This window comes from Marmota flaviventris, chromosome 11, assembly GCF_047511675.1.
Source record: "Marmota flaviventris isolate mMarFla1 chromosome 11, mMarFla1.hap1, whole genome shotgun sequence".
NCBI lineage: Eukaryota > Metazoa > Chordata > Mammalia > Rodentia > Sciuridae > Marmota > Marmota flaviventris.
The window spans coordinates 103855291-104117067 of record NC_092508.1 but is presented as its reverse complement, the minus strand read 5'-3'; the positions used below and the strand labels follow the sequence as shown (position 1 = coordinate 104117067).

Here is a 261777-nt window from a genome sequence, read left to right as displayed (position 1 = left end):
GTCCTACAGTCAGCTTTTTTTTTCCTAGGTGGACATAATATCTTTATTTTATTTTTATGTAGTGCTAAGAATCGAACCCAGTGCCTCACGCATGCTAGGTGAGTGCGCTACCACTTGAGCCACATCCCCAGCCCATACAGTTAGCTTTTTATCAGAGGGTTCACCTCTAGGGATTCAACCAATCACAGATTTAAATATTTAGGAACAAATTTTTTCATCTGTATTGAACATGTATAGACTTACATAATTATTCCCTAAACAATACAGTATAACAACTATATACATGGTATTTGCATTACATTCGGTGTTAAAGTAATTAGAGATTATTAAAATATGTAAGAGGATGTGCATAGGCTATATGCAAATACTAAGCCATTTTATACAGAGAAGAACATTCAGAAATTTTGGTATCTGGGGGGCTACTGGAACCAGTCCCCTGTGGTTACAAAGGAATAATTCTCTGTGTATATATGTTTAAATATCTCTCAAGTTATTAGTAGTACAAGTATATTTTCCTAATATAGCCAGCCCTCCATATCTGTGGGTTCTGCATCCAACTAACAATCAAAAATATATTTTAACTGTATCTGTACTGACCATGCAAACTTTTTTCTTACCATTGTTCTCTAAACAATATAACAGCTATATACATGGCAATTACATTGTGTTAGTTATAAGTAATCTAGAGATGATTTAAAATATTCAGAAGGATGTGCATATGTTATATATAAATATTATATCAACTTATATAAAGAACTTGAGCATCCTTGGATTTTTATATCTGCAGGGTGGGTCAGAGGTCCTAGAATCAAACCTTTATAGATACTGAGGGTCAGCTATATATGTAAAGCTCTTACAGCTGTGCCTAGCATAAAGTACCCAATAAATTGAACATATGATTCATTTACAAATTAATGATAATAAGGCTTCACAATGAAATGAATGGTGGGTGGAATGAGGTAGTTGGGTACTTAGTACTGTATATGGCCATAAGAATAAAAATAAGAATTATAGCTGTTTTCACAAGGGATGTCTGCTACTAAGCCAAACACGATTGTTTTATGTATGTTCATTTATTTACTCATTGCAACTACCTTTGAGGTGGGCCACTGTCACACGCCTATTTGGCAAGTGGAGAAATGATTCTTTGAACCCATTTGGTCTGCCTGTAGAGCCAGCCCATGCTTTAAACCTCAATGCAGAATTGCCTCAGTAAAGAAGGATTTTGCTCATGTTCTCTTTTTCTTAGCCAGGTTGTCAGCAGTGGCAGCACTCATGGCTGGTCCCCTGTGGCGGGTCTCAGCCTTCATACAGAGACACAGGACAGCCCTTTTGGTGGGTTCCTGCACAGGCCTGTTTGGAGCTCAAATCTCGTACCACCTCTTCCCGGATCCCGTGGTCCAGTGGCTTTACCAGTACTGGCCCCAGGGCCAACCGGCCCCACTCTCCTCAGAACTACAAAGCCTCTTCCAAGAGGTCCTGCAGGATATGGGCGTCCCTTCTGGCCACTACTACAAGCCCTTCACCACCTTTACCTTCCAGCCTGTGAGTGCCGGCTTCCCAAGACTCCCTGCCGGGGCTGTCATAGGCATCCCTGCCAGCTTCCTTGGTGGCCCAGTAACCAACAGTGATCATCCTGTGGTCATACATGGGCAAAGAGTAGACTGGCAGACCCCAGCAGGCACCCGTCTAAGAGATGCCCTGACCCTCTCCCGTGACGCCCAGAAATTTGCCTTGGCCAAAGAGGTGGTATACCTGGAGACTAGTGCAGCTGCCCTGCAGGCCCTGCCAGCCCCAGCTTGCCTGGCAGGAACCTGGGCACTGAGTGTGGGTGCCAAGCATGCACTAGGGCTGTATGGAGGCCCCATGAACATACGAGCTGCCTTCAACTTGGTGGCAGCAGTGGCAGGCTTCGTGGCCTATGCCTTCTCCGCAGACTCTCTTACTCATGCCCTGGAAGGTTGGCTGGACCGCCGCACTGCCTCCCTGTCTACAGCCTACGCCCGAGGTGGAGTGGAATTCTATGAGAAGGTTCTGTCAGGCAACCTGGCCCTGCGCAGTCTCTTGGGCAGACGCGGGGAGAAGCTGTATACACCCAGTGGGAACATTGTCCCCAGACACTGGTTCCGCATCAAGCATTTACCCTACACAACCCGCCGGGACTCTGTACTGCAGATATGGAGGGTAGCACCCAACCCAGGCCGCTCCTGAGGTGCTCATGACCAGGACAGTTCCAGTTCATGCAAATACCACTCTGGCATTGTCTGGGAGAATCCCTTGGGACCTCTGGACCCACAGACCACAGTCAGAAAAATTATAGGCTTTGGAGTTAAATATCCTAGATTCTATCTTCTCCTACCACTTATGAACTCAGGGACCTTGGGCAAGTCCCCTTTATGAATCTGAGCCTTGGTTTTCTCAACTATAATGTGGAGAGGATATAAACTACCTCACAGGATTATAGGGATATATGAAGTCATGAATAAGAGGACCTGGCAGAAAGAGTACCATGAATAAACAGGATATCACTCCTCCTTTATCTTTGAATTCCGTTGGTTGTAGGAGTCAGGCCACATCTTCCCAACTAGGTGCTGGTAATAGTCAACCCTTTCCTACAGTGAAGAACCCTCCTCTGTCTGCCCAGTGGTCAAATTCCAGTCTTTCTCCATTGAGGTAGAGGTTAAAAGATTTAAAAGGCTAGGGGCTGAAGTTGTGGCTCAGTGGCAGAATGCTTGCCTCACATGTCTGAGGCACTGGGTTCTCAACACCACATATAAATAAATAAATAAAGGTCCATCAAGAACTAAAAAAATATATTTTTTTAAAAGAAGATTTAAGAGGTTAAAATGTGAATTTGGTGGGGCTTTTAGAGTGGTGTGCCAATAAAGTCCTATGGATGCAAATGGTACACCCAGAGAAGGGAAACCAGGGAAGAGATGGGGCACCAGGAAAGGCACCTGACCAGAAGAGGAAGGGAGGTGTTCCTGGAACACAGCAGAAGCTCTGCCTAAAGATGGAGGAAAGAACAATCCATTGCAAGTCTGAGGCTCTGCTGGGGAGTCCAAAGCAGTCAGCCTCCTGGGGTACAGAGCAGGATCAGGGCTTGGAGAGCAGAGGGGGTTAAGTGGCGCAGCTTTGCTTGGTGAGGACACTGGGGACAACAGAGGGTGGAGGTAGGCAGTGAACCAGGCATGTGTCACAGGATCCATGGGGACTGTATCCTTGTTCCCCATGAACCCTCTGGTGGTACAGAAAGCAGCCCCTCAGCTTTGATCTTTGGACAGGAGACCCCCAACAGGGCAAAGTGAGGAGAGCTGTAACCAAGACTAATTTGGCCATTCATGTCATTTTTACATTGGAAATTATGTTTTTTCTGGAAGAGTTTTGAAGAATTCAGGCATGGTGCCAGTAAAATTCAGGACAAAGGGATTAGGTCACACCCAGGGAAGGCACTTGGTGGTGGTACACAGTTCCTGGCAGGAGACCTTGTGAAAAGAGTAAGCCAGGGTGGTCATGGTACACCTTCCTGCTAGGATTTCAGTGTGGTCTAGAGCTCAGTGTGTTGTGCCAACCTGCAAGTCCCTCCACCAGACCTGGGCTGGCTGAGAACAGGGGACCCCTGCTCATCTCACAGATCCCTAGCACCTAGGACAACATAAGGCATAGGCTTGATAAGTACAGAGACAGATAGATGAGGTAGAACTAGGTGAATAAGAGTCCACTCTGGCAGATAGCACTTTACAGGGCTCCTTGGGATGTCACCTCGCCATAGCTGCTACTGTACATCAAGGACCATCATGCCAAGGGGGTCAGATATGGAGTCTGAATTTGATGGACTCCACCTTCTCGCCACTCCCTGCCCCCACCCATCTACTTTTAATGTTGGCATGAGCCCAGATGGCAGCATCAGGCCTTCATGCTGATCTGCCCAAGTGCTATGATTTGTCCCCCAATGGTTGATACGGTAGAAGTTTCCCTGTGCAGCAGTGTTAAGAAGTAGAACCTTTAATAGGTGGGACCTAGTAAGGGATAATTAGGTCACTGTCCTCAGTAACGATGAATACTGATCTCTGGAAGTGAACTCTGGTGAGAGCAAGCTGTAGTTTAAAAATAATAATAAAACTGGCCACTCCACCCACACTTCCTGACTGGTTATGGGATCTTTCCTTCTTGAGTGCACTCCCACCATTGTGATGCCATCTGCCATGAGCTCCTCACCAGAGATGAAGAGAAGTTGGTCCCATGTTCTTGGACTTCCACGATATGAGCCAAATAAACCTGTTTTCTTTATAAATTACCGAGTTTCAAGTATTTTGTTACAACAACAGAAGATAAACTAATATAAGAAGGTAGCCCCAGTATGGGGGAGAGTAAACCCCAGAACTGTTCCTTACTCTCTCCTTCCATTCCCAAGTCACAGTCTTTGTCCCCACTCATTGTTCTTCCTAGTCCCCACACATGCTTAATGTGCCACTTACTTCCAAAACCTAGGCTCCCAGAGGCTTCACCGTGTGTGGGTATGTTGTCCTTTCACCCCACAGCCACACACACATACTTCTCCAGCCACAGCCAGAATACAAAAAACAGAGTTCCAGAGTCATCCTGATCCTGGCTGGTCCCACTATCTCTGTCCCTTCTGGTGTCCACAGTGCAGGGCCCAACTTGAAGCTGAGCACACATGGAAGCCATTGCAGCACATGAAGCCTAGAAGGGTATATAGTAGAAAACTGGTTCCCAAGCTGGAAATGTAGCTCAGTGGTAGGGAAACTGCCTAGCTGCCTAACATGCAAGAGCCCTGACTTCAGTTCCCAGAATGGCAAAAAAACAGTAAGATTGTAGCCGGAGGGGCTGGGGCTGGGGCTGGGGCTATAGCTCAATGGCAGAGTGCTTGCCTAGCATGCATTAGGCACAGGGTTTGATCCTCAGCACTACATAAAAATAAACAAATAAAATAAAGGCATCCTGGCCATCTACAACTACCAACAAAAGGAAAAGAAAAGATTGGAGCTGGACTTGGTAGCACACCCCTGTAATCCCAGCAGCTCAGTAGGCTGGGGCAGGAGGATCACAAGTTCAAAGTCAACCTCAGCAAAAGCGGGGCACTAAGCAACTTATTGAGACCCTGTCTCTAAATAAAATAAAAAAAGGGCTAGGGATGTGGGTCAGTGGTTAAGTGACCCTGGATCCCATTACCAAAAACTAAAAAATAAAATAAGATTGGTTCCCTTTATTTTAGTGCTTTTAAGTGGTACAAATACTAGGGTGTTCAGGTCTTAAAATTACTTCCCAAAGGCTCGTAATTCCTTGAAACCAGAATCCCTCCCCACCCCTCATCCCACTTCAGGAAACTTTGCTGCCTAATACAGCTCTACTTCATAGCTTTTCAAAGACCCAGTCAGGGCACTTCTTAGGTTGCTATGAATTGGCTCCTTTGGGAAATTACAAAGTTGCTGCCCATGTAATTTCTGAAAGATGGTTGCTTAGAGCAAAGGATCCAGGTGGTCCTATGGGAAGATTCCAGGCTAGGAGAGAGGGCATTTAAGTGGGAGGTGGTCTTTTACACATACTATACTAGTCATATTTTAACTCTAGAATGTCCATTGTTAGGTTGTGGTAAGAATGACATGAGCAGACATTCTTGGTGACATTCATAGTACGCAGCCCCTAGCCATAGAGATCCCTGGTCCTGCTGTTCTTGGCTACGGGCAATCTTGCTGCCTTTGGTTCTAAACAATGCAATGCAGCAACACTGAAGATCCTGTAGTTTGGGTCTGGAATGTTCCCCATAGACCCAAGTATTAAAGACTTTGTCCCCACTTTGATGCTACTTGATCCCCACCATGGTGGGAGGTAGGGCCTAGAGGATGTGCCCCCAAAGGGATAGTGGGACCCTGCCTCTTTCCACTTTATCTTTTGTCCCCAGCTACTGAAGTGAGTGGTTTTATTCTACCATACACTTAGGCCCTGATGTGCTGCCTTACCACAGGCCTAAATGCAGCTCAGTAGGCTGGGGCAGGAGGATCACGAGTTCAAAGCTCACCTCAGCAAAAGGCAACCAACTGTGGACTGAAACCTCCCAAACTGAGCCCTGTGAGAACTTTTATCTTTATAAGTTTATAATCTTGGGTAGCAGACTAACAGGAAGGATATATCATTGCTATGATTAAGTTCACAAAAGTTTGTAACTTCCATCTTGCAAGCTGATTACTGTCTTGGTTTTCATGTCTTAATGAAACAAGCAGCCATGTTGGAGAGACCCAAATGCCAAGAAACAATTGTAGGGTGGCCTTTGACCAATACCCAGCTAAGAATTATGGATCTCATTCCAACAGTCCACAAGGAACTGAGACCTGGCAGCAACCATATGAGCTTGAAAGAGAATCCTGCAGTCCAGCTTTTAGAAGAGACCCTAGCCCTAGTCAACATTGCAGCCTGTAAGAGCCCCTGAGGCAGAGAACACAGCTAAGTTGTGCCTGGACCCTGACCCACAAGTACAGCGAGGCAGCAATTGCATGTTGTGGTAAATCATCTTGTTTTTGGCAACTTGTTATACAGCAATAGATAATTATGTTATTAGCAGATAAAATATTTTTAGAAAGCAGTGTGGCAAAACTTGATAAAATCACAAGACTATATCTTTTAGCCCTGTAATGTCAAACCTAGAAATTTATCCTAGGGCAAAAACCCAACAGACATTAAATAGTATATGCCCAAAGATGTACATAAGAGCTTAGCCATAAATATCTTTTTAAATACATATAATGGAAATGTTGAACAGCAGTGACTTAGAAAATGGTGAATATTGTTCAGACACTGAAAAGGATAATTATAAAACCTATGGTAAGAACATGGGGGAAATGTTAATTATAAATAGCAAATCATTTTTTAAAATGAAATGTTACCTGCATGAAGATTATAATAATGTAAACATTGTAACCTGGGAGGAAATTCACAAAATTAAAAGTGCTCCTATTATGGTGGATTTTTTTCCATGCTGGAGATCAAACCCAGGGCCTCATGCATGCTAGGCAAGTGCTTTATCCCTGAGCTACATCCCTCTCTAGCCCTGTTAAGGTGGAATTTTGAATGATTTTATTCACCAAAGTAGGAGGCAGATAAATGTGTATTTATGTGTATATATTTTATATATAACATATATAATGTATAAATATACGTGTGTGTATTTACATTGTGTGTGTATGTGTGTGTGTATGTGTGTGTGTGTGTTAAGTGAAGTCCTACTCAGAGGAGCCTGGACCTATGCCCTATTTCTTCATCAAGGTGACAGATTCTGGCATCCCTGCCTTGGCCTGTGTTCTTGGGGTGTGGCCAATTTTCTGTCATTAACTATGGCAGCCATGAAAATGTGCTGCTCAGACCTGCTGCAGGAGGAGATTTGACCGACAGCCCCAGTTGTTGTTTCTCTAGATCTGCCACCATGTTAGCACAGAGACCAGGCCTCCATGGGCTATTTTCAGCCATTTTCAGCCAGTGACTGAGCATGGTGGCAGTACCACTGCAGGTAATCTGTCAGTCTCCTACAGGTAGCTGCCACTCAAGGATTCCTTATTGGCCTGGACAAAACCTTTCTTAGAACTCTCTAAAGTCTGAGGCACTTCCTCCCCACTTGTAGTCTGAAAGATCTCCCTACTTTCCTCTGTGTTTTTGGTGTTAATGGGTTCAAACAGGAGACTGAAACCACATGCTGAAAAGGAAAACCAATCTGAACAGGAAAAGTTCTCTAGAAATAATTATTGTTGCTAGGTGCAGTGGCACAGGCCTGTAATACTCAGTGGCTCAGGAGGCTGAAGCAGAAGGTTTGCAAGTTCAAAACCAGCCTCAGCAACTTAGCAAGGCCCTAAGCAACTTAGTGAGACCCTGTCTCAAAATAAAAAACAAAAAGGGCTGGGGATGTGACTTAGTGGTTCAGCTTCTGTGGGTTCAATCCCTGGTACCAGAAAAAAGAAAGAATTGTTCAATAAGGCATGATGAGGGACTAACTAAGAAGTGTTCTCTTGAGAACTCTAAAGAGTTTATGAACAGTAGCTATAAGGAGCAGCTCCTTCTGCCCTGCCAGGGATGAGATCCAGATCTCACTGTGACCACACTCACTGGTGCAAACAAGTTGCCAAGGTATGGCCCCAGCACAACTTGCTAGAAATTTACCTTCTGAGATAACAGAGAAACCATCCACAGGAGGTGAAGCAGTGTGTTGGAACTTGACATAAAGCCACAGAAAAGATGCTGGGGAGCTGTCTTTAGGGAAGGGGCCTCACCAGAGCTCACTGCTGCAAAGCCCCAGATGGATGCCAGGGCAGGACCCTGACTGGCCAATTAAGCACTAACCGTTCACAGCATGGCTGTAATTATGCTCACTCTTACCTGGAACAGCCAGGAGCATACTCTTTCTGCTCACTGGCTCAGTTTTCCAAGACTTCAAGTCACTATGAGTGTTGAATTTTCCTAAATTCATCTGCATGTGAAAAGACCACAGCCCTTGCCCTATTTCCCAGCAGCATGGACTCCTCACTTTCCAGACCCCTGAGCTGACGCTCCCTGATCTGGTCCAAATCAGGTCAGAGCTACACTCAGCCGACTGGGAGGCCCCTTCACAGCTTGTGAGCAGCCCTGTGGGCCTGAAATGTGCCTGTCTTTGTCAAATTGCCAAGGCAGGAAAAAACTGGAATCAGGGTCCTAAGAGAATGGGGACCCCAGGGTGCCCTTGGTCAGGATGTGAAGGCCACCTTTAGCCTCAGAGTCAGACCATGTGGATTAAGATCCTGACTCTGCAACTTTATACTCTGAGCTTGTTACTTTCCCTCTCTATGCTTTAGTTTTCCCCATTTGCAAGTTGGAATAGTAACAGTGCCCACCTACTTGCTCCAATGAATTGTTTGCAAAGCACCTGGAACAGTTCCTGGCCCAGAATTAAAGCTTGAGGAAGTTGAGCAAAATTTTTATCTACTAGTCATTCATTGCCCAAGGCACAGTGGTCAGGAAGGGACTGAATCAGAGCCCAGCATGGCACTTTTGGAAGCGTCTCAGGTGACTGTGGTATGAGTCAGAGTTGGCAGCAGGCCCTGCACAGCCTTCTCAAACCGCAACAGAGTTTTGTTTATGTCTGACTCCACCCCAGCCTGGGACCCCCAAAAGGGCAACAGGCAACACCACCTCCTATTCCTGGAAGCTGACGGGAGTTGGTGTTCGGGAAGTGTTTGCTGAAGACAAGACTGTATTTGCTGTAAGGTCAGCTCAGTGTCCCTTTCTCAGAGAACCTCCCATCAGAGAGGCTGCTGTGGCCAAGCCTCTCAACCTGACTCGTTCCTTCTGGATAAGGCACCGCTAGGGCCCCAGCACCTTTCAACTTTGCTCCTAGCCACTGCTAGAGGCCACCCTGTCATTGCTCCTCAGTGCCTGGCACACTGATTACCCGGCACTGACTCCTGGGAAGCAAAGTCTGCCCAGCATTGAGGTCCACAATCGGGCCCTGCAGAGGAAGCATGTGCAGGCGTCCTGGGTAGCAGAGAGCTCAAGGGCGCAGAGCTCACCAGAGCTCACCAGGAATTTGGGCCCCAGCTGCCTGACCCCAGCCTGTGGGGCCTCCTCTCCTAACGCAGGAGAAGCGCAGCTCCCCCCACCTCCAACTTCTACTCCAGGCATCTTGAATCTGGCCCTCAGAGCTCTCCCTGCCAGCCAAAAGCATGTCAGGAGCCATCTGCTGCCTGAGCTGGTGGCAGCTGCTGGGGACATGCTTGCATACATATGAATTGATGTTGTTTTGCCTCGTGATAATATCTTCAGTTGAGCAAGGGGAGATATGCTAAATTATTCAGAGGTTACCTTGACCTGAGGAAGGCAGACCTGACAGCCCAGGGGAAGCAACAGGGAAAGGCTTAGAGACAAGCAGGCCTGGGCCTGAGGAGGAGGAGTTGTATTGTGGCCCCAGGATGCAGTGCCTGTGAGAGCACCAGGCCCACGTCCCTGATGACACCAAAGCTGGGGTGGCCCTCACCAGAGGTGGCAGAGGTGGTCCATTGAGGTGACTCTTCTCCTCAGCCCCACACTGGAACTTTTTCCTTGAGACAATACTACAGCTCCCGTGTAAGGGTGGGGACAAGTGCATCGTGTGCTGTCTTCTCCATCAAGGCTGTGGCCTCAGTGGGATGGAGGGATCACAGCAGCACCCTTTTTTGGAGTGGCAGAGCCTCCTGGAGACTGTGGCAAACCCCGAGTGTCCTGGAATGCTCTTGGGAAGTGCATATGGAACATGTGAGCCACGCAGGAACCTCAAATGGGCATTTCAGTCATAGCTTTGTCCCCATATGATACTGGTCCAACATCTCACTTCTAAACCTTCCGGCAAGAGAGGAAGATGGAGAGTACAATGAGATCTCTTTGGGAAAGGAAACTATGAACCACCTGGGGCACTTGTGGGATGCCAATCCCCAGGCTCTGCTGAGACCCAAGAAACTGCTGTTGTCACCAGTTTCTCCCTGAGGTGATTCATGTGAACCCCAAAGTTGAGGTCACTGCTTTTAGATGAGCTGACCCTAAGGTAATGTTCTTTAACTGATCGAGGAGTCAATCCATCAGCTCCTTCCAAGAGAAGAGCCTCACCACACCAGAGGCAGAGTCTCCTGCAGGCACCAGGAGGCCTGCTCACAAGGCCCCTGCCCACAAGCTGGAGCCACAGAAGACACTCGCACCACATCTACAACCACACACACACACACCCCATACACACACCCCATGCACACACCAACAACACAACTCATACAAATACCACACACACACTACCATGTTTACACACTACATGCAAACCACACAATCCACACACACCCCACTCACACAACACACACACCACACACACATCATACATACACCCACAAACACATTCACGTCATACTACACACATCCCACCACCCGTCCACACATATCCTACACACACACCTCAGATTACATTAGTAAGTCCAGCCCAAATAGGGGTGCTCTTAATTCACTGGCCCCATCACATTCTGAGGTGCTAAAGCAGAGCAGCAGGGAGAGCTGGTCAGGTCTCAGCAGGGTCTGAAAAAGGTGAGGGGCCTTCAGAGCCTGCTCCTCTGCCCTTGTAAATATCCTGTCTGGCCACTGATGGTGCCACCCACTTCCCTTGGAAGGTAGGCAGCGAAAGTGACTCCACCCCTGAATTTAGTAAGTGAAGGGCCACGTCTATGCGAAGCATCATTCGCCACCTCGCAACCCCTAACAGGAATCCAGAAATCAGATCCCTGAATGAGGAAGGCATGAGCAAAGCCCACACCCGGTGAACCCCTGGGGGAGCCAAAAATAAACCTTGGCGGTTTCCAGGCACAGATTTGGGGGTCATTTGTCACCACAGCATTATCTACCCTATCCCGCTGCTATACTACACCTAAAAGCCAAACCACCGCAAAGGTTAAATTCGCTGTGCCTTGACAAGTAGTGTAATTTGGACGCTGAACTAGAGGTGAGTGTGTGTGGAGAGGCTCCTTAGTAGGAGGTGAGGATTCTGCTACTTCTGAGAATCCTTTCAGCCCAGTGCCCACGGATGCTGCAAAGCCTTGCTGAAAAACAAACATCAAAAAAACGATCACGCAACATCGAGCTGTAAAAATGCTTCGCTTGTGAGTGACAAGAGTGCCTTTGTGTCTTTCTCCCTGCTCCCTACTCCCCACCCCCTTGGAAGGAACACAGGCTCAGTGAAGGTGATCGCTCCCAAACGTGAACAAATGGGACTGGGACTGGGAACACTCCATTTCTTGATTTTTAGCCCTCCCTCCACTTTTCACACCCATCTCTTTGAAAAGCTGAAAGCAACGCACAGATGTAAGGAGCTGTTTTCCTCCGCGTGGTTACAGCCCCGCCCCTCTGTTCCCATGGCAGCCGGCGCACTCGCACTCGGCGCGCACTCTTCGCGCTGCGCTCTGTCTGGCTCCTTGTCTGGCTCTCCCAACTGGGCCGTGAATGGCTCACGGGCAGGCCCCCGCCCTTCCTTCTTGCATCTTGGGCACCTGGCTCAGCACCTGGTCCGCCGTAGGTGCTCAGTGGCTGGTGGGTGGGCAGGTGCGTGTGTGGAAAGACAGAGCCAGAGCAGAGAGGTGGGGAGGGCGCGGGGGAGGAGAAACCTGGGGGCCTGAGAGTGACACCATAGGAAAGCATTTCCTCAACACCCACTATATACAAGTCACAATCGAAGCTCTGGGGGAAAGTCTAGACTCACAAAAATGCACTTACCAGTTTACAAACACCTTGACATACGTTGTTTTGGAAACTTCTCAGTACCCGGGTGTAAGTCAACTGTACGGAAATTATCCTGTTTTGAGAGTGGATGTACAAAGTTTATGTGAAGTGGCAAAAAGGGCAGCGGCCTTGAACTGCTTGGAGTCCTGGCTCTTCCCTCAGCCAGCTGTGTAGGCTTTGGAAGCCTCAGCATCCTGCTTTATAAAAGGTGGGGGCGGCTCTGTAACTGCACAATTATGGCAGTGTCCTCTCTTGGGCTGCTTCATTCACTCAATAAGAGGTGAGCAGCTGCCCCAGGTCTGAGGGCAGTCTCAGGCCTGGGGGATAAGCTGGACCAGGGAATGGTGCAGAGACCAGGACTGCCTCATCTGTGTCCACAGAGCATCCTCCAGGCCCACCTCAAAGACATGCAGTAGGTACATTCAGGAGCAAAGGATGGGCAGCCTGCATGAGCCCAGTGTCCAGAAATCCCAAGTGCTCAAGAGCCTGTGGGCTAGGTCAGTACTTAAGGATTAAATCTGAGCCACGGAAAGGGGATAGCTGTGTGGACAGCAGCTAAGATGGTTACTGAGAGCACTGTAGGACTTGGCCTGAGAAGAATATCTATCGCTGGTGTTTTCACTTTGTCCCTGACCTCACAGTAACCACAGGACAAGAGGGCACTTGACACAAACCTGCCCTGTCTTCAGTCAACAGCACACATTCATTGAATACCTACTATGCACCAGGCTCCATTCTAAGCTCTGGAGAAACAGCATTGGATAGAAATCCCTGCCTTTATATTTGTGTTCTAGTGAAGGACACAGACAATTAACAAGGAATAAATTATTAAAGAGCACATAGGATGAAAAGCAGGCCTGCTTTGGGACAAGGGATAGGAAGTACTGGGTGGGGGGAGCAGGTACTTCCCTAAATAGGGTGATGAAAGATGGCTGATATCGAGGAGATGACATTGGAGCAAAGATGGAGTGGGCCAGGTGGAAATTCAGGGAAAGAGCACTTAAGGGCAAAAGGCCCTGGTGAAAGGAAAAGGGGGGAGGGAAGGGAATGGAGAAGTGGAGGAGTCACATCACTCTGTTTTGGAAATTCTGTTTGGAAATTCTCCTGTTTCCAGGAGAAGCCACCTTGGAGAAGACAGCTCATGGTTGCCTTTGGCCAAACCCAGACCTCACTAACCACCTTCTTGTCAGCGCCATCACTAGGCTGGTGCTGACAGTTCATGCATTGGTTTCTCTGGAAAAACCCAAAGACACAGCTCCCAGAGGTGAGGTCACACCCAGCTTGTCTTTGAATGACTCTACAACAGAATATAGAACCAAACTTCTTAATGGGATTGAGGGGTCCAAGATGGCCTCTGTCTCTGCCTGTCTCTTCCCACATGCCTCACTTTAGGAATCCAGCTCTATCCATCTACAGGCTACTCTTTGTCACCTCCATATTTTTGCACAGGCTGTTCCCTCTGCCAGAAGCACTGTCTGCTTCCCTTCCCTGGGAGACAAGGCAAGAGGGACCCATTCTTCATCTGTCCCTCCTGCCCTGTCTGTGCCCTGTGGCTCCCTCTGCTTCCTTATCAGCGATTCCCTCTATCGTTCTGCTCAGCGATTCCCTGTCTCTGGCTCCCTCCTCTCAAGGATAGCAACCTCCCAAGAGCAGGGGTCTATTTCCTTCCCTTGCACACAGCATCTGGCATCATTGAACATATGGTTGAACATCTGGAGGAAAGGAGGCAGGTTGCTGGTTCACTGATTCTAGTGATCAAATTTAAGGGCAGAGAGGAACCGCGGAGGGAAGTGGAATAGGAGATGAGGGCAGGAGGTGGGCACTCAGAGGGATCAAGCTGGAAGCTGGGCACTGCCGGAGTCCGCAGGCCAGTGACTTGCAAGGTGAAGCCAACCTCACTGTCTTGCTGTTTCCTTTAATTGGGAGCCTGAGAACTCCCACTGCTCTGTCCTTGGCATTCCTGATAGTTAAGTGTGGTTCCTCCCCATAGGGAGAATGACACATCTCACGTCCTCAGTTGGGTCTTTTTACACCTATGGTCATTCAGTTCTCATAACAATACTATCATGGGAAGATTCTATTTTGGTTTTTCTTGGGTTTTGGTGCTGGGAATCAAATGCAGGGCCTGAAGTATGCGAAGCGCTCTGCCACCGAACTACACCCGCAGCCCAACAATAGGGAGGTTCTTATTCTCACTTTACAGATGAGAGAAATGAAAAATGAAGGTCAAGACCTTGCCCACAGTCACACCCACTGCTGGACAGAGCAGCATCAACTACAAAGACCATCTCTTCTACTTCTGCCTTCCACACTCGATAAGACCTGGCCCACTTTAAAAAAAAAAAAAAAAGTTTACTTTTGGCCTCTAGTTTACTTTTGAGTTCTTGGCTCCTGGTCGGATGCTCATTTCACTACAGGCTGTTCCTCCTAGCAGATTTCTCTCCCAGGAGCCTGTGTGCCTTTGCTTGTGGGTTCTTCTACTGGTCCTTGCAGCTCCCTTTCTTGAGCTTTTGCCCTTCCTGGTTGTTTCAAGATCTTTACTAAAGTCCACACCTTTATAGTTCTCCAGGCCAGGCCTGTGCTAGAGGCCGGGGTTACAGGGAGGACCCTGCCCCTGAGGGGCTCAAGGCCTCTTTGTGGTCTCTAACAGCAACCATATACCTGACTGGCTCCCAGGGACAGGAGGGGCCAGGACAGAGATGCAGGCAGGAACGTGTGGCGGCTTATTCAGAAAATGAGGTGATTCCTCCCCACACACATACACACTCCCCCCATTTTTCTTTCCCTTTCTTCCTCTTTTCTTCTCCCCTCTCACCTAAATGTGGTAGACTGGTCTCCTTACCAGAGGCCTAGAAGGGTGGGGGCCGAGGAGGATGAGCGGTTAACAGGTGCAGGGGTACAAATGGAGAGGAGGACTCTAGCACAGCAGGTAACTATGGATGACAATTAGTTACATATTTCAAAATTGCAAGTTGAGAGGATTTTGAATGTTCCCAACACAAAGAAATGACAACTGTTTGAGGTGATGGATATGCTAATTACCCCGATCTGATCATTACACTTTGTATACATGTATTAAAATGTCACACTGTACCTCACAAATATGTACAATTATTATGGGGCAATTAAAATAAACATATATGTTTTAAAATAATTTTCTTCCATGTTTTTATTCTCCAAGGCCCTCTTAGACCTTCAGGGGAATAGACATTCTCTTGGGCTTGGATGAGAAATCTGGAGGAAACGGCAGAAAAGTTGCAGCGAGGTTTCTCACCCAGGCTAAGGTCCTTTGGGCTGATGGAAGGAAGAGGTGAAAGGTCAGCTCAGGACCCTGCTTCCAAACTGAGCCCCTGGGATGTGGCAAGATCCCAGTGGGCTGATGGGATGTGAGAAGAGGGAGCCTGGTCATGTTTCCCTGGGAGGCACCAAGTTGAGGGGCAGACGTAGGCCAAGGTGACTAGAGCTCTCCTTCACTCCAAAATCATCCAGAGTAAAGTAAGTCCACAGAGAGTCCCATGAATCCAAATCTAATAAGCGCTAGGGTTCCACCATTGGGAACATGGGGCCTCTCCTGGGGACTCCCTGGCTGCTGCCCAGGAACCGCTCCACAGACAGTTGCAAAAACAGACAAGGAGGACTGGTAGCTGTACATGCCTAGGTCTGGGCACTGGGTAGAAGTTCCTTTCCCCTCTATCTCCCTCTCAGACACAATTGAATGTTCCCAACACAAAGAAATGACAACTGTTTGAAGTGATGGATACGCCAATTACCTGATCTGATCATTACACTTCGAATACATGTATTAAAATGTCACAGTGTACCTCACAAATATGTACAATTACTATGGGGCAATTGAAATAAACATATATATTTTAAAATAATTAAAGAAAGACAGGGGAAGACCCTGAAATGATTAAAATCAAGTTGCTTTCAATTTCTTGGTGGAATTGGAGTTCCAGATAAAAATGTAAAAATTAGAGCAAATAAAGTTATTTTGCTTGTTCACCTGAGTCAGAGACAGGCAAAAATGGTATGGAAGCAGGGAAAAGGGTCACAGAGATTGCACTGGGTGTTTGGGGGATATGATTAACAAAGGCTTCCTGGAGGAGGTGACCGCGGTTCTTGGCATGTATGCCAATTAAAATTTCCACTAGTGTCAGATCTTGTTGTTCTAAGACACATCTCTGTGCCAGAGAGGTGAAGCCAAACATGTCTTGGATGCTCAAAGTCCTGTGCAAACTTCTCAGAGGGTTTCTCAGAGCCTAGATGCTTAGGATTAACTGTGTCCAGGTAGCAAATCCCTTGCAACCTGCAGGAACTGGCTGGATGTTGTTTTCTGCAGATGCCCTGTCTGGCCAGCAGGGGGAGGAAGCTCACCATGGCCCAATGTAAAGTGGGCTTTGCTGGAGCCCCAGGATGAAGGGCAGAAGGAAGCCCAGAGGGCGGAGAGACTGCTCGAATTCATTAGCCATCTAGGGAGTGGGCACCTTTGTGATCACTAGACCAACTCCCAGATGTTTGCCCTCCATCCCTCAGCCCTGGGTCCAGCCTCAGTTCTTCCAGGTACTATCCAAGCCTTCTGCCGATGTAACTGGGCAGACAGGTAGGGGCTGATGGCCCACCACAGTTTCCAGGGCACCTTGGGATGACTGGGTAGTGGGACTGGCCTCTGAGCCTGTGGGACTTTCCAGGCCTGTGAGCTAAGGGAAGATCTCCAATATGAGTCACATAAAATGGCAGATGTCAACAAATAATTAAAGGCAAAGATGACTATTGTATTAATTGATCAGAGATCAATCCAAATGTCTTCTAATATTACTACTAATAATAATAAATTGTAGACCCACCATATACTGAAATGTTATTTAGCCATGAAGAACCCCGTCTTCAAGGAATAGTTAATGACATGGGACAGGACTCACTTGTGCTAGTTCTCCATTTGGCCTTCCAGAATAATGCTCTGCCCTGCCCTGGAGGTTGACCCCAGTAGTCTACATCACCCTAACTTGGCCCTGTGGTTGCAAACTGGTCTCAGCCAATGGGAGACACTGGTGGGAACTGGAAGGGTGGGAGGAGAGCTGGGCTGGGGTATGTCTGCTCCTGTCTCTGCCTGTCTCAGAGCCTCCAGCTCTGAGCTCCCACTAGGCAGCCCCATCTGGATTCTGGTGCCACTTTTTTGCCCTTACTCCTTGGGTCCTATGGCTGATAACAGCTTCCTGCTCTTGCTAGCTCCTGGATGCCTCAGCATCCTTTGTTACTCTTCTGAAACTTGCCCACGTATCTGAAAACCATGCTTCACTAAATGGCTCTTCATTTGGACATCAGTATGAATCTTGTCTCCTGCCAGGACTCGGACCAGCTCACATGTTAAACAAAAAGAAAAGAATACAGAAGCTTTTTTTTTTTTTTTTTTTTCAGAAAAAAAGGCCTGATGCTTTATCTGTATTATTCCACTGAACCCTCACAGCAATGCAGAGAAATGCAGCCAAAAGGAACGTTGATACCAGATTCAGATTTAGAAAGCGTTTGAAGAACAGTCTAATAATGTCTCTGTAGAAGGCAAAGAATATACTGGCAAAGGACAAGGGAGAAGGCACCCTAGACATTTATTCAATTTAAAAATTACCATAAGTTACTACAGCGTTGTACTTTTTAAAATTCATAATACCTTAACCTTTTATAAATGTGCTTCTGATTAAACGAGGTCGAGGAGGTGGTGGTGGAGGGACAGGTGGGGGAGGCAGGCAGCTTGGTAAAGTAGGCCACATGAGCTCAGATGACCTGGTTTTCCCCTAAGCCAAATTCCTACCCAACTCAGAGTGGGAGGAGCTGACTTCTCAGAATCCCTGCTCTCCCGCTGAATGGCCTCAGTTTTCTAATCTGTAAAATGGTTATACGGATGCATGCCTTGTGGGTCACTGTGAAGCCTGATGGAATCAGTGGGTACGTGAAGCATCCAGCCCTACAGAGAGGTCACCTTGGGGACTCAGGAAATGTGAATCTCCCTTCCTGCCCCTTCCACCACATCCAGGTGTATAAACACCACTGCTCTGGCTGCATGGCAAAGGAGAAAGGAGGGGGTGAGACAGAAGCTTCATCTGGTGACCCAGGGCTGGCTTACCTGTGGCCTTTCACAAGCAGCGGACAAATCCATGAATGAACAAATGACTCTTCTGCCCAGAGTTACTTCCCAGGCCAGGTCCTAGCTGACTCTTCTTAGCCTCTTCCCTTTCTCCAAAGTATCTTTATTCTCTATCTCCTCTGATTCGTTTTTTTACTACCATGTATGAAATTTCTGTGGATTTGACAGCTTACAATAGCACACATTAATTACCTCCCAGCTCCTGGGTCCTTTCTGGTTGGGGACCCACCAGGCTGCAGTCTCAGCAGAGGCTGGACCAGGTGTCTCAGTGCCTCAGTGCATACCTGCGTTTGGCCCCAGATTCAAGTTGTTGGAAGAATGTATGGCCTTGCACGTGTAGGACCGAGGGCCATGCTTTCTTGCTGGCTGTCAGCTGGTGCTCCTCTCTGGTTTCCTGCCACAAAGTCCTCTCTCAACATAGCCGCTTCTTCAAAGTCAGCACAAAAGAGTCTCTTGCTCACTCGAGTTGGCTTAGAGCCGTGTGTGTGTGTGTGTGTGTGTGTGTGTAAAAACACCTTTGCCATACGACACAGTCTAACCCAGGGTTGGCAGTCAATCGCCTTTGCCATATCCTGTTGGTTAGAAGCAAGCCCCAATTTCCTCCCCAATCCAAGCACAGAGGGTGGGAGCTCCACAGGGCATGACACAGTGGGGGTCTCATTAGGGTGTGCCCTCCACACCTGTCCCCTTGGAGTCCTGCCATCTGCTGGATTAAGAACAAACAGATATTTTCCTCCAAAGGGAGCTATTTGCGTTTTTACCATTCCATTCAGGAAATCATTTCTTAACCCCAGATATTTGTGATGACATCAGGTATCTTCACAGTGTTTGTTGCTGGTCTCCTTTGGAGGCATGGAAGGTGGTGTCACTACTAGAAGCCTTCACACCCTTCAGATGCACTACTCAACCGGCCACTTGCTGGGCGTGTCCATTCATTCATTCATTGTTATGTCTTTCCTCTGCTGGGCGCTTAGCACTGTGCCATACAGATAATGCTATGGATCTTTTCCTTGGTTACCCACTGATTTACTTCTTCTTCCCCCCCCCCCCTTTTGTTGAGTAAAAAAGAAAAATGTTGTTTTTGAGTCAGGGTATGTACTCAACAGCAAACAACATAGAACCCAACAGTGGATTAAGTGTATAAATGATTTATTTTAGTCACCTAACAAGAAATTTCTGAGTAGGCAGCCATGGGCAGGGGAGCTGCCATTGTTCCAAGCTCCTCCTTGTTCCAGCACCTAACTTTAGTCCTCATGATCACAAGACTGCTGCTGCCTCACCAGGCATTACATCCACATTTCACACAGGAAGAATAGGGAAAGCAAAGAGACTTGCCTTTGCCCTCCCCATGGACTTTCATCTACATCAGATTTAGCCAAGAACTTGATCACAAGGTCACCAGTAACTCCAAGAACACTGGGGAAAGCAATTTTTTTTTTTAAAGTTGGGCACATCGTCAGCCTGAACAAAGTCAAGTTTCTATTAGTAGGAAGACGGGGGAGTAGATTTGGGGTAGGTCACCAGCAGGACCACTGTGAAAAATCAGGCCAAATCTCCATGGTCTCTGAAGGCTGACGGCTCTGCGGTGATGGCATTTGATGCTTTCTGGGTCCTCAGTGACAGGCTATGCCGATGGGCGAGTGCTCTTGGTCTATTTTTCCAGAAAGATGTTATCTAAAAAAGTTAGCTGCTCTAAAATGGAACTGACGGCAGCTCTGCCCATCGGCCTTTCCTTCCGGAGCTCTCTGGTAGGTGGCAAGGGATCTCCAAGCCACGCCAGATGCAATGAGATGTTAACTGCAAACTATGCTGCAGGGTAGAGAGCTTTTATAAAAAGTGTGTGCAAACAGAGAGAGGATGGTGTGCAGGGGCAGGACCTGTCCACCTTCCCTCCACGCCTCTCTCCCACTTGGCCCAGGGGCAGCACTGGCAGGAGACTGGGAATGAGAGGAAGGGAGAATCCAGGGTTTCTCTCTCCCTTTCCCTGTTTGGTCATGTCCCCACCACAGCCCCATTGTGACTCCAGCTCCTGTCCAAAGATCTGCTGTGGTTTTAACTTAGCGAGGCGACCCTGGGCCCCAGGGACAGCACCTTCCCCCTGGCCCTCCAGCCCAGGGCTGGTGGTGACTGACATGAATCTCTGGGTTCTTTGTTGGACTCCTCAGTCTCCATCTACTGGGTAACCAAGTTCCGCCTCAGCGCCCTTCTGCTTTAAATACACTCCAGCGGTTTTGGAGTCCTGGTTAGATCCTGACTCATACAGACAGCACCATAAACACTCAAACACCCATCACTTAGCTTTAACAATGATTACATTCTGCCACACTTGCTTCATCTATTTTTACATTTGTGGGGGAAAAAAAAAGTCCCAGGCATCACAATGTTGCTGAATGATTTCATCCTGGGTCTCTAAAAAATAGGGACAGTTTCTTACATAACAAGCACATTAAATCGTTCACACACCTGTGTTTACATATTAACATCCCCAACAAAATTATCTAAAGTTCTGCATAGCTATCTAATTCCCAATCCATATTCCAGTGCTCCCAAATGTCTCAGAGATGTCTATTTTACAGTTGGATGATTTAAGTGGGGATTTAAGCAAGGTCCACACATTGCATCTGGTAGATACATATCTTGAGCATCTTTTAATTTCCAACAGTCCTCCCATCAGAAGGTGTGTGTGTGTGTGTGTGTGTGTGTGCCTCACACACACACACACATACACACAGACACACACACAAAGCATGGCTTTGCTGGCACACTAAGATCTGAGTCCTAGACTTGGGCTGCTCCTGTTCCTACTATTTCTCACAGAGTCCCTTAAACAAATGTTTCCACAGCATCCCTCTCACAGGGGACAGACCCAGCCCTCCCTTTTCCAGATCCCTAGAAACTTGAAGTTCATGGTACTGCACACCTGAAATCCCAGTGGCTCCGAAGGCTGAGGCAAGAGGACAGCGAGGTCAAAGCCAGTCTCAGCAACTTAGCGAGGTCCAAGCCAGCAAGACCCTTTCCCTAAATAAAATATTAAAAAGGGCTGAGACTGGGCTGGGGCTATAGCGCAGTGGTGAAGCACTTGCCTTGCAAGTGTGAGGCACTGGGTTCCATCCTCAGCACCACATAAAAATAATTAAAGATGTTGTTTAAAAAAAGGTGGGGGGGCCTGGGATGTGATTCAGTGGTTAAGCGCCCCTAGGTTCGATTCCTAGTACCAAAAAAATTAAAAATAAAAAACAAAAAACCTCCAAGCCATTGCACCACAGCTTGGTGCCAACTTTTATTTTGTCAACCTTTGTTTGGATTTTCCCTAATATTTTATGGAGCCACATGGAGATAAGAATAAAGCCTTTGGGGCTGGGCTGTAGCTCAGTGGTAGAGCACTTGCTTTGCACGGGGGAGTCAGTGGGTTTGATCCCCAGCACCATATAAAAAATAAATAAATAAAATAAAGTTATTTAAAAAATGTTTAAAAAAGGGGCTGGGGTGTGGCTCAGCAGTAGAGTGCTCACTTAGCACATTCAAGGCGCTGGGCTTGATCCTCAGCACCACATAAAAATAAATAAATAAAATAAAGGTATTGGGTCCAACTACAACTAAACAAATATTCTTTAAAAAAGTTTAAAAAAAAGAATGAAGCTTTTTAACAAGTCTCAATCTCAAAGGACCTTAAAGATTGTCTACTCTAAACTTTGCTTTTTCTTTTTTATGGTTTTACAACTTGCATAAGTGGTATATCACTACCCATAGTACAGATAAGAAGAGAGGCCCAGAGAAGCTAAACAATTTGATCAAGGGTGCACAGCAGGCACCATGGCAGGTGGGCTTCCCCTTGGACTATGCCCCTCTCTCTTCCCATCTTCCCATGGCATCTGGTCCTGTGTTATCAGATGTAAAAACTGCCCGTAAGTGCCTGTCCCTAACAGTTATATACAGCCCTGGGCAACTGTGGCTGTGCAGAGGTAGTTATTGAAAGCTGACAATTGGTGGTTCCTGGCTAAAAATCCTACTCTATACTCCAATCCCTTTGAATTTGGGGGGAAATAAGCCTTTGATGATGACTAATAGAGTCACCCAGATATTCTTAGGAAAAACAAGAAAATGTAACAATGCACTACACTTTTAAAACCATCCTGACAGAAAGCAGATTGGTGGTGGCCATGCCTGGGGGCCAGAGTAACGAGGAGTCACTGGTGAATGGGTACCGTGATGAAATGGGGGTGATGCAGATGTGTGGGGACCAGACAGAGATGGTGGTTGCACAACACTGGGAACCTCCTAAATGACACTGGATTGCTCACTTTCAAATGGTTAATTTTATGATATGTGGATTTCACCCCAATAAAAATAGATATGCTGTGCTTAACCAGTTTCAGTGTCCCAACTTGGCTCTGCTAAACCCAGCACACCCCAGCCTTGCCACCATCTCAGACCACATAAGTTCAACAGAGTTGGGGGAGCACTATGTAGGGGAGTATTAGGGATTCCTCGCTTAGTCAAGGACAGCCCTGCGAGAGAATCGCCCTTCCAGATGATGGGCACCTGTTGGAGGCGTGCTGCTGAGCTGGGGAGAGGCTGTGGGCGGGATGAAGATCACAAGCAAGCAGCCCACATGCCTAAGAGGTATCCCCAAGTTTGGGGGGATAGTATGTGTCCTGAGCTGTTCTCCCAGCACTTCCCCACAGGAGAGCCCACCCTAGGCACAGGGACTCCAGCTGTCAGTGGGAACTGAGAGGAGGCAAAGGGTGGGGCCCGGATGCCCCCTGGGGAGATGGCATTGGACACCTGCCATCCCGAGAACAGCCATCAAGAACCCACAAAACCCACAGAAGAGGTTGCAATCAAATAACCCAGTGAAGCACAAAGATTCTCATCCCTCCCCCATCCTTCTCCAAATCCTCCAGTAGAAAGGGGCCAAAAGGTGAGAGAAGCTGGGTACCGTGGTGTGTGCCTATGATCCCAGATACCAGGGAGACCAAGGCAGGAGCAGGGGAGGATCTCCTTTGGAGCCCAGCCTGGGCAACACAGGAGGACCCCATCTAAAAATATGCATAGGGGGCTGGGGATGTGGCTCAAGCGGTAGCGCGCTCACCTGGCATGCGTGCGGCCCAGGTTCGATCCTCAGCACCACATACAAACAAAGATGTTGTATCCGCCAAAAACTAAAAAATAAATATTAAAAAATAAATCAATAAAAATATGCATAGCTCAGAGGTATCAGGGCTGGGGATGTAGATCAGAGGCAGGGTATTTGCCTAGCGTTCACACGATGAAGAACAGCCACACTCCGCCTCATCCCAGGCCCCTTTAGAGGCAGACTAGTGCACAGGAAGTGGACATTACATCTGGTTCAAAGCATGAAGCTTAGACTGCACTGGAGGGCTTGGGTTTTTGTTGCTGTTGTTTGTTTTGTTTTTTAATACCTAGAAACAACCAAAGAGCTTGGGATCAGCCACGGTTTTGCTACAGATTATGAAAACGAGATTTGGTATCTATCTACAAAATATGTATAGACTAAACAGAATAATTTCACATTTGTGCCCCATGGAGTTCAAACTATTAAGTAAATTGTTTCATATGAGTCTCTGTAAACATATATAAAATATTGGCTAACAGCCATCAAAGTTGAGTGTTATCAAAATGTCATCTATGCCATGGGTGTGACCTAAATCCTGGAAGGAGTCTGTTCCCTCACTGGTCTCTTGTAAATTTACTCTTGTAAATTTTACTTTCTATCTACCAGCCAATTCATAGCCTAGTTTTATCAAACTTGACATTCTTAGGACCTACAATGATTACAAGTAGGGCTTTGATGTTTTCATTCTCTTTTCCCTTTTTCTTTCCCTGCTTCTCCATTTTGGTACTGAAGAACATTGCCTCTTATTTCACTGAACTCCCACCGCTACACTATGAGATGGGTATTATTCTTCCATTTTACAGATGAGGAATCTGAGGATCAGAGAAATGATTTGCTAAGAAGCAGCAGAGCTGGGTTTGGCAACCAAGCCAGCCAACTCTGGGAATGAGGCTGCTGTACTCCTTCCAAAGCTGCCTCCTGAAAATGGGATCCAGGTCACGCTGCTGGGAGACGATAAAACGAGAGCGTGATGAGACAGAGATCCGTTCCGTTGGAGACACCCTGAAAGGTGTTGCACAGAACGGGGAGCTGGAGCCAGGCCTTGAAAGACAAATGGGTACTCATTAGGTCCCGAGGAGGAAGGGGGAAAACAGAAGGGCATTCAAAGAGGAGGGAACTGGAAGGAATCCCAAGGGGCGGGTAGGGAGGGCAGAGCTAGGGGTGGGGCAGGTTCTCTGAGCATTTTCTCTGCAAGTGTCTTCTTTTCTTCTCTTTTTTTTGGGGGTTGGGGTGGGGTGTGTACCAGGGATTGAACCCAGGGGCACTCAACCACTGAGCCACATCCCCAGCCCTATTTTGAATTTTATTTAGAGACAAGGTCTCACTGAGTTGCTTAGTGCCTCACCATTGCTGAGGCTGGCTTTGAATTTGCGATCCTCCTGCCTCAGCCTCCCAAGCCCCTGGGATTACAGGCATGTGCCCATCTTTTTCTTCTCTTTTCTTTTCTTTCTTTCTCTCTCTCTCTTTTTTTTTTTTTTGAGTGCTCGGGATGAGACCCAACGCCTTGCACATGTTAGGCCCATGCTCTGCTGCTGAGCGACACCTCCAGCCATGTAAGTGAATCTTGTCTACACTTCTTTAAAAAGAGTGTGTTTGCATCAGTGGTAGGCCAAGGGGTCTTTGCCTCTCTGCAGGCCATAAGAGGTGCATTGTCTGTAGATTTTAAAAATGATAATAATAAAATTACTTGGCACGGATTGAATTGTGTTCCTCCAAAATTCATAGGTTGAGCCACCCAACCTCCAAAAGGACTGTATTTGGAGATAGGAGCTTTATGGAGGTAGATGGGGTTAGAAGAGCAAGAGCCTGACCTGAGAGGATTAGAGTCCTTACACAGAGACAGAAGTGAGATGATCTCTGCCATGTGAGGACACAGCAAGAAGGCAGCCACCTGCAAGCCAGGAAGATTGCCCTTACCAGAAACCGAATTTGCCAATACCTTGATCTTGGACCACCCAGCCTCCAGAACTAAATAAGTAAGAAATAAATATATGTTGCCTAAGTCATCCGGTATTTGGTGTTTTGTCATAGCAGCCCAAGCTAAGACAGGCATGGATGTGCTTTTTATTATCAGCATCCTCCAGTTATTTTAAACAATCCCAGTAATAAAGTACTACTTTCTGCAGCCCAGACCACTCCCATCACTCCAGTTCTTGCTACATCACTTGTTGACATGACTATGGGTAAGACCATTTGGGGCTGAAGGGATATCTCAGTGGTGGGAGCACTTGCTTTGCATGTTCAAGGTCCTGGGTTCAATTCCCAGCACAGAAAAAAAAAAAAAAGAGAGTATTATCTGGACATTATGGTACACACTGTCGCCCAGCTACTCAGGAAGCTGAAGCAGGAGGATGGCTTGAACCTAGGAGTTCCAGAACAGCCTGGGCAACAGAGTGAGACCCCCATCTCAGGAAAGAAAAGATTACTGTAGGCATCAGCAAGAAAACAAGAATATGTGGTAAAACACCAGTGGGTAGGTCTCATAATGAGTCAGCATTTATGTATTCTAAAAACTCACAAAACAGCATTAGATATTATTCAGGTATATAGACACATTAACCAAAGTACAAAGACTTTCCTAGAAATACTGGATAATAAATTTAAGACAATGTTTTTCTCTGGTAGGGAGAGTTGGAGGAGAAAAAAAAAAGAGATCCATAGATTTTAAGGTAACATTCTATTTCTTAAGCCAGGTGATTCATATACTATAGTCATTATATTATTCCCTGTACACTTTCTTATGTTTTAAATATTTTATTTTTTTTAAATGTGCATTAATCAGCCAAGGCACTTGCTCTCCCATGCATACTGGGGCAGGCCCCCCGTTAGACTGACTCTCTATTTTCTATGATCTGGATTCCCTCCTGGCCTGTAGGCATGACCTAGTTGGGCACTTTGGGGACTAGTAAGTAGTTCAGGATTTCTAAGCCCAGGTGTGGTAGGTGACAAGGCAAGGAATGTGTGACTGAGCAGGTAAGTACCCACTGAATCATGGAGAGTCTTGTGTGCCATGTTGGAGAACTTGGCTTTGTGTGAAGAAAGGAGCAACTGGACAGATCAGAGGCTTGGCAACAGGGAGACAAGGTGACTTTAGAAGCACACCGTAATGGTGAGGGTAGGCTCTGCAGTAGAGGGAGGGAGGTGCCAAAAAGGGGTGGTCAGGAGAAATAGGGGCAAATCTATCCCCATGGTTGGTCTACTGTAGAGTGATAGCCCATTCCAGCCAGAGGTGGAGTTCTCTTGGGTAAAAATGGAAACAGCCAGCAATTGCTATTTATAAAAATAACTACAAAGGCTTGACAACCCAGGGAGAATGCTGAAAAAGTAAATTGAGGGCTGTTGGGAAAATGCTCAGTGATTCTCATCTTCAAAGCATTTCTGAGACATGAGCTCATGAATCCTCCTTCCAGAGCCCTGAAAGAAATATAGGGAAGAAGGGAGGTGGGGGAGGGGAGGTACAGAGCCTGGTGACCTCGCCAGTGCAGCAGAGACTGTCCCCTGGAGACAGGAGCAAGTATGCCTGTCAAATGCCCAGTATCCGAATGATCCCTTCTATCTGCCCCTCCACCCTGCTCCTTATGCCCCACCTGGTGAGGGGCTGGGGTGTGGAGCCACAAAGGGTAGGGCAGCCACTGGAAGAAGAGAGCTTCAGGCGGCCACAGCAAGCTCCCTGGGGTTCAGATCCAGGTGATAAAGGCAAGAAAGGGAGTGGAGAAGCTGGGGGAGAGGGAAGCATGTGCTTCCTCTAAAGAAGGCCAGGAGCAGGTGATAGCTTCCACCATGTAAATGGCACATGCCTGGAGTGTGTAAGACATTTCCATAGAAGAAGGATCCAAGGCTGGGGGCGGGGAGCATCTCATACAGCGTCAGTGATGGAATTGGAACCCAGTTCACGTTGCATAAGTGCCCTTGTCTTTGCAAACTCCTACTCACCCTAAGTTTGCGTTCTGCATCCGCTCCTCTGAAAGCCTTCTCTGGCTGCCCCCAGAGGGAAAGAGCAGTTGCCCTTCTGTGTTTCTAACAGCCCAGAGCTGACCCTTCAAGAGCATCTATCTCCCTGAGCTCCATGGTCTGTTTCATTCACTGACACTTCTCAGCCCAGGCAGGAACAAGGTTCCTCTGTCTGCTCCTAGTTCATGCTCCCCGGAATTGGCTCACCCAGGTCTCCTGCAAGGTAATCCGTAACAGCCTTTCCTTGTGTCTCAGGTCAGCCTCCCAAGAGGGAGGGGTGGACAGGCCAGGAGCTCAGGTTAGGCAGCCATTCCTATGGCTGAGGCATAGGGCAGCCAACTCGCAGGTGTAGCTCAGTAGGTCCAGGACAAAGACACACTATACCTATATATACATGATATGGTATGACAAAGAGTGCTGAATATCTGAGTCCCAGGGGCTGGAGAAGTGTCAGTGAATGAAACAGACCATGGAACTCACATTCCTGTGGGGAGATACCTGCCATGTCCCCAAATCAACAAGGTAATCCCAGCTGGCATGTGGCCCAGTGGTAGAGCCCTTGCCTAGCATGTGCAAAGGACCTGGGTTCTTTCCCCAGCTCCACAGGCACAGAAAAAAGAAAAGGGCAAATAGGGTAACCTCAGCAAGGATCCTACGCTGCGAAGAAAGTAGGACAGGGACATGCAATGGGACTGACTATGGGTTTTATTAGGCAGGGGACAAACCTCTCCCAGGAGGTGACACTGGACAGTCTGGGAATTAAACTTCCAGGGACCACTCAACTTGCTAGTGTAGCAATGCTCAGAATTGGTAACAATGGGGTCTCTACTTCATGCCAAATTATACTCAGACCCAAAAGCATTGTTTAAACTTCATGGATCTGAGCATTTTCTCCAGCCTCTGTGGTGACTGGAGAAAAGATTATTTCATTGCCTTCAACAGAAGGCGTATTTGTGTGTGTACATATGCTTGAGAGAAATTTACTGAAAAGATGTGGGTACGAGACCAGCTGGCGGCCCATTCCACGCCAGCATTCTCTCTTAGCAATCTGCCCCGAGAGCTCTAGTTTGCGACACTCCAATCCTGCCAGGGAGAAATAAGGTAAGAACACCCAGGGGCACTTTGGTGCCTACCCAGGAGTGCCTCATACCCCAGAGGGAGGGAGGTCCTAACCTCTAAGAGAAGGGAATGAAGATATCCCAGAAAAATGGAAGGGTCCATTCAGAGCACAGATTCCACATTCAGAAATGAAAGCAGGAAATGCAGTCACAGTATCTGGGATCTCTCTCCTAGTCTCCTTCTACGTAGGTCCTTTCCCAGGACCTCAATTGCTGTACCTATGCAATGGGTGGAATTCCTTCTCTGTCTCATAGGTAAGTTTTCTAGTAGACAAGGTGCAGGAGGTGGAGGAAGTTCTGAAATGAAAAATCATCAACTGAGAGGTTTTGAGCACCTTTATCCCTTCCCCTCTCTCCCTTTTTTTTCTCTCCTTCCTTTTCCCATCAATTTCTCCTGGCGGTTAATATAAAAAAGCTAAAATAACAACAATGACTTGCCAAGGTCCAAGACAAGCTGGGACCCCAGATTGGGAGAAAAAGAAAAAAGATATGGTGTTAGATAGGCTGAAAGTGACACCCTCTCATAGATATCCCCATCTCATGCCCAGAAGGGACTCCTGGCAAAGGGGAATTAAGGTTTAGATGGGCTGAAGGGTGCTAATCTGCAGAGCTGAAGATAGAGAGGCTCAAGGTAAATCACAGGGTCCTTGCACGTGGAGTAGAGATGCAGAGATGAGGCCAGGGTGGTGCTGGGAAATGACTCGCCTGCCCTTGCCGGCTTTGAAGACGGGGAGGAGGGGGCCATGGGCCAACAAATGGAGGTGGCCTCTGGAGCTGGAATATGCAAGGAAAGGGATTCTCCCCTCTGAGCTTCTAGAAGATACTTTGATTGTAGCCCAGCAAGACCCAGGTGGAACTCCTAACCTACGGAACTGTAAAATAAGAAATTTTTATTATTGAAGCCACCAAGTTTTGCAGTAGTTGGCTGCAGCAGCAATAGGAAACTGATACATTGAGACGGAGAGGAAAGAATTGAAAACAAGACAGAGGGGGAGGCAAGAAGCAGTGAGCTGGCCGTTCCAGGGGGCAGGATGAGGCAGGGCAAGTTGGATACAATTCTTCAAGGGGCTGCATAGGTTTTGGGATGGGGAGGGGGCAAAACTCCCCTTCCTGGCTGTTCTCGCATTTAGGACCAGTCACATAACTTGTGAAGCTCAGTGCAAAATGAAAATGCAGGGCCCTTGTGTAAAGTGATTAGGAAACTCTGAGAGAGCAAACGGGTCTCCTCTGATTGTGCAACCCTGTGCGACTGCCAGTCACACCCCCAAGAAGCTGGCTCTGTTCATCGTTATCAGTGGCTGCTCCACCATCTCCCGGGTGTAGGAATGGGTTGTTCAGGACCTCCTACATGCCCCCTCCCCACTTCCTCCACCCTGAGCCTTGGACCAGTTCCCTTTAGGCCCTCTAGGTTCTCCCATAACTGACATTGCCCTTGTATGGGCTGTATATATTAATGCCCAATACATATTAATGCAGGCATACCTCATTTTTATTGTGCTTTGCTTAATTATGCTTCTCAACTGGGTGTGGTGGCTCACGCCTATAATCCCAACGACCTGGGAGGCTGAGACAGAGGATGACAAGTTTGAGGTCAGCCTCCACAACTTATCGAGACCCTGTCTCAAACTAAAAATAAATAAATGTGCTTCTCGGATATTGCATTTTTTTAAACAAATCAAAGGCTTGTGGCAACCCTGCATCATATAAGTCTATTGGTGCTGTATTTCCAAAAGCTCAAATAACTGTGAACATTTTTTAGCAAAAAAAAAAAATTATTTTAAAAATTTTAACTTAAAGTATCTAAATTGTTTTCCTTAGTTATAATGCTGTTGCACAATCAGTAGGTGACAGTATAGTGTAAATATAATTTTCAGATGCTCTGGAAAACCAAAGGAAATATGTGACCTGTTTTATTGCAGTGTTTGCATTATTACGTTATTTATTTACTCATCGGTCAGGAGATGCACTGTGGTATCTCTGAAGGAGGCCAGCAGCAGCCTCCCCCATGCTCCTGCCAATCTGCTTGTCAAGTTGTGCCCTCCTGTTTTGCTCAAACTCTTCAGCACCAACGTGAGGGTCTGAGACCACTCGAATTATAGGCAGAAATCAGAAGCAGAATTTTTGTCATAAAGCAAAAGAAATGAATGTGCCATTGCTAACATGCCTGTTTCTGGAGTTTAGAATCCTAATTTATGTTCCTTCTGGCAAAACATATCTTCGCCAAACAAATATGTTCCTTACCAAGCAGTTTCAGGCTGTATCACCACAAGGCTGATGTGTATTTAAATTGTCCCCCCGACATGCATTTGTGTGGGTGAAAGATTTAGCCACATTTGGCCCCACACACCCAGCCTTCATGACCACCACCGCACCAAGTCCCTGTCCCCACCAGCCATGGGCTGAGCTCTTTAACCACAGATTCCAGCTCTGTTTGAATCTGATGGCTTCAGCTACTTACTGGCAACACAATGGGTTGAGATGGGCCTTTGGCGCTCACTCTTCCCCAATGAGGGTAAAATTTTCTTACCATTTCCCAAAAATCTCTGGACAATGCAGAGGAATGAGGGTCACCTTTCATAGGAAATTGCCATCTGTTATGGCTGTAGATGTGGTATCCCCCAAAAGCTCACTGTGAGACAATGCAAGGCAGTTCAAAGGAAAAATGATTGGGTTGTGAGAGTCTTAACCCAATCAGTGAATTAATCCCCCCCATAGGGATTAACTGAGTGGTAACTGAAGTGGGAGGTGGGGCCTGAGGAGGTGGGGATTGGGGCGTGGCTTTGGGTATATATTTGTATATCCAGGGGCAGCGGAGTCTCTGTCTGCTTCCAGATCACCCTTCCCCCCACAACCCCACTCCATCATGATGTTCAGCCTCCCTCGAGCCCTGAGGAATGGAGCCGGCCTTCTATGGACTAAGACCTCTGAAACCAGGAGCCCTCAAATAAACCTTTCCTCCTGTATAATTGTTCTGATCAGATCCTTTATTCCCAGCAGTGAAATAGCTCACTAAAATATCATCTCACCCCCCACTTCCAGGCTGTCCCTGCCACATGACCCGTTCAGCATCAGCACTGTCTGAGCCCCTGAACCAGTACAGAAAATCAGACTGTGAACAGGAAAGGAAGAAAAGCGAGGAGGTGGGTTCCTGCCTTGCACTGGGTTAGGCATGGTATATGCTATAGTTCTGGCCAGTGAGGAAAATCTGGGAGTGTTAGAGTCTGTAAACAAGTCTGGATGGCGCCTGGCATTTTGCCAGAGGGAGTGGTTTGTGAAATAACGCCAGCGAGCCATTAAGTGTGGAGATTCCTTATTGGTTGACTGCTGTATCGAGTTTATGTTAATTAGATAAGCTGCGTGGAATGTATAAATACCTCTGTTGTCCTACAATAAAAGGCTCCCACTCCTGCTGTATCAATCTACACAAGTTGCTCGTCACTCCCTGGTTATTTTGCTGCAGCCGGACTGCGGCATGGGAGCCTCTGGGGAAATTTTCCATGCTGGAAAAGATGCACGGAAAAAAGGCATCCTGGCTTCAGTTTAATATGGTCATTCCTGGGATTGTGGAGGTCACCTTACAAGCAAGAAAGGAAACAGCTAAAGCCTGGAGTCAACTTCTCAAGAGGGAATAAATGGGATCAGGAGAAGAGGAGGGAGGCACTCGCTTAGGGCCCAGAATTTAAGAGAGTGTCAAAATATAAGTAATTAAGATAAATTACATTCTTTTTAAATTTTTATATATTTTTTAATATTTATTTTTTAGTTGTAGTTGGACACAGTTCCTTTATTTTTTTATTTTATGTGATGCTGAGGATGGAACCCAGGGGCTCCCACGTGCTAGGCGAGCGCTCTACCTCTGAACCACAACCCCAGCCCATAAATAATATTCTTTAAAAATAAAATTGGGCTGAGGATGTGGCTTAAGCGGTAGCAAGCTCGCCTGGCATGTGCGGGGTGCTGGGTTTGATCCTTAGCACCACATAAAAATAAAATAAAAATATTGTGTCCACCAAAAACTAAAAAAATAAATAAATAAATATTTAAAATTCTCTTTCTCTCTCTCTCTCTCTCTTAAAAAAATAAATAAAACTAATGTAAAAAAAATCCAGAATGAACAAAATATCAAAACTTCAAATCAAGACAAGGTGATTAACACTATCATGCCCAGCAATATTGAAAGCTGAGCCAAAAACAAATAAAATCAGTAATACACATCCTGTCTTTATTTAAAATATTGATACTTTGTCCACTGTAATTTTTGTACTAATTTTCATCCTTTAACTTTTTCTTAAATTTTAATTACTGAATGTATTATACCTCCTTAAATCTTGTACCCAAGGCTAGGAACCTAAATGCCTCTCCTTATCCTGGACCTGAGTAAAAAAGTTAAAACTCTAAAATTATTTTGCCCCCAGACTTTTCATCATGTATAATAATGGAAGTTCTTATTGTTCAAGTTACTTTTAGTTGGGATTTCTGCTTCTTATAGCTCAAAGGATAATGACACATATAAGATCAGTTGGCTGCAAGTGACAGAAACCCAACTCAGTCTTGTTTACATAATGAGGTAAAGTGCCATCTCACATTTCAGAGAACATGAAGTAGAATGGGCTGCAGGTAGAGGTTGACCAGAGCTCTGGCTTTGTTTCTCTCCTGTTCTACCAATATTTTTTTCTATCGTCTTCAGATCTGTCGGTGTTACATAATAAAGGATTTGTCTGTTCTTGTTCAAGGTTTCTGGCACAGAGCTTCTAAAATCCTTGGAATTTTCCAAGTGATACGGGTGTTTCTGGTATTTATGATCCTCATGAATTACACCTGCATTTATATGAATGAGATGGCTTAGAATGGGGGCTGGTAACAAGAAAGACCATCCATGGGATTAGAGGGCTGAGGTTTTGAGCTAGCCCAACTGACCCCAGGGTGGGGAGGCTGGAGATTGAGTTCAACCATGTGGCCAATATTCAACCATTCATGCTTATGTAATGAAACCCTAATAAAAACTCTGGACTGTGAAGCTTGCTGGAACTACCTGCTTGATCAACACATATATGTTGGAGTGTGATACACCCCAATTCCACAGGGAAAGAGCCCGTAAGCTCCGCATCTGGGACCCTCTTGGATCTTGCTCTATGGTTATATTCTTCATAATAAAGCTATAATCATAATTAAGGGATTTGTTGATTCTGAGTTCGATGAGCCATTCTAGTGAACTAGTAAACCTGAGAGGGTCATGAGAACCCCCCAGATTTATACCCAAATAGTAAAAAATGAAAGTGGCCTAAGATCTCATTTGGGACTGGCACCTAAAGTACAGCAGTCTTTGAGGGGTCTCTATCCTCTAATGTGTAGAGTCTGCTCTGACTCCAGGTGGGATTTGTATTTGCTTTTGTATCTGGGGAACTCTATTGCAGTACCCTAATAGGTGCCAAAAGAGTTCATATCAGAAAAAAAATTTGATTTCTCCAGTCATAAAAAGGCAGGTGGCAGCAATATACCTATGAATTAGTGTATTTCCAGCAAGAAAGAACAACTTACCTGAAACATGGAATACACGATTTTCCTTTGGTTTTATTGTGTTCACTTATGTCATCCTAGACCTAAAATAGCCACAAGGAGAATGTCACATGTTGATTGGTTTAACCAATCCCCTGGCAAACACAGGAATTACTATCTTTAGCTTAGATCAATCAACCTTCCCATCAAGCTCCCAAGAGTTAGAAAAGGGCTTGTCATCCTGTTATGGTTTGGATCTAGGAATAGCGCCTGAAAAGCTCATGTGTCAGGCAATGCAGCAATGTTCAGAGGTGAAAATATCGGATTATGAAAGCTGTAACTTCATCAGTGGGTTAATCCACCGAAGAATGCTCTGCTGGGTTAAGAACTGAGCATAGGTGGCTGGAGGGGTGCCACTGGGGACTATGTCCTGTCCCTGGCTCCTCTCTTGTTCTCCCTACTTACTGGATGCCATAAGTTGAGCAATTTGCCTCCACCATGCCCTTCCACCATCATGCTCTGCCTCACTTCAAGCCCAAAGCAATGGAGTTGGCCAACCGTAAGCTGAGACTTCTGAAACCATAAGCCAAAGTAGACTTTTCCTCTTTTAAGTTGTTCTTCACAGGTATTCTGGTCTCAGTGACAAAAAGTAAACTAACACGTGTCCCTTGACCTAGTTATTCTGAGGAGTGGTAAAAAAAACAAATGAAGTTTAGTTTCTGATAGTAAGGGATAAGGAAATAAATAACAGAAGCTGGAGAGACTACCAACAGTTTGATGCTCCATAAGAAAGAAAATGACCTTGACCTGAATCCCAACTTCAATACTGACCAACAGTGGGAGCACACTCAGTGCATTTTCCTATCTAGAAAAAAGGAGATAATAATGTCTACTTGAACTGAATTGTTTATGAGGGTTAATAAAAAAAATGCAGTGTCTGACAAACAATAGGTGCATAATTAACTGAATAGTGTCTGACACATAGTAGGTGCACACATATAGTTTCTTCTCCCGGTATCCCTTAGCTGCTGAGCTCCAGGGCTGAGCAGAGCCTTTTGTCTTTGATTGGCTTGCCTGGTCCTTGGCACATGGTGAGCATTTAATAGATCCTTAATACATGAATGGACAAGAGAGTATTCCTCTGAGTAACTGGAACTATTTTCTTCTGCCTAATACTAAGAGTTATGCAACTGACTGTGTAGCTCATTCTTGTTTTGACACACACACACAAAAAAAAAAATTAGGTAGGTAAATTTGAATTCCAACTATGACAGCTATTCGGCCTTCATTGTCTACACATCTGTGCTCCTCTTTTATCTGATCTCCATTTTCTATTTCTATTTTCCTTGGGCCGGCTCTCTAGCTGTTTTTGTTCTTGTTTTCCCAGGATCATTTTGTTAGAAGTGTCCTTGGTGTGAGCCATCTTTGTGGAAAGAGATGGGAGAGAAGCAGACAGAAGGCAAATCAAATCTTAGCTTTAAAAAAAAAAAAAAAGCCACTGAAGACATAGGGAGGCCTTTCCGCCATTATTAAATGAATTCTTTCCCAGGCCGGTCTGAGTAGCACCCAGACTTTGCATCAGGCTTTGTTCCAAGGAGGTGGGGGGTGCCAAGGGGAATACTGCGGCCTGAAAGACATCCAAGGAGAAAGGCTTCTTTTACTGACAAGCCCGCAGTACATAGTTGGCAATGCTAAGCCAAACGTTCTCCCAGCTTCCAGGGGGAGATGAAAGACATTCCCCCCATAGCTTCCCTTCCAAGCTCTTACAGCTGGAAGGGCAGGAGAGCCAAGTTCCGCCCTTTTCAATGCAGGTTGTCACTTGGATGCCAGGATCTGCTGATAGATTAGCCAAACATCCAACAGGAGAAAAAGGCCCATCACGCATCTTTTTGCTTATCCATCATTCAATGCTCCATTTAACCCAAAAGAACCTGACTTTCCCTTTTTTTCTTCTGCCATAGCTTAAGGAGAAGGCCATTACTGATTTTTTTTTTTTATAAAGGGAAGTAAAAGAAAGAAACATGATTTCTGAGCAGGCCTCTCATTTGTAATTCTGCACCTGAGGTCATTTGTATTTCATAGAATCTGAGAACTGGAAGGGAATGTGAGGATTCTCTAGCGGTACAGATTGAGAAGCAGATTCTCAGAGGGGTAAAGTGACTCATTTAAGGTCACACAACTGTTTAAGGACAGGGGCAGGCCCAGACCTAAGCGAGCAGCTCCTGATTCACTCACTCAACCACATCTTTTTCTTGCTTTTCAGATTCATATCACCCAAATTCCAATCCACTCGCCAAGCCATACACTTTCCCAGTACCATATGCTCTTTCACGAACTCTTGTAAGAGAGTTAATGATTCCAATAGATGCTGCCCTTGCAAAAGGACAAACTGCAGCACAGCCTCATGTCTGTTATTTTAAACCAACAACCCAAATAGCATAATGAAAGAGGCCAGTTTATTTTTCTTGTCATACAGAATAAAATAGTTTACAGGCAGACATTCCCTAACTTGCAAATTAGCTGTGTCCTAACAGTGTGTTTGGAATTTGCTATTTAGAATTCAGGATGTGTTTTCTTCCCCGGGAAATCACATGATCAAGTGTGGGTAGAACCCCAGGCAAGGTCACAAAGGCCAACTTAACCAGTCGGTAGCCACAGTGGATGGAGGTAACCCTTCATCATCTTGTTTCCACGAAACAAACACATTCCAAGTTTCAAAAGGGAATAGTGGGAAGAGCAGGCCTTCCCAGGTCCTGGTGGGAACATGTCTCCCAAGTACGTAGGTAAGTGGCGGGAGGTCAGGCCAGGGAAAACTAGGAATCTAGGGCCGGGTATAGCTCACTGGTTGAGGGCATGCTTAGCATGTGTGAGACCCTGGATTCCATCACCAGCATCACACACACACACACACACACACACACACACAAACACACACACACACAGAGCCAGGTAGCCAGCAGAACTTGTGAAAGCTTTGGTGTGACCTTTTGATACAGAAGGAGTTGGTTTCAAGTCACCTCTGCTACTTCATAGCTGAGCAAGCTCCTTAACCTCTCTGAGCCTCTGAGAAACAAAGAGGATGATGATATTTCACAGGTAAACTACAAGTGAAGACACTTCATGTTATTGCTTCTTACAGAATCTTGCCTATATCAGCAAGCTCTCTATTACTGTCACTGCTTGGAGGACAAGAAGAATGGGCTCTGGCAGTTTGGAGAGCTGATCCCAGCTTTCCCTTTGAGGAGGCAGAATCAGGGATGGGGAAAGGCTCCTGATGCAGCCTGATGGACAGGGAGCATCAAGGGGACCCTGAATTCTTAGCCCCTGCCCTTGCCCCTTGGCAATAGAAATGGCAGCAGCTGTGGTCCCATCCCTGGCTGAGGCGGGTGGCGAGGTCCTTGGTGGAGCACACAGTGGCTATTCCGTGCAGCCCTGTTATAGGAAGAGCTGCATGGAACAGTGTGCAGTCATGAGCAGCTCCATCTTTCCACTGCCCTCTGTGGTCATTCTTCCCCATTCTGCCGGGACATCCCTGGCAGCCACCACAGTGCTTCTGGGCCCTTTCAAGTCTTGTTTCGGTGACCAAAATGTCCAATCAGTGTACAATCAAACTATAAATGTTAAATGTGAAGCTTCATCCCCCTGTTCCTGCAAGCTGAGGCCTGTTTCAGGTTTAGAAGCCTTCTGGGAAGGAGCCGGGTCTATTTTGCTGGTTTCCTTCTCTTTCCTGGCCCCATTCCCAGTCCTCCTACTCAATAGCTGAGTTTTGGACCATCTGAGGTCAAGCCCAGGGGGAGAAGGAATAGGGAAGGAGAACATAGCAGCTGGCCTGGTGTGGGGTCCCTAGGGTGTCTAGAGCTCAGGAGTTAGTGCTGTCTGGGACCTATGGCGTCAAAGTGGGCCCTGGAAGCCCCTTGTGCTTTGTCTTGGGCGAGAAGGGAGCACAGGCACTTTTCCCTGAGGATACAGAGCCCAGATGTCCCAGTTTTCCTAGGTCCAAAGGCTTTCCCAGGATGCAAGGCTTCTTTCTAGTGCTAAAGCCAGGACAGCCCCAGGAAGTCATTGCCTGACCCCAGGGGATGGACAAATGACTCTTTGCAGCTCTCTCCTGGGAACCCTTTTCTCTCAGGACTCTTCAGCCCAAGGTGACCAGGGCCAGAGCTAATGGATCAGATTTACCCTCCCTTAGCACGTCCAGCTTAGATGGTCTACCTCCCCCTGGGATGTAGATTCTTGGCATCTTCTAAATAGTTCCTTTGGGGTCTCTTTCTAAGCTGAGACATCCTCACTTAGAGACCAGAGGAATTTCTGATGCCACGGTAAACCCTGAATTGAAAAGCCCCACAGAGATTTTTAGGTACATCTCAATAGGGACCCTCAGAAAGCAACTGCACACTTTGATGTAGGCCAGGGTCTGGTATGAAATCTATTTTTTTTTTCAGTTGTAGATGGACACAATACCTTTATTTTATTTATTTATATGTGGTGCTGAGGATCGAATCTAGTGCCTCACATGTGCTAAGCAGGTGCTCCACCACTGAGCTACAACCCCAGCTCCTGGGTTGCAATCTTAACTCATCCACTCATTGCCTTGGCTGTGTTACCTTGAACAGCTCAGTTTGCTCACATGTGAAATGGGTTGATAATGGTACATGCCTTATAGAAGTATCCAGAAGATTTATAAGAGTTCATTCATGCAACATAGTGCCTGGGATGTGGTGACTGCCCAATAAATGCTAGCTGCTATCAAAGTCATTATAGCAAGTGAGGATTGGGTAATAAATAATAAATTCTAAGTCTGTTGCAGGTATCTTTTTCTTATTTTTTAAATGTTAAAGCAAATGGATAATTTGGTGTTGGCAAATGCTCCAGAGAAAGGACACGCACGCACTCACACACTGCTGGTGGCAGTGTAAACTTATAGTCTCCTGGGGAGATCATTTAGCAATCAGTTTCAAAAGCTCTAAAAATGCCTTTGACCCAGCAATTCCACTTCTAGGAATTTATCCTGAGGAAATAATTTGGAGAACTGGCTAAAGATTAATGAGCAAAATCATTCACTGCAGTGTACTTGAAACTAGAAAAGGCTGAAAGCCATTTGAATGCCTCATAATAGGAGATCAGTTAGATTTTGGTTCATGTATACAATGAAATGCCATGCAACTATTAAGAATGGTGTGGCACATCTACATTGACTTGGGAAGGTGTATGTGCTATAGAGTCTACATATGTATAGAACTTTTGTGTGTGTGTGTGTGTGTGTGTGTGGCGCTGGGGATCAAACCTAAGGCTATGAGTTTGCTAGGCTAGTGTGCTAACACTGAACTACATATCTCCAGACTTATCATGTACACTCAAAAATAATGTATATTCCAGAATTTTCCTGAAAGTGGGGATTATTATAACCTGTGTGACATTGAAAGGTATATATAATTTTGAATCTTGCTTTTGTTTCACTTAACAGTATGTAAGATCCATTTTGTACTTTATAACAAACTTATAAACTTCAAAAGTAGTAACACCCATCAAGTTGATGTTTCCTGATTCAGATAATCATTTATCACTACAGCAGCTTTTTCAGAGAATAAGAGGAGGAGAAGGAAGAAGAAATTTATGGAATGCATGGTGAACATCTTTGTACATAATAATTTTTTTATTTTCAGAAACATTTTCTTAATATTAATATCCCAAGTCAAATTACCAAATCCAAGTATAGGGATGTGTAAATGGTTAAGGTGGGGGACTTAAGTATTTTCAGGCTTGCAATACATATTGACAAACTTCTTTCCAGCAAAGTTACATCAATTCAAACTGAGGCTTAATTTGGAAGTCGGATGCTTGTTCACTTAACATGATTGTTCACTGCAAAGAAAGGAGAGCCCACGGCTCCTGTGATATTTTCTGCAGGTTTATCAACCCAGCTGAATAGATTGCCCTTAGAGTATGTGATCCACCTGTTGTGATGAAGGGTGGCAGTTCCTGATGACACTGTGCACAAATAGCCATAAATACAGAATGGGGGAGAATGAGGAAAAAATATCCATTGAAGGGCAATGAAACCCCTACACATCATCACTGATAGATCAGTCCATGTGGCACAAGAGCAATTTGATTATTCAATAGGTAACTTATCATATTTTGACTATTTTTGAATGCACTGGAACTACTCTTGAGAATGTTGTTATTTCGGAATTATTCATTATACAAAATCCAAATGTGTCTAAAAAGAAGCATCCTTGTGGAAGCCTTAGGAAAAAAACCTGAAAAGATAAAAGAGTAGAAGAATTTTTAAGATGTCAGAAACTCTCTTGTTCTATCATAACAGAAGCTTAAAAAAATTTTTCGATGGATAAAAACATGAAATTGGACTGGGTTGTGGCTCAGTGGTAGAGTAAACGCTTGCCGAGCATACACAGGGCCCTGGCTTCAATCCCCAGCACTGAAAAAATTCACAAAGCTGAGGAAGGAATCAAAATAGCTAAGAAAATACAAATAATGGAGATGACCAAAATGAAGAAACTGTATAAGAACGAGATTGTGCTAAAAGCAGTACGTGATTAAGAGAAAGAGATATATAAATCAAATAATCCAACTTCATGAATTAGAGCAAATCATACGGATATATTGAAAACAGATTTGTAATATTTCTTCAGAAACCTTGGAATGGAACCACCATTTGACCCAGTTATCCCACTCCTCAGCATATACCCAAAGGACTAAAAATCAGCATATTACAGTGATACAGCCGCATCAATGTTTACAACCAGCTCAATTCACAATAGCTAAGCTATGGAACCAATCTAGGTGCCCTTCAACAGAAGAATGGATAAAGAAAATGTGGTATGTGTACACAATGGAATATTACTCGGCCATAAAGAAGAATGAGATTATGGTATTTGCCAATAAATGACTGGAACCAGAGATTATCATGCTAAGTGAAATAAGCCAATCCCAAAAAACCAAAGGCTGAATGTTCTCTCTGATATGTGGATGCTAACTCACAATAAGCTGGAGAAGGAGAGGAGGGGAATAGAAGTTCATTAGATTAGACAAAGGATAAGGAAAGAAGGGAGGGGGAATGGGAATAGGAAAGACAATAGAATGAATCAGACTTAACTTTCCTGTGTTCATACATGAATACATGATCAGTGTAATGTCACATCATGTAAAACCAAAAACAGGGGAATATACTCCATGTATGTTTGATATGTCAAAATACCTTCTGCTGTCATGTATAACTAAAAAGAACAAATAAAAAAAATTTAAAAAGATTTGTAATCTTGGTGATTTGACTGTAAAATACAGACACCAACAAGAATAATGTAAACTTCTAATAGGCCCTATAGAAGGATGTTAATCAAACATTGAAGGAAAGAAGATGGTAAAAAAAAAAAAGTGGGGAAAAAGTATATTTTAGTCCAAGTAAGTCAAAATAAATATTAGTTGTTTTCCTGGATTTTGTAATGTATGTGATATTTGCCAGTTTTTCAAAATTTGCAATCTGTTGTGATTTCTCCTAAATTAATGTTTACATTTATGCCTAATTTTGTCTTCATAATTTAATATCCATTTCCATGTTTTTAAACTTTTTTTAAATTGACACATTAAAAACTCTACTTATGTATGGGGTGCCATATGATGTTTTATATATGTGTATATTATGTAACATTCAATCAGGATAAGCATTTATCTGTCTCCTCAACATTTATCAGTTCTATTTGATGAAACATTCAAATTTTTTTTTCTTTTAGCTTTGTTGAAATACTTTGATATTCTTTTTCTTAGAAAGTTTATATAAGCCTAGGTTTCCCAAAAACCTAGATCTGCCCACAAATGTTCTTAGAGAAGATTCCAACTTTGCTATCTCCAGCCTCACACCTGGATTTTTTTTTTTTTTATGTTTAAATATTTTTTTGGCAGGACTGGGGATTGAGCCCAGGGTCTCACACATGCTAGGAAAGCACTCTGACACTGAACTACACCCACAGACCTTTTTATTTTTTATTTTGAGACAGTTGCACAGGCTGGCCTTGAACTCTTGATCCTCCTGCCTCAGTCTCCTGAGGAGCTGGGGTCCTGGCACGTTTTGTAAGGAGAAGGCTTAAGCAGCTCAAGTGCCTCTGAGGCTGATACAATGCTAAGGACTCTCTCTTGATAGGTCTCAGAAAAAAAAAATGGAGGGGGGTTCACTGAAGGTTTCAACATTCGACACTTGAACATTTACTGAGCATCTACTACCCACACCAACAATTAGGAACACAGATAAATGAGAAGACACAGATAAATGATAGGACCCCAGAGATGGATGTGCAAACAAGCAATCAGTTTGTGAACCAGCACCTCGCAGCAGGGCACAACTAGAAAGGTCTTTTATTCTTTTACCGTCTTTTCATCTTGGCTCCAGGGTCTGCTTCTTTCCACACCCCAGCATGGACATGACGTCTTTGGCCACACCCCGGCACGGACGTGACATCTTTGGCAGGCATAATAGGTTGCTTTAAGTCACAGGAAGGTTAGTTGTATGTCTGGTCCAGGTAATGATCAAACTGTTGGGTTTCATTTGAAGTGTCTCACCGCTCTCTCTGTCTTGGAAACCTGAAGTGGTGAGGTGTGGATTTATTAACCAAAGTGACAGATGGGGGCACAGCAGCAAGAGAAGGGACAGGATAAGGGCATAGAAAGGAACTTACTTGACTTTTTTTAGTTACTGGGACTCAATAACTGACTTCTCTTTGGGGTACTTGAGTGGTTTTCTTAGAGAAGCCACTAGAATTTCTGCTGTGAAGCTCCCAACTTTGGGTTGCTGGGTAAAATACAGAATACTGGATCAAACTGGAAGTTCAGAAAAACAATATATAATTTTTTAGTGTAAATATGGCTTGTATATTGCCAATGAGGTACTTACATTAAAAATGTATCCATTGTTGGCTGGTCACGGCGTCGCATGCCTGAAATCCCAGTTGTAGCTGATTACCTCGGCTTGGGAGGCTGAGGCACGAGGATCTGGAGTTCAAGCCAGCCTCAGCAACTTAGCAAGTCCCCAAGCAACTCAATGAAACACTGTCTCTAAATAAAAAACCAAAAAAAAAAAAAAAAAAAAAAGAGGCTGGGAATGTGGCTAGTGGTTCAGTGCCCCTGAGATCAATCTCCGGTAATAAAAAGTGTCCATTGGTTATCTGAAATTCAAATTTAAATGGGTGTCATGTTTTTTATGTGTGAAATTTGGCAACTATTCCAATTCTGATATCCATTATGAGGTTGGAGAGTGTGTATGTTTTGGAAAGTAGCTCCGAGGCCCCTGGTGTTCCAATGGTCCAACTCTCTCCTTGGTCCCTTTGCCCACCCACCCACCATGCAGCCATCCTGGGGGAGGTCCCTTCACAGGAGGCTCCAGGTAGTCTTCTTCCCACCTGGTGGTCTACACCTGTCCCCAGGAGCCAGGCACCTTAGACCCACTGTCTTCTGGGGCAGGACATCATTGACCTGGTGCAGCTCTAGCTTCCCAGACCAGTTATCACATGTCCTTAAGCACTTACAGGCACAAGGGAAGCTCCCCTATAGCCCTTCTCACATGCTTGAGGTGGAGGGGCAGTACTTGTGCCCTGTGCCCTGGGAGGGTAATGGGGTAGTCCATTATCTCCCAGGAACCCCTGCCCAACTCCTTTGTTCACAGGCGGGGAGTGAGTGAAGGCTGGCAGAGGCATCTTGATGTTCTCTGAGCTTGTCTGGCACAGGATTGCCACTCCTGTGTGGATGTGGGCTTCTTCGCACCTACTGTTTTGTTCTCTGCCTTTGAGGCCTCTATTGAAATTTCTAGGTAGGAGGAGAAGTTCCTTTTACCATCTGCTGTAGTTCAGATCTTAAAAACCCTCTGAAGACTCATGTGTTCATGGGTCCAGCCTATGGCACTACTGGGAGGTTGTAAAACCTTTAAGAGGCGGAGCCTAGTGGGAGAAAGTTAGGTTGTTGGGGGCGGGCCCTTGAAGCTGATATTGGCACCCTTTTCTTCTTCTCTTCGCTGCTAGGAGGTGAGCCACTTGCTCCACCATATACTTACTGCCATGATATGCTGCCTCACCTCAAGCCTAAAAGCAATGAGCAAATGATCATGAGCTGAAACCTCCAAAACCATGAGCCCAGATAAACCTTTCCTCTTTTTAAGCTGATTACCTCGGGTTGTAGTTATGATAAGCTGACTAACACAACATCTATTTGTACTATTTTCTTATGAAAGAAATCCAAGTGGGCAAAGAGGGAGCAGGAAGACGATTTAGCTGGAACTGGGGACAGTCAGGAAGGGTTTCACAGAAGAGGAGCTGTCCCAGCGGGCCTGCCCAGGGCTGCTTAAATTTAAAAATTCTTACGAATCCCTGGGAAGGTATTTAAAAGCAGACTTGGCTTCAGTGGCTCTGGAGTGGAAAGAGATTCTGCATTTCCTACAGCTCTCAGGTGATGTCCTCGGATGCCCTGTGAGCAGACAGGGGCTAGAAGGTTGCATTGGAAGATGGGGGCTGGGCCCCTGGGGGAGGTGGAAAGGATTGGGCATTGCAGGCTGAGGGAAGTATGAATGCAGAGGAGATCAGGTTCACCCTGTAGGTCAGAGGCTAAGAGGGACTAAGTCATACTGGTGGAAGGGGGGCAGGGGAGTTGGCAGTACATGCAGTTCCAGAAGGGTCCTAATTATGCCTGGAAAAGCTGGAACAGGAAAAGCAAGCTGAGTGGGTTCCATTTGTGTCAGGTCTTGTAAAAATGCTTTACGAGCTAGCCTGGATAATTGCACATCTCAAAGCCATGTGAACATAAGTTGCTCAGTGCATCTGATGGCTTGACCACAAAGGGCCTGTGACAGACACGTTCAAGTCTTGCTTTGCACAATGCCCAGCTGGTACTGGCTTGCAGCAGTTCAAAAGACTGTGTCTCCACAACGCATAGGTGACATGAGTCACCTGATTTCCTGCCTCAGTGAAACATCCATCGGAGGGTCAGCAAACGTCATCGTCTAACCCGACTGTGGGAGACAGAACAGAGGCCTCCAGGGATGTCCGCTTTCTAATCCCCAGAACCTGTGGATCTGTGACCTTACATGGCAAAAAGGGACTTTGCAGATATGATTAAGCTAAGAACCTTGAAGATGGTGAGATTATTCTGGGTTATCTGAGGGGGCTCAATCTAATCATATGAGTTCTTAAAAGGTCAGAGGAAGAGATATGGCAACAGAATAAAGGTCACAGAGATGGCCTTTATGAAGACCAGACAGACGTCTCTAAGAGAGAGCTAAAGAGCCCTCAGCTGACAGCCAGCAAGGAAATAGAGATTTCAGTCCTATCACCTCAGGGATCAGAATCCTGATAACTGGAAGAAAAAAAAAAATGGATCCACCCCTCCTGTCTCCAAAAAGAGACGAAACCCTGCAGCCATGTGAGAACTCTGTCTGGCCTACAGAAGTATGTGATTAAAAAAAATTGTGTTATTTGTAGTAATTTGTTACAGCCACCATTAAAAAACAATAATTTTTTAAAAACACTCTGTTAGGGGCTGGGGATGTGGCTTAAGCGGTAATGCGCTCACCTGGCATGCGCGGGGTGCTGGGTTCCATCCTCAGCACCACATACAAATAAAAATAAAGATGTTGTGTCCACCAAAAACGGAAAAATAAATATTAAAAAACATTAAATAAAAACACTCTGTTATGAATGAATTCTCCATCCTTATCAGAGGAAGGGTTTGTGTCTCTGCTGAAAACCAGCTTCCCCAACTTGTCCCTCCTCAGCGCTGAGTGCTCTCCAGAAGCAGTTGTCTTTTTCTGAGAAAAACAAGCTGCTTAGAAGCCTGAAAGCAGGATGAAAAAGTCACTTTGCAAACAGCCCTGAGTCTGCTGGGCAGGCTGCAGGGGGCAGGTCGGTCTTGGAATATCTTCTTTCTGTCCTGCCCTTTTTACGCCATGGCTTGCTGAGTGACTCTTTGGACTTTCCCACTTTGTCCAGAAAGCCCTACCAGCTCTTCCTGTAAGAGAAAAGCTGTGTGGACATCACATGTGGGGCAATGTCATGCCTCCCTCAGTGGTTTCAAGGAGGGGCCCTGCCTAGATGTCTCTGTGGCCACCCTCATCAGGGTCATGGAGCAGTTAGAGCAGGAGGAGCCTTGGGAGTTGGTCCAGTCCAACAGTGTCCTTTTACATGGAAGGAGGGGAGAGAGGGAGTTGAGGTCAACTCTTCTTCCACAGTGGGTCAGGCCACAGCATCCCGAGGGATGGTATGACACTAAAATTAAGAAAGGAAAGTGGAGAGCTACAGGAAACTGGGCCCAGTCAGCCCAGTGGGCATTCCTGAGGGTGAACAAAGCTGTCTTGAGTTGGGTATCCACCAGAGGTCAGAAACCGGGCACCCAGAGAGTCAAGCAGCCAAGGAAAAGGGGAACAGGGTTCTGCTTTGGTCACTTGTGTGCACCCACCTGGCAATGGGTGGGAGGACCTTGGGACCAGGTGACCAAGGCCACATACCTGATAAACAGGAATACCTGGTCCCACTGAGTGTCATGGCCCCATAGCCATCAGCTCCCATGAATCGTACACATCTGCTCAGTGTTATTAAATGTACACACTCTTTCTCCTGCCCTTCTTTCTGCCTGCCTAAACAAACCCATGAAGATCAGCCTGTTAATTTTCTGAGCAATTGAATAAATTCAACTTTTCTTCTACTCCTTCTCTCTCTCCACTTAACACATGTTCTATAGCCTGTTTGTGCGTTAAAGTATCAGAGCAGTAGACAAATGCCCACTTTTTCCCTGTTTGAGACAAATGAAGACTCACTAAGGTTTTCTCATCTGTGGGGAGTTAGGTAATTCAAGGTTACCTGTTTCCCCCTAATTACAGTGAGAACCGGTGATTGTTGCTTGGACTTAGGGACAGAGAATCCGTGACATTGGAGTTTGAGGATCTGGAAAGACACTCCCTGTCGCACCCTGCTAATCACGCCCCTTTAGAAAACCACTTCTATTCCCTAAAGACTGTCTTTGATTGCTGAACTGTTAAAATAATTATTTCAACAAATAGCCATTGGTCACCTGCCCACTGTGAGGCACACAAGCCCAATGAGATGGGCGATGGGCACTTCACGTTACTCCCATTGGCTATTAACATCACCTCCCTGTACCCCCAATCCTTTAGAACCTTCCACTCGGACACCAGAACTTAACTCTAGCCTCTCTTTCAAGGTATGTTAGTCAGTTTTCTGTCGCTGAGAAAAAATACTGAGTTAATTAACTCATAAAGAGCAAAGGTTTGTTTCCGCTCACGGTTTCAGTCCATGGTTCCTTGGTTTTGGGGCACATGGTCCCAAGGCATCAGGGCACAAGCACATGGAGGAGAAGGCTGTTGAGCTTAAGGCCACTAAAAAGCCGAGAGAGAAAGGGGCCAGTACCCCCCTCAAGGACATGCCTGAAATGACCTTACTTCTTTCCATTAGACCCCCACGTCCTACAGATTCAACTATCTCCCAATAGAGCCAAAAGCTGGGGACAGAGTCTTTATTTACCACATGGGCTTTCTGGGGACATTCTAGATCCAAACTATAGGATGCATAATTAGAAAGGGGGTCTATTTTGACCCTTCCTCCTTGGATCAATAAACAGATTGGCAATTCTACACCAGTTGTACAGGCAGCTTCCCCACCTCCCCTGACTTTGGCCTTGGCCTCAGGGCCAGATCAGGATCCTGGCCTGCTAATAGCACTTGGAGCTTCAGTCCTGTCTCTGCAGGTGGGAGCAGCAGACGGCACTCACCCTGGGTGACTGAGTCCAGACACCTGCTCCTCCGCACAGTGGAAGCCTCCACCCAAGCCCTTGGAATGGTGACTTCCCATCACTGGGGGGTCTCCTGACAGTGGCCAGGGGCTGCCCGTCTTCCCTGAATCCCATCCCTCTCCTGCAAAAGCCGTTTGCACTGTTTCATAATGATTAATGCTGAGGCTCTCTTTCCACTCTGTGGAGATGCCTTTTCATGCTGTGTGCTCACAAAGGGCTCAGCCATCTGCAGTGGACCTGAGCGGAAATGGGGGGAAATGACCGTGTGTTTATTTATGTCATCCATTGTTAGCTAAGAATATCTAGGTGTTCTAATAATGGAGGTACCAAGAAAGGAAAAAGTGTTGGGTGGTGGGAAGGATGCTGGGTTCAGGATTCAGACAAGCCCCACAGCTGAGTTGAGTGACCTTCTGCAAGTGACTCTAGGTCTTTGGCCTCAGTTTCTTCCTCTGAGGAAAATAAAATGAGCCAACTAGTACTTGCCCTGTAGACCTTAAGGGGATGTGTTGAGAATCTGATGACAGGATGTAGGTGCATCCCACGTTTCCTCAGGCCCAGCAGTCAGAGGGACAACGAATCCACATGAACAGATGTCCCTATCTTGTGCCTTCAACCTAATGACACAGGGCTGACAGCAGCCTGCCCCACAACCCCCCAAAAAGTTTCACCAGAGATATTGTTTGGAGCTCTTAGGGGTGTCTCAGGAGAACCCCGACACAATCTTCTCTCTTAAGTCACTGCCTAAGAAGACCCTCCCTGTGGCTACCATCTCCCCCAGGAAGGAAAATGGATCTTGGGGCTCACAGAGCTACAAAAATCAAGAGGTGTCAAGATGATCTGTCTCCTCTCAACACCTACCACCAAGCAGATAGATACCTGGAGACTGGGACATGGCCAGGAATCCAGGAATACCCATGCTTTAGGCTCGGGAGAACATCATTGCCAGAGGTGGGGCCCCAGGCTGAGGACTTCATGCACGGTTCCGCTGAATTCAAACAACTGCCCCGAGAAGGAATTGTCCTCTTCATTGTTTTACCAAATCACACAGCTAGTAGTAGTAACTGGTAGAACCATGTGGTAGACATTCAGACTACTTAGGAAACAGAGAATAGATAGTCTCTGCATTCTTCTAGAAGTTTCAGAGTTGCATGGCTTTCTTTTTCTTCTTCTTCCTCCCCTTCTTCTTTTTTGGAACCCAAAGCCTCAGGAATGCTAGGCAGGCACTCTACCACTGAGCCACATCCTCAGCCTGCCTAGTTTTCAACCTATGGCCAACTCAAGTTAATTTTTCTACGTGATGGAAAAGTAAGAATCAAGGTTCTTTCCCTTTGTATATAGATGCTCACTTGTGGATATACTTTTTATCTGGAGGGAACATCAAGTGGAAGGAAGTTTCCAGTACATACTACAGAAAACACAAACGAAGGAAAGGATAATCTCCTGTTCCTTCTCTCTGGTTGCTTAAAACTTTGACACTTTAAGGAGAAAAGCCAAGGCATAGGGTCAGTTAGGGATTATATGAGGTGGCCATGTAGCGTAGTGACAAGTTGGTGGCCTCTTCACTCTGCCTCACCTCTTTTGTATCTAGCCCCAGACAGTGCCTCCCAACTGCCCAATGATTCTGTAATCACCCACCGATTGTCGCATAAGTGCTTCTCTGCTTCAATTAACCAAAAACAGCTCTATTTGCAACCAAATTCCCAGCTGCAATGAGGCAGAATTCCAACCAGGCATCTCTTCCTGAAAACCCCATGGGCTTTCTAAAATACTATTCTCAGTGCTCTGTTACAGCTTATACACATATAGTATTAATATTACAATGCATTAAATTGGACAGTGTCCCAGTGAGATGAGTGACGGGTGGTGGTGATCGTAAAAGAAAGCAAGCACAAACCATGGAGGTCAGATGCTCTGAATCTATAGACTCAGAAATGCTTGAAAGGAAAAGAGCTCTGCAAGCCAGGAAAACAAGTTTAAATAGGAAGCACCAGCTGGGCGCTGGGATTCCACCACCTGTTTTCCAAAGGACTGGATTTGGTTGTGATTTTTTTTTTTCAATCCTATATGTTGGTGGATGATCATAGTCATAGAACGTAGAATTTTAAATCCATGACAGACCTTTAAAATCAGCTGACTTAGCCTGGTACAGTGGCAACTGCCTGCAATCCCAGCGACTCAGGAGGCTGAGGCAGGGGGATTGCAAGTTCAAGTTCTGCCTAAACAACTTCGAAAGACTCTGTCTCAAAATAGAAGTTAAAAAGGGAAGGGGGATGGGCTGGGGATGTGGCTCAAGCGGTAGCGCGCTCGCCTGGCATGCGTGCGGCCTGGGTTCGATCCTCAAGCACCACATACCAACAAAGATGTTGTGTCCACTGAAAACTAAAATAAATAAATAAATATTAAAATTTAAAAAAAAAAAAAAAAAAAAGGGAAGGGGGATGTCGCTCAGTGGGATTTCCCTCTGGGTTCAATCCCCAGTTTCTCTCACACACACAAAAATCACCTGATGTACTTGCTTCATTTCATAAATAAGGAGACTGGTACTCAGGTAGGTTAAAACACAGGTAGCATCACACAGCAAGGCGATGATAGATGCAACCTTGACATTGGCTGCATGGGAAAGGAAGATAAAAATAGTTCAAAATCAGAGGGAAGCAGGCCATGGGGGTGCATACCTGTAATCCCAGCAGTTTAGGAGGCTGAGTCAGGAGGATCACCAGTTCAAACCAGCCTCAGCAAAAGCAGAGCACTAAGCAACTCAGTGAGACCCTGTCTCTAAATAAAATACAAAATAGGGTTGGGGATGTGGCTCAGTGGTCAAGTGCCCCTAAGTTCAATCCCTGGTACCCCCCAAAAAAAATCAGAGGGAACCCCTCTTACACAGGGGGCAATTAGATATTAGTTCAATTAAGAAGTCAAATTAAGAGTTGGGGTTAGCCTAGCACGCACAAAGCCCTGGGTTTGATCCCAGCATTGAAAAAGAAAGAAAGAAAAGGAAGAAAAAGGGAAAAGAAAGAAAACTAATATTTCAAGCTTATTCCAGTCTTTGTGAAATCCCAGACCCATTAGCAAACCCAACCCCCTGAGATGCGCCTACTCTTTCCTATGTTCCTATTCAAGAACCTCCAGATAAATGTCACCTCCCAAGTTCCCCAGGATGTTCCTAAGGCACATACTCAAAAAAATGAAGCACCCCAGAGTGAGGTGTATATGAAGTTGTTCTCCAAAATGTACTCTTTCCTGCAGTCCACACGGGCATCCTTTCTTGTGTTCTGTGGATGGAATGAGATGCTCAGATACCCCTTCCCAAGTTGATGCCTTCCCAGGCAGCCTCTTGACTGTGACTCACTTCCTTTGCATCTTGTCCCAGCCACATGCTTGGTGTCACCGTGTTGCAGTGTTATCTTAGAGATGATCCCTCTCGTGACCTCGTAAGAAAAAAGATGCTAAAGAAACTCAAGAAGAGACCTAAGGATCCTACTCAGATATTGTCACACAATCAGGCAACCATTCTGAATACAACTTAAGGAAAAACTTTCCTTCCCCAAAATACATTTTCTTTTTATGCAGTTCTGAGGATTAAACTCAGGGGCATTTGCCTGTTTTATTTATTTTACGTAGAGACAGGGTCTTGTTAGGTTTGTGGAGGATGTCCTCAAACTTGAGATCCTCCTGCCTCAGCCTCCTGAGTAGCTGGGATTCCAGAGGTGAGCCACCACGCCCGATTAATTTTAATTGACACATAATAATTGTACATATTTAAGGGGGCAGAGTATGATAATTAGGTACACATATACAATATATAATGATCAAATAAGGATAATTAACATTTTCCTCTCTTTACATTTATCATTTCTTTGTGTTTGAAACCTATGAACTTCTCTTCTCCAAAATTAACATTTTCTTAATTGGCTCTAGAAGTTAAAGAACCAATCAGCTTCCCCCATAGGAGGATCCACCTCTCCAGCAGGTACAACCCAATAGTCTTAAGTTTTGTGGTCAACCAGGGAACAGAGGCCCCCCACCCCTAAGTGCATTGCAGTACCAATCTTAGGGATAATGAGGTCACTTAGTTTGTAATGATGTGAAAAGTTCTCCAAAATTTGTCAGGGATGCAAAAAACAAGGGTGCCATGACCAGCATGGCCGATAATTCAGAAACTGGACAAGGGGCAATGGGGGATGGAGAAAACACAAACAGACACACATAGAGAGAAAAAGCTGGGGCCAGGTGGGTAGTTGAACTCTGATGGGTTCGACTGACCCGGAGCTAGTTCAGCATGTTTATTTTATAGGTGTTAACATCAAGAGGTTATTGGTGGGAAAGTTTCAGGATAGCAGACAATCTGAAGGACGCCGGACTGGTGAGACATTAGGGTTATCTTATTATGCTCAGAATTGTCTATCCCTGGGAGCTGGTGCCTGAGCTCAAGGTCCCAACTGATGTAACTCTGACCCTTTGTGCAGAGTTTCCTCAGGCCAGGGCCACCATACCAACTAGGCCATCTCGACCTTCACCTTCACACAGGAAGTTCCCAGTGCAAACACAACTACTAGAGAGTCAGAAAGACCATGATTCAAATCACCACTCTCCATGCAAGAATTTGATCACATGTACATAGAAAATTTAGCAAAATACACAGATAACTCTCGGTCTATGTATTTCACTGGAGGCAACTCGTGAAAAGAGACACACATGAAACTCTTAACAATGTTTGCTCTTGGGGCCAGGATTGGAGTATCAAGGAGGGAAAGGTGGGGGGATTTCTTGCTTTTCACTTAAAACATCTTTGTAATGTTTATATTAATAATAACAACCCAAAATGAGCATATGTTATCTTTATAATTAAAAAGATAAATAATTTTTTAAAAATATTTATTTTTTTTTAGGTGTAGATGGACACAACTCAATGCCCTTATTTTTATGTGGTGCTGAGGATCGAACCCGGGTCCTGCCCGTGCTAGGCGAGTGCTCTACCACCGAGCCACAATCCCAGCCCCAAGAAATAAATTTTTTTTTTAAAGTGTAGTTTTCTGGGCTTTACCTCCCAGACTTGGGGTGGAATGGAACTTGGAAATCTGTAATTTAATTTAATAAGTTCTTCAGACAATTCTAATGTGCAAACAGAGTTAAGGGCCACTGACTGATGTATAACTCTTCCCTGATAACATGTGAGCTGGGAGGAAGGTTCCTGGTGGGTGGGGGGGTGGGGGATGCCAATGATATTTAGCAGAACACCTAAGCAGTGTGTCACTGGGGTGCGCACCCTAGGGACAGCCAGTGGGTGCTCAAAAAGTGAAGAAGAGGGACGTGGGGTGGGGGAGGGTAGCTCAGTGATACAGTTTGCCTAGCATGTGTGATGCCCTGGGTTCAATCACCAGCACCCTTAAAAGGAAAAAAAAAAGTGTTTAATTGTGAGAAGACAGAAGAGGAAGGCGGGCCAGGCCTACAGGACCCACATGTCTCCAGAACCAGCCCCATGGGCTCCGTGTCCTCTGGTCTCCCCGCCACCAAGCAAGGGCTTGCAACCCACAGGCAATTAAGATATTTGTTTTATTTGGAAGTCTCTAAGTTATGTTTAAAAATAATTCTGGGTTTCTTTCAAAAGGCAGGTTCAGGAGAAACATCTGGAATGAAATAAACCCACAGACCAAAAGAGAAAGGGAAAAAAAAAAAAACAACCCACTCCAACAATGCTATTCTCAACTGCGCCAGGAAAGATATGAATGAGGAAAGAGAGGGGAAGAAACAAACTTTAAAATGGTTTCAAGAGAGGGTGGAGAAAACCATCGTGTGGGTGGGCCTGGAAGCACTTTGCTCTCACATCTTGGAAGGAAAGAAGTTGCATTTTAGTAATTTTGAGTCGTTCTCAAAAAAGTGATTCTTATGCGTGGTTCTAAATTATACACTGGAGTTAACTCTGAGTAATGACACACAAGATTAGTATCTAAATCCCCCCCTACTTCCCAGATAGGCACAATGCTACACGTCTGTAATCCCAGCTACTCAGGAGGCTAAGGCAGAAGGATGGAAAGTTCTAGGCCAGCCATAGCAACTTAGCAAGACCCTATCTCAAAATAAAATAAAAGGGGTTGGGGATGTAGCTCAGTGGTAGAGTAGTTGCCTAGCATGTGCAAGGCTCTGGGTTCAATCCCTAGAACCACACAAAAAAAGGCGGGGGTGGGGTGGGGGGATGATTGGGATAATAGCAGGAGGGAACTAGCATTGCTGAACATGTGACAGGGGCCTTGCACAAGTGTTGACTCTTTATCAGTTCTGAGAAGTTGTTTCTATTTCAGAGACAAGGAGATTGACTCACAGGAAAGCTTAGCTTCAGAATCAAGCAATCTAGCTTGATTCTAGACCAAGGGGGCAGTTTTGACTCTGGGCAAGTTACTTAAGACTCTGTATTTCAGGCTCCTTCTCTTTAAAGAGGAGAGAATAATGGAACCTCCCTCACATGGTAACAATCAAGATATACACCGGAAAGGGCTTAGTAGAGAAATAAGCAATCAATAAACACTAGGGACTATTGTTGTTAAATCTTACCACGTTCAATATCTTGCTCAAATGAAATAATTCAGCACCGAAATAAAATGTGAATCGGAGATTTGCATTATTGTCTTAGCCTCAATACACATCCTCCCTATTCTTTCTAAGCTAAATCCCAAAGATAGATAAACAAACATACAGAGATCCCATCGTCCTCCCTCAATAGATATTAAAGGAGCGAAGGGTATGGATTAGTGGATGTCACATTCAGGCCACAGGTTTAGTCCAGAGCTTATTGGTCAGTGAGTTGGACTGGTTCCCTGTTACCTGCTGCAGCACAGGCTAAGGGTGAGGCCCAAGACAATTCTACTGCCAGGGTAGTGATGAGGCCCGAAGCTGGGAACAGGCTGCCAAGGGCAAACTGGAAGGAGGTGACCAGGGATCATGGCAGCCAAGGGTGGCCTGGGCTGTGGAGGGTAGAGCCAGGATTCTTAGGATCCCTGAAGAGGGGACTGGCTGGCTCTCTAATGAACCTCTGGCCCTGGCCATTCCTGGTCTCTCCTAATGAGGGCGTTTGAGTTGGGGGATAAGGTGTGTGTAAACAAACCCCATGAAAATGGGAGCCAAGGATGACCATTGATATGCCAGGCACACTGCACATTCTGTCTTAGTTCTCACAGCAGGCCCGTTCTTGCCTCTCGAGTTAGAAAACAGGCTCAGACAATTTAACTTACTCAAGTTCGCTAAGAAGCTAAACAGAAATCTGCTTAGGATATTTGCAAAGCAGAAACACCTAAAAAAATCTTGTTCTTGGCATAATTCAAAATCTGATTTTCCTAAGAATATATCAAAGAAATCACCGGTGAAAACATCAGAACTCTGTGGGACTTAGGTCCTCAACTGAATGGAAAGAAAAGAGTGGCAAAGGCACTTTCTCCTCATTTTCTTCTTCTATTGTTCCTTCTTTGTTTTGGCACTAACCCCTTAGTTAGTTAAACCCACAGCTAAGTAAGTGCTTTACTGCAGAACTACATCCCCAGCCTGTTTTTTGTTTTTTAAGACAGGTTCCCCCTAAGTTGCTGAGGCTATCCTCAACTTTCAATCCTCCTGCCTCAGCCTTCTAAGTCTCTGGTATTATGGGCTTGTGCTACCGTTGGATGCAGTTTCTTCTCTTTCGAGGGGTAAGCAAGAATGAGGGAATGACTTTTCCTGGAAGCCCTTGGCAAATTTTCTCCAACATCCCCTGAGCTAGAACTGGGCTGTATGTACCCTAAACCAGTTGCTGGCAGAGTGAACCAGTGTTGTGTTGATTGTCTGAGAAGGACTGCAGTTTAAACTGTGGTGCTAAGCAAATTGCCAACAACATTGAATTCTGTTAGCAAGAAGAAGGGGACAATAGCTGTTGAGCTGGCCATCACTGGAGCTACTGCAGTCCTTCAGAAAGCTCTGAAATGTCAGGGGAGCAAAACATGGACTATTCATTTAACCAAATGGCTACATTGGGTTCAGTGTTTATTAACTATGTTTTTTTTTAAATAAATAAATATATATGTATGTTTAAATATGTATATATATATATATATATATATGTTTATATACATATACATACATAATAAATATGTATATACATACATACATAATAAATATGTATATGTATATATATGTTTATATACATATACATACATAAATATGTACATATATGTTTAAATATGTAAATATGTATTTGACCCTGATAGAGACTTAAATCCCCTGACATAGGCATGAGAATATGTTCTAACTGAAGTTTCTCTTCAATCCTGTCCCCCTTCTATCTCCCTCACTCTATTGATCGGCTAAGCCCCTTGTGTCCTGCCTTCCCTCACAGTCTCCACTTCCCATCTCTCCTCAATTTTCTGATGTCTGACTTTGACCCACTGTCTCCCTGTCTGGCAAAGATTCTGAATATGGGTATCAAGGTCCCCAATCCCTTGCACACTTTTCCACCTACAGTTTACTAAGCTCCATAGCACACAGTGTGGCCTCCAAACCATGGCTCCCCTTCCTTGGTTCCTAGCACCTGCTTTCCCCTTGTGTTCTTCTGGGATCTCTGGCTACTCAGTCTCCAATTGGTCTACTTCAGGCAAATATTCCCATATGTTGGGTTTAATTCCCCAGGGTTCTTGCCTTTACAGTAGTCTCCTCTTATCTACAGGGGATATGGGCCAAGACTTTCTACGGATGCCTGAAACTGCAGATAGTACTGTTATCTTGTATATAACGTCTTTTCCCATGTGTACATAACTATGATAAAGTTTAACTTATAAATTAGGCATAGTAAGAGATTAACAATAATAATGAAAAATAATAAAGTAGAATAATTATACCAATATAATGAAAAATCATGTGAATATGGTCTCTATCTTATTGTATACTCACCTTTTCACCTAAAAGAAACATTGTATGACTCCTCTTTGGTATATCTAAACTGTCGGCATCACTGTTCTCACACTTGGGGGTCATTAGTAAGTAAAACAATGCTTACCTGGACACCAGAACTGATCTGATAACTGATATAACTACTGAGTAACTAATGGACAGGTAGCATATACAGTGTGGATATTCTGGGCAAAAAAGGATTCACATCTCAGGAGGGATGGAGCGAGATAGCCTGATAATTCATTATACTACTCAGAATGGCATGAAATTTAAAACTTCTGAATTGTTTATTTCTGGAATTTTACTATTTTTAGACCATGATAGGTGACTGAAACCATAGAAAGTGAAACTGCAGGTGAAGCCATAGATATGAAGGGACTACTGTACTTCCTTTCTTCTCTCTCCACACACTGTCCTTATGCCCTGCACTAGCATCTCAAATTTCTAACTTCAGTACAGGCCGGAGACCTCAGCAGCAGGCCTGTATGTTTAACTTAGTTTTGAATGATTCTACCTAGAATCTCCCAGGCACCTCAAGTTCAATTCCTTCTAAACTGAACTCATCCTCCTCTCTTTAAAATATACTCCCATTATCTTATGCTTCCTGATCTTTCTGATAGGACTACCCACCAACCCACCCAGCCACTTGGCCAAGCCAGAAACCTGGGTTCTATCATGCAGTAAATGGATCAAGTCATTGTTTCTACCCTACTTAGTACATCTGTTGTCCTTTATGTCCAAAATTCCCACACAGACTCAAACACATCATAACCCTCGGCATTATTCCAAGAGACTGAAACTGGTCTCCCTGCTTTACATTTACCCTACCCCCCCAATATGTGTTCTACCGTCATCATAGTATCTTTAAAAAATACACAGATGATCACTGCTCCACCTTAAGAGCCCTCCCAAAGTTCATGATATACTAATGCAAAGGTGGCCCCTCTCTCCAGTCTCATTCCTGTCCTTTCCCTTCTTAACTGAGGCTTGTCCCATGCTGGCTGGCAAGAGCATGACAGGACATGGCACTGTTACCCTCAATAACCAAATTGTTTGCATCTGTGTAACACGCTTTTGTTGTTTGTTTGATTTGGGTTTTTTAAAAATATTTTTTTAGTTGTAGATCTTTATTTATTTTTATGTGTTGTTGAGGATCAAACCTAGTGCCTAATGCATGTGAGGCAAGTGCTCTACCACTGAGCCTCAACCTCAGCCCCCACTGTTTGTTTTTGAAGCTCCATTTGGGGAAGTCAATGTTAACGATATGAAACAATCGGCTAACTCTCCTCCAACACTGTGGGGCTGAGTTGAATTGTTGTAACCTTTAAATTCAAGTTTCCTTATATGCAAAATAGGGGTCCCAATACTTTCTCAATGGGGAGTTGGGAAGACATAAATTCAATGATGTATAGAACAAATGTGGCTGGTAAGTTTCTAATCAATGACAGCTGCTACTTACAGAGTACATCTTACTCTTCCAGGATGGCTCTAGGTGTTTTTTTGTTTGTTTGTTTTTTTAAGGTACCAGGGACTGAACTCAGGGGCACTCAACCACTGAGCCACCTCCCCAGCCCTATTTTGTATTTTATTGAGAGGCAGGGTCTCACTGAGTTGCTTAGCACCTTGCTTTTGCTGAGGCTGGCTTTGAACTTGCAATCCTCCTGCCTCAGTCTTCCAAGCCACTGGGATTACAGAAATGTGCCACCAAGCTCAGCTTTGTGTTTTATGGTTTTTAGTTTCTTTTATCTCATAATAATCCCATGAGGTAGGTACTAGTATTCCCATTTTATAGATGGAGAAACAAGCACAGAGGATTTGAAAAGTTTGTCCAAGATCACACTGACTGGGTTGGGGTGTCCTTTGCCCTGTTACTGCATGAAGCATGCCAGGGAGATTTGAATCCTGGCTGAGTAACACCATAAACTATATTCTTTTGGGGGGAGAGGGACCTAGATATTTAACCCAGGGATGCTTTACCACCACGCCACATCTCCATCCCTTTTTATTTTTTATTTTTTATTTTGAGACAAGGTTTCTACTTAGTTGCTTAGGGCCTCTCTATATTGCTAAGGCTGACCTTGAACTTGGGATCTTCCTGCCTCAGCCTCCTGAGTTGCTGGGATTACAGGTGTACACCACTACACCCAGCTCAGAAACTGTATTCTTAATCACTAAGTGATTTCAATTCTTTGTGACTGATCATCATTTAAATGAATGCATTTATTTTAGTCAGGTGCACAAGAAAATACATTTGGAATTCCAAACAAATTTGTTGCAAATTATTTGGTGGGGAAACACAGAATCTAAGAATTTCTAGAATGTTAGTATAAAAGTCAATAGGAGGATGCCCTCCACCACACACACACACACACACACACACACACACACACACACACAAATTTAAATACTTGGAAGGTGCTTCCATTGAACTGATTCAGGAACTAATTTCTTTGATGACATTGATACCAAAATAATTCAGATCAAAGTTGAATCTGTCATTCTGCAAATTAAGGAGTTTGGAAATTGCTTCAAAGAGACTAACATTTTTGCTCTTTTCAAAATTCCATGTCACATCACCTTCATTGGGTACAAACTTCAAAACAGAAGCCCTTGTGGCTACCCATTTGGGTAAACTTGATTTTTTAGCTGGAGCAAAGTGCTTCACACTTGGTATTTACCTAGTTCTCCTTGGGCTGGATTTTAGCCAATCTGTCAACAATCAGAGGCACTCAAGGATGACTTTAAAGGTGTATCACAGGAACTGGAGTGTGTGATTTATGTCAACTCAAACAGGTCTTTCACTACTTGGTCTCAATTCCATGAATACTTGGGAAATTCACCCTTGTAAAGACAACGCAAACAGAGGCACAGCTTTTTAGATCACCCTTTCTGTGTTCTGCAAAGTCCTTTAGGGTGGAGACCATGTGATATACATATCTCTGCAAACTCAAATCCTGGCACGGTGCCTGGCACAGAGAAGGCCCTCAGCTAAGCCAAATACCAGCAGGGTTAGAGGTCCCAGTTTGCCTCCTACGTCAACCACAATAGGTTCAGAATAGGGGTTTCTGTGGCAGAATACGTACAAGCAACAGATACCAGCACCCTCCCATAAAGGGACCTAAATTGTAGTATTTGAGAAATAAGATGGGGTTGGTAGTATTTGAGAAATGGTCAAGTTGTTGGAAATATATAAAAGCTTCCCAAAATGAGTAAGTTGGAGGACTGTACTAATCTGTTTTTTTGTTTTTGTACCAGGGATTGAACCCACAGGTGCTTAACCCCTGAGCCACATCTCCAGCCCTTTTTTTGTATTTTATTTGGAGATACTGCCTTCCTAAGTTTCTTAAGGCCTTGCTTAGTTGTTAAGGCTGGCTTTAAACTTGTGATCCTCCTGCCTCAGCCTCCCAAGCCATTGGGATCACAGGCATGGGTCACTGTGTCTAGTGACTATACTTATTTGAATGCGTAAATTCTGGTATGCTTGTAACAACGAAAACAGATTTTCACACTGTATAGTGACACATGGTCCTTCTTCCCTATAAACCAAGTAAGCTGTGATTCCAATCCTCTTTTCTTTTGGTTGATGTTTCTCCTAGTCTTTTCCCACTAAGATAGTATCTGATTCTATAAAATCTGTCCTTCCTTTCCTTATTATCTAAGCATATAAAACATTCACATATGGAGAGATTGTGATATGTGTGATAATTCCAAAGACTGCAAGCTCAAAACAGACCTGGAAAATTTCTTGATTTACTTGACATTCTTAAATCAGCATTCTTTTAAAGCACTAAAAAAAAAAAATTAAGGAAAAGACCCAATGGTAGAAGCAAGTAAAACTGGTATTTGAAGGAAGAGTACTTAGAAGGGTGCCTCTTCTCCTGTTAGTTGAGAATTGAATTGAACTTTAAAATAATCTATTCTCCCATCAGATATGATTGAATTATCTTTTATCCATTTGAGGAAACATTACCCATAACTGATAATACTACATAACAGGTACTAGGCTAAGTGCTTTGTATGTATTATTCTTTCAATTGTTCCCCACACTTTGTGGATATCAATTTTAGAGGTTCTGTAATTTCCCTAAGTACACATAACAAATAAGTTTGCTGTACCCCAAAGTCCAGCTTCCCTCAACAGAACCAGTAGTTTTAACACAGGACCAGAACCTGGCATTGTACGTAAAGTTGTGCTTATTAGCTGTGTGGTTGAGAGAAGCAAAGAGGTTGAGACTTTTGAAGCACAGAGGGTAATGCCTGGCACGGGACAAACCCTCAGTAACTACTGCTGTTATGAAGATCTTGCCTGCTATGATTTGTCCCCTTCAAAACTCATGTTGGAATTTGATCACCATAGTGGAAGTTTGGGGAGGTAGAGCCTTTAAGAGGTGATTAGATCATCAAGAGGGATCAATATCTTTCCTAAGGGAGTTCTTGCTCTCACAGGACTAGATTAGTTACTGCAAGAGTGCTGCTTTAAAGCAAGGCAATCTTTGTGTTTTACCTCTTCCACACACTCTCCACTTTCCTTTCTGCTTTCCACCATGAGTTGAAGCAGCAGAAGGCTCTCAATAGAAGCCCTCCAGAACAATAAGCTAAAGTAAATCTCTTTTCTTTATAAATTACCCAGCCTTGGGTGCTCTGTTACAGCAATGGAAAGTGGACTAAGACACTGCCCATACTGAGGATGACAGTCCAATTTGTACAGATGGAAAAGGAGGCTTTGAATAAAAGTGAAGATGGGGCAGGGCACATGTGTTATAAGTTGCCTGGTAAAAGAAGTGATCCAAGAAGAAGTGAAAACTAAGGTCAAAACCAGAGCAACTGGTCTAGAGCTCTTAGCAGCCAGGGCATTTGATGGAGGGGGCTAGAGATAAACCTCAGTGGTAGAGCACCTGATTCACATGTTTAAGGCCCCAGGTTCAATACCCAACAACACACACACACACACACACACACACACACACACACACGAGAGAGAGAGAGAGAGAGAGAGAGAGAGAGAGAGAAATATGATGGAGACCAAAAGGGTTGGAAGAGGTAAGCAAGGGTATAGAAGATGTCATTTGACAGTTTAAGAATCCCTCTTTGAGCCAGATGCCATGGTATACACCAGTAATCCCAGCAGTTGGGGAGGCTGAGACAGGAAGATCACAAGTTCAAAGCCAGCCTCAGCAACTTATGGAGGCCCTAAATAACTCAGTGAGACCTTGTCTTTAAATAAAATACAAAAAAGGGCTGGGGATGTGGCTCAGTAGTTAAGTACCCCTGGATTCAATCCCCTAGACCAAAAAAAAAAAAAACACTTTAAACACCAGAGACAGACTGTAGAGCCCTTTATCTGGAGATTGCAGATATCTTCTCAATGTTAGTGGCAGTTTTTCAACGTATACCTAATAGAGAACCCACAAAATGCACATCCTGGCAGATGGAGAGGGCCCAAATTTGAGCGTAGTCATTGATGGAGAAATCTGTCTCATATGTAATATATTTTAATATATGAACATAAATAAAATGCAATACATTAGATCATGTATATGAAAAATTTTTTTGGTTAATTGTAACACACAGTGGAAATACTAAGAGTACAAGGGAAATGTGCTAGTGATGCAGGGTTCTGGGATCAGGATTATGAGCAACCAGTCATTCTTCATTGTGACAGTTGCCCAGTTCCCAGAGTCTCCTTAACCCTCAGAATTAGGAGTGGAGAAGCCCCCACATTTAGACAGGCAACATGGCAGCCCTGGAATAAAGACCACACTTCCCAGGATCCCTTGCATCCAGGTGTGTGCAGCAACTGAGCTCCAGCTGTGATGTAGTGATACTTACCGCTTCAGGCAACTTCCACCAAGCAGCAAGCACCTGCCTTTCTTTGTGTCTTTCCCCTGTGGCTGCCTGGCATCTGAATGTGTTGCAGCCCTTGTCACTAATCTAGACCATGAGGATGAGTCACACCCAGGGGATGGCAGAGCAGAGAGCTAGAAACAGCCGAGTCCCTGAGAAGTTCACAGAGCAGGGCCACTCAGGACTGCCTGCCTCCCTCAGTTTTTCACAGAAGAGGGATTTAACTTCTCCTGTGTAAGCCACTGTATTTTAGGGGTTTTGCCAAATGCAAATGGGATTATCTTAATCTCTTTTGGATTTTCTTTTCTTTGTAGCACCCAGGGTAGTATATATGCTCTGCAATAGCTAGCTCTCCAGCCTTCTCTTGGATTCTTGTGTTTATTTTTGCTTCTTTTCTAACTATGCATGAGGTCTCTTAGGAGCCCCCCTCCTGGGATTAGAAGGGTCTGAGGCTGGCCAGCTCAACCGGTCCTCTTAGTTGGCCCCTAAGCACACTACAGATCCTATATTTCTTAGTGGTCTGTTGTTAATGACTATGGTAAGCTATCCAAGCTGTTTTTATTAAACTTCAGAAGTCTATACTTATGAAAAAAAAATAGACCCCAGAAGAAATTATTAAGCTCTTCAGTCCATGCTGGATTTCAGGAAGCTAATTGGTCCTTCTTGAGCTGTTCTGGGTGGTTTTCCTGCGATTTCCCAGCTTTAATGCTGAGCACCACGCTCAGTCTCGGCTGCCAGTTAACTGGGGCAGGAAGACTGCTGCATTAGCATGACAAGGACTCTGCAGCTAGCCCAGGCTTTCCCAGCACTCCACCGGCCAACACAGATGGGGGCTGAGATTTGGCTGCAGGGAGAAGGATGATATAGGGAAAGGAGCTGAGGGAATGGGGCATCTGAGAACAGGCAGGCCCAGAGATGGACACTTGAGACATCCTTGTGAAAGCTGAACTAACCAAGTGCCTAAGGTCTGGTGCAGGGGACACTAAAGAGGGGTAAGGAGAAGGACAGGAGTACAGGTCAGAAGGGTGAGCAGAGGTGATTCACTGGCACTATTGGGAATACAATTAGTAGCTCTTGAATAAAGGAAGGGAAGAGGAAGAGAGAGAAGCAAAGAAAGGACAGAAGAAAAATAAAGAGGTTGCTAAAACCAAATGCCAGGCAACCAAAAAGAAGTATTGCTTCCATAGAATAAACAAGACAAGAACGTGCCTGCAGGTATCCTAGGGCCATGCTTCAGCTGGGTGAAAAATGCAGACACCGACACATACATATACAGACACATAAATAGATATGGATATACACGTAGGCATAGATGTCATGGTCGACTTCTAAAATGGCCCTGGTATTTATATCCTTGGGTAGTAACTTCCTACCACGAATAGGGCTGGCATGTGTGATGAATAGGGCATTATGGAGAAAAGGTGAGTAATTTCCAAGGCTAGATCATTAAAAAAACCATAGAAGAAGATCTCACCTTGCCCTGTCTGATGACTCCCTCTGGGGGAAGCCAGTCTTCAAGTTATAAGGACACAATGGAGTTTCATGGATAAGGAATGGAGTTCTGCCTACAGTGCTAACCAACCAGCCAGCCAGGTGGCCGTCTTGGAAATGGATCCTACAGCCCCGTTCCAGGCTTGCATTGCTGGTGACCACAGCCCTGGCTAACATTTTGTAGAGATTCCCCCCGCCCCCCAGGACAAGGGATTGAACCCAGAGGCACTCTATCACTGAACTACATGCCCCATCCTTTTTATTTTTTATTTTGAAATAGGGTCTCACTAAGTTACCCTGGATGGCCTTAAACTTGCATTCTTCCTGCCTCAGCCTCCTGAGACACTGGGATTACAGGCATGTAACACCGTGCCTGGACCCGGACCTGGACCCGACTAACATCTTAACTGCAACCTTAAACCTGAAAGAGCCGTTCCCAGATTCCTGACCCACAGAAATCCTGCGATAATCCTTTGTTGTTTTTAATGTCACATGTAATCTTTATGTAATTTATAACAAATATAAATCATATACTCATATTTCCCATATATAATTTATAATATAGGCACATGTATATAATTATTCAAAATAATGTGTATTTATTGGAGAAATATTAATAAAATTCAGAAAAGTAAATTGAAATCACCACATTCTACCCCTCCAGAAAAAATATCATGTCCTAGTCATTGTTTAAAGCACACTATCTGTTAACTATTTAATTCTCACAACAAACCTTATGAGGTAAGCATTATTATAATTCACAAGTTAATTGATGGGGAAAGTGAAACAGAGAATTCAAGAAACTTGCTAAGCAATAGGCAGAAGAGGTAGAACTTGATCCCAAGGACTCAGAGTCCATCATCATGTTGTACTATGATACTATCTGGCTTAAATTTTGTATTTCCCTCCAGTATTTTCTCTATACATCTAAAAAAAAATTAGTACGCTTTATTTTTTAGAGCAGTTTAAGATTTGCAGAAAAATTGAGCAGAAAGTACCAAGAATTCCCATATGCCCTTTATCTCCACCTCTCATCAACAGTTCCCGTTATTAACATCAAGTATTAGTGTAGTACTTTTGTTATAATTGATGAGCTGATACTGATACATTAAGTCCAAGCTTATATTCAGCCTCACTCCTGGAGTTGTATATTCCATTGGCAAATGTACAAGGGATAGAACCGCCATCCTTGTATCATATAGTATATTTACTGCTCTAAAATCTCCTGTGGTCCACCTGTTCGTCATTCCTCTGCCTGTCATTTTTAAGCAGAGGTCATACTATATACATACACCAATTTTACATCTCACTTTTTTCAATTAATATTACATAATAAACATTTTTCCATGTCAGTAAAACTTATTTATAAACACAATTTTTTATGCTTGGCTAACACTCTGTGTGCATGGCTGAACCATAACTATATTCCCTGTTGTTGGGCATTGGAATTGTCCTTCTAAGACCTTTTTGTAATTCCTGGAGTTGGGGATTCTTGGCGACTCAACCCAATACTCTTAATTTAAGTGTGCCTTTGTCCACAGATACATGTGGGTTTCAGTAAGCCCATATAATTGCTATGATTTAAACATACTTAACCTGACTCTGTTAGAAACTTGGAAACTATTGATTCTGTAAGTTTTTTCTAGCCTGTGAGTACACGTATTCTATCCACCCCCAACCTGGCTTTAAGAATAAGCTTTCCTTAATTTCAAGAAACGGATCACTGGGAACGACTAAGAAATCATCTTTGCATCCTATTTCCCACATTGGACCCAGGCAGGTAGCACTGATGCCTTCCCAGGATTGACAAGGATCTGAAGACAACAAAATAGACACAGGAGCAATAAAGAAAAGCGATACTGACTTGTCATGTACTCTGTATTTCTTTTGCCCATTTCCATATTCCATCACTTAATTCTGAATTCAATTTTGACAGCCCACAAACTCCTATTGGATTAAATCGCTATGACTCATCTGTACTTTCAATTTTCTCTAATTGAAAATTCTCTTTACGTGTGATTTTCTACTTACTATACTTTCTTGATGTGTGTGCCAGGGGACACCTGGGTCTGTATTGTAGGCAGGTACACAGACCTGTTCAGGCTGGTTCATTAGTCACACTGTCATTAACAAGAAGGGATAATGCACAAAAAATTTAAGCCTTAGGTTTAAGTGTTGCCCTGCCCTCCCCTCTCCCTCTCCCTCTCCCTCTCTCTGTCTCTTTCTTTGAAATCTGATGCCCAGAGAGGAAGTGGTGTTCTAAATTGTGTAACTTTGTTAATCCTTAGAGCAAGTATTGGTATTAGAAAATTCTAAACAACCACGAGGAACTAGAAATGTAAAACCTGAATTGGCAATTATAAGCCCTTGATTGATTTTGGCCAAAGAAAGATCATTTGTCTCACTCATGATGGGAAGAGTTTTAAAAAATTCTGAGTAAGTTCAACTTAGAGTGAAGCACAACCTTAATATTCATCTTAATGTATTCCTGGGTATTTGAAGAAAAAAAATTTCATATAACTTACAGAATGCCTATAAGATAGCTTAGATAGTATATAGGTAGCTTTCCAATGAATATCACTAGGCCACAGTAGAACAATGTGTTAATTTATCAAACATTCAGTAAAAGGTCTCTATAACATAATAAGTGTGTGCTATGTGTGGCGGGGGAGGGGGTGCTAGGCACACTTACTAGGAATTAAAATTAACTTTAACCAGGTGACTAGTAACAAATTCACAACTTTTATGTCCTTTTGCTTTTTTTTTTTTTTTTTTTTTTTTGGTACTAAGGATTGAACCCAAGGATGCTTTACCACTGAACTATAGTCCTTTTTATTTTTAATTTTGAGGCAGGGTTTCACCAACTTGCTGAGATTGACCTCAAACTTGTGATCCTCCTGCTTCACCTCCTGAGTCACTGAGAGTAATAAGCTTTTGAGATAACCTTTTTTTTTTTTTTTTTTTAATAATCTGTTAGAAGTTTGGCTTTACCTCCAGGAGAAGTTCAAACATAAAATTGAAACCATTATTTAAACTGGTTAAATATGTAATGACAACACATCAAGTTTCTACAATTTCACATATAGATGATTACAACTGACTTCTGAATTTCCTTTTTCCTGCATCTCAGTTATAGGGCAGATTCCCCTTGGCACCAATGTTTCTATGCAGTGATTAGTCTGGGAAAGGTGTGGGTTTTCAGAATTGAATGGGGGAAGGGAGGGCAAGATTTAGTGTTGATTGTAGCATGTTGATGAGTTGGATGCTGCTCATGGGGTGATGCAAAAAAAAAAAAAAAAACTTTTTTTAGTTGTAGATGGACACAAAACCTCTATTTTATTAATTTACTTTTATGTGTTGCTGAGGATGGACCCCAGTGCTTCACACATGCTAGGCAAGCACTCCACCACTGAGCCACAACCCCAGCCTCACTATTGCTATTTTAACTGGTCTACCAGGTTCAGTCTCAGCCCAAGTCTAATCTCTCTTTCCTCAATGCCATGAAATTAACTTTTCTTGGATAACTAATTTCATGACTATACCGCCCTTCTTACACACATTCATCCCCTACCAGTTAATGCTCATATTCTTCAGCTTAACTTTCAAGGAACAACCCTCCAATATCCCATTAGCAAATCTTGTAATGGATTATAACAAATGGTTACACCTCCTCACCACCATCAAACTTTCATAAGATCAGAAGTTACTCATATCTCCTACTACCCCTCCCCATAACATCATCCTTAAGAATAGAACTAGGGGGCTGGGGTCATGGCTCTGTTGTAGGGCTCTTGCCTCACATGCCTGAGGCACTGGGTTCATCCTCAGTACCACATTAAAAAAATAGATAAAATAAATATATTGTGTCCATCTACAACTAAAAAATAATAAGAAGAAGAATGGAACTAGGAGCTGGGGTAGTGTCTCAGTGGTAGAGCGTTTCCCTAGCATGTGTGAGGCACTGGGTTCGATCCCCAGCACTGCATGTAAATAAATAAAATAAAGGTCCATTGGCAATTAAAAAAAAAAAAAAAGAATAGAACTAGAAAATCAGAGTTTATTTCACCAAACATTTTTGGGGAATCTCTACTGTGTAAAGCTTCTGGGGACCCAAGAGCAAACAAAAGGAAGGATCACTGTTCTAAAAAGGGCTATGCACTTTGCTAGGGAGAACTGATTCCCTGGGGAATGGGAGATTCTTCAGGCTTCCAGGAAGAACCATTGTCAGAGCTGAAATCTTGGCAGAGAATGGGAGGCAGGGCAAGAAGAGCAAGACTGCAAAGACAGAAGGACAAGGCTCCACATAAAAAGGTAAGAACGGATCAGCTTATGACTCATCTGTGAACAGAACCTGCGCTGTGTCTAGTTGACAATACCTTGCCAATAAAACCTGGGGGTCACTCAACTGTAATCAAGGTGACTTGGGATAGCCTCAGAAGTGGTTTAAAACCAGAGAAAGTTGTAACTCAAACCCGTACGTTGAACCTGCCTGCTTGAAGTAGTGATGGACAGAGGAAATGTCCTAGAAGTGTGACAGGTTGTCAAAATTTGTCTGTGCTTTTAAGCATTGTCCAGGGGAGAGCCACGTGCATCGGGTACTCATGAGGGTTGTCATCACTGGAAAGGAATGCTCCATGTAGGGCAGGGAAGATTTCCATTCTGGGTTCCCTAAATGACTTTCTTATGCCTGGGACTTTGGTACTAGAAAAAGGCTATTGTTATAGCAAAGACAGTGTCTGGTCCCTGGAAAGGCATATTTCCTTTAAAAAAGAATGAATTTGCTTTATAACCAGTTTCTTTTAAATTTTAGCATATGAGCATCCCCAAGAGCCTGATCAATGTATATATTTGATGAGTTCAAAGACTGACCAAGTTCTGGTAGCTCCACAGGACTCTGTTATTTGGCAGGCAGTGGCTGAGAGGGCAGCAAGCCTGCTCCTTAAATGTGGGTCCTGCTAGTATTATCATTTGTGTTTTGCATCTCCTCTGTCTTCTCCTTGACCATCTAGAATATAACCTGAAGCCATAAGACTACAAATACTTCACTGTAAATGGTTTGTCACCAATCCACAATGAGATAAATACAGAAATTGAGAGTAAGCAGTGAGAATTTGTCAGGGTAATTAATTTCCATCAAATCTAACAACAAAGTTGGGACTTGTATTTTATTATGTCTTTTATTATATGCCTTTTTCATTCTATTTCATTTCATAGTAATTTATTTTTATTTATATTTTATAAAGATGTTGGGACATTCTAGATTGATCATTCACCCCAGATAATCTGACAAGAACTGAGGAAAGGGCAGGGATCCCTGGGTCACACTGAGGCTCTGTGATGTTCAGTGTCTGTCCAAATGGGAACTATGTCCCTCAACCTGCTGCACAGTAGAATCCCCTTGGGATATGATAAAAAAAAATCTATATCCTTATCTAGAGAGACGCTTCAGTTCCACCCTGATCAATTAAATGAAAATGTGGGTGTGAGCATGGTGGGGTTAAAGCATCTATATGTATTTATTTATTTAGGTACTGGGGATTGAACCCAAGAATGTTTTAGCACTGAGCTACATTCCCAGCCCTTTAATTTTTTAATTTTGAGGCAGGGTTTCGTTAAGTTCCTTAGGATCTCACTAAATTGCTGAGACTGGCTCAAACTTGTGATCCTCCTGCCTCAGCCTCTGAAGTCCCTGAGATTATAGGTGTGTGCTTCTGTGCCCGGCTACATCTGTATTTACAAAAAACCTACTTAGTGTTTCTAACTGACAGTCAGGGATGGGAATCCTTTTTTTTTTTTTTTTTAAGGAATGAGGATCTTTAATGTGGACAGTACACAATCAATGACCACAGGTTGAATGGATGATTATAATGATTATAACAAGTCAGTCAGCCAACAGCTGGTATTTACACAGCTGATAATGCTGTATCAGGTTCCATGTAACATGGTACAAAGCCATGGAGATTAATCAAGATTTTCCAATCTGATGATAATGCTTCTGTGAACAAAGCCAACATATAAAGAACACAAACCAACAAACCCACAGTTTTCACCTACAAATAAAGTAACATTTATATGCTATACAGGGATGTTCTCTCTCTCTCACTCTCTCTCCTTTTTTTGGGGGGGGGGAGGGGTGATTATAACACACACACATATTAAGTTGTAGATGGAGAATGCCTTTATTTAGTTATTTTTATATGGTGCTGAGGATCCAACCCAGTGCCTCACACATGCTAGGCAAGTGCTCTACTGCTAAGCCACAACCGCAGTCCTGGCGTTTTATTATTTTATTTTGAGACAAGGTTCTTAGTAAGTTGCTGAGGGTCTTGCCAAATTACTGAGGCTGGCTTTGAACTTGTGATCCTGCTGTCTCAGCCTTCCAAGTCCAAGTGTGCGCCACCATGCCCAGCTCTCCCTCTCTTTTTTAAAGCAATCAAGATTGCATCTAATAGGAAGATTTCTCAGGTCGGTGTCCCCAAGTTGGTTAAAGAATCCACTAGATGTCACTCAAGATCCCTCAGGGTTCCCTCTTTCAGGGTCTGCCCAACCTTCAATTCTATATACCATCTACCTTTCCAAACTGTGTCCCACTCCCAATGGAAACTCTGCAAAACAAAGGCACACTGTGTTAGGATATGAGTTAGTGGCAGAGCACTTGTCTAGCTTGTGCAAAGCCCTGGGCTCCATCTCCAAGCATTGCCAAAAGAGGAGGGGGTTGGGGGACAATAACAACAAAAATGTATAGAATTTGTTTGTTGGTCATTTGATCTCCTTGTACAGCTTTCCCTAGGCTCACCCCATTCATTAATTTATTTGGGAATAATAACTGAGGACTGATCTTATCTCAGACATTCAATTAAGTGGTGACAAGATAATGGCTAGTGATTCTGTCCATGATTCTGTCCTCATAAAGTTTATAGTTTCATCTATGAAAGCACTTCCCCAATTTGAATTGTTTGTTTATTTACTAATGCTCCCTTTAGACTAGAAGCTCTCAAACTTTTTTGGCCACCACACCCAAAGAAAGAAAGACATCTTATATCTCAACCCCCCCCCCCACAAAAACACATCACCACATTTATGCTTATATTCCTGTTGTATGACATGCTCTAAGATTTTCGATTCTAGTTATTCCTCTGTTTTCCAAATGCTAGTCATGATTCATCAAATTGATCTCACAAACCTCTAATAAATCATAACTTCAAGAATGAAAAATACTTACCTTAAGGGCAAGGGCTACCTCTTCCTGTATTCCCATTGCTTAGCAGATAGCAAGTGAGCAATACATATATTTTTTAATGAATAAAAATTATGAGGACTGATTTGCATTAATATTTAAATTAAAAAACTTAGATATAGGTTAAATGGCTTATATTATGCATGTTAATGTCCTAAGAGTAAGCTTATACACACACATTATATTCACATATATCCTTTTTGTTTTTTGCAGATATTATATAGACATTATGCCAATATTTCACCCACAATCTGGGGTTCCCATTTTTAAATTCATATAATTAAAAATATGTTCATTTTGGGAAAAGAATTCATTAACTCTTTCAGATATTTAAACTTATAAACTCTAATAGCTAAAAATAGTTGGTATTAGAGATTATGGCACAAAGAATAATAGCCTCCGAAAATGCCTTAATCCTCAGAACCTGTAAATATGTGTCCCTACATGGCAAAATCTTTGCAGATATGGTTAAGTTAGAGGTTTTGAGATGAGGATATTATCCTGGGCTACTTGGGTGGACCCAGTGCAATCACAAGGATCCTTACAAAATGGAGGCAAGAGGGTCAGAGTAGGTGAGACAGAAATTTGGAGATGCTATCCTGCAGGGTTTGAAGGTGGGAGAAGGAGCATGAGCCAAGGAATGTAGGAGGCCTTTAGAAGCTCTACAAAACCCAGAAGAGAAAAGCTGGATGCAGTGGTGCAGGCCTGTAATCCCAGCAACTTGGGAGGCAGAGGCAGGAGGATTCAAGATCAAGGCCAGTACTCATCAATTCAGTGAGTCTCAAAATCAAAGGGGATGTGGCTCAGTATTAGAGTGCCCTGAATTCAGTCCCCAGTACCTCATTAACTAAATGCCCATTAGTTAGAGAAGGCTGATTACATCATGGGAGAGCCCTTAGAAAGAGACAAGTATCTATATGTTCTGTTGAGGAATGATCCCCAGATACATTGGTAAGTGTGAAATATAGTAGGTATAGCATAACCTGCTGTGTTCAGGAGAAAGAAAATAATTTTCCCAAAAAGGAAAATAAAAAGTCAAGGGAAGGTCTGGGGTTGTAGCTCAGTGGTAGAGCACTTGCCTTGCACATGTGAGAAACTGAGTTCATTCCTCAGCACCACATAAGATAAATAAATAAAATAAAGGTATATAGGGGCTGGAGTTGTAGCTCAGGGGTAGAGCACTTGCCTTGCAAATGTGAGGTACTGGGTTCGATCCTAGCACCACATTAAAAAAATAAATAAATAAAGGCATTGAGTCCATATACAACTAAATTTTTAAAAAAAGGTATAAAAAAAATCAAGGGGAGATTCTCCTCTAAAAGGTTCCAAGGAATACAACCTATTGACTCATTTTTGTTTTTCTGATGTCCAGACTGTAAGATAATAAATTTGTATTGTTTTAAGCCACTGGAGTTGGGGTAATTTGTTATAGCAGTAATGGGAAACTAATACAGAGATGGAGAAGATAACTTATTGGAATAAAGTAAAACATTCTCAAATTAAAAATACTCAGAAGCTGGGTGCGGTGGCTCACACCTGTAATCCCAGCCACTCTGGAGGCTGAGGCAGGAGTTATCCTGAGTTCAAAGTCAGCCTCAGCAACAGTGAGGCACTAAGCAACTCAGTGAGATCCTGACTCTAAATAAATACAAGTATATTAAAAAAAAAAAAAAAAAAAAAAAAAAACCTCAGCGGGCTGAGAGAGTAACTCAGTGATAGAGTGCATACTCAGCATATATGAGGCCCTGGGTTCAATTTCCAACCTACCCCTCTCCTGATACTGCCTGGCAATGTGTTGAGGATTTTGCATCTGATAAAAGCAATTTAGCAAATAGTTGTGTGTATGTATGTAATGAGTAATTCAAAAAGGTGATATTAGGACAACTGCCTAACCCGTTTTAAAAAAAACATGAAGGTCGATCTCTGTCCTGGTATACTGGAATTATTTCCAGATGGATAAATTTCAGGAAATACGAATAACTTTAATTGAGAAAAATGCAAAATCAAGAAATGGCACAGAAGATGTGAGTAATGGTAACTCTCACACTTAGTTAAATTGGCAACAATTATTTAAAGTAAGAATGCACAAACATTTTGGCCCCACAAATTCATTCCCAGGAATTGACCTTAAAGAAAATACTTCAATATAGGTATAAAGTTTTGTAACAAAACAAAACAAAAAACCCAAACATTCTTTAAAACATTATTTGTAGTAGCACAGAACTAGAAATGACCCAAATGCCCATTCGTTAGAGAAGGCTGATTACATCATGGGAGAGCCCTTAGAAAGAGACAAGTATCTGTATGTTCTGTTGAGGAATGATCCCCAGATACATTGGTAAGTGAAATATAGTAGGTATAGCATAACCTGCTGTGTTCAGGAGAAAGAGATATACTATTTTAGCTTATACATGCAGAGGAAATTCTGGAAGTGTCCCATGGATGATTACTAGTGCTTACCTTTGGGGAGTGGATTGGAAGTAGAAGGAAATCTCTGGTTTTAAAACTTTTACATTTTCTGTAAAGTTTTCTATCTCAGGATTGCTAAGTTGGGTTATCTGCTCTGATCTTTAGCCAACAAGAAAAAGAAAGAATTTCTACAAGTGAAGAGGGAGAAAGCCATGCAGACAGAGTGACACACTGGGCCACTGCCTCAGAGGTATATCTATTTGATTTTTTAAAATAGTTTTTTTTTTTTTTTAAAGTACATTTAAAGTTGTTTTGTGCTTAAAGGAAGGCTAAGCCACAGAATTCTAAACTTATTGGAAAAATGTATTACATTTCTTTAAAGATTTAAATTCTTTAAATTTACTTTTTTTGTTTTTCTTTGCTTTAACTGAGGCATGAAGATTACAGATAAAAAGATGAAATTGCCCCTTAATTGTCTAGCTAAGGCAGACAGATATCTAACTGGGGTGTCATGTCAGAGACCAGCTCAGGACTCAAACTTGTCTGAAAGCCTTGTACATTGAATGCTCCACCTCACCAGCTTAAGCAACAAAATCAAGTCATTTTAAGTCACGTGGTTTTTTTAAAGTTAAAATTCATATCACTCCAGACTCTATCTAGCACGTGAAAACCAACTTTCCTTTGGGGTTCTTTTCCCTTATATATCCCCAGTGATTCCAAAGTTACTCAAATTTCTTTCAAAGGGGTCCTCTCAAGCTACTGATAGTAGGGTGGCCAGTGAGTCAGCCACAGTGCCCAGGCAAAGCTTATCTTCCAGTAATGCTGCCCAGGGTCATTGCCAAGGCCCAGGCGGCTGAGTTAGGCTGCACAGGCCAGAATAAATGCCTATTCCCTCCTGGCCCTTGCTATCCAGGGTTAGGAGAGAAGGCTGGTCCTTGCCTGTCAACAGCCTCCAACTATGGACACAGCCTTTATACTCACACTCCAAAGCACAGCCAAGGGCATGTTGAAGACACAGGAAAAAAAAAAAATCAGTCAAAAGCTGCGTCTGCTAATATCCAGTAATGTTTGAGGCCACTTTAAAAAAAAAAAAAGCTAACTCCCAACTATTAAATTATCTTAACTATGTTTCTTAGGTGTAGATCAGGTATAAATTCCTTATTGTCATATCGTTCTATGTCTATAAAGCTAAAGTAGTATGATAGATGATGCTGTTTTATTGAAATTTAATTCTCTTGGGCTGAGAATATTGAACTCACTGCTATGGTTATAGTTGTTACCACATACAAAATGATTCAAATGATTCAGAACAGGCATTAAAATATAATAATTTTAAAAAGAACAATTTAAATAAGAGCAAAACTTTACATTTATAGAGAATTTGCAAATTGACTTTCTTTGACTTCTGTTTAATGAACAGTGGTCTACGCTTTTGCTACTCTAAGGTGGTCCAAAGACCAATGAACTTCTTAGAAATGCAGAGTATCAGGCCCTACCTTAGACCTAGTGGATTAGACCTGCATTTTAATGCGATACTCAGGTTATGGATATGCACATTGAAGTCTAACTTATTATTCCCCAGTTCAGTCTACAATAAGCCAGTATGGAGATGGATATATTCTAAAGCTCTCTCTCTCTCTCTCTCTCTCTCTCTCTCTCTCTCTCTCTCTCTCTCTCTTTGTAGTTGGACACAATACCTTTATTTTATTTGTTTGTTTTCATGTGGTGCTGAGGTAGATTTACGTGAACTTAGAATTTTCTTTTTTTTTTATCTTATTTTTTAGTTGTAGTTGGACACAACACCTTTATTTCACTTATTTATTTTTATGTGGTGCTGAGGATCGAACCCAGGGTCTCGCACGTGGGAGGCGGGGGCTCTACCGCTGAGCCACAATCCCAGCCCAAGAATTTTCTAAGAATAACAGTAAGTGACTCCAATGGCCCATCCTGGTGACTTTCACTAAGGATGTTCCATTCAGGAACTTATTTAATTTATATGAATTATCCAGAGTAAGCAAATCCTAGAGACAGAATATAGCTTAGTGGTTGTTAGGGACTTGGAAGAGGAGGAAATGGAGAGTGATTGCTAACAGATATAAGATTTCTTTTGGGGGGTAGAATTAGTAGTGATAATTAGTAGTGATAGTTTATGATAGTTTATTTTAGGTGGAATTAGTGGTGACAGTTGCACAATTTTGTGAAGATTCTAAAAAGCACTGAATTGCATACTTTAAAGGGTAAATTTTATAGTATGTGAATTATATATCAATTTTTAAGAAAGTGGCTTCATACTTTTCTTAAAGAACAATAGATGAATATGAGGCTTATGTTTGTTTATCTAAAGGGCTCATCCTGAGGAGTTTCCCAAAACAAAGGATGTCTTTCTCCAAGCCCTCATCAATGCTGAGACTCCAGATATATTTATGGTACACGTCAGATTTATGTTTTATGTAAATATAGACACTGTGGTTTACAGATGAGGGCAGAAGGAATGAGCTGCAGGGGGAGGGTCTGAAGATGGAAAGGTTGGTTGGGACTAGTTGCCAAGCTCTATAGGGCATCAATAAGGGCAATTTAGACCTGATTAATATCACTGACAATATCCAAACTACCAGATTTAGAAGGCGAGGAAGAGTGTGCTCCATTTTAAACATCTTCCTGAAATCCTACCGTGAGAGATTCAAACATTTCATTCTATCAACAACACTTTTTTTTTTTAAACCAGGCAGTGTAATCAAACATTATAAAGGATATAAAGATGACTGAGAGGTCCTTTCCCTTCAGTGGAAGTAGTGATCAGACCACGGAGTCGTGGTATGACCTGCACAGAGCTAAGTACTGTACAATAAAATGTATATGATGATAAGAATCAAAGGAAGATATAAACTTAGAGCTCTCTGTGTCAAAGGAGGAAGAAATTACTTTTTACTGTTGGTGGTATTCCTTTCTGATCTTTTGTTGGAGGATAAAAGGATATTGATAGGTGGATTTGGGATGGAGAGCATTTTATAGAGTCAACAGCATGAACAAAGGCATCGAAACTGGAGACTTAGAGGCAAGAATGCATATTTAGGGAAGGATGAATGAGCACTGGCTAGACAAGAAATCTGGAAAGAAAACTAAGTAGACGAGGTAAAGCAGAAAAAAATATGAACTGACGCGTTTTCTTTTTCAAATGGCAAAACTAGGGAGGGGGGTGAGAGGAAGAGAGTCAGTCTTTCACAGATTGGTACACATTTCCCTGACTGGCAAATAGCCATTGTGTTGACTTGAAGGGAAAGTAATTTTTGAAGGAACATTTTTATAAAGGCCGGCTGTAGTAGGGTGGAAGCTATGAGCAAGGAGAAGGAAGAAGACGCCTGGCAACTGGGGAGGGTACCGGCAAATATGAGGCAGAAGGGAAGTGCGACGGTCAGGTCCCTGTGTCTTTCATTTAAACTAAGATCATAAGCCCATCTGTCCTATCACTAATAGGTTTGTATCCCAATAAAATATGAAAATTCCTGACGTGATAATATTAAATGCGCATTTATTAGAGTGAATTAATTCGATTTTAAAAAACACTGTGTTCCTGGTACATAGAGGGCACCTAACGTTTTATAAATTAACCTTGTTTGTTTGGGCTTTGTTTTGGAGCCTATATTTAGGAGAGTATTCAAAACTGCACCTCAAATTTTCAATCTACTATTAGTATTGATATTGGGATGCCCTGGTACCAAAAGATCTGCTTCTCCCCTTTAACACTTTAGTCTCTGGCCCCTCCCATGGGTCCCTAGGATCCTTAGGTACAGCGGCGGCGGGGTGGGGGCGGGTATTGCAGTTCGAGCAGCCAATCACAGCGCGGAGAAGGGGTGGGGCCACGGCGTCCCGTCTCTCCTCCTAGACCGCCCACCCCACCTTCCCAAGACCCGCCCCTCTCACACCTGCGTGTCCCTCTACTCTGGGGCTGGTGTAATCTCTATTCCCTGCGCTAGCAGGGAAGGGGCGTGGCCTCACCTCTCGCGAGACCGCCTCCTGTTGCCTTTGCCGCTGCTCCTGGCAGCTGACTGGTCGCGCTTGCGCAGCCGCCATGTTCGGTTGCTATGCTGCGGCCTAGGAGACCGGTTGTGCTTGAGGGAGGAGGAGGAGACGGAGACGGAGGAGGAGGAGGAGGAGGAGGAAGAAGAGGAGGCGGAGAAGGAGGGGGGTGACTGAGCGCCTCTTGCACTCTCACACACAAATCCTGCCCAGGATTGCCCGCCCGCTCCAGGCGTGCTTCGCGCTTTTCCGCTCCTCATCCCCCCCCCCCCCCCACATTGTTCTCTCAGGACTCCTGGGTCCCCAGGGGCTGAAACTGGGCCTGAGCTGGGGCGGGAAGAGATTTGGCTTTGGCCGGAGGGTCAGAGATCTGGGGCCAGGCCCCCCGCCCCAGATCCCCTCCCCCACGTCGCTTTTTGGGGGGTGTGGATTATCTCATCCCCGCAGGGAGGTGGGAGAGGGCGCCCGGCTGCCCGCCTCCCTGCCGCTTCCCGGGCGGCGCTGGCCCGCGGCAGCCCCGCAGCATGAGGTGGTGCTGGCGGCTCCCGGCCGTGGCACGGCCGCCGCGGCGGCTGCTGCTAGGGGAGCGCTGAGGGAGCCCCCGGAGCGGCGCGGCGCGGCAGACGCGCTTCTCCCGGGTGCGTCCGGGCCTCGAGGTTTTTTTTCCTAAAGCCGAGAGGACGCGGCTGTGATACGAAGGTAAGAGGCTCTTGGGTGCCCGCCGGCCTTTCGGCCCTGCACGTTGTATGCGAGGTTGTTACCTGGGGCATGTGAGGCTCTTGGAGGTGCCAAATAGGGCAAACCGGAGGTACAGGGTTGATTTAAAAGGAAGGAAATAAGGACGCTTCTTTTTTTCCTTTTTCCTGGGACCTTTGCTCTTGGAGTTCCCAACGTTATAGTTGAAATCTGTTATGGGTGAATGAAGGAACAAGGGATGGAATACGTACGAAGATGGAACGTTTCGCGGTGCCTGAACTCTATGTAAGGCTTTAGACTCTTTATAGACTTTTCCATTGCTGGTAGAATTCTCGGTAGATTTTAAAAAATTGGCTCAGGAGCGCTTCTTGCTTGCTGCAGGAGCACACTATCTCTACTATTCAAATTCTAACCTTCTAATGCTTCTACCAGTATATGCTAGTATTTAGAAATCTGTAGTTGGGCCAAAAAAGTTGAGATATAGCTAAATAGATGAGCCGATGCATTTCCCAGGGTTTCCTTAAAATGGAACAGTTTACAGTTGCACTGATGTACGTATGGATATTTCTGCGAAACTTAGAATGGGAGACTGTGTCTGGGTTTGCATCATAGAGTGACATCAGTATGCACAAGGACGATTTGCAGGATTTTTCAAAGCCTTGTTCTAGGAGGACCTGACATCTGCAACAAACCAGCTGCTTTTCGAATATGAAATTTAATATTAAGTTTTTATGACGAAATCTTGAGCCCACTTGAAACGGCACAGCACAATAAAACATTTAAAACATATCTATGGAGGAAAAAAAAGTCAGTGTATCCGTCTTGTAATAGAAGATTTGAGTAGAAAGAAGACTGGTACAGTAAAAGCCAGGGCATTTTAAAATCCTGGCTTCCTGAAGCTTAGTGTGCCAGAGGGAGGAAATTATTTCTCATTTTTTAAGAGGGGGAGGGGATGACCTTAAAATAAATGATTATTCAGAGCCCCAAATGTCCTTAATGGAATAGAGCTAGATACATCAGTTAAATCTTGAATTTGATAAGTTTAAATTGAACATTGTTTTAAAGGAAAAGAAAACTTTTGAAAGCAAAAGTTGTGTATGGTACAGAACTACTTTACAGACTCATAAGAGTTAAGTCAGTTTGTGGATACCACCATTTTTTTGTCAGAATAAATTTCTGCTCCACTTACCATAACAGCTATTTTTGCATCTCTTAACATTTTTATGGCCTACATATCTTTATTTAATTTTGCATTTACACATGTGCATGGTTTTATAATATGATCTTGAGTGATTTGTAAGAGCAACATGGTCTTTTTTGCATATAGTAATTGTGATTTAGCTAGTATGTTTTAGACATTTGGCAAGACATTTTGAACACAAGGAGACATCACTATTTTATAGTTTTTTAAGATATTGAGTAGGTTAGTTATTAATTTAGAAAACCAGGGATTCTTCAAAAAGCAGTAATAGATGAGGATGTGACTTTCTTATTGCCTATTTTCTAAAATGTTAGCTGTGGATGGATTGTGTCAAATTTGTGTTTTTTTTTTCTTATGTCCTAATTGAATATCTTTAAAATACCTCTAGTAACATGTTATTTTAAATGTATGACACCTGATTTCTAATTTAGGCTAGGCATAAAACCAGCATTGATTGAATGCACTTGCTAAAAATACTTTCTGGGTCAGATGTACTTAGAATGCAGCCTCAGGAAAATTCGTTTAGATTAGTCTGTGACCAATGTACACTTCATTATTATTAAAGGGTGTTAAAAAAGTACAGAATTTCACAAACTAAATTTCATCAGTTCAGACAAAGGTGCCTAACTTTTATTTTAATGTGTAAAGTAAAATAGTAATAAGTTTATGTGGGATAATAATTTTAAAAAGTTTTTTCAATTATTTTAAACTTATATGATCCCTGTAGACTTTTGTTAAACTCTGTGGTTTATATACTTGATATATTTTAGTTTCATCTATTAAATATAATTGAGTTGTATAGTGACAGTATGTGTGTGGAAATATTGTTGTTATTGGTCTAGTATTTATTTATGACTTTGTTTACACTCAAAAAGGGGAATGTTGACTATGTTGTTTTTTTTTGACCATGTTTTTTTAAGTGAATTATCTTTAAGGAACAAAGAGACTACCAGATAATTTCACAGAGGCACTGATATTGAGAATACTTTGTTTCGTCCTTCAGAGAGTTAATTTAGTCACTTTTAAACAGCAGGAATGCTTTTAAAAAATATTTAAGGATCTTAACTTGTTTAGTGGCTGTTTAAAGGAAAATGGTTAAAAGTTCTTGAATTCTTTGTTACTTATTAGGTATGCAAAAATCTCTGACCTCACTAGGAATGAAAGTCTGTATGATTTAATGGTGCTAAGTATGAGTTATTGCTCCTAAATAAAATTTGTTTATTGGTAGAAAAGCACTGGTTACAGACTGAATTGAATTGTTGTTTTTCTGGGTTATTGCATGTTATGAAGTTTTTTATATGCTATAGTCGAGGTAGATTAAATTTACTGGCTCACTAGAAGAAGCTGTGAAGCCTTGAAGATTGGCTTAGCATTCTGGAAATCCTTGTATTGTTTGCCAGGAAAGTACTGTAGGAGGAAGGTATTGTTATTTCTTCATTTAATATTCAATTAGTACCGATGGTGAGAAGGAATATAATGTAGAAGCACTGTAGGGTATTTATTGGTGTGGAAGTCAGTTGTTTAAGAACAGCCTAATTTATTGTATATCCTTTGCATGAGAAGTCGGTATAATCAAATATAAAATGGAATGGGGGAAAAGAGAAGGGAAAATTTGTCACACTCTCTGTGTTAGAGGTATTTTTCCCTCACATTAATTCTTTATTTCATTATTCCCAAGTAGAAATACTGGAAGAAAAGCTCAGGTTTTCATACTATGGACTATTTTGAGGGGAAGATATTAACTTGGGTGGGTTATTGTGTTTATATCTTTTAACAAGGAGATTATGTAGAGTACTAGGGGAAAAAAAAGACTCCAGAAGGGAAGAATAATAGTATTTATTATCTGTTAAGTGTCAGACAGTGTACAAGGGGTATTTCATGTTATTCCAGTTCATCATCAAGTATAATTTGTGAGGTAAGTATTATTAATCCCCTGTCCTCTCCTACCCCTGAAATAGAAGTAAAGAGAAATTAAATAACTTGTCCAGAGTCATACTCCTAGTAAGTGGAATTCAGACCACATTTGTCTTACTGTAAAGCTTATTCTTTAGATCAGGGCTGTCCAGTTAAGTTTTCTGCATTGTGGAAATATTCTTCCCTCATGTCCACACTTTAATGAGGTTTAATTGACAAATATGATAGAAATGTTCTTTTTCCGCACTGTTAGATATGGTAGCTATTAACCACGTGTGGCTGTGGAGCACTTGACATGTGACTAGTATGTGTGAGAAACTGAATTTAAAATTGTATTTAGTTTTAATCACTTTAAAATGTGGTTCACAGATGCTAGCCATATCTCGTCGCGAATGTGAAAGTGTTGGACAACACAGCCTTATATCTTGCTTCCTATGAAATCTGAGTTCTAGTATGTAATCTTCTACAAGTTTGTGTATGGCGTTAGGCATGTTACTTTGTTTTAGAGTCTCCATTTAACCTACTGTGAAAACAGTGGGGTTGCCATTAAAAGATTATTTCCAAGATCTCTTCTTGTAATTTTTATTAAATGTTCACTGGCTCTTAATACAAACATATCTGAAAGTCTCCCCTCTGCAGTGTGCCCATTCTTCATATAAGGATTTTTATTCAGTCATTTTCTTTTTGAGAATATGTATAAATCACACATAAAGAATAATGGATTACACACACAGTTGTTTGTTGAAAAGATTGGGTAATCCAAGGCAGTACTATATGTTGGAACAAAGTTTGAATCTTTAAAATATCATATTTCAGCAAGTCACCTTCCATTTAAGAATATGTAGAGTTCCCTGGTGCTTACCAAATTTATTCTGAATTTATCTGCTGGGCCTTGAAGACTTTCCCCAGTTTCATCTCACTAATGCTGTTTCTTATTTTTGTTTTAAAAAAGAAAACATTCTTGTTTTTCCCTCCATCATTTTTTCCTCAGTTTAACCATCCTGCAGTCCATCTGCCTCCTTTAAGCTGTTCTCAAAATTCACCTTTTCTGGAAGAATGATGCTTAATCCATTCTTAAAGATCAGACTTTGAGTCCTGGTGACACCACCTGGGGTTAATATACTTGCTCAGATACAGTTTATTATATCTTCCTACAGCTTTTCTTGAGTTTTAATGTTACCTACTAAATGTAAGAAAATTAAAAACAAGGCTTTCTTAGTTTGTGTTGCTTTGAGTTTAGTTTGTTATTCAGTAATGCCCTTTTTAAAAGTTCCTGATTTTAAAAAGTGATAAATACTGTAACAACATTTATTGGTAATCACCATTGTAATATTTTTTATTCCTTCTGGATAGTTGTCAATACTTATTTATATTATATATAGATGTATAATATATAGACATATAGCATATATACCTGTATTTTTTTTTTCCTGGAAAATTGTGTAGTCAAGATATAATTTTAAGTCAAATATAAGGGAAACAGATCTGGTTTGGAATCTAGTCTCAAAAACCTTGTGCATGTCAGAGAAAACATTCTACATTTTACCTAACTTTTGTATTTACATACGTGAATAGAGCACAGTGAATCCTAACATAAAGTATATCTACAAGACACTAATGAAAAAAAAAAGCTGTAAGTTGCATAAAGACCAGTAGGGTAGAGGGAAGAAAGGAGGGACTGAATTAGAGCAAATTATATTTTATGCTTTTGTGATTATGTCAAATGTATCCTAATGTTTTATATAACTACAAAGAATCATTTAAAAAAACCCTTGGGCAAATTATGTAACATCTGAACCACTTGGCCTTTTATTGTGGAGATTAGGATAACATATATAAAGCATCTAGCACTGTGTTTAAATAGATGATCAATAAGTGGTAGTTGGTATTACTATTTTTTCCATTTTCCCATTCCCATGTTCATGAATATAGTTTAAATGTTTGCTTAAACTCAGGTGATATTCCATAATTTATTTAGTCGATTGCCTCTTGTTAACTTTTAAAAATTTTCCTCAGTCTAAAACTGTAGGACTGGGATAATGGTCCAGGGTTATGCCAAATCTCTCTCTCAAAATTCTTACAATGGGTAGTCTTGTTTTGAAAAAGATGTTAATTTGATTGTATAGTTTTGCTTTGTTATTTTAATTAATGTGTTTTTGAAATTTTTGGTTTATTGGGAAATGATGTTGTAAGCATTTCTTTACCTCTTAATAGAGTGAGAGCAATGGCATAAAGGAAAATAAGGCATGATTCTTGTCCTTGAGCTCAAATTCTAGAGTGGTAACACATGTCAACAAACACAATTCAGAGTGACAGTGAAATAAGATCTGGGGGAAATGAGAAGTGGTATTTGGAATATGGTCTTGAAGGATGAGTTGGAATTGATCTGGGTAGAGAGAACAGTGTGTACAAAAAGTCAGAAGTACGAAAGAGTACGTAGTGTGTTTGGAGAAATGCAAGTTGTCTTGTATATATTCACCTCTTGATGGGTGTGGTATCTACTCCTGTGTGTGAATCTGTGTGTGCATATGTGTTGACTATTGAGGGAGACAAGCCTAGTTAAGGATTCTTATGTTTGGGCAATGAAAGGGATCATATTAAGACCTTTAGAACAGAGCTTCACGTTGGGTATGTTGGAGCCTTAGGATGGTTTCTTTTGGCTTCATAGTCTTCTTGGTTTATACAATTGTGCTAAAAAATTATTTTGGTGCCAACTTGGGAAAAGGATTGTGAAAAACAGTGTTGGAGAGTTTATCCATTCACTCTTGGCAGCCCCACTTCATAGTCAAGAATAAAACGCATACCAAGTCCTAAAGCAAGCATAAAGAAGGTCAAGTCAAAGTCTCCCCTTCCTCCCTTCTTCTACCCACTCCTCAGTATTTTCTTCATCATTGTTGTTGGGGGGGGGGGGTAATTTTTGGTGCAACTGTGTGGGAAATCAGCATTAACAATTAGGATATTTGAATAAGGGAATAAGATTGGAAATAGGTTTTGAAAGGTAACTCGTGACTTCTAGGTAATGATACAAGGATGTAAGAATGGTGCAAGGATGAGGTTAGAAATGGGGTAGGGAGATAAGTAAGGATGATCTTAGCATGCCAAGTGAGGGATAATAAGGCTAGGAATGGGGAAATAAAAATAAGAATGTGAGATTACTGATTAGGTAGTTTCATTAGAACTGTGAAAACTGATTAGGTAGTTTCATTAGAACTGTGACTCCATTTGGATATGGGGGAAGGAGGCAAAAAGTTGAAAATGATTGCTAAGATTTGTTCTTTGGCCACTTTTCTCCTTTGAGAAGGCCAAATAATTTTTATTGAGTACCTTCAGTGAGCCAAGTATTTTGCTAGGCACCAAGGTTGTCATGAGTCCTTATTGGATTTTTAAAAATTAACATTTTGAAATTCAAGCCTAATGAAAAGTCTCAAGGAAAGTAGTTAGAGCACCTGAACTGTCTATTTGTTCATTTGCCTGTTCAACCAATTTTTAACAATATATATACTGTGTATGTACCCAAGATGAGCCTGGAACCTTTTGTTGTGCCTAACTTACTGTAGCAGGCTTAGTAAAAACTTCCTTTCTACATTTCCAGGGATAACCTGGGCATATCTTTTTGCTATGTCTAATTGTATTCTGTTTAAATTTATTTTTCACATTTTTTTTTATTGATATAGTTGTACATAATGATGGGGTTTGTTGTTACATATTGGTACATGTGCACAAGATAACAATATTATTTGGCCAGTATCACTCCCTAGCACTTCCCTCTTCCCTCCCCTCTTTTTGTCCCCTGATCCAGTCCCTCTTCTGATCTCCTGTCATGAGATCCCTGACTACCCTGCCCACCCCCCACCACCTCTCTTTTCTTTTTTCCTCTCTAGCTTCGACAGATGAGAGAAAATGTACCACCCTTGACCTTCTCAGTTTGGCTTATTTTGCTTAACATAATTAATGACCTCAAGTTCCATCTGTTTTTCTGCAAGTGGCATAAATTCACTTTTATGGCTGAATAAAACTCCATTGTGTATATGTACCACATTTTCTTTATCCATTAATTCACTTATGGACAACTAGGCTGATTTCATAGTTTGACTGTTATGAATTGTGCTGCTGTAAACATGGGTGTATGCATGTATCCCTATAGTGTGGTGACTTTAATTCTTTAGGATAAATACTGAGGAGTGGTATAGCTGGGTCTATGGTTGTTGTATGCCTTGTCTTTTGAGGAAACTCCATACCAATTTCCATAGTGGTTGTATTAATTTACAATCCACCAACAGTATAAAAATGTTCCTTTTATGTTTATTATTATTATATTTGTAGTACATTTGTATTTCTTCTTTTGACAGCTATTATTTAGTTTAATTTGCCCATTTATTAATTGGGTTATATGATTTTTTTCTTTATATATTCTAGATATTAGACCTCTTTTCTTTGGGGGTGGGTACTGGGGATTGAACTCAGAGGCACTCGACCCCTGAGCCACATCCCCAGCCCTATTTTGTATTTTGTTTAGAGACAGTCCACTGGGTTGCTTGGTGCCTTGCTTTTGCTGAGGCTGGCTTTGAACTTGGGAATCCTCCTGTCTTAGCCTCCCCAGCCCCTGGGGAGGCATGCGCTACTGCACCCAGCTAGATATTAGAGCTCTTTTGGAAGAGTAGACAACAAAGATTGTCTCCCAGCAGAGGCCGCTGCCAAAGCCCAGAGGTCTTTCTCCAGGCATAGTTGCCTCTCTCACACTGCTGCCCCCACCTTTGCCTAGAGGTTTTCTCTCTGGCGCCACAGATGCCACTTCTACCTACACTGCTGCCTCAGTTGCCCGCTCCTCCCTGTCATCACCTAGAAGTCTTTTCTCCAAGCGCTGCTACTACTGGTACTGCTCCTGTCAACTGATTCACTTGGTGCCGCTGCCCTGGACTGCTGCTGCTGCTGCTGCTGAACCACTGCTGCTGATGTCCAGAGGTCCGCTGCCAGAGTGCCTGCAGGTTTGATTACACATGGCCACCTCCATCTTGGGATGCCAGCCAGCGCCTGGGGCCTGGGTGCCAGCTGGTTTGCAGCCACTGCCATCTGAGGGCGAGCTGCCTCTGTTTGGGGACACCAGCGAGGATCTGGATGTTCAGTGTCAAAGTGCCTGCAGGGTTGGCTGCGCCTGAAGTCTTCCTATAAGTTGTCCGCCATCTTGCAGTGCCTTTTCAGGGTCACTTCCCTATGTGAGTGCATCCCTGGTCATCTTCCTGCAAATTAGAACAGCTTGGAGATCTTGGGTCTGCAATGTGACCAAGCTTGGGGTATTGAAATCCAGATTAGAGGGATGGTAGCTGGGTCTGTGTGGCAGTCCTATGAAGAATCAGACAGGTCTTTGAACTCTGAAGCAAGCAGTTGCTCAGTTTTCCATTGAGCGCCCCCATCCCCATTTGATGTGCTTTTGTTTTAAATACTCCCCCCCCCCTTCTCTAGCTAGCTACTATTTTTGGTTCCAGGTATTTTTTTCATGCATCAGTTTGTTGAGGATTTTAGTGTATGGGTGGTATTTTGCATTTTATTGTATATTATATTTTTAATTTTTATTATATATATTTTTCCTCTCGCTTGTCTGTTTTCCTGGATTTCTGTATTTTTTTCCCACTAAAGGTCAGTCTCTGTCAATTCTTTCCCACTCTTAGATTTTTGCTATGGCTTCTCTCCTCCTCCCTCATGAACATAGTGTCCTGCACCACTTCTGTTCTCTTTGTCCAGCATTTGGAATTGTGAACCCTTTTAACAAATTTGCTATGTATAGTGTGGACAGTAAATTAAACTATTTCTTTTTGTTGTGAGAAAACTGTGGAAGTCTTCATAGGATCTAGTGGGTTTGGGGCTATATGTTGTTTACATTGGGTGCTTTTGATATTGGTCTCCCCCCTTGAAGGTGAGGTGCTGGAAACCTTCAGGGACACCATAGGTCTGCAGAGTAGAATTTGTGTTGCCTTAGATCCATACTGCTAGATGGGGAAACACACGAACAACATGAAAAAACAAAGGAATAAAGTGCCCCAAATAAACCAAGAAGCTCCAGGGACAGAATCCACTGACAACACAGTAGAAGAAATGTCAGAGAGGGAGTTTAGAATGTATATAGTTAAACAGATCTGCGAAAAAAAGGATAGTATAAGAAATGAAAGAAAAAACACAGGAAGTGAAGGATCGCTTCAATACAGAGAGATTGTGAAAAAAAAAACCAAGCAGAAGTCCTTGAAATGAAGGTGTCAATAAACCAAACAATGGAAGGCATCACCAACAAACTAGACCTCTTGGAATATAGAACCTCAGGCCATGAAGATAAAAGATATAATCTTGAAAATAGAGTTGACCATGCAGAGAAAAGATGGTAAGAAACCATGAACAGACATCCAAACAAGAATTATGGGATTATATGAAAAGACCAAATTTAAGAGTTATTGGGATAGATGAAGGAGCAGAGATGCGAACTAAAGGAATGTGCAGTCTTTTCAATGATATAATATTGGAAAATTTCCCAAACCTAAAGAAGGAAATGTAAAATCAAATACAAAAGGCTTACAGAATCCCAAATGTACAAAATTACAGCAGACACATTATAATGAGAATGACTAACACAGAGAATAAAGATAAAATCTTAAAGGCCCTGAGAGAAAAAATTCAAATGACATATAGGGGGAAACCAATTCAGATCTCAACTGATTTCTCAACCCAGACCCTCAAAGCTAGGAGGTACTGGAATAATATATTTCAAACTCAGAAAAAAAATGGATGCCAACCAAGAATTTTTTATCCAGCAGAATTGTTTCAGATTTGAAAATGAAATAAAAACCCTCCATGATAAGCAAAAGTTAAAAGAATTTGCAACTAGAAAGCCTGTACTACAGAATATTCTCAACAAAATATTCCATGAGAATGAAGTGAGGGGGAAAAAAAGTGAAAACCACCAGAGACGAACAATGCTAAAGAAATGTCAATCGAAGGAGAAACTAAGACAAATTAAAAACCATAAGTAAACCAAAATGACTGGCAACACAAATCGTAGCTCAATAATAATCTTAAACTCATCAATCGAAAGACACAGACTGGCAGATTGGATTAAAAACAGGAACCAATAATATGCTGTCTACAAGAGGCTTATCTCATAGGCAAAGACATCTACAGAATGAAGGTGAAAGGATGGGAAAAAAACATATCACTCACATGCAGGGTTTTCTATCCTCATATCAGATAAAGAGGACTTTAAGCCAAAGTTAATCAGAAGGGACAAAGAAGCCCATTTCATACTGCTTGAGGGAATTACACATCAACAAGACATAACAATCATAAATATTTATGCCACAAACAGTGGAACATCTCTGTACATCAAACAAACCATTCTAAATTTTGAGAACCAGATAGACCACAACACAGTAATGCTGGGTGACTTTAATAACACACCTCTCTCACTATGGGATAGATCTTCCAAACAAAAACTGAATAAAGAACTCTAGATATAAATGACACTAATCAATAATTTAGGCTTAACAGACATATATAGAATATTCATCTATCAATGAGCAAATACACTTCTCAGCAGCACATGGATCCTGCTCTAAAATAGACCATATCTTATGCCACAAAATGACTCGTAGCAAATACAAAAACATAGAGCTAATACCCTCCATCCTATCAGATCATAATGAAATAAAATTAGAAATCAATGAGAGAATAAAAAATATAAGCTATTGTAACACCTGGAGACTAAATAAACATTATTGAATGATGAATGGATAACAGAATAAATCAAAGATGAAATAAAAAAAATACAGAGATGTAAATGATGAGAATAGTGATAAAACATAACAAAATCTGTGGGACATCATAAAGGCAGTGCCTTGGCCTCCCAAATTGCTGGAATTACAGGTGTGCGCGACCATGCCCAGCTACAATGACATTTTGACAACTCCAAAACCCACAATAAGATGGCAATAATTTGAAAGGAGGGTAGGGAGTTATCCCAGATACCTTCTAAAATTCATTCAGGGCAATTATTTTGATAGCAAGTATTGCTATATGATTTTGTTTAACCATCTTTCAAATAACCACTATAATTTCTGTCCCTTAATCTTAAAAAATGATAAGATGTATGTATCATTAAAAAGAAAAATAAATGATATTTTTCTTGATGCTATCTCCTCATCCTCCATAATCCAGGAAAGTCCTTCTTCCCTTTATGGTCAAATTTCATAAAAAGTTGTTTAGTTTATAATCAGTATTTGTCTAGTTTACCTTTCCACATTCAAAGTAGCTTACTATGTTAATGTTTTATAAACATATATGTTTTTTCATTTAAATATACCTTGGAGATCATTTGACTTTAGTGTTTAGAGAACTCCCAACCTTTCTTCCATCCAATATAGTGACATACTCTATTGTGTAGATATGTTGTTGTTGTTGTTGTTTTGATATGTTGTTTTTAAAAAAATATTTTTAGTTGTAGATGGACACAATACCTTTGTTTTATCTATCTATCTATCTATCTATTTTTATGTGGTGCTGAGGATCAAACCCAGTGCCTCACACATGCTAGGCAAGTTGCTCTACCACTGAGCCACAACCTCAGCCTTAGATATACTGTTAAGCTAACTTGTTTTGAATATTTAAGCTCTTACTATACTTGGATTCTTTTATTCTTCTCCTGTGTAACTTATTTGCTTTAACTTCTTTTCTGTCTGAATTGGGCTCCCATGAGGCATTGTGCATTAATGGTTTGCTCGACTTTGTGTACCTGAAGTCCTCTAATGCCTCGTGGGACCAACCTTTTAAACTTTGTGGCTAAGCCAGACTCTATCCTCCTTATTTCAGTTGCTTACATGAAAAAATGGTAGCAAAAGAAAAAGGGGTAAAACTAATATTTGTTAAACTCTACTGGTTGTTTTTAAATATAATATTTAATTTAATTACCTCAGTAACCCTATGGAGTAGGTGGTGGTAGTCTGGTTTTACAGATGAAGAAGTTAAACTCAAAAAATAGAGTTGTCCAGACTTTTACAGCTTAAAAATGTCAGGTTGAGGGGTTTTTTTTTGTTGTTGTTTGTTTGCTTTTTTGGGTTTTTTTGTTTGTTTGTTTGTTTTGTGGTGCTAGGGCTTGAACCCAGGTCCTTGTGCATGCGAAGCAAGCATTCTATCAGCTGAGCTATAGCCTCAGCCCTTGGAAGTTTTTAAAGTAGGTTTGAGTCTAGAATCTGTACTATTCTGCTACTGCCCTTGTTTTCTGTGTTATAATGTCATATTTTTGAATTCTTGAACTTTAGCCTTAAAGCCGGAGCTCTCTATTAATCTACTGTATACCTTACATCAAGAGCCACATAATCAGACATGTTGCCTGCTGCCATGTTTCCCTGTTGCATTGTTCCTGATTGCTGGGATGCCACCTGCTTACCTGACCTCTGTGACACTAAAGCCCACTTGTCTGGATCCCTGCCGATAGGCATTTTCTAATTGCCTATCTGTATTGCCACTCATCGTTACTCTTAAGGGTTTTTTTGTTTTGTTTTGTTTTCTTCTCTAATTTCCCCTGCTTAGCCCTGTCACCACTTGCTTTTCAGTTTATCAAGCTTTGTGAAGCTTGAGCAAAATTTGCAAAATTATTTGGGATGATTTAACATTTTTTTATGTTAAATCTTTTTTTAAAAAAAGTTTTTTGTAGTAGATGAACCCAATACCTTTATTTTATCTTTTAATGTGGTGCTGAGGATCAAACCCAGTGCCTCTCACGTGCTAGGTAAGTGCTCTACCAACTGAGCAACCCCAGCCCAATGTTAAATCTTATCTTGGAGTTTTATATTAGTTTCCATAAAAGTGCATTTGACCATTAGTTTAGACCTTTCTAATTTCCTAGTGTAGCCAGTGTGATCTGACATGCATATTTGATCAAAATTTTCTATTATCTCTTCATCTGCCTGTGAAACAAATGAAGGGATTTTCCAAGGAGTTCAGAATTATTTGAAAAATACCAATTTTATAAGTAATGTTGAAGGTGGGCACGGTGGTTCACTCCTGCAATCTCAGCTACTCAAGGAGGCTGAGGCAGGCAGATTGCAATGTCAAGGCAAGCCTCAGTAACTTAGTGAGCCCTCCATCTCAAAATAAAAAATGAAAAGGAGCCAGGAGCCAGGTATGGTGGCACATGCCTGTCATTCCAGTTGCTTGGGAGGCTGAGGCAGAAGGATTGCGAGTTCAAAGCCTGCCTCAGCAATTTAGCCAGGTCCTAAGTAACTCAGTGAGACCTTGTCTCTAAATAAAGATATAAAGAAGGGCTGGGGGTGTGGCTCAGTGGTTAAGTGCCTCTAGATTCAGTCCCTGGTACAAAAAAGAAGAAAAGGGCTAGGGATGTAACTCAGTGGTGGAGTATCTTTGGTTCAATTCCCAGTAATGAAACAAAAAATGAAAATAATGTTAGTGTCATTTTTGCCGGTTTCTTTTTTAGATATTTCTTTATTGTATAGAAGCAAATATCATTATAGACTTCAGAGATTCTTGAATTGTTTTATTTGCATTGTAATGAAATCTCTACTTGGTTTATTTACATGTCCCACTTATCTTTCTTTTTCCAGTCCAACAGCAGTCAGTTACAGTCGCTTACTACAGAAGTACTAGGAAATGGGGTATCTTCTCTGAGAAGCATTTTGTGACTTGGAAAAATTGTTGCAGGTGATTCTGATAATGTGATCCACCTTACATCTGTCCATTTTTATGGGTTTTGATCTGTGTTCACACAATCATTTAAAAAAATTTGTATAGGTCAACATTTCTTTTTATGAAATTTCAAATCTCTAAAAATTTTTTTTTTTTTTTTAAAGAGAGAGAGAGAGAACTATTTATTATTTATTTTTTGGCGGACACAACATTTTTGTTTATTATGTGGTGCTGAGGATCGAACCCGGGCCGCACGCATGCCAGGCGAGCGCGCTACCGCTTGAGCCACATTCCCAGCCCCTCTAAAAATTTTTTTTTTTTTTTTATTCACTTAGTGCCAGACTTGACCTAACAGATGTGAAGCTGTTTAGTCTTCATTTATCTCACTTAATAGTATACCTTCTTTAAGTTCTCTAATGAAATTGTATGGTGCTGTCTAGAACTAACCAAGAAGGTTACTCAATATAAGGTATATTTTGTTTTTTTTTTTTTTTTTTTTTTAGGATAAAGCGGTTGAACTTATTCTTTTCATGTTCCAGTTTCACTTTTTACATATATTCTTCAAATTCATTGTTCATTTATCTGTTAGTGTCTTAGTAAGTTTTGTTACCAATTTATATTGTAGATATTAACTGTTTATTTGATAACACAGTAGCATGCTTGGGATATACTCTGAGTTTTTTTGTATCTACCATATCAAAAAATGCCACAACTTGAAAGCACATCTATTTATAAAGGAGATGACTTTGCTTACAATCCTTTTATGTCATTCAGTGTTACATCTCTACATTAAAGCCATAGTTAGTTAGGTACTGTAGTGCATGCCTGTAATCCCAGCAACCCAGGAAACTGAGGCAGGTAGATTACAAGTTCAAGGCTAGGGATGTAGCTCAGTGGTAAGGTGTCCCTGGATTAATCCCCAGTACCAGTACCAAAAAAAAAAAAAAAAAAAAGAAGAAGAAGAAATGAAAAGAAAAAAGATAAAATCCATAATTAATAAGTGTTGAGAGCCACAGCCGAAGGGGCCCCAGCAAACTTTCAGACTGCCAGCTGATGATTGGCTCACAGTGGCCCCATCAACTTCTAGCTGATTGGCTCCTCTGCGGTGATGCTCATTGGGCTGTTTCCCTGCCCTTTCAGACCACGGAGCTGCTCCTTGGGGGACTTTTTTGGCTCCACCGGGGCGACCCAGCCAGTCGGCCTCAAGAGCAGGAGGAGGGGGGAGGTTGAGAGGCTTGTGGGAAGCCGGTGGTGGCAGTTGGGCTCTGAGGGTTTTTCCTGAGGAGCTGTTTTGTTTGGCGTGTGTGGTTCTAAAAATAAAGTTAGTTTCTTTTGACAAGTGGTTCCTGAATTGTGCCCAGCCAGACTGCGGCAAATAAGAAAATTTCTTCTGAAGAAGAGAGGAACAACAAAACTTGAAAGATGATACCTTTTTTAAGACAAGAATAATAAAGAATATTCTCATTAGTGGTACTTATAAAAGATAGTCTTTATCGGAATCTAATATAGAAGGAACTAAAGAACCAAAGTTCACTGATTTATGTAGTTTCTTTCCCTGTCAAGACTGTGAGCCTCCTGAGGCTAGAGATCTAGATGTATGCATATTTATATCTCCAGCATCTAGTACTGTGCCTGCTAGTTAAGAGCTGCTCACATATTTATATGCATAAACTGGTGTTTTGAATGTACAGATTTAGGTAACTCATTTCAGGGTTTGTGGGTTTTGAGTCTGTGGGTCTTTGTCTCTTGTTTCTCTGTCACTTCCTCTCACAGAGTATTTTAAATGCTATAGTATATAAATATGATGAATTGTCAAAGATTAAATAGCAAAAAAAGGAAAAGCCTCTGGTAAATAAATTTGATGCAAAAAGTGGTACAAATTAGTTTCTTATATTTAAAATACAGTTAATGAATATCAAATCTATTTGACAATATTTAGCAGTCAGTAACAGTTGAGTAGAGGATTACACAAAGGACATTTAGAAAATGCTGTTTGTATGTCAGTGAATCAGTGTGCAGGTTCAGTGCTGTGCATGCAGGTGTCAGGTGATTGAACATGCTTAACATGGGATGCTTTTTTCTTAGACTATATGACTTCTATTCCCCCTTCCCCCATTATTGGGCTTTGAACCTAGAGGCAGTTTACTACTCCCCCCCCCCCTTTTTTTTTTATTTTCAGAAAAGGTCTTTCTCGGTTGTCCAGCTGGCCTCTCAGACTTAGGGTCCTACTGCCTCAACCTCCTTAGTTGTTGGAATCACAGGAATGTGCCTGGCTTGTGGTACACCATTTCTTAAATAAGAAGCTTTTATTTAAGGTGTTGCATAAGAACTACTATATAACTAGGTTTGGTACATGTAAGTCTAGAGAGAAATTTTAGAACAAACTTACAGCATTATTTATTTATTTTCTTCTACAGGATATCAGTTTTATAGCTCATAGTTTTAATAGTGCTGTCCTTAGGGAATCTGGCCCATTCTGTTTTACATTGCCAGGTTTAGTTTAGTGGAGCTCAGTGGTAGAGCACTTGCCTATCACGTGTGAGGTACTGGATTCGATTCTCAGTACCACATAAAATAAACAAAGGCATTTTGTTTATTTATTTTTTAGTTGTAGATTAAACAACTAATAAATAAATAAATAAGGGTAAAGAATTATCAGCTATCCATGTGCTGATGCACATGCCTGTGGCTCAGGAGGCCGGAACAGGAAGATTGCAAGTTCAAGGCTAGCCTCAGCAAAAGTGAGGTGTTCAGCAGCTCACACCCAGTCTCTAAATAAAACACAAAAATAGGGCTGGGGATGTGGCTCAGTGGTTGAGTGCCTCTTGAGTTCAATCCCTGGTATCCCCCCCCGCCCCCCCCCCCCCAAAAAGTCAGCTATCCAGAAAACTTTTTGAGTGACTAATTGCTAATTGCTTGATGATTTTGGATAACAATGAATTTATTGTGTATACTTTGTTAAGTGTAAAAACATAATTTGAAAGGAATGTTTTCTCTTTCCTCACATCTTTTTATTTTTAAAAACTTCAGACCTGTGGAAAAGTAGCAAGAATCACATATTGAACATCCATATACCCTTTATATAATTTTACTAGTTGCTACTTTGCTTTATCTCTCTGTATATACTTTTAAAATTTCTGTTTGGGAATTGTAGTCATCATGATCATAATAACACTTTATCCAAATGTTTTAGCATGCAAACATGAATCTTCTAGGAAAAAACACATTTTCCCATATAACCACAAAATCACACTCAAGAAGTTTTGCATTGACACATGCTGGTATCTGAAATACAATCCATATCTAAATTTCTCCAGTTGTTCAAGCAACTTCTTTATGCCCTCTCTCCCCCAATCCATGATTGGATTAAGGATTGTACATTACTTTGGTTGTTAGGTCAACTTGGATGTTTTAACCCATAGCTCTTCCCCAGCCTTCTTGTACATCTCCTGCACATACTTAAGATCTAAATTTTTTAAGATCTAGATAAGTTGTTTTGTAGATTGTCCTTCAATTTAGATTTAGACAGCAACAAGCTAAATTAGTTTAGTGACAGATGTTTCATTTAGTTTTCTCATCATTAGATTTGGGTTAAACATTTTGGCAAGAATACTGCATAGATGTTTTGTTCTCAGTGTTTGATATTAGGATGATGTTGAATTTGATCATTTGGTTAAGGTAGGCTTTGATAGGTTTCTCCATTAATAATAATCTGTGGGGGAACACTTTCAGGTTGTGTACCTTGTTTCCCAAATAAACTTTTGCCCAGTGATTTTAGTATTCATTTATGAGTCTTCCCCAAATCAGTTATGGTAATTGTAAAGTAGCAATTTTCTATTTCTCTAATTTCTTCTGTTTCATCACTAGACATTTTTATACAAAGAAGAGTTATTCCTCTCAGTTAAAAAAAAAAAAGTGTAAGTTGGACCTATTAATTCTTGTTTTTAGAGTATCATAATCTATTCTTATTTATTTTGGAACTTAAATTGATTCATGTTTAGCTAGTAGGAGTCCCATTAGACTTATTCTTTGACTTGTCCTCTTTAGAGTTTGAGGGCTTCATTTACTGGCACAGATATTTTACCCTCATCTTATATTTTCCTTGTTCCATCTCTGGGATCAGTAGTTTGTCCTAGAGTCTTAATTCTTCTACTGGGTAGAATAATATAAGGGATTAGATATGCTTGGTGTTTTGGGAGCTTTTTTCCTTTTAGGTTCAAATAGTGGGCAGAGGTAGAGGTGGCAAGGCTACTTTTAAAAAATGATGGAATCCTGTCATCAAACAATACCTAATCTCCCATGCCATGGGATCTAACTTCTTAATCTCCTCCAGCTAGTGAGGTTCCTGGTAATATTAACATTTTTCATTTGTTCATTTATATAATACACACAAAATAGTTTCAGAATGGTTCAAAACTGTTACTGAGGGTGGGGCATGATGGCACTCATCTAATCGGCCCAGGCTGAGGCAGGAGGATCTCATGAGCCAAAGAATAGTTCAAGGCCAGTCTGAGCAAGATAGCCAGATCCTGTCTGTCTGTCTGTCTGTCTCTCTCTCTTTTTAAATAACTTTTTAAAATTTATGTATGACAGCAGAATGCCTTACAATTCTTATTCCACATATAGAGCACAATTTTTCATATCTCTGGTTGTATGCAAAGTAAATTCACACCAATTCATGTCTTTATTCATGTACTTTGGGTAATAATGTGCAAGAAATGTCCAAAAAAAAAGACAACATTGACAACAACAACAAACCTACTGAGTAAATTTAAGTTTTTTTTGTGTTTTTCTTTTTTTTTTTTTTTTTTGGTTTATCCTTAAATATATTCTTCTGTGGATATACAGACAAGAGTAGAGGCAGGCAAATCACTACCTGATTTTGTATGGCCTATGAAATAGCATGCTTTTACATTTTTTTTTTTAAGAGAGAGAGAGAGAATTTTAATTTTTTTTTTTTTTAGTTTTTTCAGCGGACACAACATCTTTGTTTGTATGTGGTGCTTGAGGATCGAACCCGGGCCGTACACATGCCAGGCGAGCGTGCTACCGCTTGAGCCACATACCCAGCCCCTGCTTTTACATTTTTAAATGAAAAAAAAAAAAAAAAAAAAATCAAAAGACTATTTTGTGACCAGTGAGAATGATATGAAATTCAGATTAAGTATTGGTAGAGTTTTGTTGGAGTACGCCATGCTCATTTGTTTATGTTGTTTATGGCTGATTTCAAGCTACAAAGATAGTAGTTGCAACAGAGATTATATGGTTTGTAAAAGCTAATTTTTTTTTTTTTCAATCTGGCTCCTTACCAGAAGTTTGTTTATCCTGGTGAAGAATACTGTGCTTACCAATTACTAGGATCAGGGCTGGGGCTGTAGCTTAGTAGCAGAGCACTTGCCTAGAATGTGTGAGGCACTGGGTTTGATCCTCAGCACCACATAAAAATAAACAAAGGCATGCTGTCCATCTACAACTACACAATAAACTAAAAACAAAAACAAAACAAACAAACAATTACTAGGATCATTTTCCACTCTGTGTGGTGGTGATATCTATCTGATATATAGTTAGGTTCATTTATTAACTCAGTTCTCAAAGGATGTTTTTTTAAATGTTGGAAATTAGAAATGATTAAATTTTAGAATTGGAAGAGTACTAAGAGATTATGTAATCCTGTACTGCCCCATAGGGTAAACACTAGTCTAATGTGGCCATTGAAGTTTAACTTAATTTTAAAAATTCTTGGCTGAGGGAATAGCTCAGGTGTATAGTGCTTGCCTATCATGTGTAAGGCCCTGGGTTTATTCTCCAGCACTGAAAAAAATCTTAAGTCATATGAGCCACATTTCAAATGCCTAGTCATGACATGTCTACAATATAAGACAGTATAAACAGTAGGTGAACAAAAGTTCTGTTCTTTTACAGATGAAGAAATGGAGGCTCAGAAAAATGGAGTGATGGTCTCAAGATAGTCAAAGTTAGAAACAGAATTAGAATGCTAAAATTCACTGTGTGTCAGTGGCTTACCAAGTGTTTAGTTACAATGTAACAGCAATTTTTAATGGGAAACAAAGACCTCTGCCTTAGGCTTTGAAAACCCTTTCTTTGCTAAATTCCAGATGAGTGCAGCATAGTAACAGAAATTTTTGTATTTTGAGACCTTAATAATTGACTGAATGGATGCCCTATTTTACTGCTTTGTCCATTCATTTGCATTTATTCATTTTTGTAATAGGACATTTTTCATTTGGTTATTGACTTAGGAAGCTGTTGGGAGAGGTTGGGGAAAATGGGCCGTGCTAATTAAAAAAATTAAACAACAAAACTAGGATACTGATTCTCAGTAAGCCTGTAATCTTTTTTTCTGTTAATATCACTATCACAAGTTGGGTATAGTGTCACAGACCTGTAATCCCAGCTACTCTGGAGGTTTATGAAGACAGATCCCAAGTTTGAGACCAGCCTGGGTGATTTAGCTAGATCCTGCCTCAAAACACTTCACACATATGAGCAGTGAATTATTCTCTCTGTCCTTACTTTAACAACACATTTCAGGATATTTGGCTGTGACTTCTTTTCCCCTTTAAGTTTTCCTGGGAGTAGAGTTGAGTTGGGGAGATTGAGGAAACAATAGAACAAATCATGTGATAAATCAGATTTAAGATTTGCAAATTAGTGGTATCTTTTTTTCAGTAATATCTTTAATTTAATTTTTTTCCATGGATGACTTAAAAAGGACAATAAAAATAATTTTAGCATGGGAAGTAGTAGACATCATTATGACATAGTGGAAACAGCTTTTTTTTTTTTTGATGGTGCTGGGGATTAAATCCAGGACCTTGTGCATGCAAGGCAAGCACTCTACCAACTGAGCTATATCCCCAGCCCGGAAACAGGATTCTTTTTGTGAATAAATAGATCTGGATTCAAGTGCTACTCTTTTGCCTGTGTAACCTTAGGCAAGACACTTAATCCTTTTGAGTCAATTAAAATAGTGGATTGTCATAGTTTTGAGTATTGATAAAATGAGAAATGATCCAGTTATTACCGTCTAGCAAACCATGTCAACACTTAATAACATAAACCAATCACCATTTTATTTATTTATTTATTTTTTATTAGTTGCTCAAGACAATACAGTGATATGTCACATTTGATTCAAATGGGGTATGAATTCTCATTTTTCCACGTGTACAGATTGCAGGATCACATTGGTTATATAGCCACGTTTATACATACAGCAATACTAGTGTCTGTTGTATTCTGCTGTCCTTCCTTTGGGCTGGGGATATAGCTCAGTTAGTAGAGTGCTTGCCTCGAATGCACAAGGCCCTGGGTTCAATCCCCAGCACAACCAAAAAAAAAAAAAAAAAATCTCACCATTTTATTTTTATAGACTGTGAGTGAGGAATTCAGATGAGGCCCAGGAGCAACGGTTCTTTTCTGCCCCACAGTATCTTCTTGCTCAGCTGGGCCTGGCTAGGGATTGGAACACTTAGGGGGCTGGAAAATTGATTTTCAGGATTGCTCATTCCTGTGTCTCATGACTGAAGGATGGGCTCAACTCAGGCTGTCGATATGGTCTCTTTGTATAGCTTGGATTTCTTACAGCCTGTTAGCTGGATTCTGAAAGGATGTATCCTGAGAATGACTTCCAAGAGAGCCAGAAGGAAGTTAAAGGTTTTTCTGATGTCATCCTAAAAGTGGTATACCTTCAGATCTAGACTCTGTTGGTCCTCACAGTCACCTCCCCCTTCAAGAGAGATGACATAAACTCCCTAACTCCTGATGGGAGGAGTGTCTGTGCCATCAAAACCAAAACAAAATTTCTAATGATAGTCTGCATGACTCATTCTTTTCATTTGCTATGCTTTATGATATTGAGTGGTGGAAAGGCATCATTAAGCTTCTTTTGGTAATTTGTTAAAGAAAAAGGACTGTCTAGATGGAGTGGTTCATCTTTGACATTGTAGACATTTTGGATCACATAATTCTTTGTTGTGTTGGTTGGGGATGCTGTCTTGTGAATTGTATAATTTTTAATAGCATCAGTGGCCTCTACCTATTAGATGCCAGTAACACACCCTGCCCTACCCTGTTGTGATAAACAAAAATGTCTCAGACATTGTTAAATGTTCCTCAGAGGCCCAAATAATCACTACTCTACATTATTGTTAATCAAAGTGTGGGCCTGGTGTGTAATCCCAGCTACTTGGAAGGTGGAGGCAGGAGGATCACAAGTTCTAGGCTATCCTGGGCAGCTTAGTGACACCCTGTCTCAAAAAAACAGAGTGGGGATGTAGCTCAGTGACAGAATGACTCTGGATTCAATCCCTAGTACCATTTAAAAAAAAAAAAAAAAAAGGTATGGTTCATAAACTATCCACATTAAATATCATTTGTAGGACTTGTTGAAAGTATTACAGAATCTGGAAATGATTCCCAGAAATCTGTGTATTTCAAGATGCCCTCAAGTGATTCTGATACCCACTGACGTGAGAAAAACACTGATAAAAGTCATCTTTGGATACTTACGTGAGCAAGGCATGGTGGCGCACACCTATAATTCCAGCAATTTGGGAGTCTAAGGCAGAGCCACTTAGCAAGACCATGTCTCAAAATTTTAAAACAGGACTGGCCATATATAACTCAATGGTAAATTGCCCCTGGGTTCAGTCTCCAGTACCAGGAAAAAATAGGAGCAACAACAGAAAAACTTAAGTGGTTTACAGGCATATGAGTACTTTATTAACTGCTAATATGTTAATCTTAGGTAAAATTAATGGCATAGTAGACTTGTACACTCCGCACATACTTTATTATTTTGGGTTCCACAGATAATTAGTGCAAATTGTAATCCATGTACATTTTAGGAAGAAATTTTAAATTTTAATTATTTTTCTCAACTTTGTTTTAAAAACTTTCAAACACAAAAAATATATTACAGGGGCTGGGGTTATGGATCAGCAGTAGAGCACTCACCTCACACGTGCAAGGCCATGGGTTTGATCCTCAGCACCACATAAAAATAAATAAATAAATAAATAAAGTTAAAAAAATATAATACATATGGGCTGGGCTGTAGCTCGGTGGCAGAGCGCTTGCCTATCGTGTGTGAGGTACTGGGTTCAAGCCTTAGCACTACATTAAAAAAATGAACAATAAAATAAAGGCATTCTGTTTATTTACAACTACAAAAAAGTTTTTAAAAAAAGATATGATGAACATTTATATATTTGCCACCAAGAATCAGGTGTTGTTAAAATTTTGCCATGTATGCTTCTTGAGTATGTCTTATGAGAAAGAAGAGAAAGTGAGAAATCAGATGTTATCATAAAGTATGGAATCAAAGAGATAGATGTATTCTGTCACATATCAGGACACTTTTACTCAGATTAATTAATGAATTGATTTGTAAACTTTAAAAAATGCTTGCGTAGTACGAGCACCCCACCCCTCTTTTTCTTTTTGTGGTGCTGGAGATCAAATCCAGGGCCTTGAGCATGCTAGACTAGTGCTTTACAACTGAATTATAACCCCCCATCCCTAGTAAAACTATCTTTCCTTGCTTATTTCTTAGATACTTTAATACCACTTCAGTCAAATTATGCTTCTCCTTAATGTAATCTGTAACAACGCTCGTCTAAGGATTATCTGTGAATTGATGCCAGTCTATTGGTTGTGAGGAAATAAGTACAGTAATTAAGTATTTAGAAACTTTTTAAACGATTGATAGACTTTGCTTTCTTTATATCTAATAAAAAACTGGGACCAATATTTTGTATATCTTTTACATTTTTATTTTTCTGTTTGTAAAAGTACTTACTATATTTACAAAGTACTTACTGATCTTTGTTCTAGTTGCCTGCTGCTAAGTAACAAACTATCTTAAAACCTGGTGGTGTAAAACAATTGGCAGTCATTAATTTTGTTCATGAATCTGTGTTTTGGTCAGGGGTTGGCTAGGAAAACTTGTCTCTTCTCCATGAAGAATCAGCTTGGGCGGCTCAGTTGAAATTGGCTCACTCACGAAACTGGCAAGTTCGTGCTGTCTGTCATCTGTGACTCTTTTTTAAAATAAATAAAAAATATTTATTTTTTAGTTGTAGTTGGACACAAAACCTTTATTTATTTATTTATTTTGTAGTGCTGATGATCAAGCCCAGGGCCTCGCACGTGCTAGTGCTACTGCTGAGCCCCAACCCCCCAACCCCCTCATCTGTGACTCTTAATAGGTCAGAGGTCTTGGGACCTCAGTTCCTTTTCACATGTGGCCTGTGCATCCTCAGAGATTGGTGACTGAGTTCCAGGGATAATCATCCCCAGGCAAATCCAGGTGAAAATTGTATCATCTTTTATGACCTAGACTCCAAAGTCACTGTTATTTCTGCTGTACTTTTACTCTTTGAAGTAGCCAGAAATGATGGCCCAAATTTATGGTAGAAGAGACATAAATTCTACTTCTTGATGTAGTGACAAAAGTCTAGAAATATTGTTGCTGCCATTTATGGAAAATGCAATCTGCCACATGCCGATTAAAAATGGAAAATACTGGGCTGGGGATACAGCTCAGTGGTTGAGTGCTATCTAGCATGTTTGATCCCCAACCCTGCAAAAATTTAAAAAATGACTCTTCAACACAGGTAATTTGAGAGCTGCCACTCACCTAGTCCTAGTTGACATTCTGTTGGGCACTTAAGTGCTAGCTTAACTCTTAAAAATTTAGAGGGTACTTTGATATACTTTAGAAGACACTGTGTGGTGCACTGGTGAAGAGATGCCAAAAGGCTGGTAGAAAACTTCTCATGGTGGCTTGTAGGCTTTAGAATTTTAAGTCTTTTCCTGGGCTGGTGGTAAGTTTTCCTAAAGGAATTGCCAGTTTCTTCCCTGGGCAATCAAACATGGCTGCTAGTGTTCTAGAAACCCATTTAGGAAATTACCCTGACTGAAAGAGAGTTGATACTGATACAAAGCTCAGTTCTAGGTGCTAAGACAGTACATGATTTCTGTCTCTAAGGGGCTTAACAATCTTATAAAGGAAAAATACATTTGACAAGACTTTAATGCTTAAGTATTCATATTAATTAATAGTATTAGTATTTAAGATTTTATTATTCTAATAGTACTACTACTATCAGAAGTAATGTTGTCTGACATTTATGTATCACTTTAAAAAATTCCAAGTTGTGTTTCAAGTTCTTTGTCTTGCCTTAGCTAATACATTAACTATAGTAGGTCCCCAGGCTTAGCATAGTGCTTACAACAAGTGGATGCGTAATAAATATTTGAGGTATAGTAGTATAATTGCAGCCTCTGCTGTCTGGTACACTAGATCTTGCACTTTCTAGCAGTGTGATATTGAGAGGGTATGTCACCTCTGTAAGCCTGTTTTGTCATCTTTAGAAATAAAGTTAATATCTCTCTATAAACTATATATAAAAATAGGTTGGGAGCATTGGGTATGTGTTCCTAAGACACTGTATGTGTTTTTAAATTCTAATTTTAAAGCCCAGTATATGTGATAAGTAAAAGAAATTTCTGGTGTTGAAGACTAGTATTAGACATTTTAGGTACTGAAATTTAAAAAGTGGTATGCTGCCCTCTAGGGGTAATGTGCTATTAAATTAATTCTTGAAATTTTTATCCTTTCTCCTGCAATATAAACTTGTTTTTTGGAATAAATATGACATATTAAGCAGTATTTAAGTTTATTTTGTCTTAATTTTGACCCTCTCCCATTTCTAGACTTTTACTGATATATGTTCATAAGAAAATTAAGGACCACTTTTTCTCTCAAATTAGCTAGTCTTATCTTTCCATCTTAAATTTCACTAGAACTTTTGGAAATCGATACACATTCTGTAAAAGTTAACAAAGGGAGAACTCCATTGATTATGTTTATTTAGAATAGGAGATGAGATCACAAATGATGGAAAGCTAATATCACAAATTCTACTAAAATAAATATAATAACAGCTTCACTAATTAAGTTACTGACACAAGTCTGAAAGAACATTTATTAACTATGCAAACATATATCACCTTTTTATATATTAACATTTTAAAATCACTGTTAATTGTAATAAAATGCATACAATGAAATTTACCATCTTAATTTTTAACTGTACAGTTTCCTGATGTTAGAAACATTCATTTGGTTATGGAACCATCACTAGCATCCTTCTCTGAAATTCTCTTCATGTCTAAACAAAAACTTTATTTCCTGTTCTGTTTCTGCTTTTGACTACACTAGATACCTCATATAAGTGGAAACACAGTGTTTGTCATTTTGTGATTGTTATATTTTATTGAGCATAACTGTCAAGATTAGTCTGATTTGCAGATTTTTCTTCCTTTTTAAGACCAAATAATATTCCATTTTGCTTTTACATTCAATGAACTCTTGGTTTGTTTCCATCTTTTGACTGTTATGAATAGTACTGCTATGAATGTGGGTGTACAAACATCTTTTGAGACCTGGCTTTTAATTCATTTGTGTATATATTTAAAAGAAGAACAGCCAAATCATCTAATAATTCTATTTTTAATTTTTTGAGAAATCATCATACTGTTTTCCATAGTGGCTGCACCATTTAAATGTCTACCTATGAGTTTTTCATATATGCTCTTTATTATGTTAAGATAATATCCTCTATTCCTAGCTTACTGAGTTGTTTTCTCATGACAGGGTATTGAATTTTGTCACATGTTTTTTCTGCATTGAGATGAGCATGTGGTTTTCTTCTTTCATTTTGTTATGTGGTATATTATGTTGATCAATTTTTGCATGTTGAACCATGCTTTTTCATATGATGTACATTAAGGGACCAACTTCTGTTTTGCATATATGTATCCAATTGTCCCAGTTAACTTTTTGTAAGTATTCACAAGTGTAATTCTAGATACAAGTCCCTTTTCAGCTATTTAGTTTACAAACACTTTGTCATATTCCCAAGGCTGTCTTTTCATTTTCTTTTTGTAAAATTTGCTAATTAGTTATACATGGCAATAGAATGCACTTTGACACATTATACATTAATGGAGTATAATTTCTCATTCTTCTGGTTGTACGTGATGTAGAATTACACCTGTTGTGTAGTCATATATGCACATAGGGACTGTTTGTATAATTTGGGGATGTATTGTTCTAACTTCATTATTTTGTAGGTGGATATTCATTTGTCCCAGTACTGTTTGCTGAAAAGGCTCCATTTTTGTTAGCTGAATATTCTTGGCACCATTATGGGAAATAACTTGATCGTGAATATGTTTATTTCCATCTTGGTCTGTTCCATTCATTTATGTGTTTTTCATTATGACAGCCCTGGGCTGTCTTAAATTATTGTAATATGTTTTATTAAAGATGTTTTTAGTTGTGGGTGGGCAGTAGTACTTTTATTTTATTTATTCATTTTTATGTGATATTATTGAAGATTGAACCCAGTGCCTCACATGTGTCAAGCACTCCACCACTGAGCCACAATCTCAGCCCATTTTGTAGTAAATTTTGAAATTGAAAATGTCTTAAAAATTCCAAAAATATTTTATGATTGTTTTGGTTATTTTGTATATCTTGCATTTCCATGTGAATTTTGTGATCAACTTGTCATTTTCTTCCAAAAGAAAAATGAAGGTGCAGTTTTGTTAGGGATATGTATTTAAAGAAATATAACAACAATATTACACAGAATTTAAAAAAAATAGAAGAGTAGTGTTATGGTTTGGATGTGAGGTGTCCCCCAGAAACTCACGTGTGAGACAATACAAGAAGGTTCAAAGGAGAAATGATTGGGTTTTGAGAGCCTTATCTCAAATCAGTGAATTAATCCTCTGATAGTTATTAACTGAGTGGTAACTGAAGGCTGGTAGGGTGTGGCAGGAGGAGGTGGGCATTGGGGGTGTGGCTTTTGGGTATATATTTTGTATCTGGCAAGTGGATGGAGTCTCTCTCTGCTTTCTGATCACCATGTTCTTCCTTCGTGTTGTTCTGCCTCACTTGGAGACCTGAGGAATAAAGCCGTCTATCTATGGTTTGAGACCTCTGAAACTGTGAGCAGCCCCTAAATAAAGCTTTCCTCTTTTATAGTTGTTCTGGTTGGGTCCTTTAGTCACAGCAGTGAGAAAAGGTGACTAAAACAAGTAGATTCTGTATTTTTTGTTGGTAGAATGTTTTATAGATGTCTGTTAGGTCAAATTGGTTTATAACATTGTTTAAATCTTCTGTTTTCTTGTTGATTTTTCTGCATATTCTGTCCATTATTGAAAAATAGATAGTAAAGACCAGCAATTTTACTTTCTATTTTCCCTCAAGTTATGTCAGTTCTTGCTTGATTATTTTGGGATGTTTGTTTACTAGCTGGCTAGGTGTGGTGGCACATGCTTGTAATCCCAGTGGCTCAGGAAGCTGAGGCAGGAGGATCACAAGTTCAAAGTGAGTGAGGCCCTGAGCAATTTAGTGAGACTGTCTCAAAATAAAAACGGGCAGTGGAAGTGGCTCAGTGATTAAGTGCCCCTGGTTTCAATCCCTGATACCAATAAATAAATAAGTCAGTTTTAGCCCTTCTATTGTTACAATGTTTATTTTTATGTAGTTCTTTTTTCATCAAAATCATTTGGTTGCTGTTTTTTGTGGTATATCTTCTGTGTGTGTGAATGTGGTACTGGGTATGGAACCCAGGGCCTTGTACATCCTAGGCATGTTCTCCACCACCAAGCTAACTTCTAGCCCTTTGTTTTTGTTTAATTTTGGAGCAGGGTCTTGCTATATTGACCAGGTTGGCTTTGAATTTAGAATTCTCCTGAGTCAGCCTCCCAAGTAGCTAGGATTATAGGTGTGCACCACCACACCCAGTTTGTAGTGTATCTTTTTATATCCTTTTACCTTCTCTTTGTTTACATTCTTCAGTCAGAAATGTGTCTTGTTGAGCATATAATCAGAACCGGTTTTGAAAAATTCATTCTTGTCATCTCTGCCTTTAGATTTAATCCACCATTTAATGTAATTATGGACAAGGCAGTACCATTTTGTATTTGTTTTTTTATATATCTTTTGTCTCCTGTATTCCTCCATTGTTGCTGTTTATTTTACATAGATATATTTTAGTCTGTTGTTTTAATTGTTCTGTGAGTTATATTTTTTAGAGACTTCCATGAAGATTTATTTATAACCATGTACTTACGTTGAAATTTTGTTCCTAATAGCTCACCCTCCTTTTTTTTCTTATTTAATACTGCTGTCACATGAATTATATCTTTATACCTTTATATATTTTTGTTTGTTTGTTTGTTCGTAACTTTTCCCTCCTATCTGATTTAAAAGACCACGAACACAAAATACATTTATTACTGTTGTTTATATTTATCCATCTAATTACCCTTACAGGTACTAGTTATTTTTTCCTGTGGATTTGAGTTACTATCCAGTGTCTCAATTATTAATATTTTTTTTTCCTGGGGGCAGATTTGCTAATGACAGATTCTTTTGTTTTTTGTTTTATTTCTGGGAATATGTTAAGTTTTTCTGTCTGTCTTTCTAAGCAGTGCTGGAGATTGAACCTGGGGTCTTGTGTATGCTAGGCAAGTGTTCCACCACTGAGCTGCATCCCAGACCATCCTTTATTTTTTTTTTTTATTAGTTGCTAATAACATTACAATGATCTTGACATATCATACATTTGATTCAAATGGGGTACGTAATCTTATTTTTCCACGTGTACAGATTGCAGATCACATTGGTTATACAGCCACGTTTATACATACAGCTATATTAGTGTCTATTGTATTCTGCTACCCTTCCTATCCCCCCCACCCCCATCCTTTATTTTTTAAAGCATTGTTTTACTGTACAAGGAGTTCTTTTTGACAGTCTTGATAGTCTTTTTTTTTTTTTTTTTAAGTAGTTAGTATCATCCCACTGCCTTTTTACCTCCATTTTTCCTGATTAGATTTTGCCTCTTCTCTCTCTCGATGCTCCTAAGATTTTGTTTTTCTTTGGCTTTCATCAGTTTGATTACAATGTGTCTATGGGTGAGCATCTTTGAGTCGGTCCTAGTTGGAGAACATTTAGCATCTTGGATGTGTACTTTACTTTTTCTGACCCAAGTTCAGGAAGTTATATGCCGTTATTCTGTCTTCTTTCTGTCTGTCCTATTAGGTATAATGTTGATGAGCTTGGTGGTGTCTTATGTCTCAGGCTCAGTTTATTTATTTAGTTAAATTTTTTTTTTTAGTTGTAGATGGACACCATACCTTTATTTTATCTTTATGTGGTATGAGGATTAAACCCAGTGCCTCACATGTACAAGGTGAGTGCTGTATCACTGAGTTAAAACCCCAGCCCCTCAGTTTATTTTTCTTTGTTCATTATTCCTTCTGTTGTTGAGATTAGATATTGTTAGTTAACTTCAAATCAATTGATTCTTCTGTCTTCTCAAATCTACTGTTGAGCCCTGACATTAAAATTTTAGTTTAAAAAATATATTTTAAAATTATTTTTTTCAACTACAGAATTCTGAACTGCTTGTTTAAAAAGTAACTTCTGTGCCAGGCATGGTGATGCAAACCTGTAATCCTAGTGTTTTGGGAGAGTGAAGCGGAAGATAACAAATCTGAGGACAGCATCAGTAACTTATGAGACCCTGTCTCAAAAAGTAAAAAATTCTGGGGACATAGCTCAGTGGTAAAGTATCCCAGGATTGAGTCCCCAGGACCAAAAAAAAGTAATTTTTATTTTTTTGTTCATACTCTGTTTGGTGTGATATTGTTCTCATGCTTTTGTTTAGTTCATGGTAAGTTTTTTTTTTAACATACTTACAGTATGTTATAGTATGATTTAATTTTTTTTTTCCAGTAAATTCAATGTCTGGACATCCTTGGCAATTTCCATTCATTCCTTTTTATTGCCCTATATGTGGATCATAGTTTCATGCTTTTTAGTTTGTTTTTGCCATTTGGTAATTTTGTGTTGCGTGTTGGATTCTACACTTTAAATTGTATTTTAGGGCTGGAGATATAGCTCAGTTGGTACAGTGCCTGCCTCAAATGCACAAGGTCCTTGGTTCAGTCCCCAGCACCATAAATCAATACGTAAATAAATAAATGTATTTTCACAGTTCTAGAATCAGATTCCTTCCTTGCTGGGTGGTTTATAGTTTTTGTTACTTGTTACTATTTGTTTCTTTAGTAACCTTCCTGGATAAATTTTATAAAGTCTGTTAACCACAGGTCGCCCCATTGTCTTGCTCATTTAACTTAGCTCTCAGGCAGTGAATGAACAGAGATTTCCTTAAACATTTTGAAAGAGTAAGCCTTGCTTCCAGTCTTTGCTAAGGGTATTTTCAGTGTTCATTTTATAGCCCTGCTTTCACTCCTGACTTTGCAGAGCCTCAAGGTTAGGAGGTGAGAAATTTGAGCCTTCTGCGCTCTTCCCTGAGCATGCAGAGTTCTGCACATGCTAGTAGCCTTCTGGATTCCCAGAAATATGTTGGAGCTTCTCAGAGTCCTTTCTGGACATATCATTTTCCACCTTTTCTCATTTTTGTCTTTGATCATCTTTTTTCACGCCAACTCTTATGGTTACTTCTGGTAACTGCAAGATTAAACAATTGCCAATTATATTTTTTTGAAAAGCAGCCTATATGAAAGGTGATTGGTAGTAAGCAGGTAGAGTCAGGTAAAGTACGCATGTTGTGCAAGTAGCAGTTTTCAGGTAGCTGATGAAATGGTCAAATAATGACAGTTCTCCCAACTTAGGACTTTTTGGCGAGTTCCATGCCTTTTCTACCCATTCAGCGATTGCAAAACCGCTTGTTTCTTTAGCTATCATGACTGCTAGTTTGTTGATGGGAGAAGATGGGTAGAAGTCACATTAAAATGTTACAAAGTTAGTTGTTCTTACTGAGTTTCTGCTATTTGTCTTGAATTAAAGCACATCTAAGTGTTGCATTTATTTTGTTAATTTCCAGAGTATGGAAATGTTGATTTTGACAGTTTGTCAGTTGTCTTTTCACTTTATTTATTTATTTATTTTTAAATATTTTTTGTTTTAGTTGTAGTTGGACACAATACCTTTTACTGTATTTTTATGTGGTGCTGAGGATCGAACCCGGTGTCTTGCATGTGCTAGGTGAGCGCTCTACGGCTGAGCCACAACCCCAGTCCCTGTCTTTTTACTTTAATGTGGAGAACTAGATTTTCAGAGGTCCTTATTTCACCTTTTATTTTTTCTTTCTTTCTTTTTTTTTTTTTTTTTTGGAAGTAAATTACACCAAATTGAAAAGTTGCCTTTAAAAGATGACAAAATAGTTTTCATAGTTAAAAATTGGACATTGAGGGTTGGGGTTTTGGCTCAGCAGTAGAGTGCATGCCTAGTACATGCGAAGCCCTGGGTTTGTTCCTCAGCACCACATAAAAATAAATAAGTAAAATAAAGGCGTTGTATCCAACTACAACTAAAAAAAAATAAATATTAAAAAAAAATTGGACATTGAGGTCAACAAAATGTAGTTGAGTTACTTTCAAGTGATTGATACCTGAGGAGTTTTTTCCATGTTAACACACCTAATGTGAATCTGAACCTAACTCAGTGCTTTCTTAATTGGAATAGTATTTTGTATAAGGTAATTAGTAATGTAACTAGGGTTTGTATAAGTAACATTTATGTAATATTAACATGAAAAACATTAGTCTTTTCTAGGGAATACACTTTAAGAACTAAGAGACTAGTTCCTAAGTTAATTTTTACTCCATTTCCTTTTGTTGCTTTATTTATACAAACGTACTTTATTTCCAATGACATTCTGTTTCTGCAAATGTAAATTATAGTGACAGTAATGGAAGGTTTTGATTTATGATTATGAAAATAGAATTTATGATTATGAAAAGTAGATTGAGAGGAGTGCTAGTTGTAAAGATGGAAAAGATACTGTTAATAGTTATAAAGTGCTTACTGGATGTGTTGTTGTATGTTGTTGTATGGCTCCTCCTGGACTTCTCTCTGATCCAGTAATAAACCTTATAAAACTCAGGAGATATTAAAAGTACAGCTCTATGTACCTCAATAGTTTTTATGGCAGGTAAAGTTGTTAGGATGTTATTCGAATGTGATTTTTCAGCTTCACATGATTGGAAACTAGGGTTATTTATTGTTCCTTTATTGGTCTGTAGAGATTGTAGTAACAGAGCTCAAACTACTAATTTCTGTCTTAGCATTTTTTTTAACCTCCTTAAGTGAAGCACAGAAGAATAATAAAATGATAAGAGTGATTATCTCAGCGACATCTGCTTCTTGGGTGTTTGGAAATATTTTATTGCCAAATTATCAGATACATCCAAGATTATCAAACAAATTAACCAGTCGAAGAACAATCTTTAAATTAATGATAAACCTAATATGAGTCCTTAGAAGCTAGGCATGGTGGAGTACACCTCTAATCCCAGCAGCTCTGTAGGCTGAGGCAAGAGATCATAAGCTTGACACCAGACTCAACAACTCAGTGAAACCTTTAGCAACTCAGCAAGACCCTATCTCAAAAAATAAAAAGGACTGAGGATGTGACAGTGTGCCCCTGGATTAGGTCCCTGGTACTGGAAGGGTTGGGGGGAGATTCCTCAGAAATAAGATGTATGGTAATGACAATTATTTATTTATTTATTTGTTTGTTTGTTTGTTTTAAAGTTGGCCATTGAAAAGGGAATGTCCACACACACACAAAAAAATATCTACAACTGACATCACACTTTATGATACAGTCTGCACAGTTCCTCTAGATTCTTTTAAAAAGCCTTTGGTCCCATTATGTTCTTTTCATTGAAAGAGATGCACTCATTATTCTTAACATCTCCCCCTCATTTATACGAGAATATTTGAGTTGAATATACAGTCATCCTCTGGTATCTATGGGGGATTAGTTCTAGGACCCCAAAAGTTCCAGGACCAGCAAATCTGAGGGTGCCCATCTGAGGGTGCCCAGATTCCTTATATAAAATATGTAGTATTTGCATAAAATCTGCACACATCCTCTTGTATACTTTAGTCATTTCTAGTATATTCCTAATACAAATAAATGTTATGAAAATGGTTGTAATCCTATAATATTTAGGGAATAATAAGAAAAAAACATGTTACATGTTCAGTACGGACACAATTTTTCTGAGTATTTTCTATGCATGATTGGTTGAATCCAGTGGTGCAGAATCCACAGATATGGAGAGCTGACTTTTTCAGGATTTTGTTAGAGAAATCCAGTTTTCCTGCATCTTTGTAAAATTGTCATTATTTATTTTATATTTTACTACTCACATAAGTATATAAATGATATATCATAATCTTAAATTTTCATTTCTCTAATGATATTGAACATTTTTTATGTACTTAATTGGCATCTGAATATTTTATTTGAAATGTCTCTTCATGTTTTTAGCTCATTTTCTATTTGTTTTCTAATAATTGCACTTTGAGAGTTCATTAGATATTCTAGATACTAGTCAGATAAGTAATTTATAAAAATTTTTCATAGTCTGTAGTTTCAAAGTTTTTGTCCTCTTAATGTCTTTTGCACCGAATTTTAAAGGTTTTTTTTTTTTCAGGGGGAGTACCCGCAATTAAACCCAGGGGTCCTTAACCACTGAGCCGCATTCCCAGCCCTTTTAAAATATTTTATTTAGATTTGTCACTGAATTGCTTAGGGCCTCAGCCTCCCAATCCTTGGAATTACAGGCATGCGCCACCATGCCTGGCAGAATTTTGAAGTTTTGATGAAATACCCAGTTTGTCAGGTTTTTTTTTTTTTTTTTAACGTTTATGAATCATGCTTTTGGTATCACATCTAAGGACATTTCACCAAGTGTAGGTACTGAAGATTTTTTCATGTTTTTCTTTTTTTGGTGGCGGTGGGGGGTAGGGTTGGCCACTGGGGATTGAACTCAGGGGCACTTGACCACTGAGCCTCATCCCCAGCCCTAATTTGTATTTTATTTAGAGAAAGGGTCTCACTGAGTTGATTAGCACCTTGGTTTTGCTGAGGCTGGCTTTGAACTTGTGATTCTCCTGCCTCAGCCTCCTGAGCTGCTGGGATTACAGGCTTGTGCCACTGCACCTGGCTTTTTTTTTATTTTTAGCAGGGAGAGGGCAATGTTTTCTACTGGAAGTTTTGCAGTTTTAGGTTTTAAATGTAAATTTGATTCAATGAGTAATTTTCGCTATGAGGTTTAGGTTGAGGCTCCTTTTTTATTTTGGGTATAGCCAACTTTTCCAGCACTGTATGTTAAAAATGGCATCTCTTCATTGAATGGCTTTTGTACCTTTGTTAAAAATCAATTGCCTGTACTTATTTTAGTTCACTGACCCGTGTATCTCTGCTGCTATTACTACAGTCTTGATTACTATAGCTACACATTAAATCATAAAATCTGGGAGTGATGATTCCTACTTTGTTCTTATTTGGGGTAGGAGTAGAGTTGTTCCCTTTTTTTTTTTTTTTCTTTTTTTCAAAATAATTTTCTTTTTTAACTATTCTGATTGCTTTGCTTCCCTGCTCTTCCCCCCCCTCCCCCATATTGGCAATTAAACCCAGGGTGTTTACCATTGAGCCACATCACTAGCCCTTTTTCAGTTTTGAGACGGGGTCTCACTGAGTTGCTGAGGTTGGCCTCAAACTTGTGATGCTCCTTCCTCAACCTCTTGAGTCACTGAGATTACAGGTGTGTGCCACCATGCGCAGCTATTTCCTTTGCTTTTCCATATAAATTTAGAATAATCTCTATCTGCAGAAAAAGCCTACTGGGAATTTGGAGAGAATCGACATCTTTATTATATTGAGTCTTCCAATTCATGAACATATTATGTCTCTCTATTTATATAGATCTTTGATATTTGTCAACATTTTTTTTTTTAGTTTTTAGCATAGAATTTCTGTGTTTTGTTAGATTTACACTTAATTTTTTAAAATTTTTTGTTTAGTAGTTGAAATGGGATTACACTTTAAATTTGACTCCATATTTGTTTCCAGTAGAAGCAAATGAAGTTGATTTTTGTATGTTAGTGTATCCTGTGACCTTGCTAAACTCACTACTTCAAGTGTTTTGTAGATTCCTTGAGGTTTTCTACATAGACTTCATGTCATCTGCAAATAGTAAGTTTTATTTCTTCCTGTTTATGCTTTTCCCCCTTACTTTATTGCCCTGGTTAGGACTTACAGCTTTAAGTTGAGTCAAGTGGTGAGAGCAAACTCCCATCCTTGTTTTGTTCCTGGGAGAAGACATTCAGGTTTTAGCGAATCATTATGTGTAATGCTAGCTGTAGGGTTTTTTTTTTTTCTTGGTAGACATCTTTAATTATGTTGAAGAAGGTTCCCTTTATTTCTAGATTTTGAGAATTTTTATCATGAATGGGTGGTGGATTTTGTCATGCTTTTCTGCTTTGATTGGAAATATTGTGATTTTTAAAAAATTCTGTTAATTCACAGGATAATACTGGTCCCATAAAATTAGTTGAGAAGTGTTCTTTCCTCTTTTGCTGTCTGGAATAGATTGTGTAGAAGTGGTTTTAACTTTTTGTTAAGTAGTTGGTATAATCCTCCAGTGAAGCCATCTGGGTCTGAAGAGTTATTGGAAGTTTTAAAACTATAAATTCAAATTTTAAAATAGTAACAGAGCTGTTTAAATTATCTTTTATATTGGTTAAATTCTGCATTTTGTGCTTTTTTAGAAATTTGTCCATTTTATGTGTCAGACTATTGTACTTATGTATAATAATGGATTTCTGGTTTTTATTTCAGTTCTACAGTTTTTGCTTCAAAAATTCTGGAGCTCTGTTGGTACATTCACAGTTAGGATTGCTGTGTCCTGGTGAATTGACACTTTTATCATTATGTACTATCCCTACATGTTCCCAAGAATTAATTGTTCTAAATCTGAATTCAACTTTATCTGATGTCCATATGGGCACTCCTGTTTGTGTGTATTAATGTTTCCTTGATATGTCTTTTCCCATAATTGCACTTTCCACTTGCCTATATTGTTAAATTTGTGGAGAGTTTCTTGGAGGCAGCTTACAATTTGAATCATGGTTTTGTTTTGTTTTTTTTTTCCCCTCCTTTGCTAATGGCTGACTTTTAATTGGTGAATCTTTGTATAATTTTTTAATTTGTTTTAATTTGTTATTCATGACAGTAGAATGCATTTATGTACTTTGATAAGAATCTTTTTTAAAAAAATATTTTTAGTTGTAGATGGACACAATACCTTATTTATTTTCATGTGGTGCTGAGTATTAAACCCAGTGCCTCACAGGTTCGAGGCAAGAGCTTTACCACCGAACCACAACCCCAGCCCTAATTTTTTCTTTTTTTGGAGTAGAGTTTTTATTTCTTTTTTAAAAATGTTTTTATTCTAAATTGTTATATATGACAATAGAATGCATTACATTTCATATTATACATATGGAGCATATTTTTTCATATCTCGGTCGTATACAAAGTATATTCACATCATTTGTTGTCTTCATACATGTACTTAGGGTAATGAGATCCATCTCATTCCACTATCTTTTTTACACCCCTTGCCCCCTTTCTTCCCCTCCCTCTCCTTTGCCCTATCTAGAGTTTGTCTATTCCTCCCATGCTTCCCCTCCCAACCCCACTATGAATCACCCTCCTTATATTAGAGAAAATATTTGGCATTTGTTTTGTTGGGATTGGCTTACTTCACTTAGCATTATATTCTCCAATGCTATGATTTTATTCTCTTGTATTGCTGAGTAATATTCTGTTGTGTATAAATACCACATTTTCTTTATCCATTCATCTACCGAAGGGCATCTAGGTTGGTTCCACAGTTTAACTATTGTGAATTGTGCTGTAATAAACATTGATGTGGCTATGTCCCTGTAGTCTACTGTTTTTAATTCCTTTGGATATAGACCAAGGAGTGGAATAACTGGGTCAAATGGTGGTTCCATTCCAAGTTTTCCAAGGAATCTCCAAACTGCTTTCCATATTGGCTGCACCATTTTGCAGTCCCACCAGCAATGTATGAGTGTGCCCTTTTCCCCACATCCTCGCCAATACTTGTTGTTGTTAGTATTCTTAATAGCTGCAATTCTGACTGGAGTTTTTATTTGCATTTCTCTAATAGCTAGAGATGTTGAACGTTTTTTCATATATTTGTTAGTTGGTTGTATATCACTTTCTGAGAAGTGTCTGTTCAGTTTCTTGGCCCATTTATTGATTGGGTTATTTGTTATTTTGGTGTTCAGCTTTTTGATTTCTTTATATACCCTAGAGATTAGTGCTCTGATGTGCAAGGGGAAAAAATTTGCTCCCAAGCTGTAGGCTCTCTATTTACCTTGCTGATTGTTTCTTTTGCTGAGAAGAAGCTTTTTAGTTTGAATCCATCCCATTTATTAATTACTGATTTTAATTCTTATGCTATAGGAGTTTTATTAAGGAAGTAGGGTCCTAGTCCAGTATGACAGAGATTGGGGCCTTCTTTGTCTTCTGTTAGACACAGGGTCTCTGGTTTAATTCCTAGGTCCTGAATCCACTGTGAGTTGGGTTTTGTGCATGGTGAGGATAGGGGTTTAATTTCATTTTGTTGCATATGGGTTTCCAGTTCTCCCAGCACTGTTTGTTGAAGAGGCTATCTTTTCTCCAATGTATGTTTTTTGCACCTTTGTCTAATATAAGATAACTGTAATTATGTGGGTTAGTCTCTATTCTGTACCATTGGTCTACCAGTCTATTTTGGTGCCAATACCATGCTGTTTTTGTTACTATTTCTCTGTAGTATAGTTTAAGGTCTGCTATAGTGATGCCACCTGCTTCACTCTTCTTGCTTTAGCTATTCTGAGTCTTATTTTTCCAGATGAATTTTATGACGCTTTTTCTATTTCTATGAGGAATGTCATTGGGATTTTGATTGAAATTGCACGTATAGTGCTTTTTGGTAATATGCCCATTTTGACAGTATTAATTCTGCCTATGTAGTTAATGAATCTTAACATGCTAAAACTATTTCTCATATTACTTTTATACTTATATAATTATTACTGGAGGTAAAGTCTACCTGGTCCCTCAGGATCAGCTAATTTAGCTGAGGGACAAAAGATGTTGAGGCAAGGAAGTTGACCTTGACTGAAAAACTGACTCAAGAAGAAAGGGGAATCATGTGTCTAACACCCTTCTTAAGGGGAATTTGATCCAGGTAGCTTATATAGGTGGTTGATGGGTGTTCCCAAGCTGGTGGGCATCTTCCTGCAGCTGTGTGCATCTTCCTGCAGTTGGAGGGCAGATGATACACATTCTACCCAGATAACTTAGTTATGTGGTGTTTTTTGGCTTCTGTTTCAGAAACAAAGATCACTTATTATTCCTTTGGGCTCTCTCTCTCACTGATTAGTTAACATAATAAACCATGGACAGCCTAGAGTGGCTATTTGGAAGTTCGTATAATTTGAATTGGAATGAAGCTTTCTTGTGGGGGTTGGGTGGGAAGACCCTTTTGGTCATGCCAGTTAATTGTCAGACTCCCTGTAATGGAAAAGAACATCCTTCGTTTAGTTATATATTATAAACACAGACTGTGAAGATAAAATGTCTGCAGTTCTTTGTTTCATAATGTTGACTTTTACTTTCAGCTTTTACCTATTGACATGAATAGAAATCAACTTTAAATGAATACCACTGATTTGAAATGTTTCTTTTTTTATTATTACTATTTTATTTACTCATTTTCACATTGCTTACTACTTTTCTTTACCCATATTAAAACTTCTAAATACTTAACATTTCTTCCTACTTTAGTTTATCTAATTAATTTTAAGGTAAAAATTTTATGAATTTTAAATGTTGAATCAAGGAATATCTGAAAAATGTTTTGAGTTTTCTCTAACATGAATGTTAGTTTTCTGGATATAAAAGCCTGTGTTTCTATTATTTTTTCCCCCCAGAACATTGGAGCTGCAGCTTCATTGTCTTAACATGTAGTTGATATCATTATGATTTCTGTTCTTCTATAGACATTCTGTTTTTCCTGTTTTCTTAGGTAAAAATTCAGAAGCAAAGATTGGTAGGCTTAAGTTTTCTATTTAGTTTTGTTTTTTTTAACATCTTTACTTATTTATTTTTATATGGTACAGAGGATTGAACCCAGTACCTCACGTGTGCGAGGCAAGCGTTCTATCACTGAGCCACAACCCCAACCTAGTTTTTATTTTGTAAGGACTAAGTTTGAGGATAGTTAAAATGAAGGTTATTGTTATATTTAAAAACAAAGAAAACCTCCCATGTTTTCCTAAAATCTTAAGTTTTCTAGGGAATGGCCTAAAAGTTATCTTACCTTTTGTCATTCTACAATGATTTTAAATACTTGCATCAATGAATAACATTCAACTTCCTGAGGTGGCATTACCCTCTCCCTTATTTATGTATTTTAAATTGGAATGTGACTTCCTGAAATTTTAGAATATTGAATTCTCTTTGGAGCAGTTAAAAATAAAGCCTTTTTAAGGCAATAAATATTTGTTTAGATGATGAAATATATATTTGTGTATATATCTATTTTTTTATACCTACAGTTCTTATCCTAATGTTTCAAAATTTGTTAGTTTCCTAAGTTTTAATTTAAAAAAATAACAATTATCTTTTAAACAACATTGTGTCTTCCACAGTCCTTTTATTTGGTGATTTTTTTTTAAACTTAGATCTTGTGTGGACAGTAATGACCTCACGTTTCCGATTGCCTGCTGGCAGAACCTACAATGTACGAGCATCAGAGTTGGCCCGAGACAGACAGAATACAGAGGTGGTTTGCAACATCCTTCTTCTGGATAACACTGTACAAGCTTTCAAAGTTAATGTAAGTATATTATTTTTTCTTCTTCGAATCATCATTATCATCATCATAACTATTTTTTAGTCTGAATTTAAATGTATTTTAAAACTAGAATCATTAAGTTGTGTAGTTTGAAAAATTATTCAGATATGAAATTATTCAGATATGAAATTCTTTGATACAGGTTTGTGTTAGGTATGTGTTCTCATTCAAATTGGGTGTTTTAAAAAAATCTTGCCCACTGAACACTGTTAACAAACCAGAAATAGTATGTGGGTGGTTGAAGGTACCTGAATGGAATTTGTTCTCTAACATAACTTATATGTTTCCATTGTAGTCTTTCTTGAACTATCTGTAAAACTTTTGCTAAATAAAGATAATTGATATTCCTGCTCTTAACTGAGTATTATCTTAATATTTATTTATGCAATTTGTGTCTAGCTTCATTTGCTCATTGTTACTTGTGAGTTTCATCCATGTGGTATTAATAATAATAGTTCATTTTCATTGCTAGACAATTGCCTTTTGTATGAATATGTCACAGTTTATCCATTTATTTATCTGCTTGTCAATTTATTGTTTATATATTTGGATTGTTTCTACTTTGGGCTTTGCACTGAACATTCTTGTACACATATTGATATACAAACAAGGATGCATTCCCCCCTTTTTATTTTAAAAATTTTAAACATAAAGAAAGAATTTAAAAAATAGTACAATAAATACCCCATGCCCTTTACCAACATGTTTGAGAATATCATAAAAGGATTTACTGTGTTGAACTTATATTAACATTTTGCACATTTGCTTTTTTTTTCCCCCCAAACTGTCTCAAAGTAGTAGATTTCATCCATAGTACTCTAGCATCCAAAGAGACTCCTGAATTAATATAGTACTGTTATCACACCCTGAAATTTAATATTATGAAAATAATAGTTTTTAATATTAATATTTAAACTGGAATTACTCATTTCCAAGTCTTCACTATGACATAGCTGTTTTCTTCTGAGTGATTGAAAATGCTCATCTTTATCGGTTTCTTAAGCTCAAACTGTTATATATTACTGTACAGCAGAATTGCTAATTTATCCTAAATTCCAAGCCATTTCACATCAGAAAAGAGACTGCAGATTGATGAAAGGCACATTTGAGATATTTTTAGTATATACAACAATTCAGTATGTCTTTTCTAAAATGTTGAACTTCTAATTTTTATTTCTATTCTATCATCTACTAATAGATAGTTGGAGTATAGGTTGCTATGCAAAAATATTATGAAATGAAGGAAATTTTGCTTTGTAAAAATTTCTGATTAATGGAAACTCTTTAAGTATCAAACAACTGGTATAAAAAATGCTACTCTTTTTCCTGATATTAATTCATTAGAATTAGAAAACCAGGATCGAGGTCTCAAATCCCTAACTAGCTTGCTAGTTGAGGGTCATAAACTTAAAAATACTTTTGTTGTAAGTTGATATTAGTTAATATTTTGTTTTCATTTTAACTTATAGTTTGTATTTGTTTCATAGTATCATAAAAGGATTCTCTGTTTTTCCCATCCAGCATAATTTTTCTTTTGATAACTTTAATTATCAAATTATCAGCAAGACCTTGTCCACCGCCCCCTACCCCCCCAAAAAAGAACCAAACAAACAATGGGCCAGGGATGTGGCTCAGTGGTTAAGTGCCTCAGCCTTTCAAGTAGGTACCAAAAACAGCAACAATAAAAAACTCAACCATTTATTATCCCCAGGAATTCTGTTTGTTATTTGGGGGATTCACACATGAATGCTCTATCTGCTCCATTATATGTCAGGCCTCAGCTGGAAGACTCAAAGGCTGGAGACTATCCACAAACAGGGAAACCTCAGCTGGTACTGAAGCACCTATATATGACCACTTTGTTTACCTTGGGCTGCTTCATAGCACAGTAGCTGGTTTCCAAGGGTGAGCACTCTTACATAAAAAGTCAGACTGGCTGGCCGTGGTGATGCATGCCTGTTATCCCAGCAGCTCGGGAGGCTGAAACAAGGAGGATCATGGGTTCAAAGCCAGCTTCGGCAAAAGCAAGGTGCTAAGCAACTTAGTGATATACCCTGTTTCTAAATAAAATACAAAAATAGGGCTGGGGATGTGGCTCAGTGGCCAAGTGCCCCCAAGTTCAATCCCAGGAACCAAAAAAAAAAAAAAAAGAGAGAGAGAGAAAGAGAGACTGTAGCCATATTACCTTTTCTTAGCTGACGCTTGGAAGTCTTGTAATGTTATTTTCCCCATATTTTGCTTGTTAAAGTTTTCATAAAAGGCACACTCACAGTAAAAGAAAGATAAATGTGCTGTCTTTTGAAAAAAGTGACAAGGTTCTGGAGGATCATGTGATCAGAAATACTGCTGTGGACTTGTTAGGAAAATATAGTCTGTCCATATGCCCATTGGTGGAGACATCTGTCTTGCCCTCACCTGGTCACCCAGCTGCCTTAGTAGCCACAAACATTAATTCTCATTTTCTCATCATAGCAAGACTGCTTGCTACTTGGTACTTGGACTTTCTTTCTCTATAAAGTTATTGGAAAATACCCTCAAGGTGAAAACCAGTGTGGAACTAGATTCATTCAGTTTTTTTTCTCCCAACTATCATAGCCCTGCATAGGTTATTATCTGTTGTCTGCAAATTAGATATTTATTGGTTCAGCTTTTCCCTCCCTCTCTCCCTCCCTCCCTCCCTTCCTCCCTCCCTCCCTTCCTTCCTTATTTTGATAGCATTGGGGATTACATGTCCAGCCCTTTTTATTTTGAGACAGATTCTTACTAAGTTGCTAAGGTTGGCCTCGAACTCTCAATCCTCCTATTTTAGCCTCCCAAGTGTGTGGAATTTCAGGTGTGTGCCTCTGTGCCCAGAAAGTTATTTTTCTTAGTAATGTGTTAGGACTACTTTTTCATTAGTCTTTTGAATTCTACACACAATTTTTTCTGTATCAGTTTGTTTAGTTTCCACAAAGAAAAGCAACAGGTGTTATATATGAGGAATTACTAATGTTATGATAAAATTTTTCTGAATGTGCAGGCATTTCCTTTTGGTGCTTCCTTTGGTTTGTTTATGATATGCTTTAAAGCTTATAGTTTTGGCTGTTCTAACAAGTTGTTTAAGTTTGCTTATTTTTGTTTTTTCCCCAAGTAATGGATTTGGAGATAGATAGGTACTTAATAAATTTAATACTTAATTTTAGTGGTAATTTTTAACGACTTACTATATATTATTTTTTTCTTTATTTTTGTGGTAGACAAGTACTCTACCATCAAGCTATATCCCTAGCCCATGTCAATATTTATTGATATCATTCAACTTTGAATCACTATGGGATAATTTGCATTTTTCTTTATTAGAATACCTCATGCGGAAAAAACACTGGTTCTGCAAAGAACTAAATAGATCTGTCCCTGGATTTTAGGTATTGAGGATAGATTCTAGGATACCTGTCTAGATTTATGTAGTCCTGGATTGTAGGCTATTTAGATATCACAAACAGATAATCTAAGCATAAAGTGATGTAAAAATTAAGACTTAAAATGCTGTACAAATAACTGAGACAGGAAGCACTGTGGTGTAGGGAGACAGCATAGTATAGTAAAAACTGCATGGGCCATAGGATCTGAAGGACAAGATTTGCATTCTGTTCTGCTCTATACTTGATCTGTGACGTAGTCTGTCTTACTTGACCTTTGAGGTATAGTCATTTTGTTCAAATGAATGCAATTGAGAACCAAAGAATATAACTGATTTGTGCATAGATTTCAACCACTTACTTCCCTTACTATTTTAGCCTTGTGCTTTATCCTGCCTTTTCTTGATACTTGTGTCTCTATTGGGGGCTTTTCTGTTGGATTTGCTTCTTGTTGGTATTCTTTGTGGATATTTGAATTAGCTCTGCTGTCTCTTTGATGTTATTTCCATCTTCTGGAGTGTGTTAATATCTCTGATATCTTCTCCTCTGTTGTTCTTGTGGTTTTAACAGCTTTCTTTTTTTCCACAAACAAATGGGCTTTCAGGAAAGAATAAGTAGACATGTCCAGTCTATCTCATTTAACCGAAGGTATAAACACTTTTAAACAGCAAATTGGTTTTCCTTAAAAAATTATTTTTTCTTAAAAAGAATTAAGAAATGGGTAGTTATATGTAATACAATTTGAAATCACATTGCATTAACATAAAGATTTTATATTTTGGGCTGGGTGTGGTGGCTCAGGGAATCTCAGCAACTCTGGAGGTTGAGGCAGGAAGATCACAAGTTTGAGGCCAGCCTTAGCAACTTAGCAAGATCCGTCTCAAAATAAGAAGGGATGGAGATATAGCTTAGTGGTAAAGCAACCCTGGGTTCAGAACCCCAGAACCAAAACAGTTTTTTATTTTATTTTTTTGTTTACCTCTCACCCACTTCCATGGTACTTTTTGGGGGGAGAATATAACAAAGTCATACTTTGTCATCAAGCATGTAAATATTGCAATCTTGCTTCAATATTCATTCTTCTACCCAAACTGCTTCCTCATTGATTATTATCTAGTTAAGAAATTCATCAGTTTATCAGGGCTCATTTTGTTTGTCCTCTAGAAGGTTTTACAACCGTTAACCTCTCCTTACTTCAAAAAAGCTCTGTTCTCTTCTCCAATCACATTCTGGATCTGCCTCACCTATTCCTTGTATTTTAATGTTCCTTGAAGATTTACCATTGATTTTTGTTTCTTTTACTTTCATTCTTTTCAGTTACTAAAGATTATCATATCTATTATATTCAGTCCTGATATCTTTCTCCTTTTTTATGTTTCATTATTAAAAAATATTTTACAGCACAGTTCACAATATAGCTAAAAAAAAAAAAAAATAGCTAAACTCTGGAACCAACCGAGATGCCCTTCAGTAAATGAATGGATAAAAAAAAAAATGTGGCATATATACACAATGGAATATTACTCAGCAATAAAATTTTGAGAATAAAATCATGGCATTTGCAGATAAATGGATGGAATTGGAGAAGATAATGCTAAATGAAGTTAGCCAATCCCCAAAAAATAAATGCCAAATGTTTTCTCTGATATAAGGAGACCGACTCATAGTGGGGTAGGGAGGGGGAGCATGGGAGTAATAGATGAACTCTAGATAGGGAAGAGGGGTGGGAGGGGAAAGGAGGGGGCAGGGGGTTAGCGATGATGGTGGAATGTGATGGTCATCATTATCCAAAGTGCATGTATGAAGACATTAATTGGTATGAATATACTTTATATACAACCAGAGATATGAAAAATTGTGCTGTATATGTGTAATATGAATTATAATACATTCCATTGTCATTTATTTAAAAATATATATTTTTAGTTGTAGTTGGACACAATAACTTTATTTTGTTTATTTAGGTTTTTTTTTTTTTTTTCTTCTTTTTATGGTGCTGGGTAACAAACCCAATTGCCTCACTCATGCTAGGCAAGTGCTCTATCACTAAACCACACAATCCCAGCCCTCAGTCTTGATATCTTTCTATAACTTGAAACTCCAAAGACATCCCAAAGAAACTTACAGTGGTTTTAAGATTACATTTAATTTTTTGTAAGTTTTTTTGTTTGTTTGGTTTTTTTGGCCAAGAGAGTGAGAGGGTATGTATGATCCTTTGTGATTTCTTGCACAATAGAATCTATTGGAAGAGATGTTAGAGGACTTTCTGGGGTTTGTTAGAATATATTGTTCAGCTTCTGCAGCTGTCTTGTGGTTAACTCATTCTGGGAGTGCGTCTAGCTGCAATGTTAAGAAGGCTGACTCCCTTGAGTCCACACTGGTGGAGACCCAGGTAGATGGCATATAGAGAAAAAGATGGCTGAGGAATCCCAGCCTAGATATTAGACATGTGAGTGAAGATACCTCTGAGGCGATTCCTGACCATGTTACTGCTCCATATGAAATTCATTGAGTGAGACTTAATTAAGTGAACTTAGGAAGTTATTAACATACCATTTTAACATACTGTTTTGATGTGGCTTGTTAGATTGCAGTAAATAACCTGTATTCACATTTATCAGATCCTAAAATCATTGTCATCTCCCCATTGAACTTTAGTCTTTGTTTCTCCTAGTGTCACCATCACCTATGATATAACCTTTTAAACTTTTGTTCAATTCTTTGGCTCATTTAAAAAAAAATCTTTAAACACGTTTTAAGGGGTTAAGGGTGTAGCCCAGTTGGAGCATTTGCCTAGCATGCATGTGGCCCCAAGTTCAATCCCTAGCATTGCCCCCTACAAAAAAATTATTTCTTTTGTACACAACATAACATTGACCATTTAAATTAAAGAGTACAATACAGTGGTATTGAGTATATTTACAGTGTTGTACAACCATCACCGTTATCTATTTTCTTAACTTTTTCATCAAATTCTGTACCCATTCTATAAATACTAATTTTTCCCAGCCCATAATAACCTCAATTCTACTTTTCCATCCCTATGAATTTGCCTTTTTATTCCTGAATAATTTTCCATGTGTTTATTATCACATATTGTTTATCCATCCTTTTGTTGATAGACCCTAGGTTATTTATTTTCTTCTTTTGTCAATTGTGAATTAATACTGCTGTGAACATGGATGTACAGGAAAAAAGGAAGAGAAAAAAAGGAAAGAAAATAAACAAAAGACTCATCCTCGAATCAAAAAAGAAAAAGAAAAGGGGATTTTCTGAGAAAAATACATTTATAGCCATGAGACATTAAGTGGTTTTTTTTTTTTTTTTTTTTTTTTTTTTTTAAAGAAAGAAAGAAAAACTCTTTCTTGAAACCAAGGTAAAAAGAAAATAAAAGAAAGGTGGTGGTGGGGTCTTATGAAAGTCCTAGTGAGATCAGTAGAGGAGAAAAAAGGGACCAAGGGCAGGAAGGAGGGGAGGAAAGGGGGAAATGCTGGGAAATTATATTGGCTCAATTATTTTGTTACATTGTGTGCATGTACGAATGTAAACAACGAATCCCATGATATTCAACTATAATGCACCAATAAAATACATTTTCCTTAGAGTTGGGTGTTTAGCTCAGTGGTAGAACACTTGCATAACATGCCTGATGCCTTAGGTTTGATTTCCAGTGAGAGGTGAGGGAATTCATATGTTTCCTTGTAAAAGTTTCATGGTTTACGTATCACATTTAGATCTATGATCCATTTGAAGTCTATTTTTTATATGGTCTGACAAATTCTATAAAAGATTACGTAAGTATTTTAGGCATTGAGCACCCAAAATGATCTGTTGCCTGTTGTTCTTTGTTGTTGTTTTTAACAACCCCTTAGAAATGTTAGAACTTGGCCTCAAGGGCTATACTAAAAATAAATGCCAGATTTGGGCTTTGAGCCATATTTTGGTGACCTCTGGATTTGCATGGGTCCATTTGTGTGTTTTATGTTCTGTTTCCCTGATCTGTGTATTTACTCTTTCTAAAACCCCATGTCTTGATTATACTTATGCAAATTCTTGAAATTAGGTAATGTAAATCTACCACTTTTTTTCTCCAAATCTATTTTTCTTTTCCAAAAGATAACCTTGACCTAATAACTTTTACCTTGTACCTATTTCTTTCCATATATATTTTAGGATCAGATTTTCTATATCTTCAACAAATCCTACTGGGATTCAGGTTGAGAATTGATTCTGTTGAACCTATACATCAATTTAGAGAGAATAGGTATCTTAGCAATAATGTGTCATCTGATCCATATACATGGCATGTTGCCTTATTTGTTTATTTGATTAGTGTATGAGTTTATAGCATCTTGATCCTGATCAGATTTTGCTAGATTTATACCTAAGTGGGTTTTATTATATTCTATTATCATTTTTAAAACTTAGATTTCCATTTATTACTTATATATGGAAATATAGTTGACTTTGTAAATGGACCTTGTAACTGACTCCCTAAACTAAATTCTAAGACCTTTTGTGTAGAGTCCATTGAATTTTTTATAAGACATTGTATTTGAAAATACAGATTTCCTTTCTCTCTCCCTTCCTTCCACTTTCCTTCTCACAGGCAGCCCATATTCAGCCACTCTCATAAAAAGTGAATTTTATGCAGTTTGATAAAATTGGGGAGAAGCAGCTAGTTTGCTTCTCCCTTTACCCACAGAAGCCTTGTAGAAACTAAAGCCAAGTGCTATACATATGTAGATTTAGCTAGGCTGTGCTTAGCAAGAGAACAAGTCAGTCTTAATTTCCTTCCTGTTTTTCCTCACCCTGAGGATATAAAAGCAGTTATGAGGAAGTTGCTTTTAATTTCAAAAGGAATGTGTTTCCTTTTTTCCCATTCCTTTCTTTTCTGGCTACACTAAGGGATAAATAGGAGTGAAGAGAATGGAAATATTTCTTGTGTTTTCAATTTAGGAGCAAAGTGTTGAGTCTTTTACATTTGAGCATGATGATAGCTTAAGATGTTTTGTAGATGCCCTTTATCTATTTAAGGAAGTTCTCTTCTGTGCCTACTTTAGCAACAGTTTTTACCATGAATGGATGTTGAATTTCATCATGTTTTTTTCTTCAAGATCATTGGCTCAAGTTCTTATTTAGTTCCCTAGTATAGTGAATTACAGTGATCGGTTTTTGATTGTTGAACCAGCCTTGCATTCCTAGACTAAACAGAACTTGGTCATGATCTATAATCCTTTTCACATTTTGCTGGATTTGATTTTGCTAATCCTGCGTTGAGATTTTTTGTGTCTGTGTTTACTGGGGTTGTTATTATGTAGTTTTATTTTCTTGTAATGTTTTGTCTTTTAGTATCAGGTTAATGTTACACTCATTAAATTGTAAGGGTCCGGCGAACGACGGAGGAAGAGACCACCAAGAGACTGACTCATGCAACCGCAGATGGGGGTTTATAGAAGAATCCAGCGCGCTGGGGCTCCATGCTCACTCAACAAGGGAGAGCGGCCCAGAGCCCCGAGCAGGGGTTGAGCAGTGCTTAAGTACACTTTTTGGGGATGCGGGAAAATCAAACAACAATTCTTAAACATGATTAGCACATTCATTGGCGGTAACAGGTCAGGCGGGGGTGATAGTTCACTCCTAAAGAGGGGGGTACATTCAAACTGATTGGTTTGGGCCCTGAGATGCCTACGTGCCAAGCTGCACAGGGTCCTAGGTTATTAAACAACTAGATGGTCAGGGGGAATATTTACTGGGCAGTCCCGGGAATTGTTTTAACAGCTACAGGAATTTCAGGTTTTGGGGGTGTGGCATAGGAACTTAACAATACCTGGTCCTTTACATTTTAACTCAGGCTTTGCAGCTTAGAAACTTTATAATACCCGGTCTTTTACACTTTAACTTCAATTTCTTTTACTCTTACATTCCCCACTCCTTTTTCTGACTACTTTTAATCTTAAAAGTAATGAATCATAATTATTGAAGGGTTTCACATTTCATGAGTTATTTTGTGTTCCCTGGAATCATTCTCAGCATGGCCTCCATTTTAGATTTCACTCGGTATTAGACCCCGATTTATCTAACTACACTGACTACCTAACTTTAAATCTGGCTTCATTCCCCCCTCTAATTTGGGAACTCCTTACTGCTGTTAGGAAGGGGGGCGAAGAGGATCTTTCGGGCTTCTTCAGGCTGAAAAGGGACGGTGTGGGGCAAGCAGTTTGGAGTCCCCCTGTAAAATCGGGTCTATCGAGTGGTCCACGATAAAAGTCCGATTGAGAAGTAATAGGCTGGAGGGCCATTTGCGTGATGGGTGGTCTATAAGAGAAACAAGAATTCATTAGTACTGGAACCATATTGATGCAGCAATAAATGCCATAGCACAGGAATATGCCAATGAGTATGATGGCAAAGACAAAGACTAACAATGTTTTCCACCAGGAAGTACCAAGAACCAGGAGTTAAGATATTGTTTCCATGACAAAGTTGCTGAGGACATGGCTTCATCTGAGCATGTAAATCTTTAAGGATATTTGTCACCTTGCCAGAAATGTCAGGGATGTAAACACAACAATTAACATTTAGGTTTACAGATGTCCTTTCCCTTAAGATATAGTCTAATAATTTAATGTCATCTGATCTTGCAAAATCCTTTTACTAGTATGACCTGTGTCTAATAGAGAAACCTTTAATTCTGTTACTTAGGGCTGGATAACCATACTAGCAAACACCAAGCCTACCTGTGTAGGTTAGGAATATCTGTGGGCCTTAAACTAAAAACTACTCTGGCAGTTCCTTTTAATAGTTATCAGGCATTCCTGTCTGAGAATCTCTTTTGTAGCCTCCAGTTTACTTATTTATGGAAGTTACATTTAACTATTATTATCATTTAAAATGTCCAGGAACAGCTGTGCTTTGGCTTTGACTGTCTTTGCTAAGTGTTTAAGATGAAGCGAGTCAAACTGACTTTTGTTTCTATCTATTGTTAACAGTCAGCTGAGTTTCCCTGGGAGTCCTCGGGGAACTTACAGCAGCTTCTCAGTTCTGCTAGTGCCATTTGTGCTAGGATGGGTTCAGGCCTTGCTTGACCATGTGGCTTCCCTTGGAAGCATCAGGGATGTTTCCCTTTTCTGATGACCCTCCTTTTCACAGCAAATGCACTGATTGGCTTTCTGTCCTCCACTGGTCTCATTAATCTCCCTGATCGGGAAGTTATGTGGCCCCGAGTTGCAAAGCTCTTTGGAGAAGTCCCCTATTCCCTGACTCAGACTGACTCTGAGGGCAAGAGCCAAATATTGGTTTTTTTGGCCCTTTTAATTTAACTTTAATTTTAGAACTTAATCTTAAACATCCAGCAAATAAGTTAACAGCCTTATATTAAGAGCACTGGGCTTTAATGTCTATCTCTCTATCCTGTAGGTGATAACTCCTTATCTTAAATTGACCCAGATTGTGTGTTCTTAAAGCAGTACCTCTTTAAAACATTAACAGGCAATCCTTAGACCATCTATAAGCAAACTACAAACTAAAATTAACTAGGGTAAAAACATATTTAGTTCACATAATAGCTACCTTGAATTTTGGTGGAGTATATCCCTTGTTTGAGATCCTGGCAATCGTGACAAAAACCAACTTTTGGACACAACTTTAAATGTACTGGAATCTGGCCTACTTCCTCCATAGTCACTTTTACATGAGATGGGACATAGAGCCTTATCTCAAGTAAGGCGGGGCTCTTCATAAATCTTAAATACTATAGTTCTGAAGCTGATCTTTGCTTTTTAGACATCATTTTACAAAGTCTACATAAATTGTTGCTCAAGTTCACATGAACATTAGCTAACACAACATAATATCACATCTAAAACATGAATTAAAGGCTGAAAACTTCTAACCTTTTGTAGAAAAGTAGCAAAGTACTTTTGTGTTTTACAATAAAACCTTTACACAGATTAGGCTCTCATTAACTTAAAAAATACATTTAAATTGTATCTCAGTGTAAAAAGTAACATGGAACTTTACATATCTTATTGATAACAAGTCCAGTTGTAGAACACAAATGATATAAATAAATCTCCAACATGTTTTTCTTTTAAGCCTAAAATTACCATACAACATTAGTATTACCATAATTGCATTGATGTTTTTATATTAACCAAGTTTAGCTTTTAAAGAATTAACATTACAATATTGAAAAATAACAGCTGTTGTTTAACCATAGTTGTATAATCTTTAATTTCTCTAAGATTATTTGTTCAAAAACTTACACATATAACCAACTTACACAAACCTTTTTTATATCACGTACTTAAACCCTCTTAATTACTTAATCACATAGACTCTCTTATCCAGAAACACATTTTCCCTCTATTAAATCCACGCCTAGAACCTTCTAGTTTTTCTTTTCCATCTGTTAACCTCCTTCTGTTCACATTTTGAAACAATACTTGTAAATTTCTGAATTTAAGCAGATTATTTCATAGACATCAACATTTCATTAGGGTCTTTTTGAACACCTAGAAAAACTTATAAGCTTAATTTTAAAGACATCTTTACTTTTATCTGTTAACCCAATTTAAATTGAACCATTTGAATCACGTGAATCAAAGATATTTGGATCCATTTTTTAAAAAATTTTTTTAACTTTTCATGAGCGCTCCTCATCTGTCAGTTGTCATATCACTGCATGGTATATGGACATACACATACAGACATATAGACATACAACATATAACCCAAGTGTGCACACATACACAAGGCCTTGTAGCTGTTTTTTTTTTTTTTTTTTTTTTTTAGGTGAAATCTCCATTGCAATGTTTAAAAACTCCACAGTTGATCAAAAATAGAACTGATCAGAAAACACCAACCCGTCTGCAGGATCAAAATCATGAGCTCAAAAAAAAAAAAAAACAGAATCTAAGGAAAAGCAAGAGTCCTAAAAAAGATGACTGGCCAGTAATTAGTAAATACCATATAATTTACTTTTTGGTTTGGTCTAGTTTGAGTTCAGGTAAAAAGATACTTTTACTCTCTCTTTTTTTTTTTTCCCTTGGACCTCAGATCTGTCTCCTACTGAATGCCCCAGGCTTCTTCTATTTGCATATCAACTTAAGTCCTGGCTGAGGTCTGGAAGGAACTGGGAAAACTGGAATTCTGAGCAGAAACCTCATTCCTAAGGCATTTTAACTATAAGTCAGAATTTCCAGGTTTGGATGTTGAAAATTATGATGCAACTTTAAGATACAATTTACAAAATTTCATACCTTTGCATTTTTCTACACTAGAAAAACTTGCTCACACAAAACTGAAAATAGGGTCTCTACCATCAGAAGAAATTTCTTTAGGATCATTAAGTCACTTTCTTGGTTCTGAAGTTCCTAAAGTAGTACTAAGTTCTACCATGTATATCCAAAATTAAGCTTTAAAAATTTCCAAGACTGTTGCTAATTAATGTCATTTCAATAAGCCAGACCACCGTTTTAATTTAGCACCTTTTTTTTTTTTTCTAAATCTTACACACTGAGGGGAACAGATACCATATCATAATTTATTATCCTTGCCCAAGTTAATGCACTGGAACACCTAGTGAAATCTTCTCAGGCTACCGAGTTCAAAATTGAAACTCTTTAATTTTTTTTAATCCTAAGTATTTAAGTTTTCTAGCATGAACTATCTGAAATCAAACTAAACAATTGCTTAAACCCAACTTTTAACTGCAAGATAGTGCAATGCTTTAGAAACCCATTCAGATACCAGATTGTTACAATAAATAATCATCTTCTAGATACACATTCAGTCAAGATCATCCCCAAGAAACAATCCATAATATCAACACATTACTGCATTCATTGTCCCTTTTGTTAAGTAAACAGAGGTGGAGTAATCCTTAAAGTGCAGGTAAGGAATGAGGGAGTTCCCCAAAGCAAAATGGCTCTGGCAGCTGCTGGGAGTCCCTTAGTCCCACCTTTTACTTACAGCATTAGTTCCTCTGGTTTGGTCTGACCCCAGGCACTAGGCACTCTCTATATCTCCTAACTTTTCAGTAGTCAGCTCCCAAAAAGTTCATCCTCTGCTTGCAGTTGTTTCGAGTGCTAGGCTTCCCCAAGAAGGCAGAGTGGGGACTCCTTTAAAGTCCCCTCTGGGGTATCAAAATTTGTGACTGAAAATTCGGTTCCCATCCCCAAAGCCAATTAATGCCAATTTAATAATGAGGACAGGGTTTTGAGAAAAGTTAAAGCGAGATATCAAAGTTCTTAGTCCCCAGGCATTTCCCTCTGCAGTGGGTGTGCTCAAGCCAACTACAGGAAGAAAAGAAAACACTGCTTCCCTAATCTCGCTTAACAAAGGGGGGTAAAGTTTATCAAAGTTCTTTAAAACACAGCTAAAAGGGGTGTAAAAGGTGAGAACAGAAAAGCTGGCGGTTTTATTGACTTTTGATCCCTTACAAGAGAAGCATACTAGGAACAATTTAGGCTAAAATTTAGCTAAAGTTATTTCCACACATTTAAGGCAAATTGGAGTTTGGGACTCTGCATCCATCCAAAGTAAAACAATGCCATCACATTTAACAGAGACACAGACAAAAAGACACACAAAGACCATCATGCAGCTCCCGTTTGTTCACAAACCCAAGATCTACAATCTTGTGACTCAGGGAGAATGGAGGGAAGAGGGGGAGGAGCAGAAGGTTTGAGTGATAGGCTGGTGGGGGAAGGGGTTGGAGTGGGGGCTGGGACAAGGAAAGGCTTCACCCATGTGGGAGGAAATTCACAGAGGTCCTGCCAGGATAAGATATATGGCTGTTGATCTGGATGGCCATGCGGCCCCGGCTGAAAGACAATATCTCTGACTTTGCGCATTAGACGGAGGTGGAAGGACCCTCCTGGGGGCCATTCAACTCTGAGGGTGGGCCATTCTGAAGCGCAGAGTGTCTGCCAGGTTCAGCGTTTCACTGAAAAAGAAAGATTCTGGGCCCTTGAGCAGACATCTGTCCAATGATAAAGGGTTAGGGACAGAGGCGTGGAATGGCTTTGTCCCATAATGGGAGTTACTCAGGCAAAGACAGGGACAATACAAACGTGACACAGACAAAGACAAACAGTAAAACGTTTAACACGAGTACCCTAAAGGCAGACAGTAAACTCAACCTGAGAAAAAAAGTAGCCGGCAAGACCTGTCAGGTTGGCAACAGAGTCACCTGATGAGGGCTCCTCCGTCCCTCCGCCTGATGAGTGCACATCCGTCCCTCCCCAAGTCCTCCAAGGCGTCCCTTGGGGACGTGGCCTGTGGCTTCAGGACACGTCTGTCCACCACCGCTGGGGGGAGCTCACGCTCTCCGCCGGCAGCCACTCAGCCAACCCTTAAACCGAAAACTGAAACCAAACTGAGCTGAGCGATCGCAAGAAAAAAGAAAAGAGGCGCCTTATTTACCCCCAGAAGAGTCCGTTGGGGTCTCCTTGTCCGGCGCTGCGCGATTCCCGGCCAACACACCAAATGTAAGGGTCTGGCGAACGACGGAGGAAGAGACCACCAAGAGACTGACTCATGCAACCGCAGAAGGGGATTTATAGAAGAATCCAGCGCGTTGGGGCTCCATGCTCACTCAACAAGGGAGAGCGGCCCAGAGCCCCGAGCAGGGGTTGAGCAGTGCTTAAGTACACTTTTTGGGGATGCGGGAAAATCAAACAACAATTCTTAAACATGATTAGCACATTCATTGGCGGTAACAGGTCAGGCGGGGGTGATAGTTCACTCCTAAAGAGGGGGGTACATTCAAACTGATTGGTTTGGGCCCTGAGATGCCTACGTGCCAAGCTGCACAGGGTCCTAGATTATTAAACAACTAGATGGTCAGGGGGAATATTTACTGGGCAGTCCCGGGAATTGTTTTAACAGCTATAGGAATTTCAGGTTTGGGCGGTATAGCATAGGAACTTAACAATACCTGGTCCTTTACATTTTAACTCAGGCTTTGCAGCTTAGAAACTTTACAATACCCGGTCTTTTACACTTTAACTTCAATTTCTTTTACTCTTACAAAATTAATTGGGAAATGTTTCTTTCTCTTATGTTTTCTGGAAAAAATGGTATAGAATTGGTATTATTTCCTTCTGAAATGTTTGGTATAATGTGTGTTTGGGTGGGGGTGTGTATTTTTTTTTTCCAGCTAGCTTTGATAATTTGTGTCTTAAGAAATTGGTCCATTTTACCTAAATGGTCACATTTTATCTGAATAGTGCACATACAATATTTTGTAGTATTCCTTTCTTATCTGTAGAATCTGTATTCGTTAGTGTCTGTAGTTCTTTTCTGATAGCACTGCTCACTCACTCTCTAGCTAGTATGTTATCAATTTTATTGATTTTGTAAAATCACCCTACAATTATTTAACTCCTTAGTTGCATCAATTTCTGTTCTTATTATTTTCTTTCTTCTCTTACTTTGGTTTAATTTAGCTCTTTTTAAATATCCCAAGGTAGAAGCCTAGGTTATTGACTTGCAATCTTTATTTTTTCTAGTATAAGCATTTAATGCTATAAATTTGGCTTTATTTAATTTAAAAACTTTCTGCAGGTTTCTTTGATTGGTATCTGCTTTCTCTTTTTCCTGTCCTATAACCTTTAATTTTTGCTTCAGCCTGTTGGTCATCTTTAGGGTAAAGGCTGTTCAAGTCTCTTGCCCATTTTATAATTATTATTTTTTAATTATTATTATTGTAAGAATTATTCTTTCTGGATCCTGGGCTGGGTCGTAGCTCGGTGGGATAGGGTCATAGCTCAGTGATAGAGTGCTTGTCTAGTATGTGAGAGGCACTGGGTTCGATTCTTGGTACCACATGTAAATAAATAAAGGTCCGTTGACAACTATTAAAAAAAAAAAGAATCATTTTTTTTTCTGGATCGAAGTCACTTATCAGGTATTTGATTTGCAGATTTTTTCCCCCCATTCTGCTGGTTATCTTTTTCCTTGGTGGAATTTTTTGAAACAGTTTTAACCTTTGATTCTAATTTGTCCCTTTTTTCTTTTGTCACACATGCCTTTAGTGTCATATTGAAAAGAAATTGCCTGGTTCTGGTCACAAGGATTTACTCTTATATCTTCCTCTAAGACTTTTTATAGTTCTAGATATTAATTTTAGGTACAAGATCCGTTTGAAGTTAATTTTTCATAGGGTTGAGGTATACGGGTCCATTTTTATTCTTTTGTATATGGATATTCATTTATCCTACAACCATTTGTTGACCCATATGAATGGTTTTGTTGCCCTTGTAACATCAATAAACATAATAGTTTATATCTGAACTTTAATTCTTTTCTTTCCTGTTGCAATTTCTGTCTTTATGAATATGTATATTTATGAATGTGTATGTTTATATATATCAATTTTTTTTGGTTGGGGGGGTGGTCCATACTTAGAATTGCTGTGTCCTTGGTGGTGAATTGGCCCTTTTGTCATTTATAATTCCACTTTGTTTCTATTATAAACTTTTGCTCTGAAGTCTACTTTATCTCACTTTAATATAGACACTTTTAAAAATTTTCTTATATAATTTTTATATCTTTATTTATTTTTATGTGGTGCTGAGAATCGAGCCCCAGCCCCAGCCCAGCCCAGACATTTTTTTTGATTAGTGTTTGTATTGCATTTTTTTTTTGGCGCATCATTTACTTTCAGCCTATCTTTATCATTATACTTTTTGAGGTTTTTGGAGATGGCATATCTTTGGGTCATTTATTTTATTTTATTTTTTGGTATTCACTCTTGCCAATCCCTGAATTGGAAATCGAAATTTTACTTTCTTTGCAAGTAATTTGTGGACGCCATCATCCCAGAAACACTTTAAGTTTATTTTTTCACTTGGAATTTTCAAACCACATTATATAGCTGACAAGACAGAGAGTTTTCGTTTTTTAAATTCTTTGTTTTGTTTTTCTTTGCCATTGTAAATGGCATTATTCTTTGTTTATTTGTACTTTGTGAGTACAAAAATTTTTTGAGTACTTAAAATTTTGGGTCTTTTATTTTCAACCTGAATAAACTTTGATTTTCATATATTATATGTGGTCAAAGCAAAAGCTAGAAAACTTAAGGACTGGAAACTGATCATAACATTTCTTACTAGTTAGGCTTCCTAGATCCTTTTTCGCCCCATGCTAGATCAGTAATAGATTAAAACAAAAAATATTGAAAATATTTCATCTGGCAATTTTATTGCATATGGGAGGATTTTTTTTTTCTAAACATACAATCTCCTTTACTGCCAGAAATAGAAGTCATATCTTTATTTGCACAGGAGCTTTTATTTTAATACAGATTTATCAATTCTTTATTGTTCATACTTTGGGCTTTTTCTGAGAAAGCTCTCTCAACTATGAAAGCTAAAAGATAAATGAACTCACACTACACCTCAAAAACCTAGAAAAGGAAGAGCAAAACAACAGCAAATGCAGTAGAAGACAAGAAATAATTAAAATTAGAGCAGAAATCAACGAAATTGAAACAAAAAAAACCATTGAAAAAATTGATAAAACTAAAAGTTGGTTCTTTGAAAAAATAAATAAGATTGACAGGCCCTTAGCCATGCTAACGAAGAGAAGGAGAGAGAGAACTCAAATTACTAACATACTGGATGAAAAAGGCAATATCACAACAGACACTACAGAAATACAGAAGATAATTAGAAAGTATATTGAAACCCTATATTCCAATAAAATAGAAGATAGTGAAGATATCGATAAATTTCTTAAGTCATATGATCTGCCCAGATTGAGTCAGGAAGACACACACAATTTAAACAGACCAATAACAAAGGAAGAAATAGAAGAAGCCATCAAAAGACTACCAACCAAAAAAAGCCCTGGACCGGATGGGTATACAGCAGAGTTCTACAAAACCTTCAAAGAAGAATTAATACCAATACTTTTCAAGCTATTTCAAGAAATAGAAAAAGAAGGAGCTCTTCCAAATTCATTCTATGAGGCCAACATCACCCTGATCCCGAAACCAGACAAAGACACTTCAAAGAAAGAAAACTACAGACCAATATCTCTAATGAACTTGGATGCAAAAATTCTCAATAAAACCCTGGCGAATCGAATACAAAAGCATATAAAAAAAATTGTGCACCATGATCAAGTAGGATTCATCCCTGGGATGCAAGGCTGGTTCAATATACGGAAATCAATAAATGCTATTCACCACATCAATAGACTTAAAGACAAGACCCATGTGATCATCTCGATAAATGCAGAAAAAGCATTCGACAAAGTACAGCATCCCTTTATGTTCAAAACACTATAAAAATTAGGGATAACAGGAACTTACCTCATCATTGTAAAAGCTATATATACTAAACTTCAGGCTAGCATCATCCTAAATGGAGAAAAACTGAAGGCATTCCCTCTAAAATCTGGAACAAGATAGGGATGCCCTCTCTCACCACTTGTATTCAATTTAGTTCTTGAAATACTAGCCAGAGCAATTAGACAGACAAAAGAAATTAAAGGCATAAAAATAGGAAAAGAAGAACTTAAATTATCGCTATTTGCGGATGACATGATAATATATTTAACAGACCCAAAAGGGTCTACAAAGAAACTGCTACAGTTAATAAATGAATTCAGCAAAGTGGCAGGATATAAAATCAACACGCATAAATCAAAGGCATTCCTGTATATCAGCAACAAAACTTCTGAAATGGAAATGAGGAAAACCACTCCATTCACAATATCCTCAAAGAAAATAAGATACTTGGGAATCAATCTAACAAAAGAGGTGAAAGATTTATATAATGAAAACTACAGAACCCTAAGGAGAGAGATAGAAGAAGATGGAAAAATGTACCCTGTTCATGGATAGGCAGAACTAACATCATCAAAATGGCAATATTACCCAAAGTTCTCTACAGGTTTAATGCGATGCCAATCAAAATCCCAACGGCATTTCTTGTAGAAATAGATAAAGCAATCATGAAATTCATATGGAAAAACAAAAGACCCAGAATAGCAAAAACAATTCTAAGCAGGAAGTGGGAATCTGGAGGTATAGCGATACCAGAGTTCAAACTGTACTACAAAGCAATAGTAACAAAAACAGCATGGTACCGGTACCAAAACAGGCAGGTGGACCAATGGTACAGAATAGAGGACACAGAAACCAATCCACAAAATTACAACTTTCTTATATTTGATAAAGGGGCCAAAAGCATGCAATGGAGGAAGGATAGCATCTTCAACAAATGGTGCTGGGAAAATTGGAAATCCATATGCAACAAAATGAAACTGAATCCCTTTCTCTCGCCATGCAGAAAAGTTAACTCAAAATGGATCAAGGAGCTAGATATCAAATCAGAGACACTGCGTCTGATAGAAGAAAAAGTTGGCTACGATCTACATACTGTGGGGTCGGGCTCCAAATTCCTTAATAGGACGCCCATAGCCCAAGAGGTAATGACAAGAATAAACAAATGGCACTTACTTAAACTAAAAAGTTTTTTCTCAGCAAGAGAAACAGTAAGAGGTAAATAGAGAGCCTACATCCTGGGAACAAATTTTTACCCCTCACACTTCAGATAGAGCCCTAATATCCAGAATATACAAAGAACTCAAAAAATTAAACAATAAGATAACAAATAACCCAATCAACAAATGGGCCAAGGACCTGAACAGACACTTCACAGAGGAGGACATACAATCAATCAACAAGTACATGAAAAAATGCTCACCATCTCTAGCAGTCAGAGAAATGCAAATCAAAACCACCCTAAGATACCATCTCACTCCAGTAAGATTGGCAGCCATTATGAAGTCAAACAACAATAAGTGTTGGCGAGGATGTGGGGAAAAGGGTACACTTGTACACTGCTGGTGGGACTGCAAATTGGTGCGGCCAATTTGGAAAGCAGTATGGAGATTCCTTGGAAAGCTGGGAATGGATCCACCATTTGACCCAGCTATTGCCCTTCTCGGACTATTCCGTGAGGATCTTAAAAGAGCTCACTGTAGGGATACTGCCACATCAATGATCATATCGGCACAATTCACAATAGCTAGACTGTGGAACCAACCTAGATGCCCTTCAATAGATGAATGGATAAAAATAATGTGGCATTTATACACATTGGAGTATTACGCAGCACTAAAAAATGACAAAATCATGGAATTTGCAGGGAAATGGATGGCATTAGAGTAGATTATGCTAAGCGAAGCTAGCCAATCCTTAAAAAACAAATGCCAAATGTCTTCTTTGATATAAAGAGAGCAACTAAGAACAGAACAGGGAGGAAGGGCATGAGGAAAAGATTAACATTAAACAAAGACGAGTGGGGGGAGAGAAAGGGAGAGAGAAGGGAAAGCATATGGAAATGGTAAGAGACCCTCAATGTTACACAAAATTACATATAAGAGGTTGTGAGGGAAAAGGGGTGGGGAACAAGGGAGAGAATTGAACAACAGCAGATGAGGTAGAGATCGAAGATGGGAGGGGAGGGGAGGGTGGATAGTAGGGGATAGGAAAAGTAGCAGAATACAACAGTCACTAATATGGCACTATGTAAAAACGTGGATGTGTAACCGATGTGATTCTGCAATTTGTATTTGCGGTAAAAATGGGAGTCATAACCCAATTGAGTCAAATGTATGAAAGATGATATATCATGAGCTTTGTAATGTTTTGAACAACCAATAAAAAAAAGTGTGAAATCAGACTTTAGACTTATATGAAAGCTGCCTCATGGTTAGGAATTTTCAGAAGAGGCTTTTCTTCATCCAGATCCCAGGTAGAGGCAGAAAAACCTTTTTGTGCTCATCTGGGCTGGAGGGAGGACTTTCCCTTCCGGTTTATTTTTCATGGAGAATATTGCCCTGGGTTATTAGTGGAAAAGTCTTAGTTTATATCTTGCCTTATTTGTACTCTGGGCCTGAACATTGTTGTACCTGTGTGTGATAAGCCCAAATTGCTTCTTGTTCGTTGTTCTTCCTTCCTCCCCCCTCCCCCCCTTCCTTCCTTCCTTTTCCTCCCTTCCTTTTCCTCCCTCCCTCCCTCCCTTCCTTCCTTCATTCCTTCCTTTCTTCCTTTCTCCTTTTCTCTTTTTGGTACTGAGGATTGAATCCAGGGCCATTTTCCACGGAACTACATATCTAGCTCTTTTATTTTTCTTTTAAAGTTTGAAACCACGGTCTTGCTGAGTTGTTTAGGGCCTTGCTAAATTACTGAGATTGGCCTGGAACTTAGTGATCCTCCTACCTTAGTCTCTCCTGAGTTGCTGGGATCATAGCAAATTGCTTGTTCTTTCACAAGCCTTTCCAGGCAACCCCAGCACAGTTTATACCCAAGTTCTGTTTCTTTCTTTGTGAATCCTGGAGATTTTGTGTCAGATTAAGAGTGCAATCCTATTTTATATTTTATGCAATTTTATATGTTATCCAGCACTTCTAGATATTTTGTTTCATGACTTTTTAGATCATCTAGTTTGCCATGTTGCTGGAAAGGAAGTTGGTGTTTTAAAATAGGATATACAAAGCAATTGTGTATAGTTAGCTTAAATAATTTCGTTAGCTTAAATAATTTCCCCCTAAGATGGGAGGACCAAATATAAATAGCCTTTCATTGTTGACCAAGGCAAAATAATTATCTGAAGCAAAGTATTGCATAGTGGCTCTGGGCAACTCTAGACCCACATAACCTGGCTAGAGTGTATAAGCCTTGCCACTTAACAAACCTGTATAATATTTAGAAGTCTGTGGTATCTCCCTGTGGTTCTTCACTTTTAAAGAATCTTAATAGTGCTTACTTCATGTTTTTTGGGTTTTTTTATGTTTAAATGAGTCAATACACATATACTTTACAATAGTGTCTGACAATCATTAGTATTCAATAAATGTTAGTTATTATATTACTATGAACTTCATTAAGCATAATGCTTACTTCTTGAGACCATTTTTCTGCGTGGGAAAAGTTTTTCATTGACTATAGGAAAAACTATAGAATTTATACTTTATTTTTAGAAGGCTGTATTGCTTTTTCCTGTTCTGTTTTATAAATGAGTTTTCTGCAGAGAAGGAAATCAGTTGCCACTTCATTAAGACACTACTAAATTTTAAATTTTCCAGTAGTAAGTAACCTTTTATTTTCAAAACCATTGGTTGTTTTTCTCTTAAATTTATGTTACCTATTACTAATCTCTTTTCCCTAACCCTCCAATGAGAAACCTATTCCTGTGATATATTTTCTTCATCCAGAAAGGTGATCAGAATTTATAGTATGATAAGGCTCTCAAGTATTCATTCTTTTTTTTTTTTTTTTTGTAGTACTGGGTATCAAACCCAGAGCCTCATGCTGGGAAAGTGTTTTGCCTCTGAGCTACCCCCTGAGCCCTTCAGTCACACTTGAGGGTCATTACTATGACTTTGCACTAAATATTATGGAGGGAACTCTTTCTGTAACTTTGTCTTACTCACCTGCCTAACCTATTTCATAACTGTATTTTTCATTTATGGAAAATATTTCGTCCTTGGGGCTGGGTCTGGGGCTCAGAGGTAAAGCACTTGCCTAGCATGCGTGAGGCCCTGGGTTCAATCCTCAGCACCACATAAAAATAAAATAAAGATATTGTGTCCACCTATAACTAAAAGATAATTTTTTTTAAAAAAAAGGAAAATAGTCCTACCTATCTTCAGGACAGCATCTTTAGAAATATGAAATCTTAGTGTCACAAGGGACATTAGAGATTGTCTAGTTGTTTTCAAACACTTTTTAATAGACTTCTTCTTTTCCTAATAAAGGTATACTCATGCACACATGAACTGTATATGTATAATGGATCAAATTATAGTTAGTAGTTAAAGTGAGGTGTCTTGGACTTTTCTTTCTCATTACATCAGCCCTGAGTACACTCACTGAACCCCAACAATACTACACAGCATAATCTGGAACTACTGATTTAGTCTTTCTCGTATTTTAGGGTCCATGAAATTAGCCTGCATGGAAAGAAAAATTCACCCAACACCACACATTAACTAGCTAAATAAGGACTAAGCCTAGTGTTTATTGTTTCCATTTTGCTACTTTCTAAAGCATTGCCCTGTTCCCTCTGCTGTATGTCTGGAGAGCTGCTGCTTCATCTTCCCCACAGCCTTGTCTAACGCAGTCTCTCCTTATACTTGGCCTGCCAACAAGAATCTTAACTTAGATAGACAATCGTTGGTCTAGGATTCTAGTGATAAGATTCTAGTGACAGTCTTCCTCTTTAGAGACAGTTTACCAAGTTAGTTTATCTGCAGATAAATTATTCCTTAAGCTTTAGAGATAACCCTTAAATGCCCTGTTCTCTAACTGGTCCTTTTATAAAATAAGAAAAACAGAAGGATTGGCAGTACCTCCAAAGACCAAAAGCCACATACACTTTAATAATTGCTTCTATATGCTGTTTTATCATTTAATTATTCAACTAACCACTGGGTACAGTTGGTGCACATCTGTAATCCCAGTAACTTGGGAGGCTGAGGGAGCGGATCATGAGTTCAAAGCCAGTCTCAGCAACTTAGTGAGACCCTGTCTCAAAATAAAACATGGTTCAGTTGTTAAACACCCCTGGGTTCAATTCCTGGTACAAAAAAAAAAAAAAAACAAAATTCAGTAAACCAAATATTTATTGGTGTCCTTTTTTGGACAGACTTCTTAGAATCTCTGGTACATTCCAGAATTCTCTTTCACCTGTCATGTTACTCTTTGTTTAGATACAGGGCAGTTTTATCTGCTTCAGTTCTCAGACTGATGACTCTCAAATATGTATTGCTTCTCGGTCGGACAGTGAATCATTTATTCATCCATTTATTGTTTATTCATTCAACAACAAATATTTATTTATGCTTGGCAGTGTTCCAGATTCTAGTAACTTGATAATAAGACTATTACTCTGGAGCTTTCTAGTGTGAGACATATATAAATATACTTTATATATATATGATGGTGTTAATTATTAAGAAAGTGAAAATGTGGTAAAGGCATAGAATGAGCTGGGAGCGTGGAAGGTACATGTGGTCACAGGTGGTGGCACTAGAGCACAGTTCAGAACTGAGAAACAAGCCTCAGGTAAGTCTGTTAGAAGAGTAGAGATTGAGTTTAGTGTGGGAAAATCAAGGAGGCTGTCATTAGGTAAGAATGTGCAAGCATAGAGGTGTGCATGATTAGTAAGGGATTTGAGGATTGGATCAAAATAGCACCTCACTAGGCCTTAGCAATTTCTATGGTTTGGATATGGCTTGAGTGGTTCCCCCAAGATTGTATGTTGAAATTTAATCCCTATTATGAGGTATTAAAAGTGCAGAAACTCAATCTGACTATGGTTTTTAGAGGTGAGGTCTTTGGTGGGCTAGGGATGTGGCTCAGTAATAGATCACTCGCCTAGGGATGTGTGAGGCCTTGGGTTCAATTCCCAGTTGTGTGTTGGGGGTGGATGCGTTTTAGAGGTGGGGCATATGGGAGGTGATTAGGATTATATAAAGTCATTAGGATGGAGCTTTCCCCTAATAATTGAATCCTAGTGGTTTATTTTTTTCTTGTGGTACTGGGGATTGAGCCCAGAGCCACACATATGCTGCGTAAATTTTAGTGTCTAGTGGGAGGGAGTTCAGAAGAGAGCAAGAGATAGAGATGGAGATCCCCTGCCACCTTCTCTCCCTCTCTGCCCCTTTCTCTTGCCTTGTGATGATCTGTGTTGTCTTAGGACTCCACCAACAAGAAAGCCATTTGTCAGATGTGGCCCCTTGACTTTGCACCTTCAGAACCAAGAATCTAAAGAAACTTTTCTTGATTAAAACTCTGCAGTCAAGCCAGGTACAGTGACTCGTGCCTGTAATCCCAACAGCTCAGGAGGCTGAGGCAGGAGAATCACAAGTTCAAAAGCTCAGCCTTAGGAATTTAGCAAATCCCTAAGCAACTCAGCAAGACTCTGTCTCTAAATAAAATATTAAAAAGGGCTGGGGATGTGGCTCAGTGGTTAAGCACCCCTGGGTTCAATTCCTGGTGCAAAAAGAAAAAAACAAAAACAAAAAAACCATCCCAATCTATGGTGTTATGTTATTGGCAACAGAAAATGGATAGTAGGGCAAAGAATGATAAATTTCTTTTCTTTTTTCTTTTTTTTTTTTTTTTGAGGTACTCGGAATTGAACCCAGGGAAGCTCTACCACTTATCTACACCTTCAACCCTTTTTGAAATATTATTTTGAGACTGAGTTTTATTAAGTTTCTTGACTGGGTTTCAACTTCCAGTTCTCCTTCCTCAGCCTCTGGAGTAGCTGGGATTATAGGCGTACACCAGTGGACCCAGCTTGCAGTTGGATTTTTAAGTCCTTCTTCTATCCTTCTTCCTTTGGTTGAATCATAAGCCCTCAAAATATAGGGTTTTTTTCCTTTTTTGTTGTTCTTTTTAGATATACAGACAATACAGTGTATTTTGATATGTGCATATACATACATAGAGTGTATAGCTTATTCTAATTAAGATTAATTTTTGTGGTAGTACAAAATGTGGAGTTACACTGGTCATGTATTCACATATGAATATAGTAAAGTGATGTCTGATTCATTCATTCTTATTCTCATCCTCGGTCCCTTCCCTTCTTTTCCCTTTTGCTAATCCAGTGAACTTGTATTACTCCCCCTTATTGTGTGTTAGCATCCACATATCAGAGAAAATATTTGCCCTTTGGTTTTCTGGGGTTGGCTTATTTCACTTGGCATAGTCTCCAGTTCCATCCATTTACTGTCAAATGCCATAATTTCATTCATCTTTATGGCTGAGTAATATTCCATTGTGTATATGTACCACATTTTCTTTATTCATTCATTTGTTGAAGGGCACCTAGGTTGGTTTCATAGCTTAGCTGTTGTGAATTAAGCTGCTGTAAACATTGATGTGACTTTGTCACTGTAATATGCTGATTTTAAGTCCTTCAGGTATATTTTGAGGAGTGGGAGAACCAGGTCAAATGGTGGTTTCATTCGGTTTTTCTGAGGAATCTTCATGCTGCTTTCCAGAGAGGTCACAGCAATTTGCAGTTTCACCAGCAAAGTATGAGTGTACCTTTTTCTCCTTTCCAGCCTTTATTGTTACTTATATTCTTGGTAATTGCCGTTCTGACTAGAGGGAGATAGAATGAATATCAGTGTGTTTTTAATTTGCATTTCTATAATTGCTAGAGATATTAAACAATTTTTTATATAATATAGGTTTTTGAAACTGAGGTTTGTTCATGGAGTGTTCTTTCCATCAGTGAATGGTACCACTAATGACATATTTGAATAATGCAGGCACGTACACACATTGTCTTTGATGTTCCATCCTTCCTTATCTATAGTCAGTTGCTTTTTTGCCAATTCTGCCTTAATGAATAGATCAGTTTATCATTTTTGATGTCAGTATAGTTTAGGTCTCCATTATACTTGGTATTATCATAGGAGTCTCTTAATTTATCCTGTCTTAAAATTTTTAATATCTACACAGTATTTTATAAAACCATATGTGATCTGACCATAGCCTTGCTGCCTTTTTCCACATTTCAGAGTTTAAAAAATTTTTCATTTTAGCATGTTTATTAGTTGCAGTCAGCTGGAGGCATAGCAGAAAATGATTCTGTTACATCCCATCTAGACAAGTACATCAAACTCACCTTAGATTTTTCAAAAGACTTAATGCTCGATCTCTTCCTCAGGTCAGTTTAATCAGAATAGGAGAGGGGCCAGGAGGTAAGTTTCATCAATATAAAAAATATTTTCAGGTAATTGAATGGGCAGCAACATTGAGAAGCCCTATTTTTGAAACCCATACTTCCTGCCATTGATGAGTTTGGTAAATAATCATTTTACCAGTTCTTGCCAATAAGACATGAAGGGAAGCTCTTTGTAAAATAAGTTTACAAGGAAATGCTTTCTTTTGAACATTGTCCTGTGTGCGTATAAATTTTGGAATTGCTGTGATAATCTTGCTCACGGCACCCCAAAATAGCCAACCCTGGAATGCAGATAAGAGACATGGAAAGAAACCTGGTCCTTGATTGTGTTTTTTTTTTTTTAAACATTTAATTTTTAAAAGTAGTTAGACCAATACCTTTATTTTATTTATTTATTTTTTAATGTGGTGCTGAGGATCGAACCCAGGGCCTCGCACGTGCCAGAAGAGCTGAGCCACAACCCCAGCCCCTTTGATTATGTCTTTTATTTACTGACTTATTTAGCTCTGGAATCTATTGTACCTCTATTAAAATGTTCTTAATATTTCAGCTCTGAGATTGGATTCTGATTTACAGCTAGAAGCTTCCAAACTACTATATCTCATGAATGGATAAAGTAGTGGTAAAATATACCACTATTTACTGCTGTGTTTTCTATTATTTCTCTTGTATAAATAACACTGCAGTGAACATACTGGTGTGTATAGTTCTTTCCCCCAGTTTTGGGCTTTATGTCATTACTCAGATTCAACATCCCAGAAGTAGTTAACATTGTTTTTGCTTTTGTTTAATATTTCAAATTCCTTTCCCAACAGGTTATATCTATCTACAATGTTAGCAGTAGTTAGTATTTTTAAGTCTTGCTCACCAGGGTTTTTTTTCCACTGTTGTTTACACATGTTCTGTTGTTGTAGTGTCCCACTTTTATTTCTTTTATTACTAAACATGTTAATCATTTCTCTGTTTTTATTCATTAGTTTCATTTCTTTTTTTTTTTAGGCAATTGTACAATCATGTCTTTGTGCAATAATTTAGTAACTATGGAACTTGGGGAAGTTATAGTTACTATTACTAAAACAAGGGAATAATAAATAATTTATTTATTACTGTAGGGTTAGTGTGAGGTTAAAATGAGACATTTTCCTGAAGTTCTCTGAGCATCATAATGAAATAATAGTCCTTTATCACATTTGCTGTATTTTTAACATCTTTTGTTTCCCTTTTCATGGCATTATTTTACACAAAATTGTATTTTCAATTATAATTAGTCAAGCCAGTTACTTTTCAGTCATAATTTAGATACAAGAAAAGACATGAGAAAAATGACATGGAGTTATACGTAACTAACATATGTTAATCATACTATGTACCTACATGTTAATTATATACACATATAATTAATGTGGTACTGATAAAAATACCATGATGATAACCTGAAAGCAAGAGACATTTTCAAAGGTTTCTTTATATCTTCATATTTATTATATACTCTTGAACCAGTTTGTTTTTAAAAACTATTAAATGTGAAGGCTTTTCTCGGAACCAAGTCATTGGTATAGAGACATTTGCCATTTTAATAGAAGAGGACAAAAAGTCAAGCAGGTTATAAAGCAAAATTGGTTTCATGTTATTTTTCTTTTCAGAAAAATGAGCTGGGACAAGTTTTGTTGGATATAGTCTTCAAGCATCTTGATTTGACTGAACGAGACTATTTTGGTTTACAGTTGGCTGATGATTCCACAGATAACCCAGTAAGTTTCATTTTCATTTTAGTTTTTTCTCTCTGTTTAAAATATAAAGTCCTTTTTGTTTTAAATGTTCACTGATTTAATGAATTTTTAAATTTTTATTTGAACAGTTGGAGGTAATTCTTTTGTCTTCATTCCCCTTTACTTGATGTTTTTGTAAGTCAGCCTATAAGTCTAGTGCCAGTTTCATTAATTGTGTATCTCAGAAAACTGAAAAAAAAAAAAAAAGTATAATTCATCCTCTTGACTTGAAGAGATGACTGGGCATAAAAATTAAAATATCTGGAGACTTATTAATTTGCACTAAAATGAAATTGGATTTTTATGGTATTCATGGAGAATGATTTCTAACAAAAAATCCTTATTTTTTTGTTCAGGATAAATTTTCCAAATAAGAATATTCAAAAGAGACCTCCCAAATGAGATAGAGAATAAATTCAATAGGTACTCAAACTTATTATTCAGTATTTGTAATCATGGTTTTTTTGATTAGAAACATCAGATCATAGAAATAGAAGATAACATATGATTAAATAGTACAGCTGTTGACTTTTTAAATTGAACATTATGAAATACACTAAGGAAATATATCTTTTTATGAACCTAGATGAAGGGCTTACTGCAAATTTTGGTTGAATTCTTATATGTTTACATGGTTATACCATGAGAGACTTTTACAGAAATTATGATAGCCTTTTGATTAGTGTAGGAAGAGTTCATTTTTAAGGAAATATTATGGACAGCTTAGAAAAATGAAGAAGCAGAATAGTTTCTAAATCAGTGTTTCAGAAATCCATTATAAGACTATACTGATAGAATGTCTACAGAAAATATAAATATTGTTATAAAAAAGTAGGGGGTTTTGTTTGTTTAGTTTTCTGTTTCTTTTTTGTTTTGTTTGTATGCTACTAGAGATTGAACCCAGGAACACTTTACCACTGGTCTATATCCCCAGTTGTTTATATTTATATTTTTATTTATTTATTATTTTGGGGGGCGGTGGGTACTGGGGATTGAATTCAGAGGCACTCAATCACTGAGCCACATCCCCAGCCATATTTTGTATTTTATTTAGAGACAGGTTCTCACTGAGTTGTTTAGCGCCTCGGTTTTGCTGAGGCTGGCTTTGAACTCATGATCCTCCTATCTCAACCTCTAGGATTACAGGTGTGCGCCATTGCACCCAGCCTATATTTTTATTTTTTTGAGACAGGGTCTTGCTAAGTTGCCTCGACCGTATAATCCTACTGCCTTCGCCTCTTGAGTTGCTGGGATAACAGGTGTGTACCGTCACATCTGGCTTGTTTAGTGCCCCCCCCTCATCTTGGGTCTTAGTTCTCTGAATGAATTGTTAGTGGGAAATAAATATTTGATGTTAAATGTTACTATTTTATTTTTTGGCTTCATGTATTGATTTTTATATCACAATCAACCAGAAGAAAATAGAGGATGAAGTGATAAAAATAAACCACGGGCCAGATAATCTCAGTGAAAATAAACACTTTTAAACTTAATTAAAATTAAAACAATGTTTCCTCATATTTTGTCTTCAGATGACTTGACTTTCTCCAAGGGCCTTGAGTTATACTGTTATTTCTTGGTAAATAAACCCATATAAACATGAATATTAGGTGAAATGTCAGTAATGCAGCTCTCCCAGAAAGGTAAATTGTTAGCTAAGAAAATACCCAAAAGATACATGTGACACTGCATTGAGAGAAAAGAAAGTCAGTTGACTCCTAGATTATCTTGCTGTGCTCATAAGACACTCTAGCCAGTCTTGGCTTTAGATTGATTGGAGAAGTGACAAGACAGATTTTTATGCCAGATTTTTTTTTTTTTGCCAAAAGTGGGGTGTGACTATTTTGTGATGCTTTTTAAAAAAATGTGCTGATATTACTTTAAAATCATTTATTACTAATGGTGCAAGACTAGGATACATGGAATACTCATGAATATACATTAATACAGTGACCACCAATATTCCTATGGTTCCTGAGAAAGTGTTCCAAAAGGACTAATACTGAGCTCACATGTACTACAAGAGATAAAACGTACATCACATAATTTTGGATACAAGAAGATATTCTGTTCTAATTATGCCAGGATGAATTTAGGGAAATAAGAATTTTATACTAGGTTGATCTTTTTGCTCTCTTCTACTGTTTCTAACTTTGTCTTTTCTGTTTGGAGTGTTCCTTTTAAAATGGCAATATATTCCTTGGTTCCAGGGTTTTTAACTTGCTTATCATCTAAAATAATTGTTTCAGGAAAGTTAGAATCATAAAATTTTAGGGATCTAAAAGAGGCTTTAGATATGATCTAGTCTAATACTGTGATTTTACATGAGACATTTTTTCAGTTCAAAAAGATAAACCTGAATTACTCCCTGGCAGAACCTTGGTATTTCTAATTCTCTTTGCCATTCTTTTTCTCTGGTCTGTAATTTTAATATTTAAGTAGAAAAATTGTGAGATGCCAAAATATGTCCAAAAAGGATGTTTTTTTAAAAAATGTTTATTTTTTAGTTGTAGTTGGGAACAATATCTTTATCTTATTTATTTATTTTTATGTGGTGCTGAGGATCGAACCAGGACCTTGCACATGATAGGCGAGCGCTCTACTGCTGAGCAACAACCCCAGCCCCCAAGAAAGGAACTTTAAAGATTTTATAGTTAATATCCCATTTCTACTTGCCAGCCTGAACTTACATTAAGGTTTTGAGGGTAATGAATACACTGAAGGAAAGGGGCATCATTCTTCAAAAGAGAAAGGAATAAGGTAGTGTCATTTATGAAATATCAATTGTAGGTTTATTAACTAAGTGTTTTGCATGTATCTCATTTAATGCTATTTTTGTTTCTTTCCACATTTTTTATTTGAGCATTATAGTTGTATATAACAGTGGGATTTGTTGTTATATATTGGTGATAAACACATAGATAACAATATGATGTGGCCAGAATTATTCCCCAGCACTTCTCCCGTCCCTTCTATCTTTCTACCCCCTGGTCCCTTTCTATCCCCTCATGTAGTAATAGACAGACAATCAGTAGAGTAGAGGCAGAGGATCACAGGAAGGTAAGGAGGAAGGTAAAGGGAAGATCCTAGGGAATGAGATTGATCAAATTATGTGCATGTACTAATATGGCATAATGAATCCCACTATTATTTTTAGTTATAATACACAAATAAAAAATTTAGAAAAGAATTTGCCTTTAGAGCAAGTTCCCATGTGATAATTGATGTTGCAAGTCCAAGATCCACATTTTGAAAATCCTGCTCTAACAGTAAAATATTAAGTCAACTGAAGTATGGCTTAATTTATGTGGAACAGTTTGATTGATCTTCCTCCCTCCTCCTCCTTCTAATCCTCCTCCTTTTTTTTTTTCTGGTACTGGGCATTGAAGCCAGGATGCTTTACCACTGATCTACAATACCAGTCCTTTTTATTTTTTATTTTGAGACAGACTCTCACTAAGTTACTGAGGTTATCACTAAATTACTGGGCCTAGGGTTGTAGCTCAGTGGTAGATCACTTGCCTTGCATGCGTGAGGCATTGGGTTCGAGTCTCAGCACCACATAAAAATAAATAAATAAAGATGATGTCCATCTATAACTAAAATATATATATATATATATATTTAAATTGCTGAAGATGGCCTGAAACTTGGAATCCTCTTGCTTTAGTCTCCTCATTTTGCTGGGATATAGGTGTGAGCCACTGTGCCCAGCTAAAGTTTTTTCTTGTTTTAACATATAACTCAAAGTTGCTGAATTATTTATTTTGTCAGGCTTGAATAAATACAGAAAAAGTCACATATGGTTCAGTATTACAGTTCCTATAGTACTTGCTTTTATTTCACATGTCAGTATTTCTGTCTTATATTTCTTTCATGTGTTTTGTTGTAATAACTTAAATTTAGGCTCTTATTACCTACTTATAAACGTCTTTGGTAACCTCTTTTTAAATTTTAGCCCTGTTATACTTTCTTGAGGAATGACAGAGGTACCTGAGATACAATGAGGAATGTTTCAGAAAGAAGCAGCAGCATATGCAAACATTCAAAGTAAAGACACAAGAATGCTGTATTTGAGGAATTGAAAAAATGTTTTGAGCTGGGGATGTGGCTCAGTGATTAAGTACCCTTGATAACTATTATATCCCTGGTATCAAAAAAAAAAAAAAGTTTTAATTTGGCTGGCATATAAGGTCAGGAACAGACAGGTAGAAAAGGACTATGCTTACTTAAGGATTTATTTATATACCAAATGTAAGACATAATTCAGCTCTATCACTTTATGTTTACAGTGTAGACAATGACTAGTAGTTTAGAGATAATTGGAAGATTATTTTATTAATGATGTTACTAGGAAAAGTAATGATTGACTGTAGGGGGTGAAGAAAAAATGAGTGCAAGAAATAATTTGATGAAATAGGACTAGATATAGTTAAGGTAGAGTGAATCCATAGGGAAAGGAATTAAACTCATTAATTCTGCATTTTGTAAATTCATGGAATTTTCCATATAGATTATCATGTATGTATGTGGTTAATTACATTGACTTTCAGATTTTAAATATATACAATTGACTGTGGACAAATAGATACAATTGACTGTGTTAAATATACAATTGACTGTGTGTTAAACTTGAATCTAAATACACATAAGTTCAAGTATTTTTCTTCTTTAATTCCTTGGGGTTTTCTGTGTAAATTATCATATCCTCTCTGACTAGGGACGGTTTTACTTCTTCTCTAGTCTTTATTTTTCTCATTTTTAAATTCATTATTGCATTGGCTAAGACCACCCTTACAGTGATGAACAGCAGTGATGGGAGAGATTAATTTATCTTCTTTATCTTAAGAAGAAAGTATTCAGTGATTCACCATCAGGTATGCTGTCAGTGTAGAGGTTTTTTTCCCCCCTGAATTAATGTAATTGAAAAGTAGAACCACAATGAAATGTCAATACACATTCACTAGAATAGTTAAAATTAAAAATTCTTTCAATACCAAGTGTTGGAAAGTATGTGGAAGTGCAGATAAGAATTGCCTGTGAGAATGTAAAAATATTCAATCATTTAGAAAATAGTTTGTTAGTAGTTTAATTCCTTGTAAAAATTAAACACATTTGATATATTATACCACCTGGCAAAATCTCACATATATTTATCTAAGAGAATGAAAACATTGTATAAAACCTTGTATATAAATGTTCATAGGAGTTTTATTCATAATACCCCAAGCACAAGTTCACCTTAATGTCCATCAGTAAGTAAATGGATTAAAATAAATGTTGTATAACTGTATAGTGGGACACTGTATAATTCCATTTGTATTAAATTGTAGATCAAGCAGAATTGATAAATAGTGACTAAAAACAGATGTTGTCCAAGGCTTGGTTGACATACTACAAAGGGATACAGGGAACATTTTAGGATGTTGGAAATATCTTGATTGATAGTGGTGGTTACCTAGCTGAATACAATTGTCACAACTTAGACTGTATATTGAAAATAGGTAATTTGGTTGGACCTACAGTCCGTATTTTATTTCCTTTTTGAGGAGGAGTATCTCCACTCATTTCTTTTAAAATTCCAGTTGCTTTTTCATGTAACTCTAGGGTCTCTGTTTGCATGCGTAGTTCATGTGTCACCGAGTTGAGGTGGCTTGAATATGTAGGTTTAGGGCCTACTTTCTTTTGAGTCTTCCCTTTCAGAATTTCATTCTCAGTTTTTTGGATGTTCTGCCTGTCCTTAACTCTGTCTTCTGACACCTCTGGTCAGTGAGGCTATCCCCCTGCTTTATGAAGGAATTGAGATTGCCCTCAGGCCAACTGCTAGAAACGTCACTCTCACTTATTACAGTTTAAGAGTAGACTTTGCTCCTGCTTCTGCCTGCTTTTGGTTACTTTGCAGTGTCAGACATTACACATACACACAAACTAATACCATTAATAACAAATGTTAAGAAGGATGTTTTGAAGATGGATCTTCTGAGGATTGGATCTTAAAAGATTGGTGGAAGAATCAAACCAGAGGAAAACTCACCAGAAGGAGGAGAGAAGAAAGGGGCACAGAAATTATTTGAAGAAATAAATGACCAAAAATTTCCCAGTGATATGAGTATACAAATTAAAAGAAGCTCACCAATCTCTGTAGGATAAAAACTGTTGAAAGACAAAGAGAGAATCTTGAAAGCAGCAAGAGAAAATTGACTTACAATGAACAAGGGATCCTCAATAAAATAGGTGATTTCTTAGTAGACGCCTTGCAGGTCATAAGCAGTGGAATGATACATGTAATTTACTGATATATTCGACTGAGAATTTTGTATCTAGCAAACATGTCCTTCAAAGATAAGGAAGGAATTAAGACATTGACAAATATATTACACCTGAGGGAGTTCATTACCACAACCTGTCCTAAAAACAAATGCTAAAGGTAGTACTTCAAGATGAAATGAAAAGACACTAGATAGTAAGTCAACTATACAGAAATAAAATATCCTATAAATATGCAATTATACATGAACATTTATAAGAGCAGTATTATAATTTTGGTTTGTAACTTCACTTTTTATTTCCTATAGAATTCAGAAGACAAATACATAAGGAATAATTCCAAAATCTGTTAAAGAGTACATGTGTAATGATGTAGTTTTTTTGCATCTACAGAGAAGGGTTAAGGGTAGAGTTGTAAAGGACTACAGTTTTTGTATGTAATTGAAATTAAGTTGCCACCAGTTTAACACAGATTGTCTTTAGGATCGAATATGTAATCCTCATGGTAACGACAAAGAAAATATTTATAGACTATACACCAAAGGAAGTGAGAAGAGAATCAAAATATTTACCAAAAAAGAAAGAAACCAAAAACTAAACACAAAGAGGGAAGTAATAGAGAAAATGAAGGACAAAAAATATATGATACAAAAGTTTATGTTTCCCTGTCAGGGCTGGGTGCAATGGTACACACCTGTAATCCCAGAGGCTTGGGAGGCCAAAGTAGGAGGATCTAGAGCTCAAAGCCAGCCTCATCAAAAGCAAGACACTAAGCAACTCAGTGAGACACTGTCTCTAAATAAAATACAAAATCGGGCTAAGGATGTGGCTCAGTGGTCAAGTACCCCTGGCTATCCCCCCCGCCAAAGTATCTGTTTCATTATCAGTCATTTAAATGTAAACATACTAAATTTTACCCCAATCCAGAAACATAGATGGGATAAAGGGTTAAAAACAAAACAAAAAGTCAGGATCTAACTATATCCTGACAAGATTCTTTTTCTGTCTAAGTGTATACAAGTTGACGGGTATTTTTTTCTAGTGTGCTGTTCCTATAAATCATTTGCAGAAGCAGCCTCCTTTCACCAGGAAACAAAGGAAAGATTATATTTATCATCCATTTTTAAGAAGCTCTCCTGCTTCTGGTTCCCTGACTCAAAATTTTATGTGTTTTTATGTGTGTAACTATTACTGTTTCATGGATTGCTTCAAAGAGCCATCTTAATATTCCATATTTATGTTCTTTTTTAAAAGAATAGTTTTAGTTGTAGATAGACACAATACCTTTATTTTATTTATTTGTTTTGATGTGGTGCTGGGGATTGAACCCATGCCTCACACATGCTAGGCAAGTGCTATACCACGGAGCCACAATCCCAGCCCCCATATTTATGTTCTTTAAAAATAAGTAGATATTCTATTTGAAAAAGAAGATACAAATGCTTCTGTAGCAAGATGGCAAACATGCACATTACCAATATATTAATCATTTATAATGCACTAAGTATTTTAATTTTATTATCTATTTTAGACCTATTAACACTGTAAGTTGAATACTGTCATCTTCGTTTTATAGATGAGAAAATTACTATACTGAGAAATGAAGTAGTTTGCCAGAGATCACAAAGCTACTAAATGATAGAATAGTTCCAAAGGTATGCCATTTTCATCAATGAGTGCTATTGAGACCAACAAGAGATTGACCTACAGGGGCACTGATTTCAGATGTAACCTACTGAGTCAACCCAGACCTCCCTGGCCTTTTGGAAAGCAGTAAGCAGTATCTTCCTTTAAGTGTGAATACTTGGATTGGAGAAATCAGCCAGTGTTCCCATTTGACTTGTGACACGCAATGAAATGAGAAAAGCCTCTTTGCCCAGGATTTTGTTATAACATAGTGGAAGCATAGTCAATCCCTTATCAACTGTGGGAGTCAAGCTATATGTCCTATCTCCTCTCTAGAAGTATTCAAAAAAATAGATCCAAACATTTGAGGAAAGTTAACACTGTGAAAGAGATGTACCCACATGATTAAAACAAATACTTTATAGAGGAAATAGAGCAATATGTAAAGATGGGAAAATAGCTAATCTTGAGATTAATAGAGATGAAGTGAATTTTTACATGTAAATTGCATAGAATGGTGCTTGAAACATTAATAAGTGATCAATATTAATATATAAATGAACATGAAAAAGAACTATATTAGCATGATTAGAGAGGATATTATATCCATGCAAAGGAAACAATGAATGATTTTGGAAAATAAAAATACGATGGTCATAATAAAAAAGCTCACTAGTTAGGATAGAGTAGATAAGGTAGAATAGTAATGCTTTCACCATGAATGGATGTAGCAAATATAACAATACATTAATATTTCAATGACAAAATAAATACCAAGTTTAAGCAAACAGTCATATAATCTTCTTTTCAAATGTAACTTTTCCACAAATTCAGTATATATTAGACAACATATTAGGAATTTGTATAAATATAAATTTATGTTAGAAATTTCATTACTATATTTTGGATGGATACATAAATTAATTTGTTTATGAAATGCTGTATAGAATAAACAAGAGATTCATCCAAAAAAAATGGAATGAGAAATTGGCTTTGAGAAGACTAGAATGGTTCCGTGCCTAAATACAAATCCTTCCTCAATTGATGATGAAATATTGTCCCTTATTATCTATTAATATTTATCAGATATTAATGATTTTTAATACAGTATTATCGTACTTGAATATATATTGCATTGCATACAGTTAATCTTCTCTTGGATGCAGCACAGTAATCCAGTTGGTACAACAGTTGTTGGAACAGAGAAATGCAGTCCATGACCATAGGTTGTAAAATGACCTCAATGCCCATTTATATAAGAACAAAGAAGGGTTTATAATACTTGTTCTCAAGATGTAATGAAACAGTTTCTGTAAGAAATTACACTCCTAGATATGTACCCAAGACTTAAATATATATCCACACATAAAAATTTGTATTAAGATGTTTATAGTAGAATTATTCAAAACAGCTACACAGTAGAAAAAGTCCAAATGTCCATCAAGTAATGAATGAATAAACTAAAAGTAGTATATCTATACAGTGGAATTTTATTCAGCAGTAAAAAGGAATGGCATACCACTGATCATTCGCTAGGATGGCGAATTAAACAGCTCATGTTGGTAGGCATGATGGTATATGCCTACAGTCCCAGCTACTTGATTGTCTGAGGCAGGAGGACCAAATTTAGTTCAGGAATTTGAGGCTAGCCTGGGCAATATAACAAGATGTTTTCTCAAAATAAATAAATAAAAAGCTCATGTTGATGAGGAGGTGGAGAAATTAGAACCCTTGTACATTGAGGATGAGGGTGTAAAAAGGTACAGCCACCAGAGAAATAAGTTTGACAGTTTCTCAAAAGTTAAATATAAAGTTACTATATGACCTAACAATATTACTCTTAGGCCTTATACCCAAGAGAAGTGAAAACATGTTCACATAAAAACTTGTACATAGTTGTACATAGCATTAATATTCACAGTAGCATAAAACAAAATAGCTCAAATGTTAGCCATAAAAAAGACATATTACAATATAGATAAAACTTGAAAACATACTAAGTGCAAACTGAAAACAAAAAAGGCCACCTATTATATGAAATGTCCAAAATAAGTAAATCCAGAAACAGAAAGTAATTTATGGATAGGGTCATAATGAGACTGATTATTAATAAGTATAGATTTTGGGGGAGTGTGATGAAAATATTCTGGAATTAGTGGTGATGGTTGCACAATGTAGTGAATATACTAATAATATATACTTTAAAATAGGAAAATTTTATGGTCTTGAATACATCTCAGAATGCTATATAAAAATTTATCCTGGGTCTGTGGTCATATGCATTTTATCTTTTGATCAATATTGCCAAATTGTCCTCTATCAAAATGGTACAATTTATACTCTTAAGAAGCTATGGATGAGGGTACCTGTTTTTATCATGTTCTTGGTGTTGTGGTATGTGATCAAAAGTTTTAGTCTTTGTCCGTGTTGTTTTTGAAAAGTAATAACCTAGCTGGGTATGGTGATGTGTGCCCTCAATCCCAGCAACTCAGGAGGCTGAGATAGGAGGATTGCAAGTTTGAAGTCAGCCTCACCAACTTAGACCCCCATCTCAAAATAAAAAATAAAAGGGCTGGGGATATAGCTCATTGGTAAAGCATACTGGTTTAAATCCCTAGTTACCACCTACATCACCTCCCCCCCCCAAAAAAAATTAGAAAGAAAGAATAAAATAATAATCTGATGTAGATTTGTGATTTATTTCTCTATGATCCAGATTGAACATCTTTCATAAATTTTTTGCCATTTTATTAAGTATGAACATCTATTACTCATTGATTTTTTTTTTGTCTTTTTCTTATTGATATGTAGGACTTCTTTATGTTATCTTTTACCTACTTTTTCTTTTGACCGAGGGATGTACTTTTTAAATTAAATTATTTATTCTAATTTGTTATATATGACGGCAGAATGCAATTCATTTCATATTACAAATATAGAGCACAATTTTTCAAGTCACTGGTTGTACACAAAGTATTTTCACACCAGTCATTTCTTTATACATGTACTTGGTGGATCTTCTACCCCATTTCCCTTTCCTTCCCCTCCCTCCCCTTTGTCCTATCTAAAATTCCTCCATTCCTCCCATGCTCCCCCACGCATCGCCATTATGAGTCAGCATCATGACTGAAGGATGTATTTTTATCATGAATACTATCATTGCTGTCCAGTAGTACTTGTTACAGCTTTGCTCCATCTTTGAAGTTAAAAATAAGAATCTTGAGTCATATGTCATTGACATCACTGATGAGGGCTGTTAAGTTTCTTAGTACTTATCCTTGTACTCCTTCTAAAGCTATGACAGTTTACCACATCTGTTTGTGTATGTAATTGTTTTTCTTATATTCAGAATATTTTGAAGGGAAACTGAATGAGGAACTCAGGCTTTGGATAAATTATTTGATTCTAATTTTGATTTTTAACAACCTTTAAAGTAAATGTAGTTTACTACTTTTCATAGAAAATATGAAAAAAAATTACTAGATTAATATATGGGTAAAAAGATAAATGGGTAGATAAATAGCATAAACAAATGTGTTAAAACAGGGCTGAAAACCGGGAGACTATTTGCAATGGAATAGTTATGCCACACCCCCAACTGTTGAATCATTCATGCCTAGACAGTCTTCAATAAATATTTTTATTCATATTATATGCCAAACCTTGTTCTTGGTTCTGACTATCTTATGTTGACTGAAACAGATTTTTCCCCTTATTTTTTTTAATTGGGACATTATAGTTGTACATATGATGGGATTTTTTGTTACATATTCATACTTATATACAATATAATAATATGATTTGGCCAATATTATTCCTCAGGACTGAAACAAGATTTTATCCCTGACCTCTTACAGTTTATAATCTAATGAAAGAGATAACAAAATGGAAAACCGAACATACTGTAATTGAGAAGATGTTATAAAAGTTGAATGTTTCCTGCTTGTTTATAGAAAATAACTGAGTAACTGGGAGCTGTGTGACATACTTTGGGTAGAGTGGTCAGTGAAGGAGCTCCTTCTGAGGAGATAAGGTTTAAATTAATACAGAGGAAGAAGCCAGCCATAGCAAAGCTGAGGAGCATTTCATGAAGTGGAGGATTGAAATTGAGGACCCTAAGGGTATCTTTTGAGAAACAGGAAGGAGGCCATTATGGCTAGAACTTAATAATTAAAAGTGGAAAAGATAAGAAGAGACCTTTCAAGTTATAGTAAGGACTTTGGACCTTTACATTGAGAAATTATCAGGAGATGTTAAAGCAAAAGATTGACACAATCAAGTTTATGTTAAAAGACCAGTAGTTTCTAGATGGAGATCAAAGAGAGAGAAAAAAGAAACCGAGAAAGCAATTAAAAGGCTATGGCCCGTGGGGCTGGGGATGTGGCTCAAGCAGTAGCGTGCTCGCCTGGCATGCGTGCGGCCTGGGTTCGATCCTCAGCACCACATACAAACAAAGATGTTGTGTCCGCTGAAAACTAAAAAAAAAAATAAATATTAAAATTCTCTGTCTCTCTCCTCTCTCACTCTCTCTTTAAAAAAAAAAAAAAAGGGGGTATGGCCCAGTGGCTTGGGAGGCTGAGACAGAAGGACCAGGAGTTCAAAGCCAACCTCAGCATCTTAGTGAGGCCTTAAGCAACTCAGCAAGACTCCATCTCCAGATAAAATGTAAAAAAGAGCGGGGGATGTGGCAGTGGTTAAGCATCCCTGGGTTCAATTCCTGGTACCAAAAACAAGGGGCTATGGGCAGTGCCTACACTAGAAATATGGATGGTGGCAGAGTAGATGGAAAAATTTTGTTCAGTTCTAGGTATAGTTTGACAGTAGAATCAACATATTACAGATAATGAAGAAGAAAATTCTTGGTATATTTCCAGCTGTTTCTTAAAATTTTAATGGGGCTGGGAGCTTAGTGGCAGAGAACTTACTACCTAGGCTCAGTCTCCAGCAATACATACATATGTATGAAAGTAAATAAGTAAATCGATGCTTTGCTTGGAATCAAATATGGGTGGTGGTAGGTTTTAATACAGTGATACATAACATATCTTGTAATGCTTTGAAAATACTGTTTAATTTTGGGTTCTTCCATTTTTTTTAACTGAAATATGTTGGCAATTGAAGTATTTTCTGAATTCAGTTATAATTTTGCAGAAATAGAGCTTAATTGGCATTTGAAAGTATTGAGACTGCTTAAAATCCTCACAGCCAAAAAGTAGTTCTTCCCCAAACTAAACATTTTTAAAATTTATTTTTTAATTTTAATTTGTTTTATATGACAGCGGAATGCATTACAATTCATATTACACATATAGCATGCAATTTTTCATATCTTTGGTTGTACAAAAAGTAGAGTCACATCATTAGTGTCTTCATACATGTACTTTGGGTAGTAATGTACATCTTATTCAACCGCTTTTCCTATCGCCATGACCCCTCTCCTCCTCTCCCTCCCTTTTGCCCTATCTAGAGTACATCTAATCCTCCCATGCCCCCCATCTCCAAGCCTATTATTAATCAGCAATCTTAAAACAGAGAAAACATTTGGCATTTGTTTTTTTGGGATTGGCTAACTTCACATAGCATTATATTCTCCAACTCCATCCATTTACCTGCAAATGCCATGATTTTATTCTCTTTTAATGCTGAATAATATTCCATTGTGTGTGTGTGTGTATGTGTGTGTATGTGTGTCACATTTTCTTTATTCATTCATCTACTGAAGGCATCTAGTTTGGTTCCACAGTTTCCAAACTAAACATTTTCTCTTAGAAAATATGTGGGTTCTTTGAGGTGGGGTGGGCAAGTTTAAAGTAACAGAGTAGAAATTAGAAAATTTATTTTCCACTTATGTACTTAAAATTTTGTCTGAGAGTATCAAGCCACAAAATTTTATTTATGAAAGAAGGGAATTTTTTTAACTTGCCAGATAAAATAGTTAAATTTATAGAAGTTACTTCCAGTTGCTGCAACTAAGCATCTTTACTTTTGAAATAGAGGTTATTGCACAGTGGATACTTAGATGGGAAATTAAAATCAAAATCTTAAAGCTAACAAATATATTCAGTAATTTCTATCATAATTTTGTTATATATTTGATATGAATAATTTGTAATTTAATGATTTTTTTCTACCTAAGCCTTTTCAAAAATGCAGTTTCTTAGTGTTGCTCTTCAAATGCAACAGATTTGCAAGAATTGCTATATTAGATACTCAAAGAGAAAAGAAATCAGTCTTCTTTATTTATTTTTCAGAGGTGGCTGGATCCAAACAAACCAATAAGGAAGCAGCTAAAGAGTGAGCATACATATTTATTTGATGTTTTGCAAGTACACCTTATAAGGATAAAGGATTAATATAAACTTATTAATTAGAACTGCTTTTATTAATTCTAGGAGGATCTCCTTACAGTTTGAACTTTAGAGTCAAATTTTTTGTAAGTGACCCCAACAAGTTACAAGAAGAGTATACAAGGTGGGTTTATGGAGCATATTTGTCTTGAAAACATTGTCAAAATTCTAATATGAAATTTTGAGGCAAAAATAGATTACCATTTTATACCTTTCCAGCCAGCACAGAGAAAAAATTATGGATAATCTAAGATAACTATTACTTCTCCTTTTGGATGACTAAGAGGGCTTTAGAGGATTAGATTCTCAGGAATTCCCCATCCACCTCCTGAGCTGAACAAACTCTGCATTATTTATTTACTTATTTATTTTACTTGTGAACAGTGGTTAAGAAGCAATGCTGTGAGCTGAGGATGTTGCTCAGTGGTAAGTGCTTGCCTAGCTTGCACAAGGGCCCTGGTTCAATCCTGAGCAGTGGAAAACAAAAGAAGAAGCAATGCTGTAGTTAAAAATGGTAATCAGGTGATGCCAAAATTGTGTCCAAGGAATGGTGCATAGTGAGAGTTTTCCTTTTTTTTTTTTTTTTTTTTTTTTCATGTAAAAGCATATTCTAAGGCTGGGGCTGTAACTCAGTGGTGGAGCACTTGTCTCATGTGTATGAGGTACTGGGTTCTGTCTCAGCACCACATAAAAATAAATAAAATAAAGGTGTTGTGTTCATCTACAACTAAACATTTTTTTAAAGCATATTCTGTATATATTTTTTCCTTTCATTGAAGGGAACATAGAATTTCTAAAATACATTACCATCATGTATAAGAGAAATGGTTGTCAATAGATATATTTTTTTCCCTTATTTGTTTTATATCTTTGGTTCCAAAGAAAATACAATAGACTCTTAAAGGATGCTGTAGAAGGTTCAGCCTTTGCATGCCTTCTTTATTGCCCATCTTAATTCTGAACTTGTGTTAAAACTGTCTTAATTTTGTTGTCACTTGTTCTTAGTGAGGGATACACAGGAAAGATTCAAATGAGCATTTTTGTTAGATTAAGCATTAGGTGAAATGTTTAGGGTAGAAAGAATACAGAAATACTGACAGTATGATGTCATTATCCAAAATAACCTGAATAATTATATTGCATTGCTTGAAAGGTAAAATTAGTAATTAGTTTTTAAAAATGAAAAATTAGTATATTATACCTTCTATAGAACATGTAAGAATATAGGTCAGCAACTACATTGAGAATTACTCCAGAAGTTAGGTGCCAAATGGAAAATATGTACCTAAATCACGTATAGACAAAACATTTGGTTTTCATACATTGTTTATTGTTTAGAATGTTGTGTTGGCATAGAGAAACAAAAGGATAAATCAAAGATACTTAGTTAGCCTAAGATCCTATTCTTAGATGCCTGTAGTGTTTTCAGTATTAAACCAAGCAAGAAAAATTAGATTGAAATACTTTAGGATCTTTTTCTGTGTATTTGTTGGGGGGAAACTGGGTATTGCTTTTTTAATAATGAAAAAATTCAAGAATACAGGGTATTCCTAATATTTGCAACCAGTAGTAAAGTCCAAGCTAATTATCTTGAAAAATAAAGTATATTATATTAGTACCCTTTAATTTAATATTATAGCCCTTAGTCAAGTTTGTTTTTGAATAATTAAAATAGTAAGATCTTTTATAATTAATTCTCAACGTAGTAAAACTTGCCCTGATTTTGCATGAATTCCAAGGAAACTACTTTCAATCAATGAAAATTTTTGATTTATAAAACAGTGTTAAATGTATTTTATATTTCCAGGTACATATAATAACTTGAAATTGAATAATAAAATATTTCACAGCTTTTATTTTATATAACTAGACTCCAAATGTTTAGAAAATAGTCATGATTAAAATCTAATAATTAGATTTCTAACATGTTTAATGTTTATAAGTTTGTTAAAGTAAGCAATTAAAATATCATCAGTTATAGCCAGGTACATAATTTACTTCACTTAGAACTGCCTGAATTTCTGAGTGGAACTTAAATGTGTTGATTCTTGCACAGCATGTGTTGAAAATGTAATTGAGAAACAAATGTGTCTCACTGATAATTAAGTCAAAATAACTTTTTGACAATGAAGAAAGTGAAGTCAAGTTAGACTTTAGTTGCAAATGAACTTGTGCTCAGTCCCTACTCTAGAGGATTATCTTTGTTTTCACTAGAAATAATGATCTTTTTCAAAACCCCATATGTTTTTGGAATGTTATAGAATCTCATAACTGGTTTGGCAAAATGTGGTACTTGGCTAGTTTTTATTATCATAGTGTAATTAGTGATTCATTATCCTGATTACAAATTACCATCAGTTAGGAGAGTTTTAAACCATTCTAATTAGCCACTTCTCTTCATAGTCTGATTTAATAGATCTCAGATGGGACCTTAGCATAGGCAAGCACCCTCCACCCCCACCAGCAGATTCTTATACATATAGCCAGGGTAAGAAGTACTTTTAAAATTTTAGTACTTGTGTAGACTTAATCCGATGATCCTGATATAAGGACACTCTGTGCATAGCTACCAAGTTTTCAGGATTTAGTTAAGACCCACAAAACAGCAAATCTGCTATATCCCCTTACTCATTGAGTTACTGTTTTGAATAAGTAGAAAAAAAAGAATGTAGTCAAAGGGCTTCCATTAAATGTCATTCAGTATTGACAAGTGCTGGCATCATTAGAATTGGGTTTTTCCAATTCCCAAGATACAGAAATTAGGCAAATTATATTACTTCTTTTTTACAAGTGTAAAAACGAAGGCTTAGCCACATTTTAAGTAATTTGCCCAAGATCACAGGCTAATTTAGCCTGGTACTTAAATTCTAGCTTCTACTCTAATAGTCCTACTTGCTTAAACAAGTGTGTAAGTAAAATTCAGTAAGGATAGGCCATACTTGTATAGGATTTGCAATATTATATCAAAGATAATACATGACCCCTAAATCCTAACTTAAGATTCTTTCCCTGCTGGGAACCGCGCGCCCCCCCCCCCCCTTTTTTTCTTTCTTTCTTTTTGTGGTGCTGGAGAGTGATTGACCCAGGGCCAGGGCTTCATTATGCTTTGTGCTTTACCACTGAGTTCTATCACCAGCCCATCTTTAATGTTTAATTATGAAACCAAATAACTTTGATAGAAATACACAGTCTTGGATTATCAGTAATAGTTGTAATATTGTGTATTAAACTGCACAGGGAATTTATGTACTAAATTAATATATGAAAACAGGATATTTGTTTCAGTATTTTTTTCTTTTGGTAATGAATATCTGATTCTTTAAAAACTTTAATTATTCTTCAGTAATTTGAATATTGTCATGGAGCTAGTTAATGACAAGCCACACTAGAATTATTATTTAATGAGTTTTGATTCATGGCATGTATTCTTATTTTTTTAGTTAGGTGAAATAAAATCTTAAAATTTCCTGTTAAAACATTTTAAACCATAACATTTGTTCTTTTGCCAACATCATACAGCACAGATGACTTTGTCCAAGTACTGATAATGAGTGAATGGCCTAAGCACTAGCAGGGATAGAAGAAGGACAAGGCCATCTTCCAAGCAGCCTCAGCAGTCTTGTAATAGGATGCTTATGTTCTCATTTGTTTTCAAGAAATTGGTTACTTGACAGTTCCAATAAGAGTAGATCAATAATAGAAAAAGGAACTTAGGTTGTTTTTCTGATCAGAGATTTTTTTTTAAGTCTAATGAAAGTGGACAGTTGCTTTTCTGCAGTAAGCCTAATGATAAAATTATCAACACAAAGGTATGTCCTTGCAGCTGGATTTCTCAGCAGAAAGAAAGATTTTCTTCAACTGGTTTCTAGTGCATTTGCTGTCAGCTCTCCTTTATGTCTCGTGCTCAGCTTTTCTGTGCTTCTCAGTTTACTTTCTGCATACATCAATCCTTAAGAATATTTTCCTTTAATCTTCTCCTTTGGTCACATAACTTAGAAATCTTGAGAAGTTTTGTAATAGAAACAAGACATTCAAAGTATAAAATTTAATTTATCAAAGAATTTTAAAGATTTATATTCATGGATTTATGAAAATTATTTTTTAAAATATGTGCTAATGTATGCACTTGCTAACATTATAGGTGCTAATATATAAATTATAAAAGTACTAAATATTTTCATTTGTTAACATAAGTGTACGGTTTCTCAAAACTAAAAGTGTAATTCCAGTAAATGCTTATTTTTTTTTTAAGGTACCAATATTTTTTGCAAATCAAACAAGACATTCTTACTGGAAGGTGAGCTATTTAAAATTTTTTTAAATAGACTTTAAAATTACTTTTAATTCTGCATTCTTGAAGTAATCAATTATTAAAAATTATCAAAAATGTTTACATTTAATATGAATGTTTTTCATCATATAAGTTTATTTCTTAATAGTTAAAATTAAATCACATGAAAACTTCAGCTATGAATAGTATAACATAAATTATAGCACTTTTGAAGTTACTGTGTTTAATCTTGGGTTATGTATTTTCTGTTTTGCTTTATCAGATTACCCTGTCCTTATAATACTGCTGCCCTTTTAGCTTCATTTGCCATTCAGTGTAAGTATCATCCTACTTTAAGATCAAATAACATATGATTTGTGGCCTGATAGTATATTTATTTTAATACAGGAGTTCTTTAGACATGTTATAGTGCAGTAAATAGAAATTGTAGAGGAAATTGAATGTTCAAATAGTTAACAGTGCTTTGATGTTTGAAAATTTTTTTTTCTCTGAAATTGAGACCTAGAAGAATGTTGTGAATTATTGCAGACTACTTAAGTGAACTGTAGTAATTCATTTAACATTCTTCTTAATTGGTTACATTAAAAAATCCAAATATTTTACTTCCAGAAATACAATGGAATTGATGGTATTGCTGCTTTAACTATAATAATTGGAAGTTTTGTTTTTTAATGTGAAATTTTTTCTTTACATTATTAGCTGAACTTGGAGACTACAGTCAGTCAGAAAACTTGCCAGGCTACCTCTCAGATTATTCTTTCATTCCTAATCAACCTCAAGATTTTGAAAAAGAAATTGCAAAATTACATCACCAACATATGTAAGGATTTGTTTAATTTTCTGCTTATTTGGTAAACTTATTGGTGTCCTTTTTAGAGGAATATTGTAAATTATTTCTAATTTTATTGTTTACTTAACACAGAACAATTACTATTATATAAAGATAAGATTGTTATAAAGAAATGTATGTGATCTCTACTAAAAATGTGTTTTGCTTATTTCATAGAATATGTGAGACTTCTTTTTATTTCTGTTAACAACCATAAAGCTATTTGTTAACAGATATTTATGTGTTATTATACAAAATTATTCTTTACAAATAAATTTTGGAATATTAATAATATATATTCATAACTTGCAGTTCAGTCTACTTGGTAAGCCTTTCTTAGTTTTTAGCTATATGAAAGGAATTGATTCTGTTTGGTAATGAGCCAAAAGCACCCTTTGTAACACTAATTTTATGAAAATATTCATTTAAAAATAGTGGCATTTTTTCAGTTACAACCATATTCATCTTTGATTTTTTTTTATAAGTTTGATTTTCTATGACTTTTTTTTTGTTTTGAATAGGCAGTAATATTGTTGATTGGTTCATAGTTCAATTTTGCTTTAACATATGATTCAAAATACTGAATCCTGGAGGAACTAAGGCAATGTTGCAACTTGGCTAAGACTCTGAGCTAGAGAACCAGATTGTCTGATTTGAATTTATGGTAAGGTTACTGTCTTATAACCTTGGCCAAATTGCTCTAAACCTCTGTTTCTCCATTTTCTTGTATATAAATTGGGGATGATAAAAGTATCTATCTCTGGAGTTACTTTTAGTCCTCAGTGGAGAAGTTCTCAGAATGGTGCCTAGCACATTGTAGGTATAGAAGAAATATTAGTTCTTACTAAGAAAACTTACTTTCATTTGGTAATAACCTATGTATCTGAAAATGTATCTAAAACATGTTGGCAGATTGGCTGTTGCCTATTTTTGTATGGCCCATGATCTAAAAAATGGGTGTTTGTATAAATGGAGAAATATATGTACATACACATGCAAATTTGTAGTTTTTATGTATGTGTACATATTGAAATTTCACAAAATCCAATGACCATAATAAATACCTTTTGAGACAGATACTCCAATTTGTTATATATTGACTATGACTGCTTTCATACAATAGCACAGTTAAGTTGTTGTTGTAGAGACCAGCTGAAAGCCTAAAATACTTACTATCCAGTCCTTTCCACTAAAAGGTTTGCTCACCTGGAATCTAAAGGGACTAATGACTGAGAATTGTAATAGAGTAGTGTAAAGTAGTGAAGGGGCTGACTTGCGCTAAATTGCTGTATATTGAAAGTTTTAACATATAGCATATCTGAACCAAAGAGTTAAAGACTAGATTTTTTAAATTTACCAATAATGAAAAATATTTTCTATAAGGAAAAGGTTTATTTAATGACACAGTGATTACATATTTCTATTTGGTTGAAAGAATTGATCATCAGATCTGCAGACAAGGATAAAAAGAATTATCCAGTTTAATGGGGATGGGTGGAGGGGAGATAAGCTCTGTATTTAACTTAATGAAATGTTTCAGAAAAGGGAAGTATAACCTGCCATCTACCCTTTTTTGTTGGTACTGGGCATCGAACCCAGGGGCACTTGACCACTGAGCCACATCCCTGGGCTTTTTTATTTTTTATGTAGAGGGCCTCACTCAGTTGCTTAGGCTGGCATTGAACTTTTAATCCTCCTGCCTTAGCCTCTTGAGCTGCTGGGATTGCAGGCACTGTGGTACAGTGCCCAGTTTTGCCTTCTTTTTGAAGAATCACATTTGTTATGATCATACATTGGCAGGTTGTTGGCTCCCTTTTCTAGTATCATTAGTGAACAAAAGGTTGATACCTTTTCTTTAGTAGTTTATCACTTTTGCTGTACTGTAGTTTCATAGCATCAGATAACTAAGGTTGTTAGAACTGTGTATGAAATTGGGTGTTTTGTTTTGTTTTGTTTTTGAGGTACTTGGAATTGAACCCAAGAGTGCTCTACCACTGAACTACACCCTCAGCACTTTTTTGTTTTTGTTTTTCATTTTGAGACAGGGTTTCAGTAAGTCCCCAGGTTAGCCTCGAACTGAATGAAGGTCCTCCTGCCTTAGTCTCCCAAGTAGCTGAGATTACCATCATGTGCCATCACACCTATCTATTTTAAAAGACTTCATATCTAGAGCAGGGTTCTCAAATTTATATTCACAAGAATCACTTGGAAAACGTATTAAAAAGATAGTGCACCACAATCAAGTGGGATTCATCCCAGGGATGCAGGGATGGTGCAACATACGTATATAAATAAACATAATTCATCATATTAATAGGCTTTAAAAAAGAATCATGATCATCTCAATAGATGCAGAAAAAAGCATTTGACAAAATATATCACACCTTCATGTTCAAAACACTAGAAAAATTAGGCATGGTTGGAACATACCTCAACATGGTAAAAGCTATATATGTGAAGCCCAAGGCCAGCATCATTCGAAATGAAAAATTGAAAGCATCCCCTCTAAAAACTGGAACAAGACAAGGATGTCCTCTTTCACCATTTCTATTCAACATCATCCTTGAAATTCGAGCCAGAGCAATTAGACAAAAGAAAGAAATTAAAGGGATACAAATTGGTAAAGAAGAACTCAAACTATCACTATTTGCTAATGACATGATTCTATATCTAGAAGATTTAAAAAAAAAATTACCAGAAAACTTTTAGAACTAATAAATGAATTTAGCAAAGTAGCCAGGATATAAAGTCAACACCCATAAATCAAACACATTCCTATACATCAGCATTGAATCCACTGAAAGAGAAATTAGAAAAACTGCCCCATTTATAATAGCCTCAAAAAAAAAAAAAAAAAAGATAAAATACCTGGAAACCAATCAATCTAACAAAAAAGGTAAAAGACCTTTACAATGAAAACAGCAGAACACTAAAGAAAGAAATTAAAGAAAACTTTAGAAGATGGAAAGATCTCCCATGCTCCTGGATAGGCAGAATTAATATTGTCAAAATGGCCATACTACCAAACGTGTTATGCAGATTTAATGTAATTCCTGTTAAAATCCCCATGACATTCTTCATAGAAATAGAAAAAGCAATCATAAAATTTATTTGGAAAAAATCTTAACACACACACACACACACACAAAATAACCCAAACAATAAATGGACTAAGTAAGGAACTGAACAGACACTTCACCAAAGAAGAAATACAGTCGATCAACAAATATATGAAAAAGTGTTCAGCATCTCTAGCAATTAGAGAAATGCAGATCAAAACTACTCTCAGATTTCATGTCACTCCTGTCAAAATGGCAGTCATCAAGAATACAGGCAACAATAAAAGTTGGTGAGGATTGGTAAAAAAGGTAAACTCATATATTGCTGGTTGGGACTGCAAATTGTTACAACCACTGTGGAAAGCAGTATGTAGACACCTCAGAAAATTGGGAATGGAACCACCATTTGACCCAGCTATCCCACTCCTCGGTTTATACTCAAAGGACTTAAAATCAGTATACTACAGTAATGCAGCCACGTCAATGTTTATAGTAGCTCATTCATTCACAATAGCTAAACTATGGAACCAAGCTAGGTGTCCTTCAATAGATGAATGGATAAATAAAATGTGGTATATATACTCAATGGATATGGCAAATGCCATAATTTTACTCTTCTTTAAAGCATATGCCAGTAAATTAATGGAGTTGGAGAATATCATGCTAAGCGAAATAAGCCAATCCCGCAAAACCAAAGGCCGAATGTTTTCTCTAATATATAGATGCTAATTCACAATAAGGTGGGAGTGGGGGGGACTAGAGTTCAGAATAATGTTACGGTAGATTAGGTAGAGGGAAGTAAAAGGAGGGAAGCGGAGGGGAGGTAGGGATAGGAAAGATAGTAGAATGAAACAGACATTATTACTTTATGTATATATGTGACTGCATGACCAATATGATGTACACTACATGTACATCTACAACATGTACACTCAGAAAAATTAGAAATTATATCACATCTATGTATATCAAAGTGAATAAATGCATTCTACTGTCATGTATAATTAAAACAAAAAAGTTAATTAAAAAAAGAATCACTTGGGATACTTATTAAATGTTACAGTTTGACTTTATCCTTTCTGTTGAACTCTATTTCCAAAACCATCTGTGATGAAAGACCAGTCTTCCCCCAGTCTGTCATTATTATGTTATTTATAATATTTTGAAATGTGTAATAACAATGAATTACAAGAAAATAAAATGGAGAAATAAAGCAAAGACATTAAAAAATTAAATCCTAGGAGCTGTGGATGTATCTCTGTGTAGAACACTTGCCCAGTGTACAGGAGGCCCTGGGTTCAATCCCCAGCACTATCCAAAAAAAAAAAGGGTCCTATTTTTTCACTATTAGATTCAACTAACATAAAATGATTGCCAAATATCTATAAAAGTCTTTGACACTCATTTCTGTACTTGGTGTGAAACAATATCTGTCTGTGCATGACACTCAAGAAAGCATTGCCCTGAGAATCTGCATATTTCAGAAGCACCCCATATGATGTAAATGCAGCTGTGGTATGTGAACCAATTTTCCAGAGGAAATAATGCTTCTAATTTATATATAAAAATGGCTTTGTTAGAGCCATAAAACTATAGGAGTAAATTTATATTAAAAAAAAAAAGATTTTACATCTAGAGCAGTGGTTTTCAAACCTGCTGTAGATGTCAAGTCTTTAGAAAAGGATCTACTCTGGGTGTAGTGGCACATGCCTGTAAGCTCAGCAACCAGGAGGCTGAGACAGGAGGATCACAGGTTCAAAGCCCCAGCAATTTAGCGAGGGCCTAAGCTTAAGTTTAGCAAGATCCTATCTCAAAATAAAAAGGGCTGGTACATCATAGCTCAGTGTAAAGCACCCCTGGGTTCAATCTCCAGTACAAAAAGAAAAAAAATGGATTCACTCATGTTTCTTAAGAGTTTTCATAAATTTTTAAAACTTACTGTATTAATGTATTTCTGGAGAAAACAAAAACATTCTGGAAGACAATAGTTTGAGTTACTGAAAGTGTGCTCTCCAAATGTATTAAATGTTACTATTCAGAACTAAGAGGAAGAGTCATAGATGGTGGTTTTACAAGATTTAATTAGACTGTACATTTTTCCAGATAAATAACCTTTTACTAATTTGGGTATATTTGCAATGGATAACCTGATGATGTCTTTACAGGGGCTTATCTCCTGCAGAAGCAGAATTTAATTACCTGAACACAGCACGTACCTTAGAACTCTATGGAGTTGAATTCCACTATGCAAGGGTAAGTGAAGAAAATAAATTTCAAAGTTGTTGAATTAAGCTTCATTACTCAGTATCAAAAATACTGTAATGCCTTGAAAGGCTTAGGTAACAGATGAAATAACTTACAATTGCTGTTGACATAGTTGAACTGAAAATTTCTTCTGAATATAAATATTTTTTGCAATAACATTAAGACTGTTAAAGTGCACTTTTCATGGTTCTTCTTCCAGAACGTTTTTTATAAAGATAGTTTTTGTAGACTATAGGAGATAGTCTTAGAATATTTAGTCTATAAAGTAAAGGTTAAGTTATAAGAAAAGTAGTCTTTTTACTCTTTGATAATCATCATAAAAATGTTTTCACAACACTGAGACTTGTATTGCTGAGCTTGATTTTCATTATTTCTAGTATCGTAAATTTTTATTTATAAAGCACAAAATGGAGCATAGTAACATGTTTTGTTTTTATCTGCCCCAGTCCCTTTATTAACTTAGAATTTACAAATCACTGGCTTTTCCTGTACAACACTATATAACCTCTTTTTTCCTTGCATCAAACTGTTCATCCTATGAAAGACTGTTAACTTCTTGTCATAACATAATTCTGTGTAGCTATTCTTCATTTGTGGCTCTATTCCTTCTTGTGTTTTTTTTTTTTTTTTTTTTTTTTTTTTTTTTGTCAAGAGGTTATATATTCCTTTAGAAGTACCTGGAGTATAGCTGTTCTCAGTGGAATTATAAATAATCATTGGTTGATTTAGAAATAGGGTTTATATTCTCTCAGGACAGACTGTTGAGCCTAAAAAGGATATCAATCTGAAAAGGAGTTAAGGAATTATTTTCCTTAGGTAATTATTTTGAGCATATTCTGTTAGTACCCACACATACACAGTTGCATAGTTGTTTCAAGTACTCAAAGTTTTGCTCCTCATAATGATTAAGCCATCTGACCGTGTTCTAGGAGAGGAGCTTTATTTCTTAACATTTCATAAAGCTCATGTCAGTTTCTTCCTTGGTGGTCAGAAGACTTGCTTTCTTCTGAGGAATGTATCTTGTAATTCTGAGTGTTATGACTTAGAAATCTGTTTTTTAGATTTCTATTTAAAATGTTAAGTCTTTCTGGAGCTTTTTGCTCTTTAAAATGCTCTTCTCTCTCTCTTTCCTTATTTGGGGTTTACAACTGTTGAACACGGTTTTCTAAAATGTAATAGTCAATATTTGTGCAACTAAATTTTGTTTTATATTACAATAAATTTACAGCTGTAGAACTTCAGATATGAGCTATGCTTAAAAATAAGACAACCAGCTGGCTTGTCTGTAATCTCAGCAACTCAGGAGGCTAAGACAGGAAGATCACAAGTTCAAAGCCAGCCTCAGCAATTAAGAGAGGTCCTAAGCAATTTAGCGAGACTCTGCTTCAAAATAGAAAATAAAAAGGGCTGGGGATGTGGCTCAGTGGTTAAGCACCCCTGGGTTCAATACCCAGTATAATAAAGCAAAAACAAAAACAAAAAAAAAAAGAAGAAGAAGAAGACCAACTAATGTGGTGTTGTACACCTGTAATCCCAACTACTTGGGAGGCTGAGCAGGAGAACCATAAATTTGAGGCTAGCCTGGGCAACTTAGTGATATCCTGTCTCAAAAAATGAGTGTGTGCTGGGGATATAGCTCAAGCATTATAGCACCCCTGGGTTCAATCCCTAGTACACCCCCCCCCCCAAAAAAAAAGACCACCAAAAACATTTTGTTCTTTTGTGTTGTTTTTGTTTGTTTTTTGTTTTGGAGTGGTTTTTTTTTGGTGAGGGTTATAGTTGGGGTTAAACCTGGGGATTTCCATGTGTTAAGCAGTTGTTCTACCACTCCAGCCCTTTTTGTTTCATTCATTCTTTCTTTCTATCTATCTATCTATCTATCTATCTATCTATCTTTCCTTCTTTCTTTTAATTTTTGAGACAGGGTCTCCCTAAGTTGCCCAGACTGGCTTCCAACTGGCAATCCCTCCTGCCTCAGCCTCCCAGTAGCTGGATTACAGACACACATCACCATTCCCAGCTCCTTCGCAGTTTTCTAAATATAGTTTTATGTCTGCTGAGATTACTGACAATGAAATAAGAAGAGTGGTAAACTTTCATCTTTTCACTTGTATTATAAGACTAAATAAATTTCATATATAATTTACCATGTTATTATTTATTTATTTGACTAAGGTAGTTTTTCTTTGTTTAAATTATTAGATTATAAAACTGCTTCTCTGAAAGCCCTCAATATGGAGGACAATATTAAAGAAGTTTAAATTTGAAATTGTCAAAAGTTATTTAGACGTGTATTTTGCACAACTCCCCACATCCCCTCCCTACAAAAAAGAAAAAAAAAGACGGACAGGAAAGGGTTTTTTTGTGTGTGTGTGAATACTGAGACCTTAAGAAGTCAATGTGCAGATGTTCAGTGAACATGAAGAGAATTTTTGTGGCATCAGAAACAAAAGAATAGCCTATATGGTGGCGCACACTTGTAATCCCAGAAGCTCAAGAGTCTGAGGCAGGAAGATCCTGAGTTTAAAGCCAACCTCAGCAAAAGCGAGGCACTATGCAACCCATTGAGACCCTGTCTCTAAATAAAATACAAAATAGGGCTGGGGATGTGGCTCAGTGGTCAAGTGCCTGAGTTCAATCCCTGGTAACTTCCCCCCTCACCCCCCCAAAAAAAGAACATAAGGTAGATGAGGGAGGAGCATAAAAGAGGAAACCTAAGCTTTAATTGAATATCAGAAGCAAAATATTTTATTTTGGCAAGCAAGGTAAATTATTTTTTTTTCTGCCTTCAAGTGGAACCAAGTTATTCATATCGAATTCCCAAGATTCATATAAATCTTAGTGCATTTATAGCAGTGGATCTGCTCTGTGCCTGGTACAATCTTAGCACTAGGATTATATCAGTTATTCCTGCCCTCATGGAACTCACACAATAGTGGGAGAAAGAAACAGACACATATTAGCAAATACATGAGAATATGAAGGAGAGAGTACCAAGTGCTGTGGGATCATACGGCAAGAACATCTAAACCCACCCACCCCCGCCCCAGGAAGAGAGGGTAGGGAATGCTTCTTAAAAGTAGTATGTTCACTTAAGTCAAAAGAACGAATAAGATTTTTCCAAGATAATGATTTTCACTGTAGAGTCATAAATAAAAACCTCAAATCAAGACAGAACATTGTGGGGACAAGTGTATGGAGTACTGCATACATGGCATATGTTAAGGGTGTCTGAGTGGCAGGGCACTCCTCTGTGCTAGGCATGTGAGTGCCAAACAGCTTACCCTGTAGGCACAGCCCTGGGTGTGAGGCCCCATGTTGCAGTCCAGCACTTCTCCACGGCCCACTCTTCAATTGATCGCTTCAAGGGCAGTTAGCAGACTTTGCATTGGTGGCTGCCTATAATCTGCTTAGCTACTGCCTGAGTATATATACATGGTAACTGCACAATAAAATCAGACCTGCTTCCTGCTTGGTCTCTGGAGGTCTTGATTAGCAACTCCGCAGCCACACTCTCCTGTACCCTGTTCCATGGACTTCCTCTCTGAATAAGAGAGAGCCCACGCAGAACATGACATATTTGAAAAAATAAAATTAATAGCAAGGAATATCATAGGAACTAAGTTTAATTTTTTATAAAGAATTTTTTATCTCTTCAAAGGGAAAAGGCATTATCTCAGTAGAAACTGCTGGCCTGATTGAAATATCTTACTTTTTAGATGAATAGTGGATCAGTCATTCAACACCTATCAACTTTTCTTGAAAATCAGTCAATAACTATTACACTAAGAAAATAGAATAAAAGAATGAAAGAGAGCTGTGATAATATCTAAATCATGAATCATCAAACTCATTCCCTTTCTCTCTTATTTTGTATTTGGGATTAAACCCAGGAGCTCTTTACCACTGAGCTACATCCCCAGCCCTTTTTTAATTTTTTATTTTGCTGGGTCTCACTAAATTGCTGAGATTGTCCTTGCAATCCTCTTGCTTCAGTCTCCCATGTCACTGGGATTACAGGTGTGTGCCGTTGTATCCGGCCTCAATCTCTCTTGTAGAATGTTCACATATTAAGAAAAAAAAAAAAGAGGGATTATATTAAAAAATTACTGTTTCCAAATTATCTACAGGTAAGCATAATTATGTTTTTAGTTAGGTACAGGAGGCTTTCAATCAACCCTAAAAAATTCTAACCAAGTTTTAGGCTTAATTATGAATCTTATTTCCATAAGTATTTGTAATAGTGATAAAGATAATTCTACTAAAAAGGAATCTTTGCTCTTCAAAGCTTCAAGAAAAGATTTATGATTTATGATGGACCTTTATTTTTATTTATTTATATGCAGTGCTGAGAATCAAACCTAGTGCCTCACACGTGCTCGGCAAGCCCTCTACCATTGAGCCACAACCCCAGCCCTTATGATGATATTTTTAATTTTTTATTCTTTGGTGAATATGTTTTGAGTGCCTACTGTGCTCCAAGTCCCATGTACAGCCATTATGGATACAGCAGTGAGAAAAGCAGATAAATTCCAACCCTCAAATGCTTCATTCTGGTTGGCAAAACAAGACTATCAACAACTAATTATATCAGAGTGAATAGTCTGATTCCATGAAAGTAAAGTTCAGTGATAGGCAAAACACCTGTTAATATTGATAGAAGTCAGAATAACAGTCATCTCTGGAGTAGTATTATTAACTAGGACACTCATGAGGGAACCTACTGAGTTTTTAAAAATGTGATATATATTAGTGGTGGTTAAATATTAATGTATATAAGTGTGAAATTTCAAGTTGGACATTTAAGATTTGTGCATTTTATAATGTATATATTTCAGTTTTTTAAAAAGGTAATTAGATAATAGGTCAGATAACCAACAGGTGCTACAAAGAAAAATTAAACTAAGGAAGGAATTTAGTCAACCAAATATAAAGTATCCATTTAAGCCTCACTGAGAAGGTAAACAGACCTGAGGAAGCTATACATATGTCTAGGGTTTAGGGGGAGATAATTATTAGCAAAGGAAACAGCAATCGAAGGTGATGAAATAGTGTGGGTAGCAGTTCAGGTGACAGCAAAAAAACGAATTTGTCTTGGGGTTGTGTGAGGAAGGCAGGAGAATATTAGGAAATGAGGTCAAAGCAGACCAGGACTTTAAAAACATCTTAAAGACTTTGGCCTTTAATTTTAAGAAAGTTCCTTATAGGGTTTTGGGATATTTTTAAAGATAGGCTATGATTTTACATTTTTAAAAGAAATTCATGGCTATTCTGAGAATATATTGTAAGACACTAAAGGAAGGGACCAATAAACAGACTGTTAGATTTACCAGGCACAGTGGCACATACCTATAATCCCAGGAGCTCAGGAGGCTGAGATAAGAGGATCACAAGTTCAAGGCGAGCCTCAGCAATTTAGTGAGGCTCTAACCAACTTAGTGAGACCCTGTCTCAAAATAAAAAACAAAAATGGCTGCTAGGGATATTACTCAGTGGTAAAGTGTCCATGGGTTGAATCTTCAGTATAGAGAAAAAAAAAAAAAAACGTTGAGATGGTTATGGTGATCCAGGTGAGAAAAAATGGTGGTTGTAGCAGTGGGATAGTAAAAAGTAATCAGTAAGTGAAAAACCAGGCAGAGCAGGTTTCAGAATTAGTTTTGGGACATGTTAAATTTGAGAAGACTTTTACAAGTCCAAATGAAGAAGGATAGACAGTTCATATAGATCTGGAGTTCAGAGGAAAAGTTTGAGCTTGAGATACAAATTTGGGGATTGTTAGCTTATAGATGATATTTAAGACTGCAGGATAAGAGACCTGGGAGAGGTGGGGCTGGAGTTATAGCTCAGTGGTGAAGCACTGCCTGACATGTGTGAGGCACTGGGTTCAATTCTCAGCACTGCATATAAATAAATGAATAAAATAAAGGTCCACCAACATCTAAAACAAATATTAAAAAAAGAAAAAAAGAGCCCTGTGGGAGCAAATACTGTAGATAACAGAAGAGATCCTCAAAGCTGGAACACTTCAAAGTTTAGAGGTTAGAGATGAGGAAGAATAGGAGATCAAGAAGGAAAAGCCATTTGGATAGAAAGAAATTCTTTTTTATGTTAAAGATACAATTGTGTGTCTTTAGAGTCAAGTGAATCAGGGGTGGTCTACTGCATCAAATGATGCTTTTAGGTCAAGTAAGATGAGGACAGAGAACTGAATTAAAAATGTGGAAGTCACTGGTGACCTTATAAAAGCAAGTTTGGACTATAGCCACAGGATAATTAGAGAATTTTCAAAAAAGATTGTGAGGACAGTAATTTTGAGGAATTCTACAGTCCACAACATAGGTAATAACAACAGGAAACACCCATGTGGCATTTACTAAATGCCAGACACCCTTCTTAGGACATTACATGTATTAATATCCTTTAATCCTTCAAACAGCCCTCTGAGGTGGGAATATTTTATTGCCCCTTTACAGATGATACACAAAAAAGTTAATTTGCATTACCTTCTAATACCTATTTCTGTGTTTAAAAACCAACCTATATCTTTTTTCTAAAGCTTTTTTTTTTTTTTTTTTTTTTTTTGTACCAGGGATTGAACCCAGGCCCTTTAACCACTGAGCCACATCCTCAACCATTTGTATTTTTTATTTTAAGACAGGGTCAGGCTGGGATTGTGGCTCAGTGGCGGAGCACTTGCCTGAGGGTGCTGGATTTGATTCTCAGCACTACATATCAATAAATAAAATGGAGATCCCTTGACAACTAAAAAAAAAAAAAAGACAGGGTCTAGCTAAATTGCTGAGGCTGGCTTTGAGTTTGCAAAGGATTATAGAAATGCACCCTGCTAAAGCCTCATTTTTAACCTACATATATTTGAAGACTTTTTGGCAGTTTGGTTAGAATAATCAAATAATGTAAAAACATAATTTGGAACAAGCAAAGGACCTCTTCTGTCAGTATAGAGGTATACATATGACTTCCATCCATGTCCCCCTAAAGTATTCAGATCACAATTTTCCATAATTCTGCTTCACATTTGCATCATCTTTTTTTTTCACCTGACTTTCTTAGGGAAATATGATGTGTAAATGTGTAATAATTGCTGTTTGGATTTGTAATTATAGCATGATTCTATAATATCTTTGAAAATGTCACATTGTATTGAAACTAATCCTGTTTAAAAAATATATTTCTAACAACTAAAGCTATTGTTTTAGATTGGTCATGTATTTCTTTTGAAGGATCAAAGTAACAATGAAATTATGATTGGTGTGATGTCAGGAGGAATTCTGATTTATAAGAACCGGGTACGAATGAATACCTTTCCATGGTAAGAACCTCATTAATGCTTTTGTTTTTACCACTATATTACCAAATATAATAATTTGTGTTAAGTAAAGGTATATTAACTTTTTTTTAAAATTTATTTTTTAGTTTAGGTGGGCACAATATCTTTATTTTATTTTTATGTGGTGCTGAGGATTGAACCCAGTGCCTTACTCATGCCAGGCGAGAGTGCTACCACTTGAGCCATATCCCCAGCCCAAGTATGTTAACTTTTTAATGTCAGTTTTCTTAGGTGGTGCAACTTATACTTTATCCTGTTTACTTGGAACCTTCAAGAAAAAAACTAAAATTTGTTTATTTTAAAATGGCTACATAAAAATATTACTAATGAAATTTTTCTTAAAGAATCTCTAACTTCATACTGCAGCATTATTAGAGCATTTACTTTGTGTCTTCTACCATGTTAAGAGCTCTAAGTACAGTATTTCATTTAAATGCATCCATTGGAATCCTAGTTTATTGTTGAAACAAAAATGGATGTAATCTCTCTGGAATATCTTATAAGCCCCATGATATTTGAAATGGTTTTTATAGGGCGAATAGGAATTTTCTCAGTTGAAAGGGAAATGTGGAAGAGGCAGCAAATATAATAGAGTTTATTTAATGCTCTATAGAGCATTCAAGATAGGAGTACCATTTGCTGAGGCCTGATGACGAGTTCATTAATGGAAGGATACTTGAGTTGCTTTTTCCTTCCTTCGTTTGTTTTGATTGAGAAGAAAATAAGAATTTAGGAATATATTCCTTAAGGAAGAAAAAGGACTCAGACTTATACGTCTTACATGCTAAGGAGTTGATTTTTATTTTATAGCTACATATAGTGAGAGTTAAAGTTGAGACATAGAACTTATATTTCCAGTTCTTTAACAGACCAGTTAGGTTAAAAATAAAAGTAGCAATGAGGATGTGAGTATTTAAAGTATCACGTGGAAAATAAACAGTGTGGATTTTTAAATTTTATTTTTAAAAATTACACTAAATAGATGGGATTTAAAGGTGCTAAAGCTACTAAGTCTGCCTCATTATGAAACATGAGGATTTCTTCTGAGCTTACTAATCAAAGCAGTACATAATATAATATTAGGGAAATATTTACAATTTGGTAACAAGAAACCATGATTTAAGATCCAATATATACGTATTTTTTTCTTCATTTTTGGGAATCAAACTCAGGGCCTTGCACATGTTAGGCAAGTGCTTATACCACTGAACACAGCCATTCCAAGTATCTTTGATAATCATCAAATTTTTGAACTTATTTTCACAAAAGCAAATACTTCTCACAAGTATCATTTGTGAATATGGATTATATTCATCTCCTAACCATTATCAAATTGGTATTTATGGCATTGCCATTGCCTTTAAATTTATATTTTAGCAAGTACTGCATAAATTTACTTTAGGAAACCATAAAGTCACTTTATGAGTACTGATAATGATGATGACTATAATAGCTTTCATTTCAGGAACTTTATTTCATGTAATATCTCAAATAAGATGCTTAGGCCACAAATTTAAATGGTGTAGATACCAAATATATTCATGAATGAAGAGTTTAAAACTGATAGAAAAAAAAATCACTCATGAATTTCAATCCATTTATCTGTAATTTAGAATTCTGCAAGTTTGGTAATTATTATAATTTTTTTTTAACAAATAAGGAGAAACGCAGGAGAAATTGGGTGGGCCTTAAATTAAATAACTGGTAAGTATGAAGCAGAGCTTTAAACTCATTTCATTTACCTCTTCTCTCAGAATTAGACCTACATGTAAAAAGAGAGTACCACATAATAAATATGCTCTCTCGTGTCCATTTTCTATATATGATTATCCCCCCAGCTCAAGTTTATACTTTAAATTTGTTGAATAACAAATTGGAGATATGTAGATTCTTTAAATTAGACTTCTTCAGAATGAATATCAACCAGGAGGCATCATTAAGACAATGAAAAGAGAGAGTTCTGATTTCCAGTCTGACAGGTAAAAAGCTTAGATGTTCACACTTCTGTCCTCACAACAAGAAAAAAGCTAATAACAACCCCAAACCAACAACTTTTAAGATTCTTCAGAGAATCAAGGACACTGCTGTTTTGAAAACTGGAGTGGCAAATTAATACAGAGAATAATCAAGGTTAGCAAACTACTAGAGTCAGAACTGTTAGGAATACTTAAAGGGTCGTTGTCTAATAGCTAGATACCGAGTTTTGACTAGATAAAGAAATAAAAAATTTCTGGGGGATCCAGACTTAGGAAAACCTCCAGACTTTCATGAGTTTTCATGCCTCTCCGGGTTCTCAGGGTGAAGAAGGAAGAAAAAAATCCATTTATGGCAGCGGGTGGGGGAAAGTAAACATTTTAAAACCACTTAGAGCTTTCTGTTCTCCTTAACAAGGCCTGCCCTCAGAAACTATTTTGCCAGCACTTAAACAACATGAGTTCTATCAGAACCTTACCAAAATGGGGGATGGCAATTATCCAACTCAGACTCCTCCTGCTTTCTTGTCTACCTAAGGAGGGTCATAAGGAAGAGGCAGAAACCACTAAAGAACTGAGACGTAATCAGGATTAAAGAATGGTTTCCCCGCTGCCTGTACCTTAACAGTCAGTGAGGCTCCTCTGTAATAACAGTATTATAACTGAAGTAACTGCAAAGCTCAGACTGTTTAAAGTTTACCTAGGGAAACCTAAGACAATAGGGATAACAAAAACACAGATACTAGAGGAAATTTAACCTCAAGTCTACAGTTTGTTTACAACAAACGGTAAACAGCCTTTCCTCTTGCCAGATAAATAAGAACCTCCACTAAAGGGATATTTGCCCTAGTTCCACTTACCCCTGTATATCACATCAGGCATTCATCAGTCAATTACAAAGCATTGCTGAAAGGCAAAAAACAGAAGAGTCAAAGGCAAGCACCAGAACCAGATTCAGGTATCTCAAAAATTTTAGGATTATATCACAAATTTAAAGTAACTAATTAGGGGTTGGGGTTGTGGCTCGCCAAGCATGTGTGAGGCCCTGGGTTCCCTCCTCAGCACCACATAAAATAAATAAAATAAAGGTATTGCATCCAACTACAACTAAAAAATAAGTTAAATAAATTAGTATGTAAGGACTTCAATGGAAAACTTACACAGTATGCAAAATCTGATGAGTAATGTGACCAGAGAGATGGAAACCCTGTCAAAGAATCAAAGGAATTAGGAACACTGCAAAAGGAGTGAAGAATGCCATGGGTTGTCTCATTGGTACATTGTATACAACTGAAATATAGTCACTGACCTTGAAGATATGTCAGTATAAACTTCCCGAACTGGAAAGCCAAGAAGAAAAAGAAAAAAAGCAGTTAAGATAGATAATGAGACTACCAGAAGGAGAATTTGAACAAAAGAAGTAGTGTTTGATACCTTTCTAAAGTTAATGACAGCCACCCAGCCACAAACCCAGAAGTTCAGAGAATATCAAACAAATTAAATACCCTCCGATTCTAGAGCTACACATAGCATATTCATACTTTACAAAGTCAAAGAGAAAGAGAAAAATCTCAAAAGAAGCAAATGTCAACACCTTCATCAAGGAACAAGGATAAGAAACCATGTAAGCAGGAAGAAAATGGAATAAAATATTTAAAAGTGTTGCAAGAAAAAGCTCACAAACTTAGAAGTCTGTAATTACCTTCAGAAGTGAAATAAATAAAACTTTCTCAGACAAAAATTGAGGGAGTTTGTTGCTAGCAACCCTGCCTTGTGAGAAATGTTAAAAGAAGTTCTCCAAAGTAAAGGAATTTTCAAATTGAAATTATCAAAATGGTTTTTTTTAACAACTTCACTGCTACAATTTACATACTCTAAATTTGCCTATTAAAGTATAGTTCAGTGGTCTGTAGATAACAGGTGCAACATAATTTTACTCTAATTTTGAATCATTTTTATTATACCCAAGAGATAATCTTGCAACCATTAGGAGTCATTCCCCATCACTAGACATGGCAATCACTAATCACTTTTTTCTCTATAGAAGTTTCCTGTGTTGGATATTCCTTTAAATGAGATCATATGCTATATGGTCATTAGTGACTGAGTTCTTTCATTTAACATAATGTTTTTGAGGTTCCTGCTGAATAATATTCCATTCTGTGGTCATATACCACATTTTGTTTATCAGTTCATCAATCACTCTATCTTTTGGCCATTAGGAATGATGCTGCTATGAATATATGCATACAGGTTTTATGGACACATGTGCTTTCATTTCATTAGGGCATACACAAAGGAATGGTTTTGCTGAGTTTTCAATCATGGCTGCATTATTTCACATTCCAAAGGGCAGCATATGTATGTTCAACTTCACCATATTCTCCCCTGTGGTGGTTGTTGTCTGTCTTTTATATGACAGTCATTCTGGTGGATGTGAAGTAATTATAATTTTTATTTGCATTTCTCTAATGTCTAGTAATGCTGAACATTTTTTCAAATGTTTGTAGTTCTTTCATCTTTTCTGGATTATTCAAACTGGACTTTTATAAAAACAGTCTGCATACTGTCTACTAGAGATATATCAAAAGCATAAAGAGACAGAATGGTTGAAAGTAAATGCATTGAAAAAGATAAACCAAGAATATAGAAACCAAAAGAAAACTATTATAGCTATACTATTATTTGACAAAATAGGTATTTCAAAGTCCTTTTATTCATTGTTTAATTATATAAAAAACTATTATGCCTATGTATAGAAATAAAATCATATAGAATGTCTTTAAAAGAAAATACAAGTTGTATAAAATAAATTTTATGCCAAGGAGTAACCAGTGTAAGAATTTCTGTTTATTCCTTGTTTGATGTTTTTCTGGGTTTTTTAAATTAATATGATTTGAAACTGGGTTAGATTTCCTTTATACTGATCATTTAGAAATGAATAGAGTTTTGTTTGTTGCTTTTGTGACAACTCCTAATAGAAATTCATTTATAACTTCTAAAATATATGTACCGCTTTTAGGATTTTTAAAATGAGGTACCTGGTTTTCTTTTTTTCCATAAATACAATTTGTTTTACATAGTCTTTTTTTTTTTCTTGACTCTCTAGAACTAACGTCCTCTGTCATATGACATAAGAATTTCCCCATGTTGTGGGGAAGCTCTGAATGTAAAAATAAAAAACAAAAAATTTTAAGCCTAAAAACTAAACATAAACCAGTAAGTGCATTGGCACACACCTGTAATCCCAGGGACTTGGGAGGCTGAGCAGGAGGAGCACAAGTTTGAGGCCAGCCTCAGCACCTTACTGAGACCCAGTCTGAAATTAAAGAATAAAAAGGGATGAGGATGTAACTCAGTGGTAAAGTGCCCCTGGGTGCATTCCTTAATACCAAACAAATAAACAAAAATACCACTAAGCATATATTTTCTTTCCTATTCTAAACTAGTCATGCTCGAAGCTGACTCATTCATTTGCCTCCCCAAGTGATTTGAGGTGTGAGAAATCTATCTGGGAATGCCAAGAGCTTCTTGGATGGATAGGGCCATGAGTTATGAAGATCAAAATTTAGAATCAACATGAAAAAAATGTATTAGAAGATTGGAGCAGGATCCCACAGAAGTTTTCACTAAATAAATTTAATGCCTTTGGCCTTATGACCAGGTCTTAAGGTCAAAAAGTATCTTGAGTCTTAACGTATTACATATGGTTATAATAAAGAGACACATCAGTTTTGCTCATATTGATTTCACTAATGGAACTTTGAGGATGCATACCATTGTGGATTTCATATGAGAAGAAAAGTAACATAGAAAGGTGAAATAAAAAAAATATTTATGCCTTGTAGTGGGGGGTGGTACTGGGGATTGAACCTAGAGCTTTGAAAATGCTAGGCAAGTACTTTACCAGCGAGCTACATTCTCAGCCCCTTTTTAAAATTTTATTTTGAGATGGGGTCTTGCTAAGTTACCCAGGCTAGCTCCAACTTGAGATTTCCTGCCTTAGTCTCCTGAGTAGCTGGGATTATCAGCAAGTGCCACTGTACTAGTTTAATTAAGCTTTTTAATGTCAAATAAAAAAATGGTTCTAGGGTCATTGCACAAAGCTGAAATTTTACATTTTATCAGTATTGCTTGTAATTTTAAGGAGTAAACTACACCTATTTTATTGATACTTCTTGAGGTTTTTTTCTTTTGTTGTTGTTGTTGTTGTCATCGTTCACTGTTGAGTGCTGGGGATCTAACTCAGGGCTTCCTCCATGCTAGTTGGCAAGCACTCCACCACTGAGCCACATTCACAGTCCTATTTTTTGAAATTTTAATTTGTGACACTTAAGTATTTCTGTACATATAAAATTGGGAAATGGATATTTTGCAATTAGATATTTTGATAAAATTTTCTGTAGTTGAACCCATAGATTTTAACTAGTTTTTCATGAAGCACCAAAAACTTCAGATTTTTTTATATTCTGTGTGTATGTATAGAATATATGATAAGATGTTTAGATATTAGAAAATATAAATTTAAAAGATCATTTTATAGATACTTTCTTTTGGGGATGGGTGGATACCAGGGGTTGAACTCAGGGGCAATTGACCACTGAGCCACCTCCTAGACCTATTTTGTATTTTATTTAGAGACAGGGTCTCACTGAGTTGCTTAGCACTTGACTATTGCTGAGGCTGGCTTTGAAACTGAGATCCTCCTGTCTCAGCCTCCCAAACCACTGGGATTACAGGCCTGTGCCACCGTGCCCGGCTGTTTTATAGATACTTTCTTAATTTGTTAATATTTTTTCTCTTTATTCAATATTTTAAATGCTCTAGTTTGTTCTCTTTTGTACAGGTTGAAGATTGTGAAGATTTCTTTTAAGTGCAAACAGTTTTTTGTTCAACTTAGAAAGGAATTGGTAAGTATTGGTCTAATAATTATTGATATAAATGAAGTAAGTCTCTTATGAAATGCCCAGTCATTAATGATAGAATTTTTCTACCATTATAAGTACAATTAATACTGTTGATAACTCTCTATTAAGGTAAATGAATTCACTTTTTATGACCAGATGTATTTGTTTCTTCAGTGTTTCTGTGGTTCTGATTTAAAGTTCTTCTAGACATTCTTTCTGTTCTTTCCTCTACTCACAAACTGATTTCTAACACATGATATTCATTGCCCATCCCCAGGTTCCATTCCTCAGAGCAATAGCTGAACATTTTCTATGGCCTTCTCCTTTTTTCTATTAAATCCACTGCATTTCATTTCATACATAAGTTCATTTCATTTTTGGAAAGCTGAGCGTTTCGTTTATAATTCGTGAACACATAGCACATTTCCTCACTGTGTTGAAGTGATAATGGCCTTTTTCTATGTTAAGTATAAGTTGAGTTGTCATGGAAAGTACAGTGTTGGAAATAATTTTTCATTGTAAGTGATTATCTATTTCATCAAATTAACCTTTTTATTTACATTATTTCTTAGAAATCTTTGCAAATTAATATAGATTTCAAGATGGACGTGAGTGTGTGTGTGTGTGTGTGTGTGTGTGTAGAATGTATTTGAAACCTTAATGTATTTGAATCCACTGCATTTTATCAGGATATCAATCTAATCTGTGGCTGTTCATTTATGTTCACAAAATGTAGAGTTTTCCTAATCAAATTTCTATTGAAGTTAAAATGTAGCACAAAAAAGTACATGGGGTGTGTGTGTTTGTGTGTTGTTGGCAGTTGAACCCAGAGGTGCTCTACCACTGAGCCACATCCCCAGCCCCCCCTTTAAAATTTTTTTTTAGTTGTAGATAGACAAAATACCTTTATTTTATTCATTTATTATTTTTATGCAGTGCTGAGGCTGAAACCTAGTGCCTCTCTTGTGCTAGACAAGTGTTCAACCACTGAGCTACAACCCTAGCCACCCAGCTCTTTCTTTAAAAAAAATATAGATAGATAGATAGATAGATGTGTATTGAGAATCAAATCTAGTGCTTCACACGTTAGGCAAACGCTCTACCACTGAACCACAATCCCAGCACCCCCTCACCGCCCAGCCCTTTTATTTTATTTTATTTTATTTTGAGATAGGGTCTCACTAAGTTGCCAAGGCTGGCTTTATACTTGGAATCCTCCTGTTTCAACCTCTTGTGTTGCTGGAATTACAGGCATGTACCCAGCTAAAAGTATGATTTTTAAATTTACAACTTGAAAACATAAACACATCCATTTCAACATCTTCCAGATTAATAACACAGAACATTACTAGTACCCCAGAAGCTGGTAATGATGCTAATGGAACTGAGGCCCACTTTCAGTCATTAACCTTTCTAAAAAGTAAACAACCTTCTCATCTGTATCACCATGGATTAATTTGCTTATTTTTGAACCTAAAATATGAAGTCTTATCAACCATTTTCATGTTATTCAGTATTTCTTCTCAGATAGTATATCAGTTAGGAATGTGTTTTCCTATAAGTAACAAGAGCAACAAAAGTCAACTAGTATTTGATTAAAGGCAGTATACAGGTATATTCTGCAGAAGGTCACCCTTGCTAATGTTTTCTCCTTAAAACATCTCTTTGTTTTTAAATACCCAAACTTTAGAGAATGTGCTAATCTCTCAGTATAACCTTTTGTGTTCATTCTTTTCAAACTGTATGGGAAAAGTTTTTGTTACATTCCAAATACAATGAGTAGCATATGAAGAGTACATGGACAAGTGTCAAAAAAGGGGAGTATATATGCATCTTGGATCTTGCTGACACAGAGAGACGTTACTATGTCATATTTACTGTCTGTCATTTTGCCCAATGTTTATGGTACATATTATACATACTGTATGTGTTACTACATACAAAGCAACTAATAATCATAACTAAGATTAATTTTCTGGTGGTCAAGAAATGATGTTTTAAGCATATTAACTTTATACATGGTACTGTATTATTTACACAGACATTTTACAGTGATTTAGTTATGGAAAATTGCTTCATGACCTTTTTTTAAAAAAAAAAATATATAGTACTGGGGATTGAACCCAAGGGTGCTTTTCCAGTGAGCTATATCCCTAGCACTCCCCCCCTTAAATATTGAGACAGGGTCTCACTAAGTAGCTGGCCTTGAACTTAATGATCCTCCTGCCTGACCCTCCTGAATTGCTAGGATTGGAGACATGTACTACAGCTTCTGGCTGTCTTTATGATCTTTGAATGGGGAAAGATTTGTAGAATAGTACATACAAGGAAATCTTCTTAACCTTAAACATAAAAATTGATAAGATAGGCTGTTATAGTTAATAACTCTTCATCAAAAGAAATCATTAATAACAGAATATGTATCTCTCTCTCACACACACACTCTGTCCTTAGTTTTAAATGCAAGCCAATAGAAAAATAAACTAGTAACTTGAACTACACTTCACACAAGAGAGTGTATCCACATGGCCAGTAACGTGAAAAGATATTGAACCTCATTAGTCATCAAGGAGGTACAAATTATAACCAAAGTGTGCTGCCTTTGGATACTCACCAGAATATTAAAATGAAAAGGACTGATAAACCAGTGGTTGGTGAATATATGGAGCATACACAATTTTGGGGTTTTATGTAGTAAAGCTCAACATACTCGTATCTATGATCCATCAACAGAAAAGTGTTCAAGTGTACACCAGATGACATACAGAAGTATACATAGCAGCATTACTCTTGTCCCCTCAGACTGGAATCATCAAGTGTCTATCAGCAGTAAAGTGGATAAGTATCTGTAGTGTGTACATTTCCAGTAGAATACTATGAAGAATAAAAATAAATGAGTTACTGCTTCACAGCTCTGTAGATGTATACGGAACAAAAGTAAATATAGCATTAGATTCTGATGTTTTTTCTGATATTCTCTGCATTTTTGGTTTATTACAGCATGAATCTAGAGAAACACTACTGGGATTTAATATGGTGAATTACCGAGCTTGTAAGAATTTGTGGAAAGCATGTGTAGAACATCACACATTCTTCCGTTTGGACAGACCACTTCCACCTCAAAAGAATTTTTTTGCACATTATTTTACATTAGGTTCAAAATTCCGGTACTGGTAAGTACTACTGTTGTATTAAGAATTTTTTGTTAGATGTTTTTCCTCCCATGAAAGCAATTGTCTAGTTGATAGAACCATAAAATTATTGCTCCTCATACCTACCTTTGGAGTCCCTATGGAATGCAGCCCTTACATATGTATCAGAAAGTTCTATGTGTTCTTCAGAGATTCATCAGGCTTCAGAGACCCATTCTATTGACTTTATTTCAGGTCCTTATTATCTAAAGTAAATTAACCACATTAACTTATTTATAGTCTAGACAGGGGTTAGATTTCCATTGTCTCTTTACTATTTAAGTAAAAACTTCTCTTTGTTCAGGCACATTTATTTTATTTGTAAAAATTAAGATAGATTCTGCATGAGTTTATATATTTTTTTAAATTTATAATTTAGCATATTTCTGAGTTGTTAAACCATCTATTTTAAAGAGTTCAGAACAATCATTAGGCAAAATCAAGTTTAGTTGTTGAACAAGAACTCCGGGGTTTCTTTTCCCTACAAGTGTCTTATTTATTATTTCTTAAATCATTTTTATTTTTAATGGACACATAATGGGGTATAATGTAATATTTGATACCTATAAAATATGTATAATGATCAGATCAAGGTAATTGGCATATTCATCACCTCAGACATTTATCAATTATTTTGAAATGTACCATTAATTATTGTTAGTCAGCATTATCCTATTGTGCTGTAGGACATTAGAAGTTATTTCTCCTATCCAACTGCACCCTTTGTCTTATTTATTCTTGACTGCTTTATTTTTTCCTGAAAGTCTTTGGGGGAGTAACTAAATTTGAAGAAGCTCTGATTGGTTTTATTTATGGAATTTTTAAAGGCCTTTAAAAGCTGGTTTTAAAATGAAACCAGATAAGACTTGTGTAGAAAAAGTTATTGATGATCTTCTAGTAAGACGAATGTTACTGATTTTTGTCTGTTCACAAAATAAGATTTTTCTATCTTCAATAAATAAAACCCTTGACCATTATGTGATAGGCTGATTTTATCTTATATGTTCAGGAGAAAAATATTTAGAAGTGTCCTAACAAAATTTACATTGTAGGGACTGGGGTTGTGGCTCAGTGGTACAGTGCTTGCCTAGCACATATGAGACACAGGGTTTGATCCTCAGCACTACATACATACATACATACATACATACATACATACATACATAAATAGCATTGTGTCCATCTGCAACTTAAAAAATTTTTTTTTTAAATTTACATTGTAAATTATAGACATGTATAAATGCGCAGTTTGTAATCTCAGTAAAAAATAACAGCATGAAATTTACTACAGAGTATATCACTAAAAATAGATGCCTGTCATCCCAAGAAAATGTAATAAAAGTGCACAAAAGTTTAGTAGCAACAATTAAACAGAATTAGGAAAATTTTAATTAAATAAAAACACAATCTTCAGTGACTTGATGTTTTAACTCCTTTCTCACTTTCCTAAAAGCAATATTGAGAAAAATTATTTGCAAAATTAAAGGTAAGAAGTCTGAGGGTGAATGTGTGCAGTCAGTAGTGAAAGTCAAGGGAAAATATTGAACCTTCCCTACAGAAAAAAAATCTCAAAGGCTCTAAGTTATTTGAAATGTGAGATCAGTATAAAACCAACCTAAGGGTGTTCTTCAGTGAGTCTAATTCCAAAATGACCACTGGGGTAATCACCCAAATACTGACCTTACTTTCTGGTAGAACTCTTTTCTTTTCCCATATCCTTGCAGAAATATGTATCTGTCCATCCATTTCCCTCTCTCTCTCTCTCCCACCCTCCTCTCTCTCCATACACACCCATTTTACTTATGTGACAAAGAAATTAATAAAACACAGTAACCAAACTTCAACTACAATTCAAACAGGTCTCAGATAAGAAAAAATTCAAGAAAGTAATCCAAACCATACCATAGGTCTAGATGTGATGAATACAAATAGAAGAGACAATTGAAGATACTATTGTGGAGAAGATCATCACTGACACCAAAAGAAATTTCTACCATAGACATTAATTTAAAAAAAAAAGTTTAGGAACTATTTTGAGGCTGGGATATCAGTGGCAGACCGCTTGCCTCGCACTGAGTTTGATCCTCACCACAACATAAAAATAAATAAATAATATAAAGGTATTGTGTTCATCTACAACATATATATACACACACACATAATATACATATAATTACACAAAATATACATATATATTTTTTAAAAAAATAAACTCATATTTAAAAACAAAAAAAAATATTTTAAGATTGGTGGAGAGAACATTAACTGCCATTTGACTGTTATTGCCCTTGGGAGAAGATTGATCTAGAATTGACAGACTTTATTCATTCAACAGAACTGAGATTATGGTCTATTAAGTGGAATCTGTACATTTTTAAAAATTGAATGAAATACTTTAAAATAGATTTATTGAGGTATTCACACATAGTAAACTACATTTAAAATTAATGTTTGAATCTCCATGAATCCTTTACCATAATCACAATAATAAGCATACCCATCACCCACAAAAGATCTATAATATTCCTCTGTGACAACCTTTCTTCCACCTTTTGTCCTCAGACAACTGCTGATCTGTTCTCTGTCTTTATAAATTTTCTAGGATTTTTATGTAAAGTGAAACATATTAAGTATTCTTTTTAGTCTTTAGTCAATCCACTTTTACTCAGGATAATTACTTTAAGATTCATCCATATTCTGGCCTGCATTTATAGCTCATTTCTTTTTATTGCAGAGTAATAGTCCATTGTGTAGATAAATAATTGGTTATCCATTTGATGATGAGTATCAAGTGGATTGTTTCCAGATTCAGGCTATTACAAAAAAAGCTACTGTGAACATGCATATGGAAGTCTTTGTATGGATATTTTCTTAGGTAAATACCTAAATGTATAATGGCCAGCTCATATGGTAGATGCATGTTTAACTTTTTAAGAACTGTTGAACATTTTGTCCAAGCAATTGTACCTTTGTGAACTTTCCTGCAGTGTATGCAGTGTACTTTCCTGCAGTGTAAGTTCTATTTTAGGACTGAGGGTTTAACCCAGTTGTAGGATACTTGTCCTAACATACATAAAACCCTGGGTTCAATTCCTCCCACCACCCAAAAAAATAGACTTCCAGCTCTACCAGGTCCTCAAAGATAATGCTTGCTGTTATCTTTTTAGTGTTTACCAGTATCAAGAGAGCAGATTTTAAATTTTGATGGAGTTAAGCTTATTAGTTTGTTCTTTTATCGACTTTTCTTTTGTTCTCATATCTAAGAAATATTTGCCTAATCCAAGGTCACAAAGATTTATTTCTGTTTCCTTCTAAGAGTTTTATAGTTTTTGCTCTTACATTTAGTTCTTACATTTAGGTGATACATTTGGATATAATTCTTATATTTGATGTGAAATATGGGTTGGAGTTCATTTTTTGAACATTTATATCTAGTTGTTCCTTTTCACTTTTGTCAAAAATGAGTAGCTCATTTGTATCGTCCTGTTGTTGAACTTATTTTTTATTATTAGTCCTCCAGCTTTGCTCCTCTTTTAAAAGTTATTTTGGATATTCTAGCCACTTTGTATTTCCATTTGAATTTTAGAGTTATTTTACCAATTTCTATGAAAAAGGGATTCTAATTGGAATCATGCCGAATCTGTATATCCATTTTTGGAGAATTGATATCTTAAAAATATAGGCTCTTCCAACTCATGAAGCATAATATGTGGTTTTCTTTTATTTCTCCAGCAATGTTTTTAGTTTTTTATGTACAAGTCTTGCATATCTTTGTCAAATTTAGCTTTACATATTTCATATTTTTATCCGTAAATGGTATTTGTTAAATTTTGATTTCAAATTGATCGTTGCCATTAGAAGAAATGCAGTTGATTTTTTAATGTTGACCTTGTTTCCTGAAGCCTTGCTAAACTCATTTATTATAGGAGCGTTCTTATAGTTTCCAACAGATTTTTTTTTTTTTTTGTACCAAGAATTGAACCCAGAGGCACTTAACTACTGAGCCACATCCCCAGCCCTTTTTAATATTTATTTAGAGACAGGATCTCACTGAGTTGGTTAGGGCCTCGCTAAGTTGCTAAGGCTAGCTTTAAACTCATGATCCTCCTGCCTCAGCCTCCCAAGCCACTGGGATTACAGGTGTGTGCCACCGAGCCCAGCAGTTTCCAACAGATTTTCTACCTGTAAGGTAAAGATGGTTTTAGTTCTTCCCTTCTAATCTGATGCTTTTTCTTTTTCTTTCCTTATTGTTCCATCTGGATTACCATGTTGAATAGTGTTGAATACAAGTGATGAGAGCAGACTTCCTTGCCTTCTACTTCATCTTGGTAGAAAGCATGTCATCTATTCACTGTGAACTATGATTTTGGTTGTAGGCTTTTTCTAGATGCCCCATATCATTCATGCATGTTAAAGAACTTCTTGTTTCTTCTTTCCTGAAAGTTTTTGTTAGGATTGTGTGTTGATTTTTGTTAAATGCTTTCTCTGTAATTATTGAGATTATCATATGGTTTTCTTTTCAGTTTGTTAATATTATCAGTTACTTTTTGAGTTTCAAGTGTCAAACCAGTTTTCTATTCCTGGGATAATGCTCTCTTTTTTATATGCTGTCTAAATAAACTTGTTAAAATTTTGTTTAGAAATTTTGCATCTGTGCTCATGAAGGATATTGGTATGTAGTTTTCTATCTTATAGTGACATTGTCAGGTTTCTGTGTCAGGGTAATATTGGCCTTATTGAAGAAATTGGAATATCTCTATTTTCCTGGGAGAGTTTGTGTGGTAATGCTCTAATTTCCTTTGTAAATGTTTGATAGAATTTACTAATTAAACCAAATTACATTGTTATATTGTGTGCATGTATGAAGATATAGGAACAAATCCCACTGTTGTGTTTAATTATAATGCACCAATTAAAAATATGGGGGGAAAGTGGCATAAATAAATAATAGGCATTGCATTCCAATTGTGAAAGACACTTCACCAGCCTTGGATATTATTGATCTCTTTTGTGATTGCTAATAAAGGAGTTTTATTTATTTATTTTATTTTTTATGTGGTGCTGAGGATCGAACCCAGTGCCCTGTGCATGCTAGGCGAGCACTCTACCACTGAGCCACAACCCCAATGAGTTTTAAATAGTGAGAAAAGAAAAATAATTTACCAATTAATCCTTCTGGCAGTTTTATTTCTTAGAACGTTTTGAATAAATGTCCAAAAATTTTAATAGATAAGACAGTCCTGAGCAAACTTTGGTAGTTTTTCTTTAAACAGATTTTCCCATTTCATGTAAGTTACTGGCTTTGTTAGCATAAGGTTCATAATGTTACCATTATCTTTTTAATATGTCCAGAATTTAGCAATGTTGCTTGTCTAATTGATATTGATAACTTGTCTTGCTAGAAGTTTATCTATTTGGATTAAATATTTTTTGAACAATGAATATGCCAAATGAAACTTGTCTTCGGGCTTATGTAGCTTGTGGACCACTCTTTGTCTCTGAAGTCCTAATGAAAATAAGAGACTAAAAAAATATTAAGCTCACCCAGGTTGCCATTCAAGTCTAAAGTCAGGATGACATTATTCAGTATGTTAAACCTCATGTAATATAAAATCTCTGAGCCTTTGAAAAACATCTACTCATAGTAAAATTAAGCCAACCAAGAGATAAGTCAAAATAAGAAAAATTCTTCTCTTAGAATGAAGATTAAATCATTCAAATAGAATTAATACTTTACAATTGTAAAAATAATAACTACTGAATAGAAATAAATGGTAAAATTTTAAAATGTAAAATAAATACTCTAACTTTAAAATTAATTAATTAATTAATTTTTTAAAAAAGGAAATTGAACCACACCTGTAATACCCGCAACTCAAGAGGATAAGGCAGGATTGCAAGTTCAAAGCCAGCCTGAGCAACTTAGAGACTATCTCAAAATAAATTTAAAAAGCAAGGGAAGATGTAGCTCAATAGTAGAGTGCCCCTGGCCCCTGGGTGCAATCCCCAGTACCACAAAAAAGAAAAGAAAAGAAAAAAAAAAAGACAAGTAAGAAGTATTTGAATCCTTAGTGTATAGCTTTAAATATTAATACATGAACTTCTTAAGCTTTCCCAATCTTTTTTCCTTATTTTTTTTAAACAAACAGCATCTTTTCCTTTCTTTTATTTCAAAGGAAATCAGCATTATCTTTTTCAGTTAAAACTGGATTATAATTAAGCATGGTCATACGTGCCTGTAGTCTCAGCCAATTCAGAGAGTGAGGTAGTAGTATTGCTCTATCCCAGAAATTTTTAAATAGCTTTATTATATTTGTTTATTTTTTGTGTGTGATGCTAAGGATCGAACCCAGTGCCTCACATGTACTAGGCAAGCGCTCTACCACTGAGCCACAATCCCAGCCCTGATCCCAGGAATTTGAGGCTAGCCTAGACAATGTAGTAAGACCCTGTCTCAAAAAAAGTAAAAATTAAACAAGTGGCATATATCTTGTATTCACGTTAAGATTCTGTCTCTATTTCAAGACTTTTTTCAAAATGATTTTTACCTGTGCTTAATGATGATGATTTGTTGGTAGAAAAAAAAAAACAACAGTTTTTTTTCTTTTTAGACCTTTTTTATATTACTTAATTACTTATAAATAATAAGCATATATATTTATATACAGACATGTATATATATTTAACTCCTGGCACTTTCTTTTTTTTCTTTTTTTTTTTTTTTTTAAACAAGCCAATTTTTTTTTTCTTTTAAAGAGAGAGAGAGAGAGAGAGAGAATTTCAATATTTATTTTTTAGTTTTCGGTGGACACAACATCTCTGTTTTGCATGTGGTGCTGAGGATCGAACCCAGGCCGCATGCATGCCAGGCGAGCACGGTACCACTTGAGCCACATTCCCAGCCATCCTGGCACTTTCTTATTGTTCAAAAGATCAGTAATCTACTGTCAGATTTTGGTGTTCTATATTCTAATAACAATACTAAGCCTTTAAAGACTGTGTTATAGATAATATGCAACATAAACTCTCTGGTATTGTTTAAATTGTTCCTTCTGTGGCTATAACTCAGCGGCAGAGCGTTTGCCTAGCATGTGTAAGGTACTGGGTTCCATACTTAGCGCCACATAAATAAAAGCATGCTGTTCATCTAAAACTACAAAATATTTTAAGTAAATAAATTGTTCCTTCCTTATTATGAAATTCAATTGTAAATCCAGCCTTTTGAATAAGAATGCGCCATTTGAATCCTCTTCACTGGATAATTAATGTATCTGTCAGGATTTAGTTAGAGGAACAAAGCCTTTTTGATATTTCAAATAAAAGCAATTTAATCGAGGGAAATGGTTATACAGGTGTTAAAAAGACTGGGAAGGCAATAGGGAATAAGAGGGCTGTGAAGAGGCAAACGGGAAGAAGGGAGAATGCCCAAGGATCAAAAGCTTGGGTCACTCTGGGCTGGAATTCCCAGGCCTGGACTTGGTACTACACTGTTAGAGCCACTGTCACAATTCTGAATCATCCAGAGAAGTGTTGCTTTAGCCAAGGATGGAACCATCTATAAGATGCTGTTTCCCACTGTGCCCTGTTCCCACAACTTAAAGCAGCTACCAGTACCTTCCTGTTTCCAGCTCTGCCTTTCTCTACTTTCTGATCTTCCATCAGTGCCTTCTGAAAACGGAATGTAACAGAAAGACAAGTGGCAAAGGAATCTACAAAATGGAGTGTATTCACTCAAAACCCCTTGCTAATTGTAGCAGAGCACAAAAGGACAGAATTGATACTTATTGTCCAACCTTCAAAAGCTGATTTTTGCAGTCAAGTCAGAAAGATTTCAGACATGTCACTCAGAGCAATAGGCATGAGTTTATTGAAGGGATAGGAAAAGGGAAAGAGGACACTCTCAAGCCAGAAAATGGGTCCTGTCAGAGAAAAGAGAGATAATTAGCCTCTCCTGCACTTTATTTTTATTGGAGATCCCAGAGAAATTTCCAGAGAGTCCCACTCAGGCCCACCTCTTAACTTTTGACTGGCAGAAGGATGACATCAGACTTTGAAATCTCCACTGCCATGACAACTCTTAAGTCACCTTAGCATATACTGACCTGTTCAAATTGGATTCTTAACCATGCATTCTTACAGATTTTATGGTTAAAAGGAATTATCCTTATCTCCCTGAGTTTTGGGATCTGGTCTGTGAAAAGAGTCACAGAAGTATTCCTCTTCAGGGTAACTTGGGATTTTCTTATCTATGTTATTTTGGGCCTACATTTCTTGTATAGATAATAAGTAGTTTACAGAGGCATGCAACATATCCTGTCTACTTAAGCCAGGCAGGGCTACAGGTAAATTACTTCTTGGAAAAGAAAGCACGTGGGGGTCAGCACAGTGGGCCAATACTATAGAATTATTCTTTTAACCTTGTGTTCCCACTACTCACATCTGTCTGCCCCCATCACTATGACAGCTCAGTCCACATTAAGTTAGTGTGTATATACAAACCATATATACTTGCCATATATATTTATAGTTTTAAAGATTAAGCTTTATGTTTATAGTTCCTAAGAACTTTAAAAATTATCTAAAGCACTTTTTAATCACTAGAGTGACTAGTAGTCTTATAAATGAAGTAAGAAAGGCAGCATGACAAATGTTTAACAGTCTTATACCTAATAACTATACACTAAATAAACACTTTTTCCCTCATAGTTACGTGGTGGTTGACAATACAGGTACTGTTGTCATACCTAAAATGTTGAAATATTATTTTGACTGGTAACATTAGACAGAAGTATTATTTTCCCCACCAGCCTCCCCATGCACACCCTGTTATCTCTGTTCCAGAATACCCAAGGGATTAAATCTTATTCTAATGTGGAAATACAAATAGTGGGGAACCTTAATTTATTATGTCTTCCTTAGAGGAAATATACTTTCTTAGGAAAGTTCAACTTATTAGCATTAAAATATCATGTTACTGTTTCTCATTTTTCCATTAAAACCTCACAAGCATGCTCTTCAGATCACACTTATTGATACTTATCCATGGAAAATGGTCTTAAAATTGCGTGAGTAGCTTTGGAGACCTTTATTTGGCTAGTCTTACATGCATTGATATCTGCATTTGTAAATGGTTATATTTGATGTACTAGAAATATATTCACACTTAAGTAATGAGATGTCACAAATCTTAAAATTCTCTAAGAATCAACCCTTTATTAACAAAGTTGGTGTGAACACACTGGTGTACAAAGGAGGATAATCAGATTCCTTGCATAAAGTGTTACTGATCAACTAATTGGTTTCAAGATAAATATCTTAGTGCCCAACTCCTAATGTTATTTCTGTCCTTAGTTTTCCTTTCTATATTTGGAAATCTGAAATTGCCCCACATCTGGACATGTAGGGAGTTGAGGATATATGTAACAGTCCTCATTATCTGTATGATTATTAGCAGTTGAAAGGAAGAAAAGCTTGCCCAAAGAAAGAGCAGTTCTCCCAAGATCATCCCCCATGTTTTAGCTCCTTGCTTAAGGAATAGTGGAGACACTAGCTAAACCCCAAACCTGTGGGGACAGGACAGGGCTGGTAGAGTTTGTTTAAACTAGGGCACAACAGCCTGTTTCTTACTCTAGAGAGAATGTTTTTGCAGGGCAGAACCAGGAAGGAATTCCTCTCACACAAAACTATTTTGCTCATACTCTAAGTATTTGAAAATAAAATGTCTGTGGAACACATGTCTGTTCATTAATGGGAAAACTTCATCCATCCATGTAGAACTGGAATGTAGTTCAGTCTAATAGTCTTATTCTGCTTTTGTTGTCATTATTGTTGTTGTTGGAAATGTCTTGTCTCATACAAAATTGTAATATAATCATATTGTGTGTTGTCATTTTATCTTGTAGTTCTCTTTAAGATATTGTACATATTTATGTATTTCAGTGGGAGAACTGAAGTCCAGTCAGTTCAGTATGGCAAAGAAAAGGCAAATAAAGACAGGGTATTTGCAAGGTAAGCCAATTCTGTTTCAGTGTCTGAATTTTTTTTGAAGAATTAAAGTTATTAAAAATTTTTTCTAAATGATTTCAGAATAGTCACAAGTCCTTTTCTTTATTCACACAATTGATTTGTTTTCCTTCCTTCCCCAAATGAAAATTAATCCTTTTTTCTAATTAATGAAAATGAGAGATAGGATACATATTTAAATTTAAAATTCCAACATTGTCAAATATCCTAAAGAAAAATTGTCATCCCAAAACAACCATTTTAAATTGTTTCCAGGGTTTACTCAAGATTTTTCTGTGCATTTATAGATATATGTATGTATATATTTGTTTCAAAATTGTTTCATGCTTTCTGTTGCTTGCTTTGATCACTTAACATATCACGCACATTTTCTTTGATACTGAAAAAATCTAATCATTTATAATGGCAGTAAGTCTTTATAAACAGTTAAATACTTTTACAGTTAAATGTAAATCTAACTTTTGGGTTCTTTCCTTTGGCCTTGCCATGTCCCTGCCTTCACAGTAAGAGTTGTTGCTAAGACTATTTGTGACTGTCATAGTAATATGTATTAAGAGCTTATAAAAATAAATAATAACTATGAGCTACTTATATTTAAAGCAAAAAATTGTAGAAAGATGTATTTTGTGTTTGAGTAAAATTTACGTACCTTTTTTCCTTTCTTCTGGGGTTACCTTCTTTCTGATTTGTCTATGAATAATCTATCTAACAGGGAAACAGTCTATGAAAATGGCTTGGTGGGAAGGATTCAGCAGGTTAGGGATATAGCATTTTGCTGTGATAAGTTTTCTTGAATTTTAATAGTATAATTCATTTTAGCATTTGTTCAGAAAAGTTTTGAATTCCGTTTATTCTTATATCTTAGTTTTAGATTTATGAGGGAAAGTTATCTTTTTATTTAATATAAATTTTAGTGGCTTGGTTATTTTGGAAGGGAGGAAAAAGTCAAAACACAGAGATGGTTATCCTAATTTACATGATTCCTGAAATTACTCAAAATCCTCCTTTTTACAGTGCTAGACACCATTATTTCCAGTTAGTAATAAAGACCTGTACAAAGTTAAAATGCACAGTAAGTGTTAATATAAAATTGTTTTCTTTGCAATTGCTCTTAGGGAAGAAATAATTTCCTTATCAACTTTATTATTCTAACTTAGAATTAATTTTTTCTAGCTCTGAGTATTATAATTTATTTTGTAATACTCATTTAAGTACTTATTAAAATGAAAATATTTTTCCTGTTACAACTGCACCAGAACAATATCCTTAAGCCTTTTTCTTTCCTTTCCTAACAGTAAGCTTTTTTCTTACTTAATATTTACTAAAAAAAAAATAAAGATAAAATTTAAAGATAGCTATAATATTATGTCCATGAATACAGTATTATAAGTGTATTTTTACCATAAGGTTAATAGCAAATGCAAATGGTTTCTGTTTTATTTATTTATTTACTTATTGTTTATTTGTTTATTTGTTTTTTGGTAGTGCTGGGGATCAAACCCATGGCCTTGCACATGCTAAGCAAGCACACTCTCTCTGAGCTGTCTCCCCAGCACCACAAAAAGTTTCTTTATTAATATCATTTTAATATTTTTGGTCATGTCAGCTTTTAGAAACTATACCTACATCTTACTTGTTCATTTTGTGTAGTCATTATTAAAATGTGAAGTTAATAGGTTATTTTATAAAACAAGTTTGCATTCAGTGAACAGTATAGCTGGAATTCCAACATGATAATCCTCAAATGTCTATTCTATTCCTTCTTTTTTGCTGGAATTTTATGAATTCTCCTTGAAGTAAGAAGTCATCAACTGGGAAGAGGTTTTAGTGGTACTGGGCTATTTTATTTATCCTTTCATGTTTAAAAGACTAGACTTTCTGGGATTGTTTTCCTAATATAATATTGTTGTGATGACCTGATACATATACATCAAATTTCTGTAGTAATTTCAGCAACTTTTAAATTATTTTGGCAAAATATTAAAGAATTCCAGAATTTCTCACCTGTTTTGAAATTTTAGTTGACAGTATAAATAGATAGAAAAAATTTCTTCTTAAATTTTTTATTATAAATTTTATAGCATTTTTTTCTTATTTCAACTCTTCAAATTGCTTTCATACTTCCTCAGTTATCATATAATAATATCTAAGAAGAAAGCAAAACAGCATTCTCATACAACAGAAAAATAGGTGCCATGGTCAGAAAATAAATTTACCACATTGCAAACACACTGTAGTGTGGTATTTTTTTCTCTGAAATTTCCACACTCAACAGGAAACATAGACAGCAAGTTTGAGTGGGTGGGTCTCTGAGGTTAAAACTGTTAATAAAATAAAATACCTGAAATTTAGCTTTGAATTCGAAGCATTCCAAACATGCCTAGTCTTATGAAGAAGAGTAAAGAGTTTTGACGGTTTATAGTAGGTGAGTATACTGGATATTTTCTTCCTTCAAAGGATTTTTTTCCTTCTCTTAGAAAATGAAAGTAGTTGATGTCCTAACTATAGATAGTGAACTCTCTTACAGCTTTCATTTAGTAGTCTTAAGATATGAGGGAAGAATAGTTTATAAACCTTAAGGATTAGCACTAATAGAAGAGCCATAAATGGTAAGTTATGGTAAGTTTATTTTAAAAAAATGAATGAAATAATACACATTAATTTTGTTTTGATTGATATGAACATTTGCATTGCAGTGTGAAGGAGTTGAACTAAATGGTATCCTGTAACTTAAACTCATGATAGTGGGAAATATTCATACTTAAATTATTTTGAATTTACTTATGGAAAATGAAGCTATGTCTTTTTGTTTAACCAACATTATATCTCTTTTTTTTTAAATGCCCATTATTTTTTAAATTAAGGAGATATTATTATACCAAACTAAAAAGTTTTTGACTATGAATTCCTAAAATGCTAGGACATTTTTGTGGTTTGGATTCATAAGTAAATTAAGTTAACTCATGTTAGTAAAACTAAAACATTGCTCTGAAAATTTAATTATCACAAATCATTAAATTCAGAGGTAATGTGAAGGGCATAAGGATCATATTATACCAATAGATATAGAAACTTAACTGATTTGTTAGGGGAAGGCCAGAACTAGTATTCAGTTCTCCTTATAATTATTTTAATGCTTTCTACTATATACGTGACACTGTTTCAGTTGTAATTGTGTGACTTAATATTAATTTGCCTTATGCCTTGCTTAATAATCTTTTTTATTTATACAAAAGTGTGCATACAGTACATGACAGGTTGGGGGGGGTGGTGGCAAACTTTAAGGGGAAAAGTCCTAATAAGTTAGAAAAAGAAATCCTATGAATTATAACTAAAAATAGCTTTGGGTTTTTTTTATTTCACACAAAAATTCTACCTACATTTTTATGATCTCCTTTTTTACTTTTGTAATGGGGATTTTTTTTTTTTTTTTTTTTAAGACAGGTCTTGCCGAGTTGCTTAGTGCCTTGCTAAATTGCTTAGATTAGTTTTGAACTTGCAATCATCCTGCCTCAGCCTCCCATGTCACTGAGATTATAGCTATGTGCCACAGTGCCTGGCATGATGTAGTAGGATAATAGAATGTTTTTAAAAAATTATGATGTAACAGAAAATAACAAACATTTTATGTGGTGTGAATTTATTACAGAAATTTTAAAAACCTGGAAGATAATTTATTATATATTTTTATATAAGGAGCTTAATTAATTGTATTAGCCTCCATATAACCCTGAATTTCTAAAAGCTAGTTTAAATAGATGCCATACATTTTCAATGAATTTTGACCAGTTTTGGAATTTGCATATTAAAAAGTTTGGGGGTTTTTTAGTTGTTAACACTCCTAAAATTCTAAGGGTTTATGATCTCTGCACAGATCAATATCAAGATCTTTTTATTTGAAGATTACTTTTAGTTCTCATATTTATATCACTATGATAGCTGACAAGTAATCACTCCTCACCACAAGACAGAATAGTTAACCTTCTAAAATGCTTTTGTAAAAAAGAAAAATCCACTTTGCTATTATAAGAAAGAAAGAAATTACATTTATTTGTAATTTATGCTGACTCATCTAGAGTGTAATCTATTAAAACACTTAAGAATTTGGTTTATAGTTTGGACTATAAAAATAAAACTCTTAATGTATTATTTAAATTATTTCTGCAGATCCCCAAGTAAACCTTTGGCACGGAAATTAATGGATTGGGAAGTAGTAAGCAGAAATTCAATATCTGATGACAGGTTAGAAACACAAAGCCTTCCATCTCGATCTCCACCTGGGACTCCTAATCAGTAAGTACTATCCAACACCAAGTTTGTATTTAGCTAGTTGCCAGATTATTAGCTGTATATTTCCATGAGTGTCTACATAAAAATTTAACTCTTTTTGATCAAGTATGTTTTTTGTTGCTCCATAGCATTATATCCTCCTTGCTTATGGCAAAAGTGGCATGGAATAATAGCTTTGGAGAATGAGGAAGTAGCGCATTGACCCTCAGTTTCCTCAGTAGTTGTCCTTCATAGTAAACGTCACTAATGAATAAATTAAGATCTATTAGTGGACTTAAAATCTCTTCAGATTGTTTTTTACACATCCTTTTCCATGTGAATTCCCAACAGAATTTCTCAGTGTAAAGATTGTTTGTAAATGCTTTACAAAATGATGCTATTCTCTTATACAAAACCCCACCCTACTATAGGGGTGTAACTTTGTGATAATGTTTGGCTTAGCATGTGCAAGACCCTGGGTTCAATCCATAGCAAAGCAAAAACATCCCATTCATTTTCTGTGGCCTAGAAAAGAATTTACAACAGTAGTCCTCATAAGCTTAGCTTTATCTATGCTAAAAAGAACTTTGTGATTTAGCACTTTTTATAGCATTTATCATAAAATGCTTTTGGTGTTAATAATAAAACAAGGAGCTTGTGACCAAAGGTATTGATTATTTTAATTTTATAATAGTAACATTATGTTCACCTAATTAAGATAATGGTAAACAAATGTGTATCAGCACATGAACCAAATGTATATACACCAAACTTTGTTATCCTATAAAGTTCATTTGTAGAATACTTGAATTTTGGTATAGAATATTTGGTATATATTATTTTTTTTGGTACCAGGGATTGAACCCAGGGGCGCTTAACCACTGAGCCACATCCCCAGCCCTTTTTTATAGTTTATTTAGAGACAGAGTCTTGCTGAGTTGATTAGGACCTCACTAAGTTGCTGAGGCTGGCTTTGAACTTGTGATCCTCCTGCCTCAGCCTCCAGAGTATTTAGGGTTACAGGCAGTAGTCACCATGCCTGGCTAGAATATTAATGTTTGAAGAAGTCTTCTTTAGAAATATTTTATACACATTAATGTTCAATAAGTTTTCACTAAATTCTAAAAGCTAAATCACTGATGGGTAGTGTCAGCTGAAAAATAAACTTCTACCAATTGAACAATAAAAAGTATATGTATAAAAAAAAATTGGTTCACAAAACTTTATACCTAGGTGTCTTCCTTCCTGCTAGATAAATTGGACTATGTAGTTTCTTTTTTGTTTGTTTGAACTCCATAGTTTCTATCTTGCCCATTGCAGATTACTGAGTTAGTTTGCCTTATAAAATAAGGTGTATGCTCATCAGCTTGTTTGAAGAAATTTTGGAACCTTCTTTTTCGCTCCCTTTTGCAACCAGACATTTCTCCATTTGTTACCAGCACCACTAAATAATTATAATGAGTTATAGATGACAAAAGAAAAATTAAAACAGATGATTAATTACTTAACAGCATCTTATTAAGTTTTCGGATTAATGAAACAATTTTAGGTATTTTTAAATTCTAAATAGCTAGTACAGGGTAGTGGTTAAGAATGTGGACTTTAATAGTAATAAGTGTGTTGCATCTAATTATGGTAGATAGTAAGGCTTTTTAAACTTTGAGCAAATTAATTAATTTTCCTCATCTACAAAATTATAAGAGTGTCTTTTTAATATTTATTTTTTAGTTGTGGTTGGACACAATATCTTTGTTTTATTTATTTATTTATTTATTTTTATGTGGTGCTGAGGATCGAACCCAGGGCCTTCCTTGCACATGCTAGGCAAGCACTCTACCTCTGAGCCACAACACCAGCCCCAACAGTGTCTTTCTTATAGTACTGTTTTGAGGACTAAAGAGGTAGTATATGGGGCTGGGACTGGGGCTCGGTAGTAGAGCGCTTGCCTGACACGTGTAAGGCAGTGGGTTCAATCCTCAGTACCACATAAAAGTAAAATAAAGGTATTGTGACCACCTATAACTAAAAAAATACATATTATAAAAAGAGGTGGTATATGCAAAATGCTTACAACAATGCGTAGTACATAATAAATTCTCTAATATCAGCTGTTTTAACTAACAATTGTAATGACAACAATTATTTATATGACAGTCACTTGTAAGGATAGAAATATGGTATTTGGTGCCTGTTCTTAGGATGTGAAATCCCATAAATAAAAAACAGAAGAATTAAAAAAGAATTTAGACTAGAAGATATTTCTAAATCATTTATTCTAATCAATTTTATAAATTTTGGATAAGATATAAAATTGTAGTGACTAAAACCTAGAAACATTTGGATAGAGATAATAAATGATTGAATGGGTAAAATTCTTGTGACAGATTTGTTTGTGTCAGACACTTTGCTTAGTCAACATAGTCTTAAAAACACAATCCCCACTGTCTCATGCAACCATATAATTAAGAAACTTGGAATATTTGAATTAAAGCTTTTTTTTCTCTTCTTCATTTAGTCGAAATTCTGCATTCACACAAGAGGGAACCCGATTACGACCATCTTCAGTTGGTCATTTGGTAGACCATGTGGTTCACACTTCACAAAGTGAAGATTTTGTGAGTCAGAGATCTCCATCATCTACACAAGCTAATAGCATCATTCTGGAATCATCACCGTGAGACCTTTTTTTATTTTGCTTCCTAATTCTATATTTTCAGATGCTAAAAATTATTTCATTAAAAATAATTTTTGATACAGGATGTTATTTATCTTATTTTTGAATATTTAGTATTTGTAAATGAGCCTATTTGTCCCTGAGAATTTTTTGTTGCCTCTTTCTCCCTTTACCTCTGGTTGCTACTATCTTTAATTTTAAGTGCATATGCTCAGATATTTGTGCAGCTTTTGTAGCATTGTGGTCAGGAAGTAGGGTAGTGAAAGGTACAGCTTTTTTTTTTTTTTTTTTTTTTTTTTTAAAGACAGTGTCTCACTAAGTTGCCAAGGCTATCCTTGAACTTGCAATCCTCAAACTTGCCTCAGCTTCCTGGGTAGCTGGGATTACAGGCAGGTACCAATGCACATGATGTTTTCTTCCTTAATATTTTTTAAGGGGCTGTGTTTGCGGCTCAGTGGTAGAGCACTTGCCTAGCATGTATGAGGTATTCTCAGCGCTGCATATAAATAAATAAACAATAATTGATAACTAAGAAAAAACATTTTTAAAAAGTTAAAAAATGCTTATTAAGATGGTTAACACTGAATAAGCCTTAGAAACCATGCATATATCAAATTTTTATACAGGTATTATTATTGTATACTTATTGGCTGCATAATTTTAAAACAATGGAAATTCTAGCTGGTAAGGTAGCACATACCTGTAATCCCGGTTATCAGGAAGATGAGGCAAAAGGATCACAAGTTTAAGGAGAGCCTGGGCAATTTAATAAAATTGTGTCCTAAAATAAAATTCAAAAAAGAAAGGGCTCGGGATATAACTCCGTGGTAGATCAATTGCCTAACATGCAATAGGCCCTGGGTTCAATCCCCAGCATTGCAAAAAAAAAAAAAAGCACCATAAACTTTTACTTTCTACAACATGAAAAGACAATAAATAAAAGATAATGTATAAATGGAATGAACATAAAGGACTAAGTATATGATCTTCAACCACATTCACATTATATATTAAACTGATCTTTTTATAATCCACTTATTTGAGACTGTGAGTTGACATGATACATGCCATTTAAATATTACTTCTTGACCTTATAAAACAATTTCATTGGTATTTATGTGGGGAGAACAAAAGTATTTATTGTAACAATTATGTTTCAGAGGACATGATTTAAATGTGAACATTATATAATGAAGAAGAAAGCAGTGCAAGTATTGGCTATTTTAGAAATGCTTCCTAAATTAAAATAACATTTATTAATTTATTTGGCACTGAGGATTGAACCCAGGGATATTTAATCACTGAGTCACATCTCTATGTTGCTTAGGCCTTGCTAAATTGCTGGGGCTGGCGTTGAACTTGTGATCTTTCTACCTTAGCCTCCCAAGTTGCTAGGTGGTGTGTATATACCACCAGACCAGACTTAAAATGACATTTATTAAATATTATTATATTTCCCTTCCCACACTCCATTCTAATAGATGACAAACTATCATATGAATCTATGAAAGTTAAAGTTTTAACATTGACACAGGTTACCAAGGGAACTCACATTAGATTTAAAATTGTGAATATTCACTGTATTGAGCACCTTTTTTTTTTTTCTTACACGAAGTACCTTCACTTAAAATGGCATATTTAGTTAAACTATTCTTGGTAACCTCATTTACAATCAAAAGATGAGCCAAGAGAGCACAGATACAGACTTAGTATCATAGATGAAAAATGATAGTGAACCAGGCATGGTGGTGCATGCCTGTAATCCCAGCAACATTGGAGGCTGAGGCAGGAGGGTCACAAGTTAGAGACCAGCCTCAGCAACTTGGCAAGACCCTATGCAACTTAGTGAGACCGTATTTCAAAATAAAAAGGGCTAGGAATGAGGCTCAATGGTAAAGTGCCTCTGTATTAAATCTCCAGTACCAAAAACAAACACAAAGAGATAATGAAGAACCATAGGCATTTTAAGGGATGAAACAGAGCACAACAGTCTAGTTAAATTAAGTTTGGTGGAAAACTTCATAACCCATAACATTTGAAGTGGGTTGATCTTTCTTTGTTCCATAAGGGATTCAACCTAGGGCCTCAGGAATATTCGGCAATACAGTCTACCAATTAGCTATACTTCCAGCCTCATTTTTACTTTCATACTAATCAAAGAAAGGGGCAGTGTGGTCATTCTGTTTTAAAAGCAGGAAGGTATATTATAAATTTGGTGGTTGTTTGTTAGTTATGGAGATTGAGTCCTGGGGTGTTCTACCACTGACATATACCCCCAGCCCATTTTACTTTGAGACAGTATCTCATCAGATTGCCAAAGCTGGTATCGAACTTACAGTCTTCCTGCCTTAGTCTCCCTTGTTGCTGGCATTACAGTGAGCACCGCCACGCCCAGGTGACATTGAATTATTTTAAAATTTTTTGCTGGTGTGGTGGCACTTACCTGTAATCCTAGCAGCTTGGGATGCTGAGGCAGCAAGATTTCAAGTTCGAGGCCCCTCAGCAACTTGGTGAGACCCAAAGGCTAAAGGTATAGCTCAGTGGTAAAGCACCCCTAGAGTCAATCCCTGGTGCAAATAGATAATAAATAGATAGATAGATAGATAGTCAATGTAAAAACATAAATTTTATCTTTAACACCTCATTTTCTCATAATGCAACTGATATATTTTGACCAGATTATTCAATGTTTGTAACATTTCTTCTTTGAGGCATCCCTTTTTAATTATGTTCAGGCATTCAAAAAATGTTTTATTTAGAATTTTTTCCATAAGCAACCTTTGTTCCTCTTCTTTTGCCATGGTAGTCTGACAGGACCCAAATGATTTTTCATTTTGAACTTAGGCTCAGGCTGGGTAACTACTGAGTTAGGATGGCTCTTCATCGCTTTTGCTTTACCAGCTTTCCAATCACTCAGATGAGCTTTTCTCTTTTCTGCAGTTTCTCTGGACTGAGCTGATTCTCTCAACAATTGCTTTTGTTCTAGTATGTCTTTACTGGTGTATTTTTTTTTTTTTTTTTTTTTTTTTTTTAGCTTTTCTATCAGTTCGATATTAGACGATGAAGCAGGCCCGGCTACAATTTCAGATGCTATGGTGATGCCTTGTATCTTTTTATGTTCTGAGAACTGGTTTGACACTAGAGAAAATCATTTTTGACTGTAATAATTCTTTTTCATGAGGCCCTTTTTGAATTTTAACACTAGCAGGGATTCTGCTGGTTCCTTACTTCATGGTATCCTGGGTATTATTATGGTGACTTCTAATAGGATGTCACATATGTTGTGTGTTCTGGGATGTAGTGCTTACAAATTTAATGGTAGCATTCATACTGGAGGCTCCTCTTTCACTTCCCATTACTGGTGTTTACGGGCTGAGGCTTTGTGGCTTTAGAGAGAGTAGTTGAAAATCTGTGTAGTTGCACAACTCTTTGACTTGTAGAGGTTTTCTAAATGAATTAATATTAGACTGAATAGTTTGGCCAAGATAAGATCCTAGTACAAGTTTCTTGGGTGTATAACATCTTGCTTTGGTTTCTCTGCAGTCATTTGTTACTTTTTATTATTGCTTTTAGGGTGAAATACCTGGCTTTTAATGTCTTATTTTGACTTTGGGGATCACCTTAATTTGTAATGACTGCAGAGTTTGTCATCCTCAAAATTATGTTTCAGTTGCAGTAGTAGACTTGGTTAACTCATTAAAAGGTTTTATTTTAAGACAGGGTTTTTCGAAGTTACCCAGTCTGGGATCAAGCTTGTGATCCTCTTGTCTTAGCCTCCCAAGTAGCCAAGATTACAGACCTGTACTACTGTATCCAGCTCATTGTTATATTACTGTTACTCTTTTGATATTTTTTTCCTTTTTCTCGCTCCCCACCCTGCCTTTACACTAGTGGGCTAAGGATTGAACCAAAGGGTGCTCTACCACTGAACTATATCACCAGCCCTTTTTTTTAAATACATATATGTATATTTAGTTGTAGATGGACACAATACCTTTATTTTATTTATTTATTTATTTATTGTAATTTTTTTTTAGTTGTAAATGGGCACAGTATATTTATTTTTATGTGGTGCTGAGGATCTAATCCAGCAACTCGTGTGTGCTAGGCTTGCGCTCTACTGCTGAGCCACAACCCCAGCCTCATCTCCAGTCCTTTTAATTTATTGAAACATAAAATTACTTAGGCTGACCCTGAACTTGGGATCCTTCTGCCTCAACCTGTCGTATCACAGGGATTAGAGGCATGCTTCTTTTGATATTTTCTTTTTTACCCATTTTTGTTTAAGTTTCAGAATTTTTGTCCCTTCTTGGACCTGGTCCTCAGATGTCATTATTCTCTGTTCTCTACTGGATATCTGATTTTCTGTTTGTATGCAAAATGTTTTTTGTTTTTGTTTTGTTAACAAATGTTCCTTGAGCTTTTGTCGTCTTTGCGCTCTGAACATGGTCCAGGCCTTCTGACTCAGGAGCAGCTACAGGTCCATTGGGCACAGTTAGGGTGCTTATTGCAACCTGGGGTTGGGAATACATCTCCACCTTAAACGACTTGGATTCTCTCAGGCCACCACTGCCACACAACGCACGCATCATTTCTAAAGTTCATTTCTACATCACATTGCACCTGATTGATATATAAATTCAACTCCTTAATTTAGTATTTAGTCCATCAATTTAATATACTAATGATATCCTCACATTAATGTTCAATACCTTAATTTATTGGCTTATATAATACAGAGTTTCTATGTATGTGCGAAAATGAGTTTATAAAAAGTAGAAGATGTACCATTGTACTGTCATGTATAACTAATTAAAACAAATAAAAAATTAATATTAAAAAAAGTAGAATATGTACAAGACACAGATAGGTAAGAAGATTCATTAATTGTTGAGAAAGAGAAAGGAGTACAAGATATAGTGAATGTGAACAGCTTAAAGTGACAGATAGAAGAGATGAATGGTCAGCAATGCGATTGTAGGTACTCTAGAAAAACATGACTAGATATCTGAGCCATCGTTGTCCTTAGACTGGGCCAACCAGAGAACACTAGCTAAGCTATCAAGGCCTTGGTAACTTACATCTTAGGTAAAACATTTTGATGGTTTGTATATATTATGAGTAATGAATGAGTAGGACAGATATACATACCATAAATGAGTTAGCAAAGGATAGGATTGATGGAAATTTATTGTTTTATTATGTTAAAAATTAAAATTTTAAACTTTTGGGTTTTTTTAAATAATCATTTTCTTCTTTTAAAATTTAAAAAGTATAAAGTAAATTTTCTTTATTTTTTTCTCCCCTATATTGAATTCAGGGATGCTCTACCACTGAGCTACATCTCCAGCACCCCTGCACCATTTTTTTTAAAAGACAGTGTCTCAGCCAGGTGGTGGTGGCACATGCCTAAAATCCCAGTGGCTTGGGAGACTGAAATGGGAGGACAGAGTTCAAACCATCCTCAGCAAGCAGGGCTGGGGATGTGGCTCAGTAGTAAAGTGCCCCTGAGTTCAGTCCCCAGTACCAAAAAACAAAACAAAAAAACCCAAAAGACAGGTTCTTGCTTAGTTGCCCAAGCTGACCTCAAATTTGCAATCCTCCTTGCCTCAATCGCTCTAGTTGCTGGAATTATGGGTGGGGGGCACCACACCCAGCTAAAGTATAAATATTGAGTCCTAACCAAATTATTTTAATCTACTTTTTTTTTTCTCTCTCTCTCTCTCTTTTTTTTTTTTTTTGTTGTTGTTGTTTTGTTTTGAGACATTGAGAATAGGGTCTTGCCCATGCTGCCCTCAGTAAACTCTTGATTCTCTTCTTTAGCCTCCCAAATCACTGGGATTATAAACATATACCACTACACATAACTTATTTTCTTTCTTTCTTTTTTTTTTAGTACTGGGGATTGAACCCCCAAGGGTTCTCTACCCACTAAGCTACAATCCCTTTTATTTTGAGATAGGATCTTGTTATAAATTGCTGATACTGGACTCAAACTTGCAATCTTGTTTCAGCTCCCTGAGAGGTTGGGGTTATAGGTGTACACCACCACATCTGGCTTTTTTGCAGAGCCTGTTTTAGAAAAACAAAATGCACACAATTGAATATTTTCACATACATAGATTATAAGCCCCCCAAATCATTTGCCCCCTCAAAATTCTTTTCTTTTGCTTTCTGATCTAAAGTGCAGAAGTATATTCAGAAGAGAGTATAACCATGCAGTGTTTTTTCTTCCTCTCCTTGGTTCACAGAATTTAAAATGATTGAAGCTTTCTCATAGGACATGAGGTATAAGTTTATGTGTTTGTATTCAATTTTGAATTTATAACATTGCATGTGAAATTTGACCAGTTTTAACCTGAATAATAATGAGTTCCAAGAAGATAAGTGTTAAACCACGCTGCAAAGAAAAGACCACTAACTCCAATTTAAATCAAATTAAAGCAAGTTTGTAATTCCTACCGGCTGGGGCTGTCTCTCCCGAAAGCCGTGGGAATAGAAGACAGCCCTGCAGCTCTCAAGGAGTGCAGCTTTATGGCACAGAAAGTTGCAAAAAAGGGGAGGTGTCTTGAGAACTTACAGAAAACAGGATTTTGACAAGCATAACACAAAGGCAGGTAGTAGGTTTAATGGTCCAACACTTAGGGAGTAAATTTAGATCCCAATATCAGAATTTATGAGGCGCCACTAGAGTTTCAGAGAGAATCATTATTTGTAAGTTCTCAAGACACCTCCCCTAATTATAATAATACATTGGTTGCTTACAGTTGGCTTTCACATAAATTATCTCTGTTCTACTTAGAAGAACTCAAAGAAGTAGGAAAGATATATAATATCCATTGTATAGATGAGAAGCCACACTTAAAGCATTTATCCCAATTTACAGAACAGAAATTTAAGCCTTCTCTACCTAAACTATTGAGAACTTTTTACCCCAAACAAGACTTTGGTTTTTTTCTTTTGTTTTTTGCAATTTAGAAAAAAAAATTCTTTGTTGTGTGGATTTCGTAGATTTTAGTTTCACCATTGGCTAAAAGTGAAAAAAAAAAAAATTCAGACAATGTTGGATTAAGCAGGAAGCTTTTCAGCATATAATGGTTTTTGAGATCTTACACTTTTTTTAAAGTTGACAGATGAAATTGTAGTGAAGTAGATCTTGAGATCATCTTACCAATTCTGTCATTTTTAAGTGGAGTATAGGACGTTGGTTATACTGTGTAGAATAGTCACCATTTATACGTTGGTGTAACAGAGACCATAGTCTACGATTTTCTTCTCTTTAACAGAAAATTAGACTGTTTTAGTTTGTAGTTTTATGAGATATAAATAATTACCCTCAATTAATTTTTAACAACTTAACAGATGTTTATTGTAATAAATTTACACCACAAATACTAGTACACAATATTTTACAATGAAGCCAGGGTATTTGTATAAAAATAATCACAGAGCATGTGAATTGCATGATTAAAATTTTATTTTTTATTAGGAAGCAAATTGCTAAAGGCAGCAACAGAGAGCTGCTTTGACTGCAAAATAAGTTGCTTTCACTGCTGTTGTTAAAATATTTTCTGAGAAATTAAAGCTGAATGGACTGAAATAGGCAAGTTTTTGCCCCCATGTTGATTGACAGTTTTAACATTTTTTTTTTTTGCTTCTATGTGACAAGATATTGCCCTGTCACCAGCACTTAAACATGAAATTTTCATTATTTGTTCTCTACTTATTTGTTCTCTACAAAACTGAGTAGATACTAAGTGAAGTATGTATCTGAATTCCACAGCCACAGCCATGTGGCTTGATATACAGATATACAGAGTTAAAACTCTTATCTGTCCTTAGGCAATGAGATCGTAATCCTTATGTTTCCCAGAGGGCCTCCTGCCATCTCAGAGGTAGATGATAACCTCAGTGGTGGTCAGTGCTCTTGTGGAGAACTATTTTTCCCTTTCCTGTTCTTTTATATCTTCCAAACTCAATATCTATAGTGTCCACTTCCAAGGGAAACAAAACCTCTGGTTCCCCCTTCTGGCCTTTGTGGAAAACTCAGATAGTATTATATATACTGTGATTGTTCTTAACATCTACAATTTCTACCTTGAAATTTCTCCTATAATATCTAGTTTTTTCTATCAATTCCTGCTGCCACAAGTTGAGGGTTATGCTCCCTAATGTTAATTGTATTTTTGCGTTCTTACCTTAAATTATGTATCTGACACTTATTTCATCCAGTTTTGTCTCTTCAGTGATGATCTCTGCCCTATTATAATCTTGTTACATTATTAAGTTACATTCCTTGAATCATGTTAAAGAAAATAGGCCAGCTACAGTGGTGCATACCTGTAATCCCAACAATTCAGAGAGCTGAGGGAAGATGACTGTAAGTTTGAGGCCAACCTGGACAACCTAGCTAGATCCTGACTCAAAATAAAAAGAGCCAGGGGTGTAACTCAGTTGTAGAGCACCTCTGGCTTAAAAAAAAGAATAGGCCAAATATTTCAGTTGTTTTGTGTGTGGCACAGCCCACTTCTCAGGTTTGGTTTCTCTTTGCCTACCTTATTCTCTAACCATGACTACACTGAAAACCTTAAAATATATATATTTTAGAAAGTTATGTGAAATGCTAAAACAAAATAACATATCTTCATAGGAATATTTTTGAAGTACATTTTATCATAATTATTTACTGATTTGGAAAAGAAATTAACTTTTCTACTTTAAAGGTAAAGTTTTTATTAAAAGTGGTACTGGGCTGGGATTGTGGCTCAGTGGTAGAGCGCTCACCTAGTAAGGGTGAGACCGGGGTTCGATCCTCAGCACCACATAAAAAATAAATAAATAAATAAAGGCATTGTGTTGTGTCCATCTATACCTAACAAATAAAATAAAATAAAATATTTACTTATAAAAAATAATAAAATAAAAGTGGTACTTTCAGATAATTATGGTATTTAAAGCCTGTCTCCGCCTAGACATTGTAAATATTTGGGTTATTTGATTTGAACTTTTAAAAAAATATATTTTTAAAAAATAATTGTGTGAGACAACTTCTAAAATATTTTTTCCCTTTTTTTTCCCTAGATCACAAGAAACACCTGAAGATGGGCAACCCCCAGCTTTACCACCTAAACAATCTAAGAAAAATAGTTGGAACCAAATTCAATACTCACATTCTCAGCAAGATCTGGAAAATCATACTAATGAAGCATTTGATATACCATCTTCCCCTGAAAAATCTACTGTAAGAAGCTTCTTTACATATTCTCACTTTTCCTTCAATTTCTCAAATCCAAAATTGAGTTTCTTTTGTACTTTAGCATATTTTAACTATAAATTTTATTATAGTACCTCGTCTTTTTCATGATATTCTTTAGTCATAAATTATCTTTTTCCCCTAGGCATAGAGGTGTATACCTATAATCCCAAGTCTTCAGGAGGCTGAGGCAAGAGAATTGCAAATTCTAGGCCAGCCTGAGTAATTTAAAGAGACCCTGTCTCAAAATAAAATAGAATCAGGGCCAGACGTGGTGGCACATGCCTGTAAACCCAGTGATTTTAGAGGTTGAGGCAAGAGGAGTCTCAGCAACTTAGTGAGACCCTGTCTCAAAATAAAAAAGGGATGTGGCTCAGTGGTTATGTGCCCCTGGGTTCATTCCCTAGTGTAAAAAAAGAAGGAAAGAAAGAAAATTCCTTTTTCTTTGGGGGTGGCTGACTAATGCAAAACATATCTACACTTCCAGAACAAATGTTAATAATCCATTAATTACCACTAATTTTACTACATAATTACTTAGAGAAGAGACTTTATCTTTTTCATCATCTTTTGAAATTGAGTACAGGTTTTTAGAAGTATTTTAGTGCTTTTGCCTTAGAGAATATGCTTTTACCACAATAAAATGGTGAGTTGGTAGAATACCCTGGTTTATGAATTTTCATTGCTTTTTCAAGTAGATTTAAATAATCCATAAGTGAGATTGTCAGTATATTTGAGGAAATACTGTGCTCCTGAAGAAATTTAAAAACAGATAACTATTGGTGTGTTTCAGGAAACTTAAGAGACATCAAGGAATGGAATAAGATGTAAAGAAGGGAAGGACCACAGCAGATATTGGCATGTATGCCAAAAGCCTGCAGTGGCCATTACACTCATTGCTCTATTGTTTCTTCAACCATACATCGCCTCTCATATTATCTGAAGTTGAAATTGAAAGGCAACCATTCTCTTATCCCACACTTACTGCTCCAATATCATGGATATAAAAAATAGATGAGAATCCTTACAAAAACTAAAAAAGTGGGCAAGGGTTGTAGCTCAGTGGTAGAGCGCTTACCTAGCATGTGTGAGGCACCAGGTTCGATTCTTATCACCACATAAAAATAAGTAAATAAAAATAAAAAAGAACTCTAGTACTACCTCTGTGGTCACTTGCATATCATTTGTTCATGCATTCATTCATAGTCATTGAGTTCTTGCTGAATGCTGGGCACTTTGATGGTAGGAGATATGCAAGGACAAATAAAACATGGTCCGTGCTGTGACATAATTTATAATCTAGATTGCTTGTTTCTTTCTTTTTTTTTTCTTTTTTTGTACCAGGAATTGAACCCAGGTGCACTTAACCACTGAGCTACATCCATAGCCTCTTTTTTTAATTTTTAAATTTAGAGATAGAGTCTCACTAAGTTGCTTAGGGCCTCACTAATTTGCTGAGGCTGGCTTTGAACTTGAGGATTAAATAGTAAGTAAGATATAAATAATTCAAATATATAGCATACTAATTTAAATGCTAGAGAGGAAAAATAAAGAAGGAAAGGTGTTTAGGGAATTTCCAGAAGTCTTCTTACAATTTTAGATAATTTGAGCTAGGAATGAAATTTGTGATAAGCCATGTAACTATCTAATGGAATACCAGATACAAAGACAGATGTCTTAGTTCATTTTCTGTTGCTATAACTGAATACCACAGACTGGGTAATTTATAAAGAATAGAGGTTTATTTAGTTCATGGGTCTAGAGGTTGGGAAGTTTAAGGACATAGTACTTTCATCTGGTGAGGACCTTCTTGCTGCATCATATTATAGCAGAGTCCATTGCATGACAAGGTAGAGCAAGTGTGCTAGCTCAGGTCTCTTCATCTTGTAAAGCCACTAATGCCATAATAGGGGCCCCACCCTCATACATCTTCCAATCCTAATTTCCTTTCAAAGAGCTCACGTTTAAATACCATTAATATATGAATTTGGGGATTTTGTTGCTAGCATGTGAACATGTGAACTTTAGGAGGACACATTCAAACTATAGCAACAGGAGTATGATTGAGGGGCTGGGGCTGGGGCTCAGCAATAGAGCGCTTGCCTCCCATGTCTGAAGCCCTGGATTCAATCCTCAGCACCACATAAAAATAAATAAACAAAATAAAGGTATTGTGTTCAACTACAACTAAATATATATATATAAAAAGAGTATGACTGATATAGTCAAGGGATACCAAGGGAGACAGTGTGGCTACAGAAAGAGTAGTAAATAAGGAGACAAGCTAGATTCTCAAAGACTTCTGTTAGAAGGATTTTTTGTTTTAACCCTGAGTGAGATAGGAAGTAAATGGACATATCTGAGAAGAGAGGTAACATGATGTCCATGTAGGTTTTTATGGTATCGCTTTGGCTGTATTTCAAGTAGACTGAAAGCAGGGCAGAGGAAGAGATACTGGTTGTGAGGCATTGCAGTATTTCCATCATGTAATGGTGATTTGGACCAGGGTGATAGCAATACAGGGGATGAGAGATGACTGTCCTCTGGATGTATTTTTAAGACATGATATGCTCATGGATTAGATGTGGAGTACTACAGAAAGAAATCAAAGATAATGCCAGTGTTTTTATTGAGTTGTGAAAGGCTGCAGATGAAGCAGGTACAGTTAGAATGTTAGGAGCTCAGTTTAGAATGTGTTAAGTTTGAAATGTTTATTAAGAATCCTTTTGGAGATGAGGACGATTGGATATATGATTCTGGACTTGAAGGGTGAGGTCTAAGCCAGAGTTATAACATTGGCATATAGTGGTATTTAAAATCACAAAATAGAGAAATCGCCAAGAAAGTTTATGTAAATAAAAGGTTCTAGATACCAAGCCTTCCATCCTTCAATTTTAAAAAATGAAGGAACTGAAAGAAACCAGCAAAGGAGACTGAGAAAATGCAGATAGAAAGGTAGAAGGAAAAGTGGGCAAGTGAATTTATCAAATATCACAGGTAAGTCAAGTAAGATAAGGACTGAAAATTGAACCCTAGATTCAGCAATGTGAAAATCTTTGGTGTCCTTAATTAACAGTTGTGATAGATTGGTGGGGATGAAAATCTGAGAAGTAGGATGGGATTAGAGGAAATAGAGACAGGAATTTCTTTCAGTTTGCTGGTGTTCTTATTAATATAGTGACAAGAAGGCATGAGAGAATATAACAGCAAGTTATTATTCAAAGAAATTTATTTTCTTAAACTAACATTTTGAGTAGAATTATGATTCTTTATATTCTGTAGATAATAAAAGCAAATGAAAAGCATGCTTTATGTATGTCTGTAGGATAAACTATAAATGCAGAAATTTATATATTATTTTATTTTTGTCTTTTCAAGCCTAATGGTGGTATTCCACATGATAATCTTGTTCTAATCAGAATGAAACCTGATGAAAATGGAAGGTTTGGATTCAATGTAAAGGTAAGCTGGAATTTATATTGTATTCAGTTTTTACATTAAGTTGTCTTTATTTTGACAATATTTGACCAATACTTTTCTTGTTTTCTTTTCAAGGGAGGATATGATCAGAAGATGCCTGTAATTGTGTCCCGAGTAGCACCAGGAACACCTGTAAGTTATAGTATACTAGCAGCAGCTTCAAGCCAAGTTCTATAACACCAATTCCAATACCTCTGTCTGTGTCTATCTTGTTCTCCCTTGATCTCTATCAGTTGTTGCTCCTGAGTCTCTACTAGGCAGAAATTGCACAGCTATTACCACTATTCTAATCCTCAATTCTCAGTGTTAGGCATGAGATTTGTATATTACCAGCTCAGTAACCCAGAGTGACTAAACCTCTCAGTCTAATTTGTAAACCCCTAAGAAGTAAATCCTCAATAAATCAAGCTTGGATCAGATATCTTTGTTTGGAAAAACTCAAATTATTATTCAGAGATGCATATGAAGGTTGGGTGAAGTAGCCCCAAATTATTTAATCAATAGGAAAGTTTATGTGTTTGAGATTACAGATGAGGAAATAAATGTTTGCTAAATTCTCATCTGCATCTGTCATATAGAAAGTTTATAAATAACATATAAAATAGAAAAAAGAGAAATGTTATTTAGAGATAGAGGTTAAAAAAATATACAAAAAGATGTAGCTAAAATATTGAAAGTTGTTGCTTCTAGAGACAGGAAGATAAATGGTAAGGAGAAACACAGAAACTTTCTCTCTCTCTCTCTCTCTCTCTCTTCCTCCCTCCCTCCTTCCCTCCCTCTCTCTCTCTCCCTCTCTCCCTCTCCCCAGGGGGTTGAAGGTGGGGCACTTAACTATCCATATCCCTATCTCTTTTTTATATTTAGAGCCACATCCCTATCCCTTTTTTATATTTATTTAGAGACAGAGTCTCTCTGAGTTGCTTAGGATCTCACCAAGTTGAGGCTGGCTTTGAACCTTGCCAAGTTGAGGCTGCCTCAGACTCCTGAGCTGCTGGAATTACAGAAGAAATGGTTTCTAATAATCTTATAGACACAGTCAGATTTTTAAATTGTGATTAATAACTTTTTTAAAACTGATTTTTAAAATTTAAAAATTATACCTTTTGATCTGACAATTTGACTTTTAGGAATTATTTCTAATGGAATAATTAAACTACCGAACAAAAATACACAAGAATGTTCATTATGATATGAAATTGAAAAAATCAAAATATGTATCATTAAAATTAGTGGAATAAATTATGCCTTGCTTTACTGCTATTAAAATGATGCTGTCTCTGTAAATACAGAAATATATCCACAAAATGGTCTTACTGAAAATTACATTATAAATCTACATATATGTTTGAACCCAGTGTATAAAAATGTAAATTGTATAGAAAAAGTCTGGAAACATGCAAAAAATGTTACTGTGTTTTGCCTGGATAATGGAATTATTGGAATTCTTGCATTTTTCTTTATTCCTTTTTTAATTGTTCAAAACATAACGATTAATATGTATTGTTCATATTATTAGAAAAGATAGTATACTTTATTTAAGTCTAAGATGTTCAGGGAACATTCTATAGATCAACACAATTCTGTGACTCCCAAATTCTCTTCTTAAGCTATACAAATTAGAGTTTTGTTGTCGTTTTGTCATTTTATACATTCACGTTCTCTCTCTCTCTCTCTCTCTCTCTCTCACACACACACACACACACACACACACTTTTTTTCACAGCACTGGGGATTGAACTCACAATTGCTCTACCACTGAGTTACATCCTCAAGCCTTTTATTTTAAGATAGGGTCTTGCCAAGTTGCCCATTCTGGCTTCAAACTTGCAATTCTCCTGCCTCAGCCTCCTGGGTAGCCAGGATTATAGGCATGTGCCACAGGCTCATTTTATATTATTTTATTAATTTCAAGACCAACACAGTCTTCGAATTAGAAATCACATTTTTAGATGACTTGGAGGTGTTATGTCTATTGCCCATTTTGTTCTGGGGGGGGGGGGGGTAGGTTGCCAAGAGACCAAGAAAGAAACTCAGAGATGTGATATGAGATACAGGATTTATTAAGAAATGCTTATGGGGGAGGTTCAGTGGCACGCAGCTAGACGGATTCTTCTCCAGAAAGGCCTGTGGTGATAAGCTCAACAAGTGTACCTCTGCTTTGTCCCTGGGCAGTGCTTCTCTCTCCAAGGTGCTCTGATTTGTACCAGTTACCACAGGAGGGAAGGTATAGGTTTTATAGGTTTAGTTACAGAAGCAGAATCAGCTTAGCTTGCTTTGTCCAATTGTATGACCAGCATACCAAGGAGCAGGTGTCCTGGCATGTGTGAAAAAAAAAATGGGTTTCTACAGATAATGCTAACTTGCCCTGATTCCCAGCATACATCTCAGAGAGCCAAGTGTCCCTCAAGATAATATGTATCTGGACATCCTGGCCTAGACCCAATTTCATTGTTCCTTTTATTTCATTTGACTGGGTTTTAGGGAACAGAAGGGAGCATTCAGGGACATTGTGTTTTATCAACCCCCTTTTCTTAAAAATGATACAAGGAGAAACAGAATTTCAAGTATTCTGATGTTTTTTTTCTATTTTGGACACCTCTGAAATGGATAAATTCCAATGAAAAAGAATCATGTTTTTCTTTCTGGTCTGATAATCTTTTAGTCAGTGGCTATTGCTCCATCAAATTCATTTTAATATGTTCTTTATTTAAATTTTCAGAATCAGAATAAAATATAAATAAGAATTTATTTCTGAAAGAAGGCAGGCTAAGTATGAGTTTCCTTCAATAATAATAGGTACAGTAAGGGATACTTATAGTTATCTCTAACAGACCATCTGTTCTTTTCTACCAACTACACCATCCACAAAGTAATATAAAAAGATAGCTCTTTCTTCTACCATTAACTCCCACTCCATCTCACTTCAGGTATTCCAAAGACATTTAGAAAAACTTGGAACCAAATTGGTATGCAGAAGCATTACACTGCTAATGCAAAGAGAATATATGAAATCTGTCTTCTACTTTACTACAGAAGTAGAGAGAAAAAAGCAACTGGAGAGAATGAACATAATCTTACTTTTTTGTTTGTTTTTGTTTTTGCAGTTCTGGGGATTAAGTCCAAGGCCTTGTGCATGCTAGGCAGGCACTCTACCACTGAGCTGTCCCCAGCCCACCTTAAATTTTAATATTTCAGATTTTAAAACTTTGGATTAGTATTCTCATTTTTAGCTTCACAACAGTTCTGTGAAATAATCAAGGCAAATATCTTCTGTGTTTTCAGAATTTTAGATATCAAAGATCACATATTTCATAAACAATAGAGGAAGAATTTTGACCTTTTTTTTTTTTTTTTTTTCTCAATTCTAGGAATTGAACCCCCAGGCCTCATGCATGCCAAGCAAACTCTCTACCACTGAGCCACATCCCAAGCCCCAACTTTGACTTGTACTTACAACAAATCAGTGACAACCTTGTTGGATTTTATGGAATTTGTGAATTTTTTTTTTATGGAATTTGTGAATTAGTGAATTCTGAGTAGTTGTGCTTTCTTTTTTTTTTTTTTTTTTTTTTTTTGTTTGGTACTGGGGATTGAATCCAGGGAGGCTTAGCCTCTGGGCCACATCCCCACCTCTTTTTATATTTTGTTTAGAGACAAAGTTTTGCTTGTTGCTAGGGCCTTACAAAGTTGCTGAGGTTGGCTTTGAACTCATGATCCTCCTGCCTCAGCCTTCCGAGCCCCTGGGATTACAGGCATGCAACACCTCACCCAGCCTTGCTGTCATTTCTTACTGCCTTTGTCACAGGAGTTTCCCTTTTTTGTTAAGATACTGCCCCATTTTTCCTTCTCTACTTCTATCTGTCATCCTTTATATTTGACTCTCATGTTTTTATTGCTCTGTTCCCAGAACACAATCTTCATAGTTCTGTTTCTATTTTTCTTATATCTTTTACCTTAATTACTGGCTTGTTTTCTCAATAAAGTGTGTACAAGTAATCTTCACTTTGCACAGTAGTGCAGGACAATGTGTGATGAAATCATGGAGTAATCTTGATTAGTTGGAAAATTACAGTCGTCCCACAACTTTTATATTTTTTTGTCTAAACATTCAAATCTCTTCCTGTTTCTTACAAAAGTATAGATAAATGAGAAAATATTAAAACTAATAAATGATTTAGTATCCTGTGATTGAAAACATCAGAAATATTGAGATTTAAAATGTTTTCTTTATGAAAACATAGCACAATCTCATAAAGTACTTGCCTCCTTCTTGTTATAAAACTTTTTGTACAGAGTGAGCATTTCTTCTTGCCTTGATAATTATCTTTTTAGATTTCCTTTCAACATTTTATACTTTGAACTTGAGTGTTTTTATTCTCTTAACTTCATTTATGTTCAATTCAAATTTCATGTCCAGGATTAATCAAATTTCATTTCTTTGCTCATCTTTTTTGGTCAGTTCCCTCTTTAGATTATCCATTTTTGTATGGCTTAATCACTGAAAGGAAGAAGGAGCAAAACTACATGCTTTACTTTCTGTGCATGTAAAGAATGACAGATATGCATTGACAAATCATTCAGATTTTGAAAGAAGGGATGTGGCCAGGCACAGTGGCGCACACCTGTGATCCCAGTGGCTTGGGAGGCTGAGGCAAGAGGATTGTGAGTTCAAAGCCAGCCCCAGCAATTTAGCAAGGCCCTAAGCAACTTAGCTAGACTCCATCTCAAAGTAAAAAATTTTATAAGGGGATGGGGATTGGAGTTGTGCTTCTGTGATTAAGCACCCCAGGGCTTAATCCCTGGTACCAAAAAAAAAATGATCTGATTGGTCACTCATCATAATATATGTCTTTATCTGTGTAGAGATTTTTGGACTGAGAACCTTACAGTGAAGTGTTTATTTATGCATTATCCACAATTAACACATGGTAACTAAAATTTAAACCATGTTGTTGGGGGACTGGTGTCGTTTAAACCATGGTAACTGTAATTTCTATGTATATAGACAGTATAAAGTTAGAGCTGCATGTGTATATGTACTTTTACACCTTTAGTTTTATCTGTATCTCTAGGCACATAATAGGTCATCAGGAAGGAAGAAGGGGAAGAAATAGTATCTCCATGAGAAAATTAGGTTTCTAAGCCGGATGTAGTGGCCCATACCTGTAATCCCAGTGACTTGGGAGGCTGAGGCAGGAGGATCACAAGTTTCAGAACAGCCCAGGCAACTTTGTGAGACCCTCTCTAAAAATTTTGGAAAGCTGGAGGATGGGGGTAAAGTGCCCCTGAGTTCTATCCCCAGTACAATAAACAAAACAACAACAACAAAAAAAACCCTCTATGTTTCTACTTTTTAAAATTGATGAATGAGAGCTAGGATTGTGGCTCAGTGGTAGAGTGCTTGCCTAGCATGTGTGAGGCACTGGGTTTGATCCTCAGCACCACATAAAAATAAATACATAAAAATAAAGATATCATGGGCTGGGGTTGTGGCTTAGGGGTAGAGCACTTGCCTCGCATGTGTGAGGCACTGGTTCAATCCTCAGCACCACATATAAATAAATTAAATAAAGGTATTGTGTTCATATACAACTAAAAAATATTTTTAAAAATTAAGGTATCATGTCCATCTACAACTAAAGAAAATATTTTAAAAATTGATGGTTGAGGGCTGGGCTTGTGGCTTAGTGGCAGAGCACTGTGTTGCTTAGCATGTGTGAGGCACTGAGTTTGATTCTCAGCACCACATACAAATAAATAAAATAAACGTCCATTGACAACTAAAAAAAAATTTTTTTAAATGATGAATGAGTGCATAGATGCTTTTGGTTTTCCTGTTCTGAATTATATAAAAATAAAACCCAATACTTCCAGAAAGTCACATGCAAATCTGAAACCTTACTTGCCTTATATTACAGGCTGACCTCTGTGTCCCTCGATTGAATGAAGGGGACCAAGTTGTACTAATTAATGGTCGGGACATTACAGAACATACCCATGATCAAGTTGTCCTATTTATTAAAGCTAGCTGTGAAAGACATTCTGGGGAACTCGTGCTTCTAGTTCGACCCAATGGTAAGTACTCTATGCAATACTGGCTATTTGTCATAATTCATTACTCTTTATTACTGGACATAACAGCCAGAGTGGGCTTTTAAAACATAAATCATGTCAGTTTCCTGCTCAAAGCACAATGGCCTCCATTCATACTTGGAGAAAAATCCAAATTCTTGGTTTCCTTACTTCTTTACTCATCTTGCTCATTCTCCTCAATTCTACTACACTCAATGGCTTTCTTTTCTTTCTTTTTTCTTTTTTTTTCCTCCTACACTGGCTTTCTATTTCTTTCTTTTTTTAAATTTATTTATTTTAATTAGGTGTATACGACAGCAGAATGCATTTTAATTTATTATACATGATTGCAGCACAACTTTACATTTCTGTGGTTATATACTATGTAGCAGCTTTCTGTTTCTTAAATATTCTGATCTATTTCAGGGTCTTCATGTTTGCTGTTCCCTCTGCCTGATAAACTATTTTTTTTCTTTTTTATTTTATTTGTTCTTTTTAGATATATATGACATTAGAGTATATTTTGACACATACATACAGGGAGTTTAACTTATTCTAATTAGTAATCCCATTGTTGCAGTTGTACATGATGGAGTTTTACTGGTCACGTATTCATATGTGAACATAGGAAAGTTATGTCCAGTTCATTCTGCCATCTTTTCTATTCCCATTCCCCCCCCTCCTTCATTCCCCTTTGTCTACTCCACTGAACTTCTCTTCTTCACTCCCCTGCTTATTGTGTCAGCATTCACATATCGGAGAGAACATTCAACCTTTGGTTTTTTGGGATTGTCTTTTTTCACTTAGCATAATAAGTCTCCAGTTTCATCCATTCTGATAAACTATTCTTGATTTTTGTATGACTTTTGCCCTCACTTTATTCAGGTCTCTGCTAAAAGGTCATCTCAGAAAGGCTTTCTGTTTCTTAATCTATCATTAAAATAGCTTTTCACTTCCCCTAATTAGTTTAGTAGTAGTATTAAGTACCCAGTAAATTCTCAGTAGATGCATGAATAAATTTTGAATTCTGTTCCACTCCTAGAAAATTCCATAATAATCTCTAGTTTAAACAATTTGTGTTTTTAAATCTTGTCTAACTTTTCAGTAGGTAATGTGCACTTGCCTAATCATGTCATCTACTTATCTGGACTTGTTAATTCATAACCACAGATTCCTAGGTTTGAAGAAATGTCAGACCTCATAAGTTCTAGCCCCTTTGCCAATTGCACAGGTCTCTTCTACAGCAGCCTCAAAAACATCCTATCAATGTAGAGTACTCAGTGGTTCCTGAAGCAGTATATTCCACCTTTACATGTTTGAATTGTTAATTGAATTAAAGTTTATCTTCCTTCAATCCCTTCATTACTAATTCTATCATTTAATTCTGTCATGCAGAATAAGTTTTTAATCTCTCTTCCTTCAATTTTTTTGGCAAGAGCTAATTTTACCAGAAATACCCTCCATGGTCACCAATTTAACAGTCACAGAGCCTTAAGCCATTGTTCATAGGGCATTGTTTTCAAGTTCCAAGAAAAAATTCCTATGTAATAGCATTGAACATATTCTTCTAATTTTGTTCTGAACCTATTGTCCAGCACACCCAACCCTACAAAATTTTGCCAAGTTTTTTTTTTTTATTAAAAAACAAAACAGAGGTACTGGGGATGTGGCTCAAGCAGTAGCGCGCTCGCCTGGCATGTATGTGGCCCGGGTTCGATCCTCAGCACCACATACAAACAAAGATGTTGTGCCTGTTAAAAAATAAATTAAAAACTAAAAAACTTTAAAAAATAAATAAATATTTAAAAAAAAAAAAACAGAGCTGGGGATGTGGCTCAAGCAGTAGCATGCTCGCCTGGCATGCGCGGGGCACTGGGTTCGATCCTCAGCACCACATAAAAATAAAGATGTTGTGTCCACCGAAAACTAAAAAATAAATTAAAAATTTTTTTTAAAACCTCTCAATCTCTCGGATAAAACCAGGCACCTTAGGGACTAGGGTTGTGACTCAGTGGTAGAACATCACCTAGCATGTGTGAGGCACTGGGTTCAATTCTCAGCACCATATAAAAATAAATAAATAAAGATATTGTGTACAACTACAACTTAAAAAAATTAAATAAGATTAAGTTTTTTAAATAAGGCACTTTAATTTTGTCTTCTCTACTTTGACTTCTCTATTCATAGTCAGTTATAAGGACTTAAACAGATCATTCTATCTTGGTTTTTCAAAAAACTTGTTTATTTAGACCTGGCACTGAAGTGACTTATTCATTTCTAGGCATTTTCTGTCACTTAAAGCTTCCTAAGTTTTATACCAAGAATACTGTTCTTTGAATTTTACTTACTCTGTTTTTTCTTGATAATATCTCCTAAAGAACTTAAAAATAATGTGATTTTTAAACTTTCTATGTACATAGGCTCTTTTGTATGCTCTCATTTCATTCTCATGGCTATCCAGTGTGATAGTTGAAAATAATCCTCATTTTAAAATTGAATACACTTTGGTACAGGACATTCAGTTTTCTGTTCATGGATTCATGACTAGTGCAGAGCCAAAATATGAGCAAAAGACCATATGATGGCAAAGACATGGCCTTCTTAAAATTTCATATTGCCTGATTTACACTTTAATTTATGAGAGAAATCCACCTTTCTTGCAAAATGTTAGATTTTTTAAAAATATTTTTTTAGTTATAGATGGATGCAATATCTTTATTTTGTTTATTTTTATGTGGCGCTGAGGATCGAACTCAGTACCTCATATGTGCAAAGAAAGCACTCTGACGCTGAGCCACAACCCCAGCCCAAAATGTTAAATCTTTCTAACATTGTTTTGTAGTCAAAATCTGGGCCAGGACCTCTATTCATTTTCACTGTGGGACCATCATGTCCATTTGAACTTAAAACAACTTATAATCAAAATTAAGTATGCTTACCAAGAATGTGCTTTTTATTTTCTGATCTTTTTCCCTCTAAGTCTTATTTCTTCTTAGGTAAACTAGTCTCTTTTTTTGTTGTTGTTGTTGTTTTGTTTTGTCTTTGTGTTCTTCATTTCAGAAATTTATTTTTATCAAAAAATGCAAACATATCTGAGAAGGAACCAGGCCTCCAGATAAGAGTAGCAGAGGTCTCAGCCTTGACTCCATATTTTAGAAAGCTTTTCTCTGTCTTTTCTTTAGCCATGTTCCTTCCAATAGGGTCAGGATTTTGCAAGGCCAACAAGATATGTCAAGCCATCACCTCTAACTTATCTCTCCTTTCTTAAACACTCTTTTTACCCCTCAATTATTTGTCCAAATAGCCCTGAAGCCACTTCTTAGGCCTTTGTAAGCATTTTCCACAGTCTCATTTCTCCCAACTGTGGATCTTGTGATATGTGTTCTCAGGGCAGCAAGGTAATTAAGAGGCAGTAAGTAGTTAGCAGACGAGTAGTGAAGACAGAGCACACATGTGGGCCAGGATGTTTACATGTGTGTTTATAGGTCCCCATGTTATGGAATGGGGCTAAGAAGGTGAAAAGAAATAGTGTATTCTATAGGCTTAGGGTCTAGGGACTGACTCTCCTCATACTATCATGACCATGAATCTGATTTAGAATTCTCTTTTTAAATCTGGCATCTCAGATTATTTTGTTGCTATGTCAAGGAAAGAAGATAGAGCATATATTGCTTATCATTTTGTCCAATATATTTGTAACTTACATTTAGACATTTGTCATATGAACTTCTATTTGTATTCTTGTCCTCAGTCCCCACAATTTAAGAATAGGTCTATTCATAGCTACATCTTAGCAGCATCATTTTTTCCTTAATGTTTCTTCAAGTTACAGACATTTTTAGGCTTCTGGCCAAAAATCCTTTGTTTCCCCCACAGGTGCAGAAAAGCCCTTCAATTTCACAGCCACTCAGTTCCCACACCCTACATCAGATTAATATAATTAGTCAAAGTGAATTATTTTCTGACAAAAAACTAAAGAGCATATCTAATTCTTATAATGAATTACATTAAGATTTCTATGTGCATTTTTTGTTTTGTTTTAGCTGTGTATGATGTAGTGGAAGAAAAACTAGAAAATGAACCAGACTTCCAGTACATTCCTGAGAAAGCCCCACTAGATAGTGTCCATCAAGATGACCATTCCCTGCGGGAGTCAATGGTCCAGCTAGCTGAGGGGCTTATTACTGGAACGGTCCTGACACAATTTGATGTGAGTGATATCATTGTACAGAAAAAGTGTTTGCCCATATTTTCTAATTAGTTTCATGGTTTCTAACTGCCTAATCTACTTTCCATTATAATTTAGAAATAAAATGGTATCCTTAGAAATGTCTGATAATAAGAAGTTCCAAAATACAATTTTTTAAAAAATTGTTCCCATAATAATTGTTATGATTATATAAGTACAGGTTTGTTTTTAAAAAGAGGATAAAGGAATTTTATATCTATATCATCAGACTACATTTTTTTTCAATAATTAAGCGTCTGTTTTTATGAAAAGTAGAAGATGAAGATAAGCTATTACAGACTTTAAAATTATGAATTAAAGGAAAAATAACCTGCTTTGAAGTTTATACCTTGTTATATTTAATCTTTTTCTAACTTTGATCAGTGCAGTCTTTAAAACTCTTAAATAGTTTGCTGAATCAGAAGAACATGAATGCTTCTTCAGTACTTATAATCTGTATTTTGATTAGTAAGCATACAGAGGGTTTTAAAATGCTTTGCTAAGACTATGTGAACTTAATTTGCTTAATTTAGGAAAAGCAGGAGGTTTTTAATGTTTTTTAAAATGGCCATTATGAGTATTTGTTGCTCTGAAGAATAAGTTATGTGTTTGTAATGATAAAACATTAAAGACACATGTCGGTTTTTTCAGTCTTGGTTCATGTGCTGCAAACACCTCCAAATTAAATGAAAGTCAAGTGTCCTCTGCAGATGTGGTACTTAAAATTTTAGGTACTATTGCTGTATACAAAATTGTTTTCATCTGTTTTTTTTTTTTTAATATCATATATTTAATTCTTCTCAGAACTACATAATTCAGCTTTCAAATTCTGGTTCAATACTCTAATAGGCCTAGGTACATCATTGTGTAGATGAAGTATTCAAAGGAAAAAAACCTATTTCCTTAAAGTACAGAAACAATTCTAAAAAATAAAACAAATTGTTGGACTGAAGATTTTTTTTTTTTTTTATAGCAACTGTATCGTAAAAAACCTGGAATGACAATGTCTTGTGCCAAATTACCTCAGAATATTTCCAAAAATAGATACAGAGACATTTCGCCTTGTGAGTATCTATAATCTTTCCTAAATTTGATCTTTTTAACATAACTTTATTAGAACATTGTTTCTAGACTGGGGATTTAGCTCAGTGGTAGAGCATGTGCAAGGCCCTGGGTTCAATTCCAGCACCAAAACAAACAACAGAACAAAAACATTTCTTTTGAATTTTTACAGATGATGCTACACGGGTCATTTTAAAAGGTAATGAAGACTACATCAATGCAAACTATATAAATGTAAGTTGTTTTTTTAAAAATTATGTCTTTGTATTTGAAATAATAGGGACCACTCTAAGCTTTGGGATAAGGAATCTAACTTAGATGGAATATTTAAACTTGCAAATATTAAAACAATATTATAAAAGTAATGTTGAATAGTTTGATGTTAGTATATTAGTATATACATTGAACATTGAAATACAATACTTCAGAGATAGATAACCTAAATATTAAAATTTTTTATGCTAAATGTAGCCTTTTAAATCATTGGAAATACAACAGTCTATCTGAAATTTGGTGAACTGTCTAGAATTTACAATTGTAAGAAAGATTCTTTGCCCCCCGTTGAAGAGAAAAAAAAGGATCACTCCAATTTTTTCTTAACTTTGTAATATAGAAATTTTCAAAGGTATAAAGTTAGAACAAAACATAAAATGTGGGACTGAGGATGTGTAGCTCAATGGTAGAGCACTTGCCTAACGTGTGAGGCCCTGGATTTAATTCCCCACACCATTAAAAAAAAGATAAAAGTAAAATGAACCTTCATATACACATCTCTCAGCTTCAGCAGTTGTCAGTTCAGGGCCAATCTTGTTTCACCTATATCCCCACATTCAGATTGTTTGAGGTAAATCTGTATGTCATATCATTCTATGAATACCTATTCATCTCTTGATGCTGACATCTTTTGAAATACATCAAAATGTAAGTGTTAAAAACAGAACCATGAAAGTCCTTGAGAGAAATAATGAGAGAATTCTTTAATATTTCAGAAAGGGGGAGGTTTTATAAGCTTAGATACATGTCTAATCTATAAAAAAATATTGATGAATTTGGCAGTGTAAAATTTGTAATGTTTGGTATGCTTAAAAAGTACTAAAATCTAGTTATGCCCTGAATTTTTAAAATGCTAGAAAAGGCTTATTTCTTAAATATAAAAGAGCTCTATAAACGATTAAGAAGAATAAAGACTTGAAGTGAGCCATGGTGGCACATGCCTGTCATCGCAACAACTCAGAAGGCTAAAGGCAAGAGGAACACATTCTTGAGGCTAGCCTAGACAATTTAGCAAGACCCTGTCTCAAAATAAAAAAGGGCCAAGAATATATAGCTCTGTGGTAAAGCACCCCTGGATTAAATTCTCAGTGACCTAAAAAATAAAGAAGAACTAGAGATGTAGTTAATGCTAAGGCACCACAGGGTTCAATCCCCAGTACCAAAAATAAATAAATACATATATACATACATAATACTTGGATGAGATTAATCAAATTATGTTATATGTATGTATGAATATAGCACAATGAATCCCACTATTATGTATAAGTATAGTACACTAATAAACAAAGATGTGCACTTAAAGATGGAAAAGAGAGAGAGAGAGAAAATGGGCCTGGCATAGTCGGATACACCTGTAATCCCAGTGGCTCAGAAGGTTGAGGCAGGAGGATCCCAAGTTCAAATCCAGCCTTAGAAAAATGATTATTCAATTAAAGTAGACATAGAAAATTCAAAGAAAAGGAAATGCAGATGATGTTTTAAATTTCACGGCTATTTTCAAATACAAAAGTAGAATGGTATGAAGAGTCCTCTATGTTACCAGCTTCAAGAACTTTCAAAAGATGGCCAGTCTGATTTCATCTGAGCAGTACCCTCTAAACTTTTTAAGCCCACTTTGTCAATTCTGAGTATTTGAAGTAGTTGAAGTTTTTGTGAATATTGAATTAGTGAATACTGAGTCATTGCTTCTAGAACAATTATTGAATTAGGATTCAAATATAAGCCAAATCACAAAATTTTCATCATAACTTTGTTGCCATTTAAGGTATTTTATTAAATATATAATTAATTCATTGACACTGAACCTATAGCCCATAGTACTGCTGTAACTCATGCCTGAAGAATACTAATCTAAATATTCTCCATTGGGCATAAAAAAACATGCAAAAAAAGTGCAAAGCATTCTTAGGAACACTACACAGTAGTGTTCTGCATTTATAAACAGAGAAATCACGAACAGAAAGCACCTAATGAAAAATATGGCAGTGTATAGCATGCAGAATGATTACTTGTTTACAGATACGACGGCAGAAAGAGGAAGGCACTGAGTTGTTTTGTTTGATATCAGTTGGAAATATGCATATCTTGTGACTCAGATGTTTCACAACTCTGAACATGCTTACAGGTGACCAAGAAAGCACCTCAACTGTTCAGAAGTTACATATAAATTTCAGCAAGAAGTCAAATTTACAAATACAGAATCTGTGACTCAGGATTGGCTGCTTTAATGTGTACTTCTGACAAGGATTGTTTTATTTTAGCAAAACCACAATACCATTGTAACACTTAGAAACTGAGTTAAACAAATAGTATATTCAGCTTAATTTTTTAAAAAGTAAAAGTACAAATGGAAACTGTAGGGAAGCTGGGTGTGGTGATGCACACCTGTAATCCCAGCAACCCAAGAGTAAAGCAGGTAGATCACAAGTTTAAGCCCAGCCTCAGCAACCAAGCAAGGCCCTAAGCAACTTAGTGAAAACTGTCTCAAAATAAAAAATGAAAAGACTAGGGTTGTGGCTCAGTGATTAAGCGCTACTGGGTTCAATCTCTAGTGCCAAAGAAAAGAAGAAAAAAGAAACTGCAAGGAATTCCTGGGTTGGTTTGTTTGTTTTGTTTTGTTTTATTGTTTTTTTACCTATGAAACTGAAAAATCAAAAAGTTTGATGATATCATATAGATGTAGAATAATATTATACTGCCATTTTTAAATAGCTTTACAGAACAAAAAGGAAGATGGCTTAACATTGGTGTGTTGTATGCAGAATATATTTGAAAGTGTAGATCACAAATAAGAAAAAAAGGGCTGGGGGTGTAACTCAGTAGTAGAGCACTTGCCTAGCATGTGTGAGGCACTGGGTTGAAATCTCAACATTTCATATAAATAAATAAATACAGGCCCATTGACAACTAAAAAAAAGAAATGAGAAAAAAAATTACCCTCCTGGATTGCCCTATTAGAATGTTGCATCCTAAAGGCTGGGATGGAAGGCAGACTTCTTTTTCTATTCACCCTTTGGTATGCTTTGAATTTCAATTTGGTATGCACATATATCACCTTTATTTTTTTCCAACCTCAAATGTAGTATGATTCATTTTCTCAAATATTTGACTCATTCTGAAAAATTTTGAATACCTTTTAATACCCTTTAAGTTGTTATATATGTAAAATCCAAGCTATAACAAATGGCAGGGCTTTTCTTCCTCACAAGATTACAAATACGCTGTTTACAGGTAAATCTTTTTTAATTATTTACTAACTCTCTGCATTTGAAACAAGGTTCTCTCTCAAGCTACTTTTACAACCATGCTAGTGTTTGGGGAGATATTTATATTTAAATCCTGCTTTCCATTAATTAAAAGGTAAATATGTATAACTATTGGATATTGCTAAGAAATTTCTTCCACGGATACTGATAAAGATTGTTTTACTGCTGGGCACAGTGGCACACAACTAAAATCCCAAGGACTTGGGAGACTGAGACAGGAGGATTGCAAGTTCGAGGCCAGCCTCAGCAATTTAGCAAGGCCCTCTGCAACTTAGGGAGACCCTGTCTTAAAATAAAAAATTTTAAAAAGGTATGCAGGGGGATAGAGTTGTGGTTCAGTGGTAGAGTGCTTGCCCAGCATGCGTGAGGCACTGGGTTCAATCCCTGGTGCCACATAAAAATAAACAAATAAAATAAAGGTATTGTGTTCAACTACAACTAAAAAAATATTTTAAAGGGGGTGGGGGAGCATGAGGATGTAGTTCATCAGTAAAATCCCCTGGGTTAAATCCTAAATACCGAAAATAAAATTAAAAAAAAAAAGATTGTTGTACTGATTGCAATTTATTGAAATTAATTATGCTCAATCTCACAATTAATTAGTGAATCATTTTTATATTGCCAATCATAATAAAAAGTTGTAATACCAAAGTTTTATTTTAATGTTCTTTTCTTTTTAGATGGAAATTCCTTCTTCAAGCATTATCAATCAGTACATTGCTTGTCAAGGGCCGTTACCACACACTTGTGCAGATTTTTGGCAAATGACTTGGGAACAAGGCTCCTCCATGGTTGTAATGTTGACCACACAAGTTGAACGTGGCAGAGTAAGTTATAGTTTAATCTTGCACATTGCGCGGGCTTGTTTCAAATTACACTGAATAATAAAAATATTTTCATTGAGTTAATCTTTTGTAACCTTTAATCTTTTTTTATGATTTCATGATTTGAATCATTACAATTATGTGCTTAAAATTACGATTGACACATACTACTGTGACATAAGTGTTAGCTATTATTATTACCATTGTTATTATTTAAAAGGATTAATGTTTATGTAAGGAGTTTGTATATAAATATATAAAGAACTCCTATAACTTAACAATAAAATGACAATCTAGTTTTTTAAATGGGCAAAGCATCTGAATAGACAGTTACCCAAAGAAAATATTCCAGTGGCTAGTAAGCACATAAAAAAATACTTGATCACAGAGCTGGGGATATAGCTCAATTGGTGGAGTATTTGCCTCACATGCACATGCACAGGCCCTGAATTCAATCCCCAGCACCACACACACACAAAAAAAAAACTTGACCACATTAGTCATCAGGGAAGTGCAAATCAAATTAATAATGAGACCCCACTTCGTCATCAGTACATGAGTGAAATTAAAAAGACAGGTAATAATAAGTGTTGCTAATGATATAGAGAAAACAGAGTTTTCATACACTGCCTGTGGATTTGTAAAATGGTACAGTCACCTTAGAAAAGTCTGGTACTTCCTCAGAAAGTTAAACATGGCTTTACTACAACTCATCAACTTCATTCCTAGATGTACCAAAAGAATTGAAAACATGAACATGCAAAAATTTTGTTCACGAGCATTTGTAACAGTATTACTCAAAATAGCCAAAACATAGAAAGACTCACATGTGCCAAGAAACAGTAATATATTCGTATTGTTGGATACTTGGCAATAAAAAAAAAAAAATGAAGTACTTATATATACTTGCTACAACATGGATGAACCTAGAAAACATTTTGCCAAGTGAAAGAAGAGTTTTCCTCTTCTTTTTTTCTTCTTCTTTTTTTTCCTTTTTGGCCACATATTATATGATTATTTTTATATGGAATAGAGTAGGGACAGAAAGTAGATTAGTCATTGTCTAAATTCAGGTTGGGGAAAGGAAAATAGGTTCAGGTAGGATGCACAGTGACTACCAACAAGTATAAGGATTTTTTTGGGTGTCATGAAGATGTTCTGAAAGTGAATGTGTTCATGGTTACACACGTGTGGATATACTGAAACCAGCCATGGTAGCATATGCCTATAAGCTCAGCAATTCTAGAGCCTAAGCAAAGAAGATCCCAGTTAGAGTCCAGGCTCAGCAATTTAGCAAGATCCTGTCTCAAAATAAAAAGAGCTGAGGATGTAGCTCAGTGGTAAAGTGCCCCTCAGTTCAATCCCCAGTAACCTCTCAAAAAATAAAGTATACTTTTAATGGGTAAGCTATATGGTCATTAAAGCTAATTTTAAAATCTTAACACTGGGTCTGGAAGTATATAGCTCAAAAGCTCTGGATTTAATCCCCAGCACCAAAAAATGAAAATCTTTAAAAATTAATCAGATTATTTAGAGTCTCAAAATATGGCCAAATAGATTAATTATTGTTACAAGGGGTGAAAAATGACATAATGTTAATAGTTGATAGGTTTTTGGTTTTTGGTACCAGGGATTAAATTGAGGGGCTCTTGACCACTGAACCACATTCCTACCCCTATTTTGTATTTTATTTAGAGACAGGTCTCATTGTGTTGCTTAGTGCCTCACTTTTGCTGAGGCTGGCTTTGAACTCATGATCCTCCTGCCTCAGCCTCCTGAACCACTGGGATTACAGGCATGTGCCACCACGCCCTGCTATTAGTTGGTGGATCTTGAAAAAGAGTTAGTTAAATTATTATGAGAGTTCATTAAATTATTCTTGCACCCTTTTCTTAAGTCGGAAAGTTTTTTGGTTTTTTGGTATGGGGGATTGAATCCAGGGGCACTTAACCACTGAGCTACATCCCCAGCCCTTTTTATTTTATTTTATTTTTTTTATTTTTAAAGAGAGAGAGAGAGTTTTTTTTAATATTTATTTATTTTTTTTAGTTTTTTGGCGGACACAACATCTTTGTTTGTATGTGGTGCTGAGGATCGAACCCGGGCCAAACGCATGCCAGGCGAGCGCACTACCACTTGAGCCACATTCCCCAGCCCCCCAGCCCTTTTTATATTTTATTTAGAGTCAAGGTCACCCTGAGTTGCTTAGGTCCTTGCTAAGATGCTGAGGCTGGCTTTGAATTCATGATCCTCTTGCCACAGCCTCCCAAGCCACTGGGATTACAGGCGTGTGCCAACACGCCAGGCTGAAAGTTCTTTTTTTTAATATATTTTTTAGTTGTAGCTGGACACAATTCCTTTATTTATTTTTATGTGGTGCTGAGGATTGAACCCAGTGCCTCATGTGTGCTAGGCAAGTGCTCTGCCACTGAACTACAGACCTGGCCCCCTGAAAGTTCTTAAAAATTAAAATATTTTAAAAATTTGGAGAAACTGGGTTGAGGATGTGGCTTTGTGGTAGATTGCTTGCCTATCATGCACAAGGCCCTGTGTTCAATCTCCAGCACCACAAAAAAAAAAAAAAAGAACTTAAGTTGATATATGTATGTATGTGTGGGTGTGATTTTCTTTGTTTATTTTGTGTGTGTGTATATAATTTCTTTGTTTATATAATTCTGTTGATACCAGGTTAAATGTCATCAGTATTGGCCAGAACCCACAGGTAGTTCGTCCTATGGATGCTATCAAGTTACCTGCCATTCAGAAGAAGGAAATGCTGCCTATATCTTCAGGAATATGACACTGTTCAACCAAGAGGTAAGAAGGCATGGTGTCCATTTGCTAGAACTGTGTTTAAAGTAAAGACTTTGAAAGCTGAAATGTGTTTTAGCCAGAAAAACATCATAAAAATTACTAACCTGTTTTGATGGGACACTCTGGAATTATATTTTCCTATACTATAATAAATGCATTTTCAATTTCTACTGCCAAAAATTAGTTGTCAGTATAAAAGCAGTCTGGTAAATATTATTTATTACTATTTACTACTTTGCCTGTTCATGATGATTATACCAGGAGTTTGTTTGATTACTAAAAAAATTGTCTCTGGGAGTAATATAGTAAAATATTTGTGTATTTGTGAATATGAAAAAGTAATTGAAAACTGTCAAATTGTTTCTTTTTTCAAAAGAATAGAGGCGAACACAATCCCCTCAATATTAAGGAAGAAAAATTCATAGGCAAGACCTTCCTATAGGTTAGAGCTTTCTACCTGCTAGTTCTTAGTTCTAACTGGGTTACGCACATTGGCTACCAAAGCCAGAAATGGGGATTGATTAGTAAATGATGGCTCAGTACTCCAGTTAGAAGATGTGTGTAGAGGGCATGATGAGGCTGTTAGAGACAGTATCCCATATTCACTGTCAGCAGCTAGGTATTCCGGTGCTGGCCACCTGTGGTTTTGGAGGGAGCCAAAAGAAGTAACTTCTAGAGAAAAGCAAACAGCATAAACCATAAAGGCCTATGCCTCTCCCATAAATGGTTAAACCTTTGGAAATGGAAACTATAACCCTTCTCCAAATTTATGATTAAAAGAGACCAGAGACAAGAACCTTTCTTGCCAAAAGGGAAGGAGCCAGAGTTGTGTTATTTATAGAAAAGGAATCTGGTGGGTTGGGATGTAGCTCAGTGATTGAGCACTTACCTCGCATGTTTGAGGCCCGAGGTTCAACTCCTAGTACCACAAAAGAAAAAAGTCTTACTGGGCACAGTGGTGCATATCTGTAATCCCAGTGACTCAGGAGGCTAAGGTAAAAGGATCACAAGTTTGAGACCAGCCTCAGCAATTTAGGAGGCCCTCAGCAACTTAGCAAGACCCAATCTCAAATTTTTTAAAAAGGAGAATGGGGCGGGAATGTGGTAAAGTGCCCCTGGGTTCAATCCCCAGTACCAAAAGAAAAGAAAAGCCTTCAGCTATTGAATGAAGGTAAAGTCTGAAAATAAAAAGTTAAATTTTATTCAGATCAGAATGAATTTAAGGGGCTTAGGGGGATATACTCATGGTCTAATATATTCTCCCTAATTGATAATGAAAGATAATCTGTGTGTTTATATAAAATAATATCTGGGGCTGAGGTTCAGTTTGTGGTTCATTGGTGGAGCGCTTGCCTCTCACATGTGTGAGACACTGGGTTTTATCCTCAGCATTGTATATAAATAAATGAATAAAATAAAGGTCCATCAACAACTAAAAAAATATTTTAAAAAATAATATCTGTCTTCAATGTAGACTCTACTTGGTGCAGTAGTGTATGCCTGTAATCCCAGATATAGGCAGGAGGATTGCAAATTCAAGGCCAATCTAGGCAACTTAATGAAACTCTGTCTCAAAATAATACTTTTTAAAAATGACTGTGGGCTTATCTCAGTGGTAGATCACTTGCCTAGCATGCTTGAGGCCCTGGGTTCAATCCCCAATACTGCAAAAAGTAAAAAACAGTCTTTTTATTATACTCTACCTGTAGATTAGCACCTGAATAGTAGTTTATTGAATAGTGGCTTTTCTTTGTATACCCTGAGTACCTTAGAAACTATGCTAAGTCATGTTTCTAATGTTTGAACCACATATAATTGGGAAAATAAATTTGCATGTGTATGTAAATGCATCCATACGTTGATGGACACTGGTCAGACAGACAACACTACCTAGTCTTATATATCTTTTGCTTTCTTAACCACTAAGCTACATCCCCAACCCTTTTTCTTGATTTTGATACAAGGTCACCCCAAGTTGCCTATGGTCTTGTTAATGGTTGGCTTGCTATGGCTGGCTTTGAACTTGTCGCAGCCTCCCAAGTCACTGGGATTACCCGCATGCACCACCATGCCCCATTACTTTTCATAGTATTTTTCTGGAAACCTCTCCGCATGCACACTTTTTTTTTTTTTTTTTTGGTACCAGAAGATTGAACTCAGGGGCTATTAACCACAGACTCACATCCCCAGTCCTTTTTATTCTTTTTATTTTGAAACAAGGTCTTGTTGAATTGCTTAGGGCTTCACAAGTTGCTGAGGCTGGCTTTGAATTTATATCCTGCCTCAGCCTCCTGAGTTGCTGGGATTACAGGTGTGCACCACTGGCAGTTGTGCTCCCTTTAATATAAATGGCAATAACCAGTTTTCATAATGTTGAACGACTAGCTACCTGTTAATTGTGTCTATGATGTCAAGTAACGGGGTGATTTACAGGTCATTTTATGGAGTCTTTTCAACATTAAGATTATCCCTTAAATGTATAGATATCATTTTTCAAGTGAAGGAAGAAGTGAGGCTCTGAAATATTAAATTCCATCCTGACATAGTCAAGACTTGAACCAAGATGTATCTAAGAGTCTTACTCTCTCTATTAGCTCTCCAAAAGGAATAATCACTGATTTGATCTAGGGATTAATTAATGTCTGGTGATTTTTTGATCTCCAGTTTTTAATCTACATTTATATTTTTTAATTTCCAAAATTTTATCTGAGTTGTGTCAGGATTAGCTCAGCTTTGTGCCCCATCCAAAAAATATATTTATTTTTTACTTTACCATTTTTGCTCAATTAACAGATCTTTAGTTAAATCTTTTTATTGGTTGTTCAAAACATTACAATGCTCTTGACATATCATATTTCATACATTTGATTCAAGTGGGTTATGAACTCCCATTTTTACCACGTATACAGATTGCAGATTCACATTGGTTACACATCCACGTTTATACATACTGCCATACTAGTGTCTGTTGTTAAATCTTTAAGCATTCCTCTGGATATTTATTTGTTTTTGTAAGTTTGCTTGATTATCATCATTTTAAAACTATAAATACAGATATTGAGTTATAAAAAGGCATCGATGTAAGTAGCCGATAAGATAGATACACCTGTTTCCATAAAATAGTTTATCTCTTATTTGTTGCAATTTAGGATATTAATGGGTTTATGCATTACTTCTTTGTAGGGAGGAAAAGGAGTTGGTTTTGCTCTCCCTCTAAAATTAAAATGACATGAATATTTATATTTTAAAGATAATTCCTAAGTCAAGGTAAATAATTTTTCTTTTATACTTAGAAAAATGAGAGTCGTCAACTCACTCAGATCCAGTACATAGCCTGGCCTGACCATGGAGTCCCTGATGATTCAAGTGACTTTCTGGATTTTGTTTGTCATGTACGAAATAAGCGGGCTGGCAAAGAAGAACCTATTGTTGTTCATTGCAGGTATTCTATTTCCTGTCTTTTATGAATGAATAACTGACTTGATATATTATTTTTATTATAAGGGAATAGGTATTTTATTGCACCCCTTATGTTGTGATTGCCACAATGACTAATTACTCATAGCTGTGCTCTGATGTAGAAAACAAAGGATATGTTCTAATGTTAATATTTGGCAGAAACTTTGTGATAAGAGATAAAAATAATTATTATTGCACGAATTCTTAGAAGCTTTTGTATTTTAGCATTGCTGAAATTGTAATTTAGATCTGATGATATACAATATTGTAGAAATATTATAGATTGTCTTAGTCTATTTGTGCTGCTCTAAAAAAATACTAAAGGGCTGGGGTTGTGACTCAGTGGTAGAACACTTGCCTAGCACATTTGACTCGCTGGGTTCAATCCTCAGCACCACATATAAATCAGTAAAATAAAGGTTTATTGACAACTAAAAAAGTATTTAAAGAAAAAGAAAATACCTAAGACTAAGTAAGTTATAAATAACAGAAATTTAGTTGGATGTGTGGAGGCACATGCCTATAATCTCAGCAACTTAATGAGTCCCTAAGCAATTTAGTGAGACCCTGTCTTTAAATAAAAAGGGCTGGGGATGTGGCTCAGTGATTAAGTACTCCTGAATTCAATCCCTATAAAACCCCCACCTCCCCCCCAAAAAATACAGAAATTTATTTCTTAGAGTTCTAGAGGCTGGAAAATCCAAGATCAAGGATCTGATACTGCAAATTCAGTATCAGATGAGGGCTATTCTCTGCTTCCAAGATGGTCCCTTATTTCTGCATCCTCCAGAGAGAGCAAATGCTGTGTCCTTATGGCAGAAGGGATAGAAGATATAGAAATGTGAACTCACTCCCTCAAGCTGTTTTATAAGACCCCTGATGCCATCTGTGAGGGCTGTACTTTCATGAGTTAATCACTTCCTATATGCCCTGCCTCTTAATACTATCACAATTAAGTTTCAGCATGGGGCTGGGGATATAGCTCAGTTGGTAGAGTGCTTGCCTCACATGCAGAAGGCCCTGGGTTCAGTCCCCAGCAACACACACACACACACACACACACACAATTTCGACATGAATTTTGAGGCACACATTTTGAAGCATACATTCAGATCATTACCTATACATTAGGATGCAGTCTGCAGTTTAGATTTTCTCCTTCCCAGCAAGGTATTCTTGTCTTTCCTGTGACCCCTCTTAGGATACTCATTGAGTGCTCCCACATCTCTTGGAATGAGCCTACCAAATGGGTTTATAGGACATGTCATTCCCAATATTTCTAGGTGAACAGTGGCAGGCTACCTTTCCTTCCTTTCACCCCAGGTCTCCTTCAGTCCTCAAAGAGCCAAACACTGTGACTCCAACCTTCACTTCCACTGACCTAGAGATTGGGATACAGAAATTATTTTCTTCCTTTCATAACCATGTTTTAAAGTGCTTTATTTGGAGGATAGTTTGAGATAACTCACCTTTTCAGCACATTGTAAGAGCAAACTTTCGGATCATTAAAACAGATCATAGAACAAATATTTGAGAGGCAAAGTGACAAGAATGATGAAACACGTGGCCATCCCATATCCTAAGACTCTAGTAGCTACCACATTCTTGTTTACAGATCATACTTCCAAGAGTTCTTAACTATCCAGAGGTAACTTAATTTTTTTCGAAAACCCTAATTTGTCTAAGGTATAAAATAGTGCTGTCTTCTACACATTTGTTAATGATTATTATAATTCTCTTGTTATGTTTTTTAAGGGAAGTTGCTCCAGTGAGCTTATACCTTGTTTAGAAGTTAACTTACTACTTCTCTAATATAAAACCTTAAAATGAAATTATTCTTCAATATTATTCAGTATTTTGATTTTTCTGCACTAAAATCACAAGAATTTTAATAGAATATTATCAGTAAGACCTTGCCCATATTTATCTTTTTTAGTGCTGGAATTGGAAGAACTGGGGTTCTTATTACTATGGAAACAGCCATGTGTCTCATTGAATGCAATCAGCCAGTTTATCCACTAGATATTGTAAGAACAATGAGAGATCAACGAGCCATGATGATCCAAACACCTGTAAGTACTGTATTTCATGTGCACATGTGAATCTTCAATGATGGTTTTTGTTATCAGTGTATATTTTAAGTTTTATTCTGAGTCATATTTTTATCTTTATAATTCCTTATCAGCAGCTAATAACCTTTTGCCTGTGAATCACATCTGACTTCCCCCTCACTTTTTTTTTTTTTTTTTTTTTTGAATCTTTAATAGAACCCAGCCATGTTCAATTGTTAATGATTGTCTTTGGCTGGTTTTATACCACTTCAACATTGAGCATAGTTGACAAGTTGCAACAGATACCATATGGTCTAATCTTTTGTTGTTGTTGTTTTTATTTATTTATTCATTTACTTTTTGGCAGAAAGTACCAGGGACACTTTACCACTGAACTATATCCTCAGCCATTTCTATTTTTATTTTGTTTCAGGGGCTCAGCAAGTCACTGAGTTTGTCCCAAAACTTTGATCCTCCTGATTCAGCCTCCTGAGTCACTAGAATTAACAGGCATGTGCCACCATGCCTAGCTATGGCCTGCAATTTCTAAAATATTTAATATCTGGCCTTTTACAGAGACAGTTTTTGCCAACATGCAAGTGGCCTGGCATATTATTTCTTAAGTATTACAACAGATGCAGAGGAATGTGTCTTATATTGCTTAGTCGAGTAGAATGCTCACAATGATAGTACAACTGAACTGGAGAATCCTGGTAGGCTTGCTTTCAGTGAAACAGCTGTGGTGGAAGGCCTTTCTTTTTCACATAAGAACTTAAATTCCTCCAACAAAAATATTCTATAAATCAAGCTACTTATCATTCTCCACTGACCTTTTTTTTTTTTTTTTTTTTGTACTGAGGATTGAACCCAGGGGTGCTTTGCCCCTGCTTCACATTTAGAGCACATAGGTCAAGTAATCTTATTGACACTAGTAATGCTAAAATAATCTTAGCCTGGTGTGGTGGTACATGCCTGTAATCCCAGCAGCTCAAGAGGCAGAGGCCCGAAGACCTCAAGTTCAATGCCAGTCTCAGCAATTTAGTGAGATCCTATCTCAAAATAAAAAATTAAAAAGGCTGGGGATGTAGTGGTAAAGTACCTGGGTTTGGTCTCTGGTACCAAAATCATCATCATAATCTTAATACTATAAAATTTCATGTTTCTTGGAGCATACTTAAGAGTCATTGGAGTCAGATGTGGTGGCACTCCCTTGTAATCCCTGCAACTGAGGAAACTTTTCTCTTTTTTATGATTTTTATAACTCCTCTGAATCTCTTACATTCAATTCTATATGAATTTTAAAATCAGTTTGTCCTTTTTACCTAAAAAAGCCAACTAGACAAATATAAGATTGTCCTATTTATTTATGTATTTCTTTCAATGATATTTTGTAGTTTTCACTGTAAAAGTGTCATATTTTAGTCTTTGTGGAGCTACTGTGAGTAGAATTATTTACTTAATTTCATTTTAGAACTGTTTGTTGCTAAGGTATAGAAATGCAATTGATTTTGTATATTGATCACATATTCTTCAACCTTGCTGAAATCATTTATTAACCAGTAATTTGGTGTGCATGAGAGTAAATTTTTTAGAATTAGAATGTCATTTTTCAAACCTGATGAATTAATAGATGTAGGCATTGATCACTTCGTGCTAATATCACAAAAAGAAAGACAGATGTGTGTTTTTGAATAAAGAACAAAACACCTAAGCTGCTAAAATCTATGGATCCACTTAACACTTTTAGGAAATAGAACACCACCTTGATGTAAATCAGCAAAATCCATCAGTGGACATTTATGTTGCTTTTTCTACCTTTTGTCTATTGTGAGTAATGCTGCTATGAACGTGGGTTATATCTCAAGACCCCACTTTTCATTCCTTTCAGGTATACACCAACAGGTAGAATTACAAGATCATAACATTCATGATGGGCTTTTTTTTTTTTTTTTTTTTAATTTTTTAGTTGTTGAAGGACCTTTATTTAATTAATTTATTTATTTGTGGTGCTGAGAATCAAACCCAGTGCCTCACACATGCAAGCAAGTGTTCCACTTCCACCACTGACCACAACCCCAGCCCCACTGAGCCATAACCCCAGCCCCTCGTGATGGGCTTTTGTTTTTATAATTTGTATAAAATCAGGAGTCAGATATGTCTACTCACATTGATTAGTTATGTTTCCTAAGTGCCTCTTAAGTGAAATCTTCCTCCCCTGATTATTTTTGCCATATAGTTCCCCACTATCTAGATTTTGTTGATTTACATCATCAAAGTGGTGTTCTGTTTCCTAAAAGTGATAAGTGGATCCATAGACTTTAGCAGCGTGTTTTTTGTTTCTTCAGAAGCACATATCTGTCTATCTGTCTGTCTGTCTTTTTGTGATATTAGTACCCTCAAGTAATCAATGCCTTCATCCATAAATTCATCAGGTTTGAAAAATTATATTCTCATTCTATCTTTCTTCATTTATCAGCTGGAATAATTATTTAAAGAGAAACTTCTTGGGCTAGAATGTAGCTCAGTAGTAGAGTGCTTGCCTGGTTTGTGCAAGACCTCAAAAAAAATAAATAAATAAAATGAAACTTCTCATCTTGGTCAGTGAGTGGAATAGTGTTTGTATGAAAGGCAATATAAATGTGATTACCTGATTCTTACCCTTTATTTATTTATAAGTTTTCTCTTTTTCCTTGGTCGGGGATAAAACCCAGGACCTCAAGAAGTCCTGGTTCTTGCCCAGCCTGGCGTCACATGCCTGTTATCTCAATGACTTGGGAGGCTTAGGCAGAAAGATCACAAATTTGAGGCCAGCCTGGGACAGTTAGAGCCTATATCAAAATTAAAAAAAAAAAAAAAGGCGGGGGGGCTAAGGATGTAGTTCAGTTGGGAAAAAGAAAGTCCTGGTGCTTACTAGTGAGAGATGCTTTTAGGCACCACCCTCTAAGCACTAGAGAGTTCTATTGTTATTGGGTTTTATTTGTCTCTCGAAATGCTCAGTTGGCTGAGCTAGGAAAGTATACTTACCATGAGTTTGCCCATCTAGGACCACAGTAATTTTACTTAACCTCTTTTATCTTACATCATATCTCCTCTTTTCTCTAACAAAAATACTAGTTTTCTACAAACTAGAAAAAGAAATTGAAAACACATATTCGCTTTGTGATTATTTACAATAATCACAATTTGTCTTTTGGACTTACTGGAAGTGGGATTGATGGGTCAGAAGGTAAATTAATGTAATTTTATAGATGCTTTCAAATTCTTCTTTTTAGGGGTTACAGCACTTTAACATCCCTATCCACAACATATGAGTTTTGCCAACAAAATCTTCTATTTTCAGACTTTAGGTTTTGCCAATTAATTGATAAAAAATGCTGTCAATATTTTTCACTTTGAATTTCTTTTTTTTTTAAGAAATGTCCTTTTTAAAAAATATGTTTTTAGTTGTTGATGGACCTTTATTTTATTCATTTATTTATCTGTGGTGCTGAGAATCGAACCCAGTGCCTCACACATGCAAGGCAAATGCTCTACCACTGAGCCACAACCCCAGCCCTGAATTTCTTTTATAAGCAAGCCAAGTGAGATGTTTATGTTTTGGTATGGTCTGTTTTGAGGGTTTTTTGATCAATTCTATTTTTTATGTTTTCTTTTTCAGAGTCAGTACAGATTTGTATGTGAAGCTATTTTGAAGGTTTATGAAGAAGGCTTTATTAAACCCTTAACGACATCGTCAAATAAATAAGAAAAGATCTGAAATACATGTTGGAAAACTGCTATTCATTATATTTCATTATATTCACTGTGCCATGACACTGCTTGCAGGAAATGGCATCTCACAAAAAAATGAAGAACTAAAAAAAAAAAAGAACTTTGAAAACTTCAGCACTGTTGCACTTTATGTTTTAAAAAAAAGTCAACCCTTCAGAATCTATAACTCATGTGTTGGAAGACTATTTCATGCTTTGCTCCGAACAAATAGTGAATAACTGAGTATGTTCAGGGTAATTTATGAAAATTTGTGGTGGTGCCATACAGTCCCCTTCTGGTAGAATTGCCACAAGCGAGGCTCAGAATCCTCATCATCTTTGTTGTACACCTGTATTTTGAAAGCAAAAAGAAGTAAATATCAGGAGTCAGCTCTGGCTTTCTTTTTTCCAGTGGATCATGTACTTACTATACTGATTATCAGATTTTATTTTTAAGATTTTAGCAATATCATTCTCAATATTAGCCAATACACTGCCTATGGATGCAGCACATCTTTCCCTACATGCCCCCTCTAGAGACCTGCTGTTCAGAAGAAGAAAGGTGGAATTTGCTATTCCCAGGAAATGCTGCACATTGTCCATTTACCAGCATCTTATAAAAAGTATAGATATGAATCTACAAATTTTCTTGAATTTAATAATGTAATTATATTTATCATAAGGTTGGCTTATTCCAAATCATGTGATTTCATATACTTGATGTAAAGGAATGCATGCATTGTGTCTTAACCCCTTAAGTGCCTTGAGACATCTTTGTATGTCTAATGAAAGGCACTCATTTGACCCCACTAGGAGGTATGTAAGTATATTGTACATTCTTACATTTTTATGCATTTTGAATAAGTTCACATTTTAAAAACAGGCTTCTTGTATTGAGAGTTATGCAGTCAAAAAAGGGTAAGGAAATTCTATTTCTTACTCAATACTTGTATTTTGCCATAAGAAGCAAAAATACTTCGTGTTCTACTGAGTGCACGCTCTGCTGCTACAGAATTGTTCAAAATATGCACATTCCTTTACTGCGGGACAGGGGTTACAGTTAAGCAGCTCAACTTAAAAAGATGCTTTATTCTTCAAATTTCATATTTATTTTATCCCTGACTTTAGAAGTGGCATCTGATAAAATACTGGGACTCTAAGCTATAGAGCAATTAATTAATTTTGATTCATTCCTATCCATAACTAAAATATTTCTCCTTAGCATTCATTTTAGTTAATATGAAGCCTTTTTCGCACTGGTCTTTTGGTTGGGATTCTTCAAGTGAGAAATATTATTGAGTCTAAATATAACCCTTCCTTAACTAAAATGAGGGTTTTCTTGTCACTTTGTGTACAATTAAATTATTTCAGTTTATATATACTTATTAAATTATAAGCATGTTATATAAGGAGTCTTTTGATTATCCAATCTGATTGAGGATCTGATTCCCATTAAGGATATATCTGTTTCCCTCTTCAGGTGTTTTGGATTTCAAGTCTACAGAGATGGAACTTTAATATTGCCCAATTTAAGTGAAAATTTGCATGTCTATTTAAATATTATTTTACATAAATATTTTATATGGATATGGTTAAAATAGATTCATTTACTAGTGGTTTCTGAATATTTATAGTTTTGATAAAGTTTAGAGTCTAATGGTTGGTATTTTGGAATGCCATTTAGTATGAAGGGGAAAATGTACATTTAAAAATCTTTAGTAAAATCTAAATGATGTCATTTCACATTCAAAAATCCATCATAATACATTTCAGAAAGTTAAGCTCCTAAACATTAATAGCCCAGATACCAAATAAATTATATTAAAATACTTCTAAGTCTTTTTTTAAAGAGAGAAGTAAACATAATCTTTATGTTCTCATCTATTTTCTGATTTCAGTCAAGACAGTATAAAATAGTAAGTGAACTATTGACTTATTTGAACATTCCATTCTGTACCAACAGATAAATGTAAATTAGGCTGCTGTATGACATCATGACAAGTTGAAAAATGAAAAAGGAAAGACACGTTGGGGGTCTACATATGAAATAACTGTTTTTGAATTTATTTTTTGTGTGTATTAAAAAAGTCTCTGCTAACTGGACAGAAAATGACAGTCACAGTCAAAAAGACAACAGTTATGTAGACATAAATAGACAAATGTCTTGCTTGGCATGTTCTTTAACTACGGCTTTGTTTACATTTCCCAGGTTAACTAATTGTTGGCAATGAGCACTGCTGCCTTTTTAAATCATTAATGCCTGTCTTGAAATGCCAATGTGTTAGAGGTGTAGAATTACATTTAAATTTCTCATGTATGCATTTTTCATCTGGGAGCTACGCTTTGTCAGTGTTTGTTTGTATGTACAAAAGGATCCTTTTTAAACATATATTAGGATATTACTTAAATTATCCTTCACAGCTTCTAAAATGACTACTCTAATTAAGCTTCCCTGTTTACCTAACAGCAAAGTCTTTACCCATTACACATAAGAATTTTTTAACCTGTTTCAATCTAAATAGGTTTCTAGAAATAATGGTGGCTTTTGTACACCAAGTTGAGTAGTTCTAGACTCCGTCCATATCAATGTAATGTTGTGTGGTAAATTTCACGTTTCTTGTATCTAAGCTACTCTCCCAGTCGTGGTCACCCCTGCCTCCATACCATTATACACTCAAGAAAGAATGCTGACTTTTATTCTGACAAGTGGAAATCAGTATTGGTGATTCAAGGAGCTTTTGTAAATGCAAGTATTAGTAGAGAACTTCCCTCTCCGATTTCAAATGCTTTTTCTGTGTTCATTTTATTTGTATCTTATTTTATTAGCATCTGATTTGTGTCGGCATGGTATAGACAGGCTGAAGAATATTTTGGAATAATCTTTGCATTCACAAGAAGAATTGGTTGGATTTGTCAAACTGATACAACCATCCAGAATTGAGGCAGAGTAAACATCTCAGAAAAATTTCCTTTGTCTGGCCTATTAGGACAAATAGAAGGAAGACAGATGGTTTATCATTTTGATTTAAGAATACAGAGAACATTTATTATATGAAAACTGACTTCAAATGCACAAAGTTACATTAAGGCATTAAAATGATTGCTTGAAAGTTTCAGGTACAAATATATATATTATATATATATTATATATATATATTCATAGAGATACTTTAGTGCATTTGTTTACACATTTCGTTAAAGTTAATGCCCACAAACAGGAAGAACAGACTGTTTAAAGTACAAGGTCTTGAGCATCAGTTAGCAGGTCTGATCAGGTCTAATCAGGAATTTGAGAAAAAAGTCTTGTCTCCTGTCTCAAGTACAACTTGAGAGCAGAAAGAAGATGGAAAGATTTTTTTCCCCCAATCTCCACTTCCCTTATTATAGCAAGGAAACAGAAACCCAGCAACAGTAATTGATTTAGCAAAGTCTCATTTTGTACAGTCTAAGTTTCCTAATTCTCAATATGGTGTTCTCTATGTTATACTAGAACTTCAGTAATTGTAACCTATGTGAATATCATAAATTCTTGTGAATTTTAGTCTGTTTCAACTTGAGAAGCATACTCAGTGTTTTTGCTTCATAACTATGACAACCTTAGGAGATGTCGCTTAAGTTAGAAAATAAGTAGGCTGCAGTAGTGATCCTAATTAGGACCCTGACTCACTCATGCTTCCCTGTCAGAGAACATAAGCTTTTGTGAAGTATTGAGGCTGATACAAATGCAATATAAAAGCATTCTGGACTGCAAGTAGAAGACTAATTTTTAAAAACACTTAAAACACAGAACTAAGATTTAAATGTATGTCCGTTTATAGTGAAATAATTTATGTTCATTATGTGAACATGTAATAGAAATAAAAGCATTATTTGTCTTATAATCTGATCATGAAGGGAGAAGGGAATACGAATTTATAACAATGTGCTATTTAATATCTGTATTTTGAAAATATTTAAAATATTCTATTGGTAAGGTTGCCAAAGTAGTTTTGAATTCATAAAAGTTATAATAATGTGGGATATGTTTACAGGTTCTTTCATTTGGTAGTAATTTTCATAGTTCAGATTAATTTGCATTTAAAGTCACTTGTAGTAAGTACATTATGGTAAATGTTTGTTTGAATAAACATCTTGATATGACAAGATGTATATGAGTGATACCATAGCCTGCTTTTATATAAGCTGCCACATAAACAAACTGAGTACTTCATATGAAGATTGCTTATTTCCCACATTTGCTTCAGTTATACAACCACAGTTTCTGGAACTGTTTGTTGTGGTGCTTCTTCCAAATGAAATAGCTCTGTTTTTACAATCCACTAGGTTAATTTCATCAAATATTGGATTTACCGATCTGTTGGCAAAGATTTATTATTAGTGTCTCAGTGTGGTCACTATACAAATTGTAGCAACTATTTTATAAAAGTCTTAAACATATAGATAAAAGGAATTTTCTTAATCCTAAAGCATTTTGAGGGCTGCTTGCTGATCGATATTTCATCAATTTGAAGAGCCCAAGAAATGAATTCCTAAATTGTATGTTTGGGGTTCAGTTTTCTTTACAATGCCTACAACAATTATCAACATTATTATATGCAGTCTTCAACTATTTTTTAGTAGCAATTATTATTATAAGCCTTTTGATGTTGTTAGAAATAGCAATCCCTATTTCTGCCCAAAATTAGACACTTTTATTTCACAATATTGGTGAATTTGTTTTGGGTAGACAACAAAATACTACTTGTTTCTATATATAAATTTGCTGCTATTTATTTTTATGTTTTTCTACTCTAGTATATTGTTGATTTCTGAAATTTAAGTTACAATTGTTTTTATTTTAGTCATCCAAGCTAAGTGGTCAGCCATAGTACTATCTACTTGGGTGTAATCTGTCTGCATTAGTTAGACATATTTCAGTGCATAAATAAACAAATTTTTCTTTTAATTTGCAAAGTGAAAGTTACTAGCAATCTTACAAGTTAAAGCTACAATTTTAGGGAAGAGTTCAAACATTTAACTTCCTGAAACCTTTTAAAATTTCCAGTACAAGAATGGAAATGTTTGAAAGCCTTCTTTAGCTCACAAAAGTTTTAGTTAAACACTGTAACAGAGTTTTCCTATCTGTTGTTGTGTAAATGATATAGAAAATATTTTTCTATGGAAAAAAGTTGAAAATGTTAACTTTAATTGTTAAAAAGGGATAAAATGATATTTGTATGTCTTTCATGCTGTAAAGAAAATGAATGTATCTTTCAAATGTTATTAGAATTATGACTTGATTCTAAGGATACTCATTTTTTAACAAAAAAAGCCTGCAAAAGGATTGGAAAGAAGAAAGGGAGGAGTATTACACATTATAAAAAATGCAATTTTAGATGAAAAGTAATTTTCATTATAAACGAGCAATTGTTGAAGCATATTACAAACATGATGTGCATTCTTTTTCATATTGCTTTGTTTTGGCTCTAGAAATTTCCAGAAAATTTGCACATACGGCTTTTAAGTGTAAAATATTCTAATTCTAGGTTTCTGGGGTGAATTTTTGTGTGAGGTTAAAAATTCTTGATGAATTTTTGTGTGAGGTTAAACATGCTGCTGCATGTGTCTGCCACGGAGAAAAGTTCCCAAGTTTTGTCACTGGGACACCATAAGTGAGGACATCATTGTAAGAATGTGATTTAGTTAAAGCCTGAAAACCTTGCCTGAAATCCACTACAGTTAATTGTGTGTAAAGGTCCCTGACCCAGTAAGCGGTTCTGCCTTTTTATTGTCAAAGTCACAGACCATCAGGTCCAACTCTGACTTGAAGCAGTGGTATCTTGTATGTTAACGATTATTAATGCTGATGAACAACAACAACAACAAACTTTATTTTAAGCCAACTACTACAGGCATGATTTGTTAAGCAGCAGCTTTAAAAAGTAGTATTTACTGTCACTCATTAAACTTGATTCAGTTGGGGTTGGAAGCAGTGACGCAGGCCTGTAATCCCAGCACTCAGGATGCTGAGGCAGGAGCATTCATTTTCAAGACCAGCCAAGGCAACTTAGTGAAACCTGTCTCAAAATAAAAAACGACTAGGGATGTCACTCTGGTAGAGCACCCCTGTGTTCAGTCCCCAGTACTGGCAGGAGAAGGACTTGATTCAGTTAGAGTTTCATTATCTTAGCTTCCTGCTTTTTGTCCTCTGCATTTAAAAAAAAAAAATCACTCACCTTCCAGGCATAGAGGTGCATGCCTATAATCCCAGTGACTTGGAAGGCCGAGGCAGGAGACTTGAAAGTTCAAAGCCAGCCAAAGTACTTGGAGAAGCCCAAAGCAACTTAGACCCTGTCTCAAAAATAAAAGGAGCTGGGGATGTGGCTCAGTAGTTAAGTGCACCTGGGTTCAAGCCCCAGTACTCCCGCCCCCGACTCCAAAAATCACTATGAAATAAATACTCTGAACAACCAAAAGGTGTTACCTTTATTACCTTTTGCAATAGTTATAAAAATTAGTATTAGACTCCCTCAACCCTGGGAGGTTCCAAAATTCAACACTATCACTTGCGCTAACCTTAAATGCCATGTTGCTTAATAAAATTATCAGGAAGCGATTGAGGAAAAGTTTGCCCTGCTCAACCCTTAAACCAAATAGTTGCTGATTTATGGTGTCCCCCAAACCATTATAGTCAAAATTGAGCCCATTTTACCTTTTAATAAAATAAGCCTTTCTAGTTTCTCCTCTTGAATTTTAGTGTTCCAATTATTTGCATTCCTGGGCAAGAAAATTTCAACCTAATTCTGTGATTCTCTGGCACCTGTCTTTTCCAATCCTTCGATGAGTTGACAAGGTTATTCATTCTTGTATTCTGTAGAATATGTCACATTTCAATTATCAAATTGATTTCTTGAATTTCAAATAGCACTTTATTTCATGCTTACTACTGACTTAATTTATACATCTAAAGATATAATCTACGAGTTTTGTAAATACAGAAAAAAATTGATTAGTATTAGAGCTCTTTAGATTGGACCCAAGTTTAAATGCTTTACAATGATCTCTTGATAGCTTATTTGATATTTAAGAGGTAATTTGTGTGATTTTAGGTTTGCCACCTTTCTGTAATTTATACAGTACAATAAAGGCTACACCATTGACTGTTGCTGGACTCTCGAGTTCTGTCAGCTAGCTTCTACCAAGTTTGGTTTTCTGTAATCATTCTGCTTTGTATTTCGTGTACATTATGTGAAAACTTGGAAATGTTTTCAGTCCAGTACCTATGGTTTAATTTTTACTGCACTGCAAAAAAGATTCAGGGGACAAAAGTCCTGGTAGATTATAATGAAGTGGAGGATTTAGGAGACTAAAACAGTTTACATTAAACTATTTTCGTCTTCTGCCAGCAGAATATATCTGCTTAAAAAAATAAAAACTGTCTAAAGTGTACTCCAGCATCAGGACATTGCAATTATGAACTGTGTTGTGATCTTTTCAAATAAAAAAGGCCAGTCTTTATTTTCTACAGTATAGGTTTAGTTTTAGGACTGATAGTTTACTATATCCTCATCAATGATACCTTTAAACAGTAGTTTTAAAAATAATTACATAGAGGGTATTTTAATTTGGAATATTTTTTTGTAACCGGTGCTATATGTATGAATGAAGTAGGAAAGTTGCCTAGTTAAAGGTCTAGTTTATTTTCTGACCAAAATGTACAATTTTCATTTCGGTTGCCATTCATATTTGTTTTCGCTGAACTTGTATCAAAATTGAATTAGTCTCCTAATCTTTTATGATCACTTTTCCCCAACCCATTTCACAAGATTATCCATTTTTATGTGGTTATTCTCATAATTTAGAGGCAAAGAAACTAAGGATTAATTTGGTCAATAATGGGTAATTTGAAATTATCACTTCAGTTTGTCACTGAAGTTTAGTGTACTTGAAAAGACCTTGTATCTTTGTCTAAATTTCATTGATAAATTAGAACTCCTGCCATTCATGTTTTTTTTTAAGTCTACAAATACTGATAACAAACAGGATAAAAAAGCTGAATTTAAAAACTTTCAGCCCTGAGAACAATTTACATTCTGTGAAATGCTATAATACATATTTTGTTGACTACATTTCATTTTAATTGAGTAGTTGTTAAGGTCCAAACATGGGGGAAAAAACTTAGCTGTGACTCAATGTTCAATTGCAAAATAAAGATGTGCTTTAGTCATCTAAAGTACAGTAGTTTTCAAGGCTTCTTTATGGGAGTTTTTTGTTATCGGGCTTTTCTGACATGGCTCATGTTCATTAATGGACCATCAGTTAGGCTGGGGAGGATACTAAGCATAAAATTTATTTCTAGAAATTACTTTTTTACATAGTAGCAATTTTTGAGGGAAGGGGATGATTAGGAACTAAATGGGATTTAGAAAATTAAAGAATGTCTGAAGAGCCCTCCTTCCTTCCTTCCTCCCTCCCTCCGCTGACTCTTCCAGTATCAGCCCCTCTCTTCTAGTAATCCTGATATAAGAACTTGTGATTGAAAATAAAGGACCCCTCTTTCTATGCATGAAGTCAGAGTGGACAAAAGGGCAAAAATGAAGATATCTGATTATGCCATGCCTCCGTTCTTACATGCATGATGATTAGTGTGTCAGGTGGATGGCATACGCCTGTCGTTCCAGCTTATGAAAAGGGTGAGGCAGGAGGATTGCTTGAGCCCAGGAATTTGAGACCCTATCACAAAAAATCATTATGAGAAACAGTATGAGAAAGAGCCGAGATGATTTGTGACAGCCTCTTCCCTCGTGCCCCATCTCTAAAAGGAGTTCCTCAAGCCAAAGGCAACCTCCGTTCAATTATATTTTATTGGGGAGGGGTATATTTGTGAATTTGCATATACATACACAATATGTTAATGCCAACAGGATTGTACAATCTAATCTATATAACTTTCATTTTTTAATATTTCCATATCAGTTCTACCTCATTCCTTGTTTTTTGTTTTTGTTTTTTTCCTTGAAGTACTAGAGATTGAACCCAGGGCCTTGTGTATGTCAAGTGCTCTACCACTGAGGTCCACCTCCAGCCCTACCTCATTCTTTTTAATTGAGGAAAAGATTGCCCTGATCAACCTTTAAACCCCAATATGAATAAACCATAATTTATTTTTTTTCGTGTGGTACTAGAGACCCAGGGTGCCTTACCACCGAGCTTCACTACCTCCCCACCCCCAGCCCTTTTGATAAATTGGAACTGGCCTCGAATTTGTGATCCTCCTGCCTCAGCTTCCTGAATGGTTTAAATTACAGGCATGCACTGCTGGTGCCTGGCTGATAGGTTTATACAAATGTTAAAAATGTCCCCCCATCACTTCCACTAGCCTCACAAAAGAATAAAAAATAAATTGGTGAGGAGCTTGCAATCCTTTTTTCTCAGCCATGCAAGCAGCTGAGTTGCAAATGTGCCACTGCAGCCAGCAACTGACTTTTTTTTTTTTTTAACAATATATTTATTTTTTTAGGTGGTGCTGAGGATCGAATCCAGTGCCCGACATGGGCAAGGCAAGTGCTCTATCATTGAGCAACAGCTCAGCCCAACTGACACTTTCTTAATCACCACCCAAATAAACTACTCAGACTGGCACATGGCTTCATACTCTATCTATCTATCTATCTATCTATTTATTTATTTATTTAAACTTTTGCTTTATTTTTATGTGGTGCGGTTAGGAACAAACTCAGTGCCTCAAGTGTGCTAGGCAGTCGCTCAATAGCCCCATCCCGAGGCTTCATACTCTTGATCTCCCCTTGCATCTGTTGACTGCTCTCTTTTATGCCAGAGCTCTTTCAGTTCTACCAGTTAAACCGTAAACTTTCTAAAACCTATTAAGTTATGTGATATTATATGTATGCAGAGTTACTTTTATCAAATAATTGTATATTACATAAATCTATGACAGAGTGAAAAGAGTTGGTTTTTCCAAAAATCTTATAAAGGTGAGTCATTACAGTTTAAGGGTTTCCCCTTTAGTATTGAGGATTAAACCCAGGGGTGCTCTACCACTGAGCCACATTCCCTAGGCCTTTTTGTGTTGAGACAGGGTTGCACTAAGTTGCTTAGGACCTTGCTAAATTGCTGAGGAGGGCCTCCAACTTGCAATCCTCCTACCTCAGCCTCCCAAGTAACTGGAAGTAAGGGGTGTGCCACCATGCTCAGCAAGGATTATTTTCTTGATTTTTTAAAGATGGGTAACTGCAAGACAACTATGAAAGACAAAAACATAGCCAGGCACAGTAATGTACACTACTGTACACTAGTGTACTAGTGTACACTTTTTCAGTGACTCAGGAGGCTGAGGCAAGAGAATCACAAGTTCAAGATCAGCCCAGGGAATTTATTGAGACCCTGTCTCAAAAATAAGGACTGGATATATAGCTCAGTGGTAAATCACCCCTGGGTTCAATCTCTAGTACCTGCAGAGGGAGTGGATGGGGAACAAGATGGTAACACTTAGGGCCTTTTTATTTTTTCTTCCCAAGAAAAACTAAGGGATTATAATGAGGCTGAAACATAAAAAATAAAAGAAGGTGGGCTGGGGTTGTGGCTCAGTGGTAGAGTGCTTGCCTTGCATGTGTGAGGTACTGGGTTCAATTTCTCAGCACCACATATAAATAAATAAAGGCCCATCAACAACTAATAAAATATTTTTAAAAAATAAAAGAAGGAGGAAGAAAATACCTGCCTTTCATAAAAAGAATCACAAAAAAGGATTGGTGATGTAGCTTAGTGGTACCGTACTTCCTAGCATGTGTGAGTTCAATTCCCAGCACCACAGAAAAAATAATCTCAAACACAGTTTGTGGCACAGGCCTATAATCCCAGCAATTTGGGAGGCTGAGGTAGGAGGATTGCAAGCTTCAGGCTCTGCCTCGAAATAAAGAATAGAAAGGGCTGGGGGTTGGAGATAAAGTTCAGTGGTAGAGCACCTGCCTTGCAAAGCCCTGGATTCAATTCTCAGTATTGCAAGAACAAATTCAGAAAGGTCTAGAAATGTAGCTCAGGGGTAGAGTACCCTGGGTTCAGTCCTCAGTACCACAAAAAATAAATAAACAGAAAAACAAGGCAAGAATATCCACTCTTGCCTGTTTTATGCCACAGAGTACTGGAAGTACTATTGAAAAAATCACACAAGAAAAAGTGCTAAAAAGGCATTTGAATCAGAAAGGTGGAAAATGTTTCCCTATTTGCTGATGGCATGATCCTATATGTAGAAAAACCCCAGCCCAATACATATTTGTAATCCCAGCAGCTTGGGAAACTAAGGCAGGAGGATTGCAAGTTCAAAAGCCAGCCCCAGCACTTAGCAAGGCCTTAAGCAAGTTAGTAAGATGCTGTCCCCAAAAATAAAAAGGGCTAGGGATTGGGCTGGGCTTGTGGCTCAGTGGAAGAGAACTTGCCTAGCACATGTGAGGCACTGGGTTCAATCCTCAGCACCACATAAAAATAAATAAATAAAAATAAAGGTATTGTGTCCTTCTACAACTAAATATATATATATATATATATATATATATATATATATATATATATATATATATATATATCTTTTAAAAAAAAGGCTAGGGATGTGGCTTAGTGGTTAAGTGTCCCTGGGTTCAATCCAAAAAAAAACAAAAAAACAAAACAAAACAAAGAGTCCACATAAAACTGTTAGAACTAATAAACATACAGGAAAGTTGCAAGATTCATAATCAACCTATAAAAATCAGTTGCATTTCCTTACACCAATAATGATTTATCTGAAAAAGAAATCAAAACTATTTATTTTATGATGCTGGGATCTAACCCAGGGCCTCATAAATGCAAGGAAAGTACTCTACCACCTCTCTGGCTTTACTTAGGTTTTGAATATTAAGGTTTTATTTCCCCCACAGTGAAGGTTGAGTTTGATATCATAAATGGGATTTTAAGCTTATGCATCCTAAATACTGGTTGAGTAAACCCTATCCAAAATGCTTGGGACCAGAGTGTTTCAGATTTCAGATTTTTAAAAAATTTTGGGGGGCTGGGGATGTGGCTCAAGCGGTAGCGTGCTCGCCTGGCATGTGTGCGGCCCAGGTTCGATCCTCAGCACCACATACAAAGATGTTGTGTCTGCCGAAAACTAAAAAATAAATATTAAAATTCTCTCTCTCTCTCTCTCTCTCTCTCTCTCTCTCTCTCTCTCTCTCTCTAAAAAAAGAAAGAAATTTTTGGAATATTTTCATAGACACTATGAGATATCTTGGGAATGGGATGCAAGTCTAAACACAAAATTTATTTATGTTTTATATATACCTTATATGTATAGCCTGAAGGTCATATGATACAATATTTTTAGTACACTTGCATTTTGACCTGTCACATGAGGTCAGGTGTGGCATTTCCACTTGTGACACTAGACATGTTAGCACTAAAAAAAGTTTTAATTTTGCACAGGCTTGTCATCCCAGCTACTTGAGAGGCTGAGGTAGGATTGTGAGTTTGAGGCCAGCCCGGGCAACTTAGCAAGACCCTGTCTCAATAAAATAAAAAGGGCTAGGGATGTGGCTCAGAGGTAGAGTGCTGTTTGGGTTCAATCCCCAATACCCCAGTACCACCAAAAAATAAATAAATAAATAAAATTTAAAGCATTTTGGATTTTAGATTAGAAATGCTCAATCTATATATTTATTGTGTTGATTTGAAAAGGTGGGGAGTGGTAATTTACCACCCCAGCACTTTGGAGGCTGAGTCAAGAGGATCACTGAAGTCCAGGAGTTTGAGCCTAGCTGGAACAATGTAATGAGACCTATCTTTAAATATAAAAAAAAATTAAAGGGCTGGATTTGTGGCTCAGCAGTAGAGTACTCACCTAGGGCATGTGAGGCCCTGGGTTCTATGCTTAGCACCACATAAAAATAAAAAATAAGGTATTGTGTCCAACTACAACTAAATAAACAAAATATTTTTTTAATTTAAAAAATTAATAAAATGGCTTCTTAAGAAGTCAAACTATCTTTGTTTGCTGATGACATGATCCTATATGTAGACGACCCAAAAAATTCCACCAGAAGACTTCTAGAGCTTATAAATGAGTTTAGCAAAGTAGCAGAATACAAGATCAACACCCATAAAATCGGTAGTTTTCCCGCACTCCAACAGAGATTCAGCTGAGGAAGAAATCAGGGAAACTATCCCATTTACAACAACCTAATGAAATAAAATACTTGGGAATTAATCTAACCAAGGAGGTAAAAGCTCTTCACTGAAAATTATGGAACAACAAAGAAAGAAATTGAAGACCTTAGGAGATGGAAAAATCTCCCATGTTCTTGGATAGGCAGAATTAATATCATCAAAATACCATTCTGCAACACTGCCATGTGTCATCCCCACATCCCCAGCCTTTTTCTAAGAAGGTCTCACTAAGTTGGTTAGGTCTTTGCTAAATTGCTGAGGCTGGCTTTGAACTTGAGATCCTCCTGCCTCAGCCTCCTGAGTGCTGGGATTATGGGCATGTACCTCCATACCTGGCTCAAATATTTTCTTTCACATGTAGAAGCTAGGGTAAAATAAAGGAAAGGGGGTACAAAGGATAAGATACCATAAAGATACAGGGAAGTTCAGTTGTGTAGAAGAAGGAGATCGAGAGGCAGAGAGGATGGATGAGAAATTGGAGGCAATGTGTTATGGGCCAGGCTATATAGGCAGTGACCAAACAGACTCCATTTTACCCTGGGATTCCATATCATGAAAGAAATGCTTCTGCCCTGGGAAAGTCCTGCCTTTGTACCCATTAATAGTTACCTAGCATAACATACTTGGCAACACAAAATAGCAATTCTTATACAATGAAAAATTGTTCCCTTTGGTTTCCATGTTTCTTGGGCAATGTACCTTGTCAGAGATTGATTGTCTAGACATTAGTAACATTTCTCTAACTTGTACTGAACAGGGTCATTTTGACCCCCTTCCCTTCTGCTTGCTTGCTGCTATGCCAACCTAGGAAGTCCCATGGGAAATACCAATGTCCCCATTTCATTGTCTCACTAACTGCCCAATCCAGCTTCTGCACCTGCTTGCTTGCAGCTAAGTCAACCTGGAT

General features: G+C 37.6%; 2 protein-coding genes and 1 pseudogene across 9 annotated transcripts in view; 2 read left to right on the top strand and 1 right to left on the bottom strand.

Annotated features, from left to right (window-relative positions):
• Tmem177 (transmembrane protein 177) overlaps window positions 1–4297 on the top strand; it is a 5597-nt gene extending 1300 nt beyond the window's left edge. For 2 of the 3 annotated variants that reach the window (XM_034636234.2, XM_071619278.1), the window contains exon 2: window positions 1254–4297. In XM_034636234.2, coding sequence (XP_034492125.2) covers window positions 1276–2211 — 936 coding nt within the window. In that variant the 5' untranslated portion in view covers window positions 1254–1275 and the 3' untranslated portion in view covers window positions 2212–4297. Of the gene's footprint in view, window positions 1–1249 lie in introns of all 3 variants that reach the window. The other variant, XM_027936855.2, reaches the window with a different exon arrangement.
• A 73750-nt stretch (window positions 4298–78047) lies between these two features.
• On the top strand, window positions 78048–254817 carry Ptpn4 (protein tyrosine phosphatase non-receptor type 4). 6 transcript variants are annotated; one of them, XM_071619272.1, is made up of 27 exons: window positions 78048–78508; window positions 118999–119153; window positions 147945–148052; window positions 162194–162257; window positions 162335–162434; window positions 166563–166607; window positions 166864–166916; window positions 167301–167421; window positions 172655–172742; window positions 179996–180084; window positions 186922–186985; window positions 189983–190155; window positions 200113–200181; window positions 204364–204489; window positions 206981–207139; window positions 216221–216380; window positions 219771–219854; window positions 219948–220004; window positions 225791–225947; window positions 229988–230154; window positions 231146–231236; window positions 231407–231468; window positions 235457–235603; window positions 238289–238417; window positions 241708–241856; window positions 243810–243945; window positions 247583–254817. In XM_071619272.1, the coding sequence occupies exons 2-27, from the start codon at window positions 119016–119018 to the stop codon at window positions 247667–247669; spliced, it is 2823 nt and encodes a 940-aa protein (XP_071475373.1). In that variant the 5' UTR covers window positions 78048–78508; window positions 118999–119015; the 3' UTR covers window positions 247670–254817. The 6 variants fall into 6 exon arrangements, with proteins under 6 accessions (XP_071475373.1, XP_071475376.1, XP_071475377.1 ...); XM_071619275.1 differs by having other exon boundaries at window positions 78049–78508; window positions 162215–162257; XM_071619276.1 differs by having other exon boundaries at window positions 78049–78508; window positions 162356–162434.
• LOC114093894 (cytoskeleton-associated protein 2 pseudogene) lies at window positions 209773–211728 on the bottom strand (annotated as a pseudogene).
• Window positions 254818–261777: the final 6960 nt, after the last annotated feature.

Coding starts and splice junctions, on each gene's coding strand:
- Ptpn4 (XM_071619272.1), top strand. CDS start 119,016: ATGACCTCACGTTTCCGATTGCCTGCTGGCAGAACCTACAATGTACGA. Junction 167,422..172,654: donor AAATTACATCACCAACATAT/GTAAGGATTTGT, acceptor ATGTCTTTACAG/GGGCTTATCTCCTGCAGAAG. Junction 190,156..200,112: donor GGTTCAAAATTCCGGTACTG/GTAAGTACTACT, acceptor TATGTATTTCAG/TGGGAGAACTGAAGTCCAGT.